The 249,047-nt window shown below is 51.5% G+C and overlaps 10 protein-coding genes and 1 long non-coding RNA gene across 15 annotated transcripts in view; 5 read left to right on the top strand and 6 right to left on the bottom strand.

The window, feature by feature from the left end:
* Window positions 1-10,750: 10,750 nt before the first annotated feature.
* Window positions 10,751-21,686, top strand: Kcng4 (potassium voltage-gated channel modifier subfamily G member 4). Its single transcript, XM_021170671.3, has 3 exons — window positions 10,751-11,222; window positions 12,786-13,576; window positions 19,162-21,686. The coding sequence occupies exons 2-3, from the start codon at window positions 12,827-12,829 to the stop codon at window positions 19,927-19,929; spliced, it is 1,518 nt and encodes a 505-aa protein (XP_021026330.1). The 5' UTR covers window positions 10,751-11,222; window positions 12,786-12,826; the 3' UTR covers window positions 19,930-21,686.
* Window positions 21,687-30,357: 8,671 nt separating this feature from the next.
* Window positions 30,358-34,650, bottom strand: Adad2 (adenosine deaminase domain containing 2). Of its 2 annotated transcripts, none has more exons than XM_021170675.3 (10): window positions 34,286-34,650; window positions 32,949-33,089; window positions 32,347-32,394; window positions 32,103-32,228; window positions 31,874-32,024; window positions 31,629-31,796; window positions 31,296-31,525; window positions 30,965-31,208; window positions 30,615-30,735; window positions 30,358-30,530 (listed from the first exon to the last, which is right to left on the bottom strand). In XM_021170675.3, exons 1-10 carry the CDS (start codon window positions 34,635-34,637, stop codon window positions 30,426-30,428), a joined length of 1,686 nt encoding a protein of 561 aa, XP_021026334.1. In that variant the 5' UTR covers window positions 34,638-34,650; the 3' UTR covers window positions 30,358-30,425. The 2 variants fall into 2 exon arrangements, with proteins under 2 accessions (XP_021026334.1, XP_021026333.1); XM_021170674.2 differs by having other exon boundaries at window positions 30,615-30,771.
* A 7,613-nt stretch (window positions 34,651-42,263) lies between these two features.
* On the top strand, window positions 42,264-49,027 carry Taf1c (TATA-box binding protein associated factor, RNA polymerase I subunit C). The gene is made up of 15 exons (XM_021169453.3): window positions 42,264-42,452; window positions 43,204-43,342; window positions 44,096-44,180; window positions 44,310-44,407; window positions 44,482-44,571; window positions 44,657-44,730; window positions 45,230-45,468; window positions 45,578-45,694; window positions 45,796-45,913; window positions 46,002-46,073; window positions 46,248-46,383; window positions 46,473-46,610; window positions 47,046-47,220; window positions 47,318-47,455; window positions 47,533-49,027. The coding sequence occupies exons 2-15, from the start codon at window positions 43,205-43,207 to the stop codon at window positions 48,423-48,425; spliced, it is 2,511 nt and encodes an 836-aa protein (XP_021025112.1). The 5' UTR covers window positions 42,264-42,452; window position 43,204; the 3' UTR covers window positions 48,426-49,027.
* Window positions 49,028-49,176: 149 nt separating this feature from the next.
* Dnaaf1 (dynein axonemal assembly factor 1) lies at window positions 49,177-75,268 on the bottom strand. The gene is made up of 12 exons (XM_021169451.2): window positions 75,072-75,268; window positions 73,103-73,238; window positions 71,257-71,348; window positions 67,851-68,072; window positions 67,563-67,729; window positions 58,317-58,438; window positions 55,815-55,972; window positions 54,770-55,027; window positions 52,000-52,091; window positions 50,943-51,002; window positions 49,921-50,311; window positions 49,177-49,460 (listed from the first exon to the last, which is right to left on the bottom strand). Exons 1-12 carry the CDS (start codon window positions 75,175-75,177, stop codon window positions 49,366-49,368), a joined length of 1,899 nt encoding a protein of 632 aa, XP_021025110.1. The 5' UTR covers window positions 75,178-75,268; the 3' UTR covers window positions 49,177-49,365.
* A 69-nt stretch (window positions 75,269-75,337) lies between these two features.
* On the top strand, window positions 75,338-88,508 carry Hsdl1 (hydroxysteroid dehydrogenase like 1). Of its 2 annotated transcripts, none has more exons than XM_021169452.2 (5): window positions 75,338-75,447; window positions 82,945-83,170; window positions 84,057-84,502; window positions 84,660-84,887; window positions 86,378-88,508. In XM_021169452.2, the coding sequence occupies exons 2-5, from the start codon at window positions 82,951-82,953 to the stop codon at window positions 86,474-86,476; spliced, it is 993 nt and encodes a 330-aa protein (XP_021025111.1). In that variant the 5' UTR covers window positions 75,338-75,447; window positions 82,945-82,950; the 3' UTR covers window positions 86,477-88,508. The 2 variants fall into 2 exon arrangements, with proteins under 2 accessions (XP_021025111.1, XP_085699675.1); XM_085843549.1 differs by having other exon boundaries at window positions 82,986-83,170.
* Window positions 88,509-91,328: 2,820 nt separating this feature from the next.
* Window positions 91,329-145,066, top strand: Mbtps1 (membrane bound transcription factor peptidase, site 1). 2 transcript variants are annotated; one of them, XM_021169611.3, is made up of 23 exons: window positions 91,329-91,452; window positions 102,699-103,184; window positions 104,163-104,420; window positions 109,344-109,547; window positions 110,102-110,212; window positions 110,575-110,684; window positions 113,116-113,232; window positions 113,856-113,923; window positions 116,701-116,803; window positions 118,604-118,755; window positions 120,865-121,026; window positions 122,953-123,097; window positions 126,894-127,082; window positions 128,070-128,242; window positions 130,281-130,396; window positions 130,968-131,124; window positions 131,771-131,895; window positions 132,521-132,598; window positions 134,578-134,718; window positions 137,305-137,436; window positions 139,116-139,242; window positions 142,820-142,950; window positions 144,230-145,066. In XM_021169611.3, exons 2-23 carry the CDS (start codon window positions 103,022-103,024, stop codon window positions 144,424-144,426), a joined length of 3,159 nt encoding a protein of 1,052 aa, XP_021025270.1. In that variant the 5' UTR covers window positions 91,329-91,452; window positions 102,699-103,021; the 3' UTR covers window positions 144,427-145,066. The 2 variants fall into 2 exon arrangements, with proteins under 2 accessions (XP_021025270.1, XP_021025272.1); XM_021169613.3 differs by lacking the exon at window positions 91,329-91,452 and adding an exon at window positions 91,568-91,702.
* A 7,100-nt stretch (window positions 145,067-152,166) lies between these two features.
* Window positions 152,167-172,760, top strand: Slc38a8 (solute carrier family 38 member 8). The gene is made up of 10 exons (XM_021171050.2): window positions 152,167-152,364; window positions 153,498-153,696; window positions 157,345-157,477; window positions 159,300-159,401; window positions 161,251-161,308; window positions 165,998-166,112; window positions 167,408-167,555; window positions 167,879-168,087; window positions 170,777-170,828; window positions 172,667-172,760. Exons 1-10 carry the CDS (start codon window positions 152,176-152,178, stop codon window positions 172,758-172,760), a joined length of 1,299 nt encoding a protein of 432 aa, XP_021026709.1. The 5' UTR covers window positions 152,167-152,175.
* An 8,592-nt stretch (window positions 172,761-181,352) lies between these two features.
* Window positions 181,353-206,649, bottom strand: Necab2 (N-terminal EF-hand calcium binding protein 2). The gene is made up of 13 exons (XM_021170366.2): window positions 206,440-206,649; window positions 203,580-203,604; window positions 201,489-201,597; window positions 199,475-199,500; window positions 199,245-199,342; window positions 191,139-191,275; window positions 188,772-188,890; window positions 188,564-188,643; window positions 186,203-186,256; window positions 185,614-185,726; window positions 182,984-183,061; window positions 182,155-182,246; window positions 181,353-181,828 (listed from the first exon to the last, which is right to left on the bottom strand). The coding sequence occupies exons 1-13, from the start codon at window positions 206,647-206,649 to the stop codon at window positions 181,800-181,802; spliced, it is 1,170 nt and encodes a 389-aa protein (XP_021026025.1). The 3' UTR covers window positions 181,353-181,799.
* A 796-nt stretch (window positions 206,650-207,445) lies between these two features.
* Window positions 207,446-216,595, bottom strand: Osgin1 (oxidative stress induced growth inhibitor 1). Of its 2 annotated transcripts, none has more exons than XM_021169944.3 (6): window positions 216,426-216,595; window positions 212,257-212,361; window positions 211,172-211,308; window positions 210,628-210,819; window positions 210,435-210,526; window positions 207,446-208,739 (listed from the first exon to the last, which is right to left on the bottom strand). In XM_021169944.3, the coding sequence occupies exons 2-6, from the start codon at window positions 212,321-212,323 to the stop codon at window positions 207,791-207,793; spliced, it is 1,437 nt and encodes a 478-aa protein (XP_021025603.1). In that variant the 5' UTR covers window positions 212,324-212,361; window positions 216,426-216,595; the 3' UTR covers window positions 207,446-207,790. The 2 variants fall into 2 exon arrangements, with proteins under 2 accessions (XP_021025603.1, XP_021025604.1); XM_021169945.3 differs by lacking the exon at window positions 216,426-216,595 and adding an exon at window positions 215,963-216,364.
* A 2,893-nt stretch (window positions 216,596-219,488) lies between these two features.
* Window positions 219,489-234,837, bottom strand: LOC147002335 (uncharacterized). The gene is made up of 4 exons (XR_015048708.1): window positions 234,748-234,837; window positions 233,264-233,402; window positions 232,388-232,491; window positions 219,489-219,587 (listed from the first exon to the last, which is right to left on the bottom strand). It is a non-coding gene; the product is annotated as an uncharacterized LOC147002335 (long non-coding RNA).
* An 8,046-nt stretch (window positions 234,838-242,883) lies between these two features.
* Window positions 242,884-249,047, bottom strand: part of Mlycd (malonyl-CoA decarboxylase) — a 16,234-nt gene continuing 10,070 nt past the window's right edge. Inside the window, exons 4-5 of the mRNA XM_021170881.2 lie at window positions 246,228-246,377; window positions 242,884-244,004 (exon numbers count right to left, since the gene is read on the bottom strand). Coding sequence (XP_021026540.1) covers window positions 243,471-244,004; window positions 246,228-246,377 — 684 coding nt within the window. The 3' untranslated portion in view covers window positions 242,884-243,470. The remainder of the gene's footprint in view (window positions 244,005-246,227; window positions 246,378-249,047) is intronic.

Raw genomic sequence — 249,047 nt, forward strand, 5'->3', positions numbered from 1 at the left:
TTTACAAGAGGTGAGCTCATTTACTGACCCCAACTGATGCTGAGCAGCGAACCACAGACAAACATTATTAACCTACATCCATGTTGTTGACATTTATGGTAGATATTTGCTTTATGAGTTTGCTTTCAGACTGTTGGCTGCTTTCAGCAAGTGATTACAGCAACACACACACATGCATCTCTCTGGGTTGGGGCATGGAAATGCACATAAGATTACATCTATGCATTACCTTGGCTTACAGAAGCTGATCATATGGGCAATCCAGGGCATAGTTAGGTTGGGTGTTACACTTATCTCTTAAAGGCAGGTTAAACAAGCAGGGTGAGTAGTGGGCTAAGTCTTCATGCTGTAGACCAGGCTGGCCTTGAACACAGAGATCCACCTGCTTTTGCCTCCTGAGTGCTGGGACTAAAGATGTGCATCAACACCACCTGCACAGGCTGTCTTAAGTGATCTTATAGCATATTATTGGCTGTGAGGTCCAGCAGAAGTTTCAGGCTTGCAGATGGGTATGGTGGTGCGCACCTTTAATCCCAGCACTTGGGAGGCAGAGGCAGATGGATCTCTTTGAGTTTGATCTACATAGTGAGTTACAGGACAGCCAGAGCTACATAGACAGATTGTCTCAAAAAAAAAAAAAAGGGTTACAGGCTTTTAGAATGTAAGAGCTATTTCATAAAGAATATATCACCACATTGTCTCAGGATTTTCCCTGTCAAATTACATTAGTACAGCAGGAGGCCTGTGATTGGACAGGGAAAAGGGAGGCAGCGAGCGAAGAGTTGCAGAGACAAGGAGCGTCTCAGAGGAGAAAAGAGGAAGGCCAAGATGGAGGTGGACATGAACCAGCATGGCTTCAACCAGCCACAGGTAGTTATGGCATCATAGGTTAGAATAATTGGCACAAAGCTTTTATCATTATCAATTGGTTCTGAAATTATTGTACTGGCATCTTGTAAATTGAGAATTTATTGATACATAAATCTGATTGGTTAATTATAAGCTTCAAGAGTTTTGATTTACTTAGTTACTGGAATGTGGGACCGAGAGGAGAGGGAACTAGTGGCTCCAGGGACAAGCAAGCCAGAACTGGGAACACAACAGAAGTGCAGGAAGCTTGTTGGATCCAGACTTGCCAGGGAGTTGGCGGGCTGAGAGAAGCAGGAGCGCAGAGAGTTGGCGGGTTCTTTTATAACATTTCCCACAACACCACATCACACTCCATTCAAGGCTATTTGCTGTTGAAAGGGACCTCAGAGATGCTCAGTGACATAAGCCCACATAAGGAGTAAGATGGGGTCCTTCTAGGAGACAGAGGCTGACTGACACACAGGAGGTGAGGTGTAAGGCTTGGCTGAGAAAGGGGCTTCCATGGAGGAGAATGCTATCTGCTGCTACGAGGCGGCAGAGCAGGGCTGCACGTGGGTCTACACAATCACTCAGTGCTTTAACTGTGATCGCAGATGCTCCCCATTAAGCCACAGTTACTGTTTTGTCCTCCAAAGAAATCTCATCAACGCCGGGTGTTTAATAACATCGAGCAGACAGGATAATGAGGTTTGGTGGCGGTGGCGCACCCAGATGGAAATGCGGTGCTCCGCTGACTGAGGCCCAGCAGGATGCTGGGAGGAGAGGCAGTATGTTAGCTCCTCTTGGTGCTGTGCTCATCAGCTGCTCCCGTGACTAATGGGCTATGCCCTACTAGAGCCATTGTGAGCTGGTCCTGCAATTTCAGAGAGCTTAAGTGTCCTCGATAATGCCATGGTACCTATTTTTCTTTCTTGTCTCGTCTGCAAGGGTTATTTCTCAGCCTCAAATTGATGTAATGGGCATAGAAACATCCAGAGTTAGAGCCCTGGGGACTGGTTTCTCCAGGAATGAATACATCTTTCTATCCCAGAAGTACCCCGAGGAAAGGACAGAGGTATGGGTTCAAATCTCTGTTCTTGATTTTTTGAAACTGTGTGACCCTAGGCAAGGCACCGAACCTCTCTGTGCCTAGGTTTCCCTGTGTACGGGACTGGAACGACACACCCAAGTCAAGGTACGTCAGTCTGAATCCCTGAAGGAGAGATCAGCCCTGCTCCTCATGGTGCGGCACATGAAGAGATCGCTACGGCTAATTGGCAATTTAGACTGCCAGGTTTTTAATCTAAGTTCAGTTTGCCCCACTTCAAATGTGTTTCTTTAAATAATTAACTTCATTTGATACTTTAATCTTCAAAAGCCCTCAGTGCCCGCAGACTTCGCAAGGTATGAAAGCAATTACATTCTCCCCTGAGCTGATGGTGGCTGGTTGGCTGGGGGGTGAGCTGCCTGGAGGTCAGAATCATGGCGAGCTGGTTTATGTCAGCTTGACACCAGCTAGAGTCATTTTGAAAGAGAGAACCTCAGTTGAGAAAAGTGCTCCCACAAGACCAGCCAGTAGGCAATGCTGGTGCATTATTTTCTTGGTTAATATGAGAGGGCCCAGCTTTCGCAAGCAGTGTCACCTCTGGGCTGGAGGTCCTGGATGCCATAAGAAAGCAGGTTGACCTAGCCAGTGAGCAGCACTGCCGTATGGCATCTGCTTCAGTTCCCCATTCTCTGACCTCCCTGGATAATGGACTATAAGCTAACTGTTGAGATGTCATAAGCCAGCTGGGCAGTGGTCCAGGTGTACGCCTTTAATCCCAGCACTCGGGAGGCAGAAGCAGGCAGATTTCTGAGTTTGAGGCCAGCCTGGTCTACAGAATGAGTTTCAGGACAGTCAGGGCTATACAAAGAAACCTTGTCTAGAAAAAACAAAACAAAAACAATAAACAAACAAACAAAAAGTAATAAGCCATTACCCACTTATGTTGCTCTTGGTAGTGATGCTTTGTCACAGCAATAGAAAGCAAACCTGTATCAGTGCCAGGCAGCCTCTGTCATGGGCATTCTGAAGGGCAGAGACAAGTCTTGGGGTCCAGAGCTGAGCAGTGGCTATGGACCTCCTGTTTCTATTGTCTCTTGGGCATATCAGAGCCACCGTCGCCAGTACTCTGGCTTGCTGGAGCCATGTGTGTGGTGTGCTGGGGCTGACCCTGAACCGGAGCATCCGGGGTCTTGGCTCAGGTCAGCTTGCTCTTCTTTGTCATCCAGACCTCTGTCTTCCTTACTTGTATGCCGGGCCATCAGAGATGATGCCACTCAAGGACACACTGTATGCTTAATGCTTGGTGGCCATAAGAACATAACAGTTTTTCAAAGGTGACACAGAACAGCTTTAATAAGCCAGGAAGATCAGGGTCTTCTGGAAGAGTCTGGTCTTCCAATCCCAAAGGCCCAGAGCGTGTTGGTCTCCAGACTTTTGTTTTGACTGGTGAGTAGGGTCTTACTATGTAAGCAAATGCCCTTAAATATGTTATATAGACCAGGATGTCCTTGAACTCACAGAGATTCACCTGTCTTTGCTCTTAAATGTCACACAAAGGCATGTACCCACATTGGGCCTGATCTCTGTACTTTGCAAAGACTCTATACAAGGGTCTTTTGGGCACACTACCACAGTGACCCTAGAAAACCTGCCAGGGTGTCCAGAAGGCCAGAGAGGGCTACACCCCACCATCTTCCCAGACACCAGGAATAAGCAGGTCAGGAATCAGAAGCCCATGGGCACTTGCCAGCAAGCTGTCATCTCTACCTTGGAAAAGGAGTTCACTTTGCAAATCAGCAAGCATATTGGCAAATTAATTGTCCTGCCTTGAAGGGATGAGGCAGCACAGGGAACTTTCTAGCCACTAGCTCAGGATGCACAGTATTCAGGCTCTCACTGACCCCACGGGCTTTGCAACTGTTCTGGCTTGGAGATGAAGCATCCCACCCCCACCCACAAAGACTCTGGCGATGGCAGAGCTTGGTCCTCCGCTGGTGGATCAGTCATTGACAGGGGAGTGGAGGTGCAGACCTAATCAACAGTTTGCAATTTGATGGCGTGACAGAAGTCTTAGAAGATGGGGCCTGGTTGGAAGCACTAGGATGGTGAATGGGAGGTGGGTGGGTGGATGTGGGTGGATGGGTGAGAGGGAGGGTAAGTGGGAAGATGTTTGTGGGTGAGTGGTTGGGTGTGGGTGGGTGAGTAGGAGGGTGGGTAGAAAGGTGGGTGGGTGAGTAGATGGGTGTGGGTAGGAGAGTGGGTGGATGGGTGAGTGGAAGGTGACTAAGTGGGTGGGTGGGCAGGGCATCTCTTTGAAAGCTGTGCCTTGCCTTTATCTCTCTTCCCTTCCCTCCAGACTCCCTTCTCTTCCTTTCCCTCACACTTGCTACCACGATGTTCTTCTGTCTTCCCCGCAGATTGAAAATCAGTCCTTCCTCCTTTAGAAAGTTCTCTTGGGGAGTTGTCACAGTGGATGGAAGCCAAGTGACACGGTGACAATGTTCTCGAGGCTGCGGTTCTTATCTGTGGAAAGACAATATGCAGTTTCTCCTTCCGGTCTGTTTTAGTCGGGGGCTTCTATTGCTGTGCTGAAACATGTTAGCCAAAAACAACTTGGGGGAGGAAAGGGTTAATTTTACTCACATTTTCATATCACAGCTCATCATTGGAGGAAGCCAGGACAGGAACTCAAGGAGGGCAGGACCCTGGAGGCAGGAGCTGATGCAGAGGCCATGGAGAGGTGCTGCTTACCGGCTTGCTCCCCATGCCTTGCTCAGTCTGCTTTCTTGTAGAATCCAGGACTCCTGGGCTCACCAGCCCAGGGATGGTGCCACCCACCACGGGCTGGGCCCTCCCCCATCAACCACTAATTAAGATAATGCTCAGCAGGCAGTGGCAGAGGCACATGCCTTTAGTCCCAGCACTTCGGAGGCAGAGGCAGGAACATCTTTGAGTTCAAGGCCAGGCTGGTCTAGAGAAAGAGTTCCAGGAAGCCCAGGGTTATACAGAGAAACCCTGTCTCAGAGAGAAGAGAGAGAGAGAGAGCGAGAGCCCATAGGCTTGCCTACGACTCAATTTCAAGGAGACATAAAATTTCAAGGAGACATTTTCTCACCTGAGGTTCCCTCCTCCCAGATGACTTTAGCTTGGGTCAAGCTGACATGAGAAAATGAGTTGCCACACTGTCTTTCTGTCCCCTGGGGAAACTGAGTCCGTGGTGGAGATTGTGTCAGAAGCTCTCAAACACTTATCACTGAATGGATCTAAACCATTAGATGGTTCACCAAATTACTACACATTTATTTTGTGTTGAGTTAAGTTTGCCTTTAGACTTAGATTTTTTTATATATACACATACATTTTTAAACAATTCTATAAAGAGAATTATTTTGGACCTAATGCCTCTGCCCCCCCCCCCCTGCAAGTGCAGAGGCCATCACCCTAAGCTCCAGAGGTGACAGGGTTAGGAGGGGCTGAGGCTATGTGGTTGATTGGTACCTATATGAAAGGGGCCCTAGTTCTCCTGGGCTCACTCTGCCACACAAAGGCTGATGGCCACAGTCTAAAGACAACCCTGTCTAGAACCCAGCCAGGGCCTTGACCTTGGAGTCCAGAGTGATAAGTAAGTCCTGCGGCTTCCGAGTTAACCAGTCTATGGTGCCGGTTCTGTTAAAGCAAGCTAAGATAATTCACACTTGTTATTACAGAAAGCCCAGGGAGTTATTTGCAAGGAGACTGACCCAGTCACTGACTCAGGCTGTATTTTTGATGGTAGCATTTCAGTTTGTGCACAGACGTATCTTTTGAACCCAAGCAAGGTTCTATTGCAGAAATCCGGCGCTTGCTTTTATTTCCATCCATTGAGTCCTACCCTTTGCCCCTTCACAAGTTTTCATCTTGTCTGATATCAAGGCCATGTTCAAGATACCTTGACCTTGACTCAAAGTGTCTCTCAGCCAATTTGTACAAGCATAGATTGATAGCTCAAGACCCTCAAAACCCAAGACTTCAAGCACCTTGGGACATCAGATAAAAGGCTAGCTATGAGTGTGTCCATTCACCACCCTTTCCATTTATCTCTCCATCCTCCCATCCCTTCATCTATCCTCCTATCCTCCACCCTCGCCTCCCCCTCCATCCCTCCTCCATCCCTTCATCCATCCTCTCATCCCCTCTCTCCATCCTCCCATCCCTTCATCCTCCCACCCTCCCTCTCCATCCCTCCCTAATCCCTTCACCCATCCTCCCATCCTCCCTCTCCATCCCTCCCCATCCCTTCATCCATCCTCCCATCCATCCCTCCCTCATCCCTTCATCCATCCTCCTATCCTCCCCTTCTCTCTCCATCCATCCCTCTACCAATGTCAACACCAGCTCTTGTGCTAAGTGTATAAAAACAAGATTCTGGCTCTGGTCCAAACCTACCTGCTGCAGTGGAGCTAGATCAGACCCAGGTCAACCTTGTCCCCAGACCACATCCATGCTAGGGTGTCGCAGCCTGTTAGTCCTGCTGGGACCACTTCCTCCACCTCTGGATCCTCATCTAGACCTACACCAGATTGTCCCTGTGTGTTCTTTCAACTTATTTCACTAGGAGGGACACTGAGCACAAAAGCCAACATTTTTTATTGCCAGCAAAGCAAGCAGGGCAAGGCACCGCCTCTTGCCATAAAGTTCCATGTCTCAGCAGAGTCTGCATTAAAAAGAGAATCAGGTCAATTATTTTATTGCTCTGGTGTCTCAGTCTCGTCCGAGTAAGTCCTCAATCTAGAACGCTAAGGACAAGGACAGCAGATGTTTTCTGTGACCTTCCCCCTCCCTCCGAGGAAAAGCTCCGTCCTAGATTTTAAACCTTCACAAAGGCAGAATGTGACTGGAGCAAACAGCTCTCAAAAAAACAAAACAAAACAAAACAAAACAAAACAAAAGCGTGAGAGCAAGTCGGGAGGTTTTTCCAGAAAGAAAATGGGACTTTTGCTCTTCAGGAGGCAGATATATATGATACATGTGTACACACACACACACACACACACACACACACACACACGGTGCTGGAGTCAGGTACCAGGAACACCTAGCATGCATTTTTCTCCTTTGATTCTCTTCTCAGTGTTATTGATAAGGGGCTGAAGAGACGGCTCAGTGGCTAAGAGCACCTGCTGCTTCTCCAGAGGTCGTGAGTTCAAATCCCAGCAACCACGGGGAGTCTCACAACCATCTATAGTGGGATCCAATGCCTTCTTCTGGTGTGTCTGAAGTCAGCTACAGCGTTCTCATATACATAAAATAAATAAATAAATCTTTTAAAGAGCAAAAGTCATCAATAAAAATCACAAAAACGGATCCTCAGACTGCTTAGCTCAAATCCCACGCATGCTTCGCTTACACACGTGTTTTAATTCACCCTTCCAGCGGCCTCCTGAGGTAGACTGTGAGCCTATCACTTTACAGATGAGGAGCCAGCCTCAGAGAAGCAGAAGAACTTGGCCCAGGTTGCAAAGGCAGAGATTAAAACCTGGAAATGGAGTCCAGGTAGGACGGGTTCCAGACCTGAACTATACCAAGGGAAACCGGCAGCTGCATGTGGTGGTGCACGCCTTTAATCCCAGCACTCGGGAGGCAGAGGTAGGCAGATCTCTGAGTTTGAAGCCAGCCTGGTCTACAGAGTGAGTTCCAGGACAGCCAGGGCTACACAGAGAAACCCTGTCTCCAAAAACAAAAAAATAGGGCCTGGAGAGATGGCTCAGTGGTTAAGAGCATTGTGTGCTCTTCTAGAGGTCCTGAGTTCAATTCCCAGTACCCACATGGTGGCTCACAACCATCTGTAATAGGATTCCATGCCCTTGTCTGTCATGCTGGCATACACGCAATTGAGAACTCATATGTATAAATAAATAAATCGTTAAAAACAAACAAAAACAAAAAAGAAAGACAATTCTATAAGCCCTCAAAGCTTCTCAAGGAATGAGGGAAAGGCGATGAGACTCCTATAGACAAGGTGTTTAGCATATTCATTTTCTCCCAGGCCAAGTTCGCAATGGAGATAATTGCCTACTCTGCAAACAAGCTGTTCCATGTTTTGAAACACTGTAGCTGCCTCTCCGGGCAGGGCAGGTACTGCCTCTGCTCCAGAGTTGGTGCCAACTGCAGATTAAATGAACATCTTGCAGCCAAGATTCCCAGAGTAAGATGATAAATATGTCCCCACAGCTTTACAAAGCAAAATATTTCTTGATGTGCAGTTACAGGGGATAGGAAAATTTGAACAGGCTTTGAGAAATGCCAAAACTAAACCCCACGGGAGTCTGATTCTCTTGTCACTGTGCACACTAGGAGGTGGCTCCTTGCTGCTCACAGCACTGGCCTCCCGGTCTGGGTCTGACAGTTCTCACTCCCTGCCATGTGGTACCCCCCACCCCCGACACACACACACACCCTACCAAAACCATCACCTCCTACCATGAGCAGACTCTTGGAGACTGACATTGGGCCAAAATTTCCTGCCACCCTGTTATGGGCACCCCCCCCCCTTGAATTGCTAATTCATCCCTTGATGAGGCCAGGTGCCACCTGGTAGTCTGTGTTCCACAACCTGCTAAAGCCCAGAGCCACCCAGGTGACACTGTCAGGTGACACTTCCTGATATAGATCCCAACTGGGCTACTCTGGAATCCTCAGTTCACCTGCCCACTGTGGCCTGGGAGAGGCACTTTGTATACCATGATCCCAGCTGCCCATCAGAATCCCAGGGAAACCCCACAGGGCACCCCCCGCCCCAACCCCGAGTACTCCTGTACTCGTCAAGTTACAGGAGTACTCGAGGCAAGGCTCAAGAGCTGTTGCTCAGCCAAGGTTTGACCAAGAATCCCGCCTTAGGGAAGCCTTTCTCTCTCCATATTGGAAAGCCACAAGTTCACCCAGAACCCATCAGCACAGTGTGCAGAGAGTCTGATGCACAGAGAGACAAGAAAACCTGCCTGAGGTCACACCACCACGGTACAGCAGGCCTGGCTGCGTAGGCAAGGCAGAACCTAAGTCTAACCCTGAAGGGATTTGGTGGGCCATGTCACCAGAGCCTTCTCAATGGCCTGGAACTCCCCCAGGTAAGCCAGGCTGGCTGGCCAGCAAGACAAGGAATCCTCCTGTCTCTGCCTCTCTAGCACAGGGATAATGGGCATGTTTTACCAGGCTTGCATGGGTTTTAAGGGCTCAGATTTAGATTGGCATGCCCATGCAACAAGGGCTTCACTGAGCTCTCATGGGGATTCTAGATGGGCATTGGGACCTTGTATGTACTGGGAAAGGTAGCGGACACTGGAGAGGGTGGCTAACCTAAGAGATTCGTGCTGGCTATTTCATGTCGACTTGATACAAGCTAGAGTCCTCTGAGAGGAGGGAACTTCATTTGAGAAAATGACTCTGTAAGGTTAAGCCATAAGCAACCCCGTAGGGAATTTTCTTGATCCATCATTGATGGGGGAGGGCCCAGCCCACCATGGACAGAGATACAAACTGGGATGTATTCTGGGTTCCACAGGAAAGTCCCAGGCTGAGCAAGTCTCGAGGAATGAAGCAATAAACAGCTCTCATCCAAGGCCTCAGCACCGGTTCCTGCCTCCAGGTTCTCACCTTGGCTTCCTTCAGTGTGTTGTGACTCAGCTATGGAAGCTAAATAAACCCTTTCCTTCCCAAGTTGCTTTGGATTACGGTGCTTCATCACAGCAATAGAAACCCTGACTGAGACAGAACTAAAGGAGATGGAGAACAGAGAGCCCTGTCCGGAGGGAGAGAGTTCTGGAGCCTGGCTTATTGGAGCTAAGAGAATGGGAGAGTCAGAGAAAGGGCAGAGCCTCAGCACCCCTCACAAAGATGCCAGACCTCTCTCTGCCTTGGGCCTCAGCAGCAGTGACTGCGGTACAGGCAGCGGGGAGGGGCTGTGGGAAGGCAGAGAAAACAGGCTGTGTCCCCAGTTCTTGGCATTTCTGCGGAAACCTGGGGTTCCCATAATACCCTTTGAGAACCCCTGACACCTGCCAGCCTCTCCCTCTTGCCTGCACTCCTCTGCCCCTCTTCGAGGCCACAGGTACTCTCTGTTACTCCTTCCAGAGAGCTGAGGACAGCCAGGCCATGATCCCCTTGCTCCTGGACCCCCCCACATCAGATTCTGTCAGCATTCAGTGACAGCCCTAACCTAGCTCTGGTTGCCAATTAGGACGATGACCTTGAACAAGCCTCTAGGGATCTCAGAGACAGAATGGAGTTGTGAAGGTCACTTGGCTGCAAAACCTTTTAAGGAAATGAAGGACCCAGGGACAGGCAGCCCTACATTAACAGGCTTTTGCAATTTCAGCCTTTATGGTTCCCACTGTCCTCACCTGACCAGTGAGAAAACTGAGGCCCAGAGAGGTGGAGTGACTCACCAAGCACACACAGCAAGAAGCTGGCTTGCGGCATCTCCCTCTCCCCACCTACACCTACATCCAGGGCCAAGCTCCCAGGAGAAGCTCGAGGCTTGGATTTCATATCCTGAAAGTCTGCTGCCACTCATAGACATTTTACAGATAAGGAGACCGAGTACGACGGCACAAAGCCACCTGCCTAAGGACATTCACTTGGACACTGGGATCTGGCCCCAATCTCAGCCCCTTATGCCATCTCCCCAGTACCTACCCTAGGCTCTGAGACTGGGTCAGTCTGTCCCAGCCTGCAAGCCTCCCCACAGCCCTTACTGAATGGACCATGAGGTTGCAATCCCCAGGTCCCCAGCTGCCCCAGCTCCTCCTCAGCTCAGCTCCTCCTTAGAGAGGAGAAGGACAGACATTCTCCTTGCCTTCCTGGTGGTTGGCAGAGCCTCTGCTCCCCGGCTGCTGCCTGGCTGATGGAGAGATTAATCCTAAGCCCTTCCTGGCAGCACCCCCACCCCCATCTCAGGCAGGACCATGCTGGCTGTCCCCGTGGGACTTGGAGCACCAAGTCCAATGCTGAGGCAGGACAGCTGGCCCAGCTCCCTGCAGCATCCAGGAGGAGGGAGGACTTCAGAGCCCTTCTAGAGAGCCACCTTGCGCCTCTGCTCTTCTGCGGAGTCAGGCTGAATAAACTTCTGCTCTATAGAGGAAGTGGGAGAAGAATTGGATGCTGACCCTCTGCCAGGGCTGCTATGTTGGGAGCTGGTTTTGATCTGTGTTTTGTTTTGGTTTTTTTGGGGGGGTTTCTTCTCATTTCCCCCTACCTCTCTGTCACAAACCTGTCTTTTCCTGGTCAGTGAGACATGGGCTCCCCATGCCCGGCAGAGAGCCAGCTGGGAACACACTTCCTAAAACAAGCGGTAAGTTGAACTTGGGAGGAAGTTGCTCTTTCTGGGGTGGGATGTTTTGGAGCAGTGACTGAGTGGAACAGCTTGGCCGAAGGGATATTTGGAATGAATTACTTCCCCGGGCTCTAAGGGAGTTTTGCTGGCCAGCTGTTGGAGGGGGAACAAAGACCGCAAAAATCAGATCTGTTCAGTGGAAGGAGAGGGGGACAAGATTCCGGCTCTGGAGAGAACTCCTAGCCAGGAAGCTGTGTCCTGGGTTGAGCTTGGATTTGCTGAGTGACCTTGGATGAGTCCCTTTCAGCACTCTGGGTCTTGGTTTTTACACTGGAAATTGAGAAAGCTTGGCAAGAACGCCCTGGATTTCCTGTCTCTGCAGGCTGCGCTCCTCCTGCCGCTGGCTGTGTGCTGTGAACCAAGTAACGCATGCAGAATAGCGGAGTGCTCTGCAGGGCGAGTGTGAAACCCAGCCACCCCCACTCACTCCTCGCTGGCTGTCCGCAGAATCCGGCTGGCTCTGGAGTAGAAAGGCACTTTCATTTCCATTGGCTCCTGATTGGAATGCCTCTCTCAATATAAGGTTATAGGTGCCCGGAGACAGCTCTGGCTGGAACAGGTAGCATAAGAAATGGTCACACCACACGGATGATGAGACAGGTCATAAATACTTTTAAAATTATGTGAGCAAGCTAAAATAAAACCTGCTTGTCCTAAGCGAAGCCCCTAAATGGGTCTGCAATACTGACAGCATTAGAAACCTCTTCGTGATGCAAATAAAAGAGTATACAGCTCAGAGTGGGGAGTGACTACTTCAAGGTCACACAGCAAGGGTGACAGAAGACCAGGGTGAAGCTTTCTTGGGGAGCTCCTGAGAGTCAGGTGCCTTGCAAAGCTGTCATGATCCCCACCTCCTAAGAGTTTGACAGTAGGGGACGCTAGGTGTCAGTCAGTCCCCTCATCTGCGAAGGTGAACCGTGCCTGTCTGCCTTATGGGATGGTTGGCCTGGGTCCCTTAAAGGAACTGGGTGCCTTAGAGCTTCTAGAAGTGACCGTTATGGTGGTTGGTGTTCCCTTAACAGGCCTGTGCTCAACAGTATGGGAACCCAAACTTCCCCACTCGCACAGACCAAGCAGAGGGTCCAGAGAAACTGAGTCTGTCCTCTTCTGTAAAGGACACGGCCACGTAGGGCACCCTGCAGGGTTGACACAAGCCTTGCCTTTTGAGGAGAGAGAGAGGAAGCCTCATGCCCCAAGACTACACAGTGTTCAAAAGCACAGCACAGGGTCGGCTACTCACATCTCCATCCACAAAGTCCGTGTCAGGGAGACTTAGCTCCCTGCAGAACCTCCTTAGTGTAGTGGGCCCCGCATCTGTATCACGGATGTCTGTGCATCCACAGGGGTAGGGATGTGTCCAGTGACAGGGCACAAGTGTATAGTAGCTGCCCAGTAAACAAGAAGGAAATGGAAGGTTCAGAGATGGCTGGAGCAGCTGCAGCCACGATGGGACTGGTTTATACTTCCAGATCTTCCGAGACTCACCCTCCCTTTCTTCTCTTCTTCTTCCTCTGTTGGCAGACAGGTGAGCCCAGTGCTTCCTGGCCTGACAGTCTGAGGCAATGCCCATGTCTTCCAGAGACAGGGACTTGCATCCTGGACACCATCACTTTGGCTCCTGCAGCCCCTTGAGCCAGCTCTGGCCGGGTCCCGAGCCTCAGTCAGTCAAGGGCCTTTACTACCGCAGGGCCCGGAAGGTGGGCAATCAGGACGCCTCTCCGAAGGCCAACTTGAAGGAGATCCTGGTGAACGTGGGTGGCCAGCGGTACCTGCTGCCCTGGAGCACCCTGGATGCCTTCCCGCTGAGCCGCCTGAGCAGGCTCCGGCTGTGCCGCAGCTATGAGGAGATCACGCAGCTCTGTGATGACTACGATGAGGACAGCCAGGAGTTCTTCTTCGACAGGAACCCCAGCGCCTTCAGGGTGATCGTGAGCTTCCTGGCCGCGGGAAAGCTGGTGCTTCTGCGAGAGATGTGCGCCCTGTCCTTCCGGGAGGAGCTGAGCTACTGGGGCATCGAGGAAACCAACCTGGAGCGCTGCTGCCTGCGCAAGCTGCTGAAGAAGCTGGAGGAGGCGGCCGAGCTGCGCCGGGAGGAGGCTGCCCAGCGCCAGCAGCAGCGCCAGGCTTGCCACTCCGAGGTGCAGGCTTCGCGATGGGCCCGCAGCATGAACCAGCTGCGTGAGATGGTGGAGGACCCACAGTCGGGGCTGCCCGGGAAGGTCTTCGCCTGCCTCTCCGTGCTCTTCGTGGCAACCACGGCTGTCAGCCTGTGTGTGAGCACCATGCCCGACTTCAGGGCTGAGGAGGACAAGGTGAGTTGATGCCGATGAGGGACCACAAGGCAGCCCAGATACACTTAGGAAACCATGGTGCATGAAGGCGTGTGAAATCTCGGTCCGGGAGACAAGCTTCTCCTAGGGTTTAAGCCATTTCTTTCCCTAGTGTTACTGGCTGGGTTTGTTGGCTGCCTGGCCCCTGGCAGCCCTAAAGGGACCTTGCCCCGGAGAAAACATTCTACCTGTGCAATCCTACTCTTTGCAAAGAGCTGGGACACCACCCCTCCCCCACAGACCCCCCCAGGAACCCGAGGGTCTGTGTCCTAATTTGCTTTGTGTTGCTTTGAGAAACATCCCGGTAAAAACGAGTTGGGGTGGAAAGGGTTTATTTGATTCACACTTCCAGACCACTGGCCATGGGGGTGGAGGGGTAGAGTCTGGGAAGGAACTCAAGCAGGAACCAGAACTGGAACTGGAACCGGAACCGGAAACTACAGAGAAGGGGGAAGGCTCCTTATTGGCTGGCTACTGTTCAGCCCGCTTTCTCATACAACCTGGGGTTCTCTGTCTAGGGATGGTGCCGCCCACAGTGGGTTGGGCCCTCCTACATAAATTAGCAATCAAGAAAACGCCTTCATGGTCATGTCAATTGGCCCATCTGATCGAGGCAAATTCCTCAGTTGAGACTAAGACTCTCTTAGAGTCTCTGGGCTTTGTCAAGTTGACAGCTGAAGCTAACTAGAAGAGTCTCAAAAACCGAAATAGGAGCCATCTAGTTAAGGAAGGTAGCTGAAGAGCTTGACCCTGGAACTAGACGGCTGCCTAAGGTAGAACTTCTCGCCAACTCTGCACTCCTCCGCGGCTCCCTATCGCCTGACCCTCCATCACTTAGATTATAACAAACAAGGGAGGCAGATTTCCCATACACACACACACACACACACACACACACACACAAACACACACACACACACACACACACACACACACACACACGTTGCTGCCTCCTTACAGATTTGACCAGCGAGAGCCAGCATGTGCCTCAAACACAATTAAGTTCTCTACCAATAGTTGCTGATCAAAATATGTTTCATTGGACTGACCAATGTTTTCTCTGAAAGAAAAAGGTATGGTAGCACCCATTCTTTAGTCTTTCAAACAGCTGCTTCCTCCCACTGAGATTGTAGTTGCAATCACGAACCCCCACCCCCTCTTAGACTTTGGCACAAAATGGAAAAGCTTGTTTGCCCATGGGAATATCTACATGTAGATTTATTTTATTCTTATTTTTTGCTTCTGAGGATTAGGGCAGAGTAAGCAGTGTCCTTACCCCAGTCAAGGACACCAGGTCCCAGTTACTGAAGAATCAAAGCCAATCTCCACACAGGTGGTTTTCTTCTTTGGGGAGAGAAGAGAGTGTGAGGGAGCCAGGAGCTTTTTCCGTGCAGAGACATCAGGGCTTTTCAGGGCTCAGAGCTTTGAAGATTACAGAGTGCAAACCCAGGCTGGGCTTAACGGCGCTGGGAAAATCTAATCAGAGGCAGGTCACCAGTCTGCAGGCCTGGACAGCCCAAAGCTGTCCCTGAGAAACTGGCAGTTGTGTCCCACAGGGTAAGAAGGATTCATGTCCATAGACAGACACCGTGTCCCTGTGTTTATTCTCCAGAGTCACCTTTGTACCTGCTGCCCCATCTCAAGGGTCGCAGCCTCCAGAGTGTCTCTGCTTCTGTTGGGAATGATAATTCAGAGAGCCAGGAAGGCTGAGGATGGACAGACAACCGTAGGATCTTAATTCTTTCAAGACCATGCCCCTGACATTTACATAAAAAGCCAATGTTCTTTCTAGTATACATTTGTATTTCTCATTTGTCCTCAGGGGACAGCAGCCAGGCAGAGAGTGGTTCTATTTAGCCAGCCAGCTGTCCTGAGGAGAGCTATAGGGCATGGTAATTTAATGACACCCCGAGGGACCCTGGGGATGTGACCCGTGGGAACCCAGACTCCATTGTTTTGTCCCAGCTGGCATCTGGCTATTCCACGTTTGCTTATCCATCTGTAGGTTGGCTGGTGACCTCTGTGGTTTTTCCACCTTTTGTCTGCAGGCTGGGTCCAAGCCTGAATAGGTTGTGTTTTGCTGTGTGTTTTCTTATTCCTCTTGGGTGTGTACGTAAGTGTGACCTTTCGGAATCTTGAGTGTGAGCTTAACCCCTGGAGGAGCTGCCAAGCTGTCCCCTAAGTTCAAGTTCCCTTCCACCCAGTCCAGCAGGTTGTGTGTGTGTGTGTGTATATGTGTGTGTATGTGTGTGTGTGGTGTATGTGTATGTATATGTGTGTGTATGTGTGTGTGTGTATGTGTGTGTGTATGTGTGTGTGTATGTGTGTGTGTGTGTATGTGTGTGTATGTGTGTGTGTGTGTGTGTGTGTGTGTAGGTCAGAGGACAGCTTTCAGGAGCTGGTTTTCCACTGTGTGGGTCCCAACAGGTTGTCAAGCCTGACTTGGTGGCAAGAGCTTTAACCCACTGAGCCATGTCACCAACCCTCCTTCTTCTAATTGTTCAGTTTTCAGGTATACACATAGAAACTTTAAAAAAAAAAAAAAAGAAAAAAGAACAAGAACACTCCTTCAACCCTACCCCTGCCTGTCAACCTAGGCTATTTCTCTCACCCCAAAAGTTCCCTTGGGGCCCTTCCCAGTCAACCCAGGGTGGCCTGAGCAGCTGTTTTGACTGTGGGAGTCCTGGAGGTGACCCTTACCTAGTTCCCAGTGTCACCTGTCTGTGGCCTCCAGCATGCTAGGCCCCGTGTGCCTGTGTGGTCTTTCATTTCTATCACAGCTTCCTGGGGGCTAGCTCACCTCGACTGCAGGAAGGGGGCAGGGCTTTCTCACCATTGCCAGGGACAAGGCACACGACAATACAATGGCTGACTCCCCACTTCATCTGGAATTGTGGGGTCCCCAAACCAGATTTCCCCGTGCCCAAATCCAGAGCTATAAAGACATCATGGGCCAAACTGTCCCAGGCCCTGTGGCCAGAGTCTTCCTTAGAGAGAAAGAGGTACTTGTGTGTGTGTGTGTGTGTGTGTGTGTGTGTTTCTTTCTCCCCAAGCCCCTTTCCTTCAAATGAGGATGGATTGGGTACCATATCCTCTACTAAAGCCCCTCTATCTCTCTGTCCCATGTGTCCCTGCATGGCTGCAGAGATGCTAGCCCTTGAAGGCAGGCCCCAAGCTTGTTAGGATGCAGGGCAGAGCAGGATGCAGATAGAGTGACTAGGCAGAGCCAGCCTGCTGCAGTGCAGGGAGGCCGGCAGCACAGACCAGAGGAGAGAGGACAGGGTGTACATGCCTTGAATAGCCAAATGCAGCACCAGAGGCAGAAGCATGGCCTGCTGGGCCTGCTGGGCCCTCCAGAGTCACCTTCCCAAGCTGCTGGTCATTAGGCAGTATTCCCCAAGGCTCCCAGATCTCAACAAGGAAACAAAGTTAGCCCAGATTCTAGGACTTCCGAGGGCTCTAAAGTCAGGGGGAGAGACCCTCCCCAAGTTCCCATGTCTGAGCTTGGGTCCAAGGCTTTGAGTTCGTGATGGACCCCAGAATCTGTCTTTGTAGCTGGCATCCTGGGGGATTCTGGTTGTGTTCCACCCTCTTCATCAAACACTGGAGCCCAGAGACAGCTAGGGATCACTTCCAGATTGCACAGCATTTTCATAGAAAGCCTGGAGAACCCAGACCCAAACTAAAGTCTTTAGGGGCAGTCCTGAGCGTGAGATCCTGTTTAAATGCAGATTATGCATCGGGTGGTAGTGGGGGAGGGGCGGGGTCCTGTTTCTCCAGGCTCAGAGAGGCTGATGGTTTTGATTAAGGACCTCACTGAGGAGCAGGGAGATGCTGAGATACATCGGGAGGCAGGGGTCAGGAGTGGGTGACACATTGGTGACCCTTGTGGGTAGGAGACAGTGTCTGGGCAAAGGGTTGTGACCACACCTTTTAAAGGCTAGATTGCAGCCTCAGGACCGTCTGCCCAGCAGCTTCCTGCCTCCAGGACTCGGCCAAGTGGGCCTTAGTCCATTTTGTTGAAGGAAGGAACTGTGACTGTGGATAAAGAGAGGACAAGGCAATAGCGACTAAGAGACCCGGAGTGGGGCAGGACAGGACCAGCTACAGGCAGTGCACATATGGGTGTGGCCCATTTCCTGGAGTGTAACATGTGGCCATGCCCTTTGCCCAGGACATGGCTGTGTGGCTTCAGGGACAACAGTGGAGCTGTATGCCTGCCTAAGCGATGCTTTCGTCAGTGAAAGTGAAGGTTGATTGCTGTAATAAGGAGGCCTGGGACAGGAAGCTTTAAACAAAATGGAAGTTGTTTTCTCTTGGGTGCCGGTCTCTGAGTGACAGGGCTAAGTGAGCCGCGGCTCCCACTCTGAACCTGGGCCTTCTTGATGTGAATGTTCCTGTATTCCACTGGGGTGTCGTTGTCAGTCCTCCGGTGTCTACTGTCCTAGTGCCAGAAAAGGGGTCAGCGTAAGGAGCTTGCAGCCCTATCTGATGTCCTTCCATAGGTGATAAGCATTTGGCTCTATCTAGCTGCCACAGAGGCAGGAAACCCTGGTTTCTACTGGACTGATCTGCCTAGCTACAATGTAATAACCACATGACGGACAGCCTAGCCCACAGCACATAGCAAGACCAAAGTGTGCCTCTAAGGCAGTAATTCGCAACCTGTTCATCGCGACCCTTTGGGTGGGGGTCAAAGACCCTTTCACGGAGGCTACATATCAGATATCCTGCAAATCAGGATATTTATTTATTTACTTATTTATTTATTTATTTGCATTGTGATTCATAAAAGTAGCAAGATTAGGGTTATGAAAAAGCAGTGAAATAATTTTGTGATTGGGGATCACCGCCATCGCTGTACTGAAGGGTCGCAGCATTAGGAAGGTTGAGAACCACTGCTCTAGGGCCTGGGAAGATGGCTCAGTTGGTTAGGAATTAGGAAGCACAAAGAATGGAGGCAGAATACCGGAATCCACCCTACAAGGCCTGGTGTCGTGCATACACCTGTAATCCTAGCACTGGGGAGGCAGACGCAGGCAGATCCTTAGGGCTTGCTGGCCGGCCAGCCTCACCCACTTGGCAATCTCCAGATCTCCAGACCTGTAAGAGACCCTGTGTCAAAAGAAAAACAAAAAAATAAAAACAATGCCCCCCCCCCACACACACACAAAACAAAATGTCAGAGCCTGAACAATGATAGCCCTGATTGTTTTCTGGCCTTCACACATACACACACAGTACACCTAGGAAGGCTTTCAGAGGGAAGCTATCTTCTCACACTTCAACATAGCCACCGTGGAGCTGTCTTCTCCACCATGGCTGGCTGTCCCTCTTAAACTGTGAGCCTAGATTAAACCCACCCTTCCTTCCTTCCTTCCTTCCTTCCTTCCTTCCTTCCTTCCTTCCTTCCTTCCTTCCTTCCTTCCTTCCTAACTTCCTTCCTTCCTTCCTTCCTTCCTTCCTTCCTTCCTTCCTTCCTTCCTTCCTTCCTTCCGCCATTGTGCCTTTGTGCCAGGGTTTGCGTAAAGCTGGCTAACCCATTGCTTTTGTGGCTCTCACCCCAGGGAGAACGCACTAGGAAGTGCTACTACATCTTCGTGGTGGAATCCATCTGTGTGGCCTGGTTCTCGCTGGAGTTTTGCCTGCGCTTTGTCCAGGCCCCGAACAAATGTCAGTTCTTCCGCGGGCCCCTGAATGTCATCGACATTCTAGCCATCTCCCCATACTACGTGTCGCTCGCAGTGTCTGATGAGTCCCCGGAGGCAGGCGAGAGGCCGAGCGGCAGCTCCTACCTGGAGAAAGTGGGGTTAGTGCTGCGTGTTCTGCGGGCACTACGCATCCTCTACGTAATGCGCCTGGCTCGCCACTCGCTGGGGCTGCAGACGCTGGGCCTCACTGTGCGCCGCTGTGCCCGAGAGTTTGGTCTCCTGATGCTCTTCCTGGCTGTGGCGGTTACCCTCTTCTCACCTTTGGTCTATGTAGCTGAGAATGAGTCCGGAAGGGTCCTGGAGTTCACTAGCATCCCCGCATCCTATTGGTGGGCTATCATCTCCATGACGACCGTGGGCTATGGGGACATGGTACCTCGCAGCGTCCCAGGACAGATGGTGGCTCTGAGCAGCATCCTTAGTGGGATCCTTATCATGGCTTTCCCAGCCACATCCATCTTCCACACGTTCTCTCACTCCTACCTGGAGCTGAAGCGGGAGCAGGAGCAGGTCCAGGCCCGCCTCCGGCGTCTTCAGAACAATTCGGCCAGCGAACGGGAGCTCCTGAGTGATGCAGATGATCTGGTCCCTGAGGGTCTGACCTCCCCAGGTGGCTACATGTAACTCCCACCACCTTAGGAATGTGCCATAGCTTCAACCCATCCCATGGCTGAGACGGGCTCCTGCATCTCTCCGAGGGATCACCTGGGCATGTGAGCTCAGAATACTGACTTACTTCCAAAGCAGGAAAGGTGCCAGGTTATGTCATCATTGGCGCAAACCTGGGCCCATCCCTATTCCTTCCCCAGCTCCCTGGCAGTTACTGGGCACTGCCCATCTTGCCATACTGGATCAGTGCTCCTGGGCTCTTTTCCCTTCTTTGCAAACTCTATGCTATTCCACCCTGGGCTCTGGATGCTCACAGAACTGACTTCCACTAAGAGCCAAATATGGAGTCTGCAGATTTCCACCTTCTCCCTCAGACCCCCTGTCCTGGGCCACACCACTCCTGAGACTCAGAGAGCTCCGGCACTGAGACCTGCTCAGAGCCCCCACGCAGCCTGAGAGGCTTCCAGGCAGATCTTGTGTTCTTTTACCTGCCTTCCACCACCAACCATATTGCCAAATGCCATGGAAGCACCTAGAAGCTCTTAGCCAAGAAGGCAGCCCTGGCCACTTCAGCAAATCCTGTCAGGTTCTCATGGCTGCAAGCGTGCTGTCACCTAAAACACGCCTGGGGACCTACCTGGGCAGGAGGGCCACCTGCAAGTACCCAGTTGGCCAGCTGGACTCTGGGTGGACATTCCTAGTTATCCAGCTCTTAGCCTTGACAAGGGGACTCTGAGAATTGCATAATGTTCCTCCAAGAGGAACCTCAGTCAGCTAAACCTGGCTGACAGCTCAACAGGACAGCCTTAGGCATTCCCCGGTTCTAGCTCCCTACTTGCTTGTGACCCACACTGATGGAGGACGACAGGCATCCCTGCTGTCTTTGTGTCCACATATCCACGGGCTCATCTGTGCACAGACTCAGCCCTGGGATCCACAGAGAAGCAGATCGCTTTGCCTTACAGAGACGAACCTGAAATAAAGTGACTTCTGAAATAAAGTGACTTCTGAGCAGCCGGTGCCCCAAAATTTCCCAAGACAATGGGGGCTAATGCTGGAGAGTCCCTTGAGGGGTTGGGGTGCAGAGCAGTAGAGCAGGCTAGGATCGGGAGCTTGTGGACCTCAGAGCACGGTGGCTGTACTTGGGGTGAGGATGAGGTTGACAGTCCAAGGGGCCGTGAGACCGAGTGGAAGTAGGGGTGACAGCCATCCAGGAGTGACCTGTGAGTTCAACTCGTCTATAACACTACCAGTCTGGCTCAGCACACCTGTGAGAGATCTCTGTGCCATTTCTCAGGAGTTACACAGTTCTGCTGTCATTTGGTATTGGCTGTGAGGCCACTGGAGAAAGTACAAGGGGTGACAGGGACCCTGTGAATCTGACATGGTTCATGTGTGGATACATTCAGTACTGCGCCCTGCTAGCACGTTGGTCTTTCCACTAGTATTAAGCTGAGCCCTGCTTCGTGCCACGCCCCTACTTTCCTGACTGTCACCACATAGCTAAGGGCTCTGCCCAGAGAAGCCCCAGCATCTACTCTAAAGTGCATCTTGACCATGTAGAAATTCTCACATCCTCTGACTCCCCAAACAGATGCACACACATGCTCCCATCCCTCTAGACGTCAAGGTGCGGGGAGCACCCTCAGTCCTCTCAAGCTCACAGGTCTCAAGCAGGCCTTTTATGTCACACTAGGAGAGCTGAGGCCCCCCGGCATGATGCTTTGTTCCAGGAATCGGCTAGCAGAGTCCTGGGGGGAACCTGGATGTATTCTGAGAACATATTAAAAATAGCTATGTTAACCTTTTGCTCCAGGCTGTTTGTTTGTTTTTAGACAGAGTCCCACAGGGTAGTCCAAGCTATCATCTTTGAACATGTAATCCTCCTGCCTCAGCCTCTTAGTGCCCACGTTAACATTTTTACAATTGCTATTAAGCAAAACACTAAACAGTCAGCTTTTCCTTTATGTCCTTAAAAGATGGCATGGGTACCATCTGAGGGCTTCACTCTGTCTATGACTGTGAGCAGGTCCATTTGCTTTCCTGTAAACCACATGTTTGGGCCAGACTTGAGGCTCTGTCTGAGGTTTCACAGAATACTCTTGGGGGCTGTTGTTGGGGGAAGACCAGCCGAACAGGCAGAGGTGCCACTGGCTAATGATGACCACACAGTCACACCGTGTCTAGAAGAATACAGAAATGTCTAGACACCTCCTCCCTTCCAAGCCAGCGCTGTCCACAGAGCGTGATCCGAGGCTTTGAGCTCACTCTGGAACCACTGAAGAAGCCACTGGGGACCTGACCCCTTGTCAGCTCAGCATCTCTCCCTCTCTTCTGACCTCATCTGCACCACATGCTTAAGGTGATGCCTTCTAGCTGTCAGCCTGGTGTTCACCAAGCGTCTCCACAGTTCTCCGTGTCACCAAAATGTACCAGGGCCAAATGAAAAGTCAAGAGTCAGCGCTGGCTGAACCTATCGAAGACGTCAAAGACACCAAATGTCTCCCGTGTCAGCATCTCGAGTTTTAACTCTCTCTCTGTGTGTGTGTGTGTGTGTCCCAGTGTAATCCAAGCTATCTCTGAGCATGTAATCCTCCTGCCTCAGCCTCCTAGTTCCTAAGCTAATGTTTTTACAGCTTTTATCAGGCAAAATACTAAACAGTATTTCCTTTATGTTAAACTCTCACTAAACAAGACTTTAAAAATTGGAAGCCACGTCTTAATGCGACACTTCCGGAGTTTTTCTCCTGGGTAACATCCAGGGAGATGGGGTCTAAGGTGTCTGGATCTGGACTTGCATCCTTTGATGTGATTGGATGAGGTGGAGCAATGAGTATAGTGTTTTCATCCCCATTGGTTGACAGGAGCTAAATCATCCCCAGCTGCTGTGGCTATAGCCAAAGGGGACACTCAACCTTGAGCAACTTCCTGCTGTGTCACAGATGTTGCTCCCAAAGGGAGGAACAGCATCGGAGGAAGGTCTTTCTAAGGAGGCAGAGTTGAGCCCAGCAGTAAGGAGGACAATGTCTGTCTATAACTATGTATTAGTTCAATACAAGGAAAGAGACTCAGAGAGGGGTCCTGACTTGGGGTTGTGCCAAGACCACAGGGCTGCTTCCAGGGTTTCTAGGATGACACCAGGGCTGCCAGCAGTCCCATCAAGAGATGACCAGTGTGTGCCTGACAGGCATGCACTTCAGAGGAGAGACACTCCACTGATTTCATTTGTTTCTCAAGGGAAGACTCTCAAACAGGGTAAGCGCTTCTAACATCAGTTAATTCCCTCTTGGAAGATGGAGAGACCAAGGCTCAGAGAGGGAATGGCACCTGCCTTTGGCCACACAGCTGGCTCACTCTCTCATTACATTCAAGTATCTTGATGCCCCAGCCTTGCCCTTTTTTTTCTAGGACATTCTGCTGCCATCCTGGGTTCATGGGAAACGGGGCCTAGCCCTTGGGGAGGAAAACAAAGTAACAGTTTGTCACATTGTCCTAAGCTGGGTGGCAGAGATACCGTAGTGTGTGTGTGTGTGTGTGTGTCCTGGGCGTGTTGTACAACATGAGAGACATGGGTGAGGATCGACTCGCTAGACCTGTTCTTCCTTACATATCTTATTGAAATCCTGTGGGCGGCCACCGTAGGTCCTCCCAGCATGGACAACTGGACTTCTATGAACTCAGTGCAGCAAGTTCTAACCTGGAAGTGACCTATGAAGGCCGCACAGAGGGGGGTGCAGCATTCAGTGTGTGGACTGTTCACCATCCGTCAAACTCGGTAGCTCATTCCAGATTCACCTGACCATAAAGGCCTTTTCCTGTCACCAGACTCCCGTCACTCAGGGACCATACCCCCCACCCTTCCCAGGATGCACTGCATGCCCTACTGTGGACACTCTCCACATCTCCCACTCCTAATGGAGACTTGTGACAGTGGGCACTTTCTGGGTGGCCCCTGGCATGGAGCTATGGGTTTGTAACGGCTAATCAGGAAAACATTTCAGATGCCATTAACCGCTGGTAAATCTTTCCCCTTTAGAAGAAAGAGGAGAGGAGGGAGGAAAAGTTATTACCAATGAGAGGCACTCCCTTTCTTTGGGAAGTGATTCCAGGACACACTATGGAGAATAGAAACCGAGAGGGGGAGGGGGGACCAGGGAGAGCTGGGCTGGTCCAACGTTGGAAATAAAACAGTAGCATTAGCTTTTGTCTACGGCCTGCACCAGGCCAGGGGGTATGTTCCACCGTGGCTGGCCGGACCGGAAGGTCTCAAGCAGATATCCTTCTTACAAGTCAGCTGAGTCCCCAAGACACAACTGTTCTCAACCCTGACTGGCTTTGCAGATTCTAAAGTAGACCTCACCCATCTCAGGAGCCACCTTTGTTCGTGCAGGTGTGGATGGGAAGTGCACACAGGAGGAGGTGTGAGGAGGAGGCATACCACCATGGCTGGCCCAGCCCTGGGTGGCCTAGTCTCTGTCCAACGTCTGTCTTTACACAGCTCTGACATCTAGCCAAGGGGCACCTCCAAGAATACAATGTCAGTTAAAAATAAAACAAAAGGCACCAGCTTTCTCTGCAGCAGCCTGCATCTGAGGACACATAGAGAACTCCGGGCCATCACTTTGGGACTTGCTGTAAGGAGGACACAGGCAATTTGGCACGAGTGTCATTTGACATGACTTGGGACATTGTGAGCCCTGAACTAAAAATAGCCCATCCATGCCGTTTTCATTATATTTGCAGTGACCTGCTTTAAGCAGATCCCTGGGGGGCTCAAGGTGCTACCTGCCCCTGCTGGTCAAGCTTCTGGGACCCTGCCTACCTCTGAATTAACATCAAAGGACATTAAAAAGAGGTCCATGACTCCCCCGGGATATCATGGCCTGCCCAGTCACTGGGCGTTGACCTTGGGGACATGGAAGGGTCCTCTGAGAATGGTAGGAGCCAGGCCAACCATCTCAAGCCATCTGAAAGACTTAAGTCAGAAGTGAGGTGGGAGCCGGGTGTGGTGGCGCACGCCTTTAATCCCAGCACTCGGGAGGCAGAGGCAGGCGGATTTCTGAGTTCGAGGCCAGCCTGGTCTACAAAGTGAGTTCCAGGACAGCCAAGGCTACACAGAGAAACCCTGTCTCGAAAAACCAAAAAAAAAAAAAAAAAAAAAAAAGAAGTGAGGTGGGAGTTGGGTGTGGTGGCAAATGCCTTGCATTACAGTACTCTGGAGGCAAAAGCAGGAGGATGGCCATAAGTTCAAGACTAGTTGGGGCTCTATAGGGAGTCTGACTCCAGCCTAGGCTACATAGAGACTCTGAGGCTAACCTGGGGAAAAATGGAGACTCCCAACTGCTCCTCCATGTCCAAAACGAAAATCTGCGGAGAGGCCCGAGTGGGAGCAACCTCTGGCCTTCACAGAGAGGCAGAGCCAGGATCTCTTCACAGTCGCCCAAACCCCAGGAAAAAATGCTGGGGGGGGAGGTGTGACCACAGGGCCAGCAGAGCTCATGAGGTGGTGCGATCCAGCCTGCTTGTCACTGGGCCCCTTGTGCTTGAGACCTTGTTTGTGTGCACACGGGTGTGGGGAGTGGGGGAGGGGAGCAGGGGGTTATCCTCAGAACAACTGTGGAGACACAGAAAAGCCAAGGGCTCCCTGGACAAAGCTGTATTTCTCTCTTCAGCCACTCTCCTGGCCCAGCCAGTGATGGGTAACAGCACTGATGGCTTCTGAGACCGTGTCAGAAGTCTGAGTTAGGGTGAGGCCCCATTCAGACGTCATTAAATGAATAAGCAAAAGGAGGAATGTCAGTTCTAGGAACTCAAAGTCCCGGGTAGACTTCAGGAGCAGCTTCCTCCCGGAGCTCTGCAAACAAGCTCATCTGTGCTGCATCTTCCCCCTGTCTTTCTGGGTAAATCACGTTCATCCTTTGGCTTTCCTCTTGGCCACAAGGTGGCTGCAGCAGCTCCAAATTTTACACACACATCCCACCAGTTGCCCTGCTGATAGAAAGCTCCCTTTAACCCAGAACCTAGGCATGTCTCACTGACCCTGAGTGGGTCTCATACCTTTACATCCAACCCTCACCAAACCCCACCACAGCCTCTTCCCCCTTTGTGAGGAAACTGAGGCACAAGGAGTTGAGGTAGCTATCCCGAGGTCATTGGGTGATGGATTTAGGCATTAAGACCAGCTCTCGTGGCTCCGGCCTCTTGGCTTCTTACTGACCCCAGATTCTCTATGTCCAGATGGTTCTCTCACCACAAACATAAAGTCAGCGTCTTAATTTCTGCACGATGGACTGCAAAGCTAAGACTGCTCCTAAGTGTTCGATACCCCAGTGTAGGGGAATGCCAGGGCGTTAAGATGGGAGTGGCGGGGGTGATGGGGGAGATGCCTCATAGAGACAGGGGAGGGAGTGGGATAGAGGTATTCCAAAGGGGAGACCTGGAAAGGGGAAAACAATTGAAATGTAAATAAAGAAAATATCCAATTAAAAAAAGAGATGTATTTAAAAAAAGAAAGGAAGGAAGCAAGCAACCAAGCAAGCAAGCTCCTAAAAGTAGCCAGTGTCTAGAGGTGTAGCTCAGTTGGTAGTTTGCCTGGCATGCACAGAGCCTTGGGTGTGATTCCCGGCACCAGGGACAGAGGAAAGAGGATCAGTCTGAGGTCAGCCGGGACAATAGAGTGAGACCCTGTCCTAAGATACAAAACACAAACCGTCTGCCCAGGGATGAAAATTTAAATCTCCACACAGCCCTGGCCCGGGTACTTACAGCGCCCTCTTCACAGTTACTAAATGAGTGGCTGAGGTGTCCTTCAGGGGCAGGAGAACACACACTGGGCTGTGCTGGTGATGGGGTTCTCCATTCAGTACTTTGAGATGGGGTGGGGGTGGGGCCTGACGTGTACCTCCCTAAGGAGACAGAGGGGCAGGGCAGGGGCATCTGGGACGTCTTCCTCTGCCTGGTTTTATTTTGATCGGGGAGTCTAGTACTTGAACTCTCAGGCACTTACTGCTCTGACTAGGCAGGAATCTCCCTGTTTCTGCCTCCCCATCACTACAAGTGCTTTGTCTAGGGAGCTGTTCCTGGATCCACCTAGTCCTGTTTAGAGCAGGGTTCTGTTTTCAGCCAGACACATTTCTGTGAAGAGACCCTACACACACACACACACACACTTCCACTAACAGCTTGTATTTGCAGGAGACCGGAGAGGAGATAATGACAGGAACCGGCTCCCCTCCGGGACTGATGACAGGCGGGACTGGAAGACACCCAGGAGCCAGGAGCAACCTCACCTGCTCCAGGCTGAACTTCACCATCAGCTTGCACCCTGGAAGGCTGGGATTCACATTCCCTTGCTGCCTGGGGAAACGGAGAACTGGAGAGGCACAGCAGAGCCTTGGTCCTGGGTCCATGCTTATACTAGGTGCACACTTTGCCCGAGAATAAAGATGGAACCCAGAGACAGCACAGTGCAGAGCCTGCTGAGGTCTAGAAAGCTCTCACAAGCATGGGCTCTAGGGAAGCTGGGCTGGAAGTTGGAGAAGACACCCAAGAAGCTTTTCAGGAGGGAGTCAGGCTAGGTTACATCAGCTCCTGATTTAAATACATTACTGTCAGCAAAAACGTCTCCAGGGGAATCAGGCCAAGGAGACATTAACAGCCTCCATCACCCTGAGATAACAGAGCCCAGTGAAGGGAGCTAGGCAGATCCTGTGTCATGAAAATACTGGCTGGGGGGGTGGGGTGTGGGGAGGATGGCCAGGCCCATGGGCACATTGACGGGACAAAGAAGACTTCTTGGCAGATTGCAGCAGAGTTAATATCGTTGTGAGTGATGTGTTTACTCATTGATTCCATGATTGGTGGGTACTGCAGGCTCTTGGCCTGGCCGCCATCACCACTGTGGTAGAAAGGCGGCAGGCAGCAGGCAGCAGGCCATGTCTTTCCTGCAAATGCCACCTCTCTGTTCTTCCAGCTACACACATACTCAGTTTACAGGCAACTGGACGGGCTGTTTCCTGACACTGTGCATAGAGCATCAGTGAGCCCCGACATAGGTACAGTTCCCTCTGTGGTGGGACTCGGACTCCAGGGGTACACAGCTGGGCTACATGGAAGTTGTTTTTAGAGACACCCACTACACTGATTTTCTTAGTAGCTGTAGAACTTTTGGATCTTAGAAGAATTAAAGGTCTCCTTAGGGAAGGGGGAAGGAAGGGTTAAAAAGACAAGAAGGCAAGGAAATAGAGGCAACAGGAGGAGGAGGTGAGGCTGGGGCAAGGATGGGGCCAACAAGTGGGGAAGGCGAGAACAGAGGGTTGGGGGAGGGGAGAGAAGCGGATCAACTAATCAACCAAAACAAAGCTGCTGTATCGCAACCTAAACTAAAAATATCACAGTACACATTAAAGCATATCACAGCATCCCCATAGAGCTTATCCCAGTCTGGCATGGTGGGAGCCATTGGCTCTATCACCAAGCTTCCCCCTGTGGGCTTCAGCTCTCAGAAACATCTGTAATACAGAATGAGGCGTGAACAACATATAAATAGGTGTTGGTTGTTGGTTGTTTAGGGAGTAATAGTGTCGACCTCACTCCGCCCTCCCTCCCCACTTCCTTAACAGCATCATGATCCCCTGAGATCAATCAGACTTGTGTGGCCCGAGAGGGAAAATGAGGAAGAAACAGCTGGGGGTGCTAGACATCTCAGGTGAGTGTGGCAAGAACTGACTTCTGGGGGGCGGGGGGGGGGAGGCAGGTTTCATTGAGCAACTCATTTAATTGCAGGGAACAAGGGCTATTTAAACCTTTGGGGAGTGGATAGAGGCTTTTGGGGTGAATGTATGTCATTGTCCGGGGCCTAGGTGCCTGGGATGCCTCATTTGCATAAGAAAGAAGTCCAGTTGCTTGCCAGACATGACCTTATAAGGGGCAAGGAAGTTTAACCTGGCTACCAGCTACATGGGGTACAGGTCTATTTGTGCTGCCTTGACCCAACTCTTGCCTCAAGCCTACTACTTCCCACGGCTCCATAGCTTCCAGAACCCCACATAGTGGGATCTACAAACCAAGTACACATGGATTTTTTTTTTCTGCTACCAGTATTTTGATCTACTGACTCTGCTGTGGATACAGGGATTGGCATCTCTCTCCTCAAAGAGTCTACCAGGGTGCACACAAGCTCAGAGGATGACCCATGGGGACACAGGTGAGTGGGGCGGGGAGACAGAGACAGAGACCAGCCTGGCCCTGATTGATAGCTCTAGTAGGAGACCTCTGTACCAGTAAATGGTCTACAGAGAAACCAGACACAGGACAACAGTCAACGGGACACAGTGCCATGGTTATTAGAATGGAGCAACACTGTTGTAGAGGCTGGGGAGTCACCTGATTGACTGCCTGGACTGCTCCAGTTTAACCTCAAAGCCAGAACCAGAGCAGCGATGATCTAAGCCCTGGTTCCTGCCAATGCCCAGGAACCAAAGCCCTTGTGTCAAAACCCGAGGAGAGGGCACCAGGTCATACCTACTAACACTGCTACCCCATTCTGCCATGCCCAGCACTGGGAGGCTTGCTTTCCTCACCCAACCCACTGGAATGCCACTCCCCAGAACCGCTTTGGGTGCCCAGGACACATGTGTGCCTCCCTTAGCTGGCCATGTTCCCACAGAACACTGGACATCAGCACCGGCTAACGTCACCGGGTTCCTCCGTGACTGTACTCTAGGACCTGGGAAAGGAAGGGGGATACAGAGAGCTTTGGACTGTAGAATGGGGGTACAAGGCCAAAACCAGCTCCCTGAACTTCAAGGCTGCTGTGCTCCCGCCCAGGGTGGCAAAGCCCCGGGTTTGCTGGTGCAGCATCTACTGGCATATTTGCAGTGTGCGCCACGCTGAAGGGAAAGGGGGAGCCACATCCACCCTGCAACCGGGAAGTGCTGGCTTCCCCACAGTGGGCAGCAGAGCAAGGATTCCTGGTGCCTGCCACTACCCTGCATCCTTCAACAGGGGTCCTTGACCCACAAAACACAACACCCAGTATAAGCCAAGTCTGCCCAGATGATGGGACCCACGAGTTCCTAGATTCCCAAAGCCCAAGTCCTGGAAAGGAAGGGGATTCAGGCCTCACAGCCAATAAAATACTCCCAGCCTGCCCTCTGCCCTACCAGGATCTGCCTCAGTCCCCGGGCAGTCCCTCCTCTAAGCTTGATAAATACCCATTTGTGGTAGCATGAAAGGCTCCCCTCAATGACCTACCACCTCAATACATCCCAACACGCAGACCACTAGAGACAATTTCTTTATTAAAACTAGACATACAAGCCCCTCTACTCCTCAGCAGTTAGGTGTCACAGGACTCCCCAGGCCCCAGTTCTAGCCCCACCCTCACCCGGTATGCTCTTCCCCAACCCTACTCCACCCCCCACCACCCCCCACCCCCCGCTCTGCTCCCAGTATGTTCTTCCGCTGTTGAGGTTCAACTTCACTAGGGTCCTTGTCCCTTGAAGTCTGGATCAGTGTCTGAATTTACCCACCAATGGCTTTGAGGGCCAGGCCCCCAGGCCCTGCTGGTCCAGGAGGAGAGAGAGCTGCTGGCGAGCTTCCCTGTAGGGGACAGCCTAGGGTGCAGGGGAGGGGACAGGGTGGGTGAGGTGTTCACTGAGTGTGTCCTGAATGGAAGAAAGGGCAGGAGGGCAGTGTACCTTGGCAGCCTCATAGGTCTGCAGAGACAGAAGCTGGGGCTTCTCCAGAGCTCTGGCAACCTGGCGGAATGCTGAGAGGAAGGCGGCTTTGCAGAGACGGGAGGGGGGCCCAACACTGGAGCTGGGGAAAGACGGAACAGCAGCACAGCAGCAGCCACTGGAAGAGAACAGTCGGATCTCCCCGTACCCCTGCACACACCCCCCATGCCCCCTGCACACAGTGTCCTCCTACCCAGGGCCTATCCTACCAGAGGCACCAGCCACTGCTCTGCTCTATCTTGTAAGCAGGGGCATGGGGTTCCCCACCAGAGCTTCCCTGCTAAGGGACAGTCCCACGGGGCCCTCCTCACTCAGTCTTCACACGTCCGGTGACCACATCAACAACTTCGATGTCAGGGTCCCCCAGGCTCCAGTTGAGGCTCAGGCTGTGGCAGGTGCTGGGCCCGGGGTCAGAGGGGGCGACCAGGGGCCCAGCAAACAGGTGCAAGGTGGTGCGGACATAGGGACATGGAAGACACGATCCCAAGACACCGTCTAGTCTAGGCCGGGAATGAATGACCCGGTTCAGAGTTGAGGGGTCGTGGCAGGGGTCAGCTGTGGGCAGAAAGGACACGGCCCGAGTCACCACGTCCTCCCCGCCGCTCAGAGCCCACTCTCTGCCCTAGCCTTTCGTCCCCTCACCTAGGACAAGGCTGGTGGCGTAGAGTGGTGGCAGGAAGTGGGCCAGCAGCCCACCTCCCAGCCCAAGGACGGCCCAACGGGCCAGCTTGTCGCTGGCTGAGAGGCAGCCCACGTGGGTATCTCGGAGGGCAGGTGCCACATAGGATACAGGCTTCAGCTGTCCACACACATGGGCCTGTAGGCGGAAGGCTGGGCTGTGTAGGACGCTGTCTTCTGAGGCCAGTGGGAGACTGTGGAGATGAGGGACGGCGGGCAGAAGCCCAGAATCAGGGTACTCCTTACACCCCGGTTCCCCACAATGAGACCAGGGGGCTCCCAGGCCGGGCCACGTACTAGATGTCATGGGCTGCCCCCTTGGGGGTGTTGCTCACATACAGGTGCAGGAAGACCCCAGGCTTGAGCGCGAAGGGGGGCCCGGGCCCGGGCTGGGGGGTCAGCACTGACCGCTCCTGGCCCTTGGGACCCCCCTGTGTGACCAGTAGGAGCTGCCTGAAGAAGAACCTGGGAGTGACAGGCAGAGGGTGCTGGGGCAGTGGTTCCGGGGAGCCTGAGGCAGAACCCGCCGGCCTGCCCCTCACCTCAGCAGGGCCCTACGGGCGATGACCAGACCGTGGCAGTCGTGGAGCCGACGGCCCGAGAACTCCAGCCAGCCGGCGCAGCTGCTGCTGCCTGTGCCTAGTGCCACCAGCTCATAGGTCTCTTTGGAGTGGCCAATGCTGCCTTGGACCTCTGTGTAGGAAGGGACAGAGAAAGCTCAGGCCAGGAGCCCAAGCTGGGGAGCTAGGGTGGGGGCAGGGCAGGTCCTACCTCTCTCCAGGATGACTGCAGCCACCGTCCCCTTACAGGCCCGGTATGGTGAGCTCTCACTCAGGAGTCGGTCCAAGCCGGCACTGACCACGGCTGCACAGCGCTGCTCGTGGGTCAGGATAGTCTCTGTACAAGGACCAGAGGACAGTGCAGGACCCACAAGCCATGCTTCCTCCACCTCTCCCTCTTGGCCCTGAGGGATGGGGCAGGCAGACGCCAGAGGCTGAGCCGAGAGCCTACCTACCTATGCTGAGAGAGGTGAGCAGAGGCTGGTGGGGAGTCACCAGGGGCTCTGCAAGAGACAAGAGGAGATAGCGGCATGGCTGCTGGGCCCTCTCAGCCTTTGGGGAGCCAAGAAGAGGAGCCAAAGGCTCCACCTTCCAGACAGAGTCCACCAGCAGCTGCCTCCCGTGTGGTCCATCAGAGCAGCAGTGGCCCGCTCTCCACGCTGACGTCTAGGAGGGGCTGTGGAGCTGCACACACATACACCACACATGCATACAACATACATTCATACATACAAACACACACTCACACATACAACATACACATATACATACACACCACCATAACACACACAATGCACACATATACAACATACACACACCACACACACATACACACACCACACAAACATACCACATATACACACATTAAACAGACACATATACAACATACACTTATACATACACACATTGCACAAACATACCACACACACACACATACCACACCCCACATACAACACACACTCACACCACACACACACCCCACATACAACACACACACCACACACACACACATAACACATACCCCACATATACACACACACACTCATGCCTTGGCTACCTGGTCTCTCCAGCTGCTTCTGGATGTACTGAAGGGCAGAGAGCGCTGCCTGCTGTTTGGCTTCCAGCTTGCTGCTCCCTGTCCCCACAGGACAGACCAACCCATCCAGGTCTGCACACACAGAGAAGGAGGAGCCAGAACCTGGGGAAGAGAACTTGAGGAAGGAGGAGTCTCCTGGCCCTCAGCCCTGGCTGGACCATTTCTAGTCCAGGTTATCAACTGTAGCCTCCTCCCTCCACTTGACACCTGTGCCAAGCCAGATCAACAACGAGGCTCTTGCACACTAAGTCAGGACTCTGCAGACAGCAAATGGCGTGTGTTTTTCCATGCTTGCCCATTGCTGATCGAACCTGGCTTCCACAGAGCCTCTGGGACAAGCATGAATGACAGGAAAGACAGGCTTTCGGGGGAGAGAGGGTAGCACCTAGAGGAAGTTCTCTCACCCCATATAGGACAGTTTTCTACCTGCCACCAGACACAGCCTTTCCTTTTTCTTCTCCAGGGACCCTCCTTTTATTTTATTTTATTTTAAAGATTTATTTATTTATTATTATAAGTAAGTACACTGTAGCTGTCTTCAGACACACCAGAAAAGGGCGTCAGATCTCATTACGGATGGTTGTGAGCCACCATGTGGGTGCTGGGATTTGAACTCTGGACATTCAGAAGAGCAGTCGGGTGTTCTTACCCACTGAGCCATCTCACCAGCCCTTATTTTATTTTTTTAAAGATTTATTTATTTATTACATATAAGTACACTGTAGCTGTCTTCAGATCATTCTGTTCAATGCTGTCATCTCTGGTGTAATAGCCCAGGAGCAGGAAAAAAAAAAAAAATCCCAGAACTGGGTCACCGGATCCAAGGCTAAGAGCACACTTAAGTTCCCTGCATGCAGGTGTGTGCAGCCCTTTGGGAAGGGAGCCCATCGGGCACCCACAACGAGCTCAGATGAACACGTCATTAAACTTGAGCAGAGTGAGCAAGGCCCGGCCTCTGGCAGAGGCACCTGTCATTGTATTCGACAGGCGCAATCACTATGGGCAGCCATTAGACACCTTTGCTTAGCTACAGCCTTGTAGGCACCTGACAGTTCACCTTGCTCCTTTGTGGGTGGAGTCTACAGGCTCATCACAGCCACCTCTACAGGCCAACGGGAAACCTGACCTTACAGCATTAGTGACTCCCTCATCCTCCAATACACAGAGACAGACAGACACACATACACTCATACACAGACACAGAGACACAGGCACACACAGACAGATGGACATACAAAATACACACACATAGCACAGGCGGATGGACGGGACACACACACACCTACCCCAGGCCTCACCTGCAGTCTGGTCCTCCAAAAAGGTGAGAGAGACACCCAGGTTAGCCATGCACTGGGTGAGCAGGGCCACGGCTTGGGCCGGGGATGGGTCTTTGGGCAGCATGCTGAGCCCCCGGAGGGCCCCGAGGAAGTCGTCCGCGGGCCCCGGGCTCAGAACTGAGCCCCCTAGGACCTTGTAGGCCTCCCTGTGGGCCTCTTGTGCCCCAGCCACCCCAGGCTCAGCGGTCCTAGGGGCGGCATCCCCAGCCTCCGTGGGCTCCTGCCCTCCTGAGGGCTTCCAAGGCCCGGGGCTGATCTGCAGCGACGCTGCCAGTCGAGGTCTCCTGCGCCCACCCTCGTCCACACTCGCCATAGCTGCACCAGGTCTTGCCCCGCGCTCTTTTTCACGTGGAGCACGTGCCTGGGACGGAGCTAACTATGAACTCCGCCTCTTCCTGGAGATGGCCAATGACAGACTGCGGTGCTGTGATGGATGCTGCGACCAGCCAATGAGGAAGCCCGACTCCCAGGGCTCAGGCGTGGACGCGGGGAGTGGGATCTACCCTCCACCCGCCAACTGTACGGCGCGAGGGCAGGTCTCGTGGGGGCTGGTGGCATCAGCCTCAGCTCTAACCTTGATTTCTGGGAGCGGAAGGCTGCGGGTTTGGAGGATTTCCTCCCAGATCACAGCCCATCCTTACCTGAACTGGGGTCCTTGTCCCTTGCTCGGCTTATCCCTAGATTAGGTCTTGTCTATTTCCCATTCCCACAAGGGACTTTCATTTGGATTTAAACGGGTAGGGCTGGCAAGATGGCTCAGCAGGCATTTCCCTCTAAGCCCAGGAACCTGAGTTCAATTCCCGAGCCCACATGTTAAATACAGAGACTCAATTGCCAGAAGTTTACTGCGATCTCCACATAACTGCTGTGACATGGTCACTCACACACATACACACAAATGTAATTTTAAATGAGAGGACTAAAGTGAAAGGAAGGTAAAGGAAAAAAAAGATCAAGGCACAGGTGTGGTCAATTGACATACTATCAGCTATGGAAGGTGACGCCAAGGGCTTATAACTATATAAATATTTGCTGACACTTCAGCCCCGCACATTTTATTGAGTGTGGAGAACACATCACTACAGCACACTGCAGCTTATATTCAGAGCAAGTCGGGAGGACCTGGGATTGACCTCGCAGTGCAGAAATAAATGTCTCATAAGGGTGACGTAAGGTACTGGCATGATAAACAAATTGATGGTCTCCCAAAGATGTTCACGGACCCTAGACCCCACAGTGGAGGAGTATATGGTGGTATTTAACAGGGGGAATCAAAACTTCTAATCAGCTGGTTTTGTTTTTATTTTATTTTATTTTAGAGACAGGGTTTCTCTGTGTAGCCCTGAACCTTGTTCTGTCCACCAGGCTGACCTTGAATTCAAAGATCCACCTGCCTCTGCCTCTGCCTCTGCCTCTGCCTCTGCCTCTGCCTCTGCCTCTGCCTCTGCCTCTGCCTCTGCCTCTGCCTCTGCCTCTGCCTCTGCCTCTGCCTCTGCCTCTGCCTCTGCCTCTGCCTCTGCCTCTGCCTCTGCCTCTGCCTCTGCCTCTGCCTCTGCCTCTGCCTCTGCCTCTGCCTCTGCCTCTGCCTCTGCCTCTGCCTCTGCCTCTGCCTCTGCCTCTGCCTCTGCCTCCTGAGTGCTGGGATTAAAGATGTGTGCCACCACAGCCGCCCAGCTAATTGGCTGACTTTAAAAGAACGTATCTTGGATTATCCAGGCAGGCACACAGGGTAAGCACAACCATCCTGGCTGGAAGAGAGCCAGAGATAGTATCACGAGGAAGATTCAAGTAGCTGTTGGTAGCTTAAAGATGAAGAGATGCATGTGCCACACGGTGCAAGAAGCTTCCAGGAGCTGGAAAAGGCAAAACAGTTGTTTCTCTTTCTCCAAAAGACCCTGCTCATACCGTAATTTTGGCCCAGTGGGTCTGTGTTGGACCTCTGACTGTAAAAAATTGTATTGTGTAAGATTTTTGCTAACTTGTCTCAATGGGGTGGGGGTGATGGGACAAGAGAGGGGAGGGGCTGACTCACTTGAAGATCCTCTGAGTACTGGGATCAGTAGGAGACTTGAGAGTCTGAGGCCCTGTCTCAAAATGAATAGTCTCCAGTGGTTTTGCATATGGGCACCCTTAAGCTAATTTTAAAAAAATATGTAGCCCCAATTATTAATCCCAAGGCTATTGGTGAGATCTCCTTTTAAAAATTGTGTTGTAATCATACTTTTAAATGGCTTTCACCTAAACTATAGAGATGCTGTGTTAGGTCATTGCATTTATGAAGAATGCGCCCTCAGATGACCTCATTGTCAGAGCCGGTTCCTCAGAGGCAAGCCAGTCTGCTAAGCCAGACTCCCGTCCCAGGAGGGGCAGCCTGACTTCATTTTTCAATTTGAATAAGTGTGCTGACAGGGGCCGGAGGGAAGTGCCTCATCTCATTCTCCCCTTTGCTGACTCGATGTTTAAGGAGTGGTGTTTAGGACACTTGGGGGTCATGCCAGACAGAAGCTCTGCCCTCATCCTTCAGATTCAGTGTCTAAGCTTGAGAGCTAAGTAAGCTGTGACCTAACCAATCTGCTTGTCACCGTGTCCATGACATGGAACAACAGAGCTGATGCAGCTTTTCTTTTCTTTTCTTTCCTTTTTTTCCCCTTTTTCTTTCTTCTTTTTCTCTTTCTTTCTTTCTTTCTTTCCTTTTCTTTTTTTTTTTTTTTTTTCTGGAGAAGGCTTTTGTAAAACTCTAACTGTTTGGGGTCTGGGGATTGCCACACAAACCATACTCACACCAACCTCAGTTAAGCATGAGTAGTTAAATAAATGCACTTCATAATAATGGGCATCCAGGACCACAAGAAGGAAAAACCTAATTGTGGCACCAGTCTGTCCTCAGGGCAGACTTTGCTTGTTTGTTTGTTTTTCGAGACAGGGTTTCTCTGAGTAGCCCCGGCTGTCCTGGAACTCACTCTGTAGACCAGGCTGGCCTCGAACTCAGAAATCCGCCTGCCTCTGCCTCCCAAGTGCTGGGATTAAAGGCGTGTGCCATCACTGCCGGGTGAGATAACAGAGCATGAGTATTATAATAGTGACTTTTTGGCTTACCAGTAGCATTCTTTGGTGTCAGCCACAAAAACCACCGTGAGCTCATACGTAGGTGCAGGAAGAGCTGCCCAGTGGTCAGCATGACTCAAGACATAACAGTTCATGTTGACCTTTGATCTGATGGGTCCTATGTACAGCTTTGTGGAATTTCTTAAGATCAGCAAACCTCATGTAGAACATGCAGAACATACAGAACAAAACAGGGTATGTGGTCAGCATGTCCTGGAGCCAAATCACTTTCTGTGTCAGTGACTGGCAGGCATGTTACAGCAACAATAGGAAATAGCTGGCAGGAGGGGCTAGAGAGATGGTTCAGCAGTTAAGAGCACTGATTGCACTTCTGAAGGTCCTGAGTTCAAATCCCAGCAACCACATGGTGGCTTACAACCATCTGTAATGAGATCTGATGGCCTCTTCGGTGGTGTCTGAAGACAGCTACAGCATACTTGCATATAATAAATAAATAAATCTTTGGGCTAGAGTGAGCAGGGGGTGGGGTGAGAAGAAAAAAAGTATCTGAAGTCGTCAGCTACAGTGTACTTACATATAATAAATAAATAAATAAATAAATAAATAAATAAATAAATAAACCTTTTTTTAAAAAAAGGAAGGAAGGAAGGAAGAACTGGCTGGCAGACATGGAACAAAATGGGGATGGGGGAGGCTCCACAGAATACCCACAGAAAACGGTCTGGACTCTTCATGCTGAACATGCCCTTGGGTTGTGGAATATGAGTTCTCTAGCCATGGCATGGCTATTGCCATCCTGAAGCGAGGCAGACTGTGATTTTGAAAGACCCACAATGTGAGGACTCCCCCACATTCAGACTCAGGAGAGGCGACACCCCAAATCACTCACGAGAAACGGACTTGATGTAAACCGCAAGAGGATTTTTATTCCAGGTGCGCTCTGGGGCCCACAGTTGTACACCATGCAGGGTTAGAGGGCCGTGGGCCCCAAGTAGCTGGGTAAGGGGATATTTAAAGAAAGAAACTACAACTCAAGGGGGTGGGGAGGGTGTTGTTGGAAAATACCAAAAATACCAGTTAAGAGTCACAAGGAAGCTGGGCGGGAGGCAGAGGCAGGCAGATTTCTGAGTTCGAGGCCAGCCTGGGCTACAGAGTGAGTTCTAGGACAGCCACGACTACACAGAGAAACCCTGTCTCGAAAAACCAAAAAAAAAAAAGAGTCACGAGGAAGTGGGAAGTCACAAGAAAAATACCTGATAATTGTGTGGTTATTTCTCAAGACAGTTTCTATGAGCCTCTAATAATTGCACATTTGCATAGCAGGTTCCATGAATGGTCAGGGTGACCTTCTTTTGAACAAACACTCTCTAAACCCAGGAAGCAGGTGGGTGAAGGAATGTCCTATCTGTTTTTGACTAGCATGCCTTGGAGCATTGAGTCACAAAGGTCACATTCTCAAGCCTGGGCCTAAAGGCCTAGTTTTTTTGTTTTTATGTTACACTTTTTCAATTTCACTTCCTAGATCAAGTCTGTGAAAGTTCCCGATGGAAGGAAGGCTTAGGGTCATCAGGCCCTCATAAAATTATAGCTGCTCCCTCCTTCTCTTACCCCACAGCACACAGCCCTGCCCAGCTTCGGATGGTTTCAGCAGATGCTGGAGTGTGTTGCAGACAGAGGGATAACTTAAGAGTGGTAGAACATGTATCTATTCTCCCATGCTGCAATGGGTTTTTGGGGGTGGTGTAGCTGTTTGGAGGATCACCCACCCTTCCATAAGAAACTCCAATGAAACCAGGCAGTGGTGGTGCACGCCTTTAATCCCAGCACTTGGGAAGCAGAGGTAGGCAGATTTCTGAGTTCTAGGCTAGCCTGGTCTACAGAGAAACCCTGGCTCAAAAAACAAAAAATAAAAAGCAAAAAACAAAAAACAAAAAACAAAAAAAGAAAGAAAGAAAGAAAGAAAGAAAGAAAGAAAGAAAGAAAGAAAGAAAGGAAAGAAAAGAAAAAAGAAACTCCAATGCACTCCTCTGTTCACTGAGCTGGATTTGAACAGGATCCTTTCTTTGAGTTTGCACTGCCTCCTTTACTGAGGTGAATAGGTACAAACAGTTGGGGGATGGGACACGATACCACGTGAGCAGCACTCAGACACCAGTCATCCACAAAGCCCTTCCTCTCCTCTGTCTCCTATCCTTTCTTAATGAAACTTGCTTTCTTTCAGGGGCCTCAAGCAGGGCATCTTCTGTCTCCTGGCATCCTCCTGTTAGGCACCTGTAGGGCAGCACTCCATGAGAGAAAACGCTAAGAAAGGGAAGATGGAAGGAGGCCATCTGACTCCCGACACCTTCCAAACACAAACTGTATAGCTGGAAACTGACAATCTGCAAATTGATTTTTTTTTTTTTTTGTACATAAACCAGGCTGGCCTTGAACTCAGAAATCTGCCTGCCTCTGCCTCCCAAGTGCTGGGATTAAAGGCTTGGGCCACCACTGCCCAGTTTGCAAATTGATTTAAAAACAAAAAACAAACAAACAAACCCAGGGCCCAATTTATTCAAATCTTGCCTTCAACTTGCTATGTAGCCAAAAAGGACCTTGAACCACTGGTTCTTCTGTCTCTTCTGCAGAGAGGAGAGCTGGGATTACAGATGTGAGCCACCACTGGTTTGTGTGGTGCTGGGAATGGGACTCAGGGCTTTGTGCATGCTAAGCCAACAGACACTATACCGCTGAGCTCCCTCCCCTGGCTCCTTGCAAACAGGACCTTTGTTCGTTTGTTTTTGTTTAGATACAAGGTTTCCTTGTGTAGCTCTGGCTGCCCCTGAACTCATTCTGTAGACCCGACTAGCCTCAAACTGGGAAATCCAGCTGCCTCTGTCTCCCAAGTATTGGGGCTAAAGGCTTGTACCACCACACCCGGCACAAATTGATCCTTTAAAGCAGTGTTTCATTTATGTGGGCTATGGGTCAGCAGTGTTACCCCTGACCCACTAAATTAGACACTCAGCCCAGCAAACGGTTTTTTTTGTTTTGTTTTGTTTTTGTGTTTTGAGTCAGAGTTCCTCTGTGTAACAGCCCTGGCTGTCCTGGAACTTGCTCTGTAAAACCAGGCTGGCCTCAAACTCACAGAGATCTGCCTGTTTCTGTGTCTCTTGAGGGTGGGATTAAAGATGTGTGTTACCACACCCAGCTGCTCAGCAAACTGCTTTAACATACCTCTAGGTAGCCCCTGATGTACCTTGATATCAAGATACAGGGATAACGGTGCCATTTCTGGCTAGACAGTGGTGCTAAAGCCATAAGCAGGGAAGTCCTGTATTACCCAGCAATGGGAAAGAGGTTGACTCAAACACAGCCCTCATCTCACATAGAAGGCAACTGACAGTCAGACGTGGGGGCGCACACCTTTAATCCCATTATCAGGAGGAAGAGGCAGGTAGATCTCTGAGTTTAAAACCAACTTGCTCTACAGAGCAAACTCCAGGACAACCAGGGCTACACATAGAAAAACCCTGTCTCAAAAAAAATCAATAAAATAATAATAATAATAATAAAGTTATGCATGAGCCAAATAGACACCAATGAGCATGCCCCCATATGATGGCTAGTTTTGGTGATCAACTGAATATTTGAAATTAACTGGGACCCAAACTGCTGGGCACACCTGTGAGGAAGTTTAAAAAAAAAGATTTATTTATTTATTTATTTATTTATTATATGCAAGTACACTGTAGCTGTCTTCAGAGGCACTAGGAGAGGGCATCAGACCCCTTTACAGATGGTTGTAAGCCACCATGTGGTTGCTGGAATTTGAACTCAGGACTTTGGGAAGAGCAGTCAGTGCTCTTAACGGCTGAGCCATCTCTCCAGCCCTGTGAGAGATTTTCTTAATCAGATTATTTGAAGGAGGAAGGGCCATCCTAAATCACCTTCTGGTGGCAGCCCAGATAAAAGAAGTGGAAAGAGAAACCATGATTTGTGCCTGCTGGACCTCACCCTCACCGGCAAAACCATTTATTTTATGGCATTGCTGAAGTTTTCCTTTCAGCATTCAAATCAGTTTCTTTAGGATTCCAACATAGACTGAAGGTCAGCAGCTCTCTAGGAATGGTCCAGGACTACAGCACCAGATCAGAACTGCTGAGACAACCAGCCTCGTGGATGGAACAGTACCAAATTCTCCTTGCCCTTTCTGTCATAAGACAGCTATTATTGGACTACGCAGGTCACAGCCTGTAAGCCAGTCTAATAAAATCTCTTTTCCATACTCATTCAATCAGTTCTGTTCCTTTAGAGATTCCAGCAACACAGATTTAGGTCTCCCTGAATAACTTGCTTCACCATGAAGACCGATTTATGAAGTTCTGATAATTACAGGACAAAGGAAAGTCAAACCGAAACAAGTCGTCAAACACATTGGCGGGAATGTCATGTAGGTAGGTTGCAGTGACACAGAAGATAGAATCATTGTCTCGATTCTATCTGAAGATATTCTTAGCCTCCAGGCGATGGAAAGCAAGTGGTCAGCAGAGCCACGCGTCCTAAGTTTCACGCGATAGTGACAGGACCAAGGCAACTTACAGGCAGCGCCCAGGACTCGCTGCATGCGAGCGAGTTTGAACAGATCCCCCAAAACTCGCAGGTGCACACACAAGGAATATTAGCTTGAGAACGACAAGCTAATATTCCTTCCTGGCCCCGGTTAAAGCCACGTATGCACCCAGAGGTGTCTATGAAGCGGATTCTAGGACTTGTGGGTAATAAATACAGTGCGTGGCTCATCGGAGGTGCTCAGTAGGTCGTTGAGAGGATCAATTCAAACTTCTCAACACTTTTGTGAGATAGGATGGGAATTTCATAGCTTAGGCGCCACGACCATGCTTATTGGCCCTCAGCTCTGCAGGTGGCGCTGGAGGACTCAGTTAGATGATCTGGGGGCGGGACTTCCTGTTTCTCGGGCGAACTTCCGGCCTGATCCGGAAAACAGTTTAGTCTGCTCCAACAGTTGTGGGTGGCGGCGTTGAGGTTCGGAACTCCCGCTCATTTGCGGCCCCGGGATCAGGTGAGGCTGTTGCGGGATGCTGAGAGCACGTGGCAGGCCACGTGGCTATAGAGACCGGCCGACTACAGCTCTGAGGCTTGTCCTAGATGCTTGCCACGAGGGAGGGCGGTCCGGGAACACTTGTGGTTACTACACACCGGTTTTCAGTTCAGACTAAATTCAGCGCCTTCGCGCCTTGTCCAGCGGGTACTAGTGCTCAGCTAGTGCTCTTATTGCGGATGTTAGATTTAATTTTTACTAAAAATGAGGGCTGACTGACAGTTACTGCTTCTAGAGAGTTCCTGCATTTATTCAGCCCACGGGCATTTTTGGAGAAGCCTGTGTTTGGCAGTGGGGAAGCAGGAATAGTACGCAGCCCATGTCCACAGAGGGGTGGAAGAAAGTCAGCATGCTACTGTCATGCGCAACACGTTGATGAACGCTCAGCCCACATCAGCATCACTTGGTCCTCCACACTCTCCCCTTTGTATATTCTGTGGTTGCTTATCTTTGGCACTTTACCTGCCTCGAGGCCTTTTGCGATCACTTTCTCCCCGGCCCCTCTTCCAAGGTGTGAGCAGAGATATCTCTCTGGCTGCCCTCAAGAAAGTGAGCAGTCCCTTGGACAGCCCTGCTGACGCGCCGGCATTAGGCATAGTCTGGTCTTTATCTGCTACCTTGTAGTGGTCTCCCCTACTGTGTGCTGAGAACCCTGGTGCACTGTTGAGACTCCTAATGAAGGCGTGTGTAACATTAGATACATTCTCTCCAGGATGGACTTCCCTGGCACCCTGCACCCTTCATTGTTTAAGACCGGTCCACTTGGCATGACTGATGGCCCTGACCTGTCCTTCATGTGCAGCTGGAGAGATGCACTGACCCTGCCAGGGTCCCAGCCACAGAACTGCAAGGTGAGGATGGAAATAGGGCCCTTTCCTTGGTCTGCTCCTCCTCCTTGCTCACTTATTGGGAAAAGAGGTCTAGGCAGCTGCTACTTGAGCAGCGCACCAGCTGCCCTGCTGTCCAGACAGAGTCTCTCAACAGAGGCTGTGACTCCTCTCTCCTCGCTCCCTCTCCCTGGGTTCAGCAGGTGTTTATGTGTTGGGGTCCTTACAGGCCCAGGAGCCCAGCATGAGGAAGTCAGGCCACCCCACCTAAGGGACTTCCAGTTATGGTGAGAGACTACACCAACGGGCAGACCTTGTGTAGTGTGGACTTGGCTTGCTTGAATCAGTGGAATGCCAGGGGCAGGATTTCGCTAGCTGCCTTGTATTGAGTACATTGAGGAGAGCATGTCAAAGAGAGGGTGTTGGGGGAGGGGAGTTCTTGGTCCTTGGGACAAGGGTGCCCACTGAATGGCAGGACTCAGAGGAGATAGCTGAGGAAGTTGGAGCTCAATGGGTTGTGGGTAGGCAGTCATGACTTAGGCGCTTCCTTTGAAAGCTGCTGTGAATGAAGTTTAGAATTCAGTTCAGACTCTGGAGTCGGTTGCCTGGGTTCAAGTCCATGCCTGTTTGTTGCTTCTGTCACCTAGGGCAGCAGCCTCATGCTTCAGGGTTCCTCATTAGCGAAGTGACCACCTTTTCACATTTGTCCTGAGGACTGAGTTAGTTAATTGGCAGGGATTGCACACCTGTCATGTTATTGCTGCCCCGTTTCCCTAGGATCCGACCTTGTCCTTTGCCAAGAACCTCCTGTGGGAGCCATCAACGCCAGGACCCCTCCCCCTCCTGATGCCTCCTGATCCTGGTAAGAGTCTCCTTTTGGGCCCCCTCCAAGGACCTCAGCCATCACACGCACAAGGGGAATCTCAGACCTCCAGGGGTACCCTGTCCCCATTCCTTCTCAGGTTCTTCTCTGATCCTCTTCTCCCCTTAGAGCCCTGGGACCCCGGTGTGACGGCTCAGGACTTCCTTTTCCGGGGAGGTCACTGCTACCAGTACCAGTCTCAGGCTGTGCTGGATGTCACTGAGCAGGTAAGTAAGTGTCCCTGGGTGAGACTGGTTCTCACCGCTTGTGCTATGCTGACTCACACAGCTGTTCCCTACAGCTCAGCCGCTTCCTGTGGGACCATGGGGATATAGCCTTCGCACCCCTGGGGAAACTCATGCTGGAGAACTTCAGATTGGAGGGGAAACGGGTAAGGAGCCGCCACCGCCGGGTGGATGGTCAGCCGCCTCCCTGGTGAGACCCAAGGGTCCCAACCTGACAGGCCTTCCCTGCAGGGCTACTCGAAAAAGATGACTATAGTCAGCGCGAAGAAGCTGCTTCAGGACCTCGGCGGACACCAACCCTGGGGGCAAGTAGCCAATGAGAAAGCAGCCATGGATTGGCCTGCCGTGGGATGTGGAAGGACCTGGGACACTGACCAGGTTTTCGTCATAGTGGCTTTTCCAGCCCCACACACTCCTGAGCCATGAGTTTACAAAATCCCCAGCAGCATAAGGGAAAAGCAGATTGCTCATTTGTAAACCTTTGGCGTGGCTGTATCCAGGTGTTCGGAATGTTGATAGGGCTCTCATCTCATCCACTTCCATCCCTCTGTTTGACCTAACTCAAGCAGCAACAGGATGGCTACTTATTCCAAGGGAAGAGCCAGTTTCCGAACTACCACACATCCTACAGAAGACTATGGTTGCCCTGACTGGGAACATTTGTGAGGCACTTGCTAGGAGGCATCGAAATATTCAAGGTTTGGGGTCCAGGAACAGGGTAGGGTATATTCTAGGCAGCTAAGGAAGAGGTTCTCTGTGTGTCCTTCACTGTCCCAGTGTTATCCTCTGCTGCTCTGTCCCTAGGTGTCCCTGGGCTTTCCTCAGCCACCGGCTGCGTCGCTTCTCCATTGTTGGGGGTCCTGTCCTGAGCAGGTCAGTGTCATTACTCATGGGGAAGCTACTGCATGAAGAGCTGGCCATGCGCTGGGAGCAGTTGCTGATGGATGAGGCCTTTACCGGGGGCGCGTTGGCCTGGCTGCCCGGAAGGACAGCGCGGGCCGGACAGCTGGTCTACCCTAGTGGAGGTGCCTTGGACAAGCTGTGTATCCTTTCTCACTTGGTGGGGATGCTGACACCATCCACAGGGTGGGCCAGGAGAAGAGTGAGCCGGGGCAACCAGAATCTACCCCCAGTCCTTAATCAGGGGCTCAGATTTCCAGGAGGTCAGTATGACTTCAGGTGGCAACCCCCGGATCCTTGAGAACCCTGGGCAAGTCCAGCTGCGGGGACCTGTACGGCAGGTGGTGACCAGCACTGTCCAGGGAGAAAGTAAGATTTCTTCATTCCCTCCCCCCTCTTCCTTGTCCAACTAGCTACCATCACCCTCCTACACACACACACCGCAAGCCTGACCTCCCTGTCCCCCCCAGCGCTTCTGGCCGTCCGCTCTGACTACCACTGTGCTACGTGGAAGATTGATAAGCAGGGGCCACCAGCACCCCTGCAGGTGCTGCAGGTGGAGAAGGGGGCCACTGGTATTAGCCTCAGGTAAAGGATGTGGGCTTCCCGGTGCGGACAAGGGTCTGGGAGAAGGGCTGAGTTCCTGGATGATAACGCAGCCCCCTGTGCTTTGTAGCCCTCACCTGTCAGGAGAGTTGGCCATCTGCAGCCGTTCTGGAGCTGTTTGTCTGTGGACCCCACAAGATGGGTAAACTACTCTTCCCAGAGCCTTCCATTCTAAAGCAGAACTGCGGCCTTCCGCTCCATGGCCCTGCTTCCGCTCCATGGCCCTGGGCTCCCTTCCCTCTAGCCCAGCCCCTCAACACCCTTGCGCCCCCAACCCCCACCTGGCCCACACTCATGGCCTGCCTTCCTCCTCAAGGCTGCAGACGATCTACAAGGACACCGAGACGCTTGCCTTCCGTGATCCGTCTCCCTGGCGCTGGGCAGACTTCACTGCCCACCCCCGGGTGCTGACTGTGGGGGACCGCACGGGTGTGAAGATGGTTGACATTCAGGTATCGGTTGAGAGGGTGAGGAGAAGCCTGAGACAGGAGGCCCATCTCCAGCCTGAAGACTCAGGCTGAGCTGGTTGTCCTTTGTCTAGGGCCCACCAGGCTGTGGGCTGCTGCTGTTCCGCGCTGGAGCAGAGGCTGCCTGCCAGAAAGGAGAGCGGGTGCTGCTTGCCCAGTACCTAGGGCAGCCGGGTCATAGCTCTCCATCTCTGCATCTCATCTGCACCCAGGTGAGCGGCAGCCTTCTTTCTCCTTGGGCTCTGTTCCAGGCTTCACCAGAGCTTCAGCCAGCAGGCCTGAGGCACAGTACTGGAACCCAGGAATGATGGGTCCCCGTGCACGTGGTCTCCCTAGAGGCAGGTGGACTGGGTCATCTGCAAACCTAGATCAGGAGCTGGGAGGAGGCAGAGGTTGACTCTGCCTCAGGACCCCAGTGTTGGTGCAAGTATCTACTGTTGGGAGTGTATGGATGGATGTCAGGGACTTCTGACAACCCAGCCCAGAAAATACATGTTGGGTAGGCCAAGTTGAGAGGGACTTGAAGACTGGTGGGGGTGCCATCTGTCCTCTGGGTGTTGGGCACCTCCTGCAGGCTGTGTGGCCTGGAGAGGGTTATTGGAAGGCTGGTACCAGGTATCCACTATTCTAACCTTTCTCTTCTTCAGTTCTCTATCTACCTGATGGATGAGCGCCTCCCCCTGGTGCCCATGCTTAAGTGGGACCATGGCCTGCCATCTGCTCCCCTGCTTGCCCGCCTGCTACCCCCAGCTAGCCCTGGCCATCCACGGCCCTTGCTACTGGGGGGCCAGGGTGGGCAGCTACAGCTGCTTCATATAACAGGTCAGCCAGGCAGGTGGGGGTAAGGGGGCCGGGTGGGGGCTCGTGGGGACATGCTAGTGCTGGGACTGGTGTGCCTAGCTCTCTGTCCTTTCTCCAGGAGAGGAAACTTCCATGCCGCGGCTGGCGGGGCCTCCTCAGTCTCTGCCCTCCATCACCGACTCCCTCTCTGCCTTTCCCCTGCTGGAACCTAAGAGGCAGCAGCAGCTGCAGGAACGTCTGGAGGCACCAGTCATAGGTACGCTGGGCAGAGGGGCTTGGGGCTGCAGTGGGAGGTGCTGCCAGGCTCTGCAACTCTCCTCCTTCCCTGTCTAGGTCTGGCCGCTGTCCCCCTCTGTGCCTCTGCCCCGGGGCTGTTGCTCTTTCAGCTCTCAGCAGCCGGGGATGTCTTCTACCAGCACCTACGCCTCCTGCAAGCCTCCAGTCCTAGAAAGCCACCAGAGCGAGCGACAGCACCCTCAGTGGACCAGGTGTCCACGCCCTCTTGGACCTCTCAGGCCAGTGCCCGTTGCAGCCGCTGGCTGGAGGACCTGATGGAGTTGTCCCCCAGTCGCCCACCGTGGGCCGCCCCAACCTTCTCCCACCGCCGTTTTCTGGGCCACATGGAGCGGCAGAAGAGCCAAGAGACCATGCCACAGAAACTCCGAGCAGCCATGGCCAAGGGCCAGCTCCTGCGGCCTGGGGACCTGGGTACACTCCCCAGGGCGGAGCCACCCCCTGCGCCTCAGTGCAGCCAGCAGGATGAGCTCACTGAGCGCTTGGCAGAAGCCTGGGAAGGCCAGGCGGCTGCCTGGTGGAGGAGACATCGAGGTGAGACCTCTGAGCCCCGGACCCAGTCCAAGCGGCCTAAGCGGCGGACTCAGCTGTCTAGCACCTTCTCCTCGTTCACAAGCTACCTGGACTCCTCAGATGCCAGCAGTGCCCCTCGTAGCCAAGACCTCTCTACCTCAGAGGCCTGTCCTCAGCCACCCAGGATTCCACCCTCCCAGGAGTTGACACAGGAGGTGTGGGGCCAAGGTGTGAAGCGTGAACGCAGACAGACCCTCCGGGATCACACCCACAAGCTGTCACTTCAGAGGGACACTCCAGGACCTGTGGCTACACCACCCTCCCAGGCCTCTAGCCTCCAGACCATGTCTTTCAGGCAGCAGACACCTGTCCTCTCTGGCTCCCAGCCTCCCCAGAAGAAGCTACGAATGGGCTTCTGAGTGGGGATAGCCATATCTGAGAACCTAGCCTTCATCCTGGAGCGCTGCACTGATCTTAGCCACTCCAGGGCAGAGCCTCCTCTGCCTCTGCCATGCAGAGAGCAGTGTGCCCGTGAAAACGTGAGCGGTGTAGAACTAGGCTGAAGCAATGGGGAACCAGGCCGCTTCGTGTATTTGATGGTAGGATATTCCCAAGAGCTGGCTGCAGAGGCTGCATCAGGATGGCTAATCCTGAGTCCCTGCAGTCCTGAGTCCCCCCAGTCTCCTGCCTTCTCCCACTGCCATTCTCTGGGCCACATGGAGCTGCAGAAAGAGCCAGGAGACCATGCCTCAGAAGCTCTGAGCAGCCACGACCAAGGGCCAGCTCCTGTAGCTTGGGGATCTGGTTACGTCTCCAGGGTAGAGCCACCCCTTGCACCTCAGTGCAGCAGGGTTGCTAGAAAGTAGCCTTAGCCTCCTGTCCTCGAAGATGCCCCAGCTCGTGTGCCTCCCTAGGTGGCCCAGTGTGGGTCAGCTGTTGGAGGTTGATTGTGCCACAGTCTACATCGGTTCAGTAGGCATTGACGCTTTGACTCTGGGACTGAATAAACCTGTTCACTGGCCATGAGCGGATGGTTATGTGGGTAGAGCAGATGGTGTCTGGTGTGAAAGCCCACTCACTCTACCTTGGGAACAGACACACAGTACAGTGCGGTGGGGTGGGGTTTCTCACCTCATCAGAAGAGAGGCAGCCCAATAACGTGCTGACTGTGTACGTCTTAAAGTGTTTATGTTCTTGTGGGGTCTGTAATCAGGGGATACCGACGTGTTGGGTACAAGGCACACTGGTGTAGCTTCACAGCACCTGCCTTGCAGGCTCAATAGCACAGTGATGCACGGGAGAGGGTGCCCTGCGTCCACTGCGCCACCGCTAGCCCAACAGTGTAGACTGCTTTGGGGTTCAGTCCAAGCCAAATTCAATATCTTCCAGGCCTACCCGGGTGCTGGGCTCCTTCGGGTGCACTGAAGACTGTGCTTCATCCTCTGCGCCATCTCCTGAAGAGTTGGGAGAGAACAAATCAGTACTGGGGGAAAGCTGTCCTTCCTGCTGGGCCAGCACAGACTCCTCCTATAAACACTTGAAGACCCACATGGCTGCCAGTCAGATTCTCCTCTGATGAGATCAGAAACCCCTCCTCACTATACTGTGAGTGTGTGTCCCCTTGTGCAAGAGGAGCACGGGGAGCATAAGCCACCCCAAAATCAAGTACCTCAAATGCACACCCAACCCGGGATACTCTTCTGTTTATGCTAACTGCCCAGACAGCAGCCTGTGCCTGCACACGGCACCAGTGCTTTTGTCACTCAGCCCTAGTGTCTGTGGTCCCCTCTTCCAGAGGGCCAGGTGACACACCACGGCCAGACCTAGGAATGGCAGAAATGCCCATCCGCTCGCTGAGGTTCAGCTAGCTGCACAGTCTCCAGTCCTCCCCAGTAGACTCTCACAGGGTGTTACCTAGCGGAGTGGCTGCAGGCAGCTGGCTGTCACTGTCTCCATCATCACTAGGCTGGGCAAGTGCAGGGTCACTTGCACAGGTTTGGGGCAGCAGTGGCTGGTTTGATGCTTCCTCTGCCAGCTCATCATCGAGCTCCTGGATGAGGGGGCGTGAGGCCGCCGCACCACAGTCTTGACCTTGGCTTTCTAAGTCCGTTGTTGCTGTTGGCTTACATATGTCTGCAAAAGGCACCGTGGCTGCCGTCGAGGCGTCCTTGGAGATGGCAAATATGTGTGAGAGGGCACCTGTGGTGCCTGTGGCAATGCCCTCAACCATGGGGAGGGACAACTCATCCAGGTCACTGTCGTCGCTCAAGCTGGAAATAGCCTGGATTCTCGGGATGTCTGTCTCCTGGTGAGAGAACGTGAACGGTGTATTCCCGTGGTCCCAATGCAGGAAAGCACAGGCAGGGTAGGGAGGCAGCTGGCTGCTTCAGGGCCTCGGGATGAATGCCTCAGCCAGCAGATTCTCTGTGCTGGGTCCTAGCCTCTGCCACACCCTAGAGCCCAGCAACTCTTCAGATCTTGTGATGACCTTGGTCCCTACAGAGGCGTGGCCAGTGTGCTTATTTGGGACTATGAAGCTCGCACTCACGAAAGGGTCCCCTCCAGAGCCTCTGGGGACAGGTATTGTTGCTTGCTGGTTCCTGGCTCTGCCTCGCCCGTGTGCTCCCGCCCTTCCATCTAGCTTTAGATGAGTTTAGGCCGTGTGCACGGGAGCACAGCGTAAGGCAGGATGCGCTCAGTTCATTTCATGCAGCCATCAGTAGAGCTTGCAGCAGAAAGCCCAAATCACTGAAATCAGCCCTTGGAGGGACCAGAGAGCAATGTCCTCAGAAGGGCAGTTCACTTTCAGGAGAGAGAGATGGCTTCTAAGGGAAAGGCACAGTGGTGCACTCCTCTAAGCCCAGTACTTGGGAGAGAGGAAGGTGAGGGCTGCCCCAGTTGAGGCCATTCTGGGCTTTAGGGAAGGGGATGCTGACCTTTATCTGGTCTTCCACAGACACGTCTGTGCCATCAACATCTTCCAAGTCAGGAAGGTCCTGAAAGAGTCAGTGACCACATACATTGTCATCCAGAGACACAGTGGAAGGAAGTATCAGCAGGAGACAAGGGAACTGTCACCAAGGCCCCTCAGCAGCTTCCACCCATGGCCCCCAGACCTCAGCATGCTCAAAACCACACTGGCACTTCAAGTGTGGGTCGTGGAAGAGGGTTTGCAGGCTAGGCACAGTAAGATTGTCACAGCTTCTTCACTCTGTTCTGTCACGGGGAACTCAAAAGTGCCTGTTACACACTAGGCTGGGCCTCATGTACCTCCTGAAACTCAAAAAGCCACACCACTATTTCCTAGCTGTGTGGTCTTGGGCAAACTGCTTAACCTCTCTGTTTCTCCCATTCCTACTCTGCAATATTGGGATGATAATCCTACCTATCTCAGAACCCTGACAATACCATGCCTCGAGCAAGTCAGTCTCAGACTCCACTACATCTTCACTGTGCCCTGGACAGCCAGTTCTCAATTCAAAGCTAAGGCTTTGAGCAGGCAGAGTGAGCCTCAGTTCACATGGGTTTGCTCCACTGAATTGCAGCTCTTGGGACAATGTGACAGTGTGTGCTTTCTCATGCCTAGCATGCAGGAAATTGTATTGTCATTAAATGGGAGGAGCTTTGGGGAGTGGTAACATAGCTCTAACCCAACATTTGCTGGAGGGACCCTGGACAATCACACCATGGTGAACCTACAGGAAGCAGAGTGGAGACCAGCCAATGAGGTGGCCAGAACCACCCACCAGACTGTGGGTATGAGGCCCAGCAGACTCCAAGGATACAGTGTGACCCTAGGGCTGGCCACAGGACTGTTCTACACTGTAATGTTCCTGGAGCCTCCAGTGTGACTTGTACAGCCCAGGTGAGGTAAATGGACCCCCAAGTCTGAGTCTCTTGTTGGCTGTGATAGACCTGCTCCCTGGGAGACTCCTGGTACAGTGAGGACCACAAAGGCATCACCCCCACCCTCGGCTGGAAGCCCCTGCTCACATCGATGAAAAGCCTCTCCTTGGTCTCCAAGGCAGTGGCCTCTGTGTCTTCAGTTCTGGCCCCATCAGTAGCTGCCACTGGAGATGTAGACTCTGATGAAGAGTGGTGAGAAGTTACTGGCACAGCACTGGTTTCAGACACAAAGGTTGGGGTGACAACCTAGTGGTTATGGTAGAAGGACTGACCTTCCAGGAGGGGAAAGGGGAAGGGAAAGGGAAAGACCAGAAGCTGGCCCTATTGTGACAGGAGGGGAGTCTAGAGACTGCAGAAACAGCCAATCCCAGAGTAGACAGCCTGACTGCCCAGCAGGACAAGGAACAAGCAGGACAAGTGCTGGTTCCAAAGAGCAGAGAGGGCAGCCCTGGTGGAGGCCTCACGGTGAGCCTGCACTGCCTGTGCACCAAGTATATGGCCACCTGCTCTCCGGGGTCAGGGCCTGTAACAGCTAACACAGCAAGGCTCCCTGAATGGGTGGAAGAGTTGTGAGCCCTCCTTGCCAAATTCCTAAGCCATGTCCCTGTGTGGTCTATCCACTCACACTGCAGGACATACAGAGGAATGGCTGAGCCAGGAAGTCCATCTTGCGACATTTCTATCAGAGATGGTGAGAGAGCCCCAAATGCTGAACCCAGGAGCCCTATACCTTTAAATACCAGCCAGAGAACATCCATGTGTGGAAAGCCACAGGACAAGCAAGACCCTTGCTGAACAGAAACATTGTCCCAGAAGCTCAAGACAGCAGGCTAAGGGCCTGACAGTTCACCTTCCCGGGCTCTGACCTACAGACAGCAAGCCTTCCCTAGCTGCATAAGCAACAACCACGGAAAGGTATGTGCCCAGACAGACATTCTGGCACAGAACCCTGTCAAACCCAGCATGCAGGGCAGGACACCAAAGCAGGTTTCTCTTGGCTGTGGCACTCCCCAGTACCCACCCCCACAACCTCTCTCTCCAGTTTTTTGTTTTGTTTTGTTTTGTTTTGTTTTGTTTTGTTTTTGAGACAGGGTTTCTCTGTATAACCCTGGCTGTCCTGGAACTCACTTTGTAGACCAGGCTGGCCTCGAACTCAGAAATCCGCCTGCCTCTGCCTCCTGAGTGCAGGGATTAAAGGCTGCGCCACCATGCCCGGCCTCTCTCCAGTTTTGATTTGTCTTGTTTTGAGACAGGGTTTCCTCTGTGTTGCCCTGGCTGACCTGTAACTCACTCTGTTAACCAGACTGGCCTTGAACTCAGAGATCTGCCTGCTTCTGCCTCCCTATGTAAGGCATGTGCCATCGCCATCACCACCGCCACTCCTACCTGGCTCCTGCCTCTCTTGCTGCACACACACCCAGGGATACCTGAGCTCCCTGCCTCACTCTGCTATAGACCACCCTTGCATGCCTCTCGCTGCATTCTGTCCTGTATGTATTTCCTAGCTCTCTTAAGCCTGGGATACCTGAATCCCCACACTAGAACCACTAACCCTAAGGTCCTGGGAGCAGCCAGAGGTACTCCTGCCCCAAGCCCACACATCCTGTAAAGGACTTGGATATCTGGGGTCTTGTTTTTGTTTTTGTTTTTTTGAAGATGTTGCAGAACAAAGACAGGTGGCTGTTCTTAGTTCAAATCTGTGGCGTTTAGCAGTGTGGACTCGAGACTGAACTAAGGTCCTGCCGTGTGGGTTGCTGAGGCTCTGCCCTGCCCAGCTCCCTTCACTTGCATGGCAATTCCTGCAACCCTGGCACCTAGTCCTTTACAGATCCCTTAGTGAGAACATAGCACTTCAGACTTCTAGCAGCAGGGCCTACTTTCTGGGCCAGACCTCACACACTGTTAGGTTGGGGCTCTGAATGTTGTGCCTATGGCCCTGTGCACACACAAGCCATCCCCAGCCAGCTCCTGTGTCATCCTGGGGAAGTCCTGGGTAACCTATCAGTAACTATACCCTCTAGTCATCTGAGAGGGAAGTCTACAGTAAAGGAGGTCTAGAGCAGACAGGCCTGGGGGCATGTCTCCTAGGGTCTGTCTGGATTCCTAATTGGTATAGGAGGATCCAGCCCACACTGCAAAGCACCACTCCCTGGGCAGGTGGCCCTGAGCTGTATAAGAAAGCTAGCTGAGCATGGGCCAGAGACTGAGCCAGCAAGCTTGGGCTGTATTTCCTGCTTGAGTTCCTGTCCTGACGTCCTCAGGGATGACTATGGCTTGGAAGTGTAAGCTGGGAAAACCCTTTCCCTCCCTATTTGATTTTGGTAAGAGTGTTTTATCACAGCAACAGAAAGCAAACTAGAACAGAGTCTCCTCCTGGGACCTGGGGCTCATGGATAAAGCCAGGTTGGCTGGCCAGACAGTTCCAGAGATCTACCTGTCTCCTTCATTTCAGCTCTACATTTTTAATGAGTCTACCATTTATAATGAAAGTGGCCTCCCTGGGCTGTGAGCAGGTCCTGAGTGCTTGTGAAAACATCACTGCTCCTATTGATTCAAAATTACCCCACTGGCTTAAGTCAAATAGTCTGCCATCAGCTTTCCCTGGCACTTATATAATTTCATCTGGTTTCAATGTGACGTGTTTCCAAAGGTGCACTCTTCTCCCTTGGAAATAAGATTTCCCAAGGACCTTGTCTTCTAGAAAGAGAACCCCAGCAGTGGAATCAGACTCTGAGCCATAGCTGTGTGCAGGGTCAGGGGCCATAGCTGTGCAGGGTCAGGGGCCATAGCTGTGCAGGGTCAGGGGCCATAGCTGTGCAGGGTCAGGGGCTGCCCTCTTTGGTCTCAACTGCCTTACCTTCTGGGGTGACCACCACAGGTGTCTGGTTGTGAGCCAGGATCCCAGACAGGTCTGGATTCTCCACTGCCCCATTTACCACCACCACATGCAGCTCCTTTTCTCCTCCTGGCGTCTCTGGAAACAGTTCATCTTTGGCTTCAAAGCTCTCCTCTACAAACAACTCCATCTTCTTCTGGGTTTCCCCCATGGGTTGCTTTTCCTCAGCCTCCGGGCTGGTGGGGATACTCTCTTCGCTGTCTGTCAGGGGTGTCTCCCCTAGAGAAGTAAAGTCCAAAGTTGAAGTTGGAGCTCTGCCTAAGGCTGGACTGGTAAAGGATGTGTGGTTACATTGTAGTCTTGCGGATAAAGGTCATTCTGAGTACGCCCCCAGGGTCACACAGGCTGACAGCTGCAGACTAGCCCTGGTCCCAGGAAGGATTCAGGAATTTTGTGAAAGGCTCTAATACTGCTCACTGCACGTGCGCGCGCGCACACACACACACACACACACACTCTGATCATAAAATTAAAAACTCATCCCATGAATTTCAGTTTGGGGTTAAGACAGAATTTTCAACACGTTTTGAAGAAGTCCTAGCCACCTCTGCCCTTTTGTGCTATGTCTTCCTGTCAGTCAGAGCCCTCAGCCCCGCAACTGTGAGACTACAGGAAAACCTGACTGTAGTGCCCTTCATGGGAGCCAGAAGAGGGTGTTAGATTCCCTAGGACTGGAGTTATTGATGCTAAGGAGCCACCATGTGGGTGCTGGGAATCAAACCCAGGTCCTCTGGAAGAGCAACCGGTGCACTTAACTGCTGAGCCATCTCTGCAGCACCTGGGGTCTTAATTCTTTATGTAAAACCTGACCTACGTATATCCATTCATTAGCATGTGTATCAGCGTCCCTCATTAATGAGACAACTGTATGTCCACCAAAGAACCGTTCCTACATTAGTTTCTCTCTGCTCTATCTGCAGTGTCTGACCTTTGTATGTTTCCTAGACCACACAGCAGGGTCATGTGAAAGGGGTCACATTGTGCACAGCTGCAGTCCAGGGCGCACCTCTGTCTCTTGCCTTCTTCCGCTCCTCAGCCCGACGCTTGATCATGGCCAAAGCTTCCAGGCTGTCTGTTATCTTCTTGTGTTCCCTGCTCTCCCACTGGTGACGCTCTTCCTTCTCGGCGGCATACCCACCTCTGGCCCATGCCTCTGCACACGCCCTAGGGAAGGAAGGACAAAGGTCAGACCTGGGGGCTGGGTGTGGGCACGGCTGTCCACACCTAAGCAGGAACAGTGCCTTGAGTTGGAGGCCAGCAGGGGCTAAATGAGTTCCGGGAAGTGGGAGACCCAGTAGGCAGGGACGTGGGTGGGGAAGGGAGAGAGAAAGAGGATCTAGGGCTCACTTAACTCTTTTACTTAAAGGTGGATTTCTATTTCCTTTTATATGTATGCATGCATACCATAAGAATGCAGGAGACAGCAGAATCCAGAAGAGCTGGAATTAGAGGTAGTTAGTTATAAGCTGTGTTGGGATGGTTTGCAAGAACAGCAAATGTAGCCAGGCATGGTGGCACACGCCTTTAATCCCAGCACTTGGGAGGCAGAGGCTGGCGGATTTCTGAGTTTGAGGCCAGCCTGGTCTACAGAGTGAGTTCCAGGACAGCCAGGGCTACACAGAGAAACCCTGTCTCGAAAAACCAAAAAAGAACATCAAATGTTCTTTCCCACATCTGAGCCATCTCTCTATCAGGCTCCCTACAACTTGTAAAGGTTAAAAGAAAATAATAAACATATGCTGTCTGGCCAAACGTGTTCGTTCCTTAGTCTTGTGGCTGTCTGTACATGTGTATGCATGTACATGTATGAATGTGTGCATGGAGGCATGCATGTACATGTATGAATGTGTGCATGGAGGCCAGGGCATGACCTTGGGTGTCTTTCCTCTTCAGGCACCATCCCCCTTATCTTTGAGGCAGGGTCTCTTCCTGGGACCTGAAGCCCCCCGAGTGGGCTAGGCTGGTTGGCCATCGCATTCTAGAAACACTGTCTCCACCTCTCCAGAGCTGCAATGGCAGGCGCCTGCCACAGAACCCAGCTTCTCATGTGGGTTCTGGGGCCAAGTTTAAGTTCTCATGCTTGTGAGGGAAGTACTTTACTGACTGAGCCATCTCCTCAGCCCCTGAACTCACTCATTTCTTCAAAATTAAGAAACTGGAGATGTCTGGGCATGGTGGCGCACGCCTTTAATCCCAGCACTTGGGAGGCAGAGGCAGGCGGATTTCTGAGTTCGAGGCCAGCCTGGTCTACAGAGTGAGTTCCAGGACAGCCAGGACTACACAGAGAAACCCTGTCTCGAAAAACCAAAAAAAAAAAAAAAAAAAAAAAAAAAGAAAAACCAAACTAAAATAAAATAAAATAAAATGTTGGAGTTCACTTACTAATCTTATGTCAACTTTGGTCCATTAGTTTTAACAAGTGTCCCCAAGGATGCAAGATGTTCACACTGGAAAACTGCTTTTCCTTCAGCCTAAACTGCTTTTTTCAAAAGTACACTGTTGTTTTAAATGAACAGAGGCACAAGGCCAGCATTTCCCAAAGAGCAGGCAACAATGGCCAGTGCAGAAAGAAAACCTGCCTTATAGGAGCCCCCGGGGAAGGTGCGGATGACAAGCGTGACAAGGCAGTACTTTGCCTCCCACAGCAGGAGTGAAGATGTGACTTTGGCAAGGTGCAGAAAGCTCAGACCCTGTCACCATGCTAAAGAAAAAGCAAAACAGCAGGGCTGATTTGGAAAAGCATTTGGTGGCTCTTCAGAGGCCCAGCATGAACTGTCATCTGGCCGGTCACTTCTAGTCCTGTCCATCTACCCAAGGGGAGCAACCCACGCCCACACAGGAATGCGCATGCAAATGCCCCCAGAAGCATTAGTCACAGGATTTAAAAAAAAACGAAGACCAGATGTCTCAGGGAAAGGAGTTTGCTTCTGAGCCTGATGACCTGAGTTCAGTGTTCAGTCCCCAGGACCAACAAACATAGTGCAAGCTGACCTCTTGTGCAAGCAGGTGTGCCATCACACACACACACACACACACACACACACACACACACACAGAGTAATTGTAAAAACAAGGAGGGGGGGGCTGGAGAGAAGGCTCAGTGGTTAAGAGCACTGACTGCTCTTCCAGAGGTCCTGAGTTCAAGTCCTAGCAACCACAACACCATCTGTAACGTAATCCAGTGCCCTCTTCTTGTGTGTCTGAAGACAGCAACAATGTACTTACATATGCAAAAATAAATAAATAAAAATCTTTTTAAAAATTTGTAATGGGAGCTGCTGCCCTCTTCTGGTGTATCTGAGGACAGCTACAGTGTACTGGTGTAAAAAGGAAAGATTCTGTGGGCAAGCGTCCCTGATCCTGTGGTGGGCAGTGATGGGGCCATTAATGGGGTTCAGAGGGAATTTACTGATGTATGAAAATGCTCAAAAAATCAGAAAACTTGTAAGTCGAACAAGTGTGCTTGACAACAAGCATTCAAATGCATAGGACCCAGGTCCTTTCTTACCTGTCCTTGGGGAAAACTGGCCTGTCATCCAGATAAGTCAAGTGCTTCAGACGAACAGTGACCGTCCTTCGGTAGTTAGGGATGTGTTTGGTCACTGGGTTTCCCATCAGGTTCAGCACACGCTGGAAAGCAACATGCAGGGCCACACTGATTACCAAAGCCAGACAGTCAGGGCCTGTGACAGGTAAAGGCACTTGTTGCCAAGGCTGACAACCTGAGTTCAGTCCCCAGAACTGACATGGTAGAAGAAGAGAACCAACTCCTGAACACTGTCCTCCCACATCTACATACATTCCCTGCCCAGTACACACACAAACACTACATGTACCACACATACAGACATATATGCATGCATGCATGAATGCACACACACACTCGAGAGCGCCTGCACACCATAGTGTTAGTAATAATAAAACCTAAGATGACCGCATCATCATATCACATGCCCTCAGAATAACAACACAATTCATTTTCTTGTGCAAAACAAAGTGGCAGTGCAGTGTTCTTGGCAGAGATTGGAGCATGAGGACCATGAGGAGCATGAGGAGTCTCCTGTGCCGAGCCAGCCTCTGGAGCTGCACAGACTCCTCAGCCACCCTCTTTTCTATCCTGGAAGGCTCTTCTGGAGAGTATTCCCCAAAGCCCTTCTCAGCTAGGTGGTTCTATTAGCATCATTTCTCAACATCTCTTACTGAAGCACACTTTGGTCTAATTGTTTCTGGTTCTTCCTCCTTGGTACACATTTCAAGAAAATATTTGCAGGGCAACAGATAAGAATCAATGGCTGATGGAGGCCAGGCTTAGTTACCCACATGAGACCTTGTCTCAAAACAAACAAACTAACCAAACACACAGAGAGGCACCGACTGGGTTGGATGTACAGGTGGCCAAGAGAGGTCTTTCCCACTGGGGGTGCTAAAAGAAAATAAAACTTGAGACCTGTGATTCATGTAATGTATGTCAAATAGCCCAAAGAGTTGTTTGTGAGCTTTGAAACCTGGGGCTGAGAACATAGCAGAACAGGCCAGGACAACCCCAGGCAGGCCTGTCCTTGTTAAGACATTCCTAAGGCTGCTTGGCCATAAAGATAAAGAGAGATAAAGAGAATGACATGCCAGACTGGCCTGGCACCTCCCTATCTCCCGCCCTGCTGACCTAAGTTAAATGTTAAACAGGCTGCTGATGTTTAAATGGACCAATCATGTGAAACCGTGCCAATTTCTCCCCCAACCCCAGCCCCTTTTCTATAAAAACCCCTAGCTTCCAAGCCTCATGGTCGAAACCACTGTCTCCTGCGTGAGATACGTTTCGGCCCGGAGCTCCTCTGTTCATGATTCTTGGGTGCACGCCGAATTGGGAATTGAGTCGGGGTTTGGTTTCCCCACTAGGTTCTTTCATTTGGAGGTTCCACCGAGATCTGCATGACACCCAGGAACCCCGAAAGACCCCTTGGAGGTATGTTTGTTTGTATGTGTCTTACATGTTTGTTGTCTAAGTGTGGCACTGCTGAATTTGTGCCTTGTTTTTTTTAAAGATTTATTTATTTATTATGTGTAAGTACACTGTAGCTGTCTTCAGACACTCCAGAAGAGGGCGCCAGATCTCGTTACAGATGGTTGTGAGCCACCATGTGGTTGCTGGGATTTGAACTCTGGACCTTTGGAAGAGCAGTCGGGTGCTTTTACCCACTGAGCCATCTCACCAGCCCCTGGTGGTTTTTTGTTTGTTTGTTTGTTTGTTTGTTTGTTTGTTTGTTTTCCTCTGTTACTGTCTTGTTCTGTTGTGGTTTTCGTCATGGGACAGACTGTGTGTGTATCAACCCTTTGTTTCTGACTGTGGACTTAGACTGACGTTAGGACAAAATTTGTCAGTGATAGTTAAGAAAAACAACTCAGTGCGCATCCCTGGCCGCATGCAGCCACAGGGCCGGACTGAGAACTTCCGGCTTCAGCAGTGGCAGAGGCAGCAGCAGCAGTGGCAGTGGCGCACGCTGGCCGAGGCGAGGCGCCACGTGAGAAACCGTGGCCCAGGGGGGGGAACGCCAATGCGGAGGTTTCCCCGAGATGCCCGCCCCACCACCACCACGCAATTTCACCACCTGCAGGACGGTCAAGAAAAGAAAGAGGGGCAAGGCCCGTGGGGACCCCACGCTGCCCCCACCTGGCTTCCTAGAGCTGCTGTGATGCCTGCGGGGGTGGGGGGGGGCGACTAGAGTCGCTGCCTCCTACGCCTTCCCCCCACCCCCGAGTTGGTCCAGTGTGGCCAGCTGTGAGAGCTGCCTTCCCTTTCCCTGCCCCACCCGTTTTCTCTTCTAGGGTGACCCCGCCCTAAGCTGCTAACCAGCGAGGGAGACATCTGCCCACTTAAAACTTCTGTCCCAGGTAAGGAGCACGTATGAGTCTAATCACCAGGCTCTGACAAATGTGTACAGAGGTCTAGAAAAAGGTGAGCTTAGACTGTAAGGAAGAGCAAAGCTTCAGCAGACTCAGGAGAGATAGATGACAGTGAAAATAGAGATGAAAGAGATTAGAGAGGTCTGAGATGAGAGAGATACCCCGAATGAGAAATATTTAGAGTAGAACCAGTAAATAAGAGGCAGAGAAGGCGTATTACGAGAGAGAGAGAGAGAGAGAGAGAGAGAGAGAGAGGCAAGAGGCAGAAGAAAGAGAAAACAGGAGGGATTGTAGACAAGAAAGTAATTTGTCTAGAAACTTGGCCACAGTGGTAGGAGAGAAAGAAAAGACAGGATCTAGACAGGAAACCTGGGCAACAGAAGACCGAGCCTCAGCTACAAAGGCTCAGCTGTGTCAGACTGAAGTTACTTATTTGGGATACACCCTTCGAGACAGGAAGCAGTGGCTAAAGAAAGCCAGAAAAAAAGACTAACTCAGATCCCCACCCCGACTACACCAAGGCAAGTAAGAGAATTCTTGGGTACCGCTGGCTTCTACAGACTCTAGATACCTGGGTTGGCGACCTTAGCTGCCCGTTGTACCCCCTAACCAAGGAAGGGGAGGTGTTTGTGTGGACCCCAGATCACCAGAAAGCCTTTGAAGAAATTAAAAAGGCCCTACTGACGGCCAGCCTTGGTCTTTGCCTGACCCAACCAAGCCTTTCACTCTTTATGTAGAAGAGAGAGCAGGGGTCGCCAGAGGAGTCCTTACTCAGACTTTGGGACCTTGAAAAAAGGCCAGTGGCTTACCTATCCAAGAAGTTACACCCTGTTGCCAGCGGGTGGTTTTCTTGCCTGAAAGCTATTGCTGCCATAACTCTGCTTGTCAAGGATGCTGATAAGCTCACTCTGGGACAGCAAATAACTGTAGTGGCACCCCACGCTCTTAAAAGCATTATCCGACAGCCCCCTGACCGATGGATGACTGAACAAGTGACCTTCACTCCTCCTGCTGTCCTCACTCCCACTACCCTACTGCCCGAGACTTCACCTACTCATCGAGCTGACATTCTGGCAGAAGAAACTGGTACTCGAAATGATCTGAAGGATCAGATCAGCCTTGGCCTAAGAGTTCGAGCTGATACACGGATAGCAGTAGCTTCGTGGTTGAAGGACTGAGACGGCCAATGTGATAGCCAAGAAGATCCTAGAAGAAATCTTCCCGAGGTTTGGGATACCCAAGGTAACTGGGGCAATAATGGACCTGCCTTTGTTGCCCAGGTAAATCAGGGACTGGCCAAGATATTGGGGATTGATTAGAAGTTACATTGTGCATACAGGCTCCAAAGCTAAGGACAGGTAAAAAAAAAAAAAAGATAGAATTCTAAAGAGACTAGTGCAGACTTGGTGCTCCTTCCCCTTGCCCTATTTAGAACTAGAAATATGCCGGGCGGTGGTGGCGCACGCCTTTAATCCCAGCACTTGGGAGGCAGAGGCAGGCGGATTTCTGAGTTCGAGGCCAGCCTGGTCTACAAAGTGAGTTCCAGGACAGCCAGGGCTATACAGAGAAACCCTGTCTCGAAAAACCAAAAAAAAAAAAAAAAAAAAAAAGAACTAGAAATACTACCCTTTGATTCAGCCTTACTCTTTTTAAGATCCTTTATGGGGCTCCCATGCCCATCACTGTCTTAAATGATGTGTTTAAACCTATTGTTGTAATAATAATCTGTATGCTAAGTTAAAAGGCTCGCAGGTGGTGCAGAAAGAAGGCTGGTCACAGTTGGCTACAGCAAACGAGCTGATGTTTGAATGAACCAATCATGTGAAACTACGCCAATTCCTCCCCAAGCCCCAGCCCCTTTTCTATAAAAACCCCTAGCTTCCAAGCCTCGTGGTCGAAACCACTGTCTCCTGTGTGAGATATGTTTCGACCCGGAGCTCCGCCATTAAACTACCTCGTGTTTTTACATCAAGATGGTCGTCTGTTCGTGATTCTTGGGTGCACGCCAAATCAGGAATTGAGTGGGGGTTTCCCCACTAGGTTCTTTCAGTGCCAGGTCCCCTGGGGGTCAGTAAGGAAAGTTGACAGCCATGGCAGCGCCCTTCTCCCCTGGCCTCTGCCTGAGGAAGCTCAGAGGGCAGTCTGCTTGCCTCATCACATCAGGTACTTTTCATATCTAAGCTGGCTCATGTTGCTGGGGAAATCTATCCATATTAGATGCAAATTAATTAGCTTTGAACTTGCCATGTGTCTTAGTTTTCTATTGCTGTGAAGAGACACCATACAACTCTTATAAAGAAAAGCATGTAATTGGGGCTTGCTTAAAATTTCAGAGGTTTGGTCCATTGTCATTATGGCAGGAGGCAGGACGGTATGCAGGCAGGTACAATGCTGGAAAGTTCGACCTCTGGACCCCGAGGCATCAAAAATAGAGACACTGGGCCTAGCATGAGCATTGGAAACCCCAAAGTACACTGAGACCACAGCTACTCCAAGAAGGCCACACCTTCTTGCGGAGGAATATCAACTCAGTGTTATTCTAAATTTGCTCGGTCAAACTTAGCCAGGGTTCCAATGCCCTACTTAAAATGCAACCAGGAAGTTACCTATTCAGCACTAATTAGCATTATAAAGTCAGAGCCTATTCTGTTAGTGGTTTACTAGGATAATAAGGACAGTCTTAGCCAGATACAGTTTACCATTAGAAAAGTTAGGGAATCCCATGGAAACAGGTTTTTTCTTTAGCCCTAAGAACTCAGGCAGAACTATTGTGCATAGATAATTTTTCTGCCTCAGGCCAGCCTTTTCTTTTTTTATTTATTTATTTTTTTTGTTAACTAATGGGAGGATATGTGGTCTCCCTTCCCCTGCCTGCTTGAACCTGCTTGCTCAAGGGTGGAGCTTCCTGCTCATTCATCCTGCCACACCTACTGCTGGACCCTGCCTTTGTTGCTTGGAGGCACACACGTGTTCGTCCTGCTACTGGACCCTGAGATTGTTTGGCGGGAAATCGGGTTCCCTCCCCCTTCCTTTATAACTGAGTGTCTGGAAATAGTAAAATTGAGCTTTGATCAGAATCTTGTCTTAGCTTCATTCCCTTCTCTCGCCGCCTAGCCCCTCTTCTCTTCCAGGTTTCCAAAATGCCTTTCCAGGCTAGAACCCAGGCTGTGATCTGCTGGCCGGACACAACATTTGGTGTTGTGTCCGGCCAGCAGTGCCGGTCAAGTAGTGCTACTCCCTAATGACCAAGCATTCAAATATAGGGCCCTCTGGGGCCGTTCCTATTCAAACCACCATCCCATGCTCAGGTGTCATGGCTCCTTCACTGCCCTTGCAGTATTTTCAAGGTTTACAGAAGGAAACAGAAAAGTAAAGTATTCCAGATGTAGGTGATAAGGGCTGCATTGTACTGGGGAGGTAAACACAGCACAAAAAATGGTCAGGTGACCAGTTTTAACTGAGTAAAGGTGTCCAGATGTTCCCAGAACTTGAGACACAAAGTCAGGAGAAGTCAAGGTCACTCTCCCCAACACAGCAAACTAGTTCAAGGCCAGTCTGGGCTACACAAAACCCAAAACAGTAGCCTCCACTGCTAGCCAAGTGAGCCAAGTGATCAATACGAAGCTAGGGCTATATGCGACTCGCATTCATTTATGCCAGCATTCGCTGGTACCCAGGCTGTGAGGGGTTTCATCCAGAACAGCTATATGGAGCCTAAGAAGGCACACCCCATCCTGCCCACTCTAATCTGAGAATGCTCAGAGGTGCAGCCCAAGCTCTGGGTCCACTACACTTTTGACCAAGGGAAAATTGTGTCTCTGAACAGTCTGAGTGCTGATGAGGTAGCCAGAGCCCTAGAGGATGTGTTAAGTGGCAAAGCCTGAAGTGTCCTCCTGGAAGACTGTGGGCAAGAGCCCAGAGCCTGGGTGTACAGGCTGAAGACAGTGGGGAGTGTGCTCTTCTGGTCCTGGGAAGCTTCTGCTGGGCACTGTTGCTTCAGAAAATCAACAGGAAGAGCTGACCGCTTCTGGAGTAGACTGCAGTGTCCTGTGTGGTTCCTTTTCCCTCCGCCAGCCCCCAGGTTTCCTCCTCGGTACCTCATTATATTTGCAGACATGATCATTGACGGGAACAGAGTGAGGTGGTTAGGCCCCAACTGGCCCGACTGGCATCCTTGTAAGAGGAGATGGTGTGTGAAGAACAATACCGAGGGAGGTTGACCTCTGACCTCCACAAGATGCACATTTATGAGTGGAGAGAGAGTGGGGGGGGGGAAGAGCAAAGATTGGCTCAGGGATTCTGGTAGAAAAGGTGAAGACTTCAACCCATTCTCTTAAGTGGATAGAACCCATTTTGATAGCCAGAAGAAAGGAGCCAACACTGAGTCTGACTCTCCCATATGAACCAAGGTGGGCCTTTTTTTATATACCTATCTATACACACAAAGAAGGAATATGAGGGTTAGAGATGATCGCGTGTGCTTCCACCAAGACAAAGATGACGGGACTGTCTCGAGGCCAGGTGGGCACACCGCAGAGAGCGAGGCTGTAGGCCTAGGGTGATGCAGCCTAAGGGAGGTGCTGAACGGGGCTCTGAGCAGCTCGCCGGCTGCCCTCAGTTCACAGGAAACAGAGTCAACAGAGCTATGAAGTGGCAAAGTTCTCCAGGTCCAGGCCCAGGATGTGCCACTCTGGACACAGCTTCCCTGTCATATGAACACAACAAGGCAACAGCAGAGACAGATGCTCAGATCAAAAGGGATTGACTGAAAAGTAATCCTGGGGAATGCCTGGATCAGTTCTGGCTAGAACACTTCTGAGACTGATTCGGAGAACAAAACAGCTTAGTCAGGGTCCCAAAAACAATACAAACCTTAGGACCATCAGAACAGGTGTGTGTGTGTGTGTGTGTGTGTGTGTGTGTGTGTGCGTGCAAAGGGATTGAGCAGAATAACTCATAGGGACTATCACATATAGCCACTGCAATGTTTTAAATAGAAAGAAACTACCCCCAGGTGACATCTGCCATTTTAGAAACTAAGTTGAAACCACCATTCTGAAGCTATTTCTTCCAGCTTGAAATATCCCCTCCCAGGGGATACAGGTGGGGCGCTCAAAAGACAGAAGCAAACACACAAGGCACAGGAAGTAAACAAAACTCAAAACTAAAACTCCTCAATCTCAGAATGCTGAAACGTAATGTGCACAAGGTCTTGGCTGTCTGCCGAGGTTATGTGGAAGCTACTACTCAGGCACAGCAGAGAGCAGCCTGCCAGCCATCGGGACGCAGCTCTCAGGAGAGCTACCATGCTGCCCAGGACACAGGCTGAGTCCCCCATGCTCCTGTAAGCGCAGGGGTTCACTAGGACTTAGGTGGAATCTGCTCTCTGATCTCCTGACAGTGCCCCATTAAGGACATCCAGAGAGTTGTTCATGTCTCCCTAGGAAAAGTCACACGGCTGCAAAGAAAGACAGAAGGAAGGGAGGGAAGGAAAGGGAGGAGAGAGGGAAGAATGCTACACCCACTCCAGTAGTGACACGCGCGACAGGCTCCCAAAACCTGGGCGCTATCCCAAGGTGAAAAGTTCATGGAAACTTAGTCTCCTGGAACCATGGCATCCTGTGTAACGAATGCTCCAATGTCCTTGCTTTAGTTGGTAAATGGATCTGTGTGCTAATGAAAGAAAATAAAACTTGAGACCTGTGATTCATGTAATTTATGTCAAATAGCCCAAAGAGTTGTTTGTGAGCTTTGAAACCTGGGGCTGAGAACATAGCAGAACAGGCCAGGACACACCCAGGCAGACATTCCTGAGGCTGCTTGGCCATAAAGGTAAAGAGAATGACATGTCTGGACTGGCCTGGCACCTCCCTATCTCCTGCCCTTCTGACCTAAGTAAAATGTTATCTGCATGTACAGTCTGCTGATGTTTAAATGAACCAATCATGTGAAACCGCGCCAATTCCTCCCCAGCCCCTTTTCTATAAAAACCCCTAGCTTCCAAGCCTTGTGGTTGAATCCACTGTCTCCTGCGTCAGATACATTTTGACCCAGAGCTCCACCATTAAAACTACCTCATGTTTTTACATCAAGGCGTTCTGTTCTATTTGTGATTCTTGGGTGCACGCAGAATCGGGAATTGAGTGGGGGTTTCCCCATTAGGTTCTTTTACTTTCCCTTAACATTGCTTTATTATAAGTGCCTCTATTTGACATATAGCTAAGTTAGATTCTAGGCAGTCCTTGATCAGACCCTGGGCATGGATAGCTAAGTCACTGCCCTACACAAGAATTTACCATTATCTAGGAAGAAGGAAGTTTGTGACCTAAGGAGGAACCAGAGTAGATACTTAGAACTATAGATAGCTGAGTTACACCCACACACAAGTATTTACAATGGCCTAGGGGGAAGGTGGACTATACAATAGACTAGAGTAGGAACTATAGCAAGGGCACGAAGCCCTTGCCCCTGGCTTCTAAGATTAAGTGGACCTTAGGTGGGGCTACTTTTGATTTCCAGTTGGTTCCTGCCAGTTCTTCCCTGTTTGCATTCCTCTGTTTTGTGTAAGAATCCAGTAACCTCATTGTACCTGGCCACTGTGTCACCTAACTTCTCTATTTTTTTCTGTATAAAAAGTTTGATGCTCAATTTGACAAAATACATTCAGAACCAGCACACGTGCCTGCGTCTGTCTGTCAAGTCTCGCTGACTCTACGTCCATCTGTTTGAGACCTTGATTCCCAGGGATTGAGGGGGGCTGACTGGGCCCAGTCTGAGGCAGAAGAGGAGAAGGGAGGGAGAGAGGGGGATGTTTCTGAAGTATACCCTGAAGCATGCTGTGACAGGTACTTACCAGACAGGGCATGCTCTCTAGCACACTCAGGATCTCAGGGTCACTCAGCGCATTGTGGGAGAGGTCGAGGACACAGAGTCGCAGACACTCCCTGAGGTGCTCAATGTCAGCCACTGTCTCCAGGCGGTTGTGGGCCATTTGCAGTGTGTTCAGGACAGGGAGGCAGGCTGGAGGGGAGGCAGCACAAGTGAGCATGTGTGCCACACTCTGTGCCACACGCGCTCCTGGCCCAGCCCCCACTCTAGACTCTCAGCTGGGATGTGGTGCAGCCCGGGCTGCCAGGCTTACAGAGGTTCTCAATGGTCTTGATGTAGTTGTTGCTCAGGTTGAGGGCGTCCAGCTTCTGAAGGGGCTCCAGGTTCTCGATCTTGTGCAACAGGTTCACTTGCAGGAAGAGGCAGCGCAGCTCGCTCTGGGCCTGCAGATTCTCAATCCTTTGGATGCCATTGCACTCCAGCCAGAGGCAGCGCAGGCCCGTGTATTCCTCCAGGTTCTCAATGCGGTCAAAGCCTGGTGGGGAGGGGCTGTGAGGCTCCAGTGTGCTCAGAGGAGCCTGGACACTGCGGGCTTTGCCTGTTGGCTCTCTGCAAATTCTGATGTGGACAGACATTCCCTCCAGGGGGATAAGAGAAGGAGCCTTGTGTGTGTGTGTGTGTCTGTATGAGGAGTTTATGAGGGTGGGATCTGCACAATGAGATTAGTACCCTTTTAGAGATAGACTGCCTGGCATTGTGGCACACATCAGTGATCTCAGCTCCCTAGAGGCTATGTCAAGAAGATCCCAAGTTCAAGACCACCTTGGGCTATAGACTGAGGTCACAGACAGAAGTCTCCATCTGTGAACTTAGAAGCAGCCCTCAGGAGACACTGAATTTGCTGCCACCTCAGTCTTGGAATTGAGAGATTAAGAAACCCACATCCCCCTTTGATCCCAGCACTTGGGAGGCAGAGGCAAAAAAAAAAAAAAAGAAAGAAACCAACCCACATCCCCACATCTCTTTCCTCCCTCTCTCTCTCTCTCTCTTGGTTTTCCAAGACAGGGTTTCTCTGTGTAGTCCTGGCTGTCCTGTAACTCACTGTGTAGACCAGGCTGGCCTTGAACTCAGAAATCTTCCTGCCTCTGCCTCCCAAGTACTGGGATTAAAGGTGTGCGCCACCACTGCCTGGCTTCTTTTTTGTTTTTCTAAGATGCTTTTTGTTTTAGTTTTTTGAGTCTGGGTCTCTCTGTGTTGGTGGTTCTAAAGCTTCCTAATGCTGAGTCCTCTAACACAGTTCCTCATGGTGTGATGGTCTCCCAACCATAAAAATATTTTCATTGCTACTCCATAAGTATAATCTTGCCACTGTTATGAGTTGTAATTTAAACACCTGTGTTTTCCAATGGTCATAGTCTGCCTCTGTGAAAGGGTCGCTCGACACGCCCAAAAGGATTGAGAACCATTGCTGGATGTAGTCCTGGCTATTCTGGAACTTGCTATGAAGACCAGACTGGACTAGAACTGGAACTACCTGACTGCCTCTGCCTCCCAAGTGCGGAATTAAAGGTGTGTGCCAGCATGCCTAGCTAGTAACAGCTTTCTTTGCAACGCCACCCTCCCTTGTTTTTTACTTCTAGCATGGGGGATTGAACCTCAGGCCCCACACCCGGTATGAAGCACATCCAAGCCCTCTTAGGTCACTGCTGAGCTGGCCTTTGTGCCTCTGTGTGTCTGTTTCCTGTCCTCTGACATTGGTCTCTCTCTCTCTCTGGCCCACCTTCCAGTTCTTGACCCAGTTCCTCACGAGGAAAAGCCCCTTTGCTCCCTCAGCGCCTCAACCAGCTGTCTCAAGACAGCCTCTCTCTCGTTCTTGCCATCTACAAGCAGAAGCTGGGGTCCCCATGACATCCTTATCACTAAGTCCCATTGTTAATCTTTTCTCTCCTTGACCTCGCAAAGGCCTCCCACCTGTTTTGTTTTGTTTTGTTTTTCCATTCTGACCTTGCATCAACCCCCCAACCTTATCACAGGCCTTTGTGTTGATACAAGAAGAGGGTGACCCTGAGACAACAGATAAGGTAGAAGCCTGGCATATGTATGTCACTTCTGGTACTGGGGCCCCTATCCCCATCTTGTTCTTTCTCTTGGCAGCTTGCACTATGTAGAGCCAGCAGCCAGTGAGAGGTTTACATGGTGGGGAACTGAGGCTGTGGCCCACAGCCACTTTCCAGCCTCAGCCCAGGGCTCAGGTAATTGAGGGCACTTGGCAATTCCACCATACCTCAAGAGGCTCTCCGAGCCACAACTACCCAGCAAATGACACACATATTGCCATTGTTCTCCAGAACCTATGTGAGACAATGTATTGGAAGTTGCTGAGTTTCAGGGTGATTTATTAACTAGTGACTTGTAACTGAGGTAGACACCTCTCCTCCCAGTTCCCTTCTTAGTCTAAATCCACTTCAGCCTGTCATGCTGGCTCCTCCTTCCCCCTCTCCCTTAGTCCCTGCCTCTCCCCACCCCCACCCCCCAGGATCTGTTGTTGTAACCACTGCCATGCTCAGATGCCAGGTGGAGAATTTCAGAGGGGGTGGAAGTAAGGAGACAGGTGGGGCGTCCTTCCAAACTCTCAGGCCTGTGTACTCTGAGCCTGTTGTGTTTCCCCGCACAGCATCCTCCTCCCTACAGCTGCCCTCTTGTGCCTGTGCCACCTTACAGGACTCTTAAACCATCTCTGCCACCTCCACCTCTGGATTCCCAGCACTGTGAAAGTCCCATACATGGAAGGCTCTAAGGAAAGACTTCCTAAATAAATACACAGATAAATAGATGATAAGAACAGGTCAGCTACTTCACTCTTGGCCCCAACAGAGGGCTGGAGATTCAGGTCATCAACTGGTCAGAATGGTGCTGGCCATGAATCTGAGCTCAGATGCAGATGTGGGGCTGGACATCAAGCCCAAGTCCCCAGGATGCCATTCTCAATACCTCAGTATCTCAGGATGCATTAGGAGAGGACCAAAGACCCTCATCCCCTGTCTTCCACCCTAATTTTCTGTCCTTCCCAACACACCTGTCGCAAGCCCATGGTTCACAACTGCCCCTACTGCTATAAAAGGAATGCTCAGTCCTGAGGCAGCTGTGCTGACTGGAGCCTGAACTGCCAGCACTCAGGAGACTGAGGCAGGAAGGCCACAAGTTCAAGGCTAGCACGGCCTGTATAACAAGCTACTACTTGCGGGGGGGGGGGGGGGGGAGGCGGGGGTGGTGAGGAATTGAGAAATATTGTGATTAAATCAATTAGTTATGTGTCTGGTGGAACCGGCTTACAATCCCTGCTACTTAGTTGAGTGAGGCAGGAGGATTGAAAGTTCAAGATTCCTCTGGGCTACAAAGTGAGTTCAAGGCCAGCCAGGGCAATTTGGTGAGCCTTGTTTCAAAATAAAATGGGGAAGGCGGGCTAACTGAGGTTGTATCTCGGTGGCAGTGTGCCTGCTTAGCATGTTTGAGGTCTCTATTTTGCAAGGAAGGAAAAAAAACCCAAGCAACCAAAGAAGGCAGGCCAGCTCCATTGTACTCAGAAGGCCCTTTAGGAACTCAGTCAAGACCGAGCTCCACTTGCATAGTGTCTGAGCACGAAGATGACCTCTGCAAGCCACGCTCTCCCGACCTCCCTTTTCTGCAGGATGCTGGCTACAGACTCGCCTGGGACTCACCCTTAAAGTGCAAATACAGGGTGTCGTTCAGGGCGGGGGTGACGTACAGCTTGTGCTGCTTGCACAGCTTTTGAAGGAACTGTTTCGTCATCCTGTTGAAAAGCAAAACACAAGACGCTCACTTCAGCTTGTTGTCTGTGAAAAAAATAGTTAAGGGTTTGTATTTGGCTCGGTTTAGTTTGGAGACAGGGTCTCACTCAGTAGGCCAGGTCAGCTGGGAACTCAGTAGGTAACCCAGGCTGGCCTCAAGCTTGTGGCTCTCCTGCCTGCGCCACCGCTGGGATTGCTGTTGTGAGCCATGGCACCCGCTCGGGCTCTTTTCTCCATCCATTCTGTCTAAAGTTCTCAATCTGAAGCCTCACATCGGGTTCTCCTCGTCCTCCTTTCTCCATTGGTCTGTTTGTGTGTGTTCATGGGTATGCAAGGTCACACAGAGGTCAGAGGTGTGACACCAGCTGTCTTTTCTATCATATCTGCCATAGCTTTTGAACTATGAACTCTCTCTCTCATTGAACTTGGAGACTACTGATTCGGGTAGACTGGCTGGTAAGTGAGCCCCAGGGCCACCACCGCCCGGCTCCCCAGTTCTCTCTTACAGATGTAGAGAGGTAACTGGGTGTTTGCATGGGCCCTGGGGTCCTGATTTAAGTTCTCATCCACACTATCTCAGCATCATCTCCTCCCTTATTTTTTATACCTCTTAGGACTTTACCCAAAATTGTTGCTTTCAGCATTTAAAAAACCCTGCGCTGTCTGGCCTAATAAAAACACTTTGGCCGGGCGTGGTGGCACACGCCTTTAATCCCAGCACTTGGGAGGCAGAGGCAGGCGGATTTCTGAGTTCGAGGCCAGCCTGGTCTACAGAGTGAGTTCCAGGACAGCCAGTACTACACAGAGAAACCCTGTCTCGAAAAACCAAAAAAAAAAAAAAACCCAAAAACAACAACAACAACAACAGCAAAACACTTTGACCAGTGTCATCAACAAGACAGGTGTGAGCCAGGCATGTTACCTGCACCTTTGTTCATTTGTTTGCTTCTCTGTCTGTTTTTAATCTGCACTGGTGCTTTGCTTGCATGCACATTTGTGTGAGGGTGTTGGATCCCCTGGGACTGGAGTACAAACAGTTGTGAGATGCCATGTGGATGCTGGGAATTGAACCAGGGTCCTCTGGAAGAGCAGGCAGGACTCTTAATCGCTGAGCCATGTCTTCAGCCCCCGTAGCGCACAATTGTAATGCCAACACGCAGGAGACTGAGGCAGGAGGTTCACGAGGTTGAAGTCCAGCCTGGGCTACAGAGTGAGAACCCTGTCTCAATGCAGGAGCAGGGGAGATAACAAGATGGCCCAGTGGGTCAAATCAAAGCCTGAAGAGCGGAGCTTGGTCTCTGGACCCTGCAGACTGCCTCTTGACTTGCGTATGAGTGCCATGGTGCGTGTCTGCACTCCTTTTCATATTCTCCCCTGACACCAATGATGAGTTCATCTTTTCCCCCAAAAAGAACTAGGGTCCACCTGGAGATATGATAAGATGGCTCAGTGTTTAAAAGTGTTTGCAGCTCTTGCAGAGGACATGAGACAAGTTCCCAGTGCCCACTTGAGGCAGCTCACACCTAGCTCTAGGGATCCCAGCACTTTCTTTTGGCCTCCATGGCTACCTGTGCACACATGCACCCACATAAGTAAATACGAATGACACCTCCTCCTCCTTCTCTTTCTATTAAGGAGCTGCTGCTGTTTCTCTCCTGCTCTGGTAGTAACTGGGCAGGCTCCTTAGACGCCGTCTGTGCAAGGGGCTAAGTGGCTATTACTGCGTGCCTTCCGAGATGTCCTGCACAACACACACCTGGGGCCCCGATCGTCTCTGTCATCTCTCGAGTGGGTGCAGAGGCCCTCTGACCCGTTGTCGCCGCTTGGTTGCTGCTGACTTGGGCAAGATGTTGTGCAAGGACCCACACATGTTTCCTTGGTCTCACTAATTTCTGTAAAGTTAAAAAAAAAAGTGTCAATTTGTAAAGATCAGAAAAATTCAAGGACAGGTGTGGTAACCCCAGAACCCAGGAAACCGAGGAAGGAGAATCTGCTCCTTGTTGGGCTTGGGGTTTGAGGTCAGCCTGGGCTACAGAGTGAGACACCAAAGCAAAGCCAAAAAAACAAACTCGGGTCGTCATGCTTTTGATTTTTGTAAATGGGAACCTGTGCTTTTTGTGGGACGCGTCTTTGTACCCACGTATGTCCCTGAGAGCGATCCCTGCTGATGGATAAAGCTGCCGGTGCGTTGTTCACAAGGCAGAAGAAGAGCTCTTTGTGCTCTGCAAACAATCCCTTAAAGAGAGTCGCATTGCCAACAGATTCCTGCGGTTACAAACAACACAGAGTCTCTGCCCACAGTTTTATGTTCTCCTGTGCAGTTTTTATAGAGGATCAGCCTAAAGCTGCCGTTTACAAAGTCACTAAGAAAGCTACTGTAAAATTGCTATACAGGGTGATGGGGAGATAGATAGCTTATTCATTAACAGTGCTTGTTACTCTCCCAGAAACAGAGAATTTAGTTCTCAGCACCTACAAGGCAGCTCACAACTGCCTGTAACTCCACTGCCAGGCGATCTGATGCTCTATTCTGGCCTCCTTGGGCACCGACACACGTCAGAAACCAGACCCTCAGAAAACAGGAAGATAAGTAGAGTTGTACTTAAATCTAATTCTAGTTTAGATGTTTCTGTTAAAATCTGCTCAATAGAACAGGCGTTCATCAAGCCTGTTTCTCTCTCTCTCTCTTTCTAAAAAGATTTATTTTATTTATATGAGTACATTGTAGCTGTCTTCAGACACACCAGAAGAGGCCAGGGATCTTATTATAGATGGTTGTGAGCCACCTTGTGGTTGCTGGGAATTGAACTCAGGACGTTTGGAAGAGCAGTCAGTGCTCTTAACTGCTGAGCCAACTTTCCAACCCCCAAGCCCATTTCTCTTACCAGGGACAGCAGAAGGGCAGTTCTGGGACAGGACAAGATCTCTGTCTCTCCCCACTTTGGTTCAGAGATAACTGTGATGCAGTTTGCTGTGTAAATCTCCCCCCTCCCCTTTGCCAAGTGTGAGCACCTACAGTTTCCACTCCTGTAAACACGTTTAATTGCTCAAAGTGTAACTTAGGGTTGGCAACATAAAAACAACTCACTGATAAAAGCACACACAAGAACAGGGTGTGATCAGTTTGATCAGCTCAAACCTGTGTAAAAGAAGCAAGCTTTGTTCTGGGCTGGTCTCTCCTTGGATGTTAGAACCCTATGCACACTATTATGAAAGACATTTTCCAGGGGCTGGAGAGATGGCTCAGCAGGTAAGAGCACTGACTGCTCTACAGAAGGTTCCGAGAGTTCAAGTCCCAGCAACCACATGGTTGAGCTTAACCTCTGCATTTATGTACTTCTGAGATTCAAACTCAGGTCTGGAGGATTGTGTTACAAGCACTTTTACCCTGCAAGGCGCCTCTAGAAGCCTTAGATAAATGTAACGTCAAGAGCTGATGAACTCTCTGTACTTGTGGTTTGTTGGATGACGCTGAACACTGTTTGGGAACTGTGTCTTACACTCATTGCAAACAATTCCCAGCCACAGGAAGGTACCTAATAAATTATCATGGAATAAATTATGGGTCTTCTATATGTACTTGATTGATCATATCAATAAAGGTGCTGTTCTTGTAGCTGTATGGATGGGTATGTGTGAGGGGTGCTGGTTGTCCCCAGCTGAGTGAATGGGCATGTGTGAGGGACACGAGCCCTCGTCCCCTTGGCTCCCCGGCGCTAAGGCACCTTCTTTGCGGATCCCTGGCCCCGCGTCGCCGTGATCGCCTGCCGACTCCTCCAGACTGGGCTCCGCCACGCTGTCCACAGGCGGCTCAGAGACTTCGGGGTGCATGCTCGCTCCTGGCCCGACCACTCAGCCCTAGTACTCTACGGTCCGCGTCGTTGGCTGTCCAACGCTTTCCCGGTCGCCGCGGCAACCAGTGCGCACGCGCAGTCGGCTACGCCGCCGAGGGCGGGCCTAGCCGAGGTGGGGGCACGGGGGAAACTCCACCCGGGCGCGTGCGCGGATCACGTGGGTAGCGGACCTGCGGCGGTGTCCCGGGGCGGCGGCCGCGCGGGCAGCGGGCGGGACGGGCTTCGGAGACCGCGCCTCTCGCTGCAGGTATCGCGCCCGCGCCCCTCACGCCCCTCACACCCCTCGCGCCCCGCTTCCGGCCCTGGCCACGCCCCCCTGGACCCCGACCCTCGGGAACGCACTCCCCCCGCCGCGCCCCGTAGCCGGGAACTCTGGTTCCGCGCTCTAGGCAGCCGCTCAGCTCCCTGAGCAGGTTTCCCGGGCCTGGTCCTCGGCAGGAGGCTCGCACAGGCGACACGCCCCGGGACCGCCCTTTTGTCGGTGTCTCTTTATCCTCCTTTATTCCCGGTCGCTAGGTCTGAGTGGGTTCTAAGTCTCAGGACTGATGCAGAATGGCCGCGCTGCTGAAGAAAGCGCGCAGCTTCTGCAGAGCCGGGTGGGTTCTGCAGAGTCGCTGGGCCGTGCCGGGCGCCACTGGGGAGGGATGGGACACTAGCAGGGAGTCCCTGTTCTGCTACCAGGACTCAGCCGCACCCATGGGCGGTGACCGCAGCGGGTTCGGGTTCCCACTGGGAGTCTCAGCGACCACCTGCCAGGGCTCCGGGCCGAGCCTTCGCTGAGATCCTGGGATGTCGTTGCGTCCGTTTCCTTCCTCTTGTGTAGTACACCCGGGTGCGATTGAGGAAGGGGATAAAGTGAAACCGCGGGGACAGCGCTCTTAGCTTCTTCATAAACTCGGGTCAGTACGAATAGCGGTCGCTAGCATCGAACCCTGAGCGATGATCCTGCCTAGTGGCTCCGGTTTATTGAGGGGTGGCGGGAAGGCACTGTTGCAAGTGCTTTTTGTGCGTCTCCCCATCGAATTCTCGTCGTAGGGGAGAAGCGTTAGCCGCTTTTTACAGGTGGTGGTGGTGTAACTTCATTTCCAAGGGTGGGATGGCTTTTTCAGAGTGACCCTAGTCATTGCTGAAATATTACAGACACAATGTGTCCAACGTTACTTTATCAGTAGAGGGTGTGTGTGTGTGTGTGTGTGTGTGTGTTGGGGGAGAGGGGAATGTTGTTTATTTATGTGTGGGTGTGGAGGCTACGTACGGGTCAGTGTCTGTCACTTGCAACCTTATTTTTTCGAGAAAACGTCTCTCACAGAACTCAAGACTTTTCTTTATGTTTGACTGACTGGCTGGCCCCCACGGGCCTCTTGTCTGCTCCTTTCTTCCCAATACTGAAATTACAAATTGGTTCTGCTTACATACCCACTCTTATATACTGCTGGGGACATCAGCTCAGGTCCTCAAGCTTGCACAGCAAAAACAATCTGCTGAGCCATCTTCCCAGTTCCCAGTGCATATTTTTTAAATTGAGGCAAAATTCATGTAACAAAATCCATCATTTTAGCCATTTTGAAATGTACAATTCAGAACTTTGTAGTACATTCCGTGTTAAGTAAGTGTCACCGCCCTATTCCAGATAATTTCCACAACCACAAAAAGGGATTCCACCTCATGGGCTGCAGTTTGGGCTCATCTTTCCCCTTGTGTTTTCTGTGTCTCTGGATTTCCTTATTGCAAACACACTTTATACATGTGACCGTATGCTGAATGGTCTTTTGTGTCCCCCAACCTCATGTTTTCATGCCATAGTGTGCGTTCATGCCCCATTCCTTTTCAGAGCTCAGTATTCCACAGTGTGTCGTACACGGGCCACGTTTTGTTCATTGCTGGATGGACGTTTGGACAGTTTTCATCTTTCGGCTAGTGTGAGTTAGGCTGATAGGAGCCCACTTTATAAAATTTTAATGCAGGCAAAAACTTTCACTTCTTTTGGATGAGAGCCTAGGAGTGGCCTGCACTTGCCTTAATTTCCCGTGCCTAGGTGGAGACCTGGGGCTCAGGGGTATTGGCTCTTGGGTCAGAGTCCTGGGTTCCGGTTCCTATGTTGCTGTTCTTTTTTTCTCCATCTCATTGTCGATTCAATCAGTGATTAAAAATAGATGGAGGAGGGTAAGGAACCCCTGGAATGTCAGGGTTTGCAAGGGCAAGGCTTGCCAGAGTGCTGATACAACGTTCTTTTCCCTTCAAGAATGAAACTTGAGCTCTGGCACAAACAGTATCTAATGGGATTTACTAAGGCAATATTGTATTTATTTACTGAGGCCATAGATATTGTATACACAGCATTTTGGCACTGTGCTGCCATTGCGAAAGATAAATGAAAGCCAGTCTCCCAGCATTACAAAATCCAGGTCTACAGACTTCCATCAGGAGAACTTCTAGAAGATACTGTGAGGAGGTTCCCTGTCGGGGTTTTCAGGATGAAGTAAAACGTGATGAGCCCCGCCTGTACAGGAAGGGATTTGGAAACAAAGACCTCCAGCTTCAGCCATGCTAGCTGCTATCGAGAGACAGTAGAGAGAGCCTGTGTCCAGGAGTCTTGTCATTTCCCTCTCAGGAAAGAAGACCGACTGGATGATAGGAGGAGCGGCAAACATGGGAACAGGCATTTCAGAGATTCAGAGACAGCAGCACTGTGGTTCAAAGGCGTCTTGGCCCTTTACTAACCACTCTTATACCCTGTTGTTTGAGGGTGGAGTGTTAGGTGTTCCTGCCCGTGGCGCAGAGACGGCAGTGTGCACACCCACCTGTGAGGCAGGTGAGGCAGGCCTGTCACTGTGGGAAGGATTGGCAAGGTAGAGTGGCAGCCCTGAGTGCCTCGTGGCCCAGCACATCCCTTCCTGAATGTCTGCACTAGTCCCCAAGGCATGATTAAGAATTTGAGTGGTGGCCCTGTACAGAAGGGCACAAAACCACCCTGGGCTGCTGGTGGCATGGATAGAAATTATATGTGGGGCTGTCGAATTGTCGTACGTGGAAGCTCAGACCTCAGCTGGTAGGGAAGTCTCCAGAAAGGAGGATGCAGCTCAGCTCAGGACACTGGGGATTCCTCATGAGCCGCTCAGACAGGCAGTACTCAGCAGTCTTGTGAAGTGGAGTGGGCTGGGGGTACTGGCTGTGATGCCAGCATTCAGGATGCTGAGGTAAGGTCCAGAGTTCAAGGTCAGCCTGGGTCTCAAAAAAAAAAAAAAAAAAAAAAAAACCCACCACCACCACCAAAAGCAAACCCAGCTTTTGGGAGGGTGTGCCCTTCAATATAGAAGAGGAGACAAGGGTGAAGCCTGGAGTTCACTGAATGCTGCTGCTATTGGGCTGGTCACTGAGTAGGTGCTTTATTTTCCTTTGAACTATGCATAGTAGGTTTATATGTTTTGAATGTATTTTCTAGTTGCTTTTTCTTTAAAAAAAAATTTTTTTTTTTTTTGAGACAGGATCTCACTTGTAGACAAGCTGTTCTTGAACCCACAGAGACCGGCTTGCTTCTGCTTTGCTGAGTCCTGAGGCTGAAGGTGTGCCACCACGCCTGCCCCCCTCCCCACCTTTTAATTATGGAGAAATTGGTTTTGGACACAGCGCCTGACCTCTGGAAGCCTAAGTTCCAGTTGCAGAGTCAGAAGTGAAATGTTATGTTAGAGCAGTAGAGGGTAGGGTTGGGTTGATTGAGGTGAAGTCCTTAGGCTTAGAGAGAGGAGGCTGGTCCTCGAGGCTGGCTGGGGCTTTGAACCAAGAAGGAGCTGGCTTAGAAGGCTAAGCAGGACTCGGGGTTTGTTGTCCAGTGTGGACTCAGTAGGAACAGCAGAGCCAGAAGACAAGCGCCCTGCGGTGCCTGGGCAAGGAGGCCTTAGCCCTTCCTAGCCTTAGGCTCACCCTTCAGTCCAAGAGCAAAGGGCTTGCTGCTTCCCCATAAACTCCATAGTTGTGGTCGAGGGCCTGGTGCGGTGTCTTCCAGACTGGCAATGTGTTATCTGTCTGTCCATTCCTTCCTCCCGGCATCTGCCCCTGTGTCTGCCATACTTCTGTAACAAGTCACAGAAGTGACTTAAGTGATCATTACTTCATAGTTCAGCAGTTTAGAGACCAAAGTCCACCTCAGCACACAGAAGTCGCAGCCCCGGCAGGGTCCCTCTGGAGACCTCAGTGAAGGTTGTCCTTACCTTGCTGCCTCCCAGAGTCAGTCACAGCCCTTGACTGTGACCCTGTGGAGACCGTGGTCATGTCCCTCGCTCTGCCTCTGACCTTCCTGTCCCCATCGAAGGACACGTGGAAATGTCCAGTCATGCCTCAAGACTGTTTGTGGGATGGGGGCTGGCTGGCTCCACACCCTTCCTCTTTGTCCTAGGGTTCTTACTGGTCTCTTAGAAGTGCCCCATGCAGGTCCTGGTTTTGCCCCTTCCCTCAACAGCCCTGCAAATACCCTGACTCACAGCTGGCCAGTTACCTTTTCGTGGGTCCCCAGGCACACGGGCCAGGGTGCTCCTGATGGATTTCTCAGGTTGCCTTGGGTCGCGGACGGACAGCCTTAGACAGCCTTAGACAGCCTTAGACAGCCCTAGACAGCCCTAGACAGCCCTAGACAGCCTTAGACAGCCTTAGACAGCCCTAGACAGCCCTAGACAGCCCTAGACAGCCTTAGACAGCCCTAGACAGCCTTAGACAGCCCTAGACAGCCCTAGACAGCCCTAGACAGCCCTAGACAGCCTTAGACAGCCCTAGACAGCCTTAGACAGCCCTAGACAGCCCTAGACAGCCCTAGACAGCCCTAGACAGCCCTAGAGAGCCCTAGACAGCCTTAGACAGCCCTAGTTGCCCTGGTGGAGTGGTTTGGGTTTACACTTTGCTGTGTGAGGCCAGTGACTGTCAGTTTACTTTGTGCTTTATTAACAAACAATCGGGCATTCGACTACATTAGGCTTCTGTGAGTTCAGAGGGCGTGGGACAGGTCTCGCATTGACCTGACTGGGAGAAATGACTGGTGGTTTCTTCAAGGCTCCAGAGCCTCAAGGCTGCCAGTGCCTCTGTCTAAGTCAACACACCCTAGGTGGGGGAACCACTGTCTAAACAGCTCATGAGAGTGGAGAGCTGGGGGAAGGGTCTCGGGGGTGGGGGTGGGGAGGGGTGGGGAATCCTGCCAAGCCCTGCAATCTCCCCAACCCCTTAAGTCCCTCTCCTTCCTGCCGTTTCTGCCAGGTCAGGAGGAAGTGTTGGGCTCCCGGGGTCAGGCAGGCCAGCCAGACTTGGTCAGGCACCGGTCCCGGAGTCCACAGGATGGCTGCTGTGGTGTGGAATTTGGGTGCTGCAGGAGACCTGAGGAAGGCAGTGTACAGAAAGAGGGTGACCCTTCCACAGACAGAGCGAGGAGTCGATGTGAGCAGCCGGCGCTCCCGGCACAGCTGGGTCAGTAGAGATTGCCATCGATCCCCTGGTCACCTGGATGGATTTTCATCCCATTTGATGATGTGTCCCTAAGAAGAAGAGTCAGGACAAGGAAGGCATGGCCTCTCCACGGTGCCTGCAAGCCAGGGGACTGTCACCAGGCACCTGCTCCTTGCTTTGCTGCAGAGAGTTTGCTGTGTTTTGAAAGCCTTCTTGCTCTTAGTTTTGCATCAGAGTCTCCCCAGCTGAGCTCGGTTTGTTTGTTGTGGGCTTTCCTCCACAGCTCAGCGTTAAGAGGAGGAGCTCTGCGTAGCACCAGGCTCAGCACTGGCAGCAGGGAGGTAAGAGAAGACTGGGGTAGAGACAAGGATTTAGAGCAGAGCAGCCCCCCCCACCCTCCCACCCCAGTCAGGCACCTTCAGCAGTCCGACCCATCACTCTCCTCCACCCCCATCTTTGCCTCCTCTCCCTCCCTCACTTCTCTCTTTTCTCCCTCTGCCCCTCTGTAGCCAGGACCTCATGTTGGACAAGCCACTGAACCACACTTCCACCTCCAGCACCCTTAGATGTTTGTCATTTAAGTTCCAGGCTGGCTTTAAACCTCCATCTTCCCACCTTGGCCTCTCCAGTAGCTGGGATGATGACAGACCTGTGTCATGGGGCCTGATTTTCTTTTGCTTTTTGGGGGGGGGGGAGGGAGAGACAGGGTTCACCACTATGCAGCCCTGGCTGGTCTGGAACTTACTCTGTAGACCAGGCTAGCATTGACCTCGAAGAGATCCACCTGCCTCTTCCTCCCAGTGCTGGGATTAAAGGCGTGTATCACCCACCAAGTTCAGCTGGGGCCTGGTATATACTTTTTTAATTTATATATTTATTTTTTGAAGACAAGGTATTACTATGTGTACAGCCCAGCTTTTTGGCCTCCTCCTTGGTCAGCCTCCCAGATTCTGAGATGATGGGTTCCCATCACTACTCCAGGTTGAGAAGACCTTTCACAGTTTACTGTCGTGCCAGCTGGATTATGGACCTGGTAGAAATCTGGAGCTTACTGGGGAAGCACCCCTGTGGTCTGGGCCTCACAGCTTGCTGCTGTGTCTCTGCTGTCTGCCGCTGGCTGTATAATCCCAGTTGCCCCTGGCTGGCCGTCAGTTCTCACGGTTCCCTGTGCCTCCCACTGGTCCGGCTTGCTGGTTAGTTTGTTACATTTTTCCTCCTGGGAAACTTGACAGAGCTTGAGTTGTGTCAGGTTAGAAGCAGAAGGTGCCTTAGACACAGAGGACTGGCTCCTTCCCCAAAGCTCCTGCCATTTTGCCTCCCTGCTATTTTCTGTACTCACCTCCTCTTGCTTTAGCGGAATTTCCTTCCAGAAGTCATCCCCACAACACTCATGTTTTCTTTCTGGGAGGGGTTTGAAATCCAGTTTCCCGTGTGTCATCTCACCTGTCTCACTATGTGTGTGTGAGCCTCTCGGCTCATCTGACTACAGTGGCTCATCTGCTGTGGCCCAGGATGGAGCTCAGCCCTTAGTGATGCCGTCAGGACCATGCCTGGCCTCTGCCCACCTCTCCAGGGTCACCCCTGCTCGTAGGCTAAGGTACCCAGGCAGGGTTGCTTTTTAGTTGTTCAATGCCTGCCTGTTTCTTGGATGTGTAACACCTGTCACTATATGTGTGGCACGTCCACCCTTTAGCGCCTGTTTGCTGTGTATACACTTAGAAGACATGTGTGGGACTTCCTCGAACCTAGAGGCCGGGAAGGAAAATACCAAACAAACCAAACTAATAAGGGAGGGTGCTTGCTGTGTTGTCCTGGAAGATTACCAGCTCCTCATTGGCGGTGGGGGTGGGGGTGCCCCTTTTATTTAATATGCATGTTTCTTGGGGCCAAGGCCACGTGCTGTGACTGTTTATTCTGTTAGTTACTTTTGAGGTCGTAGGTCCGCTGTACTTGCTGATTGAATAATGCCAGGAGCTGAACACATACATCCCAGGCTGCCACCCAGTGATAATTGTGTCTCCTACAGCTCTGAAGTAGGCACCCGAGTTTATCTTTGTTTAGGCCGCCGGTAGCACAGAATCAAGAGTCTTAGAGGAATCCGGTTGCTCAGTAGTTCTCTGGCATCATCTCCTTGGAAGGCCACCGGTGTTACCCAGTGGGGTCATGCCTTCCCAGTCTCAGGCCGGCTGCTCTCGGAATGGTTATGTGAATGCAGAGCTGTGAAGGCCAGGGTTCTCCGTCCTGCTGAGGATGTCTGCTCCTTCTGGTTTTGCTCCGTCCACAAAGAGCATCTCTCTCTCTCTTCCTGTCCCTGCAGGTCGCCATGGCTGCTGTTGACAGCTTCTACCTCTTGTACAGGGAAATCGCCAGGTCTTGCAATTGCTACATGGAAGCCCTGGCCTTGGTGGGAGCCTGGTACACAGCCCGAAAGAGCATCACCGTCATCTGTGACTTCTACAGCCTGGTCAGGCTGCACTTCATCCCTCGCCTGGGGAGCAGACCCGACCTGATCAAGCAGTATGGAAGATGGGCGGTCATCAGTGGTAACTGCAGCTTGGTGGCCTTTTTGTCTGGGGTGTGCCTTAAGTCAGTGCTTCCAACAGGGAGCTACAGAACTTAACTGGAGTCTTCTGCATCCTGGGGAGGCCTCGTTCTGTGCTCTCTCACCTCACTTCAAGGAGCCCTGCCCTCAGACTGGCATCCTCCTCATTTCTCCAGCTTGGTCCCCAGCCCCTCCTTCCCGACCCCCACATGTCTTTCCTGCTCTGTGTTTTTGTTTTTTGTTTTGTTTTTTTTCGAGACAAGGTTTCTCTGTATAGCCCTGGCTGTCCTGGAACTCACTTTTGTAGACCAGGCTAGCCTTGAACTCAAATCTGCCTGCCTCTGCCTCCCGAGTGCTGGGAATAAAGGCGTGCGCCACCATGCCAGGCTCTGATCTGTGTTTTGAAATTATCCTCTGAGACAGTCAGTGTTCTCGGTTTTGAATTGCATTGTGATTTATCTCTGTGACCTAGAAAGCCCACCCTGACACCTGAGCAAGTCAGGTGCAAGTTTGGAAACAGATTTCTATAGCGACTTACTCCAGGGCTCTGAGCGTGGGCACTCGCACACACATAAAGGTCTCTACAGTGTGCCACTGTGCACATGGAATGGTCTGGAAACAACTTGTGGGAGTCCTCCCTTCCACCATGTGGGTCCTAGGATTTGAACTCAGGTTGTCTGGGCAGCAAGCACCTCTACCCACTGAGCCATCTTGCTAATCCCTGCCTGGGGGTCTGCAGGGTTAGGATTCACCATTGTCCTTGACTGACAGGTGTTATGCCTTTTTCCGGTGTGCATTCTTCTCTGATGAGATCAACAGGGAGTGGATTGGATCTCTTTAAGGATACCATGTTTCAACGTGTTCATGGCTCCTGGCTTGCCTTGCAGGGGCAACAGATGGCATTGGGAAGGCCTACGCGGAGGAGTTAGCGAGCCACGGACTCAATGTCATCCTGATCAGCCAGGAAGAGGAGAAGCTACAGGCCGTGGCCAAGCACATAGCTGACACCTACAGGGTAGAGACGTTTGTCCTGGTGGCAGACTTCAGCAGAGGCCGGGAGATTTATGCCCCCATCCGAGAAGCCCTGAGAGACAGAGACATTGGCATCCTGGTGAACGACATGGGTGCGTTCTACCCCTACCCTCAGTATTTCAGCCAGGTGCCCGAGGACACGCTCTGGGACATCGTGAACGTGAACATCGCAGCCGCCAGCCTGATGGTGCACATCGTGCTGCCGGGGATGGTGGAGAGAAAGAAGGGTGCCATCGTCACCGTGTCTTCTGGCTCCTGCTGCAAGCCCACCCCACAGCTGGCTGCTTTCTCTGCGTCCAAGGTAAGGCTCTTGTCCCTGTGGGCTGGTCTGAAAGTAGGCAGCTCCCAGTTGCTTACGTTGGCACTTTCCCCGCAGGTGGGGACAGGCAAGCCTCTCTGCTCCTGGGGTTGCTTTCAAGTTCCTTCCAGGTTATAAGTCCTCCTCCTCTGCCCCCCAGGCCTATCTGGACCACTTCAGCCGAGCCCTGCAGTACGAGTATGCCTCTAAGGGGATCTTTGTGCAGAGTCTGATCCCCTTCTACGTGCCCAGCAGCGGGACTGCGCCTGCCAGCTTCCTGCACAGATGCCCGTGGCTGGCGCCGTCGCCGAGAGTGTATGCTCAGCATGCAGTGTCGACCCTGGGCATTTCAAAAAGGACCACAGGCTACTGGTCCCATTCCATTCAGGTAGCACCACGGTCAGCCCAGAGCCCCGGGAGCTGCACCAGGGCGGGAGGGTTGTAAATCCTCACATCCACGCCCCATGCTCTCAGTGATTTTGGTTGCAGGGTGAGGTGATTAATGCAAAACTTCTCAAATTTCCTTTGTCACCCTTAACACAGGAAGCAGGCTGCCTCGGAGTGTGTGGGGTGTGAGGATACTGGGTGCTCAGTAGGGATTTCAGGGCAGAGGTCCTGTGAGGCCTGAAGGGGAAATGCTCCTTGCACAGCCCCATCCAGAAAGCCATCAGGGCCGTGGGCTCTTCGCCATGGTGTCTAATCAGCCTCTACACATTTCATTCTCGGACTCATCTCCTCAGGAGACCTACAACCGAACCTAAGATTTTTGTTGTGATTGTTGTTCAGACAGAACAAAGATCTTAAGAGTACTTGAGGGCCAGCCAGATGGCTCAGCCGGTCAAGGTGCTTGCCACCAGGCCCGTTGATCTGAGTTTGCTCTCCAAGACCCACGTGATAGGAGAGACCTGCCTCCCACAAGTTATCCTTGGGTCTCCACGCACACTATGCTGGGCATCCCCGCCCCTGCCCCCATGCACACACATCTGAAAAGATCTGAGATTTATGAAATATTTTAAATTGTGATTTTGATCAGTAGGCCAGTAACTAAATGATTTACAGTAATTTGCTTTTTATTATCTATAGTAGAAATAGATGTGCCCGAATTTAGAATTTCACTGGGCAATTTCTGATTATCAGGTAAATACTTTGGGGGATGTTATACATAAAGATAATTGAATTTCCCACCACAAGATAAATGTGTGAGGCAGTCAGCAGTGACTTCTCACACCTGTCTGCAGCTCAGAGCCGCAGCTGGCCTGAGAAGCTGTCTGGGGAGCTGTTTCCGAGTCCATAATACCTAAAGCAGTGAGCAGAGAGGCTTGGCCTTGGTCATCTTGGGCTGGATTTGATAGCCTAGCATCTCTTCAGTTGTCAAGAGGCTGAGGTGGGAGGACCTCTACTTAGGGCCAGCCTGGCCTATGGAGTGAGACCTTTTCTTTCTCAAAAACAGAACAGAAGCAGCTCCAGGGCCTTGCCGTCCTCTTAGGGATGCAGCTTCGAGGACAGTGGGTGGCAAGACACTTTGACCGTATCTGTGAAAGCAGCGTCTTAGCTGCAGCGCATATGTGAGCTCACATCAATGAGCTCACCAGACTGGTTTTTACCTAGGCCCTGGGGTGCAGGCTGGTAAGCTCGGCTACCTTGGTGCAAGTGCAACCTGAACAGATTGTCCTCAGGGTACAGACATGAGGCACTGGGGCTTCAAAGGCACACTCCTGAGTGAGGACACCTTCAACGCATCCTTTCCATCAGTTTTGGCTGCACTTCCTGATGAGAGCTAAGGCTGCCCAGAGCACCCCACACTGATCCGCACCCATTGTTTCTTCGGCTCTCCTAGCTCAGGACTCTAACCACATCTCCTTTGTCTCTCATTTGTAGTTCCTCTTTGCACAGTATATGCCCGAGTGGCTCTGGGTGTGGGGTGCAAACCTCCTCAACCGCTCCTTACGGAAAGAGGCCTTATCCTGCCAAGCCTGAGCCAGGAGGCTGGAGAGAAGCTTGGCTAAGCCACGGTCACCTACAGTTTCTGGCGTTTGGAAGAACACATTCACTCCGCCTGTGTATCGTCTCCTACCGAGTCCCTAGTGCATCACCATCCTTCATGAGGCCGACTGTTACGTCTGTGAGCAAACCTCAGGGACCACATGGGTGGCCCAGGGCGCATGGCCATGAAGCCTGAGGACAGAACGGGCTGCTTCCTTGACACTTGGAGCGTGACCGGCTCACTCCTGTATTGTCCGTCTTGTGTTGGTCTTTTTTGTTTTGAGAAGTCACCTGTTTCCCTTTTACAGGTGATTGATTATAGTATTGGCTTTCAAGATGTTCCTCACGCTGGGCGTGGGGGCTCACGCCTTTAATGCCAGCACTTGGGAGCTTGAGACAGGCCTGGGCTACATAGTGAGTTCCAGGCCAGCCAGGGACATGCAGTTAAACCTGTCTTTGAAAAAAAAAAATTAATGTTCATCAGGAAGACAACAAAAAAGTGTTATTTTCAAACTGTGAACTGGGAGAACAGGGGTTAACAGTAGACGTGTATCTCTCACGCCGCATAGCTCCATGGGGGGTGTCTGTGTGTACGTACACGGCCTTTCCCTAAGGTCCCCTAGAACCATGTGTGTGTTGTGTGTCTGGGTGAAGTTATCGATAAGACTTTACAGTAGACTCTGTCAAGACGAGGTAATGAGGGAGCCCTTCCCAGAGTGAACGCCTGGGTTACTCCCTTTCATGTGCTGAAAGCCTTTCTGGCTTTAGGCTGTGTGGGCTTGCCACGTCCGACCTTGTTTCTTTGAGTGGTTTTGTCTTTCCCACTCTGTAGGTGGGTTTTGTTCCTAGGCTGGGGCACATAACAGGTTGTCTTTGGATTTCTAAGGTAACAGCTGTGCTTAAGTGGCGGTTCCTCAGTGAGTTGGTTCTAACCGACCCCCTTCAGGGCTTGTTAGAGCTGGCTTTCATACACTTGTCTATGTAATCCAATTTCTCCCCAGGAGCCTTGTTGATAAAATCATCACGTGTTTGTGGAATAGTGGTTAAAATATGGGCAGCTTTTGTGCGTGGTATAAGGTAGTTATTGAAGTGATGTTAGAAGCTCGTTTTTAGCCTGTGTGATGAATGTGTACATTGTAGGGAATGCTTTTATTAGTGTGAGGGTGCTTTATGTAAATCCCACAATATGGGGGCACACTGAAACTTAGTGGCTTTAGTTGGTTTATAAAACCAACCTCTTGGGAGGGTCTCATACCCAGCACGTGGAAGCCTGGAAGTCATGGCGGCTTGTGCAGAGTGGAGGATGTGGCCTTGACTCTTGTGGTGCTGCGCTGCCTGGGAAGTGAGACAATGGGACTTGGGTGGAGTTGCTTTAGTGACATCCCGTCACCTGTAGGCCCAAGTGCACTTTGCCCAGGACATCAGATGTGCCATTTTCGGTTGTGACTCGGATCTAGATCAGTGTCTTCACGTCCTCAGATCATGGGCAGACCACCATGCTTGGAGACAGAGGAGGAGGAGCCTCAGCGGGGACGGCTGCCTTCCTGCTGAGAACCTGCGTGCATGTGATAGGCAGCAGTTCCTCCACGTGAGACCTAATCACGCATGGTAGGGAGGAAGGCAGGAGACTGAGGGGTTCATGGACAGCGTAGGCTATATAGTGAAACTCTGGTTCAGGAAACAAAAACAGCAGCAGAGACGCACTGTCCGCTCTGTGTAAGGTCCTGTGGCCCAGTATTCAGACTTGTCTATCAAGTGCGGAGTCGCTTGATCCATGATGAGTCAGTGATGTTCTCTCAGCAGGACTCAGCTAGAACTCGGAGCACAGAGATCCGTGGCTGCTGAACCAGGCACCTTTAGGCTTCCTAGCTCTCATAGGCAGACCCTCGCTGCTGAGTTAGTCTGCCTGCCCACGGTGGACATGGCTTTTTACCAAGGAAGGAGGAACTCTGAACCTTTGTAACTCATCCTGTGAATCAGAACGTAACAATAAAAGCATCACCGTTTCCTTCAGGTGTCACCGCCACCAGAGGTTCCTTTTCTTTCTTTCTTTTTTTTTTCCCCTACAGATATTATGAGCAGAAGTTGACCAATCAACACCCATGGTTGTCATTGGTAAAACAACAGGGTGCACACCGTTGTGCCTACTGCCTACTGGGCACCCGAGGGACCTCCCTGTCCCGCGTCCTCTGGCTGAGTAGCTGAGGATGGGCTGTGCACTTGGTGGTGTAGATGTGGTGGGATGGCTCAGCATGAACGGTTTCAGTTGTACAGGAGTTACAGAGGCCAGTTGTGGCAGGTTTTAGAGAGTGAGAAGGAATAGAGTTCTTACCAGTTTTTTCCTTCTGAGGTGTGTTTCTTAGGCTAATTGTATGTATGCACGAATGCATGTATGTATGTATGCATGCATGCATGTATGTTTGGCTGTGGGAGCTTGTACGCATGCACCACATGCATGCAGGTGCTGTTGGAACCAGAGGTACAGGTGGTTATGAGCTACCATGTGGGCAGTGGGGATCAAACCTGGGTCCTCTATGAGAATAACCTGTGTTCTTCACTATTGAGTCATCATCTCTCCAGACCCCTTTTATTGATCTTTTTTATTATTATTTTTTTGGTATTTATTCATCTATGTGAGTGTCTGCCACATGTGCAGAAGAGAGTCAGAGATCCCTGCAGTTCCAGGTGGTCGTGAGCTACCTGAGGGAGTTCTGGGAACTGAACTTATTAGGTCCTCTGGAAGAGCAGGAAGTGCCCTTAACCACTGAACTAAACCTCTCTAGCCCCCGATCAGCCATTTTCATTTTGCTTACTTCCGTGATGTAAAACCTCTTCCTGTTTGGGAACCGGAGGATTGGTGGTGGTTCCCCAGTCTTGATGACCTCTGCCCTCAGCCTCTGCTCCTCTCTACCCACAGTGAGCTTGGCACAGTCCCTGACTCAGGACTGACCATGCCTCCTATGTGCTTTGAGTTTTGATGTGTTTGTGGACAGTGACAGCAAGCCTCCTTCTGGCAGCCCCGTGGTCACATGGTTACTACAGAGTTATCCCTTGATGTCTGAGGGGAGCAGTTCTGGGAGCCCCATGATCACCAAAATCTGCAGATGCTTAAGTCCCCTGGATCAAATGAAATAGCATTTGTATGTGACTGCACGGGTCCTCCCTATATAACACACTTCGCTACAGAACCACAGTGATAAAATTCCTAAGTTTGGTTGTTTGAACAAGTGGGGGATTTACAACGGAAAGTAATTGCTCTAGTTATTCTGAGACAGCCCCTAGGCAGCTGTTAGCCAGGGTCAGCATGCGTCCATGGCAGAATATTGCTCTTCCTGATACGAGAACCTGGACTTAATGAGGACCAGGATTCAGTGGTGTTGTGACCCAGTACCCCCTTTGAACTTTCTAACAGAGGCATGGTCTTTGATACGGGAGTGTTCCTGATGGCCGGGGGTGTCTCCATTTGTCCTGTCCCTAATCAGTGGTGATCTGAGGGAACAGATCTTAACAGAAACACTCAGAAAACCAAAACTTTAATTACATTCGTGGTACAGCGGTCTCTTTCCTACAGTCTGGTTAGTACACTACTCAGCCCTGAGCACTCCTTTAGCTAAAGTCTACTGTATGCAGGCTTAATGGGCCCTTTATGACATCAACTTATTGCTCCCAGCTTCTCCTGAGCCAGCAAGGGTCTTCTAATTACTGGGCTTCAGGCAGCTGAAGGACAGAAGACCTTGGGGAGAGTGTGGTGAATTAGCAGGGAGACATCAGGCCAAGAGCACGATTGAAGACAGAGAGTGGGCAGGCAATGGGGTTGCCACAGCGAGTTTCCCGAACGATGGGTTATCCATAGGATTCTGGAACCTGGGAATAAATGCATTCTATCCTTTTCAATGTGTGGGGCTACTGTCTCAGAACCGCCCTTTTAAAATCTCGTTTGTATGTCTGTGTAGGATTATGCATAGGCGTGCAGGTGCCCTCAGAGGCCAAAAACCTGACCCCTCTGGAGCTGAGTTACAGTGAGTAGGTTCTGGGATGGAAACTTGGCTCCTATACAAGAGTACTGTCCCCTCTTTACATGCACTCCTCTGACTGAACACCTGAGGAAAAACACAACAAGAGTGCTGCACAAGGTCCTCTCCACACCCTGACCCAAATCCCGGGTCCGGATCCCCTTTTCTTGATTTTGCTCGGCTGGAGGTCCCAGTGCAAAACCCAGTTTCCATCCCAGGTTTGGCAGCCAAGGCTCGTGAGCCTAGGACTCTGGGTTTGTCTTCTCCATCCTGTTTGCTTCAGTCACAGTCCCCGAGTACACTTAGGTTGTGCCAGGGCCAAGAGTGATCGATCCAGCTCAGTACTAAGGCTGAGAATGAGCCCGTTCTACAGGTGTCTAAATTGCTCAAGTGCGTTTTACCAGACGATATTCACCTTGGTCCTGTTTGTTCCAAATGGTAAATAGTTGGTGTTACAAACGCCTTTCCTGTTTCTCAAGATGCAGATGTACCCTCCTGGCAGCAGTAATAAATTGGGGCCATGGGAGTAGCAAGAGAACGCAAGGATTGGATAGGCGCCGTCCCACTTCAGCCTCGCAAAGGTGCTCGCACCCTTCCGGAGTTTCCAGGCCAGGAAACCTGGAGAAACCTAAACCGCCAGGGTTCCCTATATATACCCAGAGAGGGCGATTTGGCCCCGCCCTCGGCTCCGCCCCTTCCCCCAAGACAGCAAATATCGCGAGAGCTCCGCACTGCCTCTCGCCTCGGTGCCGGGCCGTCAGGAGCGCGCACGCAGGTCGCGGGCGCGCAGAGCACGCCGGGCCGTCGTTTCCCGCCCCCCTACCCCACCCCCGGCCCCAGCGGCGTGGTCTCGCGAGACTTGCGAGTAAACATCCCCCGAATGGAGACCCGAGGCGTGTTCGCAGCGGGGCCACCGTTCTCCCGGGTCCGCCGACCCCGAGCCTGAGGCGGACGCAGGTACGTCTGCCGGCGGCGGCCGAGAGCCGGCAGCGCCGTAGGCCCAGCCGCCCGCTGCCCGCGCGGGGGCCGCCGGCAATCGCAGCTGCTTCCTCGGAAATTGGCCCGGAGCGGCGGCGGCGGCGGCCTGGCCTGCGCCTGCGCGCCGCGGTGCGCACGCGCCGTTCGCCTCCGCAGAGCCCTGCGGTCGCGAGCCCCGGGGAACCGGGCTGCAGCTCTGTGCACAGCGCGGCTCGGACTCGCATTTGCTGTAGGTGTTTTCGAGCGGCGCTTTGAAGGGACGGGAGGAGCACTTGAAGATTTCATTCTGGCGTCAGCCTCGCTAACAACCCCTAGGTTTGGAAGCGAATGAAAAAACCGGACAGAGAAAAGCATTAAAATCTGCAAAACTAGTGGGGGGAAAAAGTTATTTAAGACAAGGTCTGAGTAGCTCAAGCTAGCTTTTGAACTCGTGTCTCTGCCTGGCGCTGGGATTAAAGACGTACAGCGCCACACCACTTACCGTTATTTTTTAAACGCAAGAACGTGATTTCTATAAAGTGTCCATGTATCACAGGGTCACTTGTATTAAGTGGTCCCGCCCTGTGACTTTGTGTCATCTTGCGGAGCAGTTAAGTCGGCACCACAGCCCGCTTTGAGAACCACTCCCCAGACTCCCGGTACCCTGCTGTGGTTAGAACCGATTTTTAGTCTGCTATCTTAGTCACCGATGGACCTGTCTCCTTAGGTTTGCCTTTTGGGAATAGTGGGTCAGGAGTCGCATGTGGCCTTTGGTGCCTTGTTTCCAGAATTCATCTATGTTGTTGCATAAATCAGTACCCTTTTTTTATGGTTGTAGCGTAAATCAGTATTTCATCTTCTACGGCTGGATGATATTCCGTTGTTTTAATAGCCCACAGTTACCCCTATTCATGTGGAATACCTTTTGCCAAGGTCTTTTCTTTTTAGTATGTGACACATTTGGCCACAGAGCTGATTTTTTGTGGACTTTTTTGTTTTTGTTTTGAGTGTAAGGGTGAAGTGGCTGCTTGAACCTGCACTTTTGCCCATTAGGACTCTCCTGCAGTCTCCAAACACCCCTTATAACCAACAGTTTGCTGTTACTATCTAAAAAGTGATGCGATGTCGGCAGGCCTCCCCCTCGCCCCCTCGGGAATGAAGGAGCATGTTTTCTGGTCAGATCTTGTTCATTTTTGGTGCTGTCATATGCTTTATTCTCTGATTCTGTTCTCTCTCTGATGGTCGGCAGTCTTTGGACTAGAAGGACCAAAGGGAAGTCTGAAGTCTATGTGTGTGTGTGTGTGTGTGTGTGTGTGTGTGTGTGTGTGTTGGCCAGAGTTCTGCAGGGGTCTTCCTTGATCACACTCCCCCTGATTTTTTTTGAGACAGGGACTCTGATTCTGTAGCCTATGATTGAGCGAGACTAAGGGGCCACTGTTTCCCAGGGGCAGTCTACCTCAGCTTTCTGTGTGAATTTTGGGGACTTAATTCAAGTCCTGGTGCTCCATGGACCATCTTCCCAGCTCCTCTAAGGAATCTCTTCAGTGGTTTCTGTTGAGGAGAAAGTTGTATATTATTAGCAACTTCTTTTTTTCCCTAAAGTGATTTATGTTCATTTCAATGTTCATTGGTGCTTTGCCTGCCTGTATATGTATGTGAGGGTGTTGGGTCCCCTGGAACTGGAGTTACAGACAGTTCTAAGCTGCCACATGGGTGCAAGGGGTCAACCTGGGTCTTCTGGAAGAGCAGCCAGTGTTCTTAACTACTGAGCCATGTCTCCAGCCTCTTATTAACAACTCTTGATTGCTTTGGGGGTGGTATAGATGGGATCAGAACCCACCCAGTGATCTGAAATGCTCAGGAATCCAGACTTTCCAATGGTATTGTAGGAGGTGACCGATGAGTGGATTTTTTTCCTAGTGGTGCAGTCTGGTTTGATATGTTTTGTAAGTCCACGTATGTATGATGTATATAGGTGCACACGTGTGGAGGTCAGAGGACAACTGTGGAGTCGGTTTTCTTGTCTTTCCTTTATGAGGGTTCAAGGGGTCAAACTCAGATCATCAGGCCAGCACAGCAAGTGCCTTTACCCATAGCGCCATCTGATCGGTCCTATTGACCGTTTGATTTATTTCTCTTATGTATATAAAGGGTTGGCCTGCATGTGTCTGCACATCTCTTGCCTGAGGAGACCAGAGCTTTGGGTACTGGGGAATAGAACCCTGGTCCTCTGGAAAACCAGTAAGTGCTCTTAACCACTAAGTCAATGTTCCTATTAATCTTGACAGTATTTTCCCCTCATAAGGAAATGAATTTCAGCTAAAATGAGGAAAGTAAGAAGTTTGGTGGCCTAGTCTGTGGTTGGCTGGTACCTGTTAGATGTGCAGAGACTAGGAACCAAGAGCAGACTCTGCAGGGACAGGCAGTAAACACCTCAGCTTCTCAGTCACACACACTGAATAGCGCTGGCTCATCGAGGCCTCCATACGCACCTTTATTTTAAGAGAGTACCTTCTGGCACAGCTTAATTGTTAGCCTGTTAAATGGTGGGAATACAGCCAAATGTGCAGTTGAGTTTCAGAAGAGATCGTTTTCCAGCCAACGTTTAATTAAATTGAATAGGACCCTTTCATGGTTTAAACAGCCTTCACCGGAGTTATTTCAGTAAACTCGTTTATGAAGAGGTGGGGCATGGGAGCATAATTAGATGGCTGCGATACGGGTCATTTCCTCTCACCTGAATTAGATTTAAAAATTATATCCAAGCAAATAACTTTAGATATATTTAAATTATGCTCAGAAGTGTAATCTTGGTGGTGTTCTCTTACAATGTGCACATTGTAAAAAGAATTTCAGAGTTGAAAGAGATATTAGTCGCCCCTTGACGCTCACTCTCCTCTCTGTCACACTGTACCTGTTGCATCTGTCCCTGGGGTGCAGGTGTCTTTCCCATGCAGTATTTGATGTCAGGCTCATCTTGAGTCCACCCATATGAGCAGTGCAGTCACCCTCAGGAAAGGCCTTCTTTAGTAGGTATGCTTTTTATAGAAGATAACCAGGTCTTCTGCAAGGATGCCTGGGAATTAAGTCTGATCACTACTTGGTGGATCCAGGGGCAACCTCAAGAGGCCCTGCAAGTAGAGTGGCGTCCCTGTGGAGTTTCTGGGCGGGGCCATGAGGTGCTGCAGGTTCTTCTGTAGCTAGGAAGGTCACTGTAGACAGATGTGTGGGAACAACTCAGAGAGGAATAGCTTAAGATCACTGTATACCAAAATCAGTAAGTCTGGCATGCTGATTTTTGTTGTTATTTTGTTTTTGAGACAGGGTCTCACTATGTAACTTTGATTGTCCTAGAACTCACTGTGTAGACCAGGCTGGCCTTGAACTCTCAGAAACCCTCCTGCCTCTGCCTCTGCCTCTCGAGTGCTGGGTTAAAAGCGTGCGCCATCATGCCTGGCTCACAGTTGATCTTTGGTGTGTATGTCTTACCAGAAAATGTAACCTCCTCATTAAAAATTTATTTTAAAGGATTTATTTAAAATGATAAACAATGTGGTTTGTCTAATTATAAAAACAATAACGCTCTTTTTAAACTGTGAAGAAATGTAATAAAGTGGAGAGGAGTGAGCCACCCCGCTGCAGCGCTTGCGCTGTTTTATTAGTTACCTTTCAGTGTGATTTTTTTTTTCCCTGTGTACATAGATACAGAAACTTCATAGGTTAACCTTTATTTTGCCTAATGTATGCATATTCATGACGTGCTCACTGGTGTCCACAGAGGTAGGCAGAGTGATGGATCCCCTTGAACCGGAGTTCGGGTTGGTTGTGAACTACCATGTGGGTGCTGAGACTCAAACCTGTGTCCTCCAAGAACAGCAAGTGCTCCTAATCACAGCGTCATCTCTCCAGTAGCATGGATGCGATTTTAAAAGTCAAAGCCTGCCTGCACTTAGGAGGTGGAAGGAGGTGGAGCTGAGTTTGAGGCCATCCTGGTCTACACAGCGAGATCCAGGACAGCCAGGACTGTGTAGCAAGACAAGACCCTGTCTCACTGAGGGGATGTGTACCTGCAAAGCTTGGACCATTCTGTGCATGAACTGATTTCTTTAATACTTCATTAGCTCATTCTCTGTTACTAGCATAAACCATTTTATCATTCTAGAGGTCAGAAGTCCAAAGTGAGTCTCAGAGTCAGTATTGACAGCTGGGTCTTTCTGGAGGCTCTCAGAGAGGTCCGGTTCCTTCTGTTTATACAAGCCGCCTGTAATTCCTTGGCACCTTGATTTCTTTCTAACAGAAACCACACCCTGGCTTTTATTGTCCTAAGTCTGAACCTTCCCCTTAGCTGTATGGAGGAGGCATTATAGTGACTAGAGGGTGGAGGATGCCCTCCCAGCTGAGGGTGCTCATATCCTGCTGAGTCTTGTATACAGTCACACCCACAGGTTCTGGGGGTCAGGATGTGGGGCATCTGTCGGGGACCATGATTCAGTCTTATTCGAAAAGTTGCTGCCGGGCATTCTGTAATGCAGACAAACCATAATCGTTTCCCCTTCCATCCCTTGTTATTTCATGCTTACAGAGTTTCTAACTCTTCCCCACTACAGTGCTGTACTGTACATCCTTGGATGTAAAACATCAGGCTCCGTCCCTCTGAAGAATGTCACTCAGACACTGGGGTTCCCAGACAGCTTCCCCACTCAGTGACAGGGTGTAGGAGCAGCAAGGGCATTCCTCCTTTAGGCCTGTTTTCTCACTCAGTGCTGGTAGTAACAGGGTGTTAGGAGTGTTCCGTGAGTTATCACAAGATAGTGAATCCACCTGCTACCAAGAAATGCTAAGTAAGTGTTAAGGTTTTTTCCTGGTGAAGAATCTTTTCGGTACAGTTTTAAGGGTTTTAGTACATATTGACAATTTGAGATTTCAACAAAACAACAAAACCATGAGAATACTTACTAGATTTGTGGAATTATTAAGTATGAGCTCTATTCTGGGTGCTCCACCTTTTTTTCCAGAAAAAAAGTTACTTGTTTTTTGTTTGTTTATAATATAAATGATGAAGGCGCTAAAGCTAATGTGAACAGAATGTTTTTAACTGAAGCCTTTCAGAAAGCACGACTGCTCTGTAGACTGGGGGTTAGATGCTCTCCCACCCCCAGTACATATCCCAGCCCACATTCGCATATTCAGCCAATTACTGATTGAAACTATGTGGGGGTGTTGATAGATAGGGGTTAAGAGCTCGCTGCTCTTAGAAGGAGCCTGGGCTGTGTTCCCAGTTCCTACATGGCGGCTCAGTGCACAGTTTCTATGGAAGTGCTGTGCCATTATGTAAAGGATTTACATATTCTTAGATGGAGGGGGCAGTGGGATGGGAACCGGTCATCAATAGATCCCCATGGTCAGCCACACTCCCGTTTCATTTTAGTCAATGCTGTCTACTGGCATGTCTTATCTACTGGGTGTCACTGTACAGCTGGTGACTGGTAGGTCACTTCATGCAATGGCCTTGGGGTTTATCTGATGCCTCCTGGTGATTTGACTGCTGTGAAGTTTTGGAAGGAACCTCACAAATAGGGTTCTGGAGGGGGCGGGCTGGGCGCCTTGCCTGTGGCTGGTTGGCTTGTATAGAGTAATAAAATCACTCTTCCCCTTTGTAAATATGTATTTTAATGGGCAGCATTTTGAAGCTGTGTAAACAGCAGAAGTTTCCTTATGCTTCCACTTGGTTTGTGTTGGGATCTGTTTTCCCATTTTGAATTTTCAAAGAGTTGTGATCTGTTACTCATTAGATATTGTGGCTAAGGGAGAGTCCCTCCACCCTCGCTTCTGGCAGCATAGCCCCATTCTCTGAGAGAGCACTGCCTCACTGTCTGCTAGAGGGTTCCAGAGTCATCTCCTCTAGCCCAACCTGCCCTGAGCTTATCTTGAAGGAGCCTAACTCTTTCCCTAGAGAGTGAAAACTACCATCTGGGTACATGGTAGAGCTCCTTCCTAGGGGTACAGTGCATGGCACTGCTGCTGTGTCCTCATGGTAGATGATGTGTGAATTCAGATGTGCACTTGTTTATTTCTGCATCTCTCTGTGTACATCTGAAAACCTGGAGTTTGTACTGGCATTTCCGTTTCAGCTCACTGCTAAATGCTCATTTTATTCTTTGATGGATGGCTTTACCTCACACACTTCCTTTCCTCACATGCTAGACTCCTTTCTCCCTGGGTCTTCCGTGGCCCCCTTGTCCTCAGCATACTAACTCAGAAAGAGGGGGACAAGTCAGCCGTTTTCTTTCTCTCTGCGTGAGCCTGCGTACATATGCTGCCTGCACAAGTAATGTGTGTTGTGGCTCTCCTGCTTGCCGCTAGCTAGCGAGCATGTTTTGTAGCTCATGTTGACTGATTTGGAGTCGTGTCTTGGGCACCGTGAGTTGTTGATACAGGTGGATATGTGTGTTACAGCCCTGAAAGTGCAGTCTGTTCTTTAAAGGCTGTACCGGACATGTCTGTGGATCAGGATCTCTGATCCACAGACCCACACACAGGCCCAAGAGCACAGGAGTTAATGGTAAGTGCTTGACTTCCGCACCCCCACCCTGTGCACTGTCTTCTGACAGTTGAATGGTGAATTAGAAGCCAGAAAGGAAAAGGATTTGAGCCTTCTTCAGGATTGGGAACCTGTAGAAACCTCAGGCTGTCATTTTCTACCACAGGCCTGCCACTGTAGTGTCCCTAAAAGCCTGAACTTTCACCCTTGAGGACAATGAACAGGCTACCTAGCTCTGTACAGCAGAGTCACCCTTGAGGACAGTGAACAGGCTACCTAGCTCTGTACAGCAGAGTCACCCTTGAGGACAGTGAACAGGCTACCTAGCTCTGTACAGCAGAGTCACCCTTGAGGACAGTGAACAGGCTACCTAGCTCTGTACAGCAGAGTCACTCTTGAGGACAGTGAACAGGCTACCTAGCTCTGTACAGCAGAGTCACCCTTGAGGACAGTGAACAGGCTACCTAGCTCTGTACAGCAGAGTCACCCTTGAGGACAGTGAACAGGCTTCCTAGCTCTGTACAGCAGAGTCACCCTTGAGGACAGTGAACAGGTTTCCTAGCTCTGTACAGCAGAGTCACTCTTGAGGACAGTGAACAGGCTACCTAGCTCTGTACAGCAGAGTCACCCTTGAGGACAGTGAACAGGTTTCCTAGCTCTGTACAGCAGAGTCACCCTTGAGGACAGTGAACAGGTTTCCTAGCTCTGTACAGCAGAGTCACCCTTGAGGACAGTGAACAGGCTACCTAGCTCTGTACAGCAGAGTCACCCTTGAGGACAGTGAACAGGCTACCTAGCTCTGTACAGCAGAGTCACCCTTGAGGACAGTGAACAGGCTACCTAGCTCTGTACAGCAGAGTCACCCTTGAGGACAGTGAACAGGTTTCCTAGCTCTGTACAGCAGAGTCACCCTTGAGGACAGTGAACAGGCTACCTAGCTCTGTACAGCAGAGTCACCCTTGAGGACAGTGAACAGGTTACCTAGCTCTGTACAGCAGAGTCACCCTTGAGGACAGTGAACAGGTTACCTAGCTCTGTACAGCAGAGTTGCTTGAGTTTTCTTTTCTTTTTTTCTTAAGTGGTTTGTTTTTTTGTTTTTTTTGTTTTTTTTTTTTGGTTTTTGGTTTTTTGGAGACAGTGTTTCTCTGTGTAGCCCTGGCTATCCTGGAACTCACTTTAAAGACCAGGCTGGCCTCAAATTCGGAAATCCGCCTGCCTCTGCCTCCTGAGTGCTGTGATTAAAGATGTGCGCCACCACGCCCGGGCTCTCCTTGAGTTTTCTATCATTTCCAGCTTGTTCATTTATTCCAGGAGACTTTTGTACCTGAAGTGGCTTCCTTTTTTCCTTACTTCCTTCTAGCACTGGTGGGTGTGGAGAGCCAGGTCCTGGAGTTAAGACAGGGCTTGGTAGAGTGCAGTCAGACCAGTGCCGCCTGATCCCTTAGGATAACCTTTTTCTGGAAGGGATCAGTGATATTTTAAAAAAATGTAAAAACATGTATTTACTTTGTGTATATGAGTGAGTACTGAGTGGAGATCAGAGCAGTCATCCGTGGGGAATCAGTTTGTGCCTTCTACCATGTAGGTCCCAGGGATGGAACTCAGGTGGTCAGGCTTGGCAGCGAGTGCCTTTCTCTGCTGAGCCATCTCCCTCTCCCGCTAGAAACTAAGCTGTTAGACTCATCCAGTGGCCAGGCTCCTTGTGGAAGTTGGCTTTTCCTTTTCTTTTGGCCTCTCTTATTCCTTGTCATCTTCCCCAAAGAAGAGATACTGGACAGCCCAAGATTCTGACAGGCCCTGGCTGCTTCCCAGTATTGGGGAACATCCTTACCATAGACGTTCACTACTTAGTTCACAGCATGTTGGTATGAGTGTGGCTGTCCCTCCCCTGAGCCAGCTTCCATAGTCTCTCCTCCATCTCCATTAGAGGCAGAGTTACCCAGGGTTTTACTCCTCACCTGCATTCTCCCACATCTGTCACCACAAGTTTGCAGACGCCACCTACTTCTCCATAAGGTCTAAGTGAGCATCTGCTCTCCCTGGGTTGTTTAACCCGGGGTCTTTCATAGCCCTGTTCCCTGTCCCCAGTTCCCTGTATTCATTGCTCCTAGAAGGCTGGGCGGCCAGCTGTGCCTTCCCCTCCCTTTCAGAGTAAGAAGTGAGTTCCTCTCTGATGTACAGGGCTGTCCCGGGGTTGTCCCCAAATCAACTCTCCCTTCCCTTTCTGCGTCCAGCTCAGCCACCCAGCCGCTTTGCTTTTCTTCTCACTCCAAACTACTTCCTTTAGGTTTCCACTTAAAAGTCCTTTCTCCACGGCCACAGTGGCACCTTGCCTGACGAGGCAGCCCTCTCAGCCGTCCTGCTCCCGTCCTTCCTCTGTTCCCAAGCACAGCACGAGCCATCAGCTAAGTGGCATTTACTTACTGGTTTCTTCTGTGCCTCCCCACACTGGAAGATAAGCTGTGCAAGGGCAGAGGTTTCTGCCATGGTTTGTCTAGGACCCTGCCCTCCAGATGTACAGTGCAGAGCTCTGAGCAGTTGCTCAGCAACCTTGGTCTCTGGCTCTTTATGGTCATTTCCCTTGGCTGCTGATGTCTGCATTCTAGAATGACCTGCTCCAACATGGTACCTGCTAGAACTCCCTCCTCCATGCCATCTTCCCCCGTCCTCCTCACACAGGATGCCCTGTTGGTCCTTATGTATAGTCTGTGTTCTCCTCATCCCCAGATGCACCATGTCTCCCTCCATTGTGCCTTCTGTGCAACTAAACTTGTCACCCCTGAAGGGACTTTAACTCAGCTTAGGTGGCCTCTGCTCTAACACCTTTTTCCTCCCCAAATTTGGCCTGGTAGTTGGTTTGTGGTTGGTCTCCTTTGCTTCTTCACACATAAGAACACTGTGTCCCTGATCCTTCCGCTTCCCCCACGTGCACACACACCCTCTACAGCACCTGGCGGTGTCTCATCTCACTCGGTAAGCACTCAATAAAATGGTGAAGGCATTATGACCGGTGGTGTTGGTTTTTTGTGTCCTATTTCCCAGAACCAACTGGAGAAGAGTGGGTTACCAATGGGGTTCTCTGTGTAGTAATCATAGCTGTGTAGAACTTGCTCTGTAGATGACTCTAGCTTCAGATTCAGAGGTCTTCTGCCTCTGCCCCCCAGGTGCTGCTGGCATTGTGCATGTGCCGCAAAGCCCAGCTGAGTGTTTTCTTTTTAAAAAGTTCATTTCATTCCTTTCCACTTCTTTGTTTTAGAATTTGGCCCCTGCCTAGTTTGTAAACATCAACAATCTCTTCTGCACAGATTACATCCTATAGAAACTGACTGTCTACCTGTGGAAGCGTTATCCAGGACAGTGCTAAAGTGACTCAGTGCAGGCAGGCCTATCAAGATGCTCTCACTAACATTCTCATTATATATATCTCCACTAGGTCAAAGAGTCTCTCTCTTAAGGCAATTTTATGTGTATAGGTGCTTTGCCTATGTATGTGCAGTGCTTAGGGAGGCCAGAAGAAGGAGGGCCATAGAAATGGAATGACGTGCTTGTGAATGCCATGTGGGTGTTGGGAATGGAACCCGATCCTCTGGAAGAGCAGCCAGTGCTTTAACCACTGAGAACCCTCTCCAGCCCCTTCTGTAAAGTGCAGGCTTACTCCAGCATTAGGACTTTTACGTTACTTCAGTGACTGGCTGTATATTCTTTGACCCGTGATCTTTAGGGCTGCTTTCCGTGATAGGGCCTCTGGCCTCTGCAGACTGTGTACATAGTGTCAGCTGACCTCTGGGCTTTCTGAAGTCTTGGATATTTGATTTACTCTTTTGTTCTTGCGGTTGACATTCTCACCGTCTTTCTGTTGACACAGACATAGTTGTTTCTCCTGTGAGTGCATGCTAGCCGCCCCAGGCTCTGGTGTGGTTCATAACTGCTGTGTTTTACAGACGAGGATGGCACCGCAGGAAAGTTCAGGCAGCCTTAGGTCCTTTACTCGCTCTGTACTGTTTCAGCCCTTTCCTGGTTTGGAAGTCCATATGGGCAGCTGCCGAAACCAAAACCTCGTTGTTACTCTTAAGTACCAGTTTCTGTCAGAAGAATTGAGTTGAAGTGACTCATCTTGGTTGTTGGTGGCTCATTCTTTGATTTTTTTTTTTTTTTAAACAGTACATGGGCCTCACTTGTTCTGTGTCCACCTGCGCCCACCAGCTGGGTTGTTCCCCACAGGTATGAGGGTGAGCTGGTCACCCTGTGGCACTTCGGCCCCCACTGCCACTGTTGTGTAGAGCAGCCGTTCCTCTTCTACTTTAGTTACTTTGAGAGAGAGAGAAATCTTACACTCAAATAACACTTTCTGTAGGTATAGCTTGCCTCACAAACTGACCTCTGTTCCACTTTCAGTAAAGAGCTAATCTGATTTTATAACAGATTAAACAGTTTAAATTTGATGTTTCAGGTAAAATCCATGTAATGGCTGCAGAGAATACCTGTACTGTTTTTATAAAATTGGCAGAAAGTAGTGTCTCTTACAGAACCTTCCCTCCTTACAGCTGTGGGGATGTTTCTCTGAGAGCAGTGAGGAGTAAGGAAATGTGCAGAGTTGTCTGTCTGCACTGCAGTGTCTGATCCTTCCATTTAAATGCAGCTGGAACTGTCATAGCTGCCTGGGTCAGGATGCTACTGATGGCCCTGTGTGCTGTTTTTGTTTCAGGTCGGCTACAGAGCTGTGGATTGGGCATCCTGCTAGATTTGGGTCTGTGGTGCAAATGGAGTTTAGGACTCAGTGGACTCGACCCCAATGAGAGAAGCCCCTGTCCAAGATGGAGAAGAAGCGGAGAAAGAAATGAAAGCCTCTCTTTGGGCCAAACCGTGGGTGACCATGGGACTGAGGTTTTCTTTATGTTGGACAAGTCTGTAGGATGGCTGATCAATAAGGCTGCAGCTTTTAGCCAAAACAGAAATCCACTTCTGATCAAGGAAGAGCCTCGTGCGATTTGAATTTATGCAATTTTCTGACCATATTCACTGAGGACCATGAAGCTCGTCAGCATCTGGCTTCTTCTGCTGGTGGTTTTGCTCTGTGGGAAACGGCACCTGGGCGACAGGCTGGGGAAGAGAGCTTTGGAAAAGGTCCCGTGCCCCAGCTGCTCCCACCTGACTTTGAAGGTGGAATTCTCTTCAACTGTGGTGGAGTACGGTAAGGACTTTTCTTCAGTGTTGGGCCTCCCATCTCACTGTTTTCAAACTAATATAAATACTGGCTTCCGTTCACCTCTGTGGTTCATTTCAAATGTACACATCATGTAGACGCTAACCTTTGCTGAAGGTGTTTGCCCTGGACTAGAACTGCCAGCAGCACTGTAGCTGGGAGGGGGCGGATTCAGACGCTCAGCTGACACTTTGGAGGTCACGCCTCAGGCAGAAGGACAAAGCAGGAAGTCTGTGACCTGACCCGGAGCTTTGTCTTCACCTTCTGTAGAACAAACAGCCTTAGTTCTCTGAATTCCTTTCCCTATTGGGAAACGTCATTTCTTTACTGCAGTCGAGTTTTAGGAGTTTTAGTAAATGTAGAGGGTTTATCTTATTTTACTTTATTTATTCTTTCAGTTTACAAATGTCTTGCATGTTTTGCCACTCGTGTGACCCACATGAGTGCTTGGCACTTGCAGAGAGGGTTTGAATCCTGTGGAACTAGAGAGTAGGTGGTGCTAAGCTGCTCTGTGGGTCTTCTCCCGAGCAGCAAGCACTCTTAACCCCTGCGCCATCTCTCCAACCCCCCCAGTTTATGTTTCCTAACATGTTTTGATTATAGAGTTATTGGTGACATGGGTGCTGGAAACTGAAATCAGATTCTCTGCAAAAGTAGCCCATGATCTTAATTACTGAGCCACCTCCTCAGACCTGCACTTACTCAAAAACACACAAACAAAAAGCAACAACAAAAGCACAGGCCTGCCTTTGAAGTGCGTATTTTGTGTGGTTTGAGATTCGAGTGAGTCAGCTTTACCCAGAGCTCTGCATGTTGCCACCTGTGGTCGTTCATCCTCCTCTCCCTTCTTGCTCTTACCTGGCCGTGAGCTCTGGGGTGCGTTGTTCTTTGCCCAGCGCAGGTTCAGAGTAGGCGTGCTCTGCTATGTATGTAAGTACTGACTCTTACTGTGGGCATTGATTTCAGAATATATTGTGGCTTTCAACGGATACTTCACAGCCAAAGCTAGAAACTCATTCATTTCAAGTGCTCTGAAAAGCAGTGAAGTGGAAAACTGGAGAATAATACCTCGGAACAACCCATCCAGTGACTACCCTAGTGATTTTGAGGTGATTCAGATAAAAGAGAAGCAGAAGGCGGGGCTGCTCACACTTGAAGATCACCCCAACATCAAGCGGGTGACACCCCAGCGGAAAGTCTTTCGTTCCCTCAAGTTTGCTGAATGTGAGTACGGCCAGCACAAGCCACTGTTTGCCTTTCACTACAGAGACACCAAGAGGGACTTGGGAACACCTGAGGCCTTTTTCACAGCTCTCTAGTGGAGAATGTTGTCTTGACAGGCAGTTTCTGTGTTTGTTTTGTTTTCTGAGACAGGCTTTGCTCTAGCTTGGCCTTCAGATTCACTCTGAACTCCTGGCCTCCAATGTGCTCCTTCCTCTACCTCCCAAGTGTTGTGATTGCAGGCATGCACTGCCATGCCTGGTGGACAGCAGTTTTGAGAAAAGCAGCTTCATGCTGTCTTGGGAGGAACTCTATAAAGGTCTGTAGCATGGTGGTGACCTTTATGTCTGTGGGAGCTGGTTTCTGCCTGTGTCCACTTGGGACTCTCCCAACTTTGAGTTTCCTAGACCTTCCTGGGTAGTCTGGAAAGGCTGAGAAGAGAAAGGACCAAGTCCTGCTCTACAGGCTGGGCTGCCGCTGAGATAGTGTCTGACCTCAGCTTTACACGTGCCAGGGTTACAGAGGCCTGCCACCCCCCACCCCCACCCCCACCCTCTGTAGGCCTTGCCTTTGAGGTTCCTCTGCAGAGTGTAGGCTTTCATTTTTACAGCTCTCTTGCAATTTCTCCTGGCCTGTGCTTTGTTTCTCTCTGAGCTCCCTGACCATGAGCAGAGGTGGGCTTTATGGTCTACCTTTGTAATCTGTGGGCATCATCGGCAGGCCTGGGGGTGTGAGACAGAGTCTGGCTCACACTTTTTTGGGGCCTAGTGTTGCCTCCAGTTGGGCCTTTGAAGGTAGAATCCATCCTTAAGTAACAAACTACAAACTTAATGCAGTGTTTTCTGTAGTATAGAGGGCCTAATGCCGCCAAGGGAACTGTTTTTTTTTTTGCTATTTATCAAACCAGGTTAGCGTAAGGCTAGCTGTAGCAGTTTGCTTTGTTTCTTTTTCCTTCCTTCTTTCTTTTTGTGGTTGTTTTGTTTTGTTTAGGTAGACTGTACCCTAGGCTTGGAGCTTGTTATGCAGTCCAGGATGACTTTGAACTTCTGATCCTTTGCTTCTCCCTTTCAAGTAAGGAGACTTTAGGCCCTCACCATCAGCCCTCACCATCACACCCAGTTTAAGGTGGTGCTTGCAACCAAACTTGGAGCCGTAGAGTGCGAGGCAGGCATACCACCAACTGAGATACATCCCCAGTCCTGTGGTTTCTTTTATTGGGTGGGATAGAAACATTGTCTTCTCCCTGTTCTGCCCATCACATGCTAGCCCAGAGCCTCTGAGGCCGTGTTGTCTTTAGAAAAGCTGATCTGTGCAGTGCAGCAGACTTAGAGGCTTAGCAGCACCCTCTCATGACCTCTGCATCAGCTCCTGCCTCCAGGTTTCTGCCTTATTTGAGTTCCTGCCCTGCTTTTCCTTAGCGATGAGATTGTTCCCTGGGAGTGTGGGCTGAAACAAACCCTTCCTTCCCCAAGCTGCTTTGCCCATGGTGTTCATCACAGTCAGAGTAACCCTAACCAAGACATCATCTCTTTGTTCTCTGCAAATGTCTTGCTGTTCTTTTTACCTGTTTCTTCTGTCCAAGCTGACGTTCCCCAGTTTTTTCAATGGTCATATGACACAGTTTGCCTCTCTCTGTTTTGCTTTTCTTTGAGTGCTGTATTCTGTTGTACGTCAAGTAGAGCAGACCACTCCCATCATTGAAATATTGTTACTTGGTATTCTGGAATTGTCCCTTCTGATGACGTCAAGACTAGAGTCACCCCAGGGAAACTCGGTGTGGATAGATTTGAGTTGGACTGTCAGACAGTTGCATCATGGGATTGACAGTCTCTTTTCTAGGACCCCTTCTTTCAGCCTTGAGCCTGAGAGTCACTTGCTGTAGAAGCAGTACTGTTGGAGTAGTAGAGTGCAGGCTTGTTCTTAAAACTGGTTTGCGGCCTAGCAAGGTGGCCCAGTGGGGAAAGGTGCGTGCCATGTAAGTTGGCAGTCTGAGTTCAGCCCCTGGGGGCCGTGTGAGGAGAGAGCCGATACACAGCAGTCGCATGTGCTTCCCACTAATAAGTGACATTAGGGCTTGAAAAATAGGATTTGCTTTTCATTATAATATAGACCTTGGATGGTAAAATGAAAACTCCTAGTAATATCTTACTTTTATTTCATCTTATTTATTTATTTTGTTTTTTCAAGACAGGGTGTCTCTGTGTAGCTCTGGCTGTCCTAGAACTCACTCTGTAGACCAAACAGGCCTTGAGCTCAGAGATCTGCCCGCCTCTGCCTCCTGAGTGCTGAGATTAAAGGTGTGCACCACCACTCAAGCACCCTTTAAAAAATAAATTAAGGAGTTTGTTTTCAGGTATTGTCTTAGTCAGGGTTTCTATTCCTGCACAAACATCATGACCAAGAAGCAAGTTGGGGAGGAAAGGGTTTATTCAGCTTACACTTCCATACTGCTGTTCATCACCAAAGGAAGTCAGGACTGGAACTCAAACAGGTCAGGGAGCAGGAGCTGATGCAGAGGCCATGGAGGGATGTTCTTTACTGGCTTGCCTCTCCTGGCTTGCTCAGCCTGCTCTCTTATAGAACTCAAGACTACCAGCCCAGAGATGATCCCTCCCACAAGGGGCCTTTCCCCCTTGATCACTAATTGAGAAAATGCCTTACAGTTGGAGCTCATGGAGACATTTCCTCAACTGAAGCTCCTTTCTCTGTGATAACGCCAGCTGTGTCAAGTTGACACAAAATTAACCAGTACAATTGACCCCTTGTCAACTTGACACACAAACACATCACTAGTAAGCCTCAACCCTTACATTCTTATTCATCCCCAAGGTCTAAATAACTTTAAACGTCCCACAGTCTTTACATATTCTTAAAATTTCAGTCTCTTTAAAATATAAATCTTTTAAAATCCAAAGTCTTTTTACAATTAAAAGTTTAACTGTGGGCTCCACTAAACTAGTTTCTTCCTTCAAGAGGGAAAATATCAGGGCACAGTCACAATCAAAAGCAAAAATCAATCTCCAACCATCCAATGTCTGGGATCCAACTCACGATCTTCTGGGCTCCTCCAAGGGCTTGGGTCACTTCTCCAGTCAGGCCCTTTGTAGCACACACGTCGTCCTCTAGGCTCCAGATGCCTGTACTCCACTGCTGCTGCTGCTCTTGGTGGTCATCTCATGGTACTGGCATCTCCAAAACACTGCATGACCCCTCCAGTCCTGGGCAGTCAATTGCAACTGAGGCTGAACCTTCACCAATGGCCTTCCATGGCCTCTCACAGTGCCGAGCCTCAGCTGCTCTGCGTGACCCCCTCATGCCTTCAAAACCAGTACCACCTGGGTGACCCTTACACATTACCAAGTCCTGCTGCAGCAGGAGTACAACCTTGGCTATCTTTGGAACACAGCCTCGTTGTGCTTTCAGAAAACACTTCCCAGAAGATGTCACCTCAATGATGCTGGTCTCTTCTTAATCACCGCTAATTTCTTAGCTCCAGCTAACCAGCATCAATAGTCCCAGTAATGCAAAGTTTTTGCTTTAGTAGTTCTGGTATCTTGTTAATCACAGCTGATTCTTCAGCCCCAGCTAACCAGAACTACAGAATCTTCACAATCAAAACAGCAATGGCCCTGAAAAGAGTCTTTAATTTTCCCTCTGAAATTTCACAAGCCAGGCCTCCATCTTCTGCACTGTTCTCAACATTATCTTCCAAGCTCCTACACAACATCTGACAGAGCTCTTAACAACGAGTGGATCTTCAAGCCCAAAGTTCCAAAGTCCTTCCACAATCCTCCCCAAAACATGGTCAGGTTGTCACAGGAATACCCCACTATGCTGGTACCCATTTGTCTTAGTCAGGGTTTCTATTCCTGCACAAACATCATGACCAAGATGCAAGTTGGGGAGGAAAGGGTTTATTCGGCTTACACTTCCATGTTGCTGTTCATCACCAAAGGAAGTCAGGACTGGAACTCAAACAGGTCAGGGAGCAGGAGCTGATGCAGAGGCCATGGAGGGATGTTCTTTACTGGCTTGCCTCTCCTGGCTTGCTCAGCCTGCTCTCTTATAGAACTCAAGACTACCAGCCCAGAGATGATCCCTCCCACAAGGGGCCTTTCCCCCTTGATCACTAATTGAGGAAATGCCTTACAGTTGGAGCTCATGGAGACATTTCCTCAACTGAAGCTCCTTTCTCTGTGGTAACTCCAGCTGTGTCAAGTTGACACAAAACCAGCCAGTACAGGTATTAAAATTCATCATTTGAGTGTTGAGTTTGACAGATCTCAGCAGTAATACACAAGCTAGGTAGAGTATTCTATCACCGCAGACCCTCCTCCTGCCCTCCTGGATCTTCTAGGTTTGCAAGGGGAAATTGGAAAGTACGGAAATGACTGAGTTTGGGGGCAGTTCTTAGTTTAAAGTCCTTGCTGCAGCCTGTCTGTCCTGAGCTGTTCGGTAGGAGAAGACGGCTTTCTCCTGTCCAGAGTACAGCAACGTAAAAGCTGCTTAGATGGCGGCGGCCAGCTCTTGGGCCATTTCCTTTTTTTCTGTCCTCGAGGCGGGCCACTGGGGAGAGTGATTTTTACCGTTAGTGTTTTGGTGTCACAGAAGGTTTATTTGAGACAAGGTTTTGCAGTACAGCCTAGGCTGTAAACACTTGTAATTCTGCTCCAGTGTGGTTAGTGCTGGGGCTGCAGATGTGTGTTACCCCAAAACGGCTTCTATAGGAATTGCTGTCTTTCTCTATGTACCCTTGGTTATAGAAGTCTTAAAAATCATTTGGGAATAAGATGGCAACTAAGTCTGCCCATAGTAGTGATTGCCTAGAGCAGCGTCCTGAAACACAACTTCAAGGTGACCTTGACTCTGAGCATGGTGTGTGTACTTCTCTTGGTTTCTGATCATCATGCTCTGTCTTGATTCTAGCCAACCCCATCGTGCCCTGTAATGAAACCCGGTGGAGCCAGAAATGGCAGTCATCACGCCCCCTGAAAAGAGCCAGTCTCTCCCTGGGCTCTGGATTCTGGCATGCAACAGGAAGACATTCAAGTCGGCGATTGCTGAGAGCCATTCCTCGCCAGGTTGCCCAGACACTGCAGGCAGATGTGCTGTGGCAGATGGGATACACAGGTGTGTGCTACAGACAAGGAACTTTGTAGACCAGGGACAGGGGCAGCATTCAGGGAGGCCTTCTGCTAGGTTGCCCTGCCACAGGTCTGTCACCATATACATCTGTCCTTCCTATCATGTGTGGAACTGGGTACAGTTAACTGTCCCTACATTTACCTCTTAAGCCCAGCATCTGTTTCTGTGACTTTTATTTACTTGTAAAAAATTGTGTGTGTACAGAATGTGTGTGTGCACGTGTATGTATAGGATTGCACCTGTGTATGTGTGTATACTTGAGTACATGTATGCATGTGAACATGAGTGTGTGTATGAATACGAGGGGAAGAGAGAAGGAGAGAGAATGAGAGAAAATATGAGTGAATGTATATGCTAAGGTCAGAGGATGACTGGTAGGCATCTCGCCTACGATCTGGGACTTGGGAATGGAATGCAGGATGTGGGGTTTGAACTTTGAACTTTGCTGTGGCTCCCTCAAAGGAATGGAGCTTTATGAATAGAAATCAAGAAAGATAATTTCTCCCAATGTGATTGTTGTCTTCTCTTTTTGGGATAAGGTGCTAATGTCAGAGTTGCTGTTTTTGATACTGGGCTCAGTGAGAAGCATCCGCATTTCAAGAATGTGAAGGAGAGAACCAACTGGACCAATGAGCGGACCCTGGATGATGGTAGGTCCCAGTCAGATAGGACAAGGCTCTTGGTCTGGAGGTCAGTGCTTGTGAGTTAGCCTCTGATTGCACAGATAAGCCCAGGTCCTCAGACGCTCACAGATGTCGCAGATGATGTGGGGAAGTAGAGGCTGAGAGAGAAGATGGTACCTGCTGAGAAGGGTTACCTGTGGAGCTAACCACAAAAGAGGCAGGAGCAGTGGTGTTGGGAGTATGGGGGCGGGGGTGGGGGAGGACTAGAGCAGAAGCTGCTGAGGTCTTTCTAAGATCAGGCGTGTGTGGTCATTGGTTTTGAGTGCTGTACCTCGTTGTTTGTCCTCAGCTGTCTTCATGGGACTTTTTTTGTGTGTGTGTGGCTTCAGGGCTAGGCCATGGCACATTCGTTGCAGGTGTGATTGCCAGCATGAGGGAGTGCCAAGGATTTGCTCCAGATGCAGAGCTGCACATCTTCAGGGTCTTTACCAACAATCAGGTATGTGTTTGAAGGGCCTTGAGATGCATGAGCTGTCAGAGGTGAGGTTTGCAGTAAAACACCATTGCACAGCCACTGCAGACGACATGCTGCGGTGACAGCCTTCGTTATTGTAACGTGTGCCTCACTGTCCTGCCTTCTGCCTGTCCCTCCCCGAACTCTCTGCTCATCAGCCTTCCCCAGTCCCGAAGACTTTCCCAAGGCTACTGTGGTTCCTTGATGTCTTTATCCTTCACATCAGGCCTGCCTGAGCCTCTAGCCCATTGTCTAGGATTTCCAGGATGTAGTTTTGGAGTGTGCATGGCATGTTTGCTTCCCAGTTCATTCCCACGCACGGCTGGAGAATAAACACTGTGGTACTGATTGACCTTTGTATCCCAGCAGCTAAGGTTTACAGCTTTGTTCCTTCATTTCATCTAGAAACAGAAAAGGAAAAGGTTGCTGAGGGAGGGAGAGAAAGAGTGTTTAATTCAGAGTAGTCAGTTATGTGTGTTTGTGTATAGAGGCCATATGATAGCCTAAACAATACTGTTCACCTTGTTTGTTTTTGAGACAGGGTCTCACTGTCTTTCTTTGACTGACCTGGAGCTTATTATGCAGACCAGGCTAGCCTCAAAATCATGAACTCATAGAGATCCTTCTGTCTCAGCCTCCTGAGTGCTGGGATTAAAGGCAGGCACCACCATGCCTGACTTCACCGTGTTACTTGAGACAGGCGCTCTCGTTGTTACTAGATAAAGAGAAGAGCAGCAGCAGTTGGTCTAGAAAGGGGCTGCCACACAGTCCCTTCATAAGCTGCTATTCATTAGGAGAAAGAACATTAGACAGAGACAGTATGGTAAGTGGAGATCTAAGCATTATGTGACCTTAGAAGGAAAGAGGCTTCCCTTTAGATCCTGGAGAGCAGCCTCATTAAGAATGAGACTAAAGAAATAAGGAAAGAGAGGGGCTCACTGCTGGGATGGGGGTAAGCCAAAGGAGCCTCTTTAGAGAGCAGCTTTCTGACCACTTCCCTAATAAGCACATCCTAAGAACAGAGAAATTGTCATGCTGGCAGTATTTTTCACATGTGATTTAGTTCAGTGTAGCATACAAGGCAAAGAGCTTGGTACCATGAATTGAGAGCTGTCAAGTCACTGTGTGGGTTGCTCAACTCTGTTCCAGGGAGAGCTGCAGGGGCCCTGGCCTGGTTCAGGCTGTGGGATCCAAACATGTAGGCCCATGATCAAACAACTGGGACCTAGAGCTTGCCTATTAGGCTAGTTTGGCTGGCAAAAAAAAGCTCCAGAGATCTGTTCCCCCAGTTCTGAGATTTCAAGCATGCACCACTACACCTAGATCCTACTAGTGTGTGCATCAAATTCATATTTGTGTAGCAAGCTCTTGACCCACTTAATTTTTTTTTCCTGTTGCTGTAATAAAATACTGTCATAAGCCCTGCCTGTGGCCCTACACACAGTTGAAAGGAGTCTCCTTTGTGAAGTAGTCTAGTGAAGATAACTGCCCCTGAGCATAACCAGAGACCCAGCTCCCAGTTGAATTGACCCTAGTGGTCACAACAACGCACTCGAGCCCCTATTTGTAAATTGGACTTTGGAGTTCCAACACATCAATAGGCAGCAGCTTTCGGCTCACTCCCACCTCTCTGTGTGGGGAGTGTCCTTAGCAGCTTATGTTGTCTCTAGGGTTTCTTTACATGTCAGCATGCAGTTTAACTCCAAAGGGCCTTTCAAGTTACTTCCTTACTGTACTATTCTGCTCACTGTGAACATGACTTCGTGGTTTTGTTGTTGGTCTTTGCTTTAGCTTTTGAGACAGGCTCTTACTCTGTAGCCCGACTGGTCTGGAACTCATTATGTAGCCCAGGCTGACCCTGCTGCAGCCTCTTAAATGCTGGGGTTACAATTCTCAGCCACCATGCCTGCCTTAGCTTGTATTTTAAGAAAATGAACAAACAAAAACAACAGAAGTATTCCAAAAAGCAGTTTAATTTACATAGCATAAGAGAAGTAGAGGGAGCTGAACACTGGTGTTAGATCTGTGAAGTGACTGTGCTTGCTCCTGTTTGTTCTTTTTAGAAATGAAGGATGTTAGACAGATACTGTAAACTGTAGAAATGATCAATGTCTCAGTGGTGTCTTAGAATGGGTCCTTTTATGAGGGCACTTAGAGGCCTGGGCTAATCCTCAAAGGCCTATGTAAGGTAGGTGGCCGCCTGTCGCCCCTGGAGGGGAGAGACAGTGTCCAGCACAGTCCACTTCTTGGTGCAGGTTCAAGGACTTAGTTTGTGGTGTACTGTTTGCATTCTCAGGCGTGCTTTGCTTGGAACTTATGCCCATGCTTTGAAGAGTGTGCTTGTCCTTAGAAAGCAGAGCTGTCACAGCTCTGCACGCTCGCAGAGGCCCTCAGAGGACCGTTTCTCTTTAACCAGGTGTCTTACACATCTTGGTTTCTGGATGCCTTCAACTATGCCATCCTAAAGAAGATCGACGTTCTCAACCTTAGCATCGGTGGGCCCGACTTCATGGATCATCCGTTTGTGGACAAGGTTGGTCAAGTGACTGTGAAGGGCAGAATGTTGGGTGACAGCTCCTGTGCTTTTATACCTTCAATAGTCATCATTTCCACAGAGGTAATGACAGTTTTGTGAGACAGACGGTTAGTGGGTTAGTGGCATGAATTTCAGAAACTTGCATGTCACAAACCCAGTGGGAACAGGGTTTTTTTTTTGTTTTTTAAGATTTACTTTATTTCTATTAGTACACTGTAGCTATCTTTAGAGGGCATCGGATCCCATTACAGATGGTTGTAAGCCACTGTGTGATTGCTGGGAATTGAACTTAGGACCTCCTGAAGAGCAGTCAGTGCTCTTAACCACTGAGCCATCTCTAGCTGGGAACAGGTATTTTAAAGGAACATTCCTGCCTCCCTGGTACCTTGATACCTTTCTGTTTAAACCTGTTTTCCTGACCTAGCCACTGGGCCAATGTGCTGTGCACTGTCCAGCCCAGGTTCATGCAGTTGTCCTCCAAAACCTGTGCCTGTCCTCTAGGCCTAGCACTGCCTTGGAGGGGGCTCCTTTCTTGGGCATACTTGCAGAAGGACCATGGTTTGGGGACAGCGTCGTATTGCTACTAGTACTCACTAACTACATGCTTGGTTATTTTGTAGGTGTGGGAATTAACAGCTAACAATGTAATCATGGTTTCTGCTATTGGCAATGATGGACCTCTCTATGGGTAAGTTACCCCAGCAGGATAATGTGAGGGGTCTTATTTGCTTGGAATAACTGAATTGTGTCTTCAGTCTGTGTTTCTCTGTGCCTTTGTTTATATCTGTCTTAAACTTGATACTAGGTTTGTAATTTTAAAAAGGAATACCTAATGATCCCTCAAGTCCTCACCACTTGCTGTAACAGTTGTAAGTGGACCACCACTTTTCTTTATGTTAATTATAAAAACAATACAGCTTAGCTGTGGTTTAGAGGCCTGACCTTTTTAGTTTTCCCGTCTCCTCCACAAGGGAGGTGGCTCCGTTGGTAGCGTGCACTCCGTATCAGTGTGAGGAAGTGAGTTTGGATTCTCCAACACCCACAGAAGAGCAAGGCGTGAGTGAATGCACTTACAGCCCCAGCTCTAGGGAGGGAATGAAGAGAGGATGACCCTTGGGGCTTACTGGTTGGTGAGCGTTGGTTCAGTGAGAAACCCTGCCTCAGAAAAGAAGGTAGAGAAAAGACTATTGACCTCTTACCTCCACAGCCACCGCGCCTATGAGTGTGTGTGCATCCACATCCATGCTGACATACTGAAATGTACTTATGCCCAACACATACACAAAAGATGGGGAGTGGGGCGGGGTGACGGATACCTGTAATCTCAGTACCTGGGAGAATTTGGAGGCAGGAGGATCAGAGTTCAAGTTCAGCTAGGACCATGAGACCCTATTTCAAAGAAAGCAAGACAGTAATTAGGAGAGTGAGCTTTGTAAGAAAAAGTGGGTTCTGGGTGAGTATTTTTTGAGGTTCACTGTGTACAACACAGTGATGAAGAATCAAGTGCAAATGGATGCGTGTCTGCCTGTTCCAGAAGAGCAGATGTAAACACTGCGAGACTCATGTGCTGGGAGCCTGACAGGAACACAGACTGTGCTTTGGGGGCTGACAGGGTCAGTCAGGAGAGCATCAGAAGACAGAGTTAAGGTATGTGCTATGCCAGTTGTTAGAGTTCAAGCAGTGTGAGGCACGGAAACACCTGCCACTGAAAAACCACCTGCAGGGCATGGTGATGCATACCTTTAATCCCAGGCAGGCAGATCTCTATGAGTTCCAAGCCAGCCTGCTCTACAGCACAGCTAGGACTCTAAAAACCTAACAGTCAGCCAACAGACAAATGTAGGGTCTCAGCTCCCTGGCTTCCCTTGTGCAGGTGGCTTTCCTAAGCAGCAAGCTCGAGGCTTGCTTCTGCAGCAGAGTGCTCAGGACAGGGCCATTTCTGTCCTGGAACCAAGAGTGTGAGGTCATCTCAGGGAAAAGAGAAGATGCAGGGAGTATGTGCTACATGCCATGTGCAGTAGGGGAGAGACTGGCTGTGTGTACACATTCATCCATTGCTCACATTGTATCTGTCTGAGATGTCCTGCTGAGGGGAAGCCGACTGGCTGGAAGACAAGCAGAATATGTGCAGAGCGTCCAGGGCATAGGGCAAGGCCAACGATGTGAACTTGGTGTTTGTGTGACAGGCCTGTGGTTCAGCTGGTGGGCAAAGCATCCCTTTTGAGGGTCCATGTTTCTTGTGCAGTGATTCATAAATATAAGTGACGTGACCTTCCCTAATTGTCTCTTCTATAGGAAGCATCAGATCTTGGGGCATTTGATGTCAGCTTTTCTTGTTCTTTTTTTTTACATATTCCCCCTGATGCTGCATCTCCCATTTCTGACAGCCCCACTCAATTCAGAGTCACCCAGGTTGTCTGTTTCCTGGACCCTTATCCTGCCTTTCAGCTTTCTTAGCTGTGTTAGCATGAACAGGAGTGGAACCTGGTGTGGTCAGACAGGTATGATGGGGCCTGTCCAGGCTGCAGACCTTCCCTTCTGAGCTCATGGCTGCGCTTCAGATGCTGATGCAGGGTAGGTGATGCTCACACACAGGGGAGCACCATGGAGCACCGTGAAGATCTGCCTGACTGCAGCTGCTGCTTCTTTCCTTCTGTCTCTTTCTGTGCTGTGCAGGACAACACTGCAGCACTTTGCCAGCTCTTTGACAGAGCTTTTGGCCTGCCTTGTTTACCACTGACCCATGCACATCCTCCTTGGGTCTAGTCCCTCCTGTGTCTCTGGGAGAAGCACTGAAGGTTTTCAATACTGGCCTTGAACTCCCAGAGGCCTCTGAGTGCTGGAGTTAAAGGTGTGCAGCACCATGCCCGACTATGACTAACCCTTTCGTCACTCATTTTACTATAGCCTTTTGTGCAGCTCTAGTGCTGTGAGGTCCTGGCATGTGTCTGTTATCTAAGGGCTTAAAATCGCAGGGTGAAGGTGGCCGTCCTCACACTGTCCTGAGGAATTGGCACATACAGTAGATGTAACTGTGGCATCATACCTGGATGGTGTCTGTTCTGGTGGGAGACACAGACGAGGCACGCTGACGGCCTCAGATTGCTGTGAGAACATGGAGAAGAGTGAGAGACGGCTAAGGAGGCCATGGGAAGCCCATGGCCAGGAGAGATTGAGGGAACCTGAAATACAGGGGAAAGAAATCCTCCAGATGCGTGCGTGCTAAGGTGGTGAAGGGAGAAGCAACATGTGGCCTGGATACGAGGCTGTGTGAAGGTGCAGGAGCATGGCATTTCACCGGGTACCTCTGAGCAGCAGCCTCCTGTCAAAGCTGCGCACTCTCGGACAGAAGACAGAAATGGCCTAAGATTTCTCTGGGAGTGCTTAACCTGGTTTGAATTATTCATTTTAAATTATTTTTCTTCCTTTTTTTTCTCTCTTTTTCTTTTGTGTGTCTCAATCCAGCACTCTGAATAACCCTGCTGATCAGATGGATGTGATTGGAGTGGGTGGCATTGACTTTGAAGATAACATCGCTCGCTTTTCTTCCAGGGGAATGACTACCTGGGTATGCTTTCTGTAATGGCCTAATGTGACTCACAGAGCCCTCGGTCTAAGAGCATTGCTGTGTGTTTTGTCAATGCACAGGCAGAGAAGTAGCCAGGGCTGTGGGTATGTACACACACACCCGTCCCCTGTGAGGACAAGGGATCAGGAACTTTGGTGTTAACCACCTTTTAGTTCAGTGAGTTGAGCTGTCTTGAAGATCTGGGTGGATTCTGAGGGTCCTTTCCCAGTTCATGTCTTTTTGTACCATCCTCTGAAGCACAAGTATAGGAGAAGGAGAGGAGGAAGACAGCAGCTTTCCTCAGTACGAGCTCAGGTTGTCTTTGGCCTTAAGTAAATTCCGAGGTTGATGATTTAGCCCCATGGGAGAACATTGGCTGGCACGTTCCAGACCCCAAGTCCATCCCTAGCACTGAAGTCAGAATGAAAGCCCAATAAGAATAGCTGCTGTCAGGTCTGTCACAGCCATTGCAGAGTGTTAGAGATTAAGCTGCATGGAGTCAGAGTGTGTCACTTCATCCTTCAAGGGGTGACTGGGAAGCACCTGTCCCTAGTGTTCTTTGGGGTTAGAACATGTCTGTTTACTCTAATTTGAATATGTGCAAAGCTCTGGGAAACATCAAGAAGAGCCCAGAAAGGTTGACAGCTTTGTGGGAGCACATAGGCCTTGTCCACCCCCACCCTACATCATGTAGCACTCTAGAATAGTCTTCCATGCCAGCTCAGCTGTACATCGTGGGCTCCATTAGTCTCTGTCCTCATATATAGGATGCCTTCTCTAGAACTGACCCATTCAGTGCCTTGATGTCTGGTCTGATAGACCCTCCTCTGAGTCAGGCCTGCACTGTGCTGTGTGTTCCGCAGCATGTTCTTTGTGCTGTCAGGTAGCAGCAAGCAGAGCATCTGCCAGCATGAGTCTGCAGCTCCCTTCAACTGTGCATGCTGTGGCCTCCTCGGCCTTCCTCAAGGGCTTGTTTTTCAGTGCTGTGGAGAAATAGTCCTGAGTTGTCTATGCAGTTGTGGCCAACAGCGTCTTCACACTTTGCCCATGTGTCTACACATCCTTTTGTTACTGATTGCCAGGAGAAGATTTGCTTTTCAAATAAGTATACTTTTTTTTTTCTCAGCAGAATATAATTTAAGTTCTTGGGCCGCTACGGCGGCACATGCTTATAATCCCAGCACTAAGAAGACAAGAACAAAAGATTTCAGGAAAGCTCAAGTCTAGTCTTTGCTGCCCAGCAAGGCTGTGTCTAGAGATTCAGAGAGAAGGCTGGGTATGGGGAAGAGAGTTTATAATCCCTTTGTATATATTTCTCATCGGGCTCCACTTTTTAGGGATCTGAATAGAGTGATGTCTGTGTAGGTATGCCTGTCCTCAGTGGTGCCTTGCTCTTTGAAACAGCTAATCATAACCATGTGCTATTTTCCTTATGAAGAAGACACCTGTAAATGGGATTTTTTGGTTTTAGTTTCTTAATTCTCTGACATATTTCTTGACTATCAGAAGATAGAGCGGCTGCTGGTTCTCAGTGACATGTCAGTGGCTATTTCTGATCTGAGCAATTATTAAAATATTAGCAAAGCTATCTTTTCTTGTTTTGCTATTTTAGTATTATAAAACACTAAATTGGTTTTGTTTTTGTTACCACTAAAGCTTGTCTTCAGTTTGCAGAGTATTTCAGACTCAAATCAGCATCTTGTCAGATAAATGTTTAAATCTGTCTGATTTTATTCACACATGACTCTTGTGGCTAAGGGCTATAGATGTGATGAGAAACCAAGCTACCCTTGTTTATAGGAATTACCAGGAGGCTATGGTCGTGTGAAGCCTGACATTGTCACCTATGGTGCTGGAGTGCGGGGTTCCGGTGTGAAAGGGGGCTGCCGTGCACTCTCAGGGACCAGTGTCGCTTCCCCAGTGGTTGCTGGGGCCGTCACCTTGTTAGTAAGGTGAGTATTGCACACTGATAGTTGGTGTCTCTGCTCCCTCATCTCCCACAGGAGGCCAACGATCCCTCTCTGCTAGCTGGAAACTGGAGTAAACCAGAAACCCTGCAGGGCACATTTCTATTGCTCTCCATGGCTCCACAATTGAGATGCGGCTTTGCTTGGCTTGGCTGGGTTAGGCTGGGCCGGGCTGTTCTTACAACATATGTACCGGGTAGGCGAGGGCACAAAACGTGCACATTTCCTTGCTGAACCCTGTGCAAAGTTCTGTGCAAAGTTAACATCTGTAACATTATGTCCTGGGACCCAGAGAATAACTGGTTTCTACTAGGAAGCAAGTTACATAGCCATCACCTCTTGTTTTGTTTCCATGCTCTTAGCTAAGCTGTGAAGCCACTTAGGTCCTGACAGACAGCCAGTCTGCCAGTGTCCTTGATGACTGACGGGTGTCTCTGTGTCACGCATTCTGTCCTGTTGACTCTCATCTGTAGTTGGAGTGGACCTTAGTCCTCCGCCCTTCCTTCTGCAGGTGATGAAACTAGAAGCAGCTTCTGAGCTGTGGTAGAGCAGAACTGAAGCGCGCCTGCCCTGGCGCGTGGTCAGAGGCTGTGCTCCCTTTCTCTCAGTTAAGTCTTTGAAGCACTTGCATTCCCCTGACACCAGGCTCTCTCCTCCTCTGTTGAGATGCCATGTTGTAATAACACGCATAAACACACATCTCTACATATTTGAAGTTCGCATTTTATGCTCATTTTATAATTCAGCTAATTGTATGCTCAATTTCTAACAGCAGAGATTATGTTATTAGTAACATCGACGGGAGCAGTGCATCTCTTGCCTGACTTTGCCTTATAGGTTAGAGCCAGGTTCTTGAAAGTGTGTGCCTTGCAGGAGCACTGCTTGGCTCTCCCCTGGGAAGCAGTAAAGGAGGGAAGGCAGAGTCACACTTTTGTATGTGCTCTGTGCAGAGTAAAGAAACCCGCAGGCCCTAGGTCCTAGCACTGTGGAGTCTAGAAAGAGAAACTCCTGCTCTGTTTTTGCCCATCACATAACTGTTAGCAGGAAGGCAGGCTTCCCAATTCTCTGCAGAGCCCGTCCTCTGTCTCTTGCCAAGTGGGTGGGAAGGTGAGGAGCCGTGTTTGCTGTTAGGTAGCAGCTCTCAACACAAGTGCTTTCAGCATTGAGGGAGCCTTCAGAGTACCTCTGTTCATGTCGCATGCCAGGGTGCTAGGTCAGAAGTGGTGGTGACAGGAGCTGTCCTGGTGTGGTAGGTGCTCAGTGAGGAAGTGGCGTCTACTGACCTAGAGCTTCCAATAGGACTCTGATTCTTCCTGAGGAAGACCCAGCCCCATGGTCTCCTTTGACCGTCTGCTTACCCGTTAACAGCCCTGCCTTGGCTCTCAGGTTACCCTCCATCATTAGTTACTATTTTTGGGGCTACGTAGAAAAGTAAGTTTTCCAGTTTTGCCTGACAACTGCTCTCTCAATCTAGTTATTAGAGCCTATTTGTCTATGATACGTCAATGTGAAATTTCAGAATTAGAGTGATCCATGCTGGGCAAGCAAGGCTCCATGTTAGTGTGCAGAGCTACAGTGTGCTGGCAGCATGCTCAGTGGTCTCAGGCCTCCAAACCCAACCCAAAGACAAGGGCTTGCCCTGGAGGCGGTAGTCTCCCCTCGCCCTGTACCTCCTGCACACCCTGCGTAGGGTTCCTCTCCAATACCCACCTATCTTCCTTTACATCTCAGCCAGCAGGCGACCCTCCCTGCGGACCCTGAACCTCTATGATGGTTTTCCCTCTTGTAGCCTGTGTGATTGATTTATTCAGATTATCAGGAAACTGTATTATTTATGAATTTTGTATAAATAGGCATGAGCCTCCAAAGTCACTGCCAGCAAACTTATATGAAGCTTTACTGAGTGCTCAGTAAAGCCTGCCACAAGGGCCTGTTAAGTTCAGTGTTCTCATCTCACGGCTCCACTGGACCAGAAAGTCTGGCTAGCTATAACACAGACTGCAGGCCACATACTGACCCTCTTGCCAGTTGGAGGCTGCTTGGTTTTCATCCCATCCTGAGAACAGTGAGCAATGACTGCTTCTCCTCCCCCAGCACAGTACAGAAGCGGGAGCTGGTGAATCCTGCCAGTGTGAAGCAAGCTTTGATAGCGTCAGCCCGGAGACTTCCTGGGGTCAACATGTTCGAGCAAGGCCATGGCAAGTTGGATCTGCTGCGAGCTTATCAGATCCTCAGCAGCTACAAACCGCAGGCGAGGTGGGTATGTGCTGGCATGCTCAGCAGGCCTTTCCTTCTGGCCTCCTCTGCACATAGCAGTAGCTAGACGGCAGGGCTCCTGGCCCTACACTCGGGCTCAGTGGTGGGGTTGTAGGCTGCTTCTCCAAGTGCTGCCTGCAGAACCTTGGCCTCTGCAGCCGGGCGTGGTGGCGCATACCTTTAATCCCAGCACTCGGGAGGCAGAGGCAGGTGGATTTCTGAGTTCGAGGCCAGCCTGGTCTTCAAAGTGAGTTCCAGGACAGCCAGGGCTACACAGAGAAACCCTGTCTCAAAAAACCAAAAAAAAAGAAGGGTTTGCATTTCTTTAACACTTTTGAAACAATCTTAAGTTTGCAGAAAGTTTGCAAAGATAGAGTTGTCATATACAGTTTGCTCGGCTTCCCCAGGGAGGGAGGGCAACAGCTTAGCTGACCTGAGAGCATTGGAAGTCACGTGTAACACTGGCTTTGTAGATAGGGCCTCTGTGGCCACTCAGACCGTATGCAATCCCCTGGTGTCTTTTACCTGGTGGGGCTCCAGACCCTATGTTGTGATTTCTTACCCCTGGTCTCTGGTCACTGCCCCTGACAGTTTGCCTGTTTTGTTATTTATGCTTCGATACTTGGAGTAAAGAGACAGTTGTCTTCATGGAGGTTTATCTGCCATTTTCTCGTGGTTGGTCTGAGGCCGGTTTTTACCTTCTGTTTTAAGATGACTTTAGATTTACATCCAAGTTTCACACATAGTATTGAGAACCCAGAAGTTTTCCTCTCAGCCTTCCCTGATGTTGGCATGTTGATGGCACCAGGGCAAGCTGCAGTTAGGTTACCCGTGCTCCCACGCAGGCCCTTCTGGTCCAGGCTCAATAGGCTGCTTGTGTTATGTGTGCTTCATTTGACGTGTGTGTCTCTGAGCTCTCGGTGCTCAGCTGAGGATGTAGCCCAGTCTGTAAAGTAATTGCTGAGCAAGCATGAGGCCATGCGTTCTCTCCCCAGAGTACATATAAATAGCTGCGTGTAGTAGCCCGCTCTCTGGAGTTAGCTGCCAACCAGTCTTAACTGAATCTATAAGGCTCAGATTATGGTGAGACACCCTACCCCACAAAACAAGTTGAACATTCATTCTGAGGAACAACCTCTGACCTTCATGTGCATACACACATGTGCACTTGCACATGAAAATATGTACACAAAGATACTGTTAAGACTTTTATGTAGTAATTCAGTTTGCCCAGCTATGGTTACGGTGAGTGCACCATAGTGAGATGAAGTAAGGAACAGCCCTGCCCACTGTCTGCGGCTGCATACACTTCCTGCACATAGATAGCTGACCCCAGGGTTGGCTAGGAATGCTGTTAACCTGGCACAGATGCAGTTCAGACACAACAGATGAAAGAACATGCAGGATCATTTTGTCAGCACTTGTGCACATCTCGGCCAGGCCCCAGCCTCTCCAGGCTCAGCATTCTGTGGGAATGTTTCATGGGTCTCAGCTGAGTGTGCCTGGTGCACCAGAGCAAGAATCCCTGCTGTAAGGGAGGAGGGCAGCTGATGTGCAGGAAGTCTGGGGGAATCTAGACTCAGAGTTCCTGTGCTGTCCCCTCCTGTCCGCCCCTGAGCAGGGTTTCACAGAGCTGTCCCCTTGACTGCAGACTGCATTGGTAAATGGGTGTGCCTGCCACGAAAGCCTCCTAAAACTTGAGTCCATAGTCTGCTGCCATAGAGCTGACAGAGCCCAACTGCAGGAGGTGGAGGTGCTTCCTGCACATCTCTGCTGTTCACTGTAGCAGTCAGGAGCAGCACAGTGGGCACACCCTCAGTGCCAGCCAGCACACCCTACAAGCAGGCCTTTAGTGTGCAGCCTCACTGTGCTACCTGTGCCCGGCACTCTCTGATGTGGTCTACAGTAACACTCTTCTTGTTTCAGCCTGAGTCCTAGCTACATCGACCTGACTGAGTGTCCCTACATGTGGCCCTACTGCTCACAGCCTATCTACTACGGAGGAATGCCAACAATCGTTAATGTCACCATCCTCAATGGCATGGGAGTCACAGGAAGAATTGTGGATAAGGTGAACCTTCTCTGTGTGACATGGCCCAGACTTTGTACCTTAGTTACTACCCCTCCTGAAGTTAAGAGAGAAGGGCTTGGTGGGTGTGTTCCTTTCGTCTCAGGAAACAGGGACAGGCAGATCTCTGAAGTTAAGAGAGAAGGGCTTGGTGGGTGTGTTCCTTTCGTCTCAGGAAACAGGGACAGGCAGATCTCTGAGTTCAGGGACAGCCTGCCTAGTCTGTGAGTGAGTTCCAGGTCATCCAGCGCTGTGCAGAGAAACTGTCGGGGGGGTGCTGGGCTCCTTTCAGCTGCTCAAGCTTCAGATGGTGGTAGGCAGATGCTGTACAGAAAGTCAGACCTGCTACTCTATAGAAAAGCCAAGGCCTCAGTTCATTGTCTGGCTTTGGCTCCTAACAGCAGAGCACCTTTTTGTTTTCACAGCTACTGACTGATGAAAATGACTTTCTTCCTTCCTGAGCACTTGTAGGCCTTATAGAAGGCCTGGTTCTTGTTTTGAATTTTACTTTTATGGTTTTCTAACCTCACCTCCAGAACCAGGTACTTTAAAACATTTTTTAAAAAGATTTATTTACTTTACATATGTCAGTGTACTGTTGATATCCTCAGACACACCAGAAGAGGACATTGGATCCCATTACAGATGGTTGTGAGCCACCATGTGGTTGCTGAGAATTTAACTTGGGACCTGTGGAAGAGCAGTCAGTGCTCTTAACCACTGAGCCATCTCTCCAGCTCTTAAACATATTCCTTTTTGTTTGTTTGTTTTTTTGTTTTTCTCTGTGTAGCCTTGGCTGTCCTGGAACTCACTTGTAGACCAGGCTGGCCTCGAACTCAGAAATCCACCTGCCTCTGCCTTCCAAGTGCTGGGATTAAAGGCGTGCGCCACCACGCCCGGCTCTTAAACATATTCTTTACCAGACTTTTTGTTGTTGTTTTTTGGTTTTGGGTTTTTCAAGACAAGAGTTTTTCTGTGTAGTTGTGGCTGTCCTGGAACTCACTCTATAGACCGGTTGGCCTTGAACTCAGAAATCCACCTGTCTCTGTGTCCCAAGTGCTAGGATTAAAGGCGTGTGCCACCACTGCCTGGCTCTTTACCAGACCTTATTGCAACTACTTGTCGTTTGTTGTCATTGTATGGTGAACAAAACTGTATTTCAGTCTGTCCACTGTAGGCATCTGAAACAGCAGTGTGCTTTAGTGTCTCCGCACGATGGGTGTTGGGTTTGCCTTGGCTCACTGTGTGCCTTCACGTGAGCACTTAGGTGGCTTTGCCTACACAGATTCTGGTTACAGAGTTTTCTTTTCTTCTGAGGTATTTCCTCAGCGTTAGCGTCAGCGTCGTCAGCGTGTCCTCCCTAGATGGGAATCCTGCCTGAGTCAGGGTGGGGGTTACTGCAGTTATTGGTGTGTACACTAACTTCTCTCCAGGACTGCTGTTCCTGGGGTTTATGGAGATGTCTGCACCATGCCTGTCCTGGGGGACATGCCTTTCTCATTTTTGTATTTCATGAGGGTCTTTTAAATTTGAGTGTGTTGTTAATGTATTCACACGGCTGTGCCAGTGTCGACTGCATTCAAGACCATTTCTGTCACCCCTGAAGATAATGTGTCCATCAGCATGTGCTCTGTCCCTCCTCCCCTCCCCATCCCTTGGCCCCCAGTCTGCTTTCCTTTCCTTTCTTTCCCCCTCGTCTCCCCTCCCCTTCCTTTCCCTTTTTTTTTTTCTTTGTATTGGAGACAGGATCTCTTCATTCATAGTCCTGGCAGCCCTAGAACTGCTGTAGAGGCCAGGATGGCCTCCAGCTCACAGAGATCCCCTTGCCCCTGCTTCCCAAATGCTGGGATTACACCTTGCTCAGTCAGCTTTCCATCTCTGGATCTGCCTGCTCGAGACAGTCCTGCTGGGCCTGGCTTTTCTCACTGAAAATGTTCTCAAGGTTCCTTGTGTGTCATTCTGTGTTTTGCTCCTTTTTATGGCTAGTGATACTCTGATGTGTGGATAGTGTCACTTTTTTAGTGTGTGTATATGTGTGTGTGTGTGTGTGTCTGTGCCTTTTAGAGGTAGATGACCTGGTTAGTGAAGTTTGTATAAAGCATCTCTGGGGTGGGCACCTCCGTGTTTACTGATTATTTCTCTCAGTGCCGGTTACCCTTTTGTCTCCTTGTCAACTTTTTACTGGAATTAAAGTTTCCTCTGCTGCTCTGACAGTGTCTCTCTCTATGTTTTAGAAAAGATAACTCTTGGTGGTTCTTGTTTTGTTTTTTAGAGTTCCCCTCACCACTCCACCCCCAGGCCATTGTTTTCTTATTCTTTTTTTTTTTTTTTTTTTTTTTTTTTGGTTTTTTTCGAGACAGGGTTTCTCTGTATAGCTCTGGCTGTCCTGGAACTCACTTTGTAGACCAGGCTGGCCTCGAACTCAGAAATCCGCCTGCCTCTGCCTCCCGAGTGCTGGGATTAAAGGCGTGCGCCACCACGCCCGGCTGTTTTCTTATTCTTGATATGACTTTCTGTGGTGGTTTTATTAATCCTCACTTGTGTAAATGTTTTCTTTTTTTTTTTCTAAGATTTATTTATTATTATAAGTACACTGTAGCTGTCTTCAGACACACCAGAAAAGGGCGTCAGGTCTCATGACGAGTGGTTGTGAGCCACCATGTGTAGTTGCTGGGATTTGAACTCAGGACCTCCGTAAGAGCAGTTAATGCTCTTACCTGCTGAACCATCTCACCAACCCAAATGTTTTCTATTTTGATATTGTTGCATTTTTTTCTTCTTTCTTTCTTTCTTTCTTTCTTTCTTTCTTTCTTTCTTTCTTTTTCTTTCTTTTTTTAGAATTATTTATTTACTTTATGTATATGAATACACTGTTGCTGTCTTCAGACACACCAGAAGAGGGCATCAGATCCCGTTACAGATGGTTGTGAGCCACCAAGTGGTTGCTGGAAATTGAACTCAAGACCTCTGGAAGAGCAGGCAGTGCTCTTAGCTGCTGAGCCATCTCTCCAGCCCCCTGCATTTTTTTCTTGTGTGATTTTTTTTTTTCTTTTGTTTTTTAGAAAACTACAACTCCCCCTTACAGAGGTATAATAAAGTCAGTTTTATATTTAGACTAATTCTGTACTTTTTAAATATTTATATTAATACTCCACTAACTCAGTGATTAAATATTGAGTTTGTTCATCTGTTAAAGTTTGTTGCAGAAGAGATTGATGGTATTTTTTCCTCAGTTGCTAACCAGTGGCCCAAGAGTAGTCATTAACGCTGGGGTGTGTGGTGTTGTACCCTGCATGGTCTTTTTCCCCCAAAACTCTTCCTAGTCTCTTGGGCGGTTGTCCTGGCTCTGTGGCTCTGTGGCTTGTGAGGGAGTCAGTGACTTAGGTCTGTACGGTTTCTGAAGCTCTCTTCCTGCCTCCTTTTCCTCTCCCCTCTGGCCCATGGTGGGGTGTGCATAGCACACAGCAGGGCAGTCACAGACCTTCCTCCGGGTGCCCTTCAGTAGTTGTAGGATTTGGTTGGTGACAGCTGGCATCAGTGACACTTCAGTGACACTGAGGATAGGTCTAAAGGGGTCACTTGTGTCAGTTCTCTTCATCTGACACAGGAGAACTCTTGACAAATTAAATGCACCCTGTTTTCTTATGGAATGGCAGCTTTATAACCTTGCAGAACACACACAGCTCACGTCCTCTCTTAGTCCAAGACTCCATCTGCACAGCCAGGGTAGCTCCCTTAGGGTCACTCTTTTGTTCCACACACCTCACTTCACTATTGACCTGACTTCTTTTCCCTGCAGCCTGAGTGGCGACCCTATTTACCACAGAATGGAGACAACATTGAAGTGGCCTTCTCCTACTCCTCAGTGTTGTGGCCCTGGTCAGGTTACCTTGCCATCTCCATTTCTGTGACCAAGAAGGCAGCTTCCTGGGAAGGCATTGCTCAGGGCCACATCATGATCACAGTGGCGTCCCCAGCAGAGACAGAGGTAAGGGTCACCAGGACACTGTGGCTTGTTTTTCTTTACCCTTTACCAGCTCCTGACAGGAGAGCAGAAGTGGGAAACAGACTCAGAGCTGGGGGTTTCCATTTAATGAATCACTCAGGTTGACTGAATTAGCCTCATGGCCATGAGCAGTGGAGCAGAATTGCCCTCAGAGCAGCTGCAGTTAAACCCCGCTCTGTACTTACACTCTGTGGAGGTTAGACCCTGCTCTGTACTTACACTCTGGGGAGGTTAGACCCCGCTCTGTGCTTACACTCTGTGGAGGTTAGACCCCGCTCTGTGCTTATGCTCTGGGGAGGTTAGACCCCGCTCTGTGCTTACACTCTGGGGAAGTTAGACCCCGCTCTGTGCTTACACTCTGGGGAGGTTAGACCCCGCTCTGTGCTTATGCTCTGGGGAGGTTAGACCCCGCTCTGTGCTTACGCTCTGGGGAGGTTAGACCCTGCTCTGTGCTTATGCTCTGGGGAGGTTAGACCCCGCTCTGTGCTTATGCTCTGCAGTTAGACCCACTCTGTGCTTATGCTCTGCTGCTGCGTCATAGCAGGCAGGACTTCCTTGGGCTTAATTTCTAGCTCAGAATTAATGCATCTGAAATTGGTCTCCAGGTAGGACATATGAGGTTGGCTTTGTGTGCTCTAGTGGCTTTTAGGAATAAAATGCTTGAATTTTAAGTCTTCAACTCTTCTCGAGTTTGAACAGAATTAATTGCAGCACATGAATGTATGTTATTGCCACACATTATTACATTTAAACTATGTGACTTAAACTGGTAGATAGAAACAGTTTAACAGTGGTATGGTACTGTGTGGGTCATCCAAGCATCTGGAATCCACACCCTGAGTTTGATATCTTATCTCAGAAACGAAGGAAAGAGCAAAAGAAAAAGGTATTTTAAAACCTGAACTAAGACTTTTTCAGATACTCGCAAGGTACATTTCAAGTTTGTGTTTTCTCTGTCTCCTTTTGCAGTTATACAGTGGTGTGGAGCACACTTCCACCGTGAAGCTGCCCATCAAGGTGAAGATCATTCCCACCCCTCCTCGGAGCAAGAGAGTCCTCTGGGACCAGTACCACAACCTCCGCTACCCACCTGGCTACTTCCCCAGGGACAACTTGCGGATGAAGAATGACCCTCTAGACTGGTGAGCAGCAGCTTTGCCTGCACACTGTCTTCTAGGGCTGTGTGTGCATTTTCCTGGCACTGTTGGGAGCCTGTGTTGTGATGACACTAACTTCTGAGCATGCATCTGTGCAACAGAATCTCTGACCTTATCCTCTGTTGTCTTTTGTTTCCTGTCTGCCACTGAGTCGGTGGCAAGTCTGGTCAGTCCCACTGTCCATCCTCCAGCTCTGTCTCCAGCCTCCCATGTATGGCCTTCCTTTGGCTGTCTTAGGCCTGGGTGACATGTCTCTCCTCTTGACAGGTCCTGGTTCTGTTGTTGTTGTTTCCCTGTATTCCATCCGCTGTATGTTGGCCACATGATCTTCTGAAAGTCACTCCTCACAGCTTGCTTCAGACTGTCCCTCCCCTGCCTTTCGCGCCAGCTCTGTGTGACTGCCATGACTGCCTCAGGCCCTGTCCTGCTTGCTACTCCTGCAGGACAGCTAGGCGGCCTTTGTCTTGGCCTCAAAGGCAGGCTGGTTTCTCTTAGTGCAGAGTGGGGCTTAGGCTCCGTGTTGAAGTGGTGTTTAGGCTCCGAGGTGGAAGGGTGAGGAGGAAAGGGATCAGACCGTGTGACTGGGATTTTGTTTTATTTTTTTGTTTTATTTATTTTTTTTTTTTTTTTGGTTTTTCGAGACAGGGTTTCTCTGTTTAGCCCTGGCTGTCCTGGAACTCCCTCTGTAGACCAGGCTGGCCTTGAACTCAGAAATCCACCTGCCTCTGCCTCCAGAGTGCTGGGAGTGCTGGGATTAAAGGCGTGCGCCACCACACCCGGCTTGGGATTTTGTTTTATTTTTGGTTTGTTATTTAATTTTTTTTTAGATTTTTATTTTTTATTAGATATTTTCTTTATTTACATTTCAAATATTATCACCTTTCCTAGTTTCCCTTCTGAAAACCCCCTATCCCCTTCCCCCCTCCCCCTGCTCCCCAACCTACCCACTTCCGCTTCCTGGTCCTGGCATTCCCCTACACTGGGGCATCGAGCCTTCACAGGACCAAGGGCCTCTCCTCCCATTGACTAGGCCATCCTCTGCCATATATGCAGCTGGAGTCTTAAGTCCTACCATGTGTTTTCTTTGATTGGTGGTTTAGTTCCAGGGAGCTCTGGGGGTACTGATTAGTTCATATTGTTGTTCCTCCTGTGATATTTTTAAGTTTTTCAGATAGGGTTTTTCTGTGTAGCCCTGGCTGGCCTAGAACTCAATCTTTAAACCAGACTGGCCTTGAATGTTGCCTCCTCATTGCTGGGGTTAAAGGCATGTGCCTCCACTCTAGCTTGACCAGGATTCTAGGAATCAGAATCCTGATTCAGGGTCAGATTTGCCTGCTTTATTTTTAATTTTGAAAATTTTATGTGTATAGATGTTTTATCTGCGTGAATGTCACTTGTATTCTTGGTGCCCATGGAGACCAGAAAAGGGCATTGGCTCTTCTGGAAATGGTTGTGCACTGCCACATGGGTGCTGGGTCCTCTGTAGGAACAGCAGCTGATTTAAGCACTGAGCTCTCTCTTTAGCCCCAGATTTCCTTTTAGAGTTAAGTTTTTCCTGAAAGGCAGGTGGTGTGGAAATAGGGGAAACTGACAGCAGGCAAGGCCATGACCCTGCACAGGAGCCTGTCAGGTGGGCGTTGCAAGGAGATGGGCTCTAAGTTTTTTTGCCAGGCGCTTAGACAGTTGACCTGGCTGTGCAGAGGAAGAGTGAACATGTTTCGGAAAGAAAGCAAGACAGGGCGACGGGCAATCGTGTGTGTCAGTCATCTCTGCAGCCCCATAGTGCTTGTCACATGCAGGTGGCTCCTGTTAAGTTACTGGGTGCCTCTGAAGTGCTGCTCAGGACTCTGTGAGCCTTGTCCCTGCATCATGTTGCCGTGGCTCGTGCCGTGCACACAGTTCTCTCTCATCGCTGCTTTAGCTTGTCTAACACAGGCGATGCAGCCCTGGAGAGGATCAGCCCTGTGCCCCGTCCTTTCCTGCAGAGAGTGGTCGTCTGAACTGTGTGCTTGTTGCTTTTCAGGAATGGCGACCACGTCCACACCAACTTCAGAGACATGTACCAGCATCTGCGCAGCATGGGCTACTTCGTGGAGGTGCTCGGCGCCCCATTCACATGCTTTGACGCCACGCAGTATGGTGAGCAGCAGCCCTGCTGGCCAGGTCTTGAGTGTTCTTGTGATGACCACTGATAGGCCTGTAACGGCAGCGTGGAGTCCCCGTGTCAAAGCGGAGGTGCAGAGCAAGGCTCCCATGGTGTTCATACTCACTAGTGGTCGGCATGCTCAGCTGACTACAGAGCTGATTGTGGGCAGAGATTGTGTGTGGGGTGTGTGTGTGCGTGCGAGTTTATGGATCCTGAGTGAAATCAGGTTTGGTAGAAGGAACTATATGCCCAGCTATCTTGCTGGCCCAACCATTTTTTTGTTGTTGTTGTTGTTGTTGTTTTGGGTTTTTTTTGTTTTTAAAAAATACTATATATATATATATATATATATATATATATATATTACTTTTTTCCAAAGTAAATGCAAAATATTATATTGAGCAAATATAAAAGCCAAAGAACACAGTTAGCTGGTCCTTGTGGCTTGCTTACCTCCTTCTGTAGTGGTGCAGGCTGGCAGGACACCGGTGAGAGTTGGCACTGTGGAATTGTTTCCTGCCCTCAGAAGTGACAGTTCTCAGATCGTGGCATTGCCTCCCGCAGGCACTTTGCTGCTGGTGGACAGTGAGGAAGAATACTTCCCTGAGGAGATTGCCAAGCTGAGGAGGGACGTGGACAACGGCCTTTCCCTTGTCGTCTTCAGTGACTGGTACAACACTTCTGTCATGAGAAAAGTGAAGTTTTACGATGAAAACACGAGGTACGCTTGCAGAGCAGTATGGTGTCACAGCTCCCCAGCAGGCTAGTGTGTGACTGTCCTAGCTTGGGTTTGTCTTTCTAGATAGTGGAGAAAGCTCTTTTCTCTGTACAAGAAGCTCCTGGTAGAGAGACAGGTTTCTAGACTCAGTGCTCACTAAGGGGTCACTGTCCTCCCTTCCTGAGCACAGACACCTGTTCTTCACTCTCTGTCACATGCTGTTCAGTCCTGTGTCCTTCATACCGAACATAAGAAAGTTCACGTGCACCTAAGACCTGACACTCAGAGACCTGTGGCGCTGGGTGCTGGAGTGCCGCTGTAAATGTCGTCTTATGTTGTGGATTTCCTTTAGCGTATTTAGCCTCCTTTCTCACTTCTGCTTCACTGGTCCGCCTAGATCCAGACTAGGCCTGTCTGGACTGCATGCCAGTGAAATGCCAGTTTTCATTTTAAAAAAAAGCTTCAGTGTGTCTGTGTGTAGAGGCAGACAGTTGGCTGGAGTAGTAAGCTTACATATTTCTCAAACCAAACAGCTTGTTTAAGTTGACACTTTTATATGTATGTGTGGACTGGATTTTGTCAAGGAGAGAGGAAGAGTATGTGAGGATTTTAATTCTTGCCTTCTCTGTGCCTTCTGCCACTTTTATAGGCAGTGGTGGATGCCAGACACCGGAGGAGCGAACATCCCAGCTCTGAATGAGCTGCTGTCTGTGTGGAACATGGGGTTCAGTGACGGCCTATATGAAGGGGAGTTTGTCCTGGCAAACCATGACAGTAAGGTTTTATGTCTGTGTGTAGAGGCATACAATTGGCAAGAGAATGAGGATGTGGGCTCCATGCTTAAGTCTAGATTTCAGAGAGATGGAATTCATAAGTTAGCTGTAGTGTAGAAAGACCTACAGTGTTTTGAAATAGCACACTTGGGACTGGGGCTGTACCTCCGTGGTTACTTATCTTGCATGTGCAAGAACTTAGCTTCAGTTCGCATCACTGTAGAAAAATGAGCTGGGCATGTGACTCAGTTGATAAAGTATTTACTTAGCATGCACAGAGCCCTGAGTTCCATCCTTAGCACAACATAAACTGACCATATAATCCTAGCACTCGGGAGCCAAAGCCTGACAGGTGTTTGACGCCACTCTGGGATATATAATGAAACTCTATTCAACAAACAAAAAAAGTTTATTTATGTACTTTAAAATGTTTCTTCAGAAACCACATGCTGCCAGCAGCACTTTTCCCTTGAAGTTTAAAATGATTACTTGTAGTTGATATGTAACAGGTGAAAGACTGTCCAAATGTGAGTGAGTGGTGTAGACCCTGTGTGAGATGCATTTTGGGTCAGTGAGGCAGGTGTTGGGCATCTCCACCCCCTTAATGCTGAGCGACTGTCTTCCAGTGTACTATGCGTCGGGGTGCAGCATCGCCAAGTTTCCAGAAGACGGTGTCGTGATCACACAGACTTTCAAGGACCAAGGTGAAGGAAGGGTGCTGCTGCTCACAGGCCCCGTGCCTTCCCCTCCCTCTCCAGCTTCCCGTGTGCCCTGCCTGCTGTACTTACTCCTAAGTGTGGCTTTAGCAGTGTCTGCTGTGTCCCCAGTGTGTGTTTTGTTGGGCATTAGGAGTGCCATTAGCAGTATGGGCCTTCCCTTGCATCCTCTCTGGTTCCTGATAAAACTCACTGCAGTATTATTTGTATAGTACTGACTGTGACATGGATTCTGGGGGAATCCCAAATGAGCAAGATTAACTCTTGCTGAAAATTTGAATATAAGTGTATAGTCTACCCAAAGAGGGGAGGTCTCCAGGATGGGGCTCAGAATGGTCTTAGTCACAGTCAAAGGGTTCTTCTGTGATAGGCGTGCTGCTGGGGCGTAGTCTCAATGATTTTGAGAGTTCTTAGCCTGATGAAAATTCAAAGATTAAGACACCATCTTCCCTTTCAAGAGGCATTTCTGATTGTCTGTTTACCCACAGCAAACAGCCCTCAAGCCAGGGCCAGGCCCCAGTATAGGCTGAGAAGGTGAACTCACCATAAACAGTCCACTTAGTCCCCAGACCTGCTGAGTTGGGAGAAGCGGGAACAAACTAGACAGCCTCTGGTTTTTAAAGTTATGTGCAGGGCAGTGGGACTGGACCACAGGAAGCTCTTCCTGTGACTGTCACTCCAGAGCTGGGATTCTGAGCTGTAAGCCATGTCTCATCTCTGCTAAGTTCTAAGAGACTGACATGATAGCCTGTGGTGACCATGTGCTAGTGGGACCATTTCCTCCTGAAAACCAATGGCCTGGCTTCAGAGCGACCAGCCATACCACCATCAATCAAGATGGTTATTTTTCTGTAACTGAGAGACACTTTTACCAATTGAAAAATGTGTCAGTAGATTTCTCACTGTAACTGTGTGAGGCCTCTTTAAGCATATGGCAATTTTATCTTCTCAGCCCCTGGCCCCCCTCACTGTAAATTAGTCCTTTCTAAATGCTGTTATCTCAGGCTTGCCACTTCCAGGGCTAAGAGCCATGGCCTCCTAGCTTGCTTGTTGCCTCCTGCAGTTCAGTAATTTGGAGAAGGGGGTAGCAAAAGCCGAGTTAATAATGCATACTTTATCTTGTGTGTCGTGCCATCCAAACGTGGACTGCTTGACGTAAACTTGGATAGTCTTTAGATGTGAGGTGGGACTCTGTGGAGCTTGTTACGCCAGAGCAGAAAAGACCTCACTTTCAAAGCTCAGCGAGGCTTGTCATGCTAACTCTCCAGACAGCTGGGACAAGAGAACACAAGCTTGATGCCTGCCTGTGTGAGTGACAGGCAGGACAGGGGTGGGGCTGCAGTTTGGTGGCAGTGTGCTTAGCTAGTCCTAGGTTCAAGCCCCGGTATCACCAAACAGAACAAGACATAGAGTAAAGATAACAAAGTATCAAAACTCTTGTCTAGCTGTGGGACTACTGCCATGTAAACTCCCCCGTTCCACATAGAGGATAGGCATTTCGGAGCTGATGTGCAGGCACACTCCTGGATTCTCAGGCTGTATGGCACCTAGTGCTAAGGCACGCTTAGGTTAAACACTGTGACTCTGCTGTTCGCACTGCCCAGGGCACTGACACCTTTTTCCATCTCAATTCCTTGAGCATTTCAAGGTGTGTGTCTGTTTGGCTCTTCAGAGGTTCTATTGCTAATGCTTGTGCTTACATCTTATGTCTAAATGGCATGTGGATGGGCACACATTTTACAAGGTAACTACACTCGTCCTACTCACAGTTTTGTGAGAGTTGGGTTTTGTTTAAATGGAAACTAGTAATGCTGGAAACACTGCTTCCCTGTTGTAAGGATTTGTACAGCTCTGATTGACTGTTGTCCTTTGCTAGTCTTAGGCAGGTCAGTTTCCAGTTAAGTGGCAACTAGAAAATCAGTCATTTCCTCATGAGAACTCACTGCTCTTCTTATTGTTTACTGCAGGATTGGAGGTCTTAAAACAAGAGACAGCAGTTGTGGAAAATGTTCCCATTTTGGGGCTTTATCAGATTCCATCTGAAGGTGGAGGCCGGATCGTGCTGTATGGAGACTCCAACTGCTTGGATGACAGTCACAGACAGAAGGGTAAGAAAAGAACACATAGGAGGGCTGCGGCTGTAGCTCAGTGGCACAGCACTTTGCCTCAGACATGCGAGGCCCTGAGTTCAATCCCCATCATGGCCAGAATAAGACATTCATGGGCTTGAAGATTTGTGTACACAGCCCTCTTTCCTTTGTCCCTGGAATGATACTGGCCAGAAGCTGGAGAATAAACAGGTACTGTGATTACTGGACTATTTCTGCATATACCTGAAGGTTAACACTCAGAACACACAAACCTCTACAGACCTTAGAATCCCATCTCTGTTTTCCCAACAGACAGTGACAGGCATGAGTCACTGTCACTTGTTTAGTACAAAGTCCTGGGCTGGAGAGATGTCTCAGTGGTTAAGAGCACTGACTGCTCTTTCAGTGATCCTGTGTTCAATTCCCAGCAACCACATGGTGGCTCACAACCATCCATAATGAGATCTGACGCCCTCTTCTGGTGTGTCTGAAGACAGCTACAGTGTACTCATATAAATAAAATAATAATCTTTAAAAAAAGCAAATTCCTTGAGGCCAATTGGCCCAGCTCCTGCCTTTCTTCCTCAGACTTCCTGCTAGGTTGTGTGACGTGTGTGTGTCTTCTCTGGCCTGCCCTCTTCAAGCCATAGGTCTTAGAGGCCCTCATAGCGCTCTCCCCTAAGCTGGCTGCTAACAGCTTTTGTCAGTGAGGGGCCTCTGTCATTGTCTCAAAGATAGAGCTTAGAGAGGTCAGAGGAGTTCTCTGCTGCGCCCCCCTGCAGCTGCCTCTTGTGCTCTCCGGGTGTGCAGCTCATGTGCTTGCGTCCGGACTGCCATTTTCTTACTTCAGGGAGGGGACAGTGGAAATGCTGCAGGTCTCTGTCTTGGACACTGCAAAGTGCTGGGGATAGGGGTCACCGGTGTGGACCCTGCAGAGTGCTGGGGACGGGGTCACCGGTGTGCACCCTGCAGAGTGCTGGGGACGGGGTCACCGGTGTGGACATGTGCTGTATGTTGTTCCTTTCCCCGATTTCAAGTTGAGGTTGACAGAATTTCAGTAGCTTACATAAACCCTGAGACTGTGATTGGTTTTAAAAAGTAAGGTTTAGAGTCACAGCAGATAGGAGATTAATGTTTTATTTCCACAGAAATTCTCTTTAAGATCTGAGCTCTCCTGGTAAGAGTGTTTATTAAAGTTTTAAGTGTCTAAAGGGACTGTGCAGGCCCGTACATTTCAGAGGGCAGCGATTTGGGTCCTTGGGGCTCTTGGCCCTTGGCCAGAGTGCATGCTTTTCCTGAGCAGAGTACTTAACAGCCTTCCCTCTCCCGGGCTGCTGTCCTCCAGATAGGTGCTAATGGGATTGGGCTGGGTAAACGGGGGGGGGGGGGGGGGGGGGGGGGGGAAATAGACAGACAGAGAGCAGGTCTGGGACTAGAGCATCTGCAGCTTCCGTGGGACAGAAGCTTTGGGTATCTCTGAGTGACAGCTGCTTGTATTCTCAGACCTGGACTCTGACATGCAGAGAAGAGCTGACCGTCCTGGTGAGGACCACTGACTCCCTCGTCCCTCATAGTTCAGACCTATTTCCTGTTCCTTGATAGCTTCGGGTCATTGGTGGCAGCTCATGTCCTTGGCGCTGCTTGTGTGGAGGCCTTTCTTTTTTCAGTGGGTATCACCTGGTTTTGCCATCCCTAAATGAACATCATTCTGTCTTTGCCTATGAGCTGTCTAGAACTGGTCTAATCCAGTCACATTGGTGCTGAGCTGCCCAGGGCCCTGGGACATAGAGTCACCAGGTGCTGGAACAGACTGTCCTGGGTGGGCTAGAGCCCTGCCTGTGGAGAAAACATTCTTCTCAGAAGTAGGAGAGCCTGGTGGGGTGTCAGCACCACAGTGACCTAAGGGCTCACTTCTGAGCCTCCTCTTCAGTTTTCCTTGGGGGGGGGTCTGTTGCAAGAATTTGCAACCCCAATAAACCTATAATAAAAACTACACAATCCAGTTATTATATTTTATAAGCCTAGATTGGGCAGGTCTATCACTATACTAACTTTTTTCCCAGCTATGAGACCCTTGCTACTTGCAGTTTCTCCTGATTTAGTTCTCTTCACTTCCTCTTCCATCCTTTTTCCTCCTCCTCCTCCTCCTACCTGCCCCAACTCTCAAAGACCTTCGATCCCAACTTTTCCTTCCATCCTACCTTTTCCTTCCACTGCCCAATTATAGCCTCTAGCCTTTATTTGACCAGTTAAAATGGGCAAAAAGGTTCACATGCTGTCACCTGAGTACATGATCTACTGCTTGTCGGGCATGGGGGAGGGGACCGCCCCTCTCGAGAAAGCAGAATTAACATCAGAATACAAACAGCTTCAGGCAACCCACAACAACGGTTCTCTTAAAAATCAGTTCCTGCTGGGTATGGTGGCACACGCCTTTAATCCCAGCACTTGGGAGGCAGATGCAGGCGGGATTTCTGAGTTCAAGGACAACCTGGTCTACAGAGTGAGTTCCAGGACAGCCGGGACTATACAGAAAAACCCTGTTGCGGAGGTGGGAGGAAAAAAAAAACCAGTTCCTAAGTAGTGTGCCTGTCAACTTTGCAGACTGCTTTTGGCTTCTGGATGCGCTCCTTCAATACACATCCTATGGCGTGACCCCTCCCAGCCTCAGCCATTCAGGGAACCGGCAGCGCCCACCTAGCGGAGCTGGCTTAGCCCCTCCTGAAAGGATGGAAGGTGAGTATCTCTCCTGGTGCCTCAGCAGAGACTTGGCACTTAAGTACTGCCAGCCCAGGGACCTGCCCTTTAGGGAGGGCTGTGAATCCTTTCCAGTAGTTGCTGACAGCTCATCTCCTCTTCCCAGGGTGCACAGAGATTGTGGGCCCTTTGTGGGGGTACTCTCGTGGAGTCCAGCATCTTTTAAAATATGTTTGTGTATGGGGATCTATACACATGTATGCAAGTGCCTGGAGAGACCAAAAGAAGGCATTGGAGCCCCCATAGAGCTGGAGCTTGCAGGAGTTGTAAGCTGTCTAACATAGGTCATGGGCCTGAACTCCTGTTCTCTGCAAGACAGCAGCACTCTTATCTACCAAGTCATTCCACCCCTAAGGCACAGTATCTTCTAGTACTCTCTGGGCACAGGCACTTGGCTGGGTACATTGTAAGGATTAGCTCACAAATGCCTCTCAGGAATCCTGTAAAAAGAGATAGTATTAATTTTTGTGTGCAGATAAAGAAACAGGAGGAAGAGAGGTTAAACAGTTCGCTTGGGTCACTTGGGCCATGTGAGGGGCTGGGTGGGTTGGGCTCATGTTCCCTCCCTGGCAGCACTGTCTGCAGAATCAGGATGTCGGCCACAGATGCCAGTTAGAGTGTTAGAGCAGCAGCCAGCGTGCTGCTGTATTCCTATGTTCTAACACTGTGGTGGCCAAGGGAAGAGACTACATGGAAGCCAGACTGGCCTGTTACAGTGAGACCCCATCTCAAAATAAAAGGAAGCCAAAACTGAAGAAAGGAATCTCAACGCCTACATGAATGTAAGGAGGGCTGGGAGGTGGAAAGTGTAAGGACTTTCCTTCAGATCCTCTCAGCAGCCTCATAAACACTGGCTGCAGCAGAGCACGCTGTAACCCCAGCTCTGCGTGAGCTAAGACACTGGCCAGCCAGCCAGTCAGCTGTGAGTTCCAGATTCCATGAGAATAATTCAGAGTGAGGATGACCTCCAGCATCGATCTCTGTCCTACACACACACACACACACACACACACACACACACACACACACACACACGAACATGTATGGACACATACCACACAAAGTAGAAAAGGTAAGGGCTGGAGAGATGGCTCAGCGGTTAGAGCACTGCCTTGCTCTTCCAGAGGTCCTGAGTTCAATTCCCAGCAACCACATGGTAGCTCACAACCATCTGTAATGGGATCTGATGCCCTCTTCTGGTGTGTCTGAAGACAGCTACAGTGTATTCATATACATAAAGTAATCCTTTAAAAGAAAATAGAAAAGATAAAATTAAATTTAATAACATATTTCAATCTAATGTTTAAAAGTTTCTCAGGGCTGCGGCACCCATCCCATTTGCTCAGCAGCCATGTGTGGAGGCTCTAGTGTGGATAGCAAGGTTAGAGAAATGTAAGCACTGCTGGACAGTGGTGTGCACGTCTGTAAGCCCAGCCCTTGGGAGGCAGAGGCAGAGGCAGGTGCCTCCAGGGCTCCAGGACAGTACGCTGTGGGGACGGAAACCAGGTACCCTGTCGAGTGTGGTCCTGAAGCATGTGGGGTGTAGCATGGCAGAACGCATTGAACTGTCACCAAAACACACAGTCACTTAGAGCCACCTTTTCTTCTGTATTCTACAACGGTGATCACTGTCCTTTTCTTACTGCTGCCGACCTCAGGAAACCACCTCCATCGGTACTCCAAAGTTCTTGAAGCCCACTTGGGAGACCCGAAACCTCGGCCCCTTCCAGCCTGTCCACATTTGTCATGGGCCAAGCCACAGCCTTTGAATGAGACGGCGCCCAGGTAAGTGTGTGCAGTGATGTCCTCACTGTTCCCCAGGGCCGTGACTCATTCCTTGTTTATAGGAGACAGTGCAGTTCTGCTGACTTGATTGTTAAATAATGCGGTCTAGTTCTCCTTTTCTGACAGTTATATTGATCTTTGGAAGCATATTTTGGTAGTGTCCTACGGTAGAGTGACTTGGAAAGAAAGGTGGTGTCCAGCCAAGTGCTGTCACTTGAGCAGGAGCTGAGCTCTGGCTGCCGGCCAGGATTTGAAGGCTGCCTTGTGTAGCTTTGCTTCCTGTCCAAGGTGTTGTGTATGGAATGCAGGTGGTGCTCTCCTTCTGCACCCAGGGCTGAAGCTGCTCCTAAGAGGTATGGCTTCTGCTGTGACAGTCCAGCCAGAAGTGCATGTTATGTGGACTGTGGCCTTTGTGCACAGGTGCTGCACTCATGTGTGCCCTGTGTGGCTTTGGCTTTCTCACCTGACATGTTGTTCATCTGCTGTCTTAGTTAGGGTTTTACTGCTGTGAATAGACACCATGACCATGGCAAGTCTTACAAGGACAACATTTAATTATGGCTGGCTCACACGTTCAGATTTCAGTCCATTATCATCAAGGTGGGAGCAGGGCAACATCCAGGCAGGCATGGTGCCGGGGAAGCTGAGAGTTCTACAGCTTCATCTGTAGGCTGCTAGGAGAAGACTGACTTCCAGGCCACTAGGATGAGGGTCTTAAAGCCCACACCCACAGTGACACACCTACTCCAACAGGGCCACATCTTCTAATCATGCCACTCCCTGGGCCAAGCATATACAAACCATCACATTTGCCTTATCCCATTCCGTTTCTCAGATGTACATTCCCACTGCAGTTTCTCTGCAGCCAGGCTAGCCAAGCTGTTTATCCAACTTGTCCTTCTACCTGCCCCTGGTATCTTATTTAAGCAGGACAAGATGGGAGAAAGTTAACAAGACTTGGTGTCCCAGAGCCCTGCAGACATCCCCTTACAGGGCAGGTGGCTTCTGCTCTCTCAGCCTCTCCTGACACCGGCTTCCTTTAGAGAACACTGCCTCTCCTCTTCCCTCCTTCTCCTCCCTCCCCTTTCATAGCTGCCGCTATGCTTGGTTCAGTGATGGACAGATGTGGTGTAGCCAGCAGTGGGCTCCCCATCCACACAGTGAGGAGCCAGCCTGGCTGCTGTGAGAGCCTGTATGCTTTACTCATCCTCATGAGCTCAGGCCTCAGCGCCCTGCTCAGGGACCGTGTCTTAGAATTCTGTCACAGGAAGCAAGAAAGTTGGCGCCATAGAGGTGGCTTAGTAAAGCACTTGCCATGTGCTGAGCTTGATCCCTAGGACCCACGGGGATTTTGTTGTTGTTTGGTTTGGTTTCAAACAAACAAACAAACGAATGAATGCATGCTGGGTGCAACAGGATGCGCCTGTAATCAGCACTGGGAAGCAGAGACAGAAGAATGCCTGGAGCCTGCTGGCCAGCCTGTCCAGTGGGATCAGCAGCCGGAGGTCATGAAGTAGCTTTTGCTAAACCGATTAAGAGTGAAGAAGACAGCACTGTCGCCCTCTGAGCAACGCATGCCTAGGCTCGTGTGTGCACTCCTTGCTTGCTCTTCCTCAAACTTCCATTGATGAGTGCTTTTCCAGTCTAGTCACCCTGTATCATTTACAACTTGTATTTCCATTTTTGAGTCCTTATTTATTTAGAACCTTCTGTTATCTTTGCATTCAAATCAGACTTAATATTCTAGACATGATCGACAGTTCTTGCTCAAAGAGCAGCCATGTTAGCTAGAGCCAGAAACCCAGCTTTTCCCCCAGTGCGCTGAAGGCTGAGAACAGAGGCAGTACCTGTGCTATCTGGCTGGCCACATCGAATAATCCTTCCCACTTGAAGTCTCTCCAGGGTGCTGATAATGCCTGCCCAGCTCTGAGGATTTAATTCTGACTTGCTCTCAGCAGTTCTCTCCCTCCGTACCACAGCGCTGCACTGCTCTCTTATCTCACATGTCACATCTTGAGGGAAATTATTCTGTCCTCAGAGACTTAGGATATTCTGAATCACTAGGAGATTCTGTTCCAATGTTAGACAGCTGCAGGTTGACATACTAAGTGCAAGTTCCCATCTCTGTGAGGGGAGGCTTTTTCCCAGTTCTTGGCTGAGCCTCAAGCATCCTTAGCAGTCACTGCTGTGGGAACATCGACACAGAGCCCCCATCTCTCAGAGTGCTGTAAAATTCCTGTGGTAACATGAGTGCTTTTACCACAGTGCCCTGCTAGGAAGTGCAGTGAGTCCCCACTACCAGCTCCAGGACACAGGGTACCTTTAGAATGTCTGCTTAGCCACATACTTGGGAGCCTGAGCTGCCCCAGGTTCGATGACTTTGTTAATGAACATTTCAGACAGACTAACCCTGAGCAGCAGCACTGAGTTGTGCAGAACAGGCTGCTGAAGCTGTGTCAGAGTTGGCCAAGCTGTGCTCAGCTGGGAGCTGCTGGGGTCTATGTCCCAGCCCTCAGGTCTGACAACTGCTGTGGGGACTGATGGCTTTCCCTCAGCTACAGGAAAGATGACACAGACCAACCCTTTGTAGGTGGACTGACCGCAGGAAGGGAAGGAGTTCATTTGCAGACACACACCCTCCTTCCTTCCTCCCTTCCTCCCTTCCTCCCTCCCTCCCTCCCTTCCTCCCTTCCTCCCTTCCTCCCTTCCTCCCTTCCTCCCTTCCTCCCTTCCTCCCTTCCTCCCTCCCTCCCTCCCTCCCTCCCTCCCTCCCTCCCTTCCTTCCTTCCTTCCTTCCTTCCTTCCTTCCTTCCTTCCTTCCTTCCTTCCTTCCGTTGGTGTACTTAGCTCTCCCCAAGGTGCCAACAGGGTGCCCCTGCTGTTCGTAGTACATCAGTCACTATAGTCTTCAGCTGATTGCTCTGACCTAACGAGCTTCCCTGGACCTAACGAGGAAGCAGACATGGGTGATGCCTTACTCCCACCCAAGAACCCAGAGTTCCAGCACACAGGTTCTGTTGGCTGTCACCACAGGCAGGCAGATGTTTCCTGCTCACCTGTACTTCAGTACTCAATGATGTGCAGATCTGTCCTCGTCTCGTTGTGGGTGCTGTCTCTCAGTCCAGCAGGCTGTTGGTCTGGCCCCAGTACTGACCACAGTTATATACTTCCTTCCCTGTGTTGCTTTGCATTGCTGCAGTTACTTGGAACCTCAGAAAGGCCTTCTGTCACATCCTGGGGCCTCTGCTCCTTCCAGAGCTCCAACCTACACTGCCCTCTTTCCTTGCTTGGCAGTCTTCCCAGTGATGAACAGAAATGGGCCTGGGTGGGCTGTGTTATAAATCCAGGACAGACCTTCCTCGCTCCATGCTGTGATGTCAGCACGTGGATTTGACCTGTGCCTTTCTCAGGACTGGGAAGCAGTCGCTTGCTTTGGCTGCTCTGCTGGCGATCAGGTGACCAGAGGTAGAGGGTCTCATGTGGCCCTTGTGTTGCTTGCAGTTTGCAGTATATCTGCTAAAGCGTCCTAGATGAGGACAGCTGCTTATCTGTTTAATTTTCACCTCTTTCCCGGAAGTAATCTTTGGAAACATCAGAAGCTGCTCTCCATCGACCTGGACAAAGTAGTGCTACCCAACTTCCGATCCAATCGTCCTCAAGTGAGACCTTTGTCCCCTGGAGAGAGTGGAGCCTGGGACATTCCTGGAGGTGAGTCCTTAATGGCAGGCATCTTGCCGGGCTAAACCCTGGGAAAGGTCCCCAGGTGTCACCTCCCAAGGGGGAAAGCCAGGCCTACAAGTAAAGACGCCATTTCTTTTAGAAAATTCTATATATACATTTTAATTTAAATAAATGTTTCCTTTTTTGTGTATGGATGTTTGCATGTATGTATGTGTGTCACTGGTTTGCCTGGTGCCCTCTTCTTCAGACCCTGTGAACTAGAGTTACGGGTTGTGAGCCATCAGTGATCTGGGAAGCAAACCCTGACCCTACATCTCCAGCCACAGCACGCGTACTTAACCCGAGCCATCTCCACCGCCTCCATACACACAATTTACAGACCAGTTTTTAGTGTGGTGGCTGCGTGGTACACTTAAAAATTTCCAGACTAACTTGAATGCTCTTTGCTAAAGTTCTGTAAGCAGATATGTATTATGGACCCCGGGAAACAGCTTTTCTCTATGAGGCTTATCTGTTATGCTGCCCTCTGGGGGGCTTAACAGCTGGACTGGCACCAGGCTGGGCTGCACCAGGCTCCCGAGGTAATCCATCTTGTCATCTGATTGGATGAGCCTTTTGGCCTGAGCATATTTATTACTCCAGGTTCCCATATTTTAGCTGGGAGAATTGGTCCAGCTGAGTGTGTGGTCCTTTTATTCTGGAAACTCCCACAGCCTCCTCAGAGAGTCATAGCTCCCAAGAAGGTTTTCCCTGGGTTTCAGGAATTGGCTGGGAAAAGGTACCCCAGCCCTTGGAGGCCAACAATGGACACTGCATATGATGACACCAAGATCCTGAAAGCCAGTGAGACTGAACTCTGGAGCCCTTGGCACTGCCTGGTTCCAGTGTCACTGACTTAACCTGAGGCTCGTCTGATGGCACCTCCAGGAGGCATTGCCCCTAGGAACATGGCCAACAGGCCTATGAGACCTCTGCCTCACTCTTCTCAGTAGGACTCTAGCACTGCCCTCTTCCTCTCTGGATTGAGACTAGTATATCCATTGATCTCTGGGGAATATAAGTTTCTCTGGGCCCTGCTGATGCAGGCTGGCTGATCGAGGTCTGTCTGCCCCACACATGCCAGGGTTAGAAACAGTCTAAAATGCCTCTCACCTATACTATGGTTAGCAGCCTGGGCTACTTAACTCTGGCTCAGAAGTGATGCCTACCCTGCTAGCCCAGCTAGTGGAGTTTGGTCTCGGATTCTCAGAAAGGCTGTAGCTGTACACCATTGTGGCACCATTGACCAGTCACTGTCCTCTTGCAGGGATCATGCCTGGCCGCTACAACCAGGAGGTGGGACAGACCATCCCCGTCTTTGCCTTCCTCGGAGCCATGGTGGCCCTGGCCTTCTTTGTGGTACAGATCAGCAAGGCCAAGAGCCGGCCGAAGCGGAGGCGGCCCAGGGCAAAGCGTCCACAACTTGCACAGCAGGCCCACCCTGCAAGGACCCCATCAGTGTGATCATCGCAGTATCCAGCCACAGAAGCTAACAAGCCTTGAACCACTCTGGTGGCCACACAGCGCCTCAGAGAGCATCCTGGGAAGTGCCTGTTTCCAAGGAACCCTTTCTCCAGCTTGTGGCTGTCTTAGTGTGTTCTGCCCAGGCACCTATGAGGTACATCCTGCAGTGCCTCTCTGTGCTTGGCTCTGGCAGAAGGCTCCCAGTAGCTCAGCCTCCAGTGGCATCAGGCCCAGTTGACAGTGCACCAAAGACACAGAGCCTGGAAGGGCTGTCGGGACATACTTTCTACATAACGCTACAACCCTGACCAAGCAAAGACATGCTTGTTACAGGCTATTTTCTATATTTATTGTGGGAGAGTCACTTTAAAGACTGTGCTAGTTGGAAACAGAGCTGTTGTTTTTGTTTGTCAGTCGAGTGCAGTTTTCTGCAATGATGTCATAAGGAGTCAGATTCCGTGACCTCCTCTTTGATGGAGGACACACTGAACTGAAGGGGACTTGCGCGGATGTGGGAGATGCAAGCCTTCGCTTTATTTTTTTATAACTATCAACTGCCATCATGTTTTGTAATTTGGGGATCTTGATTTCACCGTTGTTGGTGAAGGAAATTTTCAATAAATATGCATAACCTTACAAAGCTGGCATGTGTCGTGCCCCAGACCCCTGCACCTTCCCATCCTCTCTGACAGTGTAGTATCCGCCTTAGCTAGCTCATACTCTGTAAAAGTGTCCAAGTCAGGCGATGCTTTGGTGAGCTCTACTGTTCTCATTAGGTAGCATGGCCAGTCCTACTCCACTTTTTTTTTTCTTTTTGGTTTTTTTGAGACAGGGTTTCTCTGTGCAGTCCTGGCTGTCCTGGAACTCACTCTGTAGACCAGGCTGTCCTTGAACTCAGAAGTCCACCTGCCTCTGCCTCCCAAGTTCTGGGATTACAGGCATGAGCCACCACTGCCCAGCCTCCTACTCGACTCTTAACTCCAGAGCATTCTTATTACTCCCAAGGAAAACTCAGGCCTGTTAGCAGTCTCCTGTATCTTCCCCCTTGCCCCACAGCTAGTTTGCTTTCTGTAATTTGCCTGTTGTGGTGTTTTTGGTTTTGACATCGCAGCTGGTTTCTTTCTGTCGTCATCATGTCTTCAAGCTTCTTTCATGGAGTCGTAGGTATCAGAGGCCATTCCTTTTCATGGCTGAATAGTATTCTCCTACGGGTAGACCGATTGCCAACTACCACGGGTAGTGTTTTCATTCACTGGGGAGCGAGCCCTGGTGAGTTTCTCTTGAGAGTCTTCCTAGGAGGGAGGAGGAACTGACAAACTTTCCAAAGCAGGGCAGTAGTTCCCACCTCTGGCAGCAGTGTGAAATCTAGCTTCGCCATGTCCTGGCCTGTGTGTGTCTCTGCTGCTCTGGTTACAGTGCTATAATGACATCCCTGTGGTTTCACTGTGCAGTCCTGAATCCGGAGGCGAAATAGCCCTTTATTCGTCTCCCTGGGAGTAATGCTGTTTCCACCCTGGGCTTGGTTTTAGACGGGGTCATTTAAAGCTTTGTCAGACTTGTGAGCTTTCCTTGTGTGTCCAGGTTAGGAGTTCCTTACCAGACTTGAAGCACATCCCCTCCTTTGTGGCCTTTAAAACATGAACATGATTAATTTTTGGTGAGGTTTGGGCTTCCTCCTTCACTTGCTTCTTTAAGCATGCCGAGTTCCAGCATCCTCAGCGTGGAATCCCTGTCTGAGCAAGGGACCATACATGCCAACTGGGTTGTGGGCAGGAGAAGAGAGAATCCCCTGGGTGTCTGGCCCCTGGCTGGATTTGTACTTGTAGCTTTAGCTGCTGTTGGTCTGAGAGGTGTCACTAAGGCCCATGAAGTTCAGGGTCCCTCTGTTCTAGGCACTTAGGATGTCACAAGCAGCCTTGACTACGTCAGCATACAGTGGGCCCTGTGTTTGCAGGTGGCTCCCACTTGCCTAAGGAGTGATTAGTGTTGAGCCTTTGTGTCACTCTCGGGCGCATGGGCTCACTATCAGCCCTCAGCTCCGAGGACCCCTAGGATATTGCACACGGCCCAGCAGAGGAGGAATGAGAAGGGCCCGGGGGCTGACGGGGATGAGGGAGTTCTGGCCACTCCAGCCTCATCTTACGCAGCATAGGTTTTGTGGTGACTTTTGAGCTTCAAGTATGGGATGTATGAAATCCTCCAGCTCAGATCTCATCTCTGCCGCTTATCATGACAGCAGGTGACGTCTCTGGGCTTTGGTTAATGTGTGAAACAGCCAGTGACACCTCCTTTGCTTTGACACGTGAAGGTGAGCTACCGTGGGCACCGGACTAGCTCAGCTCTATGACAGCATGCTGGTTACTACAGATTGCCCCCACCTGTGCATAGCTGGTCCCTGCACGCTTACCACAAAACCACTTCACTGCCTTCACCTCCCAAGTGCTGGGATTAAAGGCGTGCGCCACCATACCCGGCCACTTCACTGCCTTAACACAGGCTTCTTTGCTTTCTGCATCTCTAGACACCTAGACACCTCAAGTCCAGCCCTGAGTGGTATGTGCTTCAGAGCTCACACTTGATCCCTGTATGGGACACCCATATCCAGGGCTTTACCCATGCAGCTTGGTCTATATGCTGGACGCATACAGACAGCGATGACTCTTGAACCTTCAGAAGCTGAAGATGGGTCTTGGGGGTGGGCCAGCTCCACAGCAACTTAGACTGGACCTGCCAAGTGTTCACCCCTGAGCACCAGCAAGCGGGAGGTTGCTTAACATCCGGCAGTACTGGGCTGTCCTCTGGTTGGGCTGATTTGACCAGAGCAAGGAAACCCACAGAGGTGAGGCAGGCTGGGCCCTTGATGTGCTGAGCTACACATTGTAGGGAGTTGTCCATTTTTCCCCCAGACACTCCCTGTAATGCATCCTAATAATGCATCGTCCTAAGGATGATGCTTTCATTCACTGTGCCTAGGGAGCACAGAGGGGTAGCCTAGAAACACAGGTTTCTAGGGTCTCGCCCCCGTCGACCTAACCTATCCGGAAGGATCTGAATCAGTGGAGAGCCGAGTTGCAGAGGCCGTGATGTGCTGATGGTGGAGGGAGATGGCAAACTCGTCTGGAAGGATGCTACAGCGTGATGAACCTTAACCACATGCGGTGAGATAAGAAAAGCTGCGTGTCCTGTGACTGCATGGGGTGGAATTGCCAGAACAGACAGATCCATGGAGACAAAGCAGATTAGCTGTTGCCAGGGCTGGAGGAGAAGGGTGCTGGGGAGAGAGAGGAAGGGAGCTGATGTTGAAAATGCTCAGGAATTAGTGGTAACGGTGGCACTGTACTAGGAATCTACCTAAGCCCCCAAGGTGCACTCAGCATGGTTAACACGGTGGTGATTACGGCCCTCTCCATCCCATCCCCCTTCCTTTCATGGGCTTACATAGACCTCCCCGGGGGAATCCTTGTGATTGGGTCAAGGCTTGGCCGAGGCTTTAGCTCTATACCCTGTGACCTGCCCCAGGCTGCTTGGTTAACCTAGCCTTCAGGTTTCTCCCTGGACACACTATTGACAAGAGGATGCTAAACTTAACAGTGGATTTAAGAAGACATCCTTGAACCTCCTTAAGTTCACCCGCCTCTCCCCCCTCTTTCTTTAGACAGGAGTCCTGACTACCTGCAGAAGCAGCCCCGTGATAGGGGAGGGGACAAGAGGACCCAGGAGGGATGGAAACCACAGACTCAGCCCTTGCCCAGCTTAAGGCTGCTCACACTTCTCAAGGATCAGGGCAAATGACCTGATTAGAGATCTGCAAACAACTATTTGTTCCCTGATGTTAGCTCTGGAGATTGGCTGAGTGGCAGGGACGCTGAGGAGGCTCCTAGGGGACCATCTCCTGCCTGTCTTACCTCCAGTGGCTGCCACACATCTTTGGCTCATGGCCTGCTCTCATCTCCCAGACATGCTGCCTTCCTGTCCCAGGCCCTTCTTTCTGTCCTTGATGATGTCTGACCTCCTGCACTCTTAAAGGACACCTGTTACAAGTGAATGTCAGTGAAGAGACACAAAACCACCCGTGTGCCCTGGGTAGGACACCAAGGGCTTGTTGAACCATGAGCTTATTGGAGTTTGTTACGGGAACATGGGTGACTCCAAGACTCCCACCCCAGCATGGGTGTTGAACCCCAAAGTTGCCCCAGTCAACCCTTTGCCCACTCTCTGCCCCTGCAGGAAGAAGCGAGTGCTAGCATCTCAGACAAGGGTCATATGACCCCATCTAAGTGGATTTCAGCAGGCCTGACCTTCGTGAGGGGCTCCTGCTGTGGTCACATGACTACTCCAAGCCACCTCTCCATTTCAAGAGTCTTATCTGCAGACCCCTCCGGCCCTGTGCAGTCGTATCACAGACTGCAGGTTAGGCCGGGCGTGGTGGCGCATGCCTTTAATCCCAGCACTCGGGAGGCAGAGGCAGGCGGATTTCTGAGTTCGAGGCCAGCCTGGTCTACAAAGTGAGTGCCAGGACAGCCAGGGCTACACAGAGAAACCCTGTCTCGAAAAACCAAAAAAAAAAAAAAAAAAAGACTGCAGGTTAGGATGGAGCCATTTGTGTGCCCTTGTTTGTGTGCCCTCATCAGCCAGCCACACTGGTTTTTAGATTACCTAAAGTGTCATGTGTTTACCAAAGGATCCCTGTGAGCTGCCACTTAAAGCCTAAGGGACCTGCCATGGATACTGAGCCCTAGTTCTGTGGCACCAGCATTCACTGGGTCGCCTCTGCAGGCTGTGGGGCCCCAGGAAGCCACACTCCTCAGCATGGTAGCGTGCCTCCTTTTCAACCCATCAGGCTTTCATAGATAGCTGTTAGGAGCCCTGTATCAAACCAGTGTAGCCTGGGGTGCTGATGGACTGGCACTGGCAGCTTCTAGAGACTCCCTATGAGGCTGAGGTATAAAAAATTCTGGGGGGGGGGGGGCTTGGTGATGTCATGTGACCTGCGCTCTGCTTTCAGCACTGACTACTAACAATGTTGTCTCTCCCTTGCTAGTCATGAATGACTACAGTCAGGAGACACTTTTCACAGGTGGTCAAGCCAAAGACCCAGTGCCAATAAGGTGGCCATGCCCACAAGCTACTCCGATGATCCAGAACTTTCTAAGCATCAGTGAGAGTCCCCATCATATACTTGGTGGGGGAGCCCCTGATGGGACAGGTGCACAGCCAGCAGAATGAAGGGGGATGGCATGAAGGCATGGGTGCTGCAGACCAAGTGCCCTGTGTGTGAGCCACCACCTGCAGGATCCCCAGGGTGCCTGCCTTCTCCTCCCTGTGCTGTGGGCCTGGCTGCCATGGGCTGAGCAGAGAGAGGGTGGCCTCCCACCCTCCCCTAGCTACAGATGGAGCCCGGCAGGGTGCCCCCCTCCACAGCTTGGGAAAGGTCACACCACTCTGGGAGGGCGGCAGGGGGTGGATATCAAAGCCCCAAAGAATTAAGAGATCATGGAATTTTACAGCCCGGTGGCCAATTTCTAAGTCATGCACACTAATGGGCAGCTAATGAGGGACCCTGGGCAGGGACCAGGGAGTACCCTGAGCCCCTGAGCCTGATTAAGGAGTACAAAGCTTTAGCCACTAACTGGCCAAGCACTTTTCATCTTTTTCCTTGGGAGCCCATTAGTGTCGGTAGAGGTGGGGCGTTGAGCCTCCTGGCTCCTGGAAGGTGTGCACAGGGTCACCTCAGTGCTATTGTGTGTGGCCCATCCCTCTCCCTGCCCTACTTCCCACTCCTCCTCCTGTAGCATCCATCTCTACCTGGCCCAGATTTCATAGCCTCACTCTAGTGAGGAGGACATGGAGTTGAAAGGCCTTACGCAGCTCAGCAGGGCCAGGGAACACCAGGCTCCAGGCCAGTGTGTGAAAACCCACGTGGAGGCCAGAGGAAACATTCCCCCAGACCCTTCGGAAGGGACGACAGCCCTGTCACAGACTGACCTCAGACCTGGGTCGAGAGAGAGAGAGAGAGAGAGAGAGAGAGAGAGAGAGAGAGAGAGAGAGATCCCTGATGTTTCAAGTCACCAAGCTTGTGGGATTTAGCTAGGAGCTTTCATAAGGAGGAGACCTGTGAAAGTGGCTTTCCTGTTCTTTCTGGAGTCCATCCCTCCTTCCCTCCCTCCCTTCCTTCCTTCCTGTGCTCTCTCTACTTCGTGTGCTGCCTCGTGTCAGCACAGGGCAGGGGCCCGGTGGAATCGCAGTCTTCTCAGGCATCCATGCTGAGGTCCTGTTGGGCATTTAGCGAGCCCCAGCTGTGGAGCCTCAAGAAGGTCACCAAGCGAGGGTGGAGGTGCTAGAAACGCAGGAGGAAACGGCACTCTGGGGGTGTCCCTGGCACTCTGATTGGATGGGGTAGGGCTCTGGGCATGTTTGATTGAAAGCCCTTCTCAGCAGGGTCCCTGGGCCAGCAGGCAGAAAAAACATGAGACAGGCAGGTTCTCAGTCCCCATCCCAGGCCCACCGAAGCAGAAATTCCAGGGATGGACCAGCTACCACTCTGCAGGAGTCCTCCAGGGGATTCCCAAGAAGCGAGTTGAGGTCAGCTTTCCGGCAACAGGCCGATGAAAATGCCAGGTTGATCCTGACATCTTGACGTGCATCTTCCAGCACAGGGGTTTGGCTTCTGCCAACTTGGCAGCCGCACACTGCTTCAGAGAGCATCCAGGTTTCTACGCAGTGTGGCTCCTGCCTGGAGCTTGTTAGCAATCAAGAACCTTGGGCTACCCCAACGGGCAGGCAATCAGCCCACCTTTCAACAAGGTCCCAGGCACAGCTGAGGCATGGGGTTGGTTTGAGGAGCCCCCACCACTGGCCCTGTGAGAGGCAGGGAGTGAGAGGACCCACCAGGGGTCCTTCCACAGGTGGGCTTCAGAGAAACATACTGCCTACCAGTGACAGCCAGTAATGATAGTTGACTTAGCCTTCTTCCATGACCCTCCCCAAGACCAGGGGCTCTGAAGAAACTGACGCCGGGGTCTGCGGTGGGTGGGGTCGGTTTCTGGGGGCCTAGATTGATCCCAGTTGAGCTCTGCTCACTGAGCAGCTGAGAAAGCCACACCCCAAGGAGGGGCTTTTGCCGATCACAGGAATAAAGACATCCTGATTAGGTCAAATCTCCCCCCACCCCCCCAAATTGCAAGCTCTTGGGACAGGTGGCCTTGTCTGTCTTTGTCCCTCAGACTTGGATCTTAAACCCAACAAATGCCCCTAGGGCCCCCTAATGAAAGTCTCAGGAGCCCAGACCTGTGGAGGAAGACTCTCCCTCTACCTGCCTCTCATGACTGCAGCAGTGTGGCCGAAGCACTAAGAGGAAGCCTAAATTTGAATCTGCTGGCCCAGGGCCTGTGGGGCACCTTCCTGGGTTTGGTAAGGAGTAGGGCTCGGGACGCTGTGGGAGCTGAATTTGGAAGCACAGTTGTGGGTGGGAGAGCTGGGGAGAAACTCTCCACCAGGAGAGGAAGCCAGGGCTTCAGATGGAAATGGGAAGGAGAAATAAGGTCGCGGGTGAGAGGCAGGACAGGAGAGAGACGAAGCGAAAGTCACAGGGCCGGGTGTGGATGAGCATGGCTGGCTTTGGAAGAGGATGGGGGTTGGGGGAGTGAGGAGTACCATTGTTGGCCTGTCTCATGCTGATCTTGAGACTTTGAGTTTAAAGGATCAGAAAGGAAGGTCCGATGCTAGCCCTCCCTCTCTGCTGCCCCAGCCATGGAAGGGCAGCCCAGAGGGAGCAGAGGCCCCCTGGAGAAGCCCCTCCCTGCTGCCACCCATCCCTCTCTGTCCTCACTGGGCGCCGTGTTCATCCTCCTGAAGTCCGCTCTGGGCGCCGGCCTGCTCAACTTCCCCTGGGCCTTCTACAAGGCAGGAGGCATGCTGCCCACCTTCCTGGTGGCCCTGGTGAGTCACAGAGGTGTCAGGGCGTGGGGGAGGGGGGCAGGTGGGAGATGGCTCTGGCTCTCCCTGGTAGGATCCTTATCCTTGCTTCTGCAGAGCTGGCTGTCCTGTGTGTGCTAGCGTAGGATCTTATTCCTGAGCCTCATTACCTGGGAGGCATGTCCCACTTTAAGTGGGTTACATGCAAGAACTGTCTACCAATCTCCACGGGCTCTTAGGGATAGGATAAGAGCCATCATGCACGCCCTGAAGGATCACCAAGAAAAAGGCCACAAGCTGTAGGTGCACACGGTTGTACCTCCTGACTCAGGACCAGAGCAGTATTAGATGTGGAACTTCCAGGGGTGAGGTGGGACTGTGTTCCAAGGGGCTCGTCTTGGGACAGATGTCCTGAGGCAGCAGAGGCCCTTCTACGTTTAGCTCTTGAGGGAGGGGTGTATAGGATTCTGAGCTCTCAACAGTGGGCCCCCAAAGCATCCTGGGAAATTAGCAATTCCCTGTGGGCCACTCATGTACCCTGGCTGCCGAGAGTGTCTGGGCAAGGCAGACAGGAAAGAGAGCACAGGAGCCTGTTTGTGGGGTCTGGGATGAATTGTGGGTTCGGGGCAGTAGTCTAACTCAATGTATGTGTGAAAATTGTTCATAATAAATGATGGAGAGAGCCCTGGACGGCCCAATAAAGAGCCCCACCCACACAAACCACCAACCCCGCCCTTCTCACAGACAACTCACCCAGAGCCTTCAACCTGAGTGCACCAGACCCCAGCACCCATGAGAGGTAGGGAGGTGTGTAGGTGGGCCTGTCATCATTGCATAGGCCAAACAGCAGGGTTTCACACCACACAGTCTGGCCTGAGGTTCTGAGCCAGATGTTCTTGTTCTGCCCCCACATGCCTAGCCTTGCCTCTCAAGAGAACAGGAGAGCGTTTCAACTCCCTGGCTTTGTGAAATTTCTTCTGTCCCATGGGACAGAGCTGTCAGGTTCCCCAACTCAGAACAGCTGGTGGCGCCTCCCTCTGCTGAAGCTCTTGGGCAGAGCTCAGGCACAGCCCTTTGCAGAACCTTCATGGAGGGCACTCTTGGGCCACTGGCCTGAGTTACGCCTCTGATGTGCAGGCCCATGGTCCCCTCTGCAGGTATCTTTGGTCTTCCTGATCAGCGGCCTGGTCATCCTGGGCTACGCAGCATCTGTCAGTGGCCAGACCACCTACCAGGGTGTGGTCCGGGAGCTATGTGGCCCCGCCATGGGGAAGCTGTGTGAGATCTGCTTCCTGACCAACCTGCTCATGATCTCTGTGGCTTTCCTCAGAGTGATCGGGGACCAGCTGGAGAAGTGTGAGTTCCTTTCCTGGCATTGGGATAATCCGGGGTGCAAGACCTGAAATGACTGGGGGGGGGGGGAGGCAGCTGATGAACAGGACCAGTGGGTAATTGAAGGACTGACAAACAACCAAGGGGGCAGTAGAGGCATGGCCTCACCTGAGGACATAACATGGTTAGGGAGGGAGCAGGGATGAGGATGTGAGAGAGACAATGGCTGCAGATGGTATGGCTCATGGAGACAGCCCATTTCACAGAAGGAAAAACTAAGTCAAGTGCCAAAAGACTCTCCTGAGAGCTTCCCAGTAGCACCTTTGATTTGGGCGTGGCAAAGACACATGATCATAGCCCCTGGTCCTCTACTGAGCCTTCTCCTCTAAACTGGCAGTAGCTGCCCCGGTCCGTCTATCTACCTCCTGTTTACACCACGACAGGCGTGGGCTTAGGAACTTGCTGTGCCTTCCGCCCTGACTCACAGGTTGTCTGCACCATCCTTTCCATTTATTGGTTGTTCAGGTCCTCCAGCTCCTGTCTTAACTACGTCACCGGCGGCGAGACTATCCTCTTACACAATTAAGAGATTCAGAGAGGCTTGAGACTAACTTGTGATCCAGTTCTGGCCAGGCTTGGTGAATGTTCCATGTCGTTCTGTTTTGAAAAAGGGTTTCATGTAGCCCAGGCTGGACTAGAACTGAGCTCACTACATAGGATAACCTTAGCTCCTAATCCCCTGTTCCACCTCTTTTTATTTTTATTTTTTATTTTTTATTTTTTTTGGTTTTTCGAGACAGGGTTTCTCTGTGTAGCCCTGGCTGTCCTGGAACTCACTCTGTAGACCAGGCTGGCCTTGAACTCAGAAATCCGCCTGCCTCTGCCTCCTAAGTGCTGGGATTAAAGGCGTGCGCCACCACTGCCTGGCTAAAAGATATTTTTTTTAAAAAGAGGTGGAGCCAGGCGTGGTGGCACACACCTTTAATTCCAGCATTTAGGAGGCAGAGGCAGGTGGATTTCTGAGTTCAAGGCCAGCCTGGTCTACAGAGTGAGTTCCAGGACAGCCAGGGCTACACAGAGAAACCCTGTCTTGAAACACCCCCCCCCCCCCCGCCCCAGTTTTTTTTTAAATATGGAGTGTGTGGAGGTGTGTGTGTGGCAAGGGGAGGGGGCATGTGCATGTGAGCATAAGTGTTTACGGAGGCCAGAGGTGTTGCCCCCCCCCCCCCCTCCGCAGAGCTGGAGTTACAGGCAGATGGGAGCCACCTGATGAAGATGTTAGAAACCAAACTGGACCAAGCGAGGGCAGTGCACATCCCTTCCCAGAGCCATCTCCCCAGCCCCATGCCTATGCCCCGAGAGCTGTGATTACAGGCATGTGCCACCGTGCCTGGTTCATGCACTCCTGGGGATAGAATCCAAGGACTCCTGCTCCATTCACTAAGCCACGTCCCCAGCCCTTCTTTTCCCCCCTGAGTTTTTAAAAGCCCTGTTCAGTTTCCCTTGATCTAAGAGCCCGGTGTCCAACCTCCAGCTGTGACTTCCGCCCTTGCTACCGCACCCTTTAGTTTCAGACTCTGCTCCAAGGCTTTTGAAGCCCTGTGATTAGACACATCTTTTATTAATATGAAATATTCTGCTTTATCTCTACCATGAAGCCTCCCTCTCTATTAATAGACTCATCCGCATCAAGATCAGCATCCATGGACAGCCCTCCTATTCTTCTCTGAAGCCAGCTACAGCTTGGGGTTGTACACACCTCCTTGTAAACAGCATATGGCTGAGTCTTGTGGGGTTTTCTTTCTTTCTTTCTTTCTTTCTTTTTTTTTTTTTTTTTTTTTTTTTTTTTTTTTTTTACCATCTTGACAACCTCAGGCTTTTAATTGGAATCTTTAGGCTTAATTGGAATATAGCTGTTGCTAGGGTTAGGTGGTAGTTGACTGCGTTGTTGTGTCTTTCTCTCCTGCCTTTGCATGATGAGGCCCCTCCCTGGCTGTGGGGTTTTAGAACCTCTGACACTGTCCAATGCCCAAGGATGTCGGGGATGGGCTCTCTGAACCTTTCAGTGAGAAAAAGGTCACACACTGGCAGTGGAACCCATCCCATGCCTCAGATCCAGGCTGTGTTGAGAAGTCAGAGTCTCCAGGATGCAACACTGTGCCCAGAGTCCTGACTGAGAGAGGAGCCATCCCCGGGTCTCGGTGGACTGACCGAGCATGCACTACATCTCTTTCTGGTCCATCACTGGGGATGTATCGGTCCTTGACATCCCACACTCTTGGGAAGAAGATGCTAAAAGCAGTCTGATTGCACAGGAACAGTCACTATGTGAGTTAGGTACCCAAATGACCCCACTGGCTGAGGACTCACGGGCTCTCTAGTCAGTTCAGGTTTATGGAGGAGGAGGCGTGGTACTGATGTGAGGGCGGTGTTTCCTTGGCTGCAGGTAACTCAGGAGGAGGTGGGGGAGTGAAGGGTTGGCATCCCGCCCTATGTGGCATTCTAAAGCCCACTTAGCATCTCGGTGTACCCGTCCCAACCTGCCTCCTCTTGATGGCACAGGGATGAAAAGATCCTCACTCTGCAGGGTGACCTGGCTGTGGGACCCTTCCTCACCTCACCAGCTGGGGGAGCTGTTCTCCCAAGGCAGTTATTTCTATGTGAGGCTACCTTTGATGAACTCAGAAGAGGGTTTACTCACAGCAGTGCATCCCTCCCCAGCCTCGCCTCTGTGCAGTGGTCACCTTGCCTGTGACTCCCGGTCACTCCACCCTCAGGCTGCCTGCCACTCCCTTGCTTGCCTCCTCCATCTGCCTTCCCTCTTGGTTCACATTAGCCATCTTGCTGGCCCTCTGGTGCTTTTGCTGAGAGGCTGTTCCCTGCCCCTGAGTCAGGCATGCTCTGTCACTAATTTGTCGTGGCAGGTCTCAGTGTGGCTTTTCAGATGGGCAGCGTCCAGCTTAAAGAACTCATGGCTGCCATGAGCAAGGATGAGCTAGTAAGAGGACCCCTGAGGCCGGGCGGTGGTGGCGCACGCCTTTAATCCCAGCACTTGGGAGGCAGAGGCAGGTGGATTTCTGAGTTCGAGGCCAGCCTGGTCTACAAAGTGAGTTCCAGGACAGCCAGAGCTACACAGAGAAACCCTGTCTCAAAAAACCAAAAAAAAAAAAAAAAAAAAAAAAAAAAAGAGGACCCCTGAGGTGCGGCAGAAGCCCAAGGGAAAGGCTTTAGGGTCTTCAGCAGACACTAGCAGTGGGCTGCTGCTGTCCAGGGCTCTCCCAGACCAGCTCTCCCTAAGGTTCACTGTCCAGTTGACAATGTGGGCGAGATTTACGGTTCTCAGCCACCTGGCTTTGGAGTGGGCAGTGACGGAGCAAGCCCTACAGAGCTGCAGAGAGAACCGAGGGGCTCATTCTTCCCAGGGTACTTCTGAGCCAGACTGAAAGGGGTCTTGGTCAATTCTCAGCGCCACAAAGGCAGGGAAGGAAGCTCTGTGTGTGTTTGTTGAGTGACTTCATGGAATATGGGGTTCCTTCCTGCAAGGGGGCATGGGGTGGACGCCATCCCATTTCTGATCCCTTTACTCCAGGCTGACTTAGCCACCAGCCCATGTGTCTGTACCCTGCAGTTACTGTGGGGTCCAAGCCTAGCTCCTATTCCTGTCTTTAACAGTGTGTGACTCCCTCCTGCCTGACGCCCCACAGCCTTGGTATGCAGCCCAGAACTTCACCCTGCCCCTGATCTCCATGCTGGTCATCTTTCCCCTGTCAGCACTTCGGGAAATCGCCCTCCAGAAGTACACCAGGTATGGGGTACCTCGGCGGCTTCTGGGTAGGGCGGACTATGGGCAGTACTCTGTCAGAGATAAAGGTTTGCTTCCGTTTAAGAAAAAAAAATGAGAGTTTTACAGGTTCTGTGTACCCATAGTAGAAAATATATATAAGTCAAGAAATACCAATGGCAGGTTCTTTAAAACATAATTTTAGCACAGGGCCTGGTGGCGCATGCCTTTAATCTCAGCACTTAGGAGGCAGAGGCAGGTGGATCTCTGCATTCAAGGCCAGCCTGGTCTACAGAGCAAGTTCCAGGACAACCAGGGCTACACAGAGAAACCCTGTCTCAAACAAAACAAAACAAAACAAAACAAAACAAAACAAAACAAAACCCCCAAAAACCAAAGTAATTAATAACAATAATTTCCCTTTATTCTTCAACAGTCTCCTACATGTGTACAGTCATCCCCATGTCCTGCAGCGTGTGGCACAGAGACCTCAAGGCAGGTCTCAGGTCTCAGTGTGGCTTTTAGGATGGGCAGTGTCCAGCTTGGAGCACTCCTGGCTGCCATGGGCAAAATTGAGCTAGCAGGACGACCCAAGAGGGGGGCAGAAGTCTGGCGGAAGGGCCCCCTGAATGCTGGCATTAAAGGCACATTCTACCACACCCAGCTTAAACGCCTTTAATATATATATATATAATTATAATTATATGTTAACATATATTAATTAGTTTATAAGGTAGTTGTCAGGGCTGGAGAGATGGCTCAGCAGCTAAGAGCACTGATTGTTCTTCCAAAGGTCCTGAGTTCAATTCCCATGAACCACACAGTGGCCCACAACCATGTGTAATGGGATCTGATGCCCTCTCTGGTGGGTCTGAAGACAGCTACAGTGTGCTCATATAAATAAATCTAAAAACAAAAACAAAAAGAACAAGGTGGTCGTCTTCTGTAAGGATTTTTCACTGGTCCTTAGCTTTGGTGGGAGGCATTCCACACCCTTTCTTTACCCCCTCCTGTCTCTCCATCTGTGTTTTAACCTTTAACCTCAGGATCACCCCCTACATTTTAATATCCGTGTGCTTGCTTGCCCACTGCCTTCTCCATCAAGGCTTCTGGAACTCAGATAAGAAGGAAGGAACAGTAGAGCTTGCCAGCCTGCCTGGGTCTAGGTCGGCTCCCTTACTGTGTCTTACAGACCCATCCGTTTTCCTGCGTGTTCTAGCAGCTGAATTAAATGCCATTGGAACAGCACATGTTGTCATTGACTGAGGCAGGCTTCCCACACAGCCATCCTCTCAGGTTATACAGTCAGATGGGCATGGATCTTAGTACATTTTTAACCTTGAAGCTCCCAGGAGCCTTGCTGAAAAGCCAAGACTTAATGACAACAAACTTGGTCCCAGTTCACTGAAGCTCACTGCCTTTCCCTTGTGTGTGAATAACAATGGACTTTGTAACTCTGAGAGCAGAAGCCTCACAGCCCAGTCCCTCCACACCTACAGCCCACAAGACTCCTGTGGCCCTCAGGGCACTACCAGGCTCTTCTTCCCCTCCCCTGGGGTCAAGCCTGGGGATGTCCTGACTTGTATGTCAAACCTCAGCAGCTGACTGGTACTGGATGGCTTGAAAAGAGATATCCCAGTTGCCCTCCCCAAGGATGCTGGACCACTCTGGACCAGAGCAGCAACTGCCCAGCCACCTCCTGGTGCTCTCCGTATGGAGAGGGAATGGTGGCTCAGGAACAGAGCATCCTGACTCCATGCTAGCCAGGGCAGAGCTGGGATGCCCGTGTGGGCACTGGCTGTGTATCTCTGGTGCGGGGTCTCTGATTCTGCCCGATGTGTGCCAGCATCCTAGGTACTCTGGCTGCCTGCTACCTTGCTCTGGTCATCACGGTGCAGTACTACCTGTGGCCCCAGGGCCTCATACGCCAGCCCCGTCCTTTGCTGAGGTGAGTCTAGGGAAAACAGTTTTTTCTGCTTCTCGGCTGGGAATAAGATTCTGGAAATGGGATCCTCTGGGGTTTGCTGAGGATAAAGCCAAGGCAGTTTCTCCTTCAGGGGGAAAAAGAAAGGCACCAAAGACCACAGCAGCCTGGGGCCCCTGGCCACTCTCTATGTGGAAGCTGACAGGTACCCAGGCTTAAGGCTGTTAAGCAGCCTTGACTAGGGCTGAAAGTGAGATAGGGTGTCATGTGGGGGCTCAGAGCTGCTCTGAAGACTGTTGGTTTTGCCATGGTAAACTGGGGCACCCTTGGTGTTCTGGGTACAGCAGGATGGAGCATGCCTTATCCCTGAAAAGGATTGCCAAGTGGACTGTGGGAGTCAGGTGCAGGAATAGGGGCCAGCCCAGACCTGATGCCTCAGGCTGGGGAGCATCCTCTGCAGGTGATAGGATGTGGTCAGATGCTGGGTGTGTAGACAGCTGCTTCTTGGGTCAGGGACAGCTCAGCGCATGTAACTATATAGTCACCACTCTTGGAATTTTCACTCATGATTGAACCAGGGTCCATCCTGTATCTGAGCCCATGGTGATATGGTTGTCCTGGCCAGGGTCTACTATATGCAGGGACTCTGGAGTCAGGGGATGCCTGTCCATCCAGATGGTGAAGCCTGAGAGCCAGGAAAAGGTAGAGGCATAGCCAGAAAAGGCTTGGAGACATTTTCAGTGGCTGGTCAGCCATGTGTGGTTGCAGTTTCAGGGGGGAGCCAAGAGAGGGAGGCAAAGTTGTGATGATGTATGGAGATCATTGGAGACTGGGTGCTGGTATCTGTGCTGTTGCTCTGTGGAGCTGTGATGCTGAGGGGGGAGGAGTTGGAAGAACCTGGGTGGGGTAGGGTATTAAGACAGGTGGGTTTCCTCAAGTCCCTACAAACCAAGGAGCCCGACCAGTTAGTGTTTCCTTCATCCCTGAAGCATATTCATCTCCCATCACAATGCTGGGATCAGAGATCCGGTTCATAGGCTCAGTCAGACCATGGTATGAGTGGGTCCATTGCTTCTGGAGTCTCAGGGAGAGCCTCTTGTTTTTCCTGCCTTCAGCAGGTTCCCATAGACCTGGGGCTGTGGCCCTTTCTCCCCAGAAGGCAGCCATGTGATGGCTCTCCTGTCACAGCTGGGCTGGGGCTCTGGTTGCACACTGTGGTTTCGTGTGACACACTGGGGTCACCTCCATGATCCAAGGTGCCGCTCATCCTAAACTCCAACCTTATCTGCAAAGTCCCTTTTGCCCCAGGGAGTGTGTTTGCAGAGTCCTGGATACTATCTGGACAGGGATATTTTGGGGGGCTGTTAACTCTTCCACAGCCAAAAATGCTGCTGTCCGTGCTGCTCTTGCTGTGTATTCCTGTGGGTGTCCGAGACTGGAGTGAAGAGCTGTTTAGCAAATAGGGCCCACCAGACAGGAACCAGAGGAGGGAAGATGTTCTCTGGGTACAGGACCCACCAGCCTTGCATTTGGGGAGATGTGCTGGCCAGGGGCTGCATGTGCCCTAGGAATCCACAATCATGGGAATAGACAGCCTCTAGTGGGTAGTTGGGGATCCGTTTTGCCGCTGCCTTGCCCAAACCCCACATACACAGGCAGTGTCTCGTCACCAAGTATCCACAAAGATGCATTTAGAAAGTGCCGCACTGAACCAGCTTCCTTCCGGCCCTGGGGCATGCTCACAGAGTCAGCCATTTAAGACAGGCTACAGCTACGCTGTGTTGTGTTTCCCTCATTTCGTTTCTAACAGACACTCTGAAGTAGAAGGTTGTTTCTAGCTCCTTAATGAACATCTGTCCCTGTCTGTTCACAGCCCATCTCCCTGGACCTCTGTGCTTAGCGTGTTCCCTACCATCTGCTTTGGATTCCAGGTACGTCCGGAAGGTGACATTTTCAGGCTTCTGAGCTCTCGGGAGAGCACCGCTTACACACAGACCCTGGGGAATTGAGTGGGGGTGAGGGGGAGAAGTCTGAATGCTTGCGCTGGTCTCAGTGCTCAGCCTTGTCTACGGGGCATCTGGGACATCTGGGCCACTTAGAGGGGATGTGAGCTGTCCTTGAGTTTCTCCCCCACACCCCAGTATCAGCAGTATCACGTTGGTTGGATGTGGAATCCGAGAAGGGTCAGGATCTGGAACATGCCTCTCTCTGAAGAGAGATCACAGAACTGCCACCAGACCTGGGGACAGAGCCACCCACATATGCTTGCAGAAGAAAGAGAAAAAAGAGCCTACCCTGAGGCTTGACTGCCTTGAGAGTATGGGAAGAAGACAGGAGGCCAAGTGACAGGACAGGGGACCAGACAGGCAGAATTGCTAGTAGACTATTAACTGGAGCAAAGCCACCATTCTGTGTAGAACCCATTAGGTCTCTCCTGCTCTTAGGAATTGTGAGCTGATTTTGTCTATGTCCACGGGGGCAGTGGGAGCAGAAATAGGGAGCAGGGCTTGGGGGTGGGAGGAAGGGGGACTTGGAAGCCCTGTGAGTAGTATGTAGAATGAATGACCAGCTATCAGGAGGCAGATCAACTTTACTCAGTGTGATTCAAGGTTTATAAAGTTCTGGGGGATTGAGACTAGGGACATCCAGGATGGGCAAAGATCATTGGCTGAGGGCTCAGGGTAGGTGGAATGTCTCATAGCATGGGGAAGCATTTCAGGAATCTCTTGTGTGGGCTGAACAGGTTTTATCCGGAGAAAGGAAATTGGTTCTGTAATCTAACTGAGGCTCCGTGATATTCCCCAGGTAGAGGCGTATGTGAGGGCTGAGAGTTCCCCAGACCAGGTCAGAGAAGAAGTCCTTCTAAAAAAGGGACTCTCTCATATTGCACGGAGCCTAGAGGCTATCCGATCATGGTGGACTTCCACCTTAATTAGCAGAGTTTTCCCACAGAACCCAGCAGAGGGTGAGTGAGGGACAGTACACAGGGATCTGGTTGGGTCGCCTCCAGACCTTTGTGCCTCCTGCCCTTCCCCTCCCGTTTTGTCCTCCAGCGTTCAGTTGCTTTCAGAACTGTTTTTGATAAGCCCCTGCACCGTGGCCATTTCTCAGCCTGTAACAGACTCAGCCACTTCTGCAGCTCGGTGACCAGTTCTCGAGAAGCTCTCACGCCTGATATTTTGAACGCTGCACGGGGCTGACTTTTCTCTGGGCTGTTGCCTGGGTGTGGTCTACATGGAGTGGTCGTCGGCCTGCGGAAGCCCCCTTCCGAATGCTCACAGACCTCACCTTGACCTCAGCTCCCTCCTCCTGTTCTCCTAGCAACCAAGCTGAGGTTTCCAGGGCTGCTGTGCTTGGGGAGCAGGAAGGACAGTGTGGGGGTGGGGTCGGGGTGGGGCTCAGGCCATTGGTGGATGAAAGATCCAGGGTTCTGAGGAGATGCAGGAAGATGAAGGCAGCTTGGGCTGGGAGGAAATAAAGGCGGCAGCGCTCGCTCGTGGCTGTCAGAACTCCTGACAGGATTCAAGCGCACCCTTCCTCTGAACTCTTTTAGAAACAGCGCACCCTGCATCCCAGCCTGAACTGGATCCACCAAAGGCCTGGAAAACAGAGGGCTGGAGACTCTGTCTCCGGTCATCCTGGCTTCCTGGCACCCCCTGGTTTTGTTTTAAACAGACTTACTGGGTGTCGTTCACCTCATACAGCGGCCCTTCTAAAGTGTGGCTGAGGAACGTGAATAGTGCCGCCCACCTCCTCCTCCTCCTGCTCCTCCTCCTCCTGCTACTCCTGCTGCTCCTCCTCCTCATGCTACTTCTCCTCCTCCTCTCTTTCTTCCTTTTCTTCCTCTTCTTTCCCCTCTTCTCCTTCCTCCTCCTCTGCCTCTTCTTCCTTCTCTTCCTCCTCATCTTTCTTCCTCCTCTCCTCATCTTTCCTCCTTCTCCTCCCCCTCCTCCTCCTACCCCCACCCCCACCCCAGCTTGGGTCCTCTGTCTGAGCATCTTCCTGCCATGGTGGCCTGTGGCCCTCCCTGTGCAGTGCTTCCCTCTTGTCATCTGGGACTTGGACGTCACTGCACACTTCATTTCTTTTGGTTTTGTTTTTTTCCGTTTCTTTGGTTGGTTTTAGTTTTCCAACACAGTGTTTCCCTGTGTTGCCCTGGCTGTCCTGGAACTCATGCTCTGTAGATGAGGCTGGCCTCACACTCAGAGATCCTCCTGACTCTGCCTCCCAAGCGCTGCGTTTAAAGGTGTGTGACACCCTTTTAGAAACCAAGTGACATTCAATTGTGTGGACTGAGGCTGTCGCACTGTTTGGTTCATGTGTCCCCTCTCCTGTGCATTGACTAAGGTCTGGGGAGTGTGACTGTACTTGCTGTCCCCAGATGTGTCTGCACTCCGAACAGGTCCATGCTGTGTTGGGGGGTTTGGCTGCATTGCTGCCTATGGAGCTGAGGCACTGGGTCCCTAAAGCAGAACCTATGACAGGGCCAAGATACAGGGTCCCTGCAGGAGCGACAGGGGTGTTAAATGGCCCTGCAGGGTCCATTGGCTGTGCGGCTGGACCCTGGAGGAGAGGTTACCCTGAGGCCCACCACTATCAGCCAAGGATGTGGCATAGTCGCCACTGCTTGGCTGAGCTTGCTCAGTGCCCAGGGGCTCAAAGATGCCCAGGGCAGACGGTGAGGGTTTGTGGGTCAGGGTTAGTGTGCTGTACCTTGGGTTGGGCCAGGAGGAAGAAGGCTTATGTTCAGCCACCCTGTGCATGTGCTCCTGGGAGCACTGTGGCCCTTCCCCTCACACCAAGTAGGAACCAAACATGGCCTATGGAAGGGCTGGTGGAGCTGGTGACTTTTTTTTTTTTTTTTTGAGACAGGGTTTCGCTGTGTAGCCCTGGCTGTCCTGGAGCTCACTTTGTAGACCAGGCTGGCCTCAAACTCAGAAATCCTCCTCCCTCTGCCTTCCAAGTGCTGGGATTAAAGGCGTGCACCATCACACCCGGCCTGGGAGCTGGTGACTCTCGTTTGCTGGCCTTTGACCTCCGGTGGAGTCAAGAGACTTGGTGTGTTCCCCAGGCATGGTTCTGAGATGGGGGTGGTGACTTTACAGCTGATAAAGGCTAAAAAGACAGAGCCAGGGGCGCTCATGGTGAGGGCTGGGGCCATGTGGGAGGAAAGAACTCTGGGATGAGGGCAAGGGTGTGACTACGGTAGATAACAGGAATGTATCCTGACCTACATTTCTACCCCGTAGGCTCCTTAGGGTCCCTTGCCTGATTGTGAGATAGCAGGGCCAGGGCTGGGCCAGATAAGGAGAGCCAAATTGCAATGGCTGTGACTACATCATCATGATATAGCATATAACGTTGATATTATCTTACTTGCTTGTGTATTACTGTGTGTGCGTGCTTATCTGTGATGATGAAGGTTTAGAGATCAAAGGACAACTTGTGGGTTCTGGGAATCAACTCAGGGCAACAGACTTGGCGGAAGGCTCCTTCCTGTCTGAGCCACCTTGGTGACTCAGAACTTGTTTCTGTTTGGTGTGTAAATCGCAAGTGTGGGGTATTCCCACACAACCTCCATAGAGGGCTCTCACCATTGTCTCCATCCTAACACCCACTCCTCCCACTGCTGATCTGGCCTCTGTTATTTATTACAGATTCGGGGTCCCAGCAGCTTGATGGTGCCCAGAGAGATCTGATAGCATCTGGGTCTATTTTTTTTAAGATTTATTTATTTATTTTTACGTATATGAGTATACTGTAGCTGTATAGATGCTTGTGAGCCATGCGAACTCAGGACCTCTGCTCACTCTGGCCCCAGATTTATTTATTGTTATATGTAAGTACACTGTAGCTGTCTTCAGACACACCAGAAGAGGGCGTCAGATCTCATTACAGATGGCTGTGAGCCACCATGTGGTTGCTGGGATCTGTACTCAGGACCTTCGGAAGAGCAGTCAGTGACCTTAACCACTGAGCCATCTCTCCAGCCCCTATTTTTGGGTTTTTTTTTTTGTTTTTTTTTTGTTTTTTTTTTTTTGGTTTTTCGAGACAGGGTTTCTCTGTGTAGCCCTGGCTGTCCTGGAACTCACTTTGTAGACCAGGCTGGCCTCGAACTCAGAAATCCACCTGCCTCTGCCTCCCGAGTGCTGGGATTAAAGGCGTGTGCCACCAGGCCCGGCTTATTTTTGGGTTTTTAACATACATGGGAATCCAGCGGTCTAGGCAGAGATTGCTGCTTAATACCCTCCAACACACAGGACAGCCCTCATTGCAGGAGCGATCCCCTCTCCAAGCACCAATAACGCCACTGATGCTAGGACCCCCCACCCCCGACCCTGATGTCGATATTTGTCTTGTGATGTGAACCTCAGGCCTCTCCCTTGCTTGACATCTTTCCTTCAGCCTTGTGTTGTTTTGTGAAATTCTGCGCTGAAATGGGGTGTGGGGGGTGGGGGTGGAATCAAGGTTGTCCTTTTGAGAGCTGTCTAATACTCCACTTGTTGAGTGTCCTGACACTTGCCTATGCTGTTTGTGGACACTCAGGCACTTCCCGACTTGGGGTGTAGCACCTCCCTGGTCATCCCTGGAGGGTCTGAGCTGTAGGTTCTGTCTTCCAGTGTCATGAGGCCGCCGTCTCCATCTACTGCAGCATGTGGAACCAGAACCTCTCCCACTGGACCCTGGTTTCTGTGCTGTCCTTGCTGGCCTGCTGCCTTGTCTACACGCTGACAGGTAGGGCCTGGGGTGGGCGGTGCCCCAGAGGGGAGGGAGTGGCCATGGAAATAAATGGGGCAAAGGGCTTAGAGAGCCCATCCCGGCTGGGCACAATGCTTTGGGCTGTCAACAGCTTTGCTCATATAGTCCTTGGTCTCCTGTAGGAAAAGGTTACAGATGGGGAAACTGAGGACCAGGGAGCCTCCATGGCTTTTCCGAGGTCTCCACAGTTAGATATGCAGAACTGAGACCCGAGACATGCTGAGTGTCCCTAAGCCTCTGTTCTCATGCGGGGCGCCTCCCGTCCTGTTCTGAGGTGTGGCTGTATTTGGGAAGTGGCTTGCACAGATGCACGGACTCTGAGTGCTCACAAACTTCGTGGAGTTGACGGAGGTCCTCAGAGGTAATAAAAGCATGGCCCAGAGAGGGACCACGAGAGTTCCAAGGTCAACAGCGTGTGTGAATTCAGACTCGGGTCTCAGTATGGCTGACTTTTAGTGTCTGATGACCTTCCCTGCTTTCATCTATGGGGGCCTCTGACTTGGAAGGCTCTGGGCTGCCTGAAGCGGCTATGCAGTCTTAGACTCCTACCGTCACCTGAGTGACGTGACAGGGACCTCTTCCCTGGCCAGCAAGGGGATCTGTCATCTGCCACCCCAGGCTCTGAAGGCTGTGGCTACATCATCTCCTTCAGATGTCCCTAGTGTCAGAGTTGGTAGGATCACAGGATTTCCTAGATAGGCCCCCAAGAGACACCTACGTGCTTAGGCCAGAGGTAACGTCCCAGGACAGGGCAAGGGACCTGGGTGACACGTAGTACTGTGGTGCTGTGGGAAGGAGCTAGCCCTCTGCTCCTGCCAGCTGTGTGCCTGTGGAGAATCAGGGGTAGCCTAGGCTTTAGTTTTCCCGTCTGGAAGGTGAATGTGCTGCCAGCTGCTTTGTCCGCTGCTATTGCCTGGAGCCAGGCGACGCGGGGACCACACTCTATTTCACAGGGCTCTGGGTGCGTCTCGTCAGTGATCCTCGTCTTAGCCCTGGCCCAGCCATCAGCAGCCAACTAGTCTGTGGGAGTATTTAGGATGCAGAATAAGGAACCCTTCCAGAACCTTCCAACGATACCAAAGGATAGCCTTAGGGTATTGTGGTGTGTGTGTATGTGTGTGTGAGTGTGTGTGTGTGTGAGAGAGAGAGAGAGAGAGAGAGTGAGCGAGAAAGAGAGAGAGAGAGAGAGAGAGAGAGAGAGAGAGAGAGAGAGAGAGAGAGAGAGAGAAACTTCTCACTGCAGATGCCTGCCCTGTCTTTCCCACCTGCAGGGGTTTATGGCTTCCTGACCTTCGGGCCTGAAGTTTCTGCTGATATCTTAATGTCCTACCCAGGCAATGACACAGCCATCATCGTAGCACGCGTTCTCTTTGCGGTCTCCATTGTGACTGTCTACCCCATTGTGCTATTCCTGGGGAGGTGAGTCTGTCTGTCCAGCCTGGTGCACGATAGGTTGTGTTTTCTGTGTGTGTGTGTGGGGGGGGGGGTGTGAGTGTGCACCGTGGGGCTGAGATCACCTTCAATGGACAGAGCGAAGGACACAGGCACAGCAGGCTTAGGTGTTGCCCAGCGATTAAGCATCAGAACTGGACCAGGAACCTTGGCTTCTCTACCCTCATCTACAGACCCTGGGGACTACACAGCTGGGTATGGCACAGACCCTGTGGTGTGCAGTGCTCATGGAAGGCAAGAGAGCAGCAGCCATAGGCACTGGCTGAGCACTGGTATCCTTGTATCTACAGGTCTGTGATGCAGGACTTTTGGAAAAAGAGCTACTGGGCCACACGGGGGCCTCCAGTGCTGGCTGACCCCTCAGGGCCTTGGGTTCGGCTGCCTCTGACCTTCCTGTGGGTGGTGGTGACGCTCGCCATGGCTCTGTTCCTGCCGGACCTCAGCGAGATCATTAGCATCATTGGTGGCGTCAGTTCCTTCTTCATCTTCATCTTCCCAGGTGAACGGAGGCTGCCTCTGGCCTCCAGCACAAGGCCGTGGGTTGCAGCAGTGGGTCTCGATTAACATTCTGATTCATGACAGAAAGATTACAATTGTAAGGTAGTAACAAAAATAATCTTACGGTTGGGGGAGTGTTGCCACAACAGGAAGTAGCTTAAAGGCTCTCAGCATCAGGAAGGTTGAGGACCACTGCTCTTCAGGATCTGGAGGTGGGACCCTTGTGGGATGAGGGCCTGGGTTACTGAGCCAAGCATGGGCCAGGCCTTTCCTGGCTAAGTCAATCCGCAGCAGTAGATGGGTGTACTGTATCATCCCATCCCGCGAATGGGAAGACAGAGAGGCCAGGCACCGGGGCACACCCAGCCTATGGCAGAGTGGACAGGCTACTTGGTCTGTAGCCGACGCTACAGTATTTTTAAATACTGTCTGTGTGAAACTCATAAGGCCCACCATACAAAAGGACATTCCAGGAGAGAGTCCTTGGAGTCTCAGCCTTCACATGAGGTAGCATGATCTGCAGTGAGGCTTTCTGAGGAAGCCTTCCCAGTGCCCGTGAGCCGAGGTGCTAAGTTCCAGAGGATACAGCCCGTGTGTTTCCAGGTGGGAAACCCAGCAGGGATAAGCCTGAGAAGTGCTTCAGAGCAGCTTTCAGGCTTCAGCATGCAATACGGCCCCAGGCACACAGTAGGTGTGCAGCACATAGTAGGACTTCCATGTGTAGATGATGCCATTCTGCTATGGGAAGATCTGGACTGGGCAGATATTGAACTTGGGGGATCATGGTCAGATGTCCAACCCAGGTTGTCTCTGGAACAGTAATAACACCATCGGGTGTGGCTCTTCTGTCTGCAAGTGGATGCCAGGTAGGAGACTGTCACTGTTCACCCTGGTTTGGGGTACAGTTTGATGGTTTCATGGTGCCTGCCTCTTTCAACTCCCTGGTCTGAGGCTACTACCTCTTTTGATTCTGGCTCAGGTCCCAAGGGAGCCTTTCAAAGCTCAAGCTCTTGCCTGTACCCACATGAACTGCCTGGGGGCAGGGGAGGAGGTCAGTGTGAAAGCAGCTCTGTGGGGCAGGCAGAACCGGCAGGCTTTGACGCTGAACAGAACTAATGCAGTGCTGGAGGTGGGACCCAAGACTGCATGCATACTAGGCCGGCACTCTATGGCTAATGCACAGTCCCACATATACTATACTCTGTGTGTGTGTGTGCATGTATGTATGTGTAACTGTGTATGTGTTTATATGTTTTTATATGTATATATGTGTGTATGTCTATGTGTTATGTGTGTACGTGTGTTTGCATGTATGTGTGTATGCATATGTATGTGTGTATGTGTATATGTGTGTGTGATTTTGTATGTGTGTATGTTATATGTATGTATATTTAAGTGTGTATGTATATATGTGAATGTGTGTATGTGTGTATGCATATGTATATATGTATGTGCGTATGATGTGTGTATGTGTATATGTGTGTGTGTATATATATATGCATATGTATGTGTGTATGTATGTATGTGTGTGTATGTGTGTATCTGTGTATGTATGTATATATGTGTGATTGTGTATGTGTGTATGTATATATGTATATGTGTATATATGCATGTATATGTATGTGTGCATGTGTGTATATGTGTATGCATTCATGTATGCATGCATGCATGCATGTATGTGTGTATATGCATATATGCATGCATGTATGTATGTGTGTGTGGGGGAAGGGCTGGAGGCAGCAGAAAATCTGAGGTATTGTACCTCAGGCATCCAGACAGGGTCTCTCATTGGCATGGAACTCATCCTGGAGACTAGACTGCCATCAATCTGCCTGTGCCACACTTCTGCCCCCACCTCCTTTGCACATAATGTATGCATGAATGCACATGCGTGTGTGTGTGTGTGTGTGTGTGTGTGTGTGTGTAGGCAGAGGCCCCAGATTGACATCAGCTGTCTTCATCAATTGCTTTCTACCCTACGCACTTGCTGAGCCTGAAGCTTGTCATTTCAGCTCTTCCCGCTAGCCCTAGCCACCATGCCAGCCTTGTGCCTGGCTTGCAGGCAGGCCACCTTAGTGACAGAGTTTGAATTCTAGGGAGCTGAGCTACAGTCCTCATGCCTGTGTGGCAAATGAGGTACCCCCACCTCTAATTACCAAATGAGCTATCTCCCCACCTCTAAACATACTAAAAACAAAGGGGGAGGGGGAGGAGGAAGAAGAAGAGGAAGAAGAGAAAGAAGTGGAAGAAGTGGAAGAGGAGAGGGGGAAGGGAGGAAGTGAGCAATAGCAGCCCTTGCCTGTCATCCCAGCAGATAGGCTGAGATGGGTTTGGAGAATCCCAGGCTAGTCTGGACTATGTAGCAAGACCCTATCTGAAAGAAAGGAAAAGAGGAACCAGGGCTACAGCTCTACAGATGCATCCCAGGCCTGGGTACCAACCAAGTTCCTGCCCCTGGAAGGCAGGGGCCTGAGGGGCAATGCTGTTCAGCCAAGTCATTTCAGGGGTGTTTAGCTGGAGCCCCTCACTGCCCTCACTAGCTCCAAGCTGGCTCCCTAACCACGGGGCCATACCATCTTTCCAAAGTACCAGCCTTCCATTGGGGACCTGAGGACTGTGGGGCACTGACCGCTCTCTGCACCCCCAGCTCAGTAAGGGAGAGCCAAGGTGATCTCATGCCTCCTTTGCAGGTTTGTGTCTCATCTGTGCTGTGGACACGGAACCCATGGGACCAAGAGTCAAGTGAGTGTGTCCACAAGATGAGGGTAGCACCTCAGGTGTATGGAGGGGCTGGGAGCTTGAATGATTTGTTCTCTGGGGCCTGGGGAACTGTAGGGGGTGAGTGTGGCCTGCATGAGAACAGCACAGATCTGCAGCCAGCCTTCACCACTGTGCCTGGGGGCATTTAGTAGTACAAATGTATCCTGGGGGGCTCTGCAGGCGAGCCTGAGATCAGCCAATGCCAGGGCTGTGTTGTGGCCCCCTCAAACCCCTCCCACTCAACCCCTTAGGAAGACACTTGTCCATGAACCCAGGCCCCAGTATCCTGCACTTGATCATACCTGTAGACCCTAAGACCCTGCTGGATAAGGCCCTGGTCCTATATAAGCATGCAATGTGCGGTACCACTCAGCCCATTTCAGATGCCCCTGGCTTGCATAGCCATGGATGTACCTGTTCCAGGCCTGTGCTCACACTCCGTTCTTTAGTCCGGGTGAGCCCAAGGTCTGTTTTTCCAGGGGACCGGGTATGGATTGGACCCTTCTTGTCCTGACAGGACTTGCTCTGGACCTCTCTATGCTAACGACTTGTCACTACTAGCTGCTCCTGGAGCAGACTATGGAGTCTTGTCATGTCCCAAGTTCACCACAGATCATTCCTGGACTTTCAAGATGGTGTTGTGAAACTGTCCTCTGCCCTCCCTCCCACCTGTGGGCAAGTGGCTTTGTGTCCTGTGGGCTTCTGAGGGTGCTAATGCTGTTCAGTCAGAGATGTGCATCTCTGGTGACAGTTCCTCCTGGCCCCAGTTAATGCTACAGTGATGTCTCTGGAGGCCCTGCTACTTGCTGGTCCATTGATCACCAATTAAGAAAATGCCCTACAGGCTTGCCTCCAGCCTTATGGATCTTTTTTCTGAAAAGATTTATTTATTTATTTATTTATTTATTTATTTATTTATTTATTTAATGCATATGAGTACATATGTGGTTGCTGGGATTTGAACTCAGGACCTTCGGAAGAGAAGCCAGTGTTCTTAACCGCTGAACCATTGCTCCAGCCCAGCCTTATGGATCTTAGGGAGACATTTTCTCAGTTGAGGTTCTTTCTCTAAGTGACTGTCGGTCTAGTTTGCCCCAGATGTCTCTGGTCCTATACCCTAGCGGACTGCTTTCCTGATTGTGTGTGGCTCGGGGTTTGGGACATCTCCCTCACTTATGAGCGGTTCCAGGACATGCTGTAGGGAAGAGGGCTTAAAGCTGTTCCTCCCCGGCCCCATTTCTTTTCTCTTATAAAGTATCCAGGAAGGCTGAGGCATTGCAGGGAGGGACGTTATTCCTCTTGTTGTCCCTCTGACAAAAGAGAAAGGGGATGTCCTGCTCAGAGTGACAGTGATGTCACCATGATGAATCGTGACCAAAAGCAATGTGGAGAGAAAAGTGAAACTTCCATCCCATCCCTGAAACAAGTCAGGACAGGACCTCAGATAAGGCAGGAGCTGATGCAGAGGCCATGCAGGGGCACTGCTTACTGCCTTGCTCAGCTTACTTTCTTATAGAACCCAGGGTCACCAGCCTAGGGATGGAGCCACCCAAAGTGGACCGGACCAGAACCTCTCCCATCAACTAGCAATTAAGAAAATGTCCAACATGTTTGCCTGCAGCCTGGTCTTATGGAGGCATTTTCTCAATTGAGAAAATTGTGGTGGCCTCCTCACAGATGATTTTAGCTTGTATCAAGTTGACATAAAGCTCTCCCCAGCACAGGGAATTCTCTCTCTCTCTCAGTGACAAGCCTGGCCCGCAAGCACTACCTAGCAGTGGATACTGCTAGCTACACAACCCAGGTGCGTTGCTTTGTAGGTGCTGCCTGGAGGCCTGGGGCATCCTCTCCGTGCTGGTGGGCACTTTCATCTTTGGGCAGAGCACAGCGGTGGCCGTGGTGGAGCTGCTCTGAGAGGCCTCTGGGCTGACACAATCACTCCTGCATCTGGCCTGAAAACCCCTATAAGGTTCTTGCTGTCACAAGGGTGCTGCCCTGTCTATTGAGCACTGCTTCTCCTATGGCTCACGGGACCCTGGTGAGGAAGGACGGCTGTGACAAGTTCTTGCCACGTGGTGATTCGGGACAATAGAAGCCCATGCTACCGAAAGCTGGAGTGTGGGCTAGCGAGTCACGGTGCTCCAGAAGGTTCTGGAACGTTCTTCCCACTGTCCTCCTCTGGTGGTTGCAGGAATTCCGTAGTGTCCCTGGCTTATAGATATATCACTGTAGTCACAGGGTGGACACACCTATCCTGTATGTCCTTTCCCAAGCAGGATGCCAGTCTGGGCCCATCTCAAGTTAGCACTTGTCTGCACCGGCTATGTGTAAAGATGTGTGACTTAGTTACTGTTCTGTTGCTGCTCAGAGGAGTTCCTTGGGAGGTTAGAGTTCATGAGCATCATGGCAAGGAGCATGGTGGCAGGCAGGCATGATGCTGGGGCAGTAACTGAGCCTTTACACTCTCACGGGCAAGCCCAAGACAGAGAGCACACACTGGGAATGGTGAGGCCCCACTCCCAGTGACACGCCTCCTTCAACAAGACCACACCTCCTAATCCTTCCCAAACAGTTGAGACCAACCATTCATACCTGTGAACCTGTGGGAGCCATTTTCATTCAAACCACTGGATTCCACTCCCTGGCTCCCATGGAGTGCAAAGTGCAAAGTGTATTCAGTCCAGCTTCAAAAGGCTCCATTGTTGGGATCTGACTTAAGGTTACAATAAAATGCATGCGAGAGCTAAGTGTCAGAGCAGCCAATGTGGCTGTTTCTCAGGAAGTAAATTTGGAATGCCCACAAGTGCAGGAGGAACACGGGAACCCTTGTGACCTTCCTCAGTTTCTAGAAAACAGTCAACAGGATTCTCATACCTCAGACATTTTTTTTCTGAAGACAAATAATATCGTCATGCTTCATATAAACCTGAACGTGCCAGGCTGTGAGGCAGGCATCTCTGCAACTGCCAACTCCTAACTCTGTTATCAAAGGAGCTGTAATAATAAAATGAGCCTCGTTGTGCAAATCGTGCTGGGCTGCCTTGAGTCCCCTGGGTTCCTTGCGTCTGTCTGTCTGTCCAGACAACCTCTCCCACCCATATTCTTTCAGAGGCTCAACAGTTTAAAATTCAAAGTTTCTTCGGAGGCTCAAGACAAAAAAATATATATATATATTTTTTCCCGAGACACGAGACAGGGTTTCTCTGTATAGCCCTGGCTGTCCTGGAACTCACTCTGTAGACCAGGCTGGCCTCAAACTCAGAAATCCACCTGCCTCTGCCTCCCGAGTGCCGGGAATAAAGGCGTGCACCAACACTGCCCGGCTACACGTTCCAAAAGGGAGGGAAAGGGAACAAAGGAAAACACTGGACTAAAGCAAGACCTAAACCCATCAGTGCAAGTTTCAAATCCCATAACTCCACCAGCATGTAGGGTCTCCAATACAAGCTCTCTCTGATAGACACCCATGCCCCTGGAACTGCCAGCATCGTGGGGTCTCAACACAATCCAGGCTTCATCTTCACAGCTTCATGCAACAGCCTCTCGGGGCTTCCATGCAGAATCTCCAGTGCTGCCACACCCTTTGTCTCAGCATCCTTTTCCCCCAACCCATTTATCTGCTCCTGTATCCTTCATGGTGCTTCTAAAGCCAGAACCACAGAGATGCTGCTGCCAAGTTCTGCTGCCCTGCCGGCTTGGGCTGGTGGAACCTGGCCTCCCTCTGTGAATCCAATTTGCATAAGCTTTGATTTGTCCTTGCTCTGAGAAACAGAAGACCCCTTGGACCTTTTCCTTTCTTGAACTGCAGGGCTATCTGGGTGGGGCCCCCCTCCACCCTAAGGATATACACCATCTCTTCTTTTTTGGCACAAATCACAGCTCTGATGTGGGATTTCCTGGTGTTCTTTTCTCCACAGACTTTGTCTTTTTTGTCCAGTTTGTTCTTTTTCATTGTAGACCTGCCTACAAATGATCACTAACAGACGCGGGACAGGCTCCGTGCTGGGACTGTCCTGAAATCTTTATCCAGACCTTCAATTTCAGACCTTCAATTTCACCTCCAGTATATTCTTACCTTGTTTTTGGAGGGAGCCATGCATGCCAGGGGAAGGTAAGGAGGGAACCTGGCTGCTCCTTGGGCCCAAGTGCTTCCTGGTATTACTGGAGTAGTGCCCTCTTCTCTAGTTTGGTGGGATCTCTGTGCCAGCCTCTTCCTATCTGTGCCACATACTGTGTCTGGGACCTCATGAACTGGGTGTGACCAGTCTGTGGTTTGTTTTTTTGTTTGTTTTTCGAGACAGGGTTTCTCTGTATAGCCCGGCTGTCCTGGAACTCACTTTGTAGACCAGGCTGGCCTCGAACTCAGAAATCCGCCTGCCTCTGCCTCCCGAGTGCTGGGATTAAAGGCGTGCGCCACCACGCTGGTCTGTGGTTTGGTATTTCCCTCACCTGTTCACAGGCATGGAGTTTTAATGTTGAGAGTCAGTTTATGCTAACACATTGAAGCATGCTGAAGGCATAGTTCAGTGTCCTCAGAATTTAGCCACGGCCATAGCCCAATTCCAGTGAGCATGTTCGCTCGCCTCCAAAAGACTCCAAGTCCTTTAGTGCTCACTCCGTCTTGTGCTGTGCTGGGGCCCCAGGATCCCAAGAACCTCTCTTGCCCTGTGTCTCGCTGGCTTAGCTGTCCCATGGGCAGATGCTGCAGAAGATGGCTGTAGGTGGCTGCCCTGGTGTCATGTCACAAATCCCCACCCGTAAGTTTAACACTGGAGCAAGGGAAGTCAAAGTCACCCAGCCAGCAAGGTCCTTTATGAGAGCAGACTGCTTTGGGCTTGAATTCTCTTTCCTCCTCTTCTCTGCTATCCTGCACTGTGGAGTGTCCAGAGGGGTGGGCCTCCTGTCCGCCTTTATCTTCTGGCTAGCCCTGTATGACCTGCTGGACCCTTATCCAGAGCCTCAGGGCCATCCTAGAAGGGTTGGTTTCCAGAAGGAGCCCTGCAGAGAGTCTGAGAACTTGTTGGCTCTTTGAGGCAGGTAGTGGCCAGACTGCCTGTCATCATTGAGAAGGTTTGCAGCCCTGGTCAAGGGGGCTTGAGCCCCAGAGAGACCATTTGTCATTACAAGGTAGTGACAGATCAGGGGTAGTAAGTGCCTGAGTGAAGGACACTGGGAGGCTCTGCCACTGGGAAGGTGAACGATGGAACAGTGTGAGTGTGTGAGTGTGTGTGTGTGTGTGTGAGGTGTTCTGTGTGAATCATAAAGGTATAAACGTTATTCCAATCAGCTGGAGCAATGTCATGCTGAGGCCCCAGCTGAGGATGAGAGATGGGAAGAGACACTGAGTTTCCTGGCACTCAAGGGTAAATAAAAGCAGCTAAAACCCGCCCCCCCTACCCCCACCCCCTGCACAGAGCAGAAGTCACTAGGTCCCCGTCAAAGGTGACGACTGTGCTTTACACTGTGTGTGTGTGTGTGTGTGTAGAGCACCCCTCTTCCCACGTCACCACTGTGCAGAGGATGGGTTGTTCCTGCCTGAGAATCACAAGCTATAAGGATGCTGTGTACCAGGGGAACCTCTTTGTAGGCCAGGGCAGCCTTGGCTGCTGTCTGCAACCTCAGGAGTAGCCAAGACACAGACAGGCTCACGGGATCCCAACAGGATTGCCTTGAGCATCTCCTGCAGAGGGCCGTGGTGTGTGTCAGCCTAGCAGGGAGGCAGCTGGCAAGGGAGTCTGACAGGAGACTCCAGAGCTGAAGGCTTCTGGGAAACCACTTGCTACATAGCTGTCACTCCGAGGTCTCCCTCCTCTCTGAAGCATCATCACCTCCTGGGGCTCCCTCTACCTTGGAACCGTTCTCTTCACCAGCCGAGCCACAGCCTGTCAACCTGCCTGTGGGTTGTACGATCTGTGGCCACATGTGTCATGTGTCACATGTGTCACTAGTGTCATGTGTCTGGTGTCACATGTGTCACGTGTCACTAGTGTCATGTGTCACTAGTGTCATGTGTCTGGTGTCACATGTGTCACGTGTCACTAGTGTCATGTGTCACTAGTGTCATGTGTCTGGTGTCACATGTGTCACGTGTCACTAGTGTCATGTGTCACTAGTGTCATGTGTCTGGTGTCACATGTGTCACTAGTGCAGTGTTTACCAGGTTCATCTGTGTTGGGGCAGGTGTTAGCACCCTTTACTGTGACTGAATGTAGCCATCCCTCTGCAGCCATGGGACCCGGTTCTAGGGTCCACGGATCTCTCTGTGGACGGGGAGTCTCTCACACAAAAGGCACTGTGTAGAATATGGCCTGTGCGCTATTGTTTTAAAACAAAATCCCAAACATTTGATTTTACAAATGAAGACTCAGTAGCCAGATGGTGGGGCAAAAGCCTGCTAGCCCAGAGAGGCAGAGAAAGCACCCAGCTGACCTTCCTACTCCACTGATGTTCCATAAAAAAAAAAAAAATGCTCCTCCTCCTCCTCTCCCTCCTCCTCTCCCTCCTCCTCTCCCTCCTCCTCTCCCTCCTCCTCTCCCTCCTGTTGCAGCCTGCCCGCAGTCCACAACACGAACGGTTCAACTGAGAATGGCAGTTCGAGCTGAAAAGAGAGGAATCTAGACGGGGCAGAAGAAAGAACGGAGCTAAGACAAGATCCTGATCAAAGCTCAATTTTACTATTTCCAGACACTCAGTTATAAAGGAAGGGGGAGGGAACCCGATTTCCCGCCAAGTAACTCAGGGTCCAGTAGCAGGACGAACACGCGTGTGCCTCTTCCAAGCAGCAAAGGCAGGGTCCAGCAGTAGGCGTGGCAGAACGAATGAGCAGGAAGCTCCACCCTTGAGCAAGCAGGTTCCAGGCTGGGGGAAGGGAGGCCACACCCTCCTCCTCCTCTTCCTCCTTTCCTTCCTTCTCCTCTCTTTCCTCCTTCATCTTCTTCATCTTCTCCACACTGTCTTAAACACCCTTCAACTCACAGACCCTCCTTTCTCTCTCCTGGCTTTTCCTATGTTCACCCCCTGTCAACTGGTTGCTTGCTCTGACTCTCGACCTATGGTTGACTTTATTTAGCTCTTGTTTTCAGAAAGCTCTTGGGTTAAAGGTGTGTGCTATGTCTGAGCCACACCGCAACAAGAAACAGGTTTTTCCAGTTCACAATCTCTGGGTTCACAGTGTGGTCATCTATTCCTCCAGTTACTTACTGTCTCTTTAGATTATGGCCCACAGGGGACCACCTGAATGGTCACAGGGTTTAGGAAGCATGTCCCCGGAACACCTGGCAAACACTGCAGCCTGCATACATAGAGCATGTCAGCAACAACTAGGAGTTTCTGCTTGGCCCATGGTTAGCTGAATCCTGGCTGTGAAACTACAGGTACAGGAGACCAGGGATGGCTCCGATGGGGGCAGTGTGTGCTGGTTGGTTTTGGCAGCTTGGTATGAGCTAGAGTCATTGGGAAAAGGGACCTTCAGTGGAGGCATTGAGTAGATAAGACTGGTCCCTAAGTAATCTTGATTGCTAATGGATGTAGGTGGACCCCGCTGACTGTGGGTGGTGCCATTCCCTAGGCAGTCTGTCTTTATCAGAAAGCCAGATGAACAAGCCAGTAAGCAGCCTTCCTCTGTGTTTTCTGCCTCAAGTTCCTACCTTGATTTCTCTCCATGATGGACTGTGACCCTGGGATGTAAACCAACAAAACAAAACCAAAAAAAAAAAAAAAAAAAAACCCAAGAAACAAAACATACACACACACACACACACAAACAACAAAAACAACCTTTCCTTTTCAACTTGCTTTTGGACAAAATGTTTTATCTCCACAGCAATGAAAAAGAGAATTAGAACACCACAGATACGGGGGTCCAGGGCTGCTGCACTAGTTTGCTGTAGGATTGCTTGAGGGTCACGGACTGAACTAGCGGTCTCCCCATGAATGCTGTGGCTGTGTCAGGGACTTGTCTCAATAGTCTCTCTCTCTCTCTCTCTCTCTCTCTCTGTGTGTGTGTGTGTGTGTGTGTGTTAAAGTGTGCACATGGAGGTCAGAGCTTCCAGGGTCTTCCTCTTTCTCTCTTCTCCTTACTGCCTGAGACAGGCTCGCTCACTGAACCAGAAGCTTGCTGTCCTAGCTAGGCCGGCTTGGCAGGCCATTGAGTTCTTAGCCTCTGCCAGCCTCTTTCCCACCTGCCTTCCCTCCACAATGCTGGGGTTACATGCATTCACTGCCATGCTTTTTTTTCCCCCAATTTTTTATTAGGTATTTTCTCTACATTTCAAATGCTATCCTGAAAGTCACCCACACCCTCCCCCCGCCCCACTCCCACTTCTTGCCCTGGTGTTCCCCTGTACTGGGGCATATAAAGTTTGCAATACTAAGGGCCTCTCTTCCCAATGATGGCTGACTAGGCCATCTTCTGCTACATACACAGCTAGAGACACAAGTTCCGGGGGGTACTGGTTAGTTCATATTGTTGTTCCACCTATAGGGTTGCAGACCCCTTTAGCTCCTTGGGTACTTTCTCTAGCTCCTCCATTGGGGACCCTGTGTTCCATCCAATAGCTGACTGTGAGCATCCACTTCTGTGTTTGCCAGGCATAGCCTCATAAGAGACAGCTATATCAGGGTCCTTTCAGCAAAATTTTGCTGGCGTATGTAATGGTGTCTGCATTTGGTGGCTGATTATGGAATGGATCCCCGGGTGTAGCAGTCTCTGGATGGTCCATCCTTTCGTCTCAGCTCCAAACTTTGTCTCTGTAACTCCTTCCATGGGTGTTTTGTTCCCAATTCTAAGAAGGGGTGAAGTGTCCGCACTTTGGTCTTTGTTCTTCTTGAGTTTCATGTGTTTTGCAAATTGTATCTTGGGTATTCTAAGACCGCCATGCTTTTTACGTGGGTGCTGAGGACTTGAACTTGGGTCCTCATGCTCGTGTAGCCAATGTTCTACCCACTGAGCCTCCTCCTACCCCTGTCAGCATCGTCTGTGTAGATCTAGGAGTAGAATCACTGGCTCATACGGTTACCAATGGTAACATGGTTATGAATGGTTTGAGGAAGCAGGCACAGATATGAACAGGACTCTGGAGCGGACTCCCAAGATGCCACTGTTGCCTGGTGTGGTGCGAGCACAGGACTGTGGGTAATAGGCTCTGTCCTTGGAGCTTCTTGAGGTACTGCCGTGCTGTGTGACCTTGGTGAATAGCCTACCCTCTCTGTGTCTGTGTGTCATCTCCTGGGTGCTAGTGCCTGGCTAGTGTAAATATAATGGAAGGTGGCGAGCCTGACAGGAGAACATTCCCTCAGCCCACCCCTACAGCTCCCAATAGTGAGGATCTTGAAGCCTTCCACTCAGTGTGCTGCACTTTGGAGAACTTGAGTGGAAAAGGTGTGCCATGTTCTAAGTGCCCCCCCCCTCAGTGATACCCCCAAAACAGCAGCCTCCTCATGGATAAAGCAACCAGAAAAGCAGTAGGGAAAGCAGTAGCCTAGGCCCGGTAGGGCAACATTTATCTGGCTGAGTGCCAGCAGGAGGTCATTCCCGACTGTAACAGGGTGGCTTTGCAACCCTCTCTCTGCAGGAAGCCTCTGATTCTTCAAGGCTGGTGTGGGATATTCCAGTTAGAGCCAGAAGCTGCTATCTGAATCCCATGTACTCTCCCTAGGAGTAGGTTGGTTGGAGTGGTTTGTGAGTAGCTAGCAGCTGACTGGGGGTGGGGTGGGATGGGGTGGGGTGGAACCTGCCAGGGAGCAGGGGACACAAGGCTCCAGGTGTGCAGGGGGAAGGAGGGGAAGAGGGCTTTATGGGTGGTGGATGTTGACAGGGGTAAAAGGCTCAGGAGTGGTCCTGCCTCTCCCCAGCAGAGCATTGCCCTCCTCTCCCCACAATTCCTTCCCAGCTAGAGGGAGATCCGCTGCTTTCCTTGATGGTCATGGCTTCTGGGACAGTCTTTCCTGCTGATTGGGAGAGGAGAAGGGTAGAATGTCCAGGACTGACTTGCCAAATGGCACCGGAAATGTAGGATCTTTTGCAGAGTCCCTGACCGACAGGTAAGTGGTGAAGTGGGTAGTAGCCTCAGTCCCGGCCCCTGGGAGGCCAATTCAAGTCCTCCTGTGGTAGTGATGATTCAATTTAGGCCGAGGAGCCATCGATGGAGGGTGGTCGGCCACCCTCCACAGACTCCCTTTGGTCACATGCAGTTGTGTCTCCCGGTGGCCCTCCTTTACCGGCTTCTGTTGATGCCCTATGCTGTCAACCTGTGAATAATCCCACCTGTGCCATTGCATCCTTCCTGGGAGCTGCTACAGATTAGGTAGCCCAGGCACCACCCAAACTCACCTGTCAGGATTCCTATCCCAAAGCACAGCTCCACTGACCACTAGAAGCACTGAGGCTGAGGGAGAACTCAGAGCCATCCTGGCTCTGTGCTGCCCACAATGGCATGACCAACACCACACACACACACACACACCCCAAGCTGGGAAAGGGACAGAGACACGACACACTGTTCCTAGCCAGACTTTATTTGGTGGCTGTGGGCCTAGCGTGACGCTGGGGACCTGGGCTCTCCCCAAGCCTAAGTTGGATACTACAGGATCACAGCTCCTACTAGGTAGCGGGCCATCACAGAGGACGTAAGTAGAGGAACAGGCCTGTCCATCGGAGGTGGGCCCTGCTGGGCCTCAGCTATTCAGAGTCGGGGACGCCAGAGGCGGGAAGCTGTGGATGGAAGGTTGGCCCGGGAAGCCATCCCTACTAACCTTGACCTCCTCTGCCAGGTTGAGTCAGGTGTGAGGAATACCAGGGGATGGGCCGCCTCTGTGCCACACAGCAGGGGGAAGTACCAGTCCTTTGATGAGTATATTGAAAAGACAGCAGTTTACCAAAGTCTCTAGAAAAGGGGTGTTGCCCTTTACAAGAAGGGGCAGGGCACGAGAGTAGGGCTTCTTAACAGGGAGGGGTCAGTCTCGGCCGGAGGTGCACCAGGCAGCTGTAAGCAGGAGAGAGAATAGTGGTCAGTGGTTGGGTTTATGGGGATGAAGGCTGGGATGGCTGTGGACAGAGAAGCCTTGAGCAGAGTACTCCAGGCCAGGCTCTGTGACCCCAGGCTCCTCCCTCAGGCCCCGTAGGGAGGTCTGCGGTGAGCTTTTCGGGTGAGCCCCCATGTGTCCCTGTCTACACACCAAGCCTTGGGTCGGGAGCTTGCATCTGGACTGGGATTCCTGATAGGAGCAAGAAGTCCCTGTAGGCCTGGGAAGCCTTTCTCTGAGGTTGGTGTGGCCCCATTCTCATGCGGTTTGTCCCCAGGCCCTCTACCTGGCACGGAGATCTGGGAGAGTGCTTCAGGCTGGCTCAGCGTGTCAACCTTGACGTGTCGGAAGGCCTTGCACACAGGGCTCTGCAGGTGCCTGCAAGCCGGGAGCACGGGTTAGTCCAGGAGGTGGGGATGAGGGGAGCTTTGGGTGTGGGCCCAGGTCTAGTCCTGCTCTGTCCTGGGAGAGAGGCTGTGACCTTGTGAGAAGCCTTTGCCTCTAGCCTGCCTACGGGAACAGGGTTAGACCTCTAGCCCTGATCTTTCCCGTCCTGATCAGCTGCAGCAGCAGGGGACAGCACTGTAGGAGCCTCTATGCTCATTTTGTCCCGAAGTACCTGGGTTCTTAGTCCCAAGGCCCTGAGTGTTCACTGCAGGGAAGAACAGGGGCAGAAGTGACACCCTCTGTCCTTGTGTGTTAGGTTGTACATGGGAAACTAGAAACCTCTGCAGTACTGTGGCTCCATCTGGGGAGGCCAGTGGGGTGCCTGGGCTGTGGTGCTCTAAAGCAGCCTGTGGCCAGGCCCAGGACGCTTAGCAGCTTTACCGACAGCAAGGCTCCAGGACCCAGTGCCTGATGACACAGGCAGGGAGGCTGTGGGGAAACTGAGTCAGTCCTTAGAGCAGAGACTTACATATACAGTGCCATATGGTGAGCCTGGGTCAGGGGTCTCAGTGTCTCAGAACCTGGCTGCTACTGTATGAAAGGCCCAAGCTGACCAGGAAGCTGGGCTCTTCACTGTCCTCCCCACCCTTTCCTTAGGTCAAGAAACAGGAGCCTAGAGGCAGTCAGCCCCACCTGCTGGCATGGGGTAGGGACAGGGCTGCACCAACCTCTTCCACTCCTCCTCTGTCTCCCAGAACTCGTAGATGACGAAGGTTAGGCCATCTGCCATCCTCACCGCGGCAACACTGTGTGGAAGTGACATGCACATGTGTGTCCGGCTGTGACTGCCTATCGTATGTCACAGCCCCCTTAGCCTCTCTTCCCACTAGTCCTCCACGGGGCAATGGTAGCTGGAGACATCAGAGACCACCATGACTCCAAGCCTCCGGGAGCATCCGGGCCACCTGGCTTGGCACCATGGTCCACAACGAGAACAGGGTTTTAAAAGATGCGTTTAAAACGCCTGGTTTTGAGGGGTGGGGAGATAGGTGCTCAGTAGAACGTGACTGAGACCTAAGTTCAACCCCCGAGGATCCATGTGAACAAAACTGGAGATCCTGTCTTGAAAACAATGCTGGGGCCAGGAATATGGCTCAGCAGGTAAAGGAGCTTGAAGCCTAGCCTGATAGCTTGAGTTTGATTCCCAGGACCTACATAGCGGAGGAGAGAACCAACTCCTGAAGTTTCCTCTGCCCTTGTGCTGGCTAGGTTTTATGCCAGCTTCACATAAGCCTGAGTCACCTGAAAGGAGGGAGCCTCAAATAAGAAAATGCTTCCAGAAGGCAGTATGCTTGCCTGCAGGGCGTTTTCTTAATCAGTGATTGATGGGGGAGGGCCCTGTCATCCCCCGGCTGGTGGTCCTGAGTTCTATAAGAAGGCAGGCTGAGCAAGCCCTGGGGGAGCAAGCCAGTAAGCAGCACCCTTCCTAGCCTTAACACCAGCGCCTGCCTCCACGTTCCTGCTCCGACTGCCTTTCATGATGAACAGGGATCTGAGGTGCAAGTGAGAGAAACTCTTTCCTTCTCAAGTTGCTGTTGGTTATGGGATTTCATCCCAACAGCAGCAACCCTAACTAAGACAGACCACACACCCTAACCCCTGGTACACACACAAGCTGGACATTCATCTCAGGAACCCTCCCCCCGCCCCCCATTGACCTCTGACCTACACACACAGGGATGTATGCATACAAAATACGTGGGTTTTTAAACCAAAGCACACAGCCTGTGCCTTAGTCTCTTTCCTGCCTTTTGCTCTTAAGACAACCCTAGGAAGCCCAGACCGGAACTAAAAAGAGGTACTCTCCCAGAATCCCAGGCGTGTCACTTGAGTGACCCAGGATGTAGCAGTGGTGTGACCATGTGGGTTCTGGTGGAGTCCCTGTCCCCACCAGCTCCTCCCGGCCCCTGGATGCCTTTCTTTCTCACATGTGGCTGAAGTGCAAGGAGGGACTCTCTTTAGGGAGAAGGCTGTGAGGGAACCCTACTGCTGCTCCATCATTGGTTTGTTATGCACCAGCCTAGAATCACATGCAGAGCTCGGGGTTCATGAGTGGATGGGGTGCCAGGTTGCCAGCCTCAGTCTATGCCAGCCCGTGCAGGTGCCTGCTCTGGTCTCTCTCTCTAGGCACAGCAAAGGCTACCATGAACAGTTGGGTCCATAAGAGTGTGGCTCCCACAGGACGATCACTGCCAGCCTGGTGACTGCCTTTGCCCCGCTGATGGTGGCACGGCAGGGCAGGTGTGGGTATTGGAGGACACAATAGGAGGAAGCCTTGTGCGCTGGTATATCCCAGGGTCCCATCCTTCAAGAAGGACTGGGAGGAGGGGCAACGAGGAAGGCCCAGGTGAGGAAACAGGGGTGCCTGGGGTACAGGGTGTAGTTCCCCTTCCCTCTCTTCCTTTAAGAACCATCATTGCGGGCTGGAGAGATAGCTCAGTGGTTAAGAGCACTGGCTGCTCTTCTAAAGGTCCTGAGTTCAACTCCCAGCAACCACAAGGTGGCTCACAATCATCTATAATGGGGTCTGATGCCCTCTTCTGGCATGCAAGTGTACATACAGATAGAGCGCTCATATACATTAAAACAAAATCTTTATCTTTGCCCCCATTGTCAGTCAAACCACCTGGCCTGAGCGTGTGGCTTCTCCCTATAACCCCACTATTTCTCAATCTATTTTCACAGAGAAGACAGGACAGACCTGGCTCCCAATGACACCATTTCAATGCACACCCTGTGGCAGCCCTCCTTAGGCCTTTCACCTATTCCTCTGTCCAGTCAAACCACTGTCACCCTTTCTTGATATTGACAATGTACAGACCCCTCACTGGTGCCCACAGTCCCCTGATCTGCCTTGCTGAGCTGCGCAGGGTAACAGGTCAGGAGTGGTAATGGCAAGCGACCTACGGTCTAGAAGACACCCCTCCTGGAGGCTGTAGAGAACTTCTCTCCTCAGTCAAGCGGGTACTGACTTGAGTCAGGCTCTGTGTTCTATAACAGTGGTCACACTGGGTGAGTGGAGTGCGAACCAGGGTGGCCTCAGCCAGCACATCGTTCTGTTTACCCTTCCTAACAAACTGCTTGCTGAGGAAGCCCAGGCCTGGGGGTGAACTCACCCACCACCTCCTACAGCTGGCATGGAGCTGAGCCCCACTTTCTAGGGTTCCCTGCCATATTCATCCCCTAGGGAAGGGCTGGCTCTGCCACTCCCCCCACCTGCCCCCTGCCAGCCAGAGACCTTGGCCTCCCTCCCCCCCCCCCCCGCCTCCCCCCCCAGTGCAGTAAGCGCTTTACTTACTGGAAGCAGTTCTTTTCTTCAGCCGTGCTCCGGAGGTACTGTCTCAGGGAATCCAAGAACTCACTCAGCTGCTCAGGGCACACGGCCATTTCCTGCCGGACCAGCTGCAGGTGCTGTGAGCCACAGTGGACGTAAACATGCATGCCAGGGCCTTCCCCAGCCACGTGGGCATCATTTCAACCCCGGCAGCCTACGCCTCGCTTCGGAGGGGTCACAATAAAATAAACCCACTACACTTTTTAGTCTTAGTTGTGAAAATCAATCAGCTAAAGGTGACAGGCCCAAATGGGTCAAGTCCCTGTGGGGTCCCCACAAAGAGGGCAGTAAGTAAGAAGGCTGCAGGGAGCCCCACCAAGAGGCACAGCCAGGGACCAATAGGCCGCTTTTCTGGCAAATGCACCGCCTGATGACTGAAGGGGTCAGATGGGCCAGACGCTTACTCAGAGCCAGGTCTGATGCTTTTTTATCAGAGTCTCAGCTAACCATGCTCCTCGGGGAGGGGTGGGCAGAGAGGTGGGCAGAGACATGGAGTCACCACCTCAGAGAGCTAGAGGAACAGGTCAGAGGAGAGGGGTGGAGAGGGTCTCACCATGTTGGTGCCTTCTTCATCCGAGAGGCGCTGTTGCAGGTCAAACGAGAGGGTCTGGAACAAGACGGTGATGCATAGGATGGAGGCTACCTCCAGAAAGGCTCCCAAGACCACACTCAGGGTATGGGGTACCACACACCTGGAGAGTTACAGTCCCTGCCCTGGTGTGCCATGGGTTCTGAGATCTCCCAGGCTGGAAGCAGGGTTCCCAGGGCCAGGCCTAGTGGACAGGCTACTTAGTTCCCAGGTATAGAGAGGTCTCAGAGGGGACCCTAGAACCAGTGAGCCAAGGAAATGGCAGAGAGTTCCTTATGGTCCAGGCCTCTGAAGTACTGGAAGGTTCAGAGACCAAGATGGGCCCAAATAAACTTGGCAAATGTGGCTGGAGCCATGAAATCTTAATAACAGGCACCCCGGGGTCCCCCAAATTGGGACAGTGTTTTAGCCATGATTTGATAAGAGCCCTAAGACCCCCTAATGTGTGTACTTCACCCCTAGCAGTGACCTTGGGTTCCCCATAAACCCATGGTATACACAGGGTGGCCTGCACGCTGCCTCCCCCAAAGCCCTGAACTGAAAATTTTCCACTTACATCCTATTTCCCAGCCTCCCTGGCCAGCTGCTGCCTGATTGTGCTTTGGGAACGCAGAAGCCATGCCAGCTCTGCGGGTCACCAGTACCTGGTGCCCGAGCACACAGTGATATTCAATCATTACATCAGAGCCCAGAACCCCGGGCCCCAAAGGTTCCTCAAGAGGGCTAAGCAGTAGAGTCTGGTCTGGGTTTAAACCATGTCCCTTCGCCAACTGAAAAAATCCATTCTTCCTTCAGTGTGGGTCTCCCAAGAACCACAGTCCCGGTGCCTGTTTACCCTCCCAACCGGCACGCGTGTAAGCAAGCAAGAGGCACATCCACTGTTTAAAAAAGCAGCTGCAGATGGGCCGATGGTTCTCAAATGATTGAACAAGGGCCTACTCCCTGAATCGCATCCCCGGCCGTGACTGACTTCTTGTCCACACATCTCAAGAAAGCGCCCATTGGACAAGATGTGTTTGCAGGTTTAGGTTTGTTTCTCTCACTTAACAGGCACTCGGGCGGCTACTGGAAGGCTGGAGCCCCATCAGGGACCCTTTGGCCTCTCCACAGTCAGATGGAGAGAGAGCCCAGCAGCACCCAGGATAAGCCCACCGCCCTCCAGGCACAGTTGGAGGCGGTGCTTGGCCACATGGGGGCGGAGCCAAGAGCAGGTTTGAATTGGCCCGTGCTTGTGCTTAGGCCAATCAGAGACCTCGGAGGATCCCGTCCCATCTCCAGGACGCCTAGGTGCTCCTGGTTACCAGCAAGCTTCGTTGTTAGGGCGACCGGGGTGCTAAAAATAAGCTTCAAAGCGCCTCCCTCCTGGGGCCCCCACTGAGTTGTTATGACAACCGGGCACAAGGTCCCCACCGCGCTGCTCTCACCCGGGGCAGGAGGCTTAAAAGAGGTGTGGGAGGGGTGACCCTCGCTTCAGCCACAGCCCTGCAACTGGCAACACATTTATGGACTGGATTGCCTCTCCTCCCATCAGACTGCCTTTCCACTGAGAAGGCCCATGGCTCCCTCCCATCCGTAGCTCAGAATGAACACCCAAGCCCCACTAAGTACCAGAGCTCATTGCCAAAAAAATACAGAAAAGCTGAAGAAGTGTTACCTGAATCTCGGGGCTCTGACACACCTGTCGCTGGGTGTAGGCAGGTGCGGGGGAGTCCTGCGCGCACATGTGTGGTGAATTTGGTAAAGGATGACTAACAATGCTAACGGGGCTAATGTTAGATGCTAACCCGTACAGCAGGCTCTAACCTGAGCCACCGGTGCCTTTGGTGAGGAACAACTGTCACCAGAGCAGGACGTTCAGGCTTAAAGAGGGCAAGCCACGAACTCAAAACCAAATAGCAGAAACGCAGCTCTAACAGAGGCACCCTTGAGCCTACTCATCTGCAAGCCCCTTTGAGAGTACTGTGGGTCACATACTGTCCGTAGAAACGTCTCTGTAAAGGCTGGTCTGCTCCATACTCCAGCACTATATTAAGTCGTCAGTAGTTTCCAGTTTGGAACCTGCCCTGGACCATCGTCCCTGGTTCCCTCTTGCACCTGCTTTTTGCCTTCGGTCTTGGAGCCAGTGTTCTTGGCAACATCCATAGCACAGACCCCCGGGGTTACTCTCTGTGCCTGGGTCACTCTCTGCTGCCTGCCCTCCCACAGACAGTGGCCCCTCTGTCTGCCTCTCTACAGCCCACAACCCACCAGGGCGGCTCAGCTTCCCAGCAAGCTCTAAAGTGGGTAGGGCTGGGAGAAAGGTGAGATGGGGTGGGGCGGGCCTACCTTGCTCTCCAGTCTTCCAATCAGCTCTGCCAACCGGCTTATCTGGCCCTCCAGCCCATCCTCCTTTGGCTCCCCCGTGGCTGAGAAAAAAGAGACCCTGGCGGTGGGCGGGGCCGTCCCGAGGGGGCAGAGCCCCAGCCCCAGTCTAGGCCCCAGGGCAGATTACTCGGACCCCCTTGGAGGGCAGTGCCCACCGGTGCTCTCTCACCCACAGGCAGGCTCTTCATCGGCTCCGGGGCCACAAGCTTGTGGTTGGGGATGTAGGGAGGAGTGGGGCCTCCGGAGCGGCTCTCGTTGACGGCATGGCTGGGTTTGCAGTGGTCCTGTCTGCATTGCATGGAGGAGAAACGGGTTTGATGAGGGCACCTGTGGGACCACGACTACCTCAACTGCCTTCACCGGGCACTTACAAAAGCACTGACCATGTCCTGAAATGTGCCCGGACTGCCCTGTGGGCCCCGAGTCTGCGGGATGGGCAGAGGGGTCTTCATTTTCTCCGAGGAGGAAAAAAACCATCATGCCAGACTCTAGAGCCCAGGCGCCTGTGCCCCACAGGCTCATTTCTATGGCGGAGGTAAAGCTAGGCCAGGCGTCTATCTGGCAGACCTCATAGTTCATAACTTCCGGCCAGAACAGGCTGAGCCCATGCTGAGGAGACACTATGCATCTTCCTCCCTTCCTATCTCTATAGAGGCCACTGTGCTGTGGATAGAAGACCTGGTTTTGTGTCAGTGAGACACCCCCCCCCGCCCCCACACACACCTAAACAAGGCAGCAAGAAAAAAAAAAATGGAGCCTGGCCCGAGCCAGACTCAGCTCCTCTTGCTCGTGTATCCTTCCTCCGTGCACACGACTCAACAGGCATGCTGCACTCCTAGTGCAGTGACTGGCACCCAACAGGGTCTCCAAAACTGCAGGGTGAGCAGCCAGTTCCTTAGGCACAAAGGGGGCCTTGCAAAACTAAGACTTACCAGTCAACAGAGTGTGTGGCTGACACCCCCACACATTGCCTCTGAACCCTTAAGTCCCTTTTTTTGAAATCTGTCTTCTGTGACCCCTGAAAACTTAACAAATCTTTCTCTGCTCAGCTCCCTCAGTGAGACAAGGCTAGTGGAAGCTTTGAGCTGTCAATCACAAAGTCTGTACAAACCAGCAACCAATTCAGTGTCCCTCAGACCATGAAGGGTTGCGTGGGAGGCCCCTTAAGCAGCAGGGTCTGCATAAAAGCTCTTCCTGGAACACAGCACCCTTGGGGGTTGTTCCAGGGCGGTGACACAGGGTAGCCCTGGGAAACTCGGGGCCTGGAGCCAAAAGTGTTGATATGTGGGCCAGCGTGAGATGTCTGTGGGCGTGGAGCTGGTTTTCCATCAAGACACATCACCCACTCCTTCCACTGACACCCCAGGGTTATCTCCTCCCAGTGGGGACAAGTGAGTGGAACCACACAGGGTAGGAAGGCAGTCAGGAAAATTGCCCAAGGCTGCTATCTGTCTGCAGCAGGAGAAAAAGGGCGAGTTTGATGAAGATGATAGATAAGAATAAATTAATAAAGGGAAAGCTGTCTGTTTCCAGAACGGTGGCTGTTCGACACTGGGGACTCGGGATCACAAGGCTACCCACATACGCAGAGTCATGAACTGTACTGCCAGGTGCTGAGCGCAAATATATTTGGCAATGTCGTTAAGAGCACCCTCACAGTGGGTGGAGGTCCTCACTGGCCAAATTTCACCCCCTCAAACCCTACCTCCATAGCAAAAAGAACATCCTGGTTATACTGTGACTCTGCCAGGCACACTGGAGTTGCACACAGAGAAAGCCAAGGCCACAGGTCTGGGCTTCCAGGCACCTGCCCACCTGTGTATGGGTCCCGTTTCTCCTTCACTGCTCTGAACAGACAGGAGTGTGCTCAGCTAGCTATAGGGACGGGAGGGGAAGAGGGCGCTCAAAGTTGAGCAAGCCCTTCTTAGCTAGAAAGACTAAAGTGTCCCTGTCCAGATACCAGGCACAGAGCACCCACCGTGTCCATGAGGAACATCTGGGTGCTTGCCAGCGTACCTGGAGACCAAAAGAGCAACACCGTGAACTCCATCCATCCCTCTCCATAGAGCCTCCTTTAGTATTAGTTTGGTCCAGCCCTACCTTCAAGAGTTCCCTCCCCCTCCCCAGATCTCCAGGTAACAAGGGAACCCTTGGAGACCCACAGGGTTTCTGACAAAAAGACACTTCCCTCAGATACTTCACTTTTGACATGTGGCCTTGTGTTCCCAACCTGCAGCCAGATCCCACTTCCCAAACTGGTTTCCAGTACGAGGAACTAACCCAGGCAGCTGGGCATTGTTGTGTGAGAACAAGAACTATGGTAAGATCTGCGGGCCTCAGGAGTGCATGTCCCATACCAGACATTCTCCTAAGCACATCCTGTCCCACATAAGCCCCTTGACTCGGGTGCTAGGTCCCAAGTTTGTCCTCAGATTGCAGTTGGAGAAACTGGGGGAGCACACGGAAAGGTACCCAGATCTGAGGGGCACAAAGAGTCAGGCTGCCGTGAGTACCCCAACATGCCCCACGGACAAACCGGATCTGGCTGGTCTGTTCTTCGATGGCTTCTACAGCACTTTCCACAGAGCTGAGCAGCGACTGGATCTGATTGGCTGTCTCCTTCAGGAGGAAGCGGGTCACAAACTGGTCCACATTGCTCCCACCTTCATACACCTGGGGGCATCGGGAGAGAACTGGGATGTGAGTGGGCTCAAATGGCTCTCAGTTTGCACGGTGGGGCTCTGAACTTTCTCCTGCATCCCGGAAGCTGCAGGGTATACCAAGCAAGGTCCCCATCTCCAGAGGCCAAAGGTGGAACTCTTTTTGTTTCATTTGGATCATCTCTGCAAGTCCAGAGAGCAGTGGTACTATCTTACATCTTACCCCTTGATGACCAGAGAGTATACTGGGCATAAAGGAGGTAGCAGTGTGAGAGCAATAATAATAGTGACACTGGTGTTGGTGGACCAATGATGGTGAAGACGGCAATGGAGATGCTGGTGATGGTGATGTGGTGGTGGTGGTGGTGATGGTGATGATAAGGTTGCCAATGGTAAAGATAGCAAAAGAGATGTTGGTGATGACAATTTTAATGGGGGGGGGGTAGAGGTGATGATGTTAATAAATGGTGATGCCGACGATATTATTGATTATGATGATGGTAATGGCGATGTTGATGATGGTAAGGGAGCTGGTAATGACACCATCAATCACGGATGATGGTGTTTTGGTTGCTACAGTAGACAGAGAGCACCAGGAGAGATGGCCTCTGCTCCCTTCTTTCTTCTACAAGAAAAATTCTTTGTGCTCCCCGAGTCTTCACGCTGCCAATCAGACAACTAACTGAAGAGAATTATGTCCGCAAGAGGGCTAAATGGCTCCTCAGGCAATCCCCCAAAGCCTGTGCTCAGGAGTGGGGGACAAAGCAGAGAGGTGGGCAGGCGCACATGGTGAGGAATGAGCTCTGGAGAGAGGATGGCAAGGGGTTCTCCTGCAGGCTCTGGCATTTGGTGCATGGCCGAGCCTCTCCTGGCAAGACCGGCACTGACATCCCTTGCTGTGATTCCTGCCTCTGCAGAAGGTTGCAGAGGTGGGAGAAGCTTGACCTCTTAGCATCAACGGAGTACAGAGGTAACCAGCACTGGGGAGAGGTGCTGGGACTCAGTGGCGGAGACTTCTCCCTCTGGAGCCGCCCCTCCCTCTGCATGCTGGAACGCTGCCCAGTCCCTGGCAAAGAGAGGCTCCCAAGGAAAGCAAATGAAACTATCCATCACTCTGACTGGGAATTAATTAGCAATAATTACACATTGGGCAACATGCAGGGAGACAGAGAGCCTGAGGAACAAGGCGTGGGGGCGGCACAGTGAGGGTACACAAAGGTGGACATTCTGTCCTGAGGCTTGGCTCCGGGCCACTGTGGGTACAGTGGAGAAGACATCCTATCCCGAAGTACAAGCGCCTTCTAGCTGCCTTTCTAAGAATCTGGCTACCCATGGCCGCCTGATGAGCATGGTGACAGAACATAGCCAAAACCACCATCACCACCTCCACCACCACCACCATCACCAAAACCCTAAACCCACAGGAGAAAGGCAGGCTCTGGGCAGGACAGGAGTGGGAGGTATGTTCACAACAAACCGACGCGGGCCTGGCTAAATACAATAAATGTGAATTCCAAACACAGGCCACCTTTTGGGGGCATTACCCTTTCCTCCCCCACCAAGAGTCAAGAGAGAGCAGCTCCTCAGCGGGACGGTCCGGAGGGCTGTTCTGCACGCCCCGTGGCAAAGCCATTCGCAGGAGCCACCCAGAGCCTTGTAGGACACTCAGATTTGCCAGATGGCTCTACAGACAGCCATTGAGACTCTCCCCTAACGCCATGCTTGAGCCACAGGGAAACATCCCCTAAGCGGGGAGCTGTAGGTGAGCAGTGGCTTCAGGGGTGAAGAAGGAAACCTATTAGCCACTAACAGTTCACTTAGATTTATTTATTTATTACATGTGCATGTGTGTGTGTGTGCTTGTGCCATGATGCATGTATGGTGGTCAGAGGACACCCTGTGGGTCTCTCCCTTCACCACGCGGGTCCTGGGGATTGAACTCAGATCAGAGCCTTAGGTTTGGCTGTAAGCTTCATGACCAGCCGAGCCATCTCGATGGCCAGATTAAATCAATAAACTGCTGAGATTCTATCTTCCCGTCTCAGAATTCCCAAGGTGAACAGGACATGTTTTAATGGCCTAAGAACAGGAGTGAGGATGTTTCCAGAGATGTTTCCTCTGTCTGTGTGTGTGTGTGTGTGTGTGTGTGTGTGTGTGTGAGTACGCGTGCTTGTGTGTCTGTGTTTTGAGACAGGGTCTCACTGTGCAGTCCAGGCTAGCCTACTTACTCTTGCTATGCAAACCATACTGGCCATGAACTTACAAAGACCCACTTTGGGTGGCCTCTGCCACCCAAATGCTGAGAGTAAGCGTGTATGTCACCACTCCCGGCTTCAGAAGCCACTGAATAAAATAAAAATGAAGATTTTTTTTTTTATCTTCTAAGCCATAATCAACGAAGCAGAGCAGACAGTCAAAAAGAAGAGCGTGAAAGAGGTGAAGAAAGACCGGAGCTGAGGAAGAACAAGAGCCATCAGCCGAGACGGAACATTCATTACGAAGAAAGGCATCCACAGTCCCCCCGGGTGCAGGCACCATTCTGGAGCTGATTAAACAAGAGGCAGCCGGGGCGCGCCCCATCAGAGCAGCAAAGGCTTTGCAGAGAGAAGCCGGAGCAGAAGGTTCTGCAATCACCCTCAATCAGGCAGACAGGGCCAGCTGCAATACTGCCAGGACGACAGAGCTTAAATGAGAAAACACGGCAAGAGATAAGGAGGCTGAGGACTCCGTGTGCGGCCAGGCTGTTATTACATCCTTTGGGGCTGGAGCGGGGGCCGTCATGAGCCTTGCTAACCTTGGGGACAGGGACCCAGCTGTCACATAAAGCGGGCCAGCTGAGTATCAAGAGGTTTCAACTCTTCATATTCTTTTCTTTTCTTTTCTCTCTCTCTCTTTTTTTTTTTTTTTTTTTTTTTTTTGAGTCTGTGTCTCTGGCTGGCATGAAACTCCTAACAATCCTCCTGCCTCAGCCTGGGGAGTAGCTAGAAATGGCACATTTGTATCACTACATCCGACTTGTTTGTATTCTTTTTAAGATGTATTTTTATGTGTCTGCAGGTGCCCTTGGGAAGCCAGAAGAGGAAGCAGGCGTTCAAAGGGGTTATGAGCAGGGAACTGAACTCGGGACCTCTGGAAGAACAGCAAGAACACTTGTTACCTGCTTGAGTTCCTGTCCTGACTTCCTTCAGTAATGAACAGTGATGTGGAAATGTAAGCCAAGTGAACCCTTTCCTCTCCAACGTGCCTTTCTTTGGTCATGGTATTTCATCATAGCAACAGAAACCCTGACTGAGACACATCAATAATCCTGGTACCCAGGAGCAAAGGCAGGTGGATCTCTGCGAGTTCAAGGCCACTTAGGGGTTTGTGATAAGACCCTGCCTGAAAAGAAAAATAAAAAAATAAATAAATCAACACTCTTAAAAATCACGGGGTGGGGGTGTGTGACTAGATGGCTCAGTGGGTAAGAGCACTGACTGCTCTTCCGAAGGTCCTGAGTTCAAATCTCAGCAACCACATGGTGGCTCAAAACCACCTGTAATGAGATCTGATGCCCTCTTCTGATGTGTCTGAAGACAGCAACAGTGTACTTGTGTATAATAATAAATAAATCTTTGGGCTGGAGCGAGCAGGGACTGAGCGAACAGAGTTGACTAGAGCTGACCGAAGTGAGTGGGGCCCACCAGGAAGAGCAGAGGTCCTAAAATTTCAATTCCCAACAACCACATGAAGGCTCACATCCATCTGTACAGCTACAGTGTACTCATATACATAAAATAAAATAAATAAATCTTTTTTAAAAATTACAGAGACAGCACTCGGGAGGCAGAGGCAGGCGGATTTCTGAGTTCGAGGCCAGCCTGGTCTACAAAGTGAGTGCCAGGACAGCCAGGGCTACACAGAGAAACCCTGTCTCGGAAAAAAAAAAAAAGTTTCCAGTATCATCCACCAAAACCTACTTCGTCCTCAAGGTTCTGGGTGAACTGTGACCGAACCTGGCACTCCATAGTTTGTATTCTGAACTTTGTTTTACTGAATTCCTATGATTTCGTATAATAAAAGAAAACACAATAAAACTCTAAGTGCATCAAACAAAATAGATAAAAATATTCAGAGAAAAACAATAATTAAATGACGAGATACCATTTAGTGTGAAAAGTTAGCTTTCCGCTGTTCCACGAGAAAGGTGCGTTAGGAAATCATAAACAGGGAAAAGGGCCAGCAAGCTGGCTCAGCAGGCAAAGGCGCTTGCAGCCAATACTGACACCCTGAATTCAATGCCTCGGACCCATGGTTGTAGAAAGAGAGAAGCAACACACACACACACACACACACACACACACACACGTGCACATAAGCATGAATGCACGCATGTGCACACATACTTGCACATGGTCACATACACACACAGGGACAGTTTTTTGACTTCTCTAAAGCCAGCTGCAACATCGCAGAGATGTCATTCTAATGTGCAGAAGAGACTGGCTTTGTCCTTTTTAGAGAGTGCATTTCAGCTGCATGCATTTCCCAACAGAAACACAACGTCTATTTTCAGGTCTGGTCTCCCATAGTCTCCAAATGTCCCTCTTAGGCTCCTGTGAGAAAGTGTCAGGTGGCCAAAAGATGGGTCCACACAAGACAGGATGGGGGAGGAGGCTTACTGGTCACCCGTCTTTATCACTATGCAGTGAAGGCAAGAGATGGGTCAGAAAATGCTGGGGACAAAGATACTGCATGGTGGCATCTGTGGTGGCTGTGAACATACCAAAGGTCAATGGTTTGTATTTCAAAATTTCAAATTTACCAAAGCACTCCATTCACATGAAGGAAAAAAGACCAGTCATGACCATGAACCCAAGCCAACGGAGGACAGGAATTATAAGACGAAGCATGGATAAATTAAAAAAACATAACACATATTAAATAAGTGTATGGGGCTGGTATGAGAAACAGCTAATCAAAATAGACAAAACTGTTAAAAATAGTTGAAAGTGTCAGATGCTCACATTCCAGGACTGAAGAAGCTGAGGCAGAAGGATGGTAAGTTAGAGGCCAGCCTGGTCTACACAGTAAGATCCCAGGCCAACAAACAACATGAAAGAAAAGAAGGAAGGGCCAGGCGTGATAGCAAGAGACTTTGATCTCAGCACTCAAGAGTTAGAAGCAGGTGGATCTCTGAGTTTGAGGCCAGCCTGGTCTACAAAGAGAGTTCTTTGTTTTTTTAATAGGAAAAAAAAAACCCCACTTCTATATGTGCCAGGGACGGTGAATCATGCAGAAGATGTCCGGCCATATGACCTGCTCCCCCGGCGGTTGTCCCACCCAACTCCCAACGCAGAGAGAAGGCACTCTGGGAGACAGAGCCGAGTGCGGGATGATGAAGGATGACGCTCTGATGCGAGTGCATTACGGAGCGTGGACTGTTCAATATGAGAGAATCTAAAAATAGAATCCACCCATCGATGGCTGAGGCAAAGTCATCAGACCACAAAAAAAAAAAAAAAACAAAAAAAAACCCACAGGCATCTGAGCAGCTTCCTCACCATCGCCCAAGACAGAACAAAGAGGAAGAAAACAACATTCCCCCCCCCCTCCTTGTACAGGCTGAACTGAAGAGGGTTCTAAAATAAGAGCTGGCATTAATATTGCAATTAGTGAAAAGATGCTGGAGAGATGTACTTGAAAGGCCGGGGCTTGGCGTCATTGTAGTGCGTTAGTTTCTGGGGAGCATGTCACATGTACCACAGACACTGAAGGAGCCAAGGCTAGCCCCCATGCAGGAGGCTAACCCAGCTAACCATGACCCAGGCTACTACAACAGAAATCAAGGTGACAGAATTCAGTAACCACCAGAGACGGGAAGGCGCCTTAGTTAGGGTGTCTTGGGCTGTGCAGAAACCCTGTGACCAAAAGCAACTTGGGGAAGAAAGGGTTTCTTTCAGCTTATACTCCCACATTACTGTCCACTGACAGAAGACAGGGCAGAAACCCAAGGCAGGAGCTGACACAGCGGCCATGGAGAAATGCCACTTACTGGCTTGCACCCCAAGCCAGCTTTCTTACAGCATCTAAGACTACCAGCCCAGGGATCACACCCCACAAAGTAAGCTGGGCTTTCTCCTATCCACCATCAATCAAGAAAACACCACAGGCCAATCTGTTGGGGGAAATCTTCTCAGCTGAGATCAACTCGGATGACCCTCGCTTATGTCAAGTCGACACAAAAACTAGTCATCGTGCAAAGAAAGCATCAAAGATCAGCAGCAGGCTGCCTTTCTACAAACAGGCCAGCTAGGAGATACCTGAGAAGGAGAAAAATACTCAGTGACTGTTGTCAGGCCCTGCAAGGGTGTTCCCGAGTCACCCAGGACCACGGTGACCACCTGAGGTCACCCGAGGCCACCCAAGGCCACATGTGCAAGGTCCTAGTGGCACCACAGCTAAGGCTGGGCAGATCCTCCTGGGAGTTCAGCTCCTCTCTCTCCCTCATGGAGGGTGAGGTTCTGATCCTGAGAGCCATGATCAAAGAGTAGGTGGAGCACTGTAAGGAGAGCCCAGTGCCTCATTACAAGCCTTACAGCAACAGAGCAGCTCCTAGGCGGGAGGGAGAGGCCAAGGAGCTCTTGCTACAAAATCCATCTTCCCCTCCCCTCCCTGTCGCAGCCAGCCGCAGCTGAGCAGGCTGACACCCTTGCCTGGAACACCCTGCTAATGCTTAAGCCACCACGGACACTGGGGCTGTCAGCAAAATTGCCACGATGACAATCTTCAAGAGGAGCTCTTGCAGGGTCTTAAAATAATTGCAAACAGCAAGCACAATGCCAGAATGTCAGTGTGTGTGTGCGTGTGTGTGTGTATGTGTGTCTATGTATGTGTGTCTGTGTCTGTGTGTGTATGTGTGTCTGTATATGTCTGTATCTGTGTATTTGTGTGTGTATCTGTGTGTCTATGTATGTGTGTCTGTGTCTGTGTGTGTATGTGTGTCTGTATATGTCTGTATCTGTGTATTTGTGTGTGTATCTGTGTGTCTATGTATGTGTGTCTGTGTCTGTGTGTGTATGTGTGTCTGTATATGTCTGTATCTGTGTATTTGTGTGTGTATCTGTGTGTCTATGTATGTGTGTCTGTGTGTGTATGTGTGTCTGTATATGTCTGTATCTGTGTATTTGTGTGTGTATCTGTGTGTCTGTGTCTGTGTGTCTGTGTGTGTATGTGTCTCTCTGTGTGTATGTGTCTCTGTGTGTCTATGTCTGTGTGGGTATCTGTGTGTTTGTGTGTCTATGAATCTCTGTGTGTGTGTTTGTGTCTGTGTGTGTCTTTGTGTGTGTAGGGGGGTTCAGACTCAGCAACGTTTGGGTACATGGCAAGAAGGGGCCCTCCAGCCAGCTGTGGGCAGGGCATGGCACAGGCCACGTGTGAGAAGCTGAGGGAGCTGGTATTGACCTATGCAGTCCTGCACTCAGCAGCTCAGAGGACCCACTTCCTTCAGTTCCTTCAAGGCCTGGAATATGGATGCTCTGGCTTCACAGACAATGAGAGTGAGACTACAGTCCTTCAACCTGGTCCCTGACCAGACCAGCTAAGTGTTCTACTGCATATGGGTCAGCTGCTTAGGAGACATCTTTGCACTCCTGGGTCAAGTTCAGATAGATAAACCTGCAGTCCCTGCTTTCAGATCCCTAGGTCTGCACTGTACCTTAAGCAGCCAACCCCTTGGGGACTCCTGCTTCACAAGACTTCCACTCCAGGACCACCCTTGACCCTGAGAAAGGCCCTCACACTCTGATGCACAGCCTACAGGATAGGGCTATCCACCAAGGTGCTCCTCTAAGTACGTGGCTTATCTCCGCTCCTCAGTGAGCCCTCGGTCAACATTTGCCGCCACAAATCCAGACACCCTTGAACAGCAATGATCAGAAAGATCTAGAATAAACTAGCACTCAGATCTTAGTTTCCCGAAGGCACTACCCACACCCACTGACCTTCTTAGTGTAGCCCATGGCCTTCAGGACTGAGTGGTTCAAAGTCTCCAGGGAGGCCAGGACATCTTCATAGTCTCCCATGTGTTCCACAAAGTAATCTGGGGAAGGAGATTGCAAAGGTCAGGGGTCACAGAGGACTCCACCCCTCTCCCTTGGGCCCTCCCACCAGGCCCCAACCTAGGCCCATACTGCTGTGCCCTCCTCTGGCTGCCATTGATTCAGGTACCTACCACACAGTTCCTTGGTGTCCACGTGGCTATAAAGGGAGGGAAGGAGGGAGGGAATAAAGGAGAGAGAGAGAGAAAGAAAGAGGGAGAGGGAGTTAGCCGTCCTTAAATTGCTTGCTGTTTCTGACCCTCTGTGCAGAAAGTGCTTGCTGCCCTTCCCCCATCCTAGACACTGATGTGAGCCCCACTTTCTAGAAGGTAGAAGATGGAGGGTAAGCTACCTGCCTGCCTCCTGTTCTGTTTTCTTTCCTTATTTGGAGACAAAGTTATATTATGTAATTCAGGCCGACCTAGAACTCTCATGATCCTCCTGCCTCAGTGTCTTGAGTGTTGTGGTCACAGACTTATGCCACCATATCTGGTGGTGTGTTTCTCTCTCTCTCAGAGCTCGTGGGCCATATTATGAGTGGATGGAACTAGTCAGGGGCTGAGCCTAGGAGAGGGGAAAGGGCCGCAGGGTGGGCTGTGACTATCGCAGCTTGTCAAAACAATACCCCTTCCCCTCCTGAGACTCTTGGAGCGCTGGGTCAGCCTCCATCATAGCCCTGAACTTCACTCCTTAGACCAAAGCAGAGAAGGGGTTGGTCCTTGCTGGGGGTTGGGGGATGTGTATAAAGGCATCAACACCAGATACTGCAGCAGAGAGACCAGGCAGGGTCTGGGTGGGGTCTGATGCCTCCTTTCTGGGCTTAGCCTCTCCTCCGGCCCAGGGCTGGCTGTGGTAGATCCTATGTTCAACAGCATACGTCTGGGTAAAAGTTTTCTGTAGACTCCAAGGCCGGTGGCAGTGACTGCCTTGGAATTCCTCAGACAGCCCGGAATGTTGCTTCTGATGAGTGAGTTGTCTGGGTCAGAAAGGCTTAGCAACTCAAGGGGCTGATGAACATCCGTAGTTTCTACTTCGGGGAATATTGGAGGCAAGAATCCAGAATGTTTTCAGAATTGTGACCTCCCCTAAAGTAAGTCTCCTACCCCATCCTCCAGCACAGCCTCTGTTTTTTGTTTTTGTTTTTGTTTTTTTAGACAGGGTTTCTCTGTGTCCTGCAACTCACTCAGGCTGGCCTTGAACTCAGCGATGCACCTGCCTCTGCATCCCAAGAATGTGTGACTCAGTGTGTTCCCAGGAGGCTGCAGAGAAGCTGAGACCTCATGCGTCCTGGAGACAGTGTCCCCTGATCTACTGTGAGAACCAAAGTCACTCCTACGTGGTGGCATGCCCAGAAAATCATACCCTGTCAGGTCTCCAGCCTCAGCTCTGTGCTACCGCTTTCTACGCAAACAGCAAACTGGCCTGGTAGCAACCGTGTACCCACACCACCACTAGTCTCTGGGCCCCCCAAGTAATCCAACCTGCCCTAGCACCCTAGAAACATTAGTCCTCCGCACCTTAGTGGGGCAGAGGAAGGTGACCAGGTGGCTGTTGCCCATCTAGGCTGAATTCAGGAGCATCAGATAAAGGACAGTGCACACCCATGCTGGCTTTGGAGGCCAGGTGCCCTGTGAGACTGTGCTACGGGGTCCAGGTCATGAGTGAATTGTAGAAGACAATTCAGTTGGCTTCAAAGTCAGAAGTGAGGTTCAGGATAGAGTTGGGATTTTATACGCATTCCAGGGGTGGTTTGGGATGGTGGTTCACAGGAACAGGATCTTAGAATGTAGATCCTGGGGTAGTACTGGGATTAGAACAGAACGGAGAGAGAGCAGGCAGGGTCATGGCCAAGTTCCCATCAGTCCTGTGTATACTACAGCAGGTCCAGGGTCTCTTACCCCTTGGTAGCACATAGGACAAACTCTGTGGCAGTCACACACACGCGTACAGACGCGCGCGCGCACACACACACACAGCTTGGCACACAGCTTGGCAGTGAGGGCCAAACAGGTCTGATGTTTGGATTACTGGGTCAGGGGAGTTCCAGGCCTCTTGCCCTTAAACAGGACCTTGGCATTGTGGAGATGGGAGGAACCTATACATCCCCCCCACGGTGCCCCACGGTGCCCCACGGTAGCCCGGGCTCACTTGGTGTTGTCTGAATCGATGGTATGGAAGAGGCCCTCCAGCTCCTTTTCATTAAGGACGCCATCTGCGAAGAAGAGTTGAAATTCCTCCAGGGACAGTTTCCCGTCATCTGCAATGGACAGGCAAGGAAGCAAGTGGCTGTTTGTCTCCGAGAGAAGAGCACACAGTGGTAGCCCACAGCCTATCCCCACCACCACTGATTCAGCTGACAAACTCCCTGTGGTCAGCCTGAGGCCTCCCCACCGGTAATCCCAAACCATCGGCGAAAATGGAAGCTGGTTTCTGGGGAGCAAACACCTTCGTGCCCTCTACCAGGCACTCACCCCTTCTGCTCTTCCCTCAGTCATCTGACACAGACACTATTTAAGTAACATGCGTAACCTGACACCACCAGCCTATAGGGGTCACGCTCAACCCCGGCCCCATATCCCAGGCTCTGGGATAGTCTGAGCATAGTCCCTCTATTGCATCCTTCCTCAAGGCAACAGCAGTTTGAACTCAGACCTTCAACCTAACCTAGAGCAGGACTTTGTGCCACACGGTAGGTGCCAGCACAGTCCCCCACCCTTTGGGTGGCTCCATCTTTCGTGAAGTAGCTGGGCTGCATGGAAAAGCTGAGGTCAGCGCTAGGCTCAACGCACGTGTGCTGTAATTGATTAGTCATGTCTGTCCCGGGCACAGCATGGGGTGTGCCAACACCAGGCCCAGTTTCCCTCTTGACTGCTTCCACCTGCTTCTCATGGGTGGTACTCCAGTGTCCTCCGTACCCAGAGAGAACAGGGAGCTGGAAGACGGGGCTTGCAGATTCTCTGATCACAAGCCTGCTGACATTTACTTTGGGTGCTAGCCACAGGCCTAATGAGCACAGATGAGCTATTAAGAGGAAAAAATATCCTCCACTTGGCCTCTGGTCCAATTAAGAGAAGACAAGTTATCCTGTAGCTTCATCACTTCTGCCGATGACCCAAGCAGGGCTGTTTGCAGGTGGTGCTACTAATGAGCAGAAGCCCAGCCTGCCGCAATGACCTTTCGAATAGCAAGAGCCTGTGAGTCTCACATCCCGGAAAGGGGAGGCTGACTGATCCTCACCCTCTGCTAAACGTCTATGCCAGTCTTCCAGCGATACCCAGGGGGGCCAGTCAGGACTCTCATACTAGCCTTCCCTCGGGCTACCTCGTGCCCACCATGTCCAAGCTAGTCTTTATCATGAGAGCCTCCCAGAGACACACAGCCTTGTTCTCATGATGGAAGGCATCCTGAATACATTGGCAGAGGCCCTCTTTTGCTTTGGGCATAGTGACCTCACTGAGAAGACAAGTCCAAACACTTCAACCTGTGGGAGTGGTGGGGGTCAGGAGGGTGCAGTCTAAAGCTCCCTGCAAGCTGAAGTTGACACTCCTGTAACTTGTGTTGGGGGCAGGGGCCAGGCCTCTTTCCCTGGGTAGTGCGGGCTCTGCACAGTGCTACCACATCTTCGGTACTGTTTGATTTCCCTACATCCCTGTGTTGTGTGTGGACTCTGCAGGTGATTCTTCACTGCAAGGCCTGGGAAGATGCATATCATCTGGGACAGGCCCAAAGAGGGCAACACTCCTCTGCAATGATCCTAACCCAGGCCTGTTCCTCTGCCTTTTCATAACCTAAAGAACTCCACCCCACCCCACCCCACCACCACATGGGACAGTTAACAACAGCTCCTAGGAAGGACATAGGAGCTGGACAAGGCTGGAGCCACCTTGAATTGAAGCCCACTTGGGAAGGGCCTTAGGGCAGGTGACAGGTGGAGGCCTCGTCAATACTTCCTTCCTGGACGAACATGCTACTCTCTGGTTCTCTTTTGAAATGTCGTAGGTCACTCACATACATCTCTTTACCTTGCCCCAAAGCTCAGAGCAGCACAGGACAGCTGTTACCACTTCAGCTTACAGAAGGGGAAACTGAGGCCCAGAACAGCAATAGGACTTGACCTCTGGACTTCTTGTGCTCTTCATCTTCAGGACCATAGTTGTCCCTGTCCCCACCCCTAGCTCTTTCCCATGAAGCATCGGGACAGGGAGAGTGTGGGCAGTGGAGCACCTGGAAGGAACTCACCGTTTTTATCCGCGCGGCGGAAAATCTGGAGAGAGGAGGGCTGGAGTCAGTCCTGAGATGAGCCTGGGCAGGTGCCCTGAGCAGCCTCGTGACCCAGCTGAGAGCCCTCTCCCAGGAGCAGCTTGGGTGAGACTTGGAAGCCCAAACTCCCCTGGGAGACTTCGAGGCTGGGACGCAGCATGGAGAGACTGCAGCAGGCAGAGGCCCTCCCCATCCTTCACAAGCTATCAATCCCTCTTCCCACTGCGCTGCCAGCCTGCCCACGGCTGCTGACAGACACACACATTCGTGCTACACACTCACGCACACCCACACGCATCTCTGCAGGTGTGTGCACACTCATCCCTCTAGACTCTCCCATCACTGAGCACACAGCTGCACCCAGCCATGCTCAGAGAGGCCCACGAGAGCTCCACGCCTTCCTACTGTTTTTTCAGGACCCACCTCCCCTTGCTCTGGCTTGCCTGGGTTCCTTCTGAAGGTGGTGATCTTAAAACCTGGTGACAAGATCAGCCCACAAGAAGTATGGCGTCATTTATGGGATGGGGAGAGAGGGCAGGCAGGGATGTTCTGGTTGCAACTGGCAGATGGGATTGGGGAGCAGTCCTAACCTGGGACCCGCAGTTTGAGACAAAGTCACTTCCTGCTCTGCTGACATTTGAATCCCTTAAGGTCAGTTGATGGTGGGTGCTGGGTGCCCAGGGCCAAGAGGCTGTTCTAATAATTGCACACAAAAGCTTCCAAAAGCTGCTCTGTCCAGGCCATACCCCAGGTAGGTGGACCAGCAGCTCCTGACTAACCAAGGTGTCTGCTAAGACCTCCCCAACTCATAGAAAAGGGAATTGATGTCCAACCCCGAACCCACTGAATCAGTATTGTCTTTTAACCAACTCTGTGTGGTGTTGATGTCCCAGTACTGTAAGGTCTGAGACGGTTCAGGGCCCTGGAGGAATTGGCTCCCTTATCCAGAAGGAGAAGTCAGCCTATAGCATGCCCAGGCCCTCCAACTCCCTTAGTTTTCCTAGACTCAGGGAGGTCTGTCAGGGATCTGCCAAGCCAGACAAGACGCGCCACTCCTCAAGTCTCCGTGAGTCAAAAGACAGGTGACTCTGCTCACCTGCAGCCCACAGAAACAGGGCAAGGGAGCTGTGCGCTCTCTGGGGACCCCTTGGCCCTCAAGAAACCTAGGTGTCGAAATGACTAGGTTGATGTGGCCCATATGACATCAGGTAAATTGGCTCCCGGAGCCAGCATGAGTGACACTTTCCTTCTACTCCGTATCCCACCTCACAGGGGAAGAAAGAGGCTCAGTCAGCACCACGTGTGGAGGGCAAGGGGCTGAACAAGGCTTCCCTGAAAGAGGGCAAGTGGCCACCTCTACTCTGGACTCTGGATCCTCCTGCCCTGTGTGTGCATATCTCTGTGTGTGCACACCTCCTCTGTGTGGTATGTGTGTACAGGCATCTCTTGCTTGTTCCCAGAGGCACCAGAACACCCATTTCCAAAGCCCTCCTGCTCAGACACACCCACAGGTTCTTAGATCTAGCAAGGGAAGCCAAGTGGGGAATAGGGTTTCCAGTCCCCTGGCACTTGTAGGGGTATGTGGCACCCACTTGCACGCGCGGGCGCGTGCACACACACACACACACACACACACATGAACTCATGCACACACTCAAAAATACCCCGATTCTCTCAGAACCCCATAACATGTACAGGCACCCCCCCCGGGACCAGTCCCATCCCCCAGAAGCCCCTCCACGGACCACCAACCCTTTCCTGCCTATATGCCACCCCACTCTGCGGGGCTGGGGTGGGGAGAGCGGTGTGGTGCATGAGGCACGAGGTGGGATGAGGAGTGAGTCTGGGGTCCAAGAGTGAGGAGAAAAGAACAGGAAGACAGTGAAGGAGGACAGCTGCTCAGGGTGGAGCTGGAGGGTGAGGACGCCTAGGTCCAGGCAATGATTCTGATTTTATGGAAAGAGAGGAGGTGGGGAAGGGGCTTCACTCGCAAAGCGGCACAGCACGGGGGCTCATCTACATCCACAGAGAAGAGAGCAGTGGTGGTTCGGAGCTGTGTGTGGGGCTGGTCTCAGAGAAGTATCAGTGCAGGGAAGAATCCAGGATAGAGAAGAGGGTGCTAGCAGTGCCTAGTTCTTGTCCCTATCGTAGGGACTCAAGTGATGGTTTGGTTAGGACCTGAAGAGGGGAATAGCGGTGGTTCTCCGGGACTGGGCTATCCTATCGGATGCGGGGATGCGGGAATGTGAAGGAGGAGATGTAGAGGGTCTTGCGGCTCCAGTGGGGACCGGCGCCCCAGCCGCGATGGAAGGGGAGTAGGGTGGGTCCGTGCTATGTAATTAGTGGAAACGGGAACGTGGAGGGGGGCGACTGAGGAGAGGGTCCGCGGTGGGTGCGGACCCAAGCCTCAGCCGCGATGGGGTGGTGGGAGGGCTCGCTCTGGAGATCCCCACGCGGAGGAGGGTCCCAGGCTATGAGATATGGGGATGCAAGGAAGCGGAAGAAGAGGATGGAAGTGAGGGTAATACGGTCCAGGTGGAGTTGGGGGCTTGGACGGGGGTGTCCCTGCGGGAAGAAGAGGTCCCAGCTATGGGATGTGGAGATGAGGTAAAGTGGAGAGAGGAATGGAGAGGACCGTGAGGTCTGGGTTGGGGGACAGGCGTCTCAGCGGCAGTGAGAGTTGGGGCTTGCGCTCGGGGTCCCGGCGCCAAGGAGGGTCTCGGCAATAGGATGCGGGGATGCGGGAACGGGTAGGGAGAGAATGGTGGAGAGGGTCCTTAGGTCCCGGGTGCGGACTGGCAACCAGCCGCCCTGGGCGGAGGGTCCCGCGCGTACTCACGTCCAGGATGACGGCTGTGCCCCCTCGCGATGCGGCGGGCCCGGGGCCGGGGTCTGCGGAGGGGATGTCGGGGACGAGCGGTGCGCGGGGTTCCCCCATCCTGGCGCCCACCCAGCGCAGCAGCCCGCCCAGCGCGCGGCCCTGCGGCGGCGGCTCCCGGAGCAGCCTGTGCGCGCCGGCCCTGCACAGGCGCGCCGCCCGCTCGCACATCTCGCCCGCCGACCCCCGCCCGGCCGCGCCCCCGCGCGCCCCCTGCCCGCGCCCGCCCGCGCGCGCCGCTCCCGCCGCCGGCCCCGCGGCCCGGACACCGCGGGGACCGCCAGTGCCGGGGGTGGGGGGGCTACCCGGACCCCGAGCCACGTGCTCCGCGCCCGCCACCCCCACCCCGCCGGCCAAGAGCGGAGGCAGGGGACTGCCCGCGGGGACGCGGGGCCTAGCGACCGGACCCTGGCACGGCCCCCGAGGGGGATGGTTTCGTTCACGCAGGACTTAGGGCGGGTGTGGAGGAGGGTGGGGGCCCCGGGATTGTGCCCCCGTCCCCGCCAGGGTCTCGCTGACCCCCCGGTCCCCTCCCCCCTGTGGTACTGGTGTCCGGTGAGCCCCGAGCGCCCTCTGCCGGACGATTCTCCCCGAGTCCCTTCCTCCCCTCCTCCACCCGCGGGCGCTAGTTGCCCTGAAGGTAGAGCAAGACGCAGACTTGTGCAAGTGACTCAGACTCAAGACACCTGAATAGGGGTCCCGGGACTGGACACCAGCCTGCTCAAAGGCCCTGAGGCGGGAGGTGAGACTCAAATGGGCAGACCAGGGGACAGAGTGGACAGAGCTGCATCAGGCTTCTGGAAGCCTCATTCCTGACCCAGACTCCCTGGAGTCTAGCCCTGTGCCTATGGATGCTCCACTCTGGGGCCCTATGGCTTGTTCTCCTGGAGCTGCGGGCCTTACCCAGGGGCCCAGTGCACGGTCTATTTGCCTAGCCACTCCCCAAGCACAGACTCCTCAGGCACAGTGGAGGCACAGCTGGTTTTATTACAGATCTGATGGTGAAAGGTTGGGCCTGGGGTCCTCCAAGTTGGACACTCAGCTGGCCCTGTGACTCCAACACACACTGACAAGGGGGCCCCCTGGTCTATGGCTACTGCTCCCACTTGGGGCCTCATCTCGCCTGAGGGTAGGGCAGCCTGTGTTCCCCATGCCTCTGGGGCAGATAGTCCATCCACATGGCTCAAGTCTTCCCCTTCTGCTGGGGAGACTGGTTCCCGAATGGGAAATCTTTAGATGGACTCATGTCCCGCTGGGCTGTGGTAAGCCCTCTTCCTCTTCAGGGCCTGGGTGTCAGGGTGACAGGCTAATGTTAAGGTGGCTTCCTGGTCTCCTTCTTCAGCAGGGAGCTGGCAGCAGCCAGGGCCCCGCCCTGGACGAATCTCACAAAGTTGTCCCCAGCCAACGGCCCCAGGGCATACAGGCCCTCCTGGTGAGTGCTCTCATGGGTGAAGGGGTCCACATCAATGGGGTTCCTCTTGGGGCTCAGTGGCTGATCTGGGTCTATGACCAAGTCAGCACCTGCCCTGGGGAGGTAGGAGAGGTCGGGGTGGGAGCCAATGAGGACCAGCACCATGGAGACCCCAAAGAGCTGCTGGCCCCCCTGTGGGTCCTGGAACACTGCTTGGTGGTCCTCCTTGAAGAGCAGCGGCTGGTGCTCAGGGAGGCTGCGGTAGCCCTCATAGGGGCTGGGAGACAAGATGGACTGATCGCGCATCATCTGCTGCACTTTGTGGTACTCGGGGTATAACATCTTGGGCAGCTGGTTGAACACCAGGCCGGGGTCATGCACGGACCGGCGAAAAGCATGGATCACCTGGATGTTGTAGTGGCGGGCAAAGAGGACAGCATCGGCTGCAGATAGCCCCGCTCCCACAATCAGCACCGGGTCTGAGGCTGGGTTCACAGTGCCTGCCCGAAGGGCTGCCTCCAGGGCTGACAGGTCATGGTGGACAAAGGGCAGGGTCTCTCCTGGGATGCCTAGCGTGGCTGGGCTGTCAAAGGTGCCTGTGGCCAGGACCACATTATGGGCCCGCAGTGAGAAGGGCTGGTGGCCGTGGTCCTTGGTAGTCAAGTAGCCATTCACTTTGAAGAGGGGGCTGGATGCCTGGACCTCGGGACTGCCATGCTCGGACTTAGCCCACTCCACGGCAGTGACCACGGCACCAGACACAAAGTTGTGACTTAGGCCTTTTTTGATCACGTAGTCCCGGTAGTAGTGGGCGATGTCACCGGCTGTGGCTCTGCTGTTGCGGAGACCTCTAAAGAGAAGCAGACGTGGAGGGGCTGGGTGTCAGAGACAGGCATGGAAGTAGGCACTGGCCAGTGGTGACGGCATGCCCTGCTGAGGGGAGGCTTGGGTGTCTCCCGTGTAAAGCAGAACTAACAAGGGTACCATCCAAAGCCTGAAACTCCCTGTGCCTCAGTTTCCCTACGTGTGAGACAGGGTAGTGAGTGTATTGGCAACATCCCATGAGGGTCTTGGGAGATCATACAGTGTTGGGTACAAGCCAAGCACCTAGACTGGAACTTGACCATGGGGTGACATGTCTGGGCTGGCCACATCATTACCCCCAATGGGCCAATAGCAGTCTGAAAGCTGGTGACTACCTGCACTCGGGAGACTGAGGCAGGAGGATCACCAGTTTAAGGCCAGCCTCGAATGCTAAGACCCTGCGTCAAAAACTAAAAATAAACAAAACAACAACAACAAAAACTCAACAGATCTAAGTAAATGTTGTAATAGCTCACATCTATGAAGCTGACAATGAGGTTGAGAGTCTCTACAGCCAGAGCTAAGCACAGGGCTGTCTTGGAGGAGAGGGAGGGAGGAATGGAGGGAGTGGGCACTGGATAGCGGCCTCAGAACCTGCCCCCAAGTGACCTGTAGGTACTCCTCAGAGGCACTCAGGGCTCCCCTACCCTTTCCTGCATGGGTCACACCCTCACCCCGCCCCCACCCTTCCCTTCCCGCCAGGTGAGAACTGAACCCAGGGCCTTGCTCTTGCTTGGCAAGTGCTCTGCCACTAAGCTAAATCCCAAACCCTGCGAGCCACGTTCTGATTGAAGTGTGGACTTAAAAATACCCCCTCCCCCAGGGCCGGAGAGAAGAGCACTGACTGCTCTTCCAGAGGTCCTGAGTTCAAATCCCAGCAACCACGTGGTGGCCATCTATGATGGGATTGGATGCCCTCTTCTGGTATGTCTGAAGAGCGCGACAGTGTACTCACATACATAAAATAAATAAATAAATAAATCTTAAAAAAAAAAATTACCCCCATTGAAGCCCTTAGCAGGTCCTGGACCACACAGGAAAGGCACAGGGGGGCCTTGGGGGGCTTGCCGTTTTCACTGCCAGTTCTATTGTGTCTCCTCCCTCTACAGGGACACTGGCTGTAGGGCCCGTGACGCTTGTGGGGGAGCTGGCATCTCATAAGACTTCCTGTACCTTACTGTATGAGTTACCCTGTGCAGGCACACATGGCTAAGGGGCACTCAAAGGCCAGGATGCACGGAGGCCACCAGGAGCTATAGACTTTGTTTCTGTCTGTCATTTCACGCTTTTTTTTTTCTTTACCTTTTGTGCTAACTGTAACAGAGAGAGCTATCCTCAGAGGCTACCTGCAGGGTTGTTTAATATAATGGCACACTGAGAGGGGCAAGTGGCTGGCAGAGGATCACTGGGGTGGGGTACTTGCTGAGCTAGAGGCATGGCCCCTTTAGGAATACTACACAGCCCTGTAAAGGGCTGCCTACTGTGGTTTCATTGTAAGATACTTCTTATAGGTATTATGCAAAAAGGTCAAGTGCTGTGCATGTTCCTGTCACTACACAATCCTGACTCCCCCTCCTCATCTGCAGGGACAGAGCCAGAACCTAGAGAGGCCAGTTTTATCTGTTTATAGGGGAGTATAAACTCCTCTGCCTGCCCGCCCAGCCTCTCAGGGCCCCCTTACCTGCATTTCTTCCGCAGCCAGTCTTTGACCTGCAAGTCTGGGAGACTCATCCACTGGCCTTGGCTCAAGGTCACCATGGAGCCTTCAATGGACTGCAGAGAAAGGGGTTGTCAGGCCCTGCCAGGACAGCAGCACCCTGCCCCCCTTCCCAGGGTGTGGGGGAGAACAGGGGGTGCTCCAAGATGACACTCACATGCCAGGCGCCCCCGGGGAGGTTCCGTCCCAGGACAAGGTGGGGAACAGCGCGGTCCTTCTGCCGCTTCCAGGAGAGCACAGAGTCTATGCTGCCTCCAAAGTCTGTGTCAGGACGCAGGAGGGCATCAAAGAGCAGGGCCACAGGACTCTGGCTTCGGCCTTCGAGGCCTTCGGAAAGGTACTCTAGGTCCTGAAGACGGGGCACAGGTCAGTGGGATCCCCAGGGGATAGCAGAGTCCCACCTTGAGTCTGAGGGAAACTGGTCTCTATGCTGAGTATTTTTGAGGACTATCACTGTGGTCCCTCTGGGAGCCCGAGGGCCCCATGAATGTTATTGGTGGGAGTTGGTCACTGAGAAGCACGGGTCTAATGTGAGGTCAGACAGCTGATTGGCATCAGTGGGTCTGGGTAGACGGTCCCAGATGCTCTTTTCCTATTCTGTGGTTGGTTTTATGGACTCCTCTGCTCTGAGCTTGGGCTTCCAGGGACCCTTGGCCTTCCGCTAGGAGAATGCCCCTCCCAGGCTCAAGTGTCAGACCCACCTGGTCCAGGATGGAGACCCCCGGAGCCTCGGCCAGCTTTCTCTGCAGCAGGGGGTGCGGGTGGACGGCTCCTGGTTTCACGTAGGGGATGTGTCCAGAGAGCAGGTAGGACAGGCAGATACCGGAGGGGCCATTGCCTGCAGAGACAGGGAGGTCAGGGCCACTCAGCCTGGCTGGCTACCCCTTTATTCCATGAATCGTTCACTAAGCCCTTACTCTGTCACCTCTGTGACAGATGCCATGTGTAGTAATGACCAAGAAGCAGGCAAATGAACAGTGGCCAAAGGGCTTCTTGTGTGATGTCAGCCAAGGAACGGGTACTGGTATTTTCTCTTTGTGCTTGGGGAAATGGGCACAGAGAGGTTAAGTAAGCACCTCCCATCCACACAGCTGGCAAAAGGCTAAGCAGGGAGTCAGGCCCAGGGAGACAGAGTCTATAGCCATGCAAGCCTGACACTCGTGAGTGTGTGTGTGTGTGTGTGGGGGGGTAATGAAGCAGGAGGATCTCAAGTTCAAGGCCAGCCTGTGCAACACAGTGAGCCCCAAAGGATAAGCAAAAGGTAGGTGGGAGTGTAGCTCAGGGGCAGAGTGCTTGCCTAAGCCAGGAGGGCTGTGACAAAGTCTTGGAGGTGGCAGTCCATCATCAGGACCGGTAAGCAACCCGTCAGCAACCGGTAAGCCCTGAGGTGTTTGAATGGACCGAAGCTCCCCCTAGCTGGGACCAGAGCATCATCCACCTGACCTTCCCGGCTTATCGCTGTCCTGCTGCTTTTTTTTTTTAAAATGTTCGCCCGTGTGGGTCGACCTGATGCTTGTGCCCCCTTTCTCGACTTTGCAGAGCTGAGGACAGGAACCATGGCCCTATCTTTGTGTTCCCCACGTGGGCGTCTGGCACAGTTGTGGACACCGGGTGATGGTGCAGGTGCTCTTACGCATAGAGCCGGCCCCACGGTAAGCAAACGAGCTTCATTCATTTAAAGGCAACCGTCTAGAGGCCAGCCTTGGCCTTGCTAGCCTCAGACCTAGAGGTCCGCAGAGCATTCGTGTATCCCCCCCCGCCCTTGCTGGGGTGGGGTGACACTTACCGATGATGACTACTGGGAGGGGCTCTGAGCTGCTGGCCCCGAGGGAGTCGTGCCTCCAGGAGGTCATAGCTGGGGTGGGTGTTCAGCCTGGGGCTGGCAGCTGACCTGGAGAGCAGAACAAAGAGAATGCCCCTGTAGTCAGGTTGGGGGATGTCAGTCACACCTTCTCATCTCAGCTACATGGTGGAGTCAGGGCTGAGTGCAGGACCCCCTGCGGGCAGCCACAAGGAGCCTCCTATCTCCTACTATCCACCCACACTCTCTGCATCCAGCACTCCTATCCTTATCACATGGGGCACCTGAGAGCCAGGAGCCACCAACTCTTCGGAGCCTCATGCCATCCATCTCCCCCCCACCACCACCACCACTTCACCTTAAGGAGAGGACTCCCTGCCTAGTACAGGACGTAGGGGCAAAACAAGACTTCTTTGGTGACTGCAGGGCCACCACCCACTTCCTCGCTGGTGACATGGGGCTGGTTCCCAGACCTGAGCCTCAGTAAGCTGTGCAAGTAGGAGAATGTTCTAGAATACCTGCTGGGGTGAATTTACTGTCAGGAAGGCCCTGCCTGACCTCCTGCTCAGGGCGGGGTTGGACCTTGGACTTGGGGAGACTCTTGACAGCTGGATTTGGGGAAAATGCCAGCAAACCTGGGTTTTGGAGTTCATGCGCCCCCTGGTGGACACAATGCCTAATTGCTCAAAGCGCTGGCGCTGCATTCCCAGGCCAGCAGCAGGGCAGACTAGGGCAGCCTCCCGCCAGGGAACACAAGCAACTCTGGACTGTGACTGAGGAACGAGGGCTGGTGTCAGACTCCTCCTTGGGTGGTGGTGGTAGGGACACAAAAAAATGTTGGCCCTCGGAAGAACAAGGACAACGAGCTCCTCCATCCAGCATGTTCCTCCCACTCTGACCCTCGGAGGAAGCTGCTGGCAGGACTTTAACCCAAGGCTAACTGGTGTCTAAGACTTTGGGCTATCATGCGAGTCCCTGAGAACCTCAGGCTACCTAGTGGCAGCACACTGCTCTAAGAGGCCACACACATCTCCTCTTACAGAGGCGGCAGAATTCTGGGGGGTTGTATGTGAACTCTTTAGTTTGGAAAAGTGGGCAGCCAGTGACGCACCTTTATGTAAATGCTTCACGGGGCCAACAAAACACAGCTGGGGCACAAAATCCGGCATCTCCCACCAGGCAAGTCCAACCAGTCAGACCGGACAACTGACCTAGCACCTGGTGCTGGTATTCAGTGCTCCTCTGTGAGGGGCGAGCCTTACAAGGGGAGGAACAGTCTGCCAGTAGGATATGTCCCTGCACGTCATTATGGGCTCACAGCTGGGCTGGCCAAGAACCATCTGTCTAGCCTCAGCCTCAGCTGTGCTCAGCCATTAGGACAGCTTCGCAGACTTGTCAAGATGGCTCCCATATCCCTAGCACCCTCTGGGTCCTCCTCCTCCTCCCTGGGAAAGTGCAGGTGGCTCCTTGCTGTTATTGGAGACCATGTGGACTCCCTTACAAGGCCTAAGAGGACCCTGGGGTAACACACCTATGGCAGTAATTATAGAGCCGGCGCCAGGCTTTCCCAGGCGTCTGTCAAGCTGGTGTCCTGTAAGTTCCAACAGCCCCCCTCCCCCAGAGGTTTATGCTTATAATTTTTAATCTGGGTGGTTGAAAGAACTCTTTTGATCACTTCTGTGTTACAGATAGAGAAACAGAGGCTGGAGAGCTTTGCACAGACTTTTATAGTTTGCCATGAAGCCTGTCCCACCTCCAGACAGCTGCATTGGACTTGAACTGGGTCACCCTGCCCCAGGGGCTTCTCTGAGCCTCTGCAGGTGTAGAGGATGAGAAGCCTCTGCTGTGTGCCGCTGTCCCTTTCTGTCCTGCAGCAGATTCTGGCTCCAGTGTCCTGGAGGAGGGTCAGTTGCTCACTAACTAGAGGGTGTAGCTGTGCTCAGAGCCTTGGAAATTCAGCTGCGGTTCCTGGAGGGTGGTGTCCCCTCACCTGGTGTGCGCAGGGCACAGCAAAGGCCTGGGGTGTCTCCCCACTCCCACCATATTCATTACCCAGCAACAGCAGCAACACAGGTGAGGGTAGCATCCTGGCAAGGTGCTTTCCCGTGCCTTCTCTCTCTTAATTCTCACGACAATCCATGTCTCAGATGAAGAGACTGAGGCGGGGGTGGAGGGAGGGCGGATAAAGTCATGCCAGCTAAGTTTCAGAGTGGGCCCAGAACAGAACAGAAATTTGATCCCTGCAGGTATAACCCTACTAGACATTCCAGCACCCCTGAAAACAGCATGCCGGCCATTCCCAGAGACCTGAGCACCCCAGCATACAGCTCCTCACTGGTGGCAGCAGCAGGCCCTGTCCACGCAGGCCAGGCCCAAGGGGACACCCATGTTGCTTCCCAGGAAGTGGGATGGGCTAACACACTGAGAGGACTTTGCACTCTAAGTCCAGGTCCCTCTCGCAGCTGGCACAAGTGTCACCTAGAGCTGCTTGCTGGGTACCATACACATGAGGTCACCGCCAAGCCTGACCCCCCAGAAGTCACACGCCCCTAAGCTGTTCACCCTCACAACCACCCACAAGTACCTGCTACCAGTTTATAAGGCAAAACGGCTTCTTCCAACCTGCAGTTCCACCCACGGGCCTCAGTTTGTAGAGTTGGGGTAAGCTGCTTGTTCTGTTTGAGACAGGGTCTCATGTAGTCCAGGCTGGCTTGAAACTAGAATAAGCCTTGGCAGGCCTTGAACTCCTGACCCTCCTGCCTGCACCTCCCAATCGCTCAGATTACAAGAGAAAGCCACCACCTCCAGGCTAGAATAACCAGTTTTTAAAGTACTGGCATATTTCGGAGTCTCTCTGGTTGGGCAATGCTGACAGAAAAAAAAATTAACGTTCTTAAGTTTTGATTTAAGGGGCCAGGGAGATGACTCCGTGGGTAACATGCTTGCCTAACCGTGAGGAACTGAGTTCAGATTCTCCACACTCCTGTCAAAAGCAGATGTCTGTAATCCTAGGTCTGGAGAGACAGACACAGGGGGGCCCCTGGAGATCACCCGCCAGAGCTGAATGACAGGCTCCAGGTTCAGTCCAGGAGAGGGAAGCCTGCAGGGAAGTGGCCCGTCAGGTAACTTGTACAAGGGCAGTGACTTGTGGGCAGCACCCACATAAAGATGGAGAAAGCTGACTCCTGACGGGGGGTGGGGGTGGCTGTCTGATTTCTACACGTGTTCTTGTGCTCTCTCTAGCAATGATAATAATAATAATAGTGATAATAGAATGAAAAAGAAGGTGTGGACAGTGACTGAGGAAGACGCTAGACATCGACCTCTGACCCCACAGGTATGAGCACATAAAAAATGAGTTTCTCAGAAGTGGCGACAGTTGCTCTGGTGTAACACTGCAGACATTTCTAAGGTTATGAAATCGTCACGCTGGGGAGGGCTGGGAACCATATACCATTTGCCTCTAAGAATGCCACCCCCCCCAAGAGCTGGGGGTTTCTTATCCCCACTGCATGAATGAAACTGAGGTTGGGGAAAATGGAAGGGGAGGGGACATCTCGTCTAAGTCCTAAACAGCCTAGTTTGGGACCCTTTCCCCTCCACTCCCAAATAAAGCAACAGATAGCAGTGAAAGCTGCTAGTGACACAAAACCCTGGGGCAGGAGGAAGTGTGCAGTCAGCCAAGTGTTACCTGGCCTTAGTCACAGTGAACCCTCGTTCCAAGCGCCTGCTCCACCTGGGCCCAAGGGTGCCTGATGGCCCAACCTCCGCGGTCCACCACTTTCTCCACGGCACCATCCGTAAACCGAGTACCCAGGAACCCTCTGCTGTGCTTGTCTGAGCCTAGGACCCACGGGAGCACCTCGCCAGGCTGGAGACACAGTGGCCATTGGTGCCTCGAAGGAGCAAGGCTACCCACGCTCCTTCCTGCCGGAACAGCTATTTCAGAGTTAGGATTAGGCTGCTGAGCCAGGGGCCGCTGGGGGAGAGCGTCCCAGACACCTGACCGTGGCCATCGCTGGAGGCACAGGGAGGACTCCCGGAGTCCTCCTCAGGACCAGATAGAGTACAGCCCGGCTCTCCCGACCCCCGTCTGCCCACCCTTGCCCCCGTAGCTATTGTTTCCCACCCACAGCCTTGCCCGGACCGCTCACCTGATGGATGGTAGGTAGCTGGAGGGAGCTGGTGAGCCTGGGTTGTCAAGACACTCAGAGGAACTTGGTCACACGGTGAGAGACTTTGTCACGGTGCCCTGCTGCAAGAACAGGATGCCCATTAGCCCTGGGGATCCCAGAGGCTGTGCGAGGCCCAAGGCTAGCAGGGGTATTTCACAGCCGGGCAGGGAGGAGGCGGAGGCAGGGGCGGGACCAGGAAAATCACTTTCATAAGCGTGAGTCAGCAGGGGCCCCTGGGTGAATGAACTTGGCCCTGGCCAGTCTTAAAGGGCCCCTGCTGGCCAGTTCCTTCCTTCCCGGGTTCAGTCTGAAGGAGGAACTAGGGACTCTTAAGAGAGACCACTAGGTCTCTTCCTTACCAGTGAGACTCTACCGCTTCTGAGAAATAGCTGGCCAGCTGGCCTCTGAACTCCAGAAAGCTCTGCTCTTCCACTCACTTCCCACCCCAGCGTGTGGGGAGAGGGGACACTGGTGTGTGCAGAAAAAACCCTCAGTCACTGGTCAATCCTGACAACTCCCACTCAGCGACTTCCTGGTTGGAGACTCTGAACAAACCTCAGTTTCCCCATCTGAAAAGTGGGGTTGAGTTGGACTCCCTCGTGTGTGCGTGCATGCGCATGTGCGTGTGTGTCCGTCCTCCCTGGTTCTTATAGACTTCTCTTCCTGTAGGGGGTCATGCCAGTCTGCTGGCTGGTTCTTGTAGTCCGTGAACGGAAGCTGGGTCCTAGGGAGACATCCCTTGCTGCACACTGGGTCTGGAATAGCGCTTTTCCATATGGAGCCTTGGCTCAAGAGAAGGAAGTTGGGCAGTGGTTTAGGTTGGTGCACTCATCTTGGTGGCCATTGTTCCTGTCCTGATCAGCTGTCACTCTACTACCAGGACTAGAACTGGGGCCCTGGGGGTTGGGGGGAGTGTCAGGCTCTCACTCTAAGTACCCAAGAGACTACTCAGCGGTTAAGAGCACTGGCTGCTCTTCCAGAGACTCTGAGTTCAATTCTCAGCAACCACATGGTGGCTCACAACCATCTGTAATGGGATTTGATGCCCTCTTCTGGTGTGTCTGAAGACAGAACACTCATATATTTATATAAACAATTCTTTAAAAAAAAAAAAAGGAACTCATTAAACAAAGTGACACTTTGGTACAATTTTCTAAAGAAAAAAAATTAAGTAAAGAATACAAATTCCAGAAAAAGGAAACTTCAGAGTTAAAGAAAGACCTTGGGCCCACCTCGTGGAACATCCTTCGGCAGCAAGAGTCTTGGCTGCTAGCACAACATTTTGATTTAAAAAATATTTTGTTTTTCTTGGATTAAAAGAATGATTATTCAAAATACCGCATATAGGTTTTGGGGAATAGATCAGTAGAACCTGTGCCTAGCACTGCATGAGACCCCAGGTTGAAGGCCAAGTACCATTGTGCACTGATACGTATATGTTCAAACCCTGGGCTCGGGGCTGGGAGATGGCTCAGTGGAGAACACTTGCCCAACATGTTCAAAGCTCTGGCTTCAGTCCCCAGGACTACTAAACACACGGAACCCCTGAGCTCTAGTCTGTGCCAGCAGTCTTAATGGGAGAGTCTGTTCCCCAGGGAGTACCTAGTACACCATAAGCTGGCAGAGGGGCACATCCTGCAGGGGTGGGTGAAGAGGACACCATCCTGGGGTGGGTAGTTAGGAAGCAGAGTGGGCAAGGCTGGCTGCTGACCTGGGTTTAAGGGAAAGGTGGGGCACCTGCAGCCCACGGCTCCAGGATCCAGTCCTAGAAGCTACTGCTCCCCTGGGGGATCCTGGGCTGCAATTTTTGCTTAGGGCTTTGTGGTCAGAATCTTGGTTTAATGCTCTGGTGTCTCCTTAACATTCTTGGTCATTTCTTTTAAAACAAGGACCATGCATTCTGCATGCCCCTTTTGCACTAGGCTGGGCAGCTTTCCCTAGCTTGAATGGGAGCTGCCTTGGGTTTAGCTCTTCTGCTGAGACACTCCCTTTAGTGCTGAGGTACACTTAGAGGCTTAGTTTAAGCCCGGGCTCGGTAACAGAAACTTCAGAGATCCCTGCTACAGGCTGTTGCTCTCTGCGGGTGTGTTTTTGAGACCTGGGGTGAGACCCTCTGCGGACATCTACGGTCTTAAAGTGTCCTTCCCACACACCAGGCCTGGAGTGGGGCTCTGAACTCAGGAGGGGAGATCCTGAGGGCTGGAGCGTGGTTGCAGGGCACAGGCCGATCTGGCTGCACCCTGTCCCCATTGTCACCCATCTCTGCTTTCACATTCCACAGTGCTCGGTGGCAACCTGCCCATGCTTTTGGATATGTAAACTGAGGCAGAGAGAGCATGAACCCAGGGCCAGCGACTTCTGCTTTGGAGGCTCAGCTGATCAGGGGGGAAACCGGAGGAGGCCAGGGACCAGGCCTGGAAAGCCAGGAAGGAGAGACTATCCTTTCTCCCGGCTGGTCCCAGCCATAGCCCTGTAGGTGAAGCTGGCTGGCAGGCATTGGTGGACTTTCTCCTCCTTCCGTGTTTACCTGCCCAGCGTTATCAACAGCAGAACCATCAAGATGAAGATAGATAGAGATGCCACAGGAAGCAGGACAAAGGGCACTGTCAGGGATGTAGAGGGGACCCACCTTGCCAGTCCCTGCAGGCTGACAGGGGCTATCCTGGGGGGTGGGGTATCTGGATCCCTAACGGTCCTTCCTACTCTAGGAGGCAAGCCAGCTTGGCTTGCCAGCAAATCCGCATGGGCTCCAGGGAACACAAACCACATACAAGATGAGTTTTTAGGATGGCTGCATCTGGGAGGCCCCCTCACGCTGAAAGCTTATGGGGAAGGAGGCTCAGATTCAGCTCGCCCAGAGCACTTGTTTTCAGTTCTGTAACTCTGGCTATAAAATGTGCATGAGATCATCCTCAGACCAAAGAGGGACAGACACTGGGTGGCAAAGGTTGGGGAAGATGGCTCACTGGGCACGTGTGTGAACCCGAGTTCAGTTCCACGGCATCCACATAAAAAACCCTACTGGGTGACACACACCTGAAATCCCAGCACTGTGGTGGCAGAGACAGGCAGATCCTAGGGGGAACTTGTTGGTTAGCCAGGTTTCGTGAAAAACGTGCACTCCAGGCTCCATGCGAGATCCTGTCTCAAACAAACACACACACACACACACACACACACGTCAAGGCGGAGAGTGACAGAGAATGACATTTGACGTTGACTTCTGTACCTGTCGCTCGTGTGTGTGTGTGTGTGTGTGTGTGTGTGTACGTACGTGTGCGCACGTATGCGCGCGTGCGCGCGCATGTGCACATGCACATCTCACCCAATAGGACAGAATGTCTTGTTAGTAAATTGTATATAGATTTCACGGGGTTTTTCAAGGCTGTGATTCAAATCCATGGCTCTGTAGATGCTGGACACACACCTACCACTGAGTACATCTCAGCCCTGTGGATCACACATCAGTGGAAACGGGGAATGTTGGGGCTGCGAGTAGTTCAGTGCTATGGTGTTTGCCCAGCATGCTGGAGGCCTGGCTTCTGCCCCCAGAGCCATAGGAAAAAGTCTTACATAAAATAAGGAAAACTTTGGCCCAGAGGTGAAGTGCTTAAGGAAAATAGGCTCCATCCTGTCCTTTCCCTCAGTGTGTCTCTCTCTTCCCCTCTCCCTCTGCCCCCAAGATCTTGCTGCATGCATCCCACACATCCAGGCCTCAGATGTCAAACCTGGGCTGGTGGGAGTCTGACACCTTGTCCATTCTAGGATCCATTATCCAGGAGTGTGAGCCACCTGGACCATGACAAGGGGCTGGGCAGGGTGACCTCTGAGACTCAGTTTCCCTACTTGAGCACTATTGCAGCCAGCAGGGAGCTTCCCAGGTCCCAAAGGGCGATGGGTGTGGCCTGCTCTCATGGCTCCTGTGAAATACTACCGTTTATCTCTCTCCCGGGCCAATCCCAGAACCACCCAACTGACCCTCTCTCCACCCAGCTTCTTCTCTTCTTGTTCCCAGGCACTGTGAATAGACAGTTCTTATACAGGGCTGCTACTCAGAGACGTTCATCTCAAGCCCAAGGTCACACAGCATGAATGGTGGCAGGGGCAGAGCTGGGGGCATCTCCCAGGACAGGCTGGCAGTGACTAAAGCCGTGGTTCTCAACCTGTGGGTCGTGCCCCCCCAGGTCTCATTTTAGATGTTTACATCGAGAGTCACAGCAGTAGCAAGATTGCAGTTACAGTTGTATACATAATTGTATGGTTTGGGGCCACCATAACACGGGGAACTGGATTAAAGGATTGCAGCATTAGGAAGGCCGAGCATCGCTGGGATAAAGGAAGAGAATAAGAGGTTCAGGTAGGCAGGCACAGATGGTCTGATATACCCAGTTCCTCAGTGGGTGAGCAGGGCTGTGCTCACCCCATTCCAGGCAGGTTCAGGGTGGTTCTGTCTGCCCAGCAGCCCAGCAGTGGGAGCGGGGTGGGGGGCATTGTTCTTAATCCCCAGTGAAGAGCCCAAGCCCCTGAGCAATGGAATGCTCGGCTGGGACAGAGCTGGGTCTGTGACCCCACCTAGACTGGGGCTCTGGCACACAGAGCCCAGGCCCTTCTGGCACATGACACGCAGTCAATATTTTTCAGGCCCACGGGGTCAGTGGCCTTGACCCTCAAATTCTTCAGTCTCTTCATTGGCCAAGAGGTGGCCAGATATTTTCTCAATGACTAGTTTACAGATGAAGACAGAGGTTCAGGAATGAGTAACTACAGTTTAGCAGTCCACCTCCTGTCAACCACACACACTGATTACAGGAAGTCATGGGGTCCAAAAGAAAAGCCCGTTCTGTGTGCTAGGCTAGCTGGGCAGCAGGGTCAGAGGTCACTCAAGGACCTCAGGGGAAGTCCAAGAACTGCTTGGTTCTCCTGACAGTGGATTGGGAACTCAGCGGAGAGCTTATTTCCACGCTGGTATCTATTTCACCATTCCCGGCAGCCCTAATCTGAAAAGGTAGCGATCACACCAAGATCACACTGTAGGCCACTTTCCCAGGTACCTACTGGGAACAGGCCAGTCACCACTGGCTCTGTTCGGATGCGGGTACCTTGCAGCTATTAAAAATGCAAGCACAGAGGCAGAGGCGGCAGGATGGTGTCCACCACGGGGACGAGAGGAGCAAAGCATGAAACTGCACTACTACTAGCTCCCGTGGGTCAGGCAGGGAGGCAAGCCGCCGCTGGCTGAATCGCGGTGCCAAGCACTTCTGCACAGATCACTTTGGCTTGTGTTGTTTTCGCCATGAGGGTGGAAGCTAGGGTTCCACCACGCTGAATGGGGCTCTATCACTGAGCCACACCTAAATTGTCCAGGCTAGCCTTGAGCTCAGAATCCTCCTGCCTCAGCCTCTCTAGTGGCTGAGATCACAGACCCGTGTCACCAGGACCAAATCGATTTTTAAAACAAAAGGCAACAGCGATTTGGCTGGACACACATTTTCTGTCCTTCAATTAGATTCATTCATGCAGTGTGTCGTACCTGCCCAGTCCAGGGCCTGAAACACAGTGATGCCTCATCAAATATTCAATCAAATGTTCAATGAATAAATGAGCCTGGCCCCTCTGGACCTCACTCCTTTCTTAACAGTTTCATGTAACCCCAGGCTGGTACTGATTTTTGGGGGAGCCAAGGAGAACCTTGATCCTCCTGTCTCCACCTCTCCACCCTGTATTGGGATCACAGGCGTGTAGCACCATGCCCATTTATGCAATGCTGGGGAGGGAACCCTGGGGCCCAGGCGTGCTAGACAAGCAAGCTGCCAACTGAGCCACATCCCTATCAGTCTTGTGGCTTTGGGCTTTCCTGTTGACTGCTACAACATTCCTGAATATGGACGACCCTGTTGCTGTCATATCACATTCACCTGATGGATAAGTCTCCCACGATTAAATCTTTGACAACAATTTTGAATTGGCCAAAGGTGAAGACAGCCCTGCAGCAGGCATATCATAAGACCCTTCTTATAGGAGGAGACAGATGTTCAAGCCACAGGAGAATGGAAATGGCTGTCTGCGAGGTCAGAGCCTCTGGGCTACATCTTGGCTCTGGTCTTGTTAGCTGCGCGCGCGCTTGGGCAGCCTACTCTCTGAGCCTTCATGTCTTCTCCGCTGCTCACTGTGGTGATTCTGGGGCTGGCACACTTGCAGGCCCTTAGCAGAGGACTCCACTCAGCCTCCTCTGACTCACTGAGCAGCCTGCCATTCCCAACATCTAGCCTAGACCCTGGCAGCCCCCAGCTCCCCAGGCCCAGCTTCTCCTATCAGGCCTAGGGAAGCCCGGCCACTCACACTATCTCAAGCAGTTCCGATGCTCCATGGCACTTTAGAGGCACAGCTACACAGGGATGGGCTGTCTACACCGCAGGCCGTAGTCTGTGACAGAATGCAGAACTGTGACAGCTGACTGAGTCACTCTGGAGACATTGGCTAAGTCCTGGGATGATGACTCCTGGTCCGGGCCATGGGAAGGAATTCTGCCTCCAGGCCTGGAGTTTTTACAGGTCTCTGACCTCACTGGCCCCTGTCCTTGAGGGTCTTGCTGTGTGTGTCTCATCAGTGGGGACAGTGGCTGTGGGGACAGGAGTGGGGGGGAACGAGGACCCAGGTACCCTGTATACTGGTGGCCGCTTTGCAAGTGAGGGGTCTGCAGACCTTAGGCTGCTGGCTGGCTGACCAGAATCTCAGTCCTACTTCCATTCCAATGGCTAACAAGCTGTGACCTGTTAAGAGTTCATTGCCCGGAGAGTTCCAGGAAGCTGGGCCATCGAGCTGTTTGCTCTCTGGCCCACACAGCTGCTGCTCATTGGTCCCCCTTTTGTTTTTGTCTTATGTGTGGCGGCTACATACAGTCTGTTGTTTGTTGCCTCCATCAGCCTCTGTAAACTTGACAGACCTTCCTTCTAGGGCAGGTAAGGCCAGTGACCTGCCGGAGATCACAGAGGATTGGAACTAGCTCCAGGGCCTTTCCCATTTCTCTGCAGAAGGGCTTCCGTGCCAAGCACTAGAATGGCTTCAGGCGCCAGTGGAAGGATGTGAGAAGCTGGAGAGGCTTATCCCGACCATGTGGTGATGGCACACACCTTTAGTCTCAGCACTTGGGAGGCAAAGACAGGTGGCTGGATTTCTGAGTTCGAGGCCAGCCTGGTCTACAGAGTGAGTTCCAGGACAGCCAGGGCTACACAGAGAGACCCTGTCTCAAAACAAAACAAGCAAACATATAAAAACCAACCTTCCCCACTCAACCCTGAGGACTCCCAGCATCCTCCAGTTCAGCGGTGCCTAATGGTCCACAGGATGGGACCTAGAGGCCCAGCCCCACTGAAGGCTCTCACACTTTGTCTGGATTCTTCTGCCCTCTGGGGTATCTCCGGACCCATCTCTGATTTTCTTGTTAGGATGAGCAGGGTCGGCTCCAGGTGTGGCGCTTTCTAGCTGCCCGTGCCTTGGGCTCATGCCAAGTCATCTACCAGCACATTCCACATTGACCCAGCAGGCTCCCATTTGTCAAAGGCAACCATGCAAGCCAACAAGTGTGTCTTGCATAAGTTTTTGTGTGCCAGGCTAATAAAAAACAGAAGGGAGCTTTGGAAAGAGATAAGGGGTAGTGTGGGGGTTAGTGGGAATCTCTGGGGAAGTTTCTGCAGCAGGGAGCAGGTGGGGTGTAGAACTAAGCAGGGTGTGGGAGCGGGGGTGGGGTGGGGGCAGGGCAGATTCTCTGTGACAAGCCCCAGTTGGGGCTAGGCAAATCACTGGAGGAAGCCTGAGGCTGCCAGGATTCCCAGGTTGGAAGACAACCTGGAAATATCTGGGCTGCCTGAGTGTAGGGGCTAGACTTGGGAGGTAGGGATGGCACCACACAGTAGGAGTAGATTCCAGTTGGGTAGTGAGAATGTAATAGGGCTTGCACACAGTAGGAGTGGATTTCGGCTAGCCAGTGAGAAGATGTTAGGGCTTGCACTGGTGGACTTGGGGATGGACTACAAGGTCAAGCCTGAGTAGCAGTGTCCAACACCAGTATCACCAAAGAAAAGCACAGATGAGTGGCCACCATGGACTCCTGTGGTGTAGGCTCTGCTAGCTGTGACTGACCCATCAGCTGTGGCTGACCTCAAGCTGTAGAGGAGTAGAGAGATCTGTGAGGCAGGCATGAGTTCCGTGGAATGCTGTGGGCAGGAGAGAGGGGAAGCTGAGCTAGGGTGGGCAGGTACCCTGGAGGCAGGGGCAGAACAGGAGAGGAAGAGAGGCTGAGAGAGAGCTGAAGTTGGATCATGTTCATGGGGACTTTGACATCTGTTCACCTGTCCAACTGCCCAGGAGTCTCAGGCATGGGGAGCACTGGGCTTATCTCTTGTGAGTGCTGGTCTCTGGCAAAGAGATGGGGCACAGAGTGAAGGGGGCTGGGTGGAGCTGAGAGACAAGATGGCTTATTCCTGCCACCCTGGGGGAAAGTCTCTTGCTGGTTGGGACCTCGGTGTGCTTTCAGGGCTTAGGACTTCCTCTGGCTGTGATCCTGGCCTTGTCCCATCCTCATAAACACAGTGGTGAGATCTCTCTCTCTTTTTTTTTTTTTCCTTTTTTTAGTTTTTCAAGACAGGATTTCTCTGTATAGCCCTGGCTGTCCTGGAACTCACTTTGTAGAAGTGGTGAGATCTCTTAAGTGGCCTAGAAGTATCCGGCTGGCTCAGATCCGGGTGACTCATGGCCATGGTTCAGGAAGCACGGGGATGATGCAGGTTAAACTGGATGGGATTACAGAATCACCACCAAGGCTGTGGCTGCCAAATGGGATGAAACTAGAGATGGGTGGATTTGGTCGGTGGGGGACTGGCTGCCCATCCCTCCACCCCAGCTCCTCAGCTCACACACTCAGAGCAGAGGCTCTCTGAGGGTGTTTTTGGTCAGGGAGGAAATGAGACCCACCGTGTCTCCTTTCACATCATCCTGAGCAGAAGCCACCTGGCCACAGAGCTTTCTAAGTAGCTGTCACCTTCGGCATCACTGCCCTCCCTCCCCCCCCCCGCCCCATTTCCACCGTGGCCATCATCCTTGCTCATGGTTGAGGTCACTGTCACAGCCGGGACTCTGGGGACCGGTCTGAGCTGTATTTGCCAGGTTCCCTTGGGGATCAAGGGCACACCCAGCTTTAAGCAGGGACAGTGTGGTAAGCATGACGTAGAGAACTGTAGGGACAAGAGGCACTTGGATGAGTAGTGCAACCCCCTGCCCTACTGACATGGCCCCACTGGGCAGGATCAGGCAGGCCTGGATTCTTGACCTGCTTTTTCTCACCCCAGTGTGCTGGCAAGCCTGCTCTATCCTACAGCCTTGGCTGCTGTGGCTTTCTACCAATGCATGCCAGCGGCCCTGTCGGGCCCGGGCAAGCTTGGAGGCTGTGCTGGGTTGGTGCCTGTGTGGAGGGTGGGGGCAACCTCACCCTTGGGGCTTGGAGAGAACTGTGGTCCAGACATCCTCTCCTGAAGTCTGTTCCCAGCTCGGGGAGTTGATGCTGGTCAGGCCCTATTTGCTGGCCTGGCTCTGCTCCCATCAGTGTGTGCTCCAGGACAGGCCTGCTTGCTGCTGTCAAGGACTCTGGGTCAACTCCAGGCCTCCATGACCTACTTCCTATGCACAACACCATCCTCTAGCCTCTGTGTCAAGAGGACAGTGCCCCCCACCCAGCAAAGGACAGGATCGGATCCCTCACCCTGTGCTTGCTTTACCTTGGGGTTCTGAGCTTGTTGAGACCCAAACTTTGCTTGCCAATGTCAGGGTGCACAATCCTGGGCATAGGGACATCTAGACTCATGGGGAGTCTAAAGCTCTCACCACAACGATACAGACAAAGGCATTTAACATTTGGCACTGTGTTGGGGACCTGAGGATGGAGAGTGTCTCAAGCCTTATTCCTAGGAAGGCGACTACCTAAGTAAGCATGGGAAGATACCAGAGCAGGCCAGGCTGGCCATGTCGGGAACAGACTTTCTGAGTTGTCCCAGAGGAGATAGCAACTGGACTCAGACCAGAAAGCTAAGAGTAGAGGAGAGAAAAGGCTGGCAAGAGGACAGCATGTAGGTGCAAAGGCCCTGTGGTTGGCAGTTTGAGAGACTGCTAGGTAAAGCCAGAGGGAGGGAGGTTTGAGGGTTGTGATAACAAGAGACCCAGTAGCCACTAGAAGGGCTTGCTCTTTCTTCCAAGGGCAATAGGGAGGTGACACGTGGCCAGTGTACATTTTGAAAACTGGAGAGGAGGAGGGTAAGTGTGGGTCATGAGCTTTGGCAATTGTCCCAAGAAATCCTCAAAGTCACAGTTACTTCCTGTCTCCGGGAGGAAGTGGAAGGAGCTTTCCTAGGGAGGGCTGGCTTCCAGGAAGTTCCATGTGTTTATGCCTGTACGTGAGTATGTGCGTGTGCACCTGTTTGTCAGTGTGTGGGTGCACACTGCATGCACGTGGATGTGTGCGCAGAGGGTGTCTCAGCTCTAGCAGCAGGGTGTGCAGTGGGGACCAAGGCCATGAAGACTCTCCTTCTCCCAGCCTGTGTGGTCTAGCTCCTTTTTCTCCTGGGGTGATAAGTGCTGTGCCAGGTGGGGGAGACATGGACGGGGAGGGCAGCCATTTCTGCATGCAGCTGCAGACCAAGGCACAGCTGGTATCGTGTGTCCCTTGGCCCACTCTGGAGTGCATGCCTCCTCTGGGACATCGTGGGAAGAAGGGGCCCAAGAAGGTGGGGTGAAGTGTGTGCATCCGGGGAGGGAATTCCTAGCCCCTGGAGGACTTCGGTCAGACCCTCATCTCTTGTTTTTAGCCTCTTCTTGCTGTCCACCCCCACCCCCCACCCCAGTTAAGCAGTGCCTCTTCTCAGTGCTGGCATAAATGAACCAGAACATACCCTTGTTGTGTGGCTCTTTTCTTGGCTCCCACCCTGCTTTGAGCGGCAGATCCTTTGGGTCTGGCCAGCACTGCCTGACATCTGGACTCTTCCTTAGACCGGGCCTGGCTGTTTTGTCCTGATTTCTGACTGTTTCCTTCCTCAACACAGCTTTGCCTGTGAGTTCCTGGTTTCTGCAGACAGGCCCCAAGGCCCTAGCTTCCTGTTCTCAGCAAGGCGCCCTTGACATTCCGGGCCTCAGAACATCCTTGAGATTATTGAGTCAGAGCCATGGTCCTGGTCAGGGCCGCTCACGTTAGACCACCCTGTGGCCGGGCACTGATCCCTTGGCTTTATGGTCTTACACTCCGTGATCTGCAGGATCACCACACTCCACAGGGAGAACACCCTGCGCCACTCTGTGCTGGGCGGCACAACATTGCAGTACCTATGTCTGTCACAAGAGTGGGCAGGAGCAGATAGGTTACTCCTGGCCATGGGTCCCCTTCAGCAGCAGCGGCAGCGGTGGCAGCTGCACATGGGAGGTGCAAACCAGTTTCAAACTCCCTGAATCCCAAGCCCTAACCTGGAGGCCACATGGCTTCCCAGAGTCCCAGGTCACACAAGATCCACCCAGGAAGGGATGAAGAATCCAAAATGGAAGGTCCCTTTCTTCAAGTAGAAGGTCATCTTTCTTTTTTTTTTTTTTCTTTTTGGTTTTTGTTGTTGTTGCTTTGTGTTTTTTTTTTTTTTTTTTTTTTTTTCAAGACAGTTTCTCTGTGCAGCCCTCATTCCTCACTCTGTAGACCAGGCTGGCCTCAAACTCAGAGATCTGCCTGCCTCTGCCTCCTGAGCGCTGCGCCACCGCTGTCCGACTTATCTGTGTCATTTTTAAAGGCAGGCAATGTAGGGGTTATGGTGTCTGTCGTGTACACAGAGCCCCATAGCCTGCATGAAGGCTCATGCCAGTCCCCAGGTTAGCATTGGTGTGCTGCTGACTGGCAAGGGGGTGTGACCCGAGGCACGCGGCATCTTCTTTCCCAAGGACAGAGGCTGCTTGCCAGTCACATTCCACCAGCTTCCACCCCCCCACCCCCCCACTTCTTCCTTCCTGGCTATCCCTGAGCCGAGAGGCTGAGCCCTGGGGAGCCCCAGGCCCCGAGTGCTGCACAAGCTTGCTTTCTGGTTGCATTGGATCAAGGCAGCCACAGCCAGCCAGAGACTGAAGGACAGGCTGAGAGTGGCCACGGCAGGTGCTAGCAAAGTCTTAAAAATCAGCTTTCAGGGCCAGCAAGGTGGCTCAGGTGGCAAAGGCGCCTGTGGCCAAACCTGAGGCCCCAAGTTCAATCCCTGGGAGCCAATGGCGGAAGGAGAGAATGGGCTCCTACAAGCTGTCCTCTGACTTACACACATGCCATTCTGCAGTAATTAATAAAAATCAGTAAGAAGGGTAGAAAAGCAAGACCTGGCTTCTGGGGTGTTGAAGACAGCTGTACCGTGTGCGGCTTCCCGTGGAGTAACAGCCACCTTACTGCTACCTTACATGACCAGAGTAACGCCTGGGGCTTCTCAAGGGTGCAGTGGAACAGAGATTCCATGCACTCAAAAGACAGACAGCCCTGAGAGACCAGGAGACCCCAGGCAGGGGGGGGAAGGGTGGGACCCATCGTTAATTTCTAGTTTGTGCATTTAACCTTTAATAGCAGGCATATGTAACAACTGACTCAGGAAGACTCCTGGACACTTTACAATGGGACCTGGATTCCGGGCCTGAACAAGCTGGTACTGTCACCAGGCCAGGGCGGTGGGCACTTCTTCACTTGGGTCCCTGTCAAGGCTCCCAGAGGAGCCAGGCTCAGTCCTGTGGCTCTTGTTTCTCTTGTCAGGCTGTCCCCAGAGCTCATGACATTTGATCTTCAACCCAAGGACAGCTCATGCTTCCTGTGGCTGCTGTCTTTTGGTTTGTTAGTGCCTGTGTCCCCTGGTGGGCTCCTTGGAGGGAGTGTGCTTGCAAGCAGACGGATGGAAGCCCACCTGACCTGTCTAGCGGTGGCCACTTCCTCCTCCCCAGCTCAGCCTTTGCTGTGAGAGCTCGGAGAGAATGCCTTTGAGACCAAACAACAGGAAACCACGAAGCAGGGTGAGTCTGAGGACAGGAAACTGCTGATCAAGGTGACATCAGCCCCTAATGTGGCTGGCACCTGTGACAGTGGGGGGTGGGGTGGGGAGCCCTCTAGGAGGTCTCCGATTAGCCATGGAGCTGGGAGACAGCCACTTGTGGTTAGGCATTTGACACACGGACAGACTTTTTGTGAGGAGTTCTGCAAGGTGTGGAGGCCCCATGTGGGACACACGCCAAGTGTTGGGCATGGAGACTCATTAAAGAGGTTCTGGCATGTGCTCCTGTTGAAGAATCCCTAAGGCAGGTGGGAAGGGTGCCCGGGGTTGCATGTGAACAGAAAGCTGGGTAGGGCATATCCCCTGTGCAAAGGCTTAGGCGGGGAGGGGAAAAGGAAGCATGGAGAGGGAGGGGAACGGGGGGGGGGGGGGGGAGGGGGAGGGAAGCAGGAGGAGGAGGGGCAGGGGGGAATTCTAAGTGATCAGCAGCAGTATGGGGTTAAGTGGGATGTGTAGCCAAGGCTAGCTTCATTTTCCATGTCTTTTTTTTCCCCACTAGGTCTCATTACATGGCCCAGGCTAACCCAACACTCACTATGTATGTAGCCTGAGCTAACCTAGACCTTGTGGATGTTTTCCTGCCCCAAATACTAGGATGGATTTTCTTTTCCCTTACCACCCAGCCAAACAATGAGATGCAATTTAAACACAAATATTTGATTGCTGCACCAGGCTGGCTTGGTGGCTTCTTTGCTGGACAGGCCCTGTGCTGTTTTCAGTGCGACAGCAGACTTTCCTGCCTGCACTGGGTTTGCCACTGCCACATCAGCCCTCAGCTCCCGCACATGGCTTGTCTTTGAAGCCAGCTGAGTTTCTGTCTTCCTGGAACTGAGGGTGGAATATCAGACTAGGAATATGAAGGGCTGAAGTTTCATGGGGTGGTGCATGTGGGGTGGGGGAACAGCAAACACTACTTCACTTAACTATGATGAACCATCTCCAAGGTTATCTAGGGAGACGAGCCAGCTTAAGGCATGCTTTGGTGAACTCCTGAATATTTTACAAGCAGCAGGGTGAGGGGAAGGGGTGTCATGTGGGTAGATGCGGGCAGTAGAGGCAGGGTTAGAGGCTTGCCCAGTGGGATGGGTTAGCCAGGCCTGGCCTTGCAGAACTGTTCCTTGCTGTGCCTTGGTCAGTCCAGAAGGGCAATATGTCACATGGGCTTGGAATATAGAGTTATCAGGAGAGCAAGACTGGCTCTAGCTCTAGGGAGGATGAGAAGACAGGACGGCTGCTTGCCCTGTGACCTGAGAATGCTGAAGCTTCAGAGAAGGAGATGGCTAAGGAAAGCAGGGTGTGCAAAGGGCCTGGGGCCAGAGGGGGTGAGTCTGAGGACCACGGCGTAGCCACACAGTGAACTGGGGTAGCCTGGAGACATGGCAGTGGCGACCACAGACAGTTTTCTACTGAGCATATGGGGACCTGGGCATGCCTGCCTTGGATAAGTGATCTAACCTCTTTGAGCCTCAGTTTCTGTGTGTCCAGGGAGCAGCTGAGGACAGGACTGGACTGAGGCTAGGCCTGCGAACTATACCTGGGGCAAAGGTGTCAGGAGCCTATTCTCATCGTTATTATCCACAGGGGAGAAAGCTGGGTTGAGTTCCAGGCCGACTGGGCTGGGTTCCCAGTTTTCTGTGCAACTGTGCCCTACCGCCTGCCTGCATACCCCAGCTTTGTAAAGCATTCCTGGCCTCGGCCTTGCCAAACCTTTCTTGGTGAGCTGGACTCCCACTATCTGGGCCCTAGGGCTCGGGACTGCCACTGCCACAGCAGGATGGCCGTGTCCTACTCTGGACAGCAGTGAGCCAAGGGTGGGTGAGCTGGTGATGACAGAGCTTGCCAGGCTGTGAGGGCCCTGGAGCTCAGAGGCAGTGTTCCCTTGCCGATCCACTGGCTACTGCCAGGGTTGCCTGTGGCTGGCTGGGTGTGGCTGGCTGCTGGCAGTGGCTGCTGCTCAGGGTAGGTAAGGATGATGGGCAAAGGAGAGGGAGAGCCGCCAGGGGCCCAGAATGAACCCCCAGGAGGCCCAGCACTCCCCCCTCTTGCTGGGCTCAGATTGCTTCAGATGTGAGAAAGCAAGCCAGAGCCACCTCCGTGCCAAAGCAGCTCCACTGGGTTTCCTTCCTCAAATGCCTCTCCTATCTCAGTGGCTCAAACAGCTCCACTCACATCCAGACTCCAAAGGCTTTACCCACACCCTGACTCCTCAGACTCAATGTTCACCCTGACCAACAGCAAATCTCACCAGCTCCTCCTGAAAACCTCTTTGGGAGTTGGATGGTTGACCCATGCCTGACAATCCTGCCTCAGGGCCGTTGTGCAGCAGCTGCCTAGGCACACGGTCACCAGGGACACACTCTCCCAGAGTCCACCCTTCTTAGCGGCTCAGCTTGCAGGCTTCTATTCAAACAGCCCAGGAGCAGCCTGCATAACACTTCCTGGGGCTGGAGAGATGGCTCAGTGGGCAAGCCCGCTTGCTGTACCGAGATTCAGAGGACCTGAATTTGAATGTACATAGACTTCAGGCATGGCTGTGCATGCCTGTTATCCATCCAGTTGTTAGTGAGTGGAGACAGGTCAACACACCTCGAGCTTCAGGCGTAGTGGGAAGGCCAGGCAGAGTGGCAAATAAATGCCTTTAAACTCAGCACTTGGGAGCCTGATCGAAAACGCAGAGGAGAGCAGCAGAAGGAGGCACACAAGTCTTTCTCTGGCTTACACATACACTTGCCTGGGTGTGTACACACATACGAGTGCGTGCGTGTGCGCGCCCGCGTTTACCCACACACTGGCTCGGTTTGTGTTTTCCAGAGCCCTTGCCATCCCTTCATTTGCTTTAACACTCACCTGTGTGTGTCTGTGTGATCCTCCACACTGGGATGTGGGTTCCGGGGGTGGTGGGGGTGGGGTGTCTTTCCTTCTTTCCCTCTTAGGGATGGATCCCTCTGACCCTGGAGAAACGAAACCGGATGGCCAGCTCTGGTGGGGCACTAGCTTGGGGGCTCCAAGCCAGAGTTGAGCTCTGGATGGCCCAAGGGGCCCAGTAGGGCAGGTGACCAGAGCCCTGGCTTGCGTCTGTTAGATGGCAGAAGAGGATGATCTGGGCCAGCACTGAGGTTCCTGGGAGCCTCAGGATGCTGGGCCCACAGGAAGCCTGCAACCCTGTCAGGGTGCTGAGGGAGTTAAGTCAAAAGCCAGGTATTATTATTTGGGGAGCCTGGGAGGAAGCATCTTTATGGAGATCACAAGGGGGTTAGCCAGAGCTCTGCTGCTGGCCAGGTATACACATGGGTTTTGAGGGGTGCAGAACTCACAGGGCTACCACCCCATGGTTCTTGGGGGCAGGCAAGATGAAAAGGAACAAGCCCCTCTGGGTGGTGCAGGGCACTGGACTGGGGAAGGTCAGAAAACCCTAGGGGGCAGGGATGAGAGAGTGGGGGAGGGGCAGGCTTGATGGTGTGCAGGTTGAGGGAGCAAGGCTTAAGGGTGCCAGCGTGGCCCCACAGTCTATACAACAACTGATCGGCTTCTCTTCTAGTGGCTATCTAGGATATTCTGTGTCTTTGCATCCAGTCTCTCCCCTGTTAAAGGGGGAAAATGTGACTGAGGTGTGTGGGGGGTGTAGAATGTGACGGGGAGGAAGAGTGGGACGGGGAAGGGGCGTGATGGTACCTGTCCTCCCCACCCGGGGCCCCCACACACCGAGACCATCCCCAGTGGCACCTTTGCCAGAAGTAGAGTCTCACGGGGTAATGGGGACCGAGGGCCACATGAAAGGAGAGAGCCAGCTGTCTGCAGCTTCTGCAGTTGCCTGTGGCTGTCAACTTGAAGGCTTGGGAGTTGTGCTGTCAGCTCTGGAGGCCTTTTGAAAGGGGGAGAGATTGTGTGGTGGTGAGGACCTGCGGTGTGTGCATGGAGTCTATGCTCAAAGGAATGAGACCACTGAGCCACATCATCAGGAAGTAGCAGGATGCCAGGGAAGGTCCTGCTGAGTCTCCTGGACATTGGAAGCCTCTACCTCCCAGGCTATCTGGCTCCTGTGTTTTCTGGAAATCAACCTATCCATGGAATGGATGCTTATATCCAATTTCAAGAAGCCCGAATTTATTTATTTATTTATTTTTGATTTTTTTGAGACAGGGTTTCTCTGTATAGCCCTGGCTGTTCTGGAACTCACTTTGTAGACCAGGCTGGCCTCCAACTCAGAAATCTGCCTGCCTCTGCCTCCCGAGTGCTGGGATTAAAGGCATGGGCCACCATGCCCTGAAGCCCAAATTTATGATAGAGACAGGTCCCAGTTCAGAGAGCTTCGATCTGGGCTGAAGATGCCCTGGGGCCACCAACAAGCAGGACCAGGAAAGGCTTAGAAGCAAGAGGCTGAGGGACTGGGAGGGCACGGAGAGCTCAGAGGCAGCCTCTGCTGGCATATGCAGGGTGGAGGGCAAGCCTGCAGGCCCCGCCCAAGGCTTGGGGTGGTGACAGCCCTGCTCCTGAAGCTTTCTGCTGTCTTCCAGGGACAGTTGGGGTTCTGTGGATAGGGGTTAGGGTCAGCAGGACCCTGTGGGTCTCTGCACGGAGAAAGGGGAAAGGCAGGCAGCCTATAAACTGGGCCTTACCCAGTGGGGCAGGGGTGAAGGGGTCTACCCTGACAGGGCAAGGGAGGCTGGGAGGGTCACACCCACGTGGTGCATTCCAGTGGGAGCCCCTCACTAGGGCATACGGTTGCTGCTTGCAGACTCAACCCGAATGCCAGCCTCAGCTGAATCAAGAGAAGCTAAGGCTGAGTTTCCATACTGTTTGGGCCCAAGCTGTCCCTGAGGTCTGAGCAAAATTCTACAAAACCACAGAAGAGGCTGGGTGGCAGACCTGGCACAGATAAAGGCCTATGACTCGAGGAGAGTCCGGCCTGGGGAGGCTGGGGTGAGTCAGTCCCGGGCCGGAGGCCCTTGCCACAGGTTCTAAGTTCAATCTTCTGAAGTGCAGTCCCGGAGGCAGGACCCACCCCAGCATGCCCGTTTTGTTGAGGAGACTGCTGCTCGGCGCTCTCTCTGCTCCCTTGGGATTATCCAGTTAGCCCTGCTTTGGGGCCCTATCTAACATCCTGACTCCTCAGGGTTGTGGCCACCACCTCCCTAGAACCTTCCTGCTCTATTGCTCCCTGACACCACGTAGACCCCAAGGGCCCTTCCTGCCACAGGTCTGCTTACCTGATGATGAACTGCTTCTGTGGCGGAGCTGGTGGAAGGGACTGCTGGTGGGGTGGGGGTGGGGGGAAGAAGGCTCAGCATAGCTGGCCATCCCCTAGGGGACCCCACCCCACACCCATGAGGCAACAGGGATCTGGGGGATGAGGGACCCAAGTACCTGTTTGTTGCATCACAAAGTCCTGCCAGAAGGCTGTGCTGTGAGCTGGTTCCCCAAGTCTGGATAGTGTCAGCAGGGCCCTTAAGAATGAAGCATCCTTTTTTGTTTGTTTGTTTGGTTTGTTTGTTTGGTTTGTTTGTTTGGTTTGTTTGTTTGGTTTGTTTGTTTGGTTTTGGTTTTTTGAGACTGGGTTTCTCTGTTTAGCCCTGACTGTCCTGGAACTCACTTTGTAGACCAGGCTGGCCTTGAACTCAGAAATTCACCTGCCTCTGCCTCCCGAGTTCTGGGATTAAAGAGTTACAGAGACAAAGTTTGGAGCTAAGACAAAAGGATGGACTATCCAAAGACTACCCCACCTGGGGATCCATCCCATAATCAGCCACTATGCATATGCCAGCAAGATTTTGCTGAAGGGACCCTGGTATAGCTGTTACGTATGAGGCTATGCTAGTGCCTGGCAAATACAGAAGTGGATGCTCACAGTCATCTATATAATGGAACACAGGGACCCCAATGGAGAAGCTAGAGAAAGCACCCAAGGAGCTGAAGGGGTCTGCAACCCTATAGGTGGAACAACAATATGAACTACCCAGTACCCCCAGAGCTCATATCTCTAGCTGCATATGTAGCAGAAGATGGCCTAGTTGGCCATCACTGGGAAGAGAGGCCCCTTGGTACTGCAAACTTTATATGCCCCAGTACAGGGGAATGCCAGGGCCAAGAAAAAAAAAAGCATCCTAGCCGGGCAGTGATGGTGCACGGCTTTGCCTTTAATCCCAGCACTTGGAAGGCAGAGGCAGGCAGATTTCTGAGTTGGAGGCCAGCCTGGTCTACAGAGTGAGTTCCAGGACAGCCAGGGCTACACAGAGAAACCCTGCCTGGGGGTCGGGGGGGGAAGAACGAAGCATCCTTCGAGGTGAGCTGAGGCTGGTGGGAGGCTTGCTGTGATCAGCCCAGCCCCCCAGCCCTTATTGCTGGCCCTAGCTCACCTTGTAGGACCTACCTGCCTCCTTGAGCTGCTTGTGGGTGACAGGCCAGTTCAGGACTATATAGGACAGAGGCAGGCTTGGAGGGAGACAGGGAAAAAGTGGAGGGGGGCAGAAGAGGGTGTGAGAGCAAGAAGGGGCGATGTGGAGCTGTGAGAAGGATGAGAAGAGCAAAAGGAGGGGGAGAAGGAAGAGTGGGGAGGAAGGAAGGGGGGGAAAGAGGAGCTGGGGGGGAGGGAGGGAGGAGAGCACTAAAGGAAGAGGAATGGGCAGAGAAAAGGGAGTGTGAAGATGGAGAACAATGGGAGGGTGGAGAGAGGACTGGGAAGGGGAAGAGAGGAGAGATGGGTGGGAGAGAACAGAAGTGGGGTAAAGAGGGAAAAGGGAAGGGAGGAGGGGGCACAGGCAAGGGGAAGAGAGGGAAAGGAAGGGAGAGGAAAAGAAAAGGGGAGGGAAGGAGGAAGAGGAGGATGAGCAGGAAGTGTGGAGGGAGGAAGGAAGGAAGGGGAAGTAGTAGGAGAGAAAGGAGAGAGGAGGGAAGGGAGGAGGGAAAGAAAAGGGAAGGGGGGAGGAGTTGGAATGGAAAGAGGTGGGAAAGGGAGGAGTGGGGGTAAATGAAGAGAATAGGAGGGGAGAGGGAGGGAAGGGAGGAGGGAAGGGAGGAGTGGGAGCAATGAGGAGGAAATGAAAGGAGGGAGAGAGGGTGTAGGAAGGAGGATATTAGAGGAGGGAGAGGGAGAGTGGGAGAGGGAGGGTGTGAGAGGAGAAAAGGGAGAGGGAGGGTGTGGGAGAGGGGCAGGGAAGAGGGATGAGTGTGTGGGAGAGGAGGAGGGTGGGTGTGAAAGAGGAGAGAGGAGGGAGGTTGTGGGAGATGAGAGAAGGTGTGGGAGAGGTGGTAGGGGGAGGGTGTGAGAGAGGAGGAGAGAAGAGGAAGGGGTGGGAGAGGAAGGAGGTGAGGGTAAAGGAGAGGAGGGAGGAGGGAGGGTGTAGAAGAGGAAGAGGTAGCAGGAAGGGTGAGAGAGGAGGGAGGGTGTGAGAGAGGAGGGAAGGAGGGAGGGTGTGAGAGAGGAGGAGGGAAGGAGGGAGGGTGTGAAAGAGAAGGAGATGTGAAAGGAGGAGGCAAGTGTGGGAGAGAAGGTGAAAGAAGGGAGGGTGTGTGAGAGAAAGTGGGAGGAGGGTGTGAGAGAAGTCTGGGAAGAGGAGCTGTGATGAGGGAAGGTGTGGGAGGGGATATGGGAGGAGAGATGATTTGGAGGAGAGGAGACTGGAGGAAGGATGGTGTGCTGGAGAGAAGATGGGAGGAGAGAAAGGAGGAGTGATAGGGGAGGGGAGAATGGGGACCAGATGGGAGAGGAGGAAGGACTGGGAGGAGGGAGAGTGGAGTGTGGTGGGCTGTTAGTGGGGGATGGTTGGGAAAGGGCCTGGGGGAAGTATCCTCAGAGGCTGGGGCTGCATGTGGCCTCACAGCTCACAGTCCCTTGGCTAAGCGAGGGAGAGGCTCTACTCTCCTGCTCTGCTGTCTTGGGGTCCTTAGCCTCCCTGAGGCCAGGGGAGTCTGGGGGCAAGGGGGTGGGGACAGGTGCCAGCTGAGCGCCTGGGTCGTCACTGAGAGGGAGAGGTCAGAGGTCGGGAGCACTTTGCTCTCCACACTTCCACCAGGCCACTGTGGGACTGATGACTCAGTGTCTGTGGGGAGAAGCCTTTTCTTGTGGCTGCCAGGGCACCCCTGGCAGCACCTGGGGACAACAAGTGCTGTGTGGCTGCTGTGCCTAGCAGTGGCTGAGGAGGAAGACCGTTTGATAGTGTTTTCTGAGGTGCCTCGGCTCCAGCTAGCAGGTGGAGGAGTGGGGAAGAGGAGGTTCGAATGTGACAGTCTGCAGGCTACCTCCAGGATTTCAGGGAAGGGGATTTGGAGAGTCACCCACCTTGGGAGTGCACTGGAGCCAATGGATGGTGCTGGGATCTGCAGGACTCTAATGGGACCTCCCCCAGAGAGGGGGAAGTCACCATGACTCTACCCTACAGTCTGGCACAGGCAGGGACCCCAGGCTGCTGCGGTGTCTGCCTCTGACCTGACAGGTCTACTGCACTGCACGGTAGCCTGGGGTCTCCAGCTGCCGCTGAAGCTTCCCCCAAGGACACTTTAGATTTGCAGTGAGCAAAGTAGGTGTATTTAGGGCACATTGGAGGTGTGAGGCCAGGAACAGGAGCACACCAGGATGAAGGAGCACACCAGGATGAAGGAGCACACCAGGATGAAGGAGCACAGGCCCTACTTGTCAAGCCTGCTGACCTGGGCTGCTCAGGCTTCTGGTCTTTCAGCCCGGACAGGGGGTAACTGTTCTCTGGGGATGGAGCTATGAACGAGGCAAGAACTCAGTTCACAACAGAGCCAACAGAACTCAGAGAGGCACGAGGCACCAGCCCAAGTACTGCCTAAGAAAGAGGGATGGGGACCTAGGTGGTGCTGAGCTGCGGTGGTCCTTCGGGTGCTATAAACGCTCAGATCACCCCATCTCCTGTAACTCCACGCCTGTGCTCCCAAGAGGAAGAGCATCAAGCTCAGTGCTCCGTGAGGCTGGATGTGGATGGATTCTGTCTGGTCCTCTCCGGCCTGGGAGGACATCAGAGCCCAGGCTGGTGAGCAGGCCCTGTGGGTGAAGACAGTTCACCTACCTGATGGCCTGAACTGACTTCCATAGGTGTCCTCTGACCTGACTGCTACCCCTGTGTTTTGTCTCTGCATCCTCTCCTGGTAGCTAAAACTATCGTTAAAACCCTTTCAAAAGCTGTCATCGTTTTCTAGTGGCAGAAAACACTGATTTTTCTCATCTAGAGGTTAGGAAAAAAAATGGCTTTCTTATGAGACTGGCTTTCTTCTTCATCTGAATCCTGCTATCTAAGGACCCACATGGAGCACACTGTTCAGTCGCCTGTGTGTGTGCTCCCCCCCGAATACGTATCCGTCACGACCTCTCACTAGTTCTTCCATGGGGAAGATCAAGATGAAGAGAACCCATTCACCCCCACACCAAGCACTACTTGACTATCCAGCCCATGCAGCTCTAGGTTTCACATCGCGCATAGGATAGGAATATTAAGCTGGGTGACCTCTGCTCTTGTATGCATACAAGATAGATATATCTCATGTGGAACACATGAACATCTGCTCTAGATGTTATGGAAGGACCAGCTGCATCTGAGCTCTATTTTATTGGAAGGCTAGCACAGGAAAGCCGGGCTCTTTCTATCACAAAAGCTATTAAACATTTCAAAGGGCAAGGTTAAACCGTTCAAGAACACTGACCGCAAGTTGATAGAAGCCTGTTGCTGGCTAACTGACATTAAATAGGTTAAAAGTAATGTTTCTTCCTACAAATTTCTCCTGTAGGTGAGGTCATGGCCCAGCTAGGATGTGCTGGAAGATGTGCATAGAAGGGTAGGCAGCAAGCAAGCAGATCAGGGCTCACAGGATGGCCCAGCCGAGCTTACCACCTGGTTTCTATCCCTGGGAGCCACATAGAAGGAGACAAGTGACTTCTGCAAGTTGTCCTCTGACCTCCTCATGAATGCTATGGCATCTGAGTGTCCCCACACATGCATAGATGGGAAAATACATAAAGGACAAAGCCCACCAATCACATAAGCAAATGGAAGACACGAATCGCTTTGAAAAGTCTTGCTCCTGATCTATTCAAAACAAAACAAAACAAAACAAAACAAAACAAAAGACTCCCTGGAAAATTAATGCAACAGGACCCATGGCAGAGTTCAAATAAAATACATTCTAGTCTCTCTCCCTTAAAACCACAAAGCTGCAAACCCGGGCTGCGCTGTGCCGTATGTCCACAGGTTGCAAGATTCACAGATAGTGGACATGGCTTTGTCCAAAGGCTCCTTGGAGGCCAGTGAGATCTGGCTGAGATAAAGCACAGGCACACGGATGGGACACCCGGCTCTGCTCTGTATCTTCTGGGCTTCTGCCAAGGGTCCTGCTGGCCATAGGTGTATTTCCTCTTGAGCCTGCCTAAGCTTCACTCCAAGCCTCCTGCTCGGAAGCACTTGGGGGTCTGCCTCCGAGCAGTGCTACCTTGGCTTTAGCCTTTGTTTCACAAACTGTAAAATGTGGGAGCTGCTTGGGCTTGGCCCACCTTGGTGCGATGCTTCGTATGTTTTCTAATGTGTGTACTCATGCTGCCCTTGTAGCTGTGCAGTGACGCATCATGTGTGCATGTGGCGGCCAGAAGCTGACAAGCATCTTTCACTGTCCCTCCACCTTATCTTCTGAGGTCTCTCTGAACTTACTGACTGGATAGGCAGCTGACTGGTGAGCTACAGGGAATCCTGGGGTCTCTGCCTGCCCAGTGCTAGGGTTACAGGTGTGTGTCCTCAGGCCTCACTTTTATGTGGGCCATGGGGATCCAAATTCAGATCCACATGTCTACATAGCAGGCACTTTAGCCACGGAGCCAAATTTTCTATCCCCTCACCGTTTTCTGAGAGAAAAAGCAACAAGAACTTATTAATACCGTTGCTTTCAATCACCTGGTTTTCAGTCTTGGATTACATTCAAGGACATGAAATACTTAATCCTTACGCTCAGAGGTGATGTGAAAACTCTAACAGTGACTACCCAAGGCTGATGCCAGGCACGTGGCCACCAGTGCGTTTGGATTTGGGTCTGTGATCCTGGATCAGGCCTGAACATGATGTTCAGTCAACCTGAATGAGATCCACGGAAGGGAGAGGAGAGGGACCCTCTAAAACCGTAGAGAGCCACTGTTGGTGAAGCCGACCAGCGCTGGAAGAGCCAAGGAGCTTTGAGAGGAGGGAGAGTGGCAGCTCCATGTCCCCAGCTCTGTATCCCCAGCTCCATGAACCCCTAGTTTCTGTTCTTCCATAGTTCTGCGGTCCCTGTCAGCTCCACACCCTCCCCAGCTCCGAATCCCTCTCCAGCTCTGTACCTCTCTCTAGCTCAGTGTTCTGGGAACCTGGAGTTGGTCTGTGTGGGCCGATGTGGGTCTGGGTAGATGGTTTTCGCTGCGAGGGAGAAGCTCCTAACCAAACCCCACTCCTACGCACCCTTTGGAAAAGGCACTCGAACCGCAGCAGTGCCACCTGGTGGTGGTGGGGAGGACAGCACCTACTATGATCAGGTAGCCTGGGAAGGGGCCAGAGCTGTCTACCACAGGGGCTGTGTTCATTCCAGCCCCTGTCTTCCCACCAACCCTCATTTCATTTAGATTCCCTAAAGCCCTGGGGTGGGGGGCACGCCAGGAACATCACTCAGGATGGAAGTGGTCATGCTGAGGTCACATTTTCCACCACAAAATGTCTGGAGATGTGGGAAGTGGACCAGTGACCAAGAAGGGAAGCGTGATTACTGAGAAGCGCTTTAGAATCAGCAAGAGCTTCCTGTGACAGGTCTCAGTAAGGACCAGAGCTCCACCCGGGGCCCTCCAAGGTTAAGGTTAGGGCCATGGTGGGATGTGAACAGGTAGGAAGAATACACACCAAAGGGAAGCTGAGGTTTGGGCAGTGACTGGAGTGCTGGCGGCAGGTCCAGGACACGGTGGAAGGGCTCGAGGGACACACTTTGAAGGGTGGTCAGCAAGCTGATGCAGACAGTAGTTAGGCAGCATGAGGATGCCCTGTAGAGCAGATGCAGAGAAGATGCCCCACTCCCAGCTGCTCCCAAGGGCCCTCTGCAGCAGGGCCTGCTCTTTGGCTGAGTGTTACAGCGGCCAGTGTTTCTGTAAGCTGACGCTAAACCAAGATAGCCACACAGTGCTAAAGACTTAACAACGTGGAGCAACAGCACCTCCTGACCGTGGAGAGCTGGAACACTGCAGATCAGAGGCAAACCGCCCTTGCCTTTAATCTGACTGCGGCATGTTCAATGCAGCTCCTAGGTTTGACCTAGTAACCTTGTGACTATCCAAGCCTCTAACATGTATTAGGAAATATCATTACATTTTCATTTATTTCTTTTGTGTGCGTGCTCTGACACATATGTGGAGGTCAGGGGACAACGTGTGGGAGCAGATTCTATTAGGTAGGTCCTGGACGCAGGTTCTGATAACCTCGGTGCCCAGAGTTGCTGTCTTGCCCTAAATGCTTTATGACTACCAGTTCCCACAGATTAGGCGGCAAGAACGGCTCCAGCACCCTGGCCACTCTCATCAGGTTTCCTGCATTGCTGGAGTGTGTTTGGCAAGTTGCTTTATGACTTAGCTCTATAATAAATTCACACACAAACACTTTCAGGGCGGTGGTGTATTCAGGGCAACCTGAGGCCATGTCCCTTGGGCCATAGACACATTTGGCTCAAGTATAAACAGTCTTTAATTCTCGCCCTTTGAGGTGAAAGCTGTTTTCTGTTGACATTTCTACCTAGGTCAGTGTTGAGCCTGGGATCATGGAGACCAGTCAACGTAGGGAGGCCACCCTGGGAAGTTCTAGAAGATGCTATCAGGGAAGACAGGGGACAAGCATGTCCAACCGAGAGTAGCACTGTTCCTGCTGATGTGTGATATGCTCACACATGTACATGTACAAATGTGGATGCACACACGGATATACTTACTACATGTGTTCCCAGTCACAAGCATACCCGCCAATACAACCCAAGTGTAGCCAAGCCCTTCTCACAGTCGTGTGGACATGCGGAGACACACACTGCCACATATACATACACACATAGCCACACACATATACACACAGCCACACACACACACATATACACACACACACACACACATAGCCACACACAGCCACATCCACACACACACACACACAGCCACACACACACATCCACACACTTTCACATACACCTCTCCCCTGCTCTTTATTCTGCACCTATGAGTTCATCCACTGTCCCTGGTCGGCTGGCTGGGGAACATGACACCACAGACACATCAGAGCAGAGCTGAGCCTTGCTGGGACGCTAATCTTGAGGAAAAGTACACAGTGAAGTAGACTTAAAGAAAGGCGTACAGTGAACAATCATGTTTAATGCTTACAGAACAAATCTGTTCTTTACCGTTCAGTTCATTATGAACTGGGATCTCAATTAAATCCTATAAGCCAACCCTGGCCTCAAGCAGCAGCGTCCCTGGGGTGCCAAACACACCCTGTGCCCGGCACAAACTCTCTCTAGTCTGAGCTTTAAGCTGCGGTAGCAGCCACGGCACAGATCTTAGCCCTCTCCCAAACAGAGAGAACGTGACTGTCAGCTCCTCATACTCCAAAAGGTCTGTGCTCTGGGCTCTGTCCTGGGTGGCCTGTGGTTGCATCTGTAGAGCTTTCTGAAGGCACAGGCTGTGGGGAAGCAGCAAGGCCTGGGCATCCGGAGCAGCACAGTGGGATCCCCGGAGCCCTTGCACCCAGTCGACCACCACCTCTTAGCAGTGAGTGGGCCAGCACAGTGACAGCTGAGGTGTGGCCTCCTGAGTGCCTGCTGAGGTCAGAGGACAGCACCGCTGTGGCCTCCCTGAAAAGGATCCTGTGGTAAGTAAGCCTGGCCCATCAGAACACAGCCTCCTTTCTAAGAAGGGGCCCAAGCGTTGGGAAGGCTGTCCCTAGAGTTTGCTGTTGTTCTGGAACTGGGCTACCAGGCTGAGGATCTGCTCGGAAGCTTTGATGTTCTTGGAGCCCAGGTAGGAGATACTGTTGGGGCCCGTCTCCTCCAAGTAGTAGCGGTAGTTGACCATGAGGCCGCATGAGCTGGTGAGGCCTTTGAGGCTGCTGTCAGCCATCCAGTTGATGCGCCACATCACAGCCCCATTCTGCAGATGGAAGTTGGCCACTGGGTTGAGGGCGTAGCCTCGGTGCTTCTCACCGTAGAGGTACCAGGCACACAGCCTCATTAGTGGCCCCTGCAGCGCCTGCGTCAGCTTCTCTGACTTCACCCACTCACCACTGCTCAGGAACCCCTTGAGGCTCTCGTGAACAGGGTTGCCGGTAACCGCTGAGATTTCTTGGCATTCTGAGTCTGTGAATAGCTCGTTCCTCCCGTGCTCCTTCCCCTGCACGTTCAGAAGGCCCAGCAGCCACTTGGTGAATCCAGGGATAGGTGACAGGCTTGAAAAGGCCCCCAGCTGAGGAAATTCCTTCTGCAGGTGGGCGGGGGAGGGAAGGCAGAGAACACAGGGTCAGCAGGGTGGGGCACACAGGAACACTCCCAACACAGCCTATGTGTGCAGGCAGCAGGGCCAGCTGACCGGATCGCTGCACGTTCCTTCAAACCACATTCATGAGGACTCTGGTGACTGTCGAGGCCGGGCAGGAGGCATCTTGCATTCCCAACATTGCCTATAACCATGATAGCTCCAGCCATACAATTGCCACAATAGTGAAGCAGAGGTCAGCAGTGGGCTTGCTCAGAGCCAGAGAGCCAGGCTTGGATGCTTGCTTGATACATGGACGCCCAGTGGCTCATGACTGTTCCGCAGAGGGCACAGCAGGGTCAGGTAAAAATGTGTTACCACAGGGCACAGCTTAATCATGGCTCTACAAATGACATAGAGAGCGCACAGATGGGCTTCAGGCATGCGTACTCCCTGGCTATAACATAGCAAGGCCACTCTGGGGAAAAGCCCACGGCTGTGAGAACACAGCTGAGTCGGGCGCCTCACGGTGCCTCTGGTCTTCCCTCGTGGCTCCTCCACAGCTGAGGTATGCTTTCCATCCTGTGTGACTTACGCTGTGTATCTTCTGCTCGCCATCTAAAGCCCACAGACCAGTACAGAGAGGCGGGCCAGTGCTCCCCACACTCCTCACTGGCACTGGGGCTCTCGAGTGTTCTGCCTGGAAACCTGGTGACTGAGTCCTTGGTGCAGCCTTCGGAGGAGGGCACCTGGAGGGACTTTCTGGCTCACAAATAAGTACCAGGAAGTGGCCACAGGTGACTTCTGGGTGAAGCTTCTGTCTTGGGTGGATCACCTAGAACCCTAGATCCAGCTTTCTCTCTGCCTTCCTTGTCTTGTGTCCCCTCTCCCTGCAGCACACTTTACCACCATGAGTAGAGGAAAGAGAGAGGGGGTATGTGTTCATTCTCTCTGGGGGACGGAGTTAGAATGGTGATAGCACAGACTCCCAGAATACCAAGTTCTCTAAATCTGGTTGGCACATGCCTGTCATCCCAGCCACTTCTCAGCTGAGACAGAAGGGTTGTGAGTTCAAGGCCAGCCTGAAGAACCTTGAGAGACTCTATCTCAAAATAAAACATTAAAATGGGTAGAACAGGGAGAGGGGACTGTGGATGTAGCTCAACGACAGGCTGCTTGTCTCCATGATCAAACCCAACTATACTGTGAGCCAGTGCGACACAAGCACGAAGCTCTTTGGCTGTGCTTGGCTTGTGAGGTCAAGTTTGCCACCACGTGCTGTACCTGAGCTGAAAAGGTCAGAGGGAGCGGTTGGCACAGGGCTGCTCTCAGCAGCCCAGAGTTATGACTCTTCACTGTGGCCACCTGCTCCCCACGAGGCAGCTGGAAAAGCTGTGCCCAGGGTAAACTGTAGCTTTCCGTCTTAGGACATGTTACATGTCTGTGGTGGTTTGACTAAGAATGGCCTGAATAGACTCAAGTGTCTGCTTGGCCTATTCAGTGGCACTATTAGGAGGTGTGGCTTTGGGGGAGTAAGTGTGGCCTCGTTGGAAGAAGTGTGTCACTGTGCATCAAGTTGTAGAATCTCAGCTTCTTTAGCACCGTATCTGCCTGCATGCCACCATGTTTCCCACCATGACAGTAATGGACTAAACCCTGAACTGTAAGCCAGCCGCAATTAAACGTTTTCCTTTATTAGAGCTGTGGTCACTGCGTCTCTTTACAGCAATAAACTCTAACCAAGACCCTAACTAGTGCCTCCTCCAGGCAGCAAAGAAAAGGGAATCAGACCAACACAGGCCAATGCATTTACCTTTATGCTGCCTGGTCTAACCTGGAAACTCCCCTCACAAGGCCATGAAGGCCGTGGAGGGAAGGTCTGGCATAGCATGATGGGGAGGGTGGTCAACTGTACTCTCTAGACTGATGCATCAGAGAGTGGTGGGTGGCCATGCTGACATGTGCCCAGATGTGTGTGACGGGAGTGCAGGGCAAAACCCAGGCAAAGTCTCTGCACAGAGCTCACATCCTCCTAACACACGCATATGGTATGGTACGGCCTGCATGATGCTGTGCCTACATGCCTGCTCTCCCAGCTCCTGGCCTGGCCAAACAGCACCTGATACCGTCCTGCCTCCTTCCCCATCCCTGTGAGACATCCCAGAGAGGCAGGGGCTCTCCTGCCATCGACAGTGACCCTGGAGCTGGGCACTGCCCCAGCATGCTCACCTGCAGCTCCTTGACCACTCGCTTTATGAGGAAGGTTCCGAGCTCCACCCCCTGCAGGCCCTGCTGGGTCAGGCTGATGGAGTAGAAGATGGCAGCAGCAATCCTGTTCCTCTCCTCGGTTTCAGACGGAGGGCACTCCTTCACAATGCCCTAGAAAACACCAACAGCGACATCAGAAAGGCTCCATGTGCACTGCTCACACTGAGGGCCACCTTGTCACATTCACAGGACAAGTCCCTTGGCACCAAAGTACTGCAGGAGAATTGAGTCCCTGCTCCTACGCTCCTGGTTCTGACTACTCTGGAGGTGACCATCTCACTCTCTCTGCCTACCATCTGGAGACGCCATGTCAGCTGTGCTCAACAGCAGCACCTTTGGTCTTTGCAGGCAACGCTGGGGTAAGCTGCTTTGTACACTGAGCCTCTGTCAAGAGTAATGGCTACATGGGCTTTCTTTAAGAGCCCAGTCCCCTGCCCACTGCTATCTACGCCTTTGCTCAGCTTGCATTTCTGTTCTAGAAGGCCACAGGCAGTCCTTTCTCAAAATGTACCCTTTAAAGGATTTTCTGTGCTTCTCTTTAGCCTCATGCGGCATCCTTATTTTTCCTAATGAAAACCCATTCACAGACACCTCCACAAAGCAAGCTAAGAAATGACTTCTGCTGTGAAGTCTCTCAGTGGCACCGACTTTATTGGTTCCCAGTTTTTACTAAATGTGTGGTGGGTTTTTTTTTTCCTGTTTTGTTTGAGACAGGGCTTTTCTTATAGCCCACCCTGTCCTGGAACTCTCTCTGTAGACCAGGCTGGACTTGAACTCACAGAGCCCTGCCCCTGCCTCCTGAGTGCTGGAGTTAAAGGAGCATGCTACCGCTGCCCAGGTCACCATGGAGTTTTAAGGTGAGTCTCTGAAGACTGCTGGGAACAGCATACCATGTCACAGATGGCGCCTGGGACCCTGAGAAGTAGGAGACACATCTTCCCAGGGGACCCTCCATCAGAAATAAGGAACTACCGGCAGCAGGCCTAGATGGTGTGGTGACATCTCAGAAGCCCTCAGGCAGTTCGTTTGTACAAATGTTGTTGTTATTTCTCCTAATGCTAGCCCTGGACCCTGGCTGCATAAATTTCATTTGTGTGTGACTGTTAGTTGGTCTTGGTGTACATAATTATTTTATTATATCTGACTTTTCTATTTCTCCGTTTGTTCTGTGAAACTAGAGGTTTCTTGATATAGTGATTCTTAATCCAACATTGAGGCATGGGGCACAGCACAGCACAGCACAGTCCTATGGCCCAGGTGCATGCTGTGTGCGCAAGCGCACTCATCTTGGAAACAATGTAATAACTGCACAATGGTAGTTTCAGATTAATGTTTGACTTGCAAAGAAGGTTAAAAGAGATTATTAGAAAATGAAACAGAAGCTGGGGCTGGGCGTGCGGCACTTGGGAGGCAGAGGCAGGTGGATTTCTGAGTTCCAGGCCAGCCTGGTCTACAAAGTGAGTTTCAGGACAGCCAGGGCTATACAGAGAAACCCTGTCTCGAAAAACAAAAAAAACAAAAAAAAACAAAAAAAAACAAAAAAAAAAGAAAGAAAAGAAGAAGAAGAAGGAGGAGGAGGAGGAGGAGGAGGAGGAGGAGGAGGAGGAGAAACAGAGCCATGTACTGTTAGAGTCATATAGGGTCCATTACTACAAAGTAAAAACTTTACTAGAACTATGAAAATTATTAGTATAAGAGACACAACCATGGAATAAGGGAACACAAACCTGGGATACTTGAATTTAGAAAGGGAAAGCTATTGAGTCACTGTATGTGACCTACAGAAGCAGAAGCTAGCGGGACTGCTAGTGAAGGGCTAACCTCACTCTGTTTGGCCACTGCCTGGCGGCTTTGCCCATGTCACTTATCATTAGAGCTTCACAGAAAAATGCGTATAGCTGACCTTGGATCTTCAAGCCCTGAAGCTCTGAAGTATAAATATGTCAAAAGTTAAAGTTTCAATAATGGTAAGATTACAATTATTATTTTGGCCATGGCCCTGGAGATGGGGGAGATTAAAACTCTAGAGAACAACTGTGATTCTTAGTGGGATGTGGTTACTCTGTTGAGCTTGATCTGGCAAGGATTATACAATGCCTTTTTCTCCTACCTGCTTCTTGGAGTAACAATAAAAGACAAGGAGAGAGTGTGAGGAGAGTGTGTGTGCAGTGTGTGTGTGAGGAGAGTGTGTGTGTGCAGTGTGTGTGTGAGGAGAGTGTGTGTGTGCAGTGTGTGTGTGAGGAGAGAGAGTGTATGCAGTGTGTGTGTGTGAGGAGAGTGTGTGTGCAGTGTGTGTGTGAGGAGAGTGTATGCAGTGTGTGTGTGAGGAGAGTGTGTGTGCAGTGTGTGTGTGTGAGGAGAGTGTGTGTGCAGTGTGTGTGTGAGGAGAGTGTGTGTGCAGTGTGTGTGTAAGGAGAGTGTGTGTGCAGTGTGTGTGTGAGGAGAGTGTGTGTGCAGTGTGTGTGTGAGGAGTGTGTGTGTGCAGTGTGTGTGTGAGGAGTGTGTGCGGTGTGTGTATGTGAGGAGAGTGTGTGTGTGGTGTGTGTGAGGACAGAGTGTGTGCGGTATGTGTGAGGAGAGAGTGTGTGCAGTGTGTGTGAGGAGAGAGTGTGTATGCAGTGTGTGTGTGAGGAGAGAGTGTATGCAGTGTGTGTGTGTGTGTGTGTGTGAGGAGAGTGTGTATGCAGTGTGTGTGTGAGGAGAGAGAGTGTATGCAGTGTGTGTGTGTGAGGAGAGTGTGTGTGCAGTGTGTGTGTGAGGAGAGAGTGTGTGTGCAGTGTG

Source organism: Mus caroli, unplaced genomic scaffold, assembly GCF_978045245.1.
Source record: "Mus caroli unplaced genomic scaffold, Mus_caroli_1 scaffold_10, whole genome shotgun sequence".
NCBI lineage: Eukaryota > Metazoa > Chordata > Mammalia > Rodentia > Muridae > Mus > Mus caroli.

Coding starts and splice junctions, on each gene's coding strand:
- Osgin1 (XM_021169944.3), bottom strand. CDS start 212,323: ATGACCTCCTGGAGGCACGACTCCCTCGGGGCCAGCAGCTCAGAGCCC. Junction 211,309..212,256: donor CCTCCCAGTAGTCATCATCG/GTAAGTGTCACC, acceptor CTGTCTCTGCAG/GCAATGGCCCCTCCGGTATC. Junction 208,740..210,434: donor TGGCTGCGGAAGAAATGCAG/GTAAGGGGGCCC, acceptor GCTTCTCTTTAG/AGGTCTCCGCAACAGCAGAG.
- Mbtps1 (XM_021169611.3), top strand. CDS start 103,022: ATGAAGCTCGTCAGCATCTGGCTTCTTCTGCTGGTGGTTTTGCTCTGT. Junction 123,098..126,893: donor CAGGAAGAATTGTGGATAAG/GTGAACCTTCTC, acceptor TTTTCCCTGCAG/CCTGAGTGGCGACCCTATTT. Junction 130,397..130,967: donor CTTTGACGCCACGCAGTATG/GTGAGCAGCAGC, acceptor TGCCTCCCGCAG/GCACTTTGCTGCTGGTGGAC.
- Kcng4 (XM_021170671.3), top strand. CDS start 12,827: ATGCCCATGTCTTCCAGAGACAGGGACTTGCATCCTGGACACCATCAC. Junction 13,577..19,161: donor TCAGGGCTGAGGAGGACAAG/GTGAGTTGATGC, acceptor CTCTCACCCCAG/GGAGAACGCACTAGGAAGTG.
- Adad2 (XM_021170674.2), bottom strand. CDS start 34,637: ATGGCGAGTGTGGACGAGGGTGGGCGCAGGAGACCTCGACTGGCAGCG. Junction 32,395..32,948: donor GAAGCAGCTGGAGAGACCAG/GTAGCCAAGGCA, acceptor TGTCTCTTGCAG/AGCCCCTGGTGACTCCCCAC. Junction 32,025..32,102: donor TGCAGTCATCCTGGAGAGAG/GTAGGACCTGCC, acceptor CTTCCTACACAG/AGGTCCAAGGCAGCATTGGC.
- Necab2 (XM_021170366.2), bottom strand. CDS start 206,649: ATGTGCGAGCGGGCGGCGCGCCTGTGCAGGGCCGGCGCGCACAGGCTG. Junction 203,605..206,439: donor GCACAGCCGTCATCCTGGAC/GTGAGTACGCGC, acceptor TCCTCTCTCCAG/ATTTTCCGCCGCGCGGATAA. Junction 186,257..188,563: donor TTGGAAGACTGGAGAGCAAG/GTAGGCCCGCCC, acceptor GTCTTGTTCCAG/ACCCTCTCGTTTGACCTGCA.
- Taf1c (XM_021169453.3), top strand. CDS start 43,205: ATGGACTTCCCTGGCACCCTGCACCCTTCATTGTTTAAGACCGGTCCA. Junction 46,384..46,472: donor TGAAGATGGTTGACATTCAG/GTATCGGTTGAG, acceptor TCCTTTGTCTAG/GGCCCACCAGGCTGTGGGCT. Junction 47,456..47,532: donor TCTGGAGGCACCAGTCATAG/GTACGCTGGGCA, acceptor TTCCCTGTCTAG/GTCTGGCCGCTGTCCCCCTC.
- Hsdl1 (XM_021169452.2), top strand. CDS start 82,951: ATGGCTGCTGTTGACAGCTTCTACCTCTTGTACAGGGAAATCGCCAGG. Junction 83,171..84,056: donor AAGATGGGCGGTCATCAGTG/GTAACTGCAGCT, acceptor CTTGCCTTGCAG/GGGCAACAGATGGCATTGGG. Junction 84,888..86,377: donor ACTGGTCCCATTCCATTCAG/GTAGCACCACGG, acceptor TCTCATTTGTAG/TTCCTCTTTGCACAGTATAT.
- Slc38a8 (XM_021171050.2), top strand. CDS start 152,176: ATGGAAGGGCAGCCCAGAGGGAGCAGAGGCCCCCTGGAGAAGCCCCTC. Junction 159,402..161,250: donor CAGCCCCGTCCTTTGCTGAG/GTGAGTCTAGGG, acceptor GTCTGTTCACAG/CCCATCTCCCTGGACCTCTG. Junction 161,309..165,997: donor CCATCTGCTTTGGATTCCAG/GTACGTCCGGAA, acceptor TCTGTCTTCCAG/TGTCATGAGGCCGCCGTCTC.
- Dnaaf1 (XM_021169451.2), bottom strand. CDS start 75,177: ATGCACCCCGAAGTCTCTGAGCCGCCTGTGGACAGCGTGGCGGAGCCC. Junction 73,239..75,071: donor GCCAGGGATCCGCAAAGAAG/GTGCCTTAGCGC, acceptor TTAACTTTACAG/AAATTAGTGAGACCAAGGAA. Junction 50,312..50,942: donor CTGTGGAAGACCAGATAAAG/GTCAGCATCCCC, acceptor TTCTCTCACCAG/GAGACAGACATCCCGAGAAT.